Source organism: Acinonyx jubatus, chromosome B1 (genome assembly GCF_027475565.1).
Source record: "Acinonyx jubatus isolate Ajub_Pintada_27869175 chromosome B1, VMU_Ajub_asm_v1.0, whole genome shotgun sequence".
Taxonomy (NCBI): Eukaryota; Metazoa; Chordata; class Mammalia; order Carnivora; family Felidae; genus Acinonyx; species Acinonyx jubatus.
The window spans coordinates 57,754,220-58,039,264 of NC_069382.1; the positions used below are offsets into that span (position 1 = coordinate 57,754,220).

The following is a 285,045-nucleotide window of genomic DNA, read 5'->3' on the forward strand; positions in this document are numbered from 1 at the left end:
TCCCAAAATCTAGACTTCTGGGGCTCACTCAGTCCACTTACAGAGCAGCTGCCAGGACCCTGAAACTGGCCTCATCTTCCCAATGGACAAAAAGGAGAGGAAGGAGGAGGAGCCCTTTAAACACTGGGCACTGGAAGTGAAAGGGAGGTTACAGGCTGCTTGATGGCCAGCAGGCCCAACAGAGCCACAGGCTGGGCACCTGGGGCCTGGAACACGGAATCCTGAATTCTAGTAAGGGGGAGCCCAGGGAATGCCAGGCGCTCACTCATCATATGAGCCGTCCCCTCCCCATCCTGGGAAGGACAGCAGGTGTTCTTGCTCCATGCAGGGAACAGCAAATCCTGTCCTCTTTGGAAACATGAACAGGGATGATAAATGTTCTTGAGCATTTCAACTATGTCCAGAGCATAACTGAAAACCAGAAATAAACAAGCAGCTTTGAGCCAAGATGAGGTCACAGTGACAATCTTGTCATCCAGGCAAACTTTTCATGCTCAGAGGGTTTCGGGGCCTTGTGAGTGCTTACCGAGAAGCAGGTGACATCACATTTTGTCAGCACCAAGTTTTCCTTAGTATTCGTTTGGCATAAATTTATATTCAACTTGCTCCTACATTTCCTTAGATTTTGCAGTGACATACAGTGCCCTATTGGAAAGTATTGTCCTATTTTGTAAAAAAAATGCCTCCAAATACACTATTTTACTTCTTAGTTTCCACCAACTTGCCCCATCTGCAAGTAGGTATGTCAACGTAGCAAACATGGTTATAGCTACTACAGAGTCTCAGTAGCCAAAGGAATTTTTGTTCTTGCATTTTATTCATGTAGTGATATGGTTTTCTATAATAATTGCAAACTGACATCATTCTTATTGCCAATTTGATTCTTGAGCTCACTTTCCCCAAAATACAAGACATTCCTGTCATTCATTAATTATATGAGCTGACATTTACATGGAGCTTACCATGTGCCAGGCACTGTTTCTATACTTAACTCATCCCCACGTTACTTTCTTTTTTTATTTTTTTATTATTTTTTTTAATGTTTTATTTATTTTTGTGACAGAGAGAGACAGAGCGTGGTAGGGGAGGGGCAGAGAGAGAGGGAGACACAGAATCCGAAGCAGGCTCCAGGCTCTGAGCTGTCAGCACAGAGCCCGATGCGGGGCTTGAACTCACAAACTGCGAGATCATGACCTGAGCTGAAATCTGACACTCAACAGACTGAGCCACCCAGGCGCTCCTCCCCACATTACTTTCAAGTACTTGCTATTATAAACTTCACTTGACCGATGAGGAGACCAAGGCAAGTAAAATTTTGGAATCTATTACGTTTTTATATCAAGAGATGGGGATATAGTCTGTTACACACACACACACTCACTCTATTTTTTCCTCGCTAGCCAAAAGTGTGTGTGTATGCGTGTGTGTATTAGAGCTTATTTCCCATATATCCCTCCTCCCATACATGCTAGACTCCCTCCCCATTATCAACATTCCTCATCAGAGTGGTATATTTGCTGTCACTGAGGAACCTACTTTAACACATTATAACCCAGAGGTCACAGTTTACATTAGGGTTCACTCTTGGTGTTGTAATTTCTATGGGTTTGGATAATGCCGTGTGTCCACCATTATAGTATCACACAGAACAGTTTCACTGCCCTAAAAATCCTCCATGCTGTGCCTATTCATTGGTCCCACACCCCAACCCCTGCCAACCACTGATCTTTTTATTGTCTGCATAGTTTTGCCTTTTCTGGAATACCATATCATTGGAATTATACAGTATGTAGCCTTTTTGGATGAGCTTCTTTCACCTGGTAATATCCATTTAGGGTTCTTCATGCCTTATCATGGCTTGATGGCTCATTTCTCTTTTTAGCGTTGAATAGTATTTTATTGTCTGGATGTAGTAAAGTTTATTTATCCATTTACTTCCCTACTGAAAAACACTTTGCTTGCTTCCCAGTTTTGACAATCATGAACAAAGCTGCTATAAATCACATGTGCTGGTTTTTGTGTGGACATGCATTTTAACACCTTTGGGTAAATACCAAGGAGTACAATTGCTGGATCATGTGGAAAGAGTTTGTTTAGTTTTGTAAGAAACCACCAAACTGTCTTCCAAAGAGGCTGTCCCATTTTGCATTCCCACCAGCAGTGATTGACAGTCCCTGTTGTTTCACACCCTTGACAGCATTTGGTGTTTTCAGTGTTCTGGTTTTTGGCTATTCTGATAGGTATGTAGTGGTATTTCATTGTTGTTTTAATTTGCATTTCCCTGATGACACATGACGTGAAGCATCTTTTCATATGCTTATTTGCCATCTGTATATCTTCTTTGGTGAAGTGTGTGCTAAAGTGTTTGGCTCATTTTTTAATTGAGTTGTTTATTTTCTTATTGTCGTGCTTTAAGAATTCTTTCTATATTTTTCATAACAGTCCTTTATCAGATATGTGTTTTGTAAATATTTTCTCCCAGTCTGTAGCTTATCTCTCATTCTCTTAACAATATCTTTCAAAGAAAAGAACTGTTTATTTTAGTGAGATCCATCTTATCAAGTCTTTCTCTCATGGGTCATTCTGGGTGTTGTTATAGCTCAAAATCATCACCAAACCTAAGGTCATTTGAATATTCTCCTTTGTTATCTTATCTTCTAGGACTTTTGAAGTTTTGCATTGTACCATTAGGTCTCTGATCCAGTTAATTTTTTGTGAAGAGTGTAAAGTCTGTATCTAGATAAATTTTTTGTGTGGAAAAGACTACCTTTGCTCCATTGTAATGCCTTTACTCTCATAACAAAGATCATCAGATAACTATATTTAAGGAGGTCAATTTCTGGGCTTTTTATTCTATTCCATTGATCTATTGGAACCTATTCTTCCACCAATACCTCACTGTCTTAATTACTATAACTTTATAGTAAGTCTTGAGGATGGGGTCCTCAAGTCAGTCCTCTGACTTTGTTCTTTTCCTTCATGTTGTATCAGCTATTCTGGGTCTTTTGCTTCTCCACACAAACTTTAGAATCAGTTTTTCAATATCCACAGAATAACTTGCTGGGCTTTTGATTTGGGTTGTATTGAATCTTTAGACCAAGTTGGGAAGAATGACACCTTGACAAAATTGAGTCTTCCTATCCATGAACATAGAATATCTCTTCAATTATTTCGTTCTTCTTTGATTTCATCTTCTTTGATTTCTATGAATTTTTCCTCATACAGATCTGAACATGTTTTGATACTAGGGTAATGCTGGACTCATAGAATGAGTTAGAAAATATTCCTTCTGCTTCTGTGCTCTGAAAGAGATTATAGAGAATTGGTATTTCTTCCTTGAATGTTTTCCTTTTGTATGTCTTAACTTTTTGATAGCTGGGCATGATGTAATGGGAAAAAGAAACCACTGTAAATGGGCTTTTAACAATGTGGTGGTGAGGTGTGGGGGAAGTGTAAGAATTTGACAGTACTATCATTAGGTCTCAGTCTTTCATGAGATTGTGCCTGTAGCTGTGAACTTCATATGTGCTTCTTGGTTGCCCCCTCACCATCCCTTAAGTGGTACAGGGCGGCTAGAGTGGGCTGGAATTGAGTATTTCCCTTCCTACAGGTCAGTTAGCCTCTGATAAAACCCAGCAGATTAGGCTCTGTTTAAATAGTTTCTGCTGAGGGCAGACTTTCTTAAGAACAGAATGCTCTGGAATATTTCAAAATGCTTCTTTTTCTCCTTTTTCTGCCAGAAGCAGGGGAGATTTTCTCTATTTCATGAGAACCTAATAGAGCTCCAGGAGGTAAAACTCACAAAACTGTGACTTGCCCCCCCCCCAACCTTCCATTGCCCTCTCATCCCGCTGCCAACCTTAACCACACTGAGCCATCAGCAATTTGTCAGTTATTGGCATAGATCAGACATGTTGCAGGTTTGGTTCCAGACCACCACAATAAAGCAAATATCACAATAAAGCAAGTCAAATGAATTTTTTTTTTTGGTTTCCCAGTACATATAAAAGTTATGCTTACCCTATACTGTAGTCTATTAAGTGTGCAAGAGCATTATGTCTAAAAAACAATGTATGTATCTTAATTTAAAAATACTTTATTGCTAAAATATGCTAATCATCATCTGAACTTTAAGCAAGTCATAATCTCTTTGCTGGTGGAGAGTCTTACCTCAAAGTTTTTGGCTGCTAATGATCAGGGTGGCGGTTGTTGAAGGCTGGGATGGCTGTGGGAATTTCTTAAAATAAGACAACAGTGAAGTTTGCTGCATTGATTGACTTTCCCTTTCATGAATGATTTCTCTGTAGCACGTGTACTGTTTGATGCCATTTTACCCACAGAACTTTAAAAGTTGCAGTCAATCCCCTCAAACCCCACTGCTGCTTTATCAACTAAGTTTATGTAACATTCTAAATCATTTCATTTCAACAATTTTCATAGCATCTTTACCAGGAGTAATTTCTATCTCAAGGAACCACTGTCTTTGCTTATCCGTAAGAAGTAAGTCCTCATCTGTTCAAGTTTTATCATGAGATTATAGCAATTTAGTCACATCTTCAGGCTCCACTTCTAATTCTAGTTATTTTTTGTTTCATTGCTATTTCCACCACATCTGTAGCTACTTCCTCAAATCTTGAACCCCTCAAAGTCATCCATGAGGGCTGGAATCAACTTCTTTCAAACTCTTTTGAACATTGATATTTTGACTTCTTCCTATGAATCATGGATGTTCTTAATGGCATCTAGAATGGTGACTTTTTCCAGAAGATTTTCAACGGACTTTGTCCAGATCCATCAGAGGAATCACTATTTGTGGCAGCTATAGCCTTACAAAATATATTTATTTTGTAAATATAGGACTTGAATAAATAATAATAATAGGACCTGAAAGTCAAAATAACTCCTTGATCTGCAAATTAGATGTGCTAGTTGGTATGAAAATAACATTAATCTTGTTTTCCATCTCTATCAGAGCTCTTGGATGACCAGGTACAGGTACATTGCCAGGGAGGAGTCATATTTTCAAAGGAATCATTTATTTATTTATTTATTTATTTATTTATTTATTATTTATTGGAGCAGTAGGTCGCAACAGTGGGCTTATAATATTCAGTGGGCTTATAATCTGTAGTAAACTGATGTGCTGTCCAGGTTTTGTTGGTCAATTTACAGAGCACAGATAGAATGGATTTCTCGTAATTCTTAAAGGCCCTAAGATTTTCAGAATGGTAAATGAGCACTGGCTTTAACTTAAAGTCACCAGCTTCATTAGCCCCTAGCAAGAGAATCAGCTTGTGCTTTGAAGCTTTGAAGGCAGGCATTGACTTCTCTACAGCTATGAAAGTCCTAGATGGCATCTTCTTCCAATAGAAGGCTGTTTCATCTACATTGAAAATCTGTTGGTTAGTGTAGCCACCTTCACTAATCTTCTGAGCTAAGATCTTCTGGAAAACTTGCTGCAGCTTCTATATCAGCATTTGCTGCTTCACCTTGACTTTAATGCTATGGAGCCAGCCTTTTTTCTTAAACCTCATGAACCAACCCCTGCTAGCTTCCAACTCTTCTTCTGCAGCTTCCTTACTTCTCCTAGCCCTCATAGAATTGGAGAGAGTTAAGGCCTTGCTCTGGATCAGGCTTTGGCTTAGGGGAATGTTGTGGCTGGTTTGGTCTTCTGTCCAGACCACTAAAACTTTCTCCATATCAGCAATAAGAATGTTTCACTTTCTTAGCATTTGTGTGTTCACTGGAGTAGCACATTTAATTTCCTTTAAGAACTTTTCCTTTGCACTCACAATTTGACTAACTGGTGCAAAAGGCATAGTTTTCAGTGTATCTCAGCTTTCCATATGCCTTCCTCACTAAGCTTAATCATTTCTAGTTTTTGATCTAAAATGAGAGATATGCAAGAACACTTAGAACCCATGGTAGGGTTATTAATTGGTCTAATTTCAATTATGTTGTGTCTCGGGGAATAGGGAGGCCCAAGGAGTGGGAGAACAATGGGGCAAGGGCTGGTCAGTGAAGCAATCAGAGCACACACAGATTTCTTGATTAAGTACACCATCTTATATAGGTGTGGTTCTTGGAGCCCCAAAGCAATTACAATAGTAACATTAAAGATCCATGATCACAGGTCACCATAGCAAACATAGTAATAATGAAAACGTTTGAAATATTGTGAGAAATACCAAAATGCGACACAGACATGAAGTGAGCAAATGGTGTTGGAAAAATGGCGCCGATAGACTTCTTAAAACGGGGTTGCTACAAACCTTCCATTTGTGAAAAATACAGTATCTGTGAAGCACAGTAAAGCGAGGTGCAATAAAATGAAGCCTGCCTGTACAGTTCAGGTTTTCCTACTTTGGTACTAGTTTCTGTGGAGGCTTTAGCTGTGGATCGCTGCTCTAGTAAGTTGTGATTCTCTGTAGCCATCTGTCAGTCTCTCCAATTTTGGAGGCAGTGATGTGCCCTGTTCCCTTACTTCTCTGACAGATCTAAGTAGAGTTGTTAATTTTTCAGTTTGTTCAGCTTTCTACTTGTTGTTAGAATGGAGTGACAACTTCCAAGCTCCTTCCATGCCAGACCAGAACCCAAAGTGGATTTCTTAGTTTAGTTTTCATCAGCTGGAATGAGTGGAGGCAGAAAAAAAAGTAGGAACTCAAGTGTTGAAATGAATTATCTTGAAAATTCCAGAGGTCTGAATTTGGGCAGAAGTTACTGCATTTATTAGCCTTTAACATATTTCGATCTCATTCTTCAGGGATTGGTGTAATTTCAGTCTGGCCCTGGGGATGTGAATCTGAATAGGACCAACTCTGAGTTAGATCCCTGATGGAAGAAGCTCTAAGTAGTCTGATACCATCTCAAATAAAAATTGACTGGAGGAAAAAAAATGACTGGAAGGACCTGGATTTTCTCTCTTTTATCAAGTCGTTACCTTCTTCCATTATCTTCTACACGGTATTTATTGTATGCATTTTGCCCTTCTGCAGTTCTGTCCTTCTATTCCAATTTGGTGTGATTCCTCTCCAGGCCAGCTGCCAACTGCACTCTGTAATTCCCTTCACTGTGCTCCTCGGTTGGACCCACTCCTTTTCAGATCCCATGTCTTCTTGTTTCTTGTTTTACTCCCTTGTTTGCTTGAGCACATCTTCCCATTACTTCTTCTGAAAAATAGTTGAGAGGGGCAGCTGGGTGGCTCAGTCGGTTGAGTCTCTGTCTCTTGATTTCATCTCATGTCATGGTCTTATGGTCATGGGATTGAGCCCCGTGTCTGGCTCTGGGAGGAGCATGGAGCCTGCTTAAGATTCTCTCTCTCCTCCCTCAGACCCTCTCCCCCACTCATGCTCTCTCTCTCTCTCTCTGTCTCTCTCTCTTTCTCTCTCTAAAACAAACCAAAAAAGGAAACAGAAAAATACTTGAGGGATAGTCTTTCTGAGCAGTTGCAGTTCTGAAACTATTTTTGCCTGTATTCTATGTAATTGATAGATTGGTTGGCTGCAGAGCTCTAGGATAAGGATTCTTTTCTTCATATATTCTATGAGAGCTGGCTAAATGTGTACCTCAGCAGCATCCTCTGCTCTCCCAACTAAGTGTAAGTGTGAACACCTTCTTGAGTGGCGCCCTGGAGGTGGGAAGGAATATGCAGGGCTTTCTGTGCTGTGGGGATCCAGTATGGAGAAAGCATGTACTGGACGTGGACCTTGGCATCCTCCAGACCAGAGAGAGTTTGGGGCCTCAGAAAGGTGCCTGAAGGCAAGGATCAGAGTTCCAAAGTTATTGGAGAGAGGTTGGCTTATCAGATCTGCAGATAAGAGGAAAGATGAGAGGGAAAACAACCCAACTGACTAGGATGGGCAGATTGAACAGAGGAGAGGGAGAGACAGAGAGAGAGAGGGAGAGAGAGAGATGGAAATACAGTTAAATTTGAATTTGATATAAACAATGAATAATTGTTTTAGTACAAGTATGTCCCATGTAATATATTTTATCTGGCAACTCTACAGCTGACACAGTTGTCCTTGGAAGGACCTACTGGTCTTTCTGGCCCTAAAGAGTGGCTGGTGACTTAACAGATGAGCTAAAGCCTCTGCGTCTTGGAGGCCAGGACACTAACTTTTGTAGCTGAGGAAACTAGGGTGCAGAAAAGCCTGAATGAGGACCTGAGGCTTTTCCAGCTGATACCTTGTCTGTTCACAGGGGCAGAGAGCACTGAGCCCTCAATAACCCATGGGATTGCTTAAGACTTCGGCCCAGGTTGAATAATACTGCAGGTAGGCAAAGTAACAACAAAGCCAGAGAGGGAAAGAATGCAGAGAGAACCCTGGATGGGCAGTGGCCAGCAAAATCTAATGGCTGGAGAAGGGCAGGGCAACTTGAACCAAAAAAAGCAATTAGTGCAATCAAGGGGCTCCAATTACAGCATTAAACTGCTAGAACTGGAACTCAAGAACATGTTTTTAAGTTTAAAAATACAGCAGATGTATTGAAAAAGAGTATGGCAATTGCTGAGAAGTGAACAGAGGCCTGGAAGAACAAGTGGAAAAAAATCTCTCAAAACAGCACAAATTTAAAGACAGAAGCCATCAGAGCAAATCTGAGAACGAGAAGATAGACCCATAAGTTGTAATGTGTAAATAAATAGGAATTTCAAAAAGAGAAATAGCAATAAAGAATGGAGAGGCGATATTTAAACAAATAGGTGAAGAACATCTTGCAGAGCTAAAGAAACCATTCAGATAGAAAGGAATCTTTGAGTTTCAAGGAAGGAGCTACAAATGGGGAGTATACAAGACAGATTCCAGTAAACTGTGCTAATTCCAAGGATAATGACAAGGTTCTACAGTCTTCCAGACAGGAAGGACAAGTTATTGACATAGAAAAAGAACCAGACTGCCTTCAGATTTCTCTCTCTGAAATCAGAAGACAGTACAATCATATCTGCTGGCAACTATCAATGTGGATTAAAAAAGCAAAACCCAACTGGGGTGCCTGGGTGGCTCAGTTGGTTAAGTATCTGACTGTTGATCTTAGCTGGGGTCATGATCTCACAGTTTGTGAGTTCCAGCCTGCATCGGGCTGCATGCTGATTACATAGAGCCTGCTTGGGATTCTGTCTCTCCTTCTCTCTGCCCCTCCCCCACTTGCATATGCACGTGCTCTCTCTCTCTCTCTCTCTCTCTCAAAATAAATAAATAAACATCAAAAAAAAAATTGTAAAGCAAAACCCATCCACATGTTCGTAAAAAAATCCACTTTAAACAAAGTGGTGGAGGGTGAAATTCAGAGGATGTGAAGAGATATCATCAGGTAAATAAATCAAAAGAAGCCAAGTCCAGGGGGAGCCTGGGTGGCTCAGTTGTTTAAGTATCTGACTCTTGATTTCAGCTCAGGTCATGATCTCCCTGTTCATGAGATCAAGCTCTGCACTGACAATGTGCTTGGGATTCTCTCTGTCTCCCTTTCTCTCTGCCTCGCCCTGCACATGTTCTCTCTCTCTCAAAATAAATAAAATAAAATAAAATAAAATAAAATAAAATAAAATAAAAAATAAAGAAGCCAAGTTTGGCAATAGCAATGTTGGAATAAGCAAGATGAATATTGATATTATGTAATGATAAAAGGCAAATTTATAGATAGGTATAGCAACCATAAACCACACTCACCAGTTAATACAGAAGCTAAATATATAAAGCAAAAACATAAAGAGAATGTAGTAAAAATAAAAATTTTAATACAGGATTTTAATGTTCCTTTTTCATAATCAGACAAGTGTCAATAAAACTAACAGGCAAGTGACAGAATGGGAGAAGATATTTGCAAATGACATATCAGATAAAGGATTAGCATCCAAAATCTCTAAAGAACTTGTCAAACTCAATGCCCCAAAACCAAATAATCCAGTGAGGAAATGGGCAAAAGATATGAACAGACACTTTTCCCAAGAAGACAACCAGATGGCTAACAGACACATGAGACACATCATCAGGGAAATGCATATAAAAACCACAATGAGATACCACCTCACACCTGTCAGAATGGCTAAAATTAACAACTCAGGCAACAACAGATGTTGGCGAGGATGCAAAGAAAGGGGAACACTTTTGCACTGCTGGTGGGAATGCAAACTGGTGCAGCTCTGGAAAACAGTATGGAGGTTTCCCAAAAAATTAAAATAGAGGCACCCTATGACCCAGCAATTGTACTAGTAGGAATTTACCCAAAAGCTATAAAAATGGTAATTCAAAGGGGCACATGCACCTCAATGTTTATAGCAGCACTATCAACATTAGCCAAATTATGGAAAGAGCCCAAATGTCCATTGACTGATGAATGGATAAAGAAGATGTAGTGTATTGTATGTATACAATGAAATATTACTCAACAGTGAAAAAGAATGAAATCTTACCATTTGCAACCAAGTGGCTGTATTATGCTAAGTGAAAGTCAGAAAAGACAGATATCATATGATTTCACTCATTTGTGGAATTTAAGAAAGGGAAGGGAAGGAAAAATAAGATAAAAACAGAGAGGGAGGCAAACCTTAAGAGACTCTTAGATACAGAGAACAAACTGACGGTTGCCGGAGGGGTGTTGGGTTGAAGGGGATGGACTAAATGGGTGATGGACATTAAGGAGGACACTTGTTGGGATGAGCACTGGGTGTTGTATGTAAGTGATAAATCACTAAACTTTACTCCTGAAACCATTATTACACTATATGTTAACTAACTTGGATTTAAAAAAAAAAGGAAAAGAATCTGACAAATCTAGCAGAAAAAATATAGGAAGAGGGAATAGAATAAAACCCAACAAATTTGACCTAAAAGATGTATGGAACATTACATCTCATAACTACATTTCTTTTTTATTTTAAAGGAACATTTACAAAAGTTAGTCTTGTCTTTGGTTCAGATAATATCTAGGATATCTAATAACTGATTCACAGAAGTAGAGATTTTATAGGCCACATTCCCTGGCTGTAATCTAAGGGCAGGGGGGGAAGGGATAAATAATGAAAAGGGGATAACCCCCAAGAAACCCTTCTAATTACTCAGAAATTGAGAACCAGCATCCCAAATAACCGTTAAAATATAAATACCATTAAAATATAAATAAATATGAATAAAATATAAAACTATAATAACTATATATAGTTTAATGTAAATATAAATAAATAAAATACAAATAAAACAGAAATTACAAACCACCTACGAAGCAATAATGGAGAAAATTTCATACCCAAACATACATGACACGGCTCAAACTATTCCTCTTGGGAATTTATAGCCTTAAAAGCTTTATTATTAAAGAAAAAAGAGAAAGAAATTTAGAAGTCAGTCTAAGAAATCAGAACAAGAACGGCAAAATGAACCAAAGAAAAACTTGAAAGAGAGAATGAAGATGGAAAATAATGAATGGAAAACAAATAAAGTAGAAAAGATAAGTAAGTATATCTCAAAGCAGATTCTTATGAAAGACTCCTCTAAATAGAAAAAGTCCCAGCCTGATGAAGGAAAATGCAAGGAACCAAGGAACAATGGTGTAACAACAGGCTTATTGAAGTGGCCAGGCTTACCAGGGAGTGGTCAGGAAACAGTTTTGTTTTCTCCCACCACCGCCTCATACATTTCTTTTCTCAGAAATATTTCCATGCTCTTGTTGACATTTCCAGTAGAGCCTATGGCTTTTCACCCACTTTTGAGTCTAAAAACAGTCCCATGTTTAGATATTTTGTAGTTTAATCCAGTCTAAATGAAAACCTCGGTATGTCTTCCAATTCAGTGCTTTTCCTGTTTTCCCAGCTCAGGTCTGTCTGATTCCCCGCTTTGTAGACCAAGGTGAGGAAGGGATGTAAGTGCCCGTTTTATCTATGCCCACTCCCCACAAGCCTCCTCCAGAGTTGGGAAGGGGAGTGTGTGGAGGGAAAGGACCAGCCTGCACCATTTATACTATTTCTTTTGTTGGTCACAAGCCCTCCCTCATCACTTATTTTCAAATTCTGTTTCTTCCATGGTGTGCAGCACATGACCTTGGGAGATTTCTCTTGGAGACCTCCTCACCTGCACTCATTTTCCTTGGAGCAGCTGATGCACTTGCCAGCTGACTTCTGCAACACTCCAGGCATCCCTAGCCCTGCCCTCCGCCTTTTGTTTTTGTAGGTTGGGAGGGGGGGAGGGGTTGGAATTCAATTCACCCTGGCAAGCAGCCCTCTTTCTAGGATTCATTTCAAGATGACCCAAGCCCTGTTACTTAATGGTACCATGAAAAAAACATAAGCATCCTTTTGCTGTCAGATGGTGGAGATACACCCATTCCATAGCAACTCTGTCTCCCTGCCTTGCTGTAGGGACTGCTCCAGGCCATATACCTCCTCCAGACCCCTCTAGGAAAGAGAGAAGCTCTAGTGTTATATTCACAAGTGAGCCTCACACATCAGGAGACACAAGTCATGCTTTCCTGACACTCCTCTTGTGTTCTGCCCTTGCCCCACAGCCAGGGAGAGAAATGCCTGCCTCCTTTCTATCAAACATCCATTCTTACAAATATATTTCTTTTTTTCCCCTACAACTATATTTCTTAAAGCTTGCCTCACTTGGTTTGTGATGGGAAGGGAAGGAAATGAATGCATTCCTCAGCATTCCTATCCAGGCTAGCAACTTCCGCCCAGCTGATTCTCTTCAATCCCACTTTTGAATTTTTAGTTTTCTGTCTCATCAGCTGGAGGAGTACATTGAAGTAAGTGATGCTGCATTACCTTCCATATGGGATAATCTCCTGCCATAATAGAAGAGATCTAATGGGATGAGGGGTCTCTGTGTAGGAGAGCAGTCCAGAAAGGGCAGTATAGAAGAAGGTGTATAACCTGGGTTCAGAACCTGGGCAGTATAAAGAAGGTGTCCCCATGAAGGGGTGGCCAGGTGTGAATTGTCAGAAACCAAGCAGGGTAAATAGTGTGTCTGAATGGGAGGATTCACACTGGGAGGCGTCCCAGCATAGGATGCCAGGGCCCAAGCAAGGTCAGGAGGGGCTCTGTATAGAAGGACGTCATAGTGCAGGGTATAAGAGAACCTTTGGGGTGTGGAAGTTGCCCTCACAGGGATCTGGCCTGGCCCTGCTGAACCTAAACTAGGTAGGGAGGGCATCCTGTGTGGGGAGCAGCATGGCAGAGCACAGGTGGAGTGAGAGAGTTTTTTTCAAGGAGGAAGGGCCAGCATACAGTTATGGGAGATTGCCTATGTACAAGAGGATTGATCAAAGAAGTAAATAATACTGAGGGGAAATGGGGATCAGGTTGAGGGAATTATAAATATGGAAAGAGAGAGACCAGGATCAGCCCTGTGGTATTGATTGAAATTGGAAGTATCTTGAGATCAGGGACTTCAATATATATAACTACAGAAATACATATAGATGCAAATGTGTGTGTGTGTATTCCTTATCAACCCACTGAGAAGGTCCAAGGCAGAGTTACTCCAAAAGCAATGAGCACAGTTGTTCGAGGATCTTGATTTCTGGAAACCATTCTCCATTAAAAGGCCAGAAGTCCTCAGAGAAAAGAGATGCGAGGACTGGGGCAGAGTAAGGTCAATAGGAACCTGGAGGGGCACCTAGGTGGCTCAGTCCGTTAAGCATCCGACTTTGGCTCAGGTCATGATCATCATGATCTTATGGTTCCTGAGATCAAGCTGCATATAGGGCTCCGTACTGACAGTGCAGAGCCTGCTTGGAATTCTCTCTCTCTGCCCCTCCCTTATGTATGCACGCATACTCTCTGTTTCTCAAAATAAGGAAATAAACTTTAAAAAAAAAAAGGGTGGGGGGTGGGCGCCTGGGTTGATGCCTCAGTCAGTTGAGCGTCCAACTTCAGCTCAGGTCATGATCTCACGGTTCGTGGGTTCCAAGCCCCATGTTGGATTCTGCTGACAGCTCAGAGCCTGGAGCCTGCTTCCGATTCTGTGTCTCCCTCTTTCTCTGCCCCTCCCCTGCTCATGCTCTGTCTCCCTCTGTCTCTCAAAACTAAATAAACCTTAAAAAAATTAAAATAAAGGGGGGTTGGCACCTAGGTGGCTCAGTTAAGTGTCCAACTTTGGCTCAGGTCATCATCTTGTGGTTCATGAGTTCAAGCCCCACATTGGACTCTGCAATGATGGTGTGGAGCCTGCTTGGGATTCTCTCCCCCCACCCCCCTGCCTCATCCCTCTCCCATTCATGGTCTCTTTCTCTCTCTCTTTCCCAAAATCTTGAAAAAAAAAAAAGGAACCTGGAACATAAGCAAGGAGATGTTGAAAGAATTTGGGGATATAGCAAAAAGATACAGAAGCCAGCCTAAGGAGAAGCCCACAAATGTGGAGCAGATTAAGCACCAAAACAGCTAGCTAATGATAGAAATACAAATAATCCTTTGAATGAAATTGCAAACTATGGGAATATATATACCTATTCATATACATATATGAGTACATTGAATATTTACTTAATCTCAAAATACTCTCTAAGAAAATGCTACAGAGAGAAAATGTGACTCTACAGTACAGAAGACTGGAAGACACTAGCTTAAACAAGTTATCAAATTGGACAATACTGAAGCCAAATCATGTGCTATACGATAAGATGCCATGAGAGGAACACAGCATCACTTCTGTGGAGGGTTTTTTTTTTTTTCAGAGGTGCATACCCTGAATCTCATAATAAGGGATAGTTTCAAACCCAAATTATACAAAACATCTAGCCTATAATCTTCAAAAGAATCCAAGAATGAGAAGTTATTTCCAAGTTGAAGGAGGTTAAAGAGGCATGATAGCTAAGTGGAATGTGGGATTCTGAACTGGATGGATTTTTGCTCTGAAGGATATTATTGGGGATTGTGTTGCTGTTATTGACAAAACTTGCTGGTGGGAATGTATGATTGTCATTGTCCCAATTTTGATGGTTGTGTTGTGGTTACACAGGAGAATGACCATGAGGTGATGGGCATCATGTTGGCAACTTCCTCTCAGATGGTTCAGGAAAATGAAAGTTCTTGATATGCTTACTTGCAACTCTTCTGTAAATTTGAGATTGTTTTAAAACTTTTAATTTAATTAGTTAATTAATCAATTAATTGATTATCTTAGAGAGAGCATGCATGAGTCAGGGAGAAGGGCAGAGGGGGAGAGACAGAATCCCAAGCAGGCTCCATGCTCAGCATGGACCTGGATGCAGGGCTTGATTCGACAACACTGGGATCATGACCCTGAACTGAAATTAAGAGTCAGAGGCTCGCCAGCTGAGCTACCCAGGTGCCGGTGTTTCAAAAATTTTTTTTTCTTCTAAATTTAAAGTTATGGAAAAGTGAAAAGACTACCAACTGGAAAAATACTAGCAATGTCAATGTCAGAGAAGTGGCCAATATCATTAACATACAAAGGACTCTTTTTAAACTGACAAGATAGACTAACAAACTCAAATAAGAGAAAATTGAAATGAGAAGTGAACGATAAACAAATAAAAAGAAGTTACCTCAGTAGTTGCCAGGGACATGAAATTTAAAATACTAATTGAAGGGCACCTGGGTGGCTCAGTTGGTTAAGTGTCCGTCTTCAGCTCAGGTCATGATCTCGAGGTTTGTGAGTTCGAACCCCACATCAGGCTCTATGCTGACAGCTCAGAGCCTGGATCCTGATTTGGAATCTGTGACTCCCTCTCTCTCCGCCCGTCCCCCACTCATGCTCTGTCTCTCAAAAAATAAATGAACATTAAAAAAAATTTAAAAATTAAGTTAAATACTAATTGAATATCATAAGGCACCTATTAAAATGATACAATGGCTTTTTTAATTTTTTACAGTTTATTTATTTATTTTGAGAAAGTGAGCAGGGGAGGAGCAGAGACAGAGAGAGAGAGAGAATCCCAAGCAGGTTCTGCACTGTCACCACAGAGGGGCTCAACTCACAAACCGTGAGAAAAATGAAACAAATTTTTAGAAGTGGCAGCCAGAAAGGGTGAATTGAGGATGTGGAACGAGTACTGTCATGCTGATGGTAGTAACCTAAACTGTTAAGTGTTTGTGGAATGAATCTGACAATATCTGTTTAAAAAATAGGCATTCATGAGCACTGGGTGTTGTATGGAAACGAATTTGACAATAAATTTCATAATAAATAAATAAATAAATAAAACACCAAAAAATAGGCATTCAAAAAAAAAAGGCATTCCAGGGGTGCCTGGGTGGCTGTCAGTTAAGTGTCTGTCTCTTGGGGCGCCTGGGTGGCTCAGTTGGTTAAGCGTCCGACTTCAGCTCAGGTCATGATCTCGCGGTCCGTGAGTTCGAGCCCCGTGTCGGGCTCTGTGCTGACCGCTCAGAGCCTGGAGCCTGTTTCGGATTCTGTGTCTCCCTCTCTCTCTGAGCCTTCCCCGTTCATGCTCTGTCTCTCTCTGTCTCAAAAATAAATACATGTTAAAAAAAAAAATTAAAAAAAAAAAGTGTAGGTCTCTTGATTTCAACTCAGGCTTGTGAGATCAAGCCCTAAGTAGGGCTCTGGGCTGACTGTGGGGAGCCGGCTTGGGATTCTCTGTATCCCTCTTTCTTTGCCCCTCCCTCCCTCTCTCTCTCTCTCTCTCTCTCTCTCTCTCTCTCTCTCTCTCAAAAGTAAAATAAGCATTAAAAAATAGATTCCACTGCAACTAGTAGATAAATAAGTTCTGCAGATTTAATGCACAACATAGTGATTATAGTCAACAATACTGTATTACAAACTTCAAAGTTACTAGATCTGAGACCAGATCTTTATTCAAAACACACACAAAAAACACGACAATTATGTGACTGATAAACATGTTAGCTAATGCTACTGTAGTAATCATATTGCAATATATAAATGTGTCAAACCAATACCTCAAACTTACATGATGCTATATGGTGATTACATCTCAATAAAAATTAAAAAAATTATTTTAAATGTCTATTTATTTTTGAGAGAGAAAGAGACAGAGTGCAAGCAGGGGAGGGGCAGAGAGAGAGGGAGACACAGAGTCCGAAACAGGCTTCAGGCTCTGAGCTGTCAGCGCAGAGCCCAATGCAGGGCTCAGACTCACCAACTGCAAGATCATGACCTGAGCTGAAGTCGGACGCTGAACCAACTGAGCCACCCAGGCGCTCCCCCTAGCCCCCAAAATTTGAAAGCACATGCCCCTTGACCCAGAAATTCCATCCTAGGGAACCCATTCTCTATATAATGACACAGAAATAAGCATGTTTTATTGCAGCTTTGTTTCTAATTACAAAAGAGAAAATAGTGAATTAATAGTGAATTATTACTATTATTTTTAAATAGTGAATTATTAATAGGAAAATGATTGGGACACAACCATTCCAAGGAAAACTATGCAATATAAAGAATGTTAGCTCTATGCCTGTTGGCTGAAAGGAATTCCTACATTGTATTTTTTAGAGAGAAAAAGCAAGATACAGAGAAAATATATAAGACATCCCATTTTTTAAACCAAGTGAACTTCCCAGTATATGTCCATATATTTTATATATGATTATATTAGCATGTAGAAAGATAGGGAAACATACCCACGTACATACCATATATTGGTTTGGGAGGAGGGGTGGATACAAATAGGAAGGAGGAGATGAACTCTGATGGTATTGCCTTGTTTTGACTAATTTCTATTGCTCTATAGACAAGTCTTATCAGCTGGGTTAATCGATTACTGAGATGCTAGCCATTTGGGTAAATTAATTGCGAAAGATTGCTACCATGAAAATAGTGAGCGTAGTCTGTAGATCTATTGTCAGGCCCCAACTAAGAAAGCTGGAATCTGAAAAAAATCAGCAGTTGGAAGCAAGACAAGTGACTAACATGCTCAGCAAAAAATTTGTGAGAATAGAGGGCCAAGAGAAATGTAAGATGAAGTCCACAGGTGATGATTATTTATCAAAGGCAGTAGGAGGTGGTGAGCAGAGGAAGATTCCCAGCACGAGAGTCAAGCACCAGATGACATTGCAGGCCACGAATGTGTAAAGACTTAGGATCACAGTCTAATGGTTAGAATCACATAAGTGGAAGATGAACATGGGTCTGGAACTTAACGATAGTTCAGAGAAGTGAAAGTGCTGACAGAGCAGGTTGGTTGGGTCGGTCCTTCTGCTCTTCCTCCTGCATGGCACTTACAAATTCCCACCAGTAAAAGATTTGGGCAGCTCCTGGTGCCAATAGAAAGGGAAGAAAGACAAAAACAAACAAAGAAAAAATGAAAACACAAGATTTTGAAATAGAGAATTCTGCTGCTAAGAGAAAAGGCTCCTAAACACTTCAGTGTAAAATAATCAGGTGGGGGCACCTGGGTGGCTCAGGTGGTTGAGCGTCCGAGTCTTGATCTCAGCTCACATCTCAGTCCTAGGGTGGGGAGTTCAAGCCTCGTGTTAGGCTGTATGTAGGGCACAGAGCCAACTTAAAAATAAATTTCAAGTGCATTCTCTTCTAAGCTTCACAACAACCTGTGAGGTAGGTACCCTGATCTCCATTTTAAACGTGAGGAAACTAAGGCTGACACAGGTTAGATAACTTTCTTAAAGTCACATAAGTAAAAATTTGCAGAGCCAAGACTCAAACCCAAGCCTGTCTGCCTCTATAGTATTAATTATTCTGTTTGTAGAAAAACTGATATTTTTAATGATGCCTGGAGTCATCCGGAAATGTTAATTTCCTGTGCTTTTAATTTCCTTTTAAAGAAAAAAAATTTTTAATGTTTATTTATTTTTGAAAGAGAGAGAGACAGAGACAGAGTGCGAGTGGGGGAGAGGCAGAAAGAGGGAGACACAAAATCTGAAGCAAGCTCCAGGCTTTGAGCTATCAGCACAGAGCCTGACGCGGGACTTGAACTCACAAACTGCAAGATCACGACCTGAGTCAAAGCTGGATGCTTAACCGACTGAGCCACCCAGGAGCCCCTTCTGTGCCTTTCATTTCAAAAATCAGGGAAACTTAAACTATACTTCAAATATTTTCAGCCAAATAAAACTTAGTTTTCCAGAGTGACCCACTCTTCAAGGATTCTGGATAGCTGAAGCTTTAACTGTACTTCACAGCTTCTTACTAGATTTCAGTAATTATAGCTCTATAAATTGATTGAAATTGAGTTGCAAATAAAATTTTTATGAAATGCTGTAAAATATATTGGTTGTAAATTTGGATTACTACATAAATTTTATCTATTGCATTTCCTTGCAAACTTCATTAAAAAAAAAACCCTTGAAATGTTTTTGGCAGGATTTTTTCTAAAAAATACTTCAATATGGGCTTTTTCTTGGCAATCCATATGATTTCCTGAAGTTCCTACTGAGTATAAACTTACTATGTAAACATAAAACTTGATTCCCCAGTAAAAGCATCAACCATTTGTAAATGCCAATAGGCTTTATAAGCAATTTGCAGCCTGTGAGTAAGGTCATCTTCTTTTTTTCCCATATTGTCTCCGATGCTTGTAATATGGGCCACAGAATCCTTAGTAAGGCTATTTGTGAATTCTTCTTTGTTTTAAGACCTCCTGACCTTTTGACTACACATTCCTTCATTTTCCTGGAGTAAAGAATCTGATTTAAAGACTCTAGCCAGCGTTACCTGATCACATTTCCTCCAATATGTCAACTTAGCCATAACTGCTTTGAACATCTAACCTTTCCTTAACCCCTGTCACGTTCATACAACCGCACATAACAATATATACAGTTCTTTTTCATTTATCAAAAGAAAGAATCCTTGGGGAATAAAGATTTGACAGCTCCTGTTACAAGATAATTGTAATACTTAAAAAAAGAGAGAGAGAGAGAGAGATGAGACAGATGGTGTACACTGGAGACATGTGGAAGTTTGCTTGGAAAATAGCTTCAGAAATTCAATTGAGACTGAAAAGAAATTATGCAAATTATCAGTTTTGCATAAAAGCATCACGGAAAACAAGGAAATTATCTTAATCTTTAGTCTTCCACAATCTTGTCAAAGGGAAATATGTCAACTGGACTGATACCATCTTGGTTTCCTATTTTTAAAAAACTCAATAGCCACTCATTTTTTTTCTTTGTTCTTTTCTTCTTTTCTTTTTTTTTTTTCTTTTTTTATAGAGAGAGAGAGGAGAGAGAGGGAGCAAGCACGTAAGAGCTGGGGAGAGGGGAGGGGGCAGGGGGAGAGAATTTTAAGCAGGCTCCACTCTCAGCACAGAGCCTGTCTCAGGGCTTGATTCCATGACCCTGGGATCAGGACCTGAGCCAAAATCAAGAGTTGGTTGCTGAACTGACTGAGCCACCCAAGTGCCCCTATAACCATTCATTTTGAATTATGGAGAAAAGAGATTGTTTTGAATGAGATGATTAAAAACATTAACTTCTATATTGCTATGCTGAGGTCTAATTCATTAACATCAAATATCAATGCATTTTATTTTGAGAGAGAGTGCGCGCGTGCGGGGGGGGGGTGGTGAGCGCGCAGGCACACACACACACACACACACACACACACACACACACACGTGGGGGAGGGGCAGAAAGAGAGAGAGGGAGACACAGACTCCAAAGCAGGCTCCAGGCTCTGAGCTGGACGAAAGGTTCGACATGGGTTTTGACATAGGACTTGACACAGGGCTCGAACTCACAAGCTGTGAGATCATGACCTGAGCCGAAGTCAGATGTTTAACCAACTGAGCCAGCCAGGTACCCCAACTGTTAATACATTTTTTGATGAGTTATTAAATACTTGTATCATATGTCATTTACATGGGGAATGCTTTATAATAAATTTATTAGGTATTTCATCAAATGTCAATGGCACAAAATGATGATGGAAATTTAATTTTAAAAATTATGTTTATTACTTAAACAAATTTTTCAAAGTGCCCCTTTAAACTTTATGTTTGCCTGATTCACGCATGACACAAAGTTTTTTTTAAAAGGAAACACATACAAGATGCCATGAGGATAGGAATCCTAAGGAACAGTGTAAAGGTTGGGGTGAACATTTTGGTGGTACAGGTTTAGGGAAATGAGGGGCAGAAAAATAATAAGGAAACTGATGTCAGCAGAAGGAGGAAAACCACTTACTGAATTCAGGCAAGTTTTCAGAAAAATGAGTTGAAGTATAGTTTGATCAGTACCCAGCATGATGATAGTTATGCTTTTTTTTAAAAAAAATTCTTTTAACGTTTATTTATTTTTGAGACAGAGAGAGACAGGGCAGGAACAGGGAAGGGTCAGAGAAAGGGAGACACAGAATCTGAAACAGGTTCCAGCCTCTGAGCTGTCAGCACAGAGCCCGACGTGGGGCTTGAATTCATGGACCACGAGATCATGACCGGAGCTGAAGTCGGATGCTTAACCGACTGAGCCACCCAGGCACCCCCATATAGTTATGCTTTTAAAAACATGCTTAACGGACTGAGCTACCCAGGTGCCCCATATAGTTATGCTTTTAAAAACATGAATAAACACACTTTATTTAGAAGCAAGGAAGAGAGAGGTGAAGCGCTGACTACAGATGAATGAAAATGTTATGGGATCATTTCTAGTCGTTATGAAATCACAGAATATAGGCTTGTATTTGAGTACACATGTGAATTAGTTTGGATAAATTGAGAAAGACTCACATCTTTTGCAGTCTTATAATAAAAACAGAAACCTGGGTCACATATTATGAACCTCTAGTAAATTCTTGCTCATTTCCGTGTGTGTGTGTGTGTGTGTGTGTGTGTGTGTGCATGGTCATGTTTAAGCTGGCCTACTTAAATACATTAGAAAAGTCAACCTTTATCCTTATATTTGATCAGAAAAAAAAAGAAGTCTGAAAATTGATAAACAATCTTTAATATATAAAGATGGGTTACCAAGAAAGATTATGGAATTTCATTTCCCGAAGATGGTTAGATAAAGTGATGGATATTTATCTACTCTCTAATAGTTGGGTTAGGTAAAGTTTGCCTAGAAGCAAAAAGACCACTTCAAGGCTTAAACTTTTAAAATGATAATGGAATTTGACAAGAGAAAGTATTTTTAATAGAAAGGAAGAAATCCTATTATATTTTCCTCATATAGGTTAAATTTTTTTTGTACTTGGGTCAGAAATATCTTAGAGGCATCTGGTTTTCAAGCATTTTTTCACTGAAGTTTAACAGTATTGAGCAACAGGACCTTCTGAGGCGTGATGTGGGTGACCCTGGTCATATTTGGAGTCCTGGGGTAAATTGGGGTCAGCCATGTGTGTTTCTCTGGGCAGACTAATATTTTTGCTTCCCTTTAAACACATATTCTTTAAAAATCTGTCCAGTATTTATTAAGAGGAGAAACAGCACTGCATGGTGAAGTGGGCAGCAAAAAGGGGGACAGACTAGAATGAATGAGGGTGAAACACTCAATGGCTCTTCTGTTGTCTCCAGAAAACCAGGAATGGCTCCAAACTCGCATATCCTTCTCGGCAAAATCAAAGCCCTGGAGGCCCATTAGAGATGAGCTTCCTTGATCAGTGCCCAGGGTACCTCCCTTTTAATGTGCTTCTGGGTGACTGTAGGTTAGCATTTCTCAAATTGTGGTCCCAGCAACACCTACATTAGAATCACCTGATTCTTGAATCTGTACTAGACCTACTAAGTAAGAATCTGTACCAATGAAGCTAGGATGTCTGCATTTTAAATTAGTTTTGTAAGTGATTTGGACTACGCTGAACTTCAAGAACCACTCTCTGAAGGCCAGCTTAGAATCAGAGTCAGCTTAGAGCACTCCGGCCCTCGCCAAGTACTCCGCTGTCAAATTGCTCCTCAAATGTTCAGACCTGTTTCAAGAAGGCTGGAGGAAGATTCAGTTCGGTTCCTCCCACTCATCAGTCTTTCTCCCTAGCATCCATCCTGATTGAACTGAAATCTTCGGGGAGTGTCTATAAATACTCCATCTGCTCAGATTTTCTGCCAGACAGTGAAGTTTGCACCACCTTCCCACTACTGTAGACTGAAATAACTTCTCTGGGCTTGCCTGATTCTAACTGATAAGAACCCCTCTTCCTGACAACTAGGGTGCTTCAAGACCACTTGGGTTTTTACAAGAGGAATCCATTGCCCTTAGATGTCCTTTATGCAATTAGCATGGAGATAAAATTTTAATGCTGGAAAGAACCTCAGAGATAATCCAATCCACTCTCTAATTATGTGGAAACAGATGCCGATGTATACAGAAAAGGAGACTGGGCCTTTTTATTGAGTCCCTACTATGTGCCATAAAGGCACTGAGCTAGATTTTTCAGTGAGTTCTGTCATTAATTTTTTACAATAAGTTTTCAAAATAGAGAACATTATATTCATTTGAACAGATAAGGAATTTGAAACTCAGAAAAATTAAAGAAATTTGCAAAGCCATTTAGTTAACAGGTAGTGGATCCAGGATTGAATTTAGATTCTAATCAAAATAATATTAACTATCATTTATTAAGTACTTACCATGTGTAGGACATAGTTCCAAGTATTCTTTTTTTATTAACTTATATAAAATCTCCACAATATTAATTTTATGCCCATTTATGGGGGAAATTTAGACATAGGAGGCTAGAAACTTGCCTGAAATTCACCCAGTTAGTAGATGGAGAAGGCTTTGATTCCAAAGCTCTTTCCTGAGTCAGGTACTCTGGAAAGACTGAAAGCAGGGAAAATATTAGCTGTTCAAATAGAAGATAAAGAGTCCTGAAATAAGGATTGGGAGAAGGGGCAGATTTAAAAAGCACTTCTGGGCGCCTGGGTGGCTCAGTCGGTTAAGTGTCAGGATCAGCTCAGGTCATGATCTCACGGTTGGTGGGTTTGAGCCCCACATTGGGCTCTGTGCTGACAGCTCCGGAGCCTGGAATCTGCTTTGGCTTCTGTGTCTCCCTCTCTCTGCCCCTCTCCCACTCACGCTCTGTGTCTGTCTCTCTCAAAAACAAACATTAAAAAATTGTTTTAAAAATAAAATAAAAAGCACTTCTGATGATCTTTGGATCATTTATCAGGGAGAAGATTTATCAGGGAGAAGAGGGAAAAGGAGAGACTAACTGAATTTTCTTGCTTGGAGAACTAAGTAGATGATGACTAAGACCTAAAATGAAGACAAACTGGCATTACATTCATGTTCTGTGTTATGTAGCTGGAATTTAGCTTTTTCTGCAGCTTAACTGTGAAGAGAAAGAATCATGTGTCCTCTTCTGCATAAAACTTAGTGACTGATAGATTCTAAGAAAGATTCTCAATGGAATTTGGAACATTGCCTGATTTCCTATCTGTAGATCAGCAAAGCACTAAGTATATTTGTAGCCTTAGGATGGTGATAAATATAATTCTACACTTGACTCATTTTTTATTTGAGAATCATTCACTGGTACCCACCATGGGTTGACTGTCCAGGCTACAGTAGTGAAGAAGACAGACCTGATGCCTTCAGGGAGCTTATATTCAGGCAAGGGAGATAGGCAATAAACAAGGTATCAGAAAGGTAGACTCTGAAGAGTACCATAAAGAAGATAAACAAGGTGCTGTGGTAGAACATGATGGTGTAGGCTCCAAGTGATACAAGGGCTCCTAAGATGTGGAAGGTGCTTGATTTTTATTCTAAGTATGATAGAAAGAAATTGGTGAGTTTTGAGAAAGGGAGTGACATGATCTGTTATGCATTTTTTGTATCTTGCTCTGGGTGTCACTACATTCAGGACAAGACTGTGGGGACAGGAGTGGGAGCAGAGAAGCTGGTTAGGAGGGCCAGAGGCAAAGAGCGATCAATGGTGGCTTGAATAAAGATTCAGTCGATCAAAGGGAAGTAGTAGAAATTGAAATATATTCTGAGAGCAGCTGGCAGGCTTGCTGATGGAGAAGGTTGGAGAGGAAGAGGGAGAAATCAAAGATGACCTCTACATTTCTAGTTACGCAATTGGGTAAACAGTGCTTCCAGTTCCCAATGTCGCCAGCAACTGGAGGCAGGGTAAGTTTTGAAGGAAAACGATGACCAGATACATGTATGTGTGAGTATGATACCAAAGCTTATAGAAGAGTGGTCTGGCCTGGAATTTAAAAGCCCGATTTGTGTCATAACGTTGTCACTAAAAGCAATAACTGCTTTACACCTCGTTTTTTCCCATCTACACACGCGGATGATTATATCTGTCTTTACTGCTTCAGAGGGATGCTTAGAAGATAAATGAGACAACATATATAAAAGTACTTTGAAGTCTTGGGAGGATCTGTACGGTATTAAGCCAAGCTATCATTATTGTGTACAGGGTGTGTTTATATTTTCATGTATCTACTCAAAGTCACAGGGGCCATAAGTATATCATGTTTACATTCTTCAAGTTCAGTTCCCAGAAATGGTGAGATGAACATGCTTCTCTTTACCCAACTGTCCCTTCTGCTATAGTATTCTTTTGACAGGATTTTGCAATTGTAAGCGTTTTCTCAAACTTTTCAAAGACCGTGGGAAGGAAGGATTTTGCCCAATGTACCTCTGCCTGGGTAATTTTCAGCAGATAACGATAATGACATCTTTCTTTAATAGAGATGTACAGATTACAAAGAACCAGCACATGATTTCATTGACTCTTCCAAGAACACTCTAAGAAAGGTATGATCTATTTCACCATTTGATGGAAGAAAGATGGCTCAAGAGTTTAAAGTAATTCGCCTAAAATTTCATTTTACAGCTAGAGTAATTAAGGCTAATAGAAGAGTTGTGTTCTACCAAATATAGTGAAGTAGCACCAGGGGCATTCAAGGAACTGCAGCTATGTGCCAGACAATAACATTCATGGGATGTATGGGGGTGCTTTTTTGATCACTGCAGTCTTGGGCACACTGTCTTTAGTTCTTTGATAATGGGCGTGACTGATTTTCTTGCCTAGTTTCAAGAGCTGCACCATTCCACCCATGACTTTATATACTGTTCACTGTAAAAACAAACAAAAAAAACCAAAATAAGAACAAACAAAACAGAAATTGTCCCTTGCTCTCCAAAGTAATTACATGATGAACAGTGTCTTCTTTCCCTCGGGAGCAGACATAGTACACTTGGTTTTGCCTGAGGCGGAATGTTAAGAGAGGGTACTTAGAATCTAGAGACCTGAGGTTGTCTTGTGATTTTGTGACCTAGGGTTGAAATGAACCTATTTGAACTTTGCTTTCAAAAACTGTGAACTGCAGGGGCGTCTCGGTGGCTCAGTCGGTTAAGCGTCCAACTTCGGCTCAGGTCATGATCTCACGGTCCATGAGTTTGAGCCCCGTGTTGGGCTCTGAGCTGTCAGGCTCTGAGCCTGGATCCTGCTTCAGATTCTTTCTCCCTCTCTCTCTGTCCCTCCCCCACTCATGCTCTGTCTCTCAAAAATAAATTAAAAAAGAAATATTAAAAACTGTGAACTGCATATACTAATATTTGTGCTTACTGACCGTACTCTTCCAGTCAGCCTCACCTTCATCTGCACAGTTCCAGATACAGAAGTACATAGGCTAAGTAGTCACTTTCAGAGTGTCTTGTTTCTAGATTATCAGATTAAAAATTCTCCATTCTGGGGACACTTGGGTGGCTCAGTTGGTTGAAAGATGATGGACTTTGGCTCAGGTCATGATCTCACAGTTCCTAAGTTCAAGCCCCACATGGGAGCTGGCTGCTGTCAGCACAACCACCCCCCCCCCCCTTCTGATCCTCTGTCCTCCTCTCTCTGCCCCTCCCCTGCTTGCTCTCTCCCTAAAATAAATAAATATTTAAAAAAAAAAAACCCACTTCATTCTGTTCATTCCTTCCCTTGCCTTCTCAGCTCAAATGCATGTGTATTTGCTCACTTCTAACGGAGGGGGAAGGGGGCTGTTTCTGGTGTTCACACAAGATGATTCTCAGCATATTAATCTATTTAAAACAAAGCTGAGGAGGGATGAGTATCAGATTGCAGTAAGGATTGAATTAATGGGTGTAGAATGTTTAGCACATGCAATGTATGATCAATAATTATTAACTGTTATACTTTCTTTCTCACTTAGGTGATCTCATTTGTCTTGAAGAGTTGAGTGTGGCCTGGGTGGAGAGAGAATAATCTGACTTCCCTTCAGCAGGTCACTGTGGTCGCTGGCCAGGCAGGGGTTTCTTGCACAATATGCGTTAACCCTTCTTATGTTCGCCTAGTGTCTGCCTACCTTTGAGGAAGGGTATTTGGGATACCTCTTTTAAGCTGACGGTAAATGCAAATACAATTACGGCAACTTTGAGATACTGACAACATTTCAACTTGTTTCCCCCTCTCAACCGAGTCTGCAAAACAAACCTCAAAACCTGTGGACGTGTTTTTCAAAACTACATTTCAGTTTACAGGTGTGCGCCTGGGGCAACCGAAACAAAGATTACAGTGGTGATTATGGCTGCCTCCTAGGCTCAGATAAAAGAGGCGCCTCTCAGCTAGCTTTACGGTGCCAGCTCACCTGGGGTCAGACTTTGAATTTTCCCCGTTTAGGGCAGGTCTGACAGTAAACCCCCCACAACTGTTTTCCTCGCCTCTCTCCCCTCCCATTTTGAGCTCCTGGGTCAGCAATCCTCCCAGCTGGCTGGGGTTTGTGCCCCGGGGAGGCGGCGTGATGCCTGGGTGCGGGCAGACCGGGGAGCAAGGCCGGGCTGCGGCGGCGGCGGCGGCGGCGGCGGCCCGAGAATGGGCGGGCGGACAGCTGCCCCGGGACTGTCCCCGCGCTGATCCGACTTGCCCCTCTCGGACCTCGGGGGTAACAGCACTTCGCTCTCACTCTCCCCAGCATGTCCGGAGGGCCGGGAGAACAGACGCAGAGGAAAAGTGGGATCAGTTCCCGCCAGGGCCGCTCCCGCCCTTTCCGCGGCCCCGGCCCCGGCGGGTCCCGCCCCGAGTCCTCCGTCCCGGGCCGCCGGGCACCGCTGGGCAGGAGGAGGACGCGGCCGGTGTCTGCCCCGTGGCGCCTTCCTTCTCCACTCCGTCGCCACTCCCAAAGCTCTCCCCCTCCGGTTGCTTCATCTTCTCGGGCGTGTTTTCCTCAGGGAAAGGCGCGTGCCCCTGAACCATCCCTCTCACTCGCGCTCGGGGACCCCGCTTCCTGGACTCGCAGCCCTCGCAGCGCCCCCTCAGGCCGCCGCCCCCATCGCGCCCCCGGGGGCGGGCGGGGACCGCGCGCAGGTACCTCAGCGCCGGGAGGGAGGCTGCGCCGGCCCCGCGGTTCCCGGAGGTGCCGCGCCCGCTCCGGGGGGAGGCGCTGTGGTGCGGGGCCGCCCCCTCGCGCCCCGGGCGCCCGCTGCGGCTCGGCCTCCTCCTCCTCCTCTTCCTCCGCCCTCCTTGGCTGGGAAAGCGGGAGGCGGCGGCGTGTGTGTGTGTGTGTGTGCGCGCGCGTGAGGGGGGCGGCAGAGAGGAGTCTCCGGGTGCCGCCGCGGCGTCAGAGACACTGCGCGCGGCGGGCGCGGCGGGGCCGCATCTGCATCGGTCTCCGCCGCCGCTGCGGGGCCGCGAACAAAGAGGAGGAGCCGAGGCGCGAGGTAGGGCGCGGGGCCGCGCGGGGGAGCCGGCGCGGGCAGACGCTCGCGGCCGAGGAGGCGGTGGTCGGGGCGCTGGGCTGTCCGTCTGCCCCTCCGCCCCGGAGCCGGGACGGCGGCGCGGCCTCGCCGCCTTCTCCCGGCAGGAAGCTGCCCGGGCTCGGTGCCGCCGTCTCCCGGGGGGCGCAGCCCAGCACTCGCTGCCCTCCCGGAGGCTCGGTCTGTCTGGGGACTCCCGCCTCATTTGTGCGGCGTCACAGACGTTTCCCGGTGGCACTTTGTGGGGCTGACTTTCGCAACTTAAGGCTTCGAATGTATTTTTAAGTCCTTGAAAACTTCCAGCAGTCGTTCGGGGGGGATTCGTGTGCCCGGCCTGACCTGAAGGGTGGCGGAGAGGAGGCTGCTGAAGGAGATCCCCGTTCCGGCACCCGCCGGGCCGCAGCCCCAGCGCGGGACCCTCCCCTGCCGCGGGTCGGCGACACCTGGCTCCGGGGTGTGTCCGCGGCGAGCGGCCGCCGCGCCTCCCTGCGGGTCGCGGGGTACCTGTGCTCGGCGGCGTGGGAGAGGGGCTCAGGGGCTCCCCGCTCCCCCGACTCCGTCAAGAACATCCACATCTTGTTGCCCTCTCTCTCCCAGGCGCTCCCATTTGCACTTACTTCGGAGGTAGGGGTGGGGGGAGCGGCGCAGGCACCGCTTTAAATGCTTTTTTTCCCCGAATGGCCCCATTTTCCTATGACGCTCACAGTTTTCAGCCCGGCATTCCATTGTCAGATTCTTTTGGTGATAATTTTGCCAGCTTTTTCTGAATGGGGTTAGGACGGGCTGGCCAGAGATCCGTTTCGGAGTTTGTCCACCGCTGCCCCCGAAGGGTGCTTTTTCTAGTTCAGCTGCTTGCAAGCGAGTTGTGTCCCTCAGAATTGTCAACCTTCGGCTCATTTTGGTTGGGCAAGATTAAGCAGTTCTATTTTTAAGGCCGATGAAGAAACATATGTATTTAATATTGGGATCATTTACCACAGGCGATCACATGAGGCATGGTTTCTTAAGCACTAAAGTGGCTTCAAGACTGGGAAGTTTGTTGGCTTTAAAGATACTTTCAGGTAGAGGAAACTTTGAGTTGCTTCTGTTCAGCTTCTCGTATGAGTTGAGGACGGCTTTACTAAGGCAGCCGGTATCACTTTGAGAGCTGAAGAAGTTATGCTGTTCGTTGCATTTCCTAAATCCCGTTGCATTACAGGAATCCCATACAGTGCTTGATACAGCCGTTTCTGCCCAGTGAACTCCTAGATATCTTTAGGGATTCATTTCGAATTGTTTAAAAAGCCCACTTCGTGTTTAACTGTTGACTTTGGAGTTCAGGAACCACATTCCAAAGCAAAGCTGCACTATTCAGAGGAAGCACTTTTGTGTACTTTTTTGGTTCTCGGGGCTCCGCTGTGAAACGTCTCTCCAAGTAACAATACTAATTTTCCGTCTTCTCTCCTCCCCCTCCCCCGTTACTCCAGAGCGAAGTCTGAAATGGATGTTACATGAATCCCTTTCAGGGATGCGCACGACTGTGAACATTTCTGAAGCCTTTTCTCAGTAGACGAGATAAAGATGGATGAATCTGCCTTGTTGGATCTTCTGGAGTGTCCTGTGTGTCTAGAAAGGCTTGATGCTTCCGCAAAGGTCTTGCCTTGCCAGCACACGTTTTGCAAACGATGTTTGCTGGGGATTGTAGGTTCCCGAAATGAACTCAGATGTCCAGAGTGCAGGACTCTTGTTGGCTCGGGTGTTGAGGAGCTTCCAAGTAACATCCTGCTGGTCAGACTTCTGGATGGCATCAAGCAGAGGCCTTGGAAACCTGGCCCTGGTGGGGGCAGTGGGACCAACTGCACAAATGCATTAAGGGCTCAGAGCAGCACGGTGGCTAATTGTAGCTCAAAAGATTTGCAGAGCTCCCAGGGCGGACAGCAGCCACGGGTGCAAGCTTGGAGCCCCCCGGTGAGGGTGAGTAGCCTGCAGAAGCAGTTTGGTGAATCAAGGTGGTGACAGCTACATTTTCTTTCTTTATGCTTCAGCTTGAGATTTGCTAAATCAGTTCACTGCTAAGGAAGCCACACTTACTGGAACAGATAGGAAATTGTGCCTCAGGATTTTTTTTTTCCTTTTGGAATGAGAGTGCATACAGATAACAAATTTTTGTTTTTTAAATTCTCTCCAGATAGCCGCTATTACCTTTTAAGATACATTTTGGGAAACAGGTAGCAATTATTCACTGAAACCTAAAACAAAGCAGTTTTTTGGTGCTCACGTTAAAATGGAAATTTGGTATGATTTTTCCTTTTTCATGGACTTGGGGAAACCATAATCATGTATGGATGTATACATATATGATATATGTTGTAAGTATGTGTGTGGGTGGATCATAATAGGAAATTAAACCTTAATTTGTATGTTGCATTGGGCCATTCGAGCCATTCTTTTGGTTTTATGAATGCACAGCACAGAATTTACTGGTTGGAGGAATTCTTAACAAATCATGGCCACAGGTAGCAGAGTTTCGTTGCTGTAGCAACGAAATGTCATTTAGGACTACAGTGTAACAGAGAATCTAGCTTTATGTTGGGTTTCATAGGGAGTGAAAAGAAATGTTTCCATCAGAATGATTTTTCTTGGGATTTTGGGTTTGGGCTGAAATAATTTTAAATGAAGGTAAATATTTGGACAGTTACCACATTTTAAATTCCTAGAACGTAAGGTATTCTGAATAAATCTATATTATGTTATGGGTAATGGCATTCCAAGTAAGACATGTTTTTCTCATTTTTGTAAAAATAAAAAGTCGTTATGGGCATCAGGTAATTAAAACAATTTCATTTTTGTCGGAAGAAACAATTCTAATGATTGGCCAAACTGATAAAATATATTTTTAAAGAACAGTTAATTTGGATGAGAATATATATTTCTTTCTCAAATATTCTTGGTAAACACTCAAAGCTGACTTATTTAGTGTTGGAACAGCCTATTGGGATGGCGTTAGACAGTGTTAATTCACAGATGTGAGTGTCAGACAGCTATAACCATTCCCTCACTTTCTTCTCAGGCTCATCTTTTAAAATGATACAACGTGTTTCTATCACTAGATGTAAAATAGGAAAGTGTCTTAATTACTAGGAAACAGTTTCATTACTAGGCTATCCAGCTTCTTTTGATTTATATTTAAATTTTTTTTTTGAAGATAGTGAGAACTTTGGGTTAGAAGACTGTGTGCTGTGAACTTGGTCTGCTTATAGTACTTTTCTTAGATTTCCTTTATTTTATGGAGTTTCCTGGTGCATTGGTTAATGTGTATGGTCATTAATATTTTAGCCTCAGAACCAGTGATCAAGTTGATTATTTCTGAGACACCTGACCCAGGTCTGCTCAGCTTAATGAGAGAGTGGATTTGCTTCTTTTGGAGAGATTTTGTTTCCTTCTTAATTGGACTGGAGAGATTGTAGCTTCTGGCTATGGGTGGAAGCATCTTAGTTGTTGACACATTGCCTTACCTGTTGTGAGGAATGCACTGAATGTTTGATTACTGATAAAAAGGAATTTAAGAAAAGGGCTCAAGCATTTAACTTAACATGCTTTGCATTTTAAGTTTTCTTTCTAATAATGGAGATTGACTATGTAATGTTGTAATGTTCATTTAGTTCAACTGCTAAACTTCCCATATTGAGCTTCACTTTTCTTGGGTAAACTTTTTTTTCAGATTCTGATGATGTTGCTGTTATTTTTCTGGCTTCTATGATTTCCTAATTTGCTTCATGTTTCTTCTTTAGCATGAGAAAAATTATTCACCAAGAAGCCCTGCTCAACTTGAGCCTTGCACCTTGGATAAAATAGTTGAAGTCCATAAAACAGAAGATGATGTCTGTTACGTTGTGGGGTGGGGAGGCATAGAAAGTAGAGGACAAAACAAGAAACAAAATTATTCAGTAACCTGGGTTCATGCAACTGTTGCAATTCTTATAAAAAGAACAGTTCTATTTTTCTAGTCTAAAATAATTTCTCATTAGCAGTTACTGGTAGCTTTTGCTTTCGAGTATTCAAAAGAATCAGGGCTACATAAATAGTCCAAATACCTGACAGATAAATACATCTCAGAAAACACTCCTTTTAAAAAAAGAAATCAGTAAGGTACAGACATGTGGAGGTTGTAATGCACTCTTTTGGACACTTTCCTGAGGTGAGTGACCATAATAAATCCCAAGCAAGCATTCTACTCTCTTAGATGTTCTGACACAACCGAGTGGTGCATGAGCCTGTTTCCACATGTTGCGCAAAGCTGAAAGTGATAACATGTGGAATGTTGCTTCAGTTTATTAGTTATGTTCTATGTTCCATTAGATTGTGACCATGTGGCTTCCTCATGCGCTTAGCCGAGGTAGATGGAGTGTTATCAGCAGATACGAACATTTCCAATGTGTGACACAAATCTTGTTCCCAGAATTTTAGTGTTTCCTGCCTAATATGAAGGAGAAAATGAAAAAGTGTTGGATTGGAGTCACCATGGGAATCTGTCAGTTCTTTAGCACAAGTAAAGAATTCTTCTTGGTTTTAGGCCAAAGTCAAGCAGTGGAATAAGCCATAGGGAGAGGGTGACTGCAGATATCTGTTCAAATGGACTAAAAAATACCTGCAGAAGAGAAATAATATATAAATGTCTATGGAAAATTACATATGGAAAACATGTTTAAGTAATTTCTGCAGAATTATCACATAATGGAACAGTTAGATTTCTACTTTCTATGTGTGGTTCCATTCATTGAAGATCTATTAATATCTGTGCACCTTTCTATCTGTCTAGGAATTACTACTTAATGATTTCACACTGCCTCTATTTCAAAGTGAATTTATTTAGTAAAAATAGAGCACATAACCAGTGATTTACACTAATTTACACTTACTCTTTCCTTTAGCTAACAAATATTTATTGAGCACTTACTGTGTGCCAGGCACTGGTCTAGCTGCTCAGTAGAAAATGATGGATAAACCAGATAGAGTCCTGCTTAAGAACTTATGAGTATGTATCAATCTGAACGACACACATTAATGACATAATAACAATGCAGGTATGGAATTAAACTTGGTGAGTGTTATGACAAAGTGAGGGGAGAGGGTAGGAGAAGGATCTGTATTTAGTGTCAGGATAAATATTGTGTGTGTGTGTGTGTGTGTGTGTGTGTGTGGTCTTCAAAAGCTTCCTTGAGGAAGAGGCATTTGAGCTGAGATCTTAAGGATAAAATGATATTAATTAGTTGAGAGAGGGCTGGGCAGGTGAAGAGGGGTTGGGAGGAGTATTCCAGTGTCCTTGATCTACAGCCCACTATATGGCTCCTGGGAGGAACTGATATAAGCTGAGTGTGAACTAAGCAAGGGACAGAGACAGTGACTGAGATGAGGCCTCAAGTATAGTAATGTACAAGGCATCAAGAGGCACCACAGGCCATCTGGGGTCAAGGGCCAGATGAGTGGTATAGCTAGTAAGTGCTCTGCAAGTGAGATTAGGGAAATGAATCATTAGGACTGAGATGATCATCAGGGCAGAGAACAGAAATAGGAGCTTGGTGTCAAAGGACTGAGAGAAGAAAGGGAATTCTAGATTTGGGGGAAACAGGTGAAATTTCTTCTGCAAGTGTGTAGAGTATGCTTTCATTTCTCCATAGCTGTACTCACAACTCCTTTCTCTCCCTTATTGTTGACTATTATGGGCTGAATTGTGTCCCCTCCAAATTCATAAGATGAAGTCCTATCCCCTAATATCTCAGAATCTGACTGTATTTGGGAAATAGCAACTTTAAGGATATAATTAAGGTCAAATGAGTGGGCCCTAATAAAGTAAAATATGGGTGGGCCCTAATCCACAATATGATTCTTTTTTTTTTTTTCATGTTTATTTATTTTTGAGAGAGAGAGAGAGAGAGAGAGCGCGCTCAAGAGGGGGAGGGACAGAGAGAGAGAGGGAGACACAGAATCCAAAGCAGGCTTCAGGCTCCGAGCTGTCAACACAGAGCCTGATGTGGGGCTCAAACTCACAGACTGTGAGATCATGACCTGAGCTGAAGTTGGTCGCTTAACTGAGCCACCCAGGTAATCCCTTTTTCAAAAAAAAAAAAATTTTTTTTTTTTTTAAATATTTACTGGTATTCTTACAAGAAGAGGGGATTAGGACCCAGAGTGAGACAGAGGGAAGACATGTGAAAACACACAGAGAAAATGGGTATCTGCAAGCTAAGGAGAGAGGCTTCCAGAAGAATCCAGCCTTGCTGACACCTGGATCTTAGTCTTTTAGCCTCCAGAACTGAGGGAATAAGTGTCTGTTACAGCCAGCCAATCTGTATTACTTTGTTATGGCGGCCCTAGCAAAAACTACTATACTAACTGTGGATGTACTCGTAAAGGTCAGCCCCTTGAGTGACCTCAGTCCACTGCCCTTCATTCCTGGCTTCCCCAAAGATCTGCAGTGGTCTAATCCTTCTGTGCTCATTACTCCAAGGTGCAATAAATTTGAGAGGTTGTTTAGTACCTACTGCCCTCCTCAGCTGCACAAGTGGCCCGGCATAGTTTTACAAAACAGACAGGAGGTTTATGTGACAATAAACCAGATACACAGAAAGTTTTAGAGTTGAGAGAAGGAAGTGTCAGGAGGAGAGAACTATTACTACTTGCTTATCTACAGGTTCTTCTGGAAGTGGAGTCTGGAGAGGGTGCATGTTACTGCATGTTGAGGCATGACCCAAAGGCCAGAAAGGGAATTGAAGGAAGGGTAGGGGAGAAAGACAGGAAGGACTACAGTGTGGCTCCAGCTAGGGTTTGGGAAGCTAGTGCTATGAATTGCCTCATTGGCCATCTTTGACCTGCAGTCAGTGAACAGGTACCTGTGGAGAGTTTTTTTCAGCTCCATTCTAGGCTATGATCTGTCCTAGGACAGAGGTGGCATTAATGCATGTTCCTCTTGGAAAAGAGTTTACATTATGGGGAGGTAAAACACAAGAAACAGCCAACAAGGCAGCGTATTGTAAAGCATCAAACCTTGGGATAAGAAATAGAATAAGTCTCTATAGTAAAGTTCCTGTTTCATGGCCCCTGGATTAACTGTCTGATCAAAGAGCAGAGTGAGTGTGGATTAGAGTAGGCAGCCTACCAGTGACACAAGAATTGATGCCTTCATGCGGTGGATTGGATGAGGGAGACGTTAGGATATTTCTGAATGGCTGAGTTAAAATAGAAAATGTGTTTGTTTTTGCCAAACAATGTGTATTCCAGATGTTTTTGGCTTATTTTATTTATCATTTCATTCTTGACCCCTGCTTCAGTTCTCATGTTCATCCTGTTCTGACTTGACTTTATTCCCAAGTTAGGCTCAATGGCTGGGGCTCAAGGCTCAGATTTGGGACAGAGATAGAAGGCAGGGATGGAGAAGGAGTCTGCGGTGCATACTGATTGATAATTAAAAAAAGAAATGCTTAGTGACTTTTTTTTTATATCACACAAAGTATCATGTAACCATTATCATGTAAATCTCACAACAACCCTCTGAGGTTAAGTACTATTCTTATTTAAAAAGTCTCTGGGGCCTCTGGGCGGCTCAGTTGGTTAAGCTTCAGGTCTTGATCTGATGGTTCATGAGTTTGAGAGCCCCGCATGGGTCTCTCTGCTGAGAGCTCAGAGTCCCGAGCCTGCTTCAGCTTCTGTGTTGCCCACTATCTGCCCCTCTCCCACTCGTGTTCTGTCACTCACGCGTGCTCTCTGTCTCTCAAAAATAAATAAAACATTTTAAAAATAAAAAAAGGGGCACTTGGGTGGCTCAGTCAGTTGAGCGTCCAACTTCGGCTCAGGTCATGATCTCACGGTTCCTGGGTTCAACAGCTCGAGGTCAGGTCTGTGTTGACAGCTCGGAGCCTGGAGCCTGCTTCAGATTCTGTGTCTCCCTTTCTCTCTGCCCTTCCCTGCTCATGCACTGTCTCTCTCTGTCTCGAAAATAAATAAAACATTAAAAAAATTAAAAATTAAAATAAAAATAGAAAAAAATAAAAAGTCTTTAAAAAGAATGTGAATTACAATTTTTTTTAATATTTATTTTTTGAGAGAGAGAGAGGGAGAGAGGCAGACTGCAAGTGGGGGAGGGGCAGAGGGAGGGAGAGAGAGAGAGAGAGAGAGAGAGAGAGAGGCAGAATCGCAAGCAGGCTCCAGGCTCTGAGCTGTCAGCAGAGAGCCCCATGTGGGGCTTGAACTCATGAATGGTGAGATCAAGACCTGAGCTGAAGTTGGACGCTCAACCCACCAAGCCACCCAGGCGCCCCAAAAAGAATGTGAATTTTAAAGGGAGTTCTGGTGGTAAAACAACTCAACAATGTACATGTATAATGTTATGAAATGTGTATATTATTCCACCTCTTCATATGCAATTGTATGTATATGCATATAGTTTTTTTTTTTTTTTGCTTTTTTACATAAATGGAATTTCATGTTTTGTGTGTATGATGACTTGATAGTTCATTATTTTGTCTGGGAAACCTCTTCATATCTGAGCACATCTGTCTGCCTCATTAAAAACATCACACCTCTTTATTGAGGTTTAATATGTACACAGAGAAGTGCACCTATCTTAAGTGAGCAACTCATTGAAATACCATGCTTCGTTCTTTGTAAATGACTAGTATTTTTCTCCCTGTTTTAAAAATTAAGATCAGACATGTTCATAGTAAAAAAACTTAATGGTAGAAAAGGATGTAACGGAGACAAAGTTTCTAATCTCTCTATTCTTAATCTCCAAGAGTGACGACTGAGAAGAGGTTTGTGTGTGTGTGTGTGTGTGTGTGTGTGTGTGTGTGTGTGTGTGTGTGTTTTCCCAGAAAAAAAATTAATAGAAATAGGATCATATTATATGTGCTGTTCTGCAATTTGAGGTTTTCTGTTTGATGACGTATCTTTCATAGCTTTCCATATCTACTCTCACTGATGTATAAGAAGGCATTATGTACTATCATTCTCATTTTATGGATGTGGAAAGGATGGCTGACAGAGGCTGAATAACTTGTTCTGGATCTCCTAGCTTGAAAATGATAGAGACAAGATTCCACCTTAGGCCTGTCGGGTCCCAAGAGCTTCCTTCCCTTACCCACACTCTACTTAAGTGACAGACAATCTTCCTGGGTCCTGGTTTGTGGCAGGGAAAGCTTTGAAGTGGGGGTTCTTGTCTCCTCACTGTCCTTGCTGTGTGCATTGTGGTTGTTGCTCTGAAGGGACAGATGAAGCTCCTTTACAGTGACAGTGGGCCAGGAAACCAGACCGTTAGCTTGGTGCATGGGAGGAGTGTGGTTTGGAGGTCAGAGGTTGTAGCCTCTACTTCCAACACTGCCATCAACCAGCTGCTTGGCTTCTCTGGGCTTTATTGTTTCAGCACAGGACCGCGCAACCTTAGGTCCCTAAGCTCCATGCAGGGAGTGGGGGGACAAGGATTGCCGAGTTTGGTTCATCTTACGCTTTTCAGAATGCTTTGTAGTGTCTGGCACATAGTATGCACTCAAAACGAGGTTTGTTGAATGAATGTTTTTAGTTTTCTAGGGCTGCGATAGCAAATCACCCCAAACTGGGTGGCTTAGAACAACAGAAGTTTATTTTCTCACAGTTCTGGAGGCCAGAGTCTGAAATCAGGATATTGGCAGAGTCATGCTCTTTCTGAAACTTTCAGGGGAGAATCCTTCCTTGACTCTTCCCAGCTTCCGGTGGTTCTGGCAGCCCTGGGTGTTTCTTGGCTTGTAGATGCATCACTCCAGTCTCTGCCTACATCTTCACATTTCTTCCCTGTGTGTCTGTGTCCAAATTTCCCTCTTTTTACGAAGACACCAGCCTTTGGATTAGGACTTGCCCTAAACTAGCATGACCTCATTTTAACTTGATTATATCGGCTAGACTCTAGTTCCAAGTAAGGTCACATTCACAGGTACTGGGGGTTAAAACTTAAACATACCTTTTTAGGGGATGCAATTCAACCCATAACAGAATGAATGGATGCATGAATGAATGGTTGAGTGATGTGCATTCAAGTCACCTTCTAAGAATTCTTGGCTGTCCATTCTCTGAACAGTTTATTTATACTTAACCCCTTTCTTCGTGCTGTCTCCTCACCATCTGTAAAAACGGGTTAACACTTTCTCTACCTATAAATAGGTTGCCTTGTGGATAAATGCAAGAATTGATGTGCAAACATTTTGAAAATTGTAACATCAATGTAAACGGATATATTATTAGTATCATTACTGTAAGAATTATCAGTCTTCCTCACAAGGAATGTGATACCATTTCTGTTCGGGGTAACAAGAACCAAATAACTGAGAAGAAATTGAAAAGATCACAAAAATGGATGTAGAACTACATAAAATGAGGACATGGGCTCAGTAATTTTGGTCCCTTACCTGTGAGAAATAACCTGATGAATGTTCATTCTCTTCGGCTACCACTTGGAGTTTCTTTCCCCATTTCCCCCATTTTTATTACTCTTCCCTCAGCCCTTATTTCTCCTGTGGGTGACTGAAAGAGAGGGAGGGAAGGCGAGATTATTCTATTGTTGCTGGCTGGACAGAGAAAGGGAAGACAATGAGAGAAAGTCTACTTTTGCTTTAGTCACAAGCCCTTGCCGTTCTTCCTGCTCTCTGAAAAGCCCCACTTCTGCTTCTGGTTCTCTGGCTTCAGCCTCCATCCCCCCTCCCACCCCCCGGTTCTAGCATCTGCTGGTATGGAACTTCTGTGGTTCACTCTTCTGCCTTCTAGCCACCTTGCATTGTCCTTTCATACAACCATGGTCTGCATTTTCCAAGTGGCTAGGAAGGGGGAAATGGAAGAAATAGTGGAAGGTTAAACATAGGTCCAAAAAAGGTGGGGGCAGTCTGTCATTTCTGACCTTGACTTCATCATTCCAAGAGTCCCTGGCTCTGCTTTGCATGCCTCCATTCCTTAACTCTCCTCCTCTGCCCCTAAGAATGCCTGCTTTTCCCCACCACAGTCAGACACTCACTGTTTATTAATCCATACTCTCTCCAGTCCATTGTATTAATATATTAAAAATTTTTTTTAACGTTTATTTATTTTTGAGAGAGAGAGAGAATGCTTAGTGGGGGAGCAGCAGAGAGAAAGGGAGACACAGAATCCGAAGCAGGCTCCAGACTCTAAGCTGTCAGCACAGAGCGCCATGCAGGCCTTGAACTCATGAATTGCAAGATCATGACCTTAGCCGAAAGCTGATGACTTGAGTCAGAGGCTTAACTGACTGAGCCACCCAAGCAAGCACCCCTCCTTTGCATTAATATGGCTTAAGTAACCCTGAGACAAAAAATGAAAAAGCATGTTTTATTTTAAGGTCAAGAGGCAAATGACTTTGTAATTCACTTTCTAGCAGGATTCTTTATGAGGGTCCACCCTAGCAGAGTGACGTAGTATGCATAGTACAGTATAGTGAGCATACTTGTGGTAGAAATATTATGTATAGCAGCATAGTATAGTGAGGAACTCAGATGTCAAATCAGATACCATGTCAGGCAAGCCTCTTTTACACAGCAACCTAGCGTAGTGAGGTGTACTTGTGATAGAAAGAGTACTCTTGGCAACACCTTTGCTAGTAAGGCCCTCTCACTGTGGAACCTTAGACCCCTCAGCCTCCCAAAGCTTTTATCACAAAGAGTGTGTACATCTCTCCAGTTTTTTTTTTTTAAATCTCAGAGTCTTTTGAAAGTAGTAACCTTAAAAAGAAAAATTCTGAGCCTCAGTCACCCTTCCTGTGGTCCTGCAGTCCTCTGCAGCATATGTGCCTGCCAATGCTTAGTCAAGAGGATGGCAGCAATTGCTTCATGAATGGTGACATATGGGTAGCTGTAAACACAGCCATCTTAAAGATAAATGTGTGAGTGGGCTCTTCCGGGGTAACAGGGAAGGGAATGGAGGTGCCATTTCAAATGGTTGACAGTAGGCAGTTAAGTAGTAGACTCTCTGAGCTGTGAAACATGGATAAAAGGGAGCAGAAGACTGTGCAAATGAATTTTCAAGTTACATTGAAAATAGTGCAGAAAGGCAAGGACTGTCACGTTTGAACATTTTTCTGTTAGCCCGAGGAAATAAAGAAGTCCTTATTTTTTGCAAGGAAAAATCCTTTTGAAACAATGTATGTTTATTGTTTATAATGTTGGAATGAATAAACAGGAGTGGGTTTTCATTATTTTAAGATGTAGTGAGTGTTCCTAAACAATGAAAAATATTTATACAGAAGTAAAATTAAAGTTTACTGTGTGTTCCAGATCTAATTTTAATTTATGTGAGGGATGCCCCCCACCCCCAAAATAGAGTAAGAATATCAGTGTGGGGTACCAGTACCCCTGGCATCTGTCTAAAATTTTTAGAAGTATTTGAAGACTAATATTTAAAAGTTGAACACTTGATTTGTTAAAAAGAGATACAATTCCTGTAGAGCTAAAAACATATGTACACTCCTAATTACATAACAGCTTACCATTTAAAGAATTTTAAAAGTTCTTTAATGGATAGATTAAGTATTATATGTGGTGAAATTATATTTCAAACACATTTTTATCTGCTCAGCTTATTCAAAGTGACATTTAGTTAGCAAATCTCTTAGTTTTTCTGCTGTTAAACTCATGTTTTAAGCACACTTTTGATTATTTCTAGTATTTCATGTGATTTTACTTTTTTCCTCCACAGTTGAACACAGCTAAAGAGCTTAAGTCTATAGGCTAGATATTTTTGCTAATTTTTGCCTAATTATTTTCATTCTGTATTTCATTGTAGATGATGCTATGTGCTGGTATTACTACTTTCATTTTTTCTCTCTTCATTTTTATAAACAAGTATAGAATATTAGATGATATTAACAACCTTAGGTCTATAAAGAGCCTAGGTCTTTATATAGGTCTGTAAAGGTCACTTGTATAACCTTAGGTCTATAAAGGTCACCTGTATAAAGACAGTGATGTTGCTGAAACTCAAGTGTTGATTGAAAGACATCATCATGTGACAGCTTGAAATGTTTACATATTCCAAGAAAGTCCAACTCTGATATCAGAAAGTATTGGGTCTCAATATGTGAGCATGAATACGTATGCTGTGTAGAAGTTGGGGATCACTTACATGGTGGCAAGAATGATGGAGACCTGGTTTCTAGTCCTGGTTGTATGACTGACTTTATACACTGGTGATTTCTCTTCTATAGGCTATAGTTTCCTTTTGTAAAATGAGGGCTTGACTGCTTGAGTTCCTTTGCTTCCCTGACATTTTTTGAAATAATTACGCTAGCAAAGGCCACTTTGACATTGAACATGCAGAGCAAACTGAGGTTGGTGTCTGCATATCACCTTGGTGCAATGAGGTGAAATGTGCCTCTTACAGTCACCCATGGACACCAGACCCTAATATCCCTGAGGAGCCCACACTATTTCTGCCACAGGAGCCTTCAGAGGAACTGTTGGATAATCTGGCAGTTTAGATGTGAGGCAGAGAAGAAAAGCAAGGACAGTTTAGTGAGCGTGACTTGGTATCAAGCTCCAAGGAGGGCAGTATGCTTGATGGGCCTCTTCTCCCTGGACTGATCTACCTGTATTCTGCCTGAATATTATCTTCATGTAGTTGTTACACTGCCTAAAATCCTGACAGAGATGGTCGATGTTTTAAAATGTTCTCTGCTCTCTGGAAGGGTATGGAATCATCTAAACATGTTGCTTTTCCCATTCTTACTGACTTGGAGAACACCTGATGGACAGTATTCTTCATGCTAAAAGGGAAAGATGGTGGTAAGTGAGCTTCTTTGGGGTCAGACAAGCCTGGGTAAAGAGTGCAGTAAGGGGCTTAAGTGGGGTGACCATGTAACTTATTGTCTACACTTTTGAGCTTGAAGGGATGCTTTTGATAATTTTGCAGAGTCAACAGGGGTAAACTGGGTCTGTCTGGGGCAAACAAGGCCATATGGTCACCCTAGCTCAGGGCAGTGTGAGTGAGCCCAGGAAATAGAAGAAAGTTTCATCCAGTATGGGGAAGATGCCAATGAACACAGAAGCTCTTTCAAACATTTTCAGGGGAAATGCAGGGGAATTGATTTCTTCCTCTGAATGCTTCTTTCTGTGGGCTCTGTGGTTTTTGCTGGAGAGAAAATGTGATGTAGTAGGAAAGGCAGGGGATTTAGCAATAGGCAGACCTTCCTCTATTCTTTGTTATCTGTGTGGCTCCTGGGCATGTTAGTTCATTAGCCTAATTTCTTCATTTGTAAATTGGTGAGGATCTGCTTTCCAGGGTTGTGAGGATTGTATGAGATAAAGAATGTTAAATGCCTAGGACCTAGTTAGATATTCAATACATGTTAGTACTTCTGTTTTTCTCTCTTCCCAGAAATTAGAACTTTTAGTACCTTGTATCGGTTATATTGTAAAATAAACTGTGTGTGTTTGTGCACGTGCATGCGGGCGTGTGTAGTCTGGTAATTTAATCAGTCAAGTTTACAAGGTTAATGCCACAGGAGATTTTGTTCTCTTTTAAACAGACTTTAGGCAGACAAGCTGATCGTCACTTAGTGACTGCACATGATGCTAACTATTCGGTTTAAGTCCTGGTTCTGTCACTAACTGTGGTGTGATGTGCTTCTCTGGGCCTCATCTGTGAGAGGAGATGGTGAGCAACATGATCTCTCATACCTCTTTCTGTTCTCTCATCCTATAAGAGACCCAGCCAGCGGGGTTCATTATATATTAGACCATCTGTGACTGTTTTCATTGCCTGCCTGCCTTCTTCCCTTCCTTCATTGTGGATATGGGAAACTAATAGTTCAAATGATTTAAAATACTGGTCTTTGATTTTGTTCTTTGGTGTAGTATTAAAAAGACTTAGATCTCTAAAACTTCTGTAAGGGAAACTAGATGTGCTTTGTAGCGCAGTTCTCATTTTTAAAAATTAATGTTAGGAAGGATTTTTATGCCATCACATGGGTCCTTTAATGCCACGTTGGATATAGAATGCATGTGTGTGTTTTATTCCTTTGTGGCTGACTTTTACCATTTCCTCCCTTTCCTGCCCCTCCGTCAATACAGCATCAAGATTATGTTCCTTAAGTAGATATTACTGGTCAATTTAACCATGTTTTGGTTATTTTTATATCTCCTATCTAGAGCAACTAATTGTTATTTTTATGTGATTAGAGCCATCTCAGGCTAAATAAATGCATTTATGTAACTGATAACTTTCTGATGAATTTTGAAATGCCACAACAGTGAAGAGCCTCGCTGTGTTCCAACTTTCAGCAAGTTTGTGTATATATATATATATATATATATATATATATATATATATATATTTTTTTTTTTTATGGAGCTTCTATTTATAGTTAAAATATTCACTTCCTGAGTTTGAAGGGTAAAAAAGGACACTGAGTGAAGATTTTATGAAGATGGTCATCTACTGTATTTAAAAAGTCTCTTGAAAAGGACATTTCAAAAACTCGTTGGTAACTTATTCCTGTGCCTTGCAAGCTTCATAGCCAGGAAGTTCTTTCTTTTGTATCAAATACAAATCCCTGTCCTTGCAATTTAATCACATTCTTCTAGTCCTGTCCTTAATGGAAAAGAAGTGCTCCCTTGTAGGCTCTCCTTCATAACCTTGCAGGCCTTCATGTAGCCAGACCTCCTCCCTAGCCATCTTTTATCTGGCCCTAATAACTGCATTTCCTTTACATGTCCTCTTAGGACTCATTTCCTAACATTTTAATCATTTTGGACGCACTCCAACTTCTCATCTTGCTCGGGTTCAAGTCCAGAATGGCTCTTAGCATGGTAATAAAGTTCTGAATAGATCATCATTCTGTGGAAGGCTATCACATGATCCTCCTGAGCGTGCTGCTTGTCTTTACTTCTTGATGCTGTGTGTCTAAAAATAACTCACTACATTGCTGATTCATACTTTGCCTAGACCCTCAGTTTCTTTATTATTATTATTTTTAATGTTTATTTTTTGAGAGAGAGAAAGAGCACAAGTGGGGGAAGAGCAGAGAGAGAGGGAGAATCAGAAGCAGGCTCCAGGCTCTGAGCTGCCAACACAGAGCCTGACACAGGGCTTGAACCCCTAACTGCGAGATTATGACCTGAGCTGAAGTCTGCTGCTTAACGGACTGAGCCACCCAGGCTCCCCCTCTCAGAGTTTCTTTTATATAAATTTGTTTTCCTTCTCTTATTTGAGTGGTTAGTTTTTACTACCTTTCTAGTTAAACTGCCTCCTGTTGTTTCTATAATCCTTATCGTGGTGTCAGCAATTTGCAGCTATCAATGGAAACTGAAAAATGTCCCATCCCAAATGCTATCTTTAGTAGAAACTTGTAATTATATCGGTTTGATCTTAAACACATATATAACCTGTTTATCATATTTATTTTGAGTATCCTCTGCCCCCCATTTGGTATTTGATTGTTCTCTAAGTAATTGTGTTTTAGTTTTGTCTCCTGCACCAAGTTATAAGTAACTCGAGAGCAGGAACTCTTGTGTTGTAGGTCTTTTCTGTTCTTTACTGTTGAAAACTAGATGTTCAGTTCAATAAGCACATGTTGATGGGAATGATAGATTCTTCACATTCCAGAATCTCAAAGTTCATTTGAACACATTCACATCTTCCTAAGAGAGAGTGCTTAACCACATGTATATTTTTGGTGCACTTAATCATCCTCATTTCTCCATTATTTAAGTCCGCAATGAAAGTATTACCCAAACGCTGGGTAAACCCTCATGAAACTTGGCTGTAATTGGATCCTGAATAACAGTTCACTTGAGGGTGGCCCTTGAAACATTTGTGTTGCATCCACTATGGTGGTCTGGAAATCATGTTTTCCTAGTTTTATTAGAAAGAATGTTCTACCGAATTGAATCAAAAGCCTTACAAAAGTTAAAATATGTGATCTGTTATCTCCTTTCCCCTAGGCACATCATTGTTCTGACAGAGAGGAAAATGAAATGGATCTAATAGGAATTAGCTGTCCAACAGTCATGTTGATCTTTACCAAACATCTTGTGATTTCTCTGCTTGCATATTTACTTTAGGAATGCAACTATTACATGTAATAAAGGCCTCTGTTTTTTTTTTTTTTTAGTTTTTTTTTTAACGTTTATTTATTTTTGAGACAGAGAGAGACAGAACATGAACGGTGGATGGGCAGAGAGAGAGGGAGACACAGAATCGGAAACAGGCTCCAGGCTCTGAGCCATCAGCCCAGAGCCCGACGCGGGGCTCGAACTCACAGACCGTGAGATCGTGACCTGAGCCGAAGTCGGACGCTTAACCGACTGAGCCACCCAGGCGCCCCTAAAGGCCTCTGTTTTGATGCAGATTATCTATATACAAGTAATTCCTGTGGGATAGGTAATCCTGTGGATGATTGGAAGCACAAGTAATGATGTGGTTTGCAATAGCACCTCCACATTCTAATTCCCATAAGAGGCAACATGCACATTCAAAATAAAATTAAAATTTCAAGAATGAAGTGGAAAGGGAAAAGAAAAAGGGCAGTTAGAAGAATAAATTAGCCCCAAGGGACTCTTTCCAATTCCTGAATTATAAGCCAGCCAGCTATGATACGAAACATGACAAGAACTGCAGGCTCTTTAGTTCAGATACCTGCAAGGCTGATTTTCTGTGATTGTTAATGTATCAAATATTTAACTAAAATGCATGGAAATACCTCCAGTTATTATTACTTCTCTCAGGAGACTAAGCTACGTGATACCTACAAATAAGGAACAGTAGGTCCACCCAACATTTCATTATAGATGAAAGAGAATGGCTTATCTTGGGGAACAGCACGTCAGGAAGGCTTGGTAACTTTAGAAATGTGTCACGCTGTGGTTTTTAGGTATGCAATGAATGAACAGCTTTGTGTGGAAGGGGTAAGAATGCTATGTGAATACTTATTATGTAAATTTGTGTGTGTTGCTGGGTTTATGTAAGTTTCTTCTTTGTGATCCCAGCTTTCTTTATTTCCTGGACTGAGTGGCAAGTTTATTTTTCACATTTACCTGATATGTAAATTTGTCAGCCCCCACTGGTGGCTTTTTTTCTCCTTCTAGTTTGGTGGTGTCAGGTCAGTATCTGGGCATCATTAGCAATTAGCTAGTGTCTTGTTTGTCTAAGTACAGCCATGGTGTAAGCCACCCAGCCCTTCTGAAACTGGGTTTTTTTGGACCTGTTTAGGATTTATTTAACGTGACCAGTTTAGGATTTATTTAACATGCCTCATGTTTAGTGATATATGTTGAAATTAAGAATGTATGAAAATAGAGATTGTGTTCAGTGCATGCATGTATCAGTCATTCAGTACACATTTCTTCTCTGTGTCTGAAATGAAGGGTCACCGTTTCTTGGCACTCTTACCAGACATACTGGGATATTAAGCTAAAGAATAGAATAGGTGGGTTAAAGATAGAGGCCAAAATTGATTTATGGTTTGACACTTAATATCAATTTTCCTAGTCAGTTGAGTGTCATCTGACAAGTTTGCAGCCATGTACTGGATAATACAGTCTGCACAGGTGGGGAGTAATTAGATCACAACTATGTATGTTTAGCTTTAGGATGAAAATAGTAGCAATTTTAGTTTGACAGCAGAATCACTTTTAAATGGTCATGAAATCATTGTAAGAGCTGATCATATGGAATAATGTATGTCTGATTCAAGAAAATAAATTCTTCACTGTCTGACCTTTTTTTTTTTTATAAAATTTTTTTTTTCAACGGTTTTTATTCATTTTTGGGACAGAGAGAGACAGAGCATGAATGGGGGAGGGGCAGAGAGAGAGGGAGACACAGAATTGGAAACAGGCTCCAGGCTCCGAGCCATCAGCCCAGAGCCTGACGCGGGGCTCGAACTCACGGACCACGAGATCGTGACCTGGCTGAAGTCGGACGATTAACCAACTGCGCCACCCAGGCGCCCCATTCACTGTCTGACCTTGAGGGAAAATATGTAGCAAGATGTTTTGTGATCTTGAGTAAACTAATGAATTTGAGTCAGCTACTATTTTAGTGAGTGTTCTGTTTGTCGCATCTAGGTTAGCGATGAATGAATTCATTCTTTTGTCAAATAACTTGCTTTGCATTGATATCATTGTTTGAAAAAGTAAGCTATAATGAATTTCATAAGCTGGAAAATGCAACATGCCTTAAAATGTGAAAATGCTGGGCTTCCTTTTATATACTGAAACATTGGTTAATTGCCTTTATTTTCCACATCTGATCAAGTTCTTGAGTCTCTGGCAGCATACCAGAGTCCTTAGTTCCGTAGATATGCAATTTATCATTTACAGTCTTCAATTGATAAATATACTTATTTGGCACAAACACATAGGATCAAAGGTAATCTGAACAGTATACAGGTTTGATTAATGAATACACCAGACTTTTCCTTAAGGATTGAACAAAGAATGGTATCACAAACAGTTTTGTTAATAAAATAAATAGGGGTTAAGGATTGGAACTGTTTCTAGTAGACTGTGCAGCCCTAAATCATTCAAAAGTAATGAAGCAGTTTTCTGAAACAGATTGTGTTTCCTTACGAAGGAAGCCACCTTTGTTCCATGTCACTGATGCATTCTTTATAGGTGAGGTCACTCTGCATTGCTGATATCTTTTTCCTTTCACAAAAGGGAGATGTGGACCGCTCCCAGTGCATTCCATTTCTCACAGTCCATAAAATAAGGCTTAAATGTACCTGTCCATTAAAAGCTTTTGAAGGATGAAAGCCAACCTCACAGGCTTTGTGAACCATGAATTGACAATAAAAGACAGTATGCTTCTGTTTTTCAAATAGCCTGTTTAAGGACAAAAGAAGTATTCACTCCTACATGACTTTCATGTAGTTATAATAAAAGATAGGAGGATGGTCATCTTGTTTTGTGCATAATTTTAAGGCTGTTTGACTGAGATTATCTGAAACAATAGTTTTCATTTATTCAAACTAATAAAGTCACTGAGAGGAATGTATAGTATAAAATATACAAACGTCTTTATGTCTGTTTCTTTAGATAGAATTAAATTTAAGAAGTAGCTCCTCAACCCCCACAAAACCTAACAGGTTAAAGCACTTACAGAGTATGAGATTAAGCTATTGAAGCTAACTATTGAAATGGTCTCCTAACTAATCTTCCTCTTCCACCTGTGTCTCCTAGCGATGTGTGGTGTGATGTGTGTGATGTGTGATGTGACACACTCTTGCTCAAACTTAGATAATGGTCCATTAGATTGAAACAGTATAACCGAGCCGTATCTTTTCCTCCACTTTATCTTTTAAGCTTATGCATTTTACTTCAGCCATACAAGTTTTCTTGTTCTTCATCAAACCACTCAGACCTGGGGCCATTTGTACCTGCTTTTTGTGAAGCCTGGAAGGAAGGTCTGCTTTTACCCAGAGTTCAACATGGCTGGCTTCTTTATTTCAGTTTGATTTCTTCTCAAGTGTCCCTTCCTTGGGAGGGTCTTCTCTGACCACCATATCCAATCTTCTAGTCTGATATAGGTTTATTTTTCCTTGTAGCGCTTATGCCACTTATGTCCATTTAAAATTAAAAATTTGTTTGCTTTGTTCCCTCCCCCCACTGCCCAGTAGACAGGAAGCTCTATGAGGGACAGGACTTTCTCTAAATTTATCCCTGTCAGTATACCCAGCAGCTAGAACACTACCTGGTACAAAGTAGGCCCTCAGTAAGAATTTGTTTAATTAACAAATCAGTGAATCAGTTACTTGATGTATCTTGGTCTTAACTCTGCAAACCTCATGTTGAAAAAATATGGCAAATGGGAAAATGTCAATTGTTCAGATGTTTAAGTTGGAACTAAAAATTTTTATAGATGAGTATATTAAAGTATCATATTTGCATATTTGTTTGGTTTTACGAATATAAATGTAGAATGATTTAAAAAATAATCTTGCTATAAGCAGTTTTTTTTCCCCAATGCAAGAGATGAGCAACATGATTTCAAATTATAGCGGTATCTGTATTTTGCTTTTGGAAATGAATACACACCCTTTATAACTGATGGTGTCAGTGTGCTTGAGTACTCATATTTTTAAAGGTACCCAGAACACCAGATAATGAGAGCATGGAAAGGAGCCCTGTCTTTTTCATATATTTCTGCAAACTCCTATACTTAACATATTCTTTGGAAGAGAAGTGACATTGTTTTCTGTACCTAAAACTGTTTAAGGAGTGGGTGGAAACACCTATTGATCTTGGCTGTGTCGTGACTTGAGAATATTTCCTCATAGGATGTAGTGTAGATTCAAATTAGCCTTCAGATACCGTTTTTTTTCCATTGCAAAATAATACTACCGAATTGTGGGTTGATTCTGTTGAGTGTCCTGAGCCTGTTGGTTAATATCAGAAATGGATTTTTTCTAATCTAATCATTGCTACATACATTACATGTAAAATTCACTTAAGGGTCTCTGTGTAGGCACACAGAAACATGTCACAGTCACATGTTTCACCAATTACTATCCTTAAACCTGCATGTGTTTTAGCTTACTGACAAGGAGTCAGCTTGCTATAAATTTGTTTTTCCCATTGTTAGCCTGTGTTCATCCAGTAAGGGAATGGATCTTCGTATTTTTTTTGCCAACAGGTAATTCTGTGTTTTATCATATGTTGGTACTCAGTCTGCTTTCCATGTAGAATTAGAGGACGTTTCCTCCATCCATTAATGATTCTCGGGCCATTCTACAAGGTCACTGTAAATAGGCCCATTCTCCAGGCTCTGGCTCCCAACTTCAGTCTTGCCTTACATTAACCAGGCTGTATGACCTGTTAATTGCTGTCCCCTGGATCAGGTACACACCCCTAATGTTGCTGTGGATTATCCACTGTTCGTTCAGTCAGTAAATATTTACTTGGGAGAAGATCCTGAGCTAGTTTGACCACCTCTTCTGTACGCACTGCAGTCTGTCCAAACTATCAAAGTTGCTTTTTTTTTTTTTTTTTGGCCCTTCACTTTTTTGTTTGTCTCTTTTTATCCCTCCCAGTTACCTGCTCCCAGCCCCATCTCCAGTTTCAGTGTCTGAGTCTTTGTGTTATAGTCCTTATCCTTTTCCCAGTGAGCACATCATATGTCTTAGTGTCCTTTTAAAAATTCCTTAACTGCATTTGACTTATGGTAGAAAAAGCAGTGCAGAATAAAGCACATGGTAAAAAGTGGCATTAATAGTATACTTCTCAATTTTTCTGCAAAATGGAACTTTATCTCTTTGTACCTTCCCATTTTAGATGAAGACCTATGAGATTATTTCAGTTTTTCCACAGCAGTCTTGCAGGATTGATGTATTTACCATCTATTTTATAGATGAAAAAATTTGAATTGGCCTTTAGTTTCCGAGTAAAATAATTGCTAGTTAAGTGACTTACATTTGTCTATCAGACCTAGTTAACATAAGTTTGTGTCTGTCTTAAAATAAAAGTTGAAAAATTAAATTTGTTCCTTGATAATTTGATTTGTAGGAAGTGGGGAACAAAGGATTCCAAACAGAGCTTTTAAAATCAGTTCTAATTAATTGCATGTGCAGATGCATCAGCTAAGATTGGGAGGCAATTAGTCTAATTATGTTTAAAATACAGTTGCATGCTTAAATAGATAATCACACCCTCAGGCCTGCCTGTCTTTTTCTACTTTCTCCTTTAGGCACGTAGTGAATTTTTTGGCCATTAAGCATGACCTCAGCAGTGTCTATGGAGCAGAACAGAGTGACAGAATGCAGATGAGCAGGATCACACATTCTCCTGGCTCACAATTTGATACTTCGGTGATAATACCTACACACACCTAGATAGAAAGATTAAAATATACTAGGGAAAATTTATGTTTTTCTCCCCACCACCAGTTCCAAATCTTATTTTTTGCAAAGCTGAGTTCTCTTTATGAAATCTTTTTTTCATACCCCAATTGGGAGTAAACTATGGTTGAGTCCTATTCTGAATGTTATGAAATAATTTGAGTTTCAGAGTAAAACTTGAATAAATAGCACCTTGCCTACCAGCATACCATTTGCATGACTCAGTTATAGGCAAGGTGGAGGGGCCAGGAAAAGTGTCATCTGGGGAAGTAGTTTCATCCCATCAAGGTCTTCAACTGCTGCAGTTTACAGTGGATGTGACACCTTTGACAAACTATTTTTCTTTTCAACTTAAGCAATTGATATTTGTACAGGTGAATGAACAGAGATGTTTTTCTTGCCTTTCATTAAAAACTAATGTGACCATTTTTCTCTTCAGTAGATTCACTTTTATTGGAAGAATCTATTGAAGGTGGTCTTGTATAAATACTCCCCTATTGCCCTTCCTTTGGTTTCTGGTAGCATTAAAAATGATTTATAAATTACATTTTCATTTTATAGGATATCCTGCAGTTACAAGACTACAGTCTTTATTACCAACCTACCACAGTGATTTTGCTTTTTCTTTCAGCTGCTTTTGCTGTATTTCTGGCCATATTATTTGTAGCAGAAGCTGAGGTTTACTATCATTGCTATATTTATAACTGGATTATGTGGTTTTCTCTATGTAGGCACAAACAGGATCTTGAGGGTAGATAGCTAGTGATGTTAGGCCAGTTGAGAGTTTTGCTTTCTGGACTGTTTTCGCTAATCCTGGTGTGAGAACATAGCGTACTTAATCTGTGGCTATCAAAATATAATGGATTTAGGTGAATGAAGACAAATTTAGATGGAGATTTGAAACACAGACATCTGAATATGTAGATTATTGGTTAATATGGCTTGTGCTCTAACTTGAGTACGCACCATCATCAGGGCCTTCTGTTCACACTTCATACATAGACACAGGCATAAACCTAAGTAGATTTGGTCAGAGGTGACGGTGCTATTTTACTTCGTGTTTTGAGATTACCCTGTGAAAATTGGTAGTTAAAGCTGTGTTGAGAAGTTTATTCTTCCTTTAGTCTTTGATACAAACTACTCTTCTTACTATGGTAAACATAAGCAAATTGTTTTATTTAAAAAAAAATTTTTTTTTTTCAACGTTTATTTATTTTTGGGACAGAGAGAGACAGAGCATGAACGGGGGAGGGGCAGAGAGAGAGAGAGACACAGAATCGGAAACAGGCTCCAGGCTCTGAGCCATCAGCCCAGAGCCCGACGCGGAGCTCCAACTCACGGACCGTGAGATCGTGACCTGGCTGAAGTCGGACGCTTAACCGACTGCGCCACCCAGGCGCCCCAAGCAAATTGTTTTAAAATTTACACCAGTGTAGGAATTTGGTTTACAATACAGCAAAAGATAAATGTATTATTTTAGCAACTATTTGATGCTAGTTATGCTATCATTATGATGGAATATCTGCTTACACAATATGGGTATGGTTACTGTAGTATATTTACCTCTGTGTGTTGTGATTTATCTAAGTATGTAACCCGTGTTTTTTGCATAACCTTTACTAAAAACTGGATGACTCACGTTTTTTGGTTTGTTATAGTTTCAGTATCCCTCTTCATGCTGAGTGTTATATACCACCCTCTTTGTTCTTATTAATAAGATGTTAAATGATAGTACAATTTAAGGATATTAGAGGGATTAGGAGAGTATAACAACAGAACTGAAAACCATTGATTAAGTTTGGAAAAGCGTAGTGCTACAGGGTTGTCATTGTGTCTTGGTTAAATTTGTGCAACTCAGAAAAAATCATTGTTCTGTCCTATATATTATTTTATTAGATATCCTTCGTGTACAAATCAGTTTATCTTAAATATTTCCACATGCATTTTGGGTAGTTAGGGCACTGTATTTTATGTATCTTTCTCCTTCAAGTGATGCTGGTTATAGTGAGATGAATTTAAATTTATTAACTTATGGTCTAGGAAAATTTAGATTGATTGACATTCTGGCATTAGCAGTATAGTATATTCTTGAGTCCACAAAAAAGATGTATTGTGAAACTCTAGAATTGGGTAGAAAGAGATCATCTGTCTAGTGGCTTAAAAAAAAAAACAAAACAAAACTGGGAAGAGCTTTTACAAAAGCAGCAGGAAGTACTTACTGAATCAGCACTGGTCCATTGTGTGGAGGGGTTTGCAGATTTCTAATTAAGCCACTGAATACTTACAGTCCTCAATTCACATGGAAAAATTTTAAAATGGTGGTGAGGCGCGTGTACGTTCCTGTGTTCGTGTAGGGGAGCTGCTTGTAATGACTTGATAGTGAAAATTAGAAAAAAAAAAAAAACAATGTATGTGGAAACAGCAAGAAAAATTGAAATAGAATGTCTTTAAAAAAAAAAAAAAGTAGAACAACAACCAAAAAGTCATTCCATGTAATTTTGAGATCAGACAAAGGGATGGCCAGAGCATAATGGGAGCATGTAGAAGCCTGTTGCTAAATCAGAAATGAACAGGAATGCAGTTCAAAACCTCATTTACTACTCTTTAGTCTGTTGCCCTAGAGACAGACTTAACATATTGACTTTGGCAACTCCAGGGTAGCCTGCCATGTCTGCAGTTATTTAAGTGAAAATCTGAATTTCTGACTTAAAAATATAAGTTTACTGTAGTCAGTGCAACCAATTACATTTGTGGTTGGGTGGGAATTTCCAGAAGGTTCTAAATCATCTTATGGAGAATAGTGAAATAAATGGATCAAATAAACAATTCTGATTCTAAAAAGTTCAGATAGGAAAACACAGTAAGTGAAAGCAAGACTTACTGAAAACCCAGTGTAAGAGCTGTTGAGACTGATTTAAATTTCAGGCATCATCTCACTTAGTAGCATGAATGAGGTAACTGGAGAACATAGATAACAAAATTAATAGTCAGGGGAGTGCTTAAAATATTGTTTAAAGATTAAAATGAGAGAGTTAGCCTGGAATGATCAAGATCCCATCCAGTTCTAATTTTAAGCGATTCCTTAGAGCAAGTGAGCTTTTCACCCTTCTCTTAACCATTTCTGCTATGTCTTACTTTCTGGCATTATTGTTATTCTGTAGTTGCAGTGAAAATGACATTTCAAAGATTTTCCTTGAAAAACACTAATCCAACTAAGGATTGTTTAAAAAGTGTCAAATGAAAAAAAAATCATGGAGTTGGGAGAAGAGGCTTGAAGACTGGACAGCTGTAATGGAAATGAATTACCTTCCCTGCAGTGCTATTTTTCTAGACCACCTGCATCAGAAACACCAGGGTGCTTATTTAAAATGCAGATTCCTAGTCCCAGCCTAGACCACTGATTTTCATTTCCTGGTGCTGAGATGCAGGAATCTGTATTTTGAATAAGTTCTTGTGCACACTTAATGTTTGATGGAAAATACTTCCAAAATCAAATGCAAATCTTAGCTATTAAGCCACACAGATTTAATGTTTCAAATCTCTTTCCTGAGTATAATTTTAGAAATGGTATTTCATCCTACAGATACTGCTTAATAGAAAAAGATTACATAGATGCTAGAATTTGGGCCACTGTGTAAGTGAGGTGCCTGTGTGGGGAGAAAAGTTTTCATGGCAAGCAGTTTTATGTTTATGGTTAAATCACACATCAGATTAATGATTGAAATGGTTTTAGGAGTATTTCCCCTTTGGGGAGTGGCAGAATCATTTAGCACTATAATTTTTACTCTTCTGTTAAAAAAAAAAGTATTCTGGGGTGCCTGGGTGTCTTAATCGGTTGAGCCTTTGACTCTTGAGTTTCACTCAGGTCATGATCTCAGGGTTTGTGGGATCAGGGCCCATGTTGGGCTCTGTGTGGAGCCTGCTTGGGATTCTCTCTCTGCTCCTCCCCTGCTCTCTCTCTCTCTCTCAAAATCAATGAATAAACTTAAGGAAAAAAAGTATTCTAATTGAAATAGAAAAATATTTGATTAAGAATCAAATCTCTTGGGGCACCTGGGTGGCTCAGTTGGTTGGGCATCTGACTTTGGCTCGGGTCATGATCTCGTGATTTGTGAGTTCGAGCCCATGTCAGGCTCTGTGGTGACAGCTCGGAGCCTGGAGCCTGCTTCAGATTCTGTGTCTCCCTCTGTCTGTTCTTCCCCCACTCACGCTCTGTCTCTGTCTCTGTCTCTCTCAAAAATAAATAAAGCCTAAAAAAAAATTTAAAAAAAAGAATCAAATCTCTCATTTCCTACCAAAGAATCCAATTTATAATTTTTTTGGCATTTAAGCATTATTGTTCATAAACTTTATCTCTTATTTTTTAAAAACAGATTTTTTTTAAGTTTATTTATTTTGAGAAGAGAGAAGGAATCCCATGCAGGCTCCACACTGTCAGTGTGGAACCCGATATGGGGCTGCAACCCATGAACCCAACCATGAGATCATGACCTGAGCCCAAGTTAGACTCTTAACCCACTGAATGATCCAGGCAGCCCTAAAAACATTTTTTGATACTATGCTTTCTGTTGTTTAACTACAGAGAGTAGACTTAGGGTCTTGAACCATAAGGGCCAGAGAAGCCCACATTGACTTTAGTAGGGGTCAGAGGGCCTTGTAGGAGGGAACTAGCTCCTGTATCCCAAGAAGTGCAGTAATGTATTCAATAACTACACTACCTGGTCAGGTTGCCCGAATGACATTTCAGCAGGATGACAGTCTGGGTTTTTGACTTTTCCTTTTAGGAAGATAGCCACATTTTCCTTTTGGCATTTTTGGAGCAGCTGAACTTGGAAGACATGCTGGTTTTCTCAGGTCTACCCAGGGGGAGCTCAGGTGTGCCCATGTTGGCGGTGAGCCTGTGCCAAAGCACATCTCACGTGGTCACATGCATTCCAACCCTTCTCTACCCCTAAGGCCATTACTTTAGTTGGGTAATTTAAAATACAGACAGAACCCTCACAAAATCAGGTCAACAGTTCTATATAGAATTGGGGGTGAAGTTCAGCTGTTTATTTGCTGAAGGGTGAATTTGTTGAAGAAAATATATTCAAGTTCCTTCTAAATGGTATCTAACATGTATTTCCTTATGTTAATTTGAATGTTTAAAGTTGGTCCATTTCATAGACTTGAGCTATGGCATTGATTTAAATTTTTTAGCCTCTACTAAACCTTTAAAGAGAAGGCTTCACTCTTTTTAAGAAGACCTCCCTGCAATGAGAAGGATGCTTGGATAAAGTTCAATTAGGTCTTGTAAGCACATGATCATTGTACTGAATGAGGGCCTGTTGTATAAGCCCAGTAAGTTGAGTAATGAATAAAGCAGGGTAGTGTCCTGAGTTGAACACAATTTCTTATGTTTTCTTAAGTGGAATTGAGTTTATTATAAAACACCTTGAGAAGTTTTAATTGACTTTGAAAAAGTTGCTTGTCTTAGGATTCCACTCTTAGGTATTTCAGTGTCTACTTTGAGTTTGTGCTTTATAAATCTTACCACAGACCTTAATGATTTTTAAAGAAAAGTTTTTATTGATAGGTTTTGTGTTATAATTTGCAATTAATTAATGGCAGTTATTCTGAGTACTTTCCTCAAATAATGTACTCATTTCATTCATATAGGAATGTTTGATAATGAGGTGGACATTGTTAAAGCTTGAATGGTTAAAAGTTTTAAAACTTAGACTTTTAATTTATTTGAAAGTCTTTGAACAGTTATTTAATAAAAACGCATATATACACATTGATTAAGGTGCAATGACTAGTTCCAAGGTTGATCCTTACAGATGTCTGTTTTGTTTTCTGAATAACACTTGTGACTCAGAGCTCACTTCATTAACCTCTCATTATTTCCCTCTATGCTTGACTTCTTGAATGTCAGCTTTTTTCTGCATGCTGCTTGTGCACTCGGCCTGCATTATATCCTTCATGGTTTGACAGAGATATGTGATGGTAACAAAAATATCCCCTTATACAAAGTAAGTAGTTTTAAAACCTTTCTTATTGGTGCAGCCTTGGCTAAAACAGCGACCCACATATGACTGTCAAAAGGCCAAAATTCCATGTAGAAAAGGGAGGTAAGAAAGAAAAAAGATCAGTGAAGCATTACTTAAGTAAGCCAAATGTATCTAATATATTCTAGTATAAGAATTGACCAAGGCCAGTGGCTGAGCAGTTAAACTGTCTTGTGAGAATGCATGAAAGACCCATATGGTATCTTGAAACCAGAAAAGTGGAAGGGAGGAAAAGAAAGACAGACCTAGCTTGGAAATTATTTGTCAATTTTTGTGCCTGAAATAGTTAAATAATCTAGAAATCAAATAGGAAGATAAGAATGGAGAAACTTAAATGCTGCCTTGGAAGTGATGGGAGGCAGAACTAAATGTGAGGCAGGCAGGAGTAGAAGGAAGATGGTGTGATAAAAGAGTTCTTTACAGCACTCTATTACCACAGCCAAAGCATTTTCAGAATGGAAGTGAATATTCCCTGTTAGAAATCAGCCCATCGACCCAATCAAAGGAGGGATGTGGAGACTTGGAGCACCATGAGGGGAGACTTTAATCAATGTTCTTGCAAGAGGGGGTGTCTGATGGACAGGTACACTCAGGGCAGTTATAGCAGACAGTTTATCTCCTAGCAATGCAAGTCCCTCCCCCGGTTCCTCATTGGGTGAGTACTACAGAGGTTGCAGCCTTAGCTGGATGTTGCCTATGACCATGTAAAGGAAGAAGTAGTCTGATTAGAACAAATGTACATACCTTGAGATGATACTGAGACTTTCATTCCCTTCTCCCTTTGTTCTTTGGCCATGCTCATTACAAAGCCCTTGAAAATAAGCCTGAGAAATGCCTAGGGGGAAGAAGAACCAGAAAGTGAAGTGCCTAAGGGTTTGGGACTCCATGGTGGGGGGAGTTTGTACATATTTCCAACAGGTTGTAAACCTATTGTTAATTAGACAGCACAGCTTTTATTTGGTATTTCTGAAAATGAATCATCTTCCTTGCTTCTCACATTCCCTAAACCAACAAGCCTAAAAGAATTTTTATTTAGCAGTTAGATGATGGGAGGAATGAACCCTGGCAGCATAGTTGGCTGAGTTGTGCCAGAATAAAGGAGGCAGTGGCTTGTTTCTTGTGAAAGGAACACAGAACTGATTCTTGACCTTTCTGTGGATCTTGAGAAGGTCATTTCACCCTGATAGACAACAGTCCATAATTGTCAGCCTCTTCTCCCTCACAGGCGTCTATAGGACAGATCTGTAAGAATGTACTGTATGTTTGCAACCGAGGAGTCCCATAGATTCATGGTATTGGTAAAATGGGAAGGCAGCAGAGAATCTATGGGAGTTTAATATTCTGTCTCTTTCCCAATGGCAAAGATGGCTTCTGGGCTGCACCATTTGGTCAGGGCCAGAGTTCCCCACAACCTTCCATACCAGAACACCTGCCAGCTTCCTTTCCCCCTGATGTGATGGGTTCTGCCTCTGCGGGTTGGATTTGGGCTGCTGTCCCAATTCTGGACAAGTTTGGAGACAACACTCTAGTCTCAACTTTTTTTTTTCTTTTCTTTTTTGAGTTCCAGTCTCAGTATTTTCATTCCTCACCATTCACATTGTAGAAACAATTGTAGTATTTGAGCGTTTTTCTAGAGGCATCCTGGAATGGCAGCCAAGTGCTTGTAAAGTTTGTGTCATCCTTTTGGCTTATCTTCCTGTTCTGATATTCAGTCTTTTGTCAGACTGTTGTTTTAGCTTCCCATCTTCTAGTTCCTGGAAGGGGAAGTTTCTGCTACTTCCTCATTTATTCCCCATGACCTTTGACATCTGTGTAGAGTATCCAGAAATATCTGACCTTTTTCTATTTTCTTTCTTCTGAGTTTATGAACATTCTGTGTGTACATGAAAACAAAATTTTTTTTTTCTGGAAAGAGGATCCATATACTTTTCTCAGATTTTCCTAGGGCTCTGTAACTCTAAAATGTTAAGAACCACAGATGTCTAATAAGCTTATTTCTAATTTCCTGATTAAGACTATAGGGTATTCTCTCTCTGCAGTCTTATTACTAATTCACCTTTACTATTTTGTGTCCTCTTGCTGACCTTTTGGGTCTCAGGGCACTCTTAAGTTTTTAAAAATCTATAACTTGCCACAACTAAGCTTGGATTTCATCACTCTACATGTGACTTAGCTGGATGTATCATTCCCTTCCATTAGCCACTTTCACAGCCTTATAATTCATATCTGCATTTAAAAATATGTAAAACTCTACATACACATTTTATTATAGCAGCCCCAGACAAGGTTAATTTTCAGTAGAGTAGGATGTTTTTTTCAATATGTAATTGTGGTTCTTCTTTAACTTTAAGAAAGTCTTCCTTTGCTTCCTTCACCAAAATGTCTACTAAAGACTTTAGAATCTCGTAGTTGTAGTATGCTAGTCGTTGATATGGACAGCCATCTTATGGACAGCTACAACCATTTCCCCTCTTGAAGTCAGTTTTAATTTTCTCCTGAGTAAATAAAAAAGCGCCTGATGAAAATTGTCTTTGGTGATTGTGCTCTTTAAAAATGTTTCTTGATTCTAAGCATGATCCTCTTCCTAATCAAGTCACCTTTACCGTGTGTCTAGGAAAATTCCAAGTTGATTTTCCACATCACATCACTTCTTTTCTATCCGCTTTTTCCATCCCTAGCTACGTGACGTCAGGTACTGGTTCATTAGTAGACATTACTGTGCATGTCACACGGCCAGTTGGCACTACATTTTTGGCTCCTTCTGATGAATATCTTTCTAGTTGGCTGGCAACTTAAATCTCTTCATTGAGAAGAGTGTGTGTGTGTGTGTGTGTGTGTGTGTGTGTGTGTGTGTTTATTTGTCTTTGTTTAAATGTGTATTACTGGCAGAGGATGGGGCAGAAGCAAAAGTTGGGCTGATTAAATATAATCATCTTTCCTCTATTTTCCTTACTTCATCATTTTGTAGCAAGGGGATCATGGGTTTTATTATTCAGTTTTTATGCCTGTCAGTCAATTATTTGGGTCTGACCAATTATTTGGTTAGCTTTTGGGTCTGTGTATTTAGCGTTTTATTATTAGAGTAATAAGAAACAATATATGCATTTACATATCCATTTCTCATAAAGACTGTGACCATAGTGATGAGTTAGCTTGCCTGAGAATATCTAGGGTAAATAGTGGGTACTTACAGTATGCTAAACAATGTTCTGGGCCCTTTTTTAATTCTTACATCAACACTATAAGGTAGTTGCCATTATTATCTCCATTTTACAGATGAGGTAATAGACACAGAAAGGTTAAGTAACTTGTTTAAGGTCACATATCTAAAAGTAAGTGTATTATTTAGAATAGGTTAAGCCTTGGTGTAATAATAGACAACCCTTAAATTTGAGAGGTTCAACACAGTAAAGACTTATTTTTCACTCATGATAAATGGCCAGTGTGGGGTCACAGGGGGCTCTCCTCATTATAGTTACTCAGAGATCCAGCCTGACAACGGCTCCATCTAAACTCCTTCTTCTAGGAAAGGAATGGTGAGGCAAGCTCTGGCTCTTAAAGTTACCTGAAGTGACACATTTAACTTCTGCTCACATTTCATTGTTCAAACAAAGTCACTAGGCCATGGCTCCATTTAAAGGAGGTAGGGAAGTGTGGTCCTGCCATGTGCCCAGAGGAAGAAGAGAACTGGAGTGTTTGTGAACAGCCCTAACAATGATCACAGTGGTGGAGCCGGGACTGGAAACCAGGCAGTCAGGCTACAGAGGCTGTTACATTATTATAGCACAGTGACCATAACTGAGACATACATTGTCCAGAACAGTTTTGTCACTTAGGCTGAAGAGGAAGTAGCATTGAAAGAAATTAAGTAAAATTTCCCTGTAATATGCTCATTATTATATGATTTACAATTATTAACAGGACATGCTAGTATATGAGATGCAATATAGCATAATAGGTGAGAACACGAATTCTGAGTTAGGCTGCTTGGATTGCAATGCCAGCTTTGTCACAGATACCTGTGTGACCTTTGGTAGGTTACTAGGTTAACCTCTCTGTTTAATTGCCTCATATTTAAATGGGAAAAATAGTAGCACCTATCATACAGAGTTATTGTATCAATGAAAGGGATTTTTAAAATTGTGCATGTGGTGCTGTTAGAATAAGAAGTATGGAATACATAATAAATGTTGAAAAGATGCTGCCTACACTTTTTTGTTATGAATTTTGTCATGCTACAGAATAAATGACATCTCTAAAAACTTAACTGTAAACAAAATAGTTTGATGACTAGGTTCATCTGTAAGGATACCACCGTGTTAATGTAAGCCAGATTATCATAGTGTTTCGGTACTGTTTAATATTTATATGTTTTCATTTATATTTATTAAGAATTAGAGCAGTGTTGTACTGAGTCTTATTTCCACAGTAGGACTATAGGTGGAATCCTATTTTAAGAATATCAACATAAAAGAACTTGTTGACTTAATTATTAAAAATATCTGTGCCCAGCAAACTTAACACATGAAAATGTAGGTATAGAAAACTTAAATTAGAGGTGGTTTTGTGTGTATGTGAATGTGTGTGTGGCGGTTTTATTTGAAACTCAGTGGTTGGTTCTCATCCACATTAACGGTCTGTAGACTTTGAATGTGGTGACAGGCATGTAGATAATCAATGTATAGAGTTTATTTGGTGACTCTTCATCTTCATTATATTTCCTGGACAGCTGCACTTGGATATGGCATGAGATCTTACTTCCTCCTTTGGCCCAGACAGCTTTGCTGAGCCTGGTGTCAAAGTGTACATATGGAGTTCCTTTTTCCTTCATGGCAGATTTCTGAATCTCTTTGAAGGCCCGAGTGGCATGCTTCCTGAAACACATTCCTTGGATGTGCTTGTGAGTGTTGACGGTGTGTTCTCTGGTCACTGCTTCCTTGACGGAAGGATGGCTTATCTTCTTACCACCCTTCCTTGCAAGAGCCATTCTGCCAGGCCCAGGTTGGAAAGCTGGCTTTTGTTTTTAAAGCTCTAGAACAGTGGTTGTCAATGTGGGCAAGGGAGTGATTTTGCTCCCTAGAGGACATTTGGCAATATCTGGAGACATTAGTCATATCGGACTGGCAAAGGCATTACTACTGGCATCTGCTGAGTCGAGGCCAGAGATACTGATAAACATCCTACAATACACAGGACAGCCACCCTTTCCAACCAAGAATTATCAGGCCCAAATGTCAATAGTGGCAAGGTTGAGAAACGCTGACCTGGAAACAAATCAATTTACCATGGATTGCCTTAAATAGAAAGAATCCTTAGAGTGCAGGTAGATTCCTCTTGTGCTAAATACCATTGAATGCTCAAGTGACCTATTGGAAGCGTAAGGCTATTTCCAAACACTGCCAAGCAGTTCATTCTAAAAAGGTGTGCTGTGAGGTATAGCAATGTCTATTAAATAAGAAGTCTAGTCTTAGAAATGTGTTAATTAATCCCTATGAAAGCAGCTATTAAGACGTCTCTAATTTAGATGTAGTAAATGTTCTTCACCAAAACTGATATTCTTTAACCACCATGGCAGTATATTTGAAGAATTTTATGTTAATATGCTTCTTGGGAGAACTGGAAGATTGTGGTACTTAGACTGAGATCATATTCTAGATCAGGGTTTCCCAGCCTTGAACCATGGACATTTGGGGCTAGATAATCCTTTTTTGTGGGGTTTGTTTTGTGCATTGTAGGATATTTAGTAGCATCCCTGAAATCCATCCACTAGATGCCAGTAGCATACTCCTCCCAATCCCCTCCATCTGACCAGTGGGGACAATAAACAGTTTGGAATTGCCAAATGTTCCCTGGTTGGGGAGTGGGCCGGGATGCGCCTACTGAAGAATCTCTGTTCTAGAGTAATTGGGACGAGGACACTGCTTTCTCAGGAGTGTTCAGGTTGATTAAATGGACAGGTTTAGCAGAGTAAGGTAGGAATGGAAAAAAAAAACAACCCAGTAAACCAGGAGTACATTTCAGCTTTAGGGATATATAGAGAATCAGAATGATAATTGAAGAAGATTTCAGAGTACAGGATCAGGAAGCAGATGGTAACTAGCAGGGACAGAAAATGTTTTATAGCTGCTTTGGGGCAGGGATCAAAATAGAGAAATCGAAGGGGAAGGAAGACCCTCAGACTTACCTGAAAGCTAGATTTTCAATTATGTCCCTTAATGAAATGTCAGCTTGTAAGGGCAGAGCTGACAAGTATGAAAGAGTAATGGTTCTGTGAAATAATGGGGTAGAGGGAGGTGGTTTTCTGATTAAGTTGCTCATTATCTGGAGGCTATGAAGAAAATCATTCAGTGAATTACTGTGGTGAAATATAACTTTTATTTTTCCAGAAGCCAAACCACCCCCTTCCCCCCAAAAGAACCTAAGTAACTGGGTTTGTTTTTCATGACTTACAGTGACAATTCTTATTTATCAACAAGTTGATGAGATAAAATGTAATGCAGTGAGTTACTAGATATAAGACACTTAGAAGAGTACCTGTCGTCCCATGGTAACCTTTCAGTAATGTTGGTTATCATCAGCTGTTCAAATGAAGACCGTGAATTATCATATTCAGTATAGTTTTAATTCTAAATTATTTTATTATAATAATTCTTTGAAAGTTGGTAATTTTTCTGTGATACATAGCCTATGTGTTACCTTCCAGATAATCAGAATAGCAAATTAACGAGAACATTACATTTACCGACTATTCTGAGGAAATCAGAGTTTTTTAATAATCTGATACATAGTAAGACTTAATATTTACAACCAGGCAGTTTCCACCATTGATCTGAGTTGTAGATTATATGATGTTCACAGTTTATGGATTCAACTAAATTTCTGCTTACTTGTTTGATGGCATGAATCTTATTTGGGGGTTTATGCACATCACGGAAGAAGGGTAAAAAATATCTAGTAGCAGCCAACTTTCAGGACTAAAGTTTATAAAAACTTACTGAATCAACTTCATTTTACGTAGCTATGACATGTACTATGCCATTTCAATCAGAAAGTTATCTGATTAGGGGTGCCTGGATGGCTCAGTCGGTTGAAGCATCCGACTTCAGCTCAGGTCATGATCTCACGGTTCATGAGTTCGAGCCCTGCATCAGGCTGTGTGCTTACAGCTCAGAGCCTAGAGTGTGCTTTGGATTCTGTCTCCCTCTCTCTCTGCCCCTCCCCTGCTCACGCTCTGTCTCTCTCAGAAATAAGTAAACATTAAAAGTTAAATAAAAAAGAAAGTTATCTGATTAGTCAAATTCAATTCATTTGTCTCAGCTAACCCAGGCTGACTACAACTCTGGCATGTGCTGTGACCAAAAGTTTGCCTTTTATTTTAATTTCAGAGGGTTGAGGAGAGAGGTTCAGTGGAATGAGAAAACCTGGATTCAAGGGACCCTCTTGGCTGTTACTTCCTCATCATTATGTGACCCTGAGCAAGTCTTTTGATATTCTTGAAGCTCAGTGTCTGACATTGAATATGAGGGTAATAAAGCTCACTTCACACAACGTTTTTGTAAGAGTGTTCTGAATTTGAAGGTACTGGGAAAAATCATGAAGCCTATTGACTTGATCTACCTGTTTGTTGTAGTGTCTACTTCTATTATTTTATTCTACACATTGTTGCAGTCGTCTTTTCAAAATATGGATCTGAACCATCAGCTCCCCTGTTTACCTGTTTAAATCTCTTTAGAGCCCTCTACTGAATAGAGAATAAAGTCCAAAAATGTTAGCATGGTCTACAAGAGCGTGCTGGGTCTGACATCCACTTACTCTCTCACCTCATAGGACCTTGTAAGTGCCCTCATTGGCTATCCAGTGTATAGACTACTCTGAGCTGTTCCTGCCTGTCTGCCTTTGGGCAAGCTGTCCCCTCCCCTGCAGTGCCTTTCTCCCCTTTCTCCCCTGACCAGCTCCCTGGCCTGGCACTCTGTCCCCTCAGCAAGGGTGTCAGGCCTTTCTTTTTGTCAATACTATGTCTTAGATATATTTCCATTCTGGAATTTTTTAAACTGTTGAAATATTTTCTTTTGCTTTTCTTCTGGACTAACAGGTTTTTAAAGACAGGACCTGATACTTACATATCTTTATATTTCTAACGTGCAGAACAGTGGTCAACATGCAGTAGATTTGAATATAATTGAATGAATCAATAATTGAAGAGAGATGGTTCAAGCAGAAGTAGACAAAGGCATTGATTGTTTAGGACTCTGATGGGAACAGAATGGGTAATTGGTGGTTATGGGTAGTTGGTGAAGGTGTAAGTATCCTGTCACAGCTTTGGGCAGAAACTAATGTAGGCAATTTAGGTAGAATTTGGAGAAATTTATTTTCCTTTTCATTTATGAATAACAATTTAGGGCAACAAACATGGGTAGAGGGTAGTAAAAATAACAATAGTATGGTAGTAACAGGACACATTTGTTGAATGCTATGTGCCAGTACTATTCTAACTGCTTGGCATATTTTAACTCCCTTAGTTCTCACAACAGCCCCACGGGGTAGAGGTTATTACCCTCTCCCTTATATAAATGAAGCAGTGTGGGCACTGAGAAGCTAAGTAAGCCTAGGGCACACAGCTGCTGCGAGGCAGTGTTTAGATCCCACCCCAGACCCCAGAGTGTGTGGTCTTCATGCTGTGTTTTATCATCTCACAGGAGCGGGACACTCAGTGATCAAAGACATTGCTTTTAAATGTATTGAGCCTAGTGCACTGTAGATCTCATTTTTGTAGAATTTTTAAAAAGGAGGAGTCAGTTTTATTTGAATAGTTAATACTTAACATTTTAAGATTAAAGTTAAATTTTTAAATTTAGATTGAAATATTTCTAGAATTTTATTGAAAAACAAGGTGAAAACCATTTGAAAGAAATTTCCTATCCCTTTAAAATTAACTTCAGTTTATTTTAATTAAATATTTTTATTCAGTGAATGAAGGAAAACAACCTTTGAAATGCTTTTTATGAATCTGTTGCTTATATGTAGTAGATGGGACATCCATAGCTCTATTTGAGGGCCAGCATTTTGAATGAGATACATTTTGACTATTTATATAGATGGTATGGTTTGTTTAGACTTGGATCATTTAAAGTCCTCTTGAGTTAAACATTTATTTTAGAAGATCTATCCATATAAATACAATTAGAGGCCGTAGTACATTTTCATGTTTGTGTTGTTTAAAGTAAATTTTAATCATAGTTGCAATTTGGCATTGATTCTACATTTGACATTTGTAAATATGTTTCATAAACTCTCATGAGCTAAACTGGGATTGGTTTTATTCCCAGGTCTGTTGAGAATGCTCTGAGTGCTCAATAAGTAATACTCTATGGAGATATTCTCTACATCAGTATTCTCTTCTCACTTTCCTGCTTCAGCCCAGGATATTTATAGCTGTGTTTGGAAAACAGTGAGTGAGGTTGAACAAACTTAGAGGTTTCAGTGTTTTGGGACTTGTTAAGAGTTTTAAAAAGTTAATGTGCATTGTGATCCTCCAAAAGGGGGGCATAATGTACATCCTTTTCTAGATATATATGACCACAGAATCGGGGTTTTTGTTTTGTTTTGTTTTTTAGAGGTATACTAATTTACATTACCAAGTGTTCACACAACACACTTTGGGGAACAAAGTCATGTATTTGAGAATAGACCATTACTATTTAAATTGCTGTTTTGAAGTTTCAGAAATTGTTTCTTTGATCATCATTTAAAGAAAGTGGCTACGTTATATTCCTGAAACTGATATAACATTGTATGTCAGCTGTACTTCAATAATAAAAATTAAAAAAAAGTAAAGTAGCCAGCAGAAGTATTAGAGAATTGATTTGAATATGACAAAAGAACCATTCTAAATTAAATTCAAATACTTTATTTTATGTAAGTCTCTTCACTTAATAAGAAAAGAATTGTAAAGATGAGTCCAGTTTCCCACAACTAAAGTTGGAATTAAAGTGTCATGATTTATTTTTACTGGAAAGCACTGACGGTTGAGACAGAGTTCAGATATCCTTGGTTAACTGAATGGAGACCTTGAGAATTTCTGGAAAAACTCACTCTTTTGAGATAATGTAAAATTAACAAAAATGTAGCCGTAAGGTCAACCTGCCTATAGCAGAATGAATTGTAACTATGAACAAGAGACTTAGGACCTTTTCTAGAATAAGCCTAAAATGAGATCCTAAAAGAGTTATTCATTGGAGTTATTGTGTTTTTATTATCATATATTTTTAAGATTTTATTTTTAAGTAATCTCTATACCAAATGTGGGGCTTGAACCTACAACCCCGAGATCTACCGACTGAGCTAGCTAGATGCCCCTATTAGCATATTTTTTAACCAAAGTAAAATATTTTCTGGTTTACACTCTTTGAACCATCTGGAATTTCTTTCAAGAACAGATTTTTTTTAAATAAAAATTTAACACTATAAAGTTATAGGAGATGTTTATGGAACTATTCAGCAGAGTTAGTCTAGAATTCATAAAGTAAAACAGAGAAACCTAAAGAATTGTGTGTGTGTGGCTATGGCGTATGTCTGTGTATCTGTATGAAAAAATAAAATGGTCAGTGTACTAATAGGTGATTACAAATTGTGGCAGGCAGGATAATGCCCCTTTCTCCCAAAGATGTCCACTCCTAACCCTTGGAACCTGTAAATATGTTGTTATATGGGAAAGGGAAATTAAGATTGCAGATAGAATTAAATTTGTTAATCAGCCGACTCTGAGATGAGAAGATTTTAGATTATCCAGATGGGTCCAATGTAATTGTAAGGGCCTTTAGAAGTGGGAGAGGGAAGCAGAGTTAATGCTAGGTGAAGAAAACTCAAGGTGCTGCTGTTGGCTTTGAAGATGGAAGAAGGAGCTATGAGCCAAAGAATGAAGGCAACCTCTATAAGCTGATACAGGCAAGAAAACGGAGTCTTCCCTAGAGCCTCTAGAAAGGAATGCAGTCCACTGACACCTTGATTTTAGCCCAGTGAGACCTATTTTCAAAAAAATGTTCATTTATTTTTGGGAGAGTGCAAGTGGGGGAGGGGCAAAGGCAGGGTGACAGAGGATCAGAAGTGGGCTCTGTGTTGATAATAGCGAGCCTGATGTGGGGCTTGAACTCATGAACTGTGAGAGCTTAACCTGAGCTAAAGTTGGACTCTCAGCTGACTGAGCCACCCAGGCACTCCGAGACTCATTTAAGACTTTGGACCTCCAGAACTATAACATAATAAATTTGTGTTATTTTAATAATTTAATTTGTTATGGCAATCATAGGAAACTAATGCACATGCATACTATAATATGTTTAGATGGCTCCCTGTATTTGAAGAACACTTAATTTTATAGCCTGTATTTTCTAGTGCAGATTTTTAGAACATACACATTTAGAATGTATATTTGATGATGATCTTACTGCTCATGGAAATAGTTTGAAAAAGTAGAATAGTGAAATAACTTATAGAAGAAAGATTAAAATTGAAAATGTATTATGTTACTTTTATAGGAAATAAAATCCTTAATAAAGTTCAGACCAGGCATTTGGGATTCAGAATCACTTTATGACTCCAGAATTTATGGAGTTCCCTTCATTCATTCTTGTGGCATTATTTTTTAAAAGTTTTCCTTATGAATTTTCTGAGATGAAGTGTTTGGGGATGCAATTAGATTCTGCTCAAGTATCCAGAGATGGTATGTTTCCTGTTAGAAATTGTATTGTAGTTATCCTGTTGCCCTTTGACATTCCTCTTAAAATTCGCTGGGTTTATCTCAGTGACACTGTTCTGCTTCCTGGGGAAATGGTCTCTCTACTCTTAAGTTGTTTCCAGTCCACTGGTGGAGAAAGGCACACAGAGTAATTATAGATTAATATGGTAGGATAGTAAAATAAATAATGCATGGATGTTATGGAACACCCAGGGATCTCAGCTACCCCTGCCAAATGTTGTTTCAGAATATGAAATACTAATTCAGATTTTAAAAGAAACATTTTGCTGCTCTGGGCTCCATTACAAGTTGCAAAGCCTAAATTCCAACTTGATACCTGACACCTGTTAAGAAAACCACACATTTTTGTAGCCATGGATGGTTTCCATGAATCATTTTGCCATGTACCTATCAGTGAAAGATGAAATATTTGGTGACAGATACAGTTTTTTCAACAGGAATATTTTTTTTAAATATTCCTGAATATTGAAATAGGTAATAGTTATTCATCATTTGTTCATCATTTGCCATTCAAGTATTTTCAGTGTTTAATAAATTAAGAGTTCTTTGAAAATGGTTACTGATAGATGACAGTGAACTTGTAAATTTTTTCCTATTATCTAGTGAATTTTTTATTTTTTCCTATTATTTTATAATTGGAATTAAATGAACTCTCAATTCCTTTATAGTTTTAAAAAAAATATTTATTTATTTTTGAGAGAGAGAGAGAGCATGAGCGGGGGAGGGACAGAGAGAGAGAGGGAGACACAGAATCCTATGCAGGCTCCAGGCTCTGAGCTGCCAGCACAGAGCCCGATGCAGGGCTCCAACTCATGAACAGTGAGATCATGACCTGAGCTGAAGTCAGATGCTTAACCGACCGAGCCACCCTGGTGCCCCACTTTTATGTGTTTTAAAAACTAGTTTGGTAGTTGAGATGGTACAACTTAGGTTTAGAATTGGGGTAACTAATGCTGTTTTAACTTATTCAGGGTGTCACCCATTCATAGTTATTTTAAGACTTTAGCTTTGCTGGTAATTTTGGCAAACTGTAAAATATATTTACAAAGATAATTTTCATCATCTCTAGAAGTTTCTTATAAAATTGATGGTGCATCATGGCCAATTACTTCAGAAGCTCCTGTTTTAAAGGCCTTTGCTCCTGGCTCATGTTTTTTCTGTAATTTCCTTTTTTGGGGGAGGGATAGTTAAATGAGGTTAGTATGAGCTATGATTGATTATCTCATTAATTACTTAGCTCATCTTTGTATTTTGTTCTTTCCTGCTCTTTTTTTTTTTTAATCAAGCTCCATCAATTTTTTTTCTCATTATAGCACTCTGTATATTTTGCTTTTCAGTGCTATGGCATGGTGATATTGTGGTGACCAGGAAAAAACTTGATATGTAGACACGACAGCTATGGTAAAAAGCGGAATCCTTTTGATTTATGAATTTGAAACTGAATTATAAATGTCAAGTGATTGACAAAGACAAACCAAATAGGAGTTTAAATGAATTTCAGAAACAAAATATACTGTTTTATATATAGCAAGCTGAGCCTTGTCTGGAAGGTTATTCTTTATTCACTTACCAAAGATACTTAACCACCCACCTCTTTCATTCACATCAAGTGCACTAAACAAAAGCGCCAAACTGTGAGTCACAACATTTGGTTGTTCTGATGTCACGACGTTGACTAGAATAACGTTAGGCATTAGTCAGAATATTGTTTCTTCTAAAGTGATTGTCGGAAGTGCGTTGCTGTCTGCAGCTTTATTCCTTGTCTTGTCAGTCACCTCAGCGTTTCACATGCTGTCGATGCCAGTCTGCTATGTGCAGAGGGCCTGTCAGCAACATGGCAGCCACCATGGGTCCCAGGCCTGACCATCTTCCTTTGTTTGACAAAGGAAGAAGCATCCCTTCTCCTCTCCTGTTATTTTGTTAGTATGTGGTGTCATCCTGCAATTTTAGTTTCCCCCTTTGCCCTGGAATTCTTCTCATTAAGCTCCCTAAGTTAATTCTCATTCCTGAGACACATACACTCACGTGCACTCACACAACCTCCTCACAACTCTGCCCAAGCTTCCAACTCTTTTATGTCCTTCCTTTTATAACCACACCTTGACAAATAGTGTACTGTCACCTATGTTTCCAAGACTGATTCGCTTCCCTTAGCACTTTGCAGTCACCTTTCTCTCTCTCTTGATGAAACTGCACTTTGGGCAGTTCTTAACTCTTTCTAGTCACAAGAAAAATTGGCCTTTTCTCAGTCTTTATCCCCCATTACATCCATGCATTTGACCTTGTTGCACATAACTGTGTTCTTAAAACCTCCTCTTCCTTCTCTTCTGTCGCCACATTCTGTATCCACAGCTTTCTCTTCTGACTTCTCTGGTGGTGGTGCTATTTCACATGTGTGACTTTTACAGTCATCATCTTGCTGATGACTCCCAAACAGTGATCTGCAGCCCTAACTGGTGCTTGAGCTCTGGTCCCACATATTCGGCTGACTTTCCTACTTGTGAGGTTGGCTGGCACTCAAACCCAACATATCTGAAGCTGATGCTGGACATAGTATTTTTCTTCTGAAACTGCCCCTTTCTCCATAATGCCCAGCTTTGTTCATGGCCCTGTGATCCCTCTGTCACCCAGAGTGGAATATCAGGGTTAGCCAGTCATAACTGGCACTGCCTTTGTCTCTGTGATGTCTTTTGGATTCATCAGGGAGCCTGCTTCCTTTACCCCGAAGGATGCTGTAACTGGCCTCACCCTCTGTCTGACTGGGCTCTCTGTTTTAAGTCTCTCCTTTTGCCATGTAGTCTGTAGGCTGCTATTGGATTACTCTGCTAGAAGCACGGAGCATTCTTCGGCACCCTGTTGCCCACAGAATGAGACTACATGTCTTAGGCTAGCTCTCTAGGTCCTCAGCAGTCTTGTGTCAGTTTCCCACCCCAACTTCGTCTTTGGCTTTCCCTTTTCAATACTCTGCTTCAACTGGATGAAGACACGTTAGGTAGATTCTGATGGCTCTGTCAACAAAATGCCCCTGATGTTGGTACTTTTCAGCATCTCCACTATAACTACCCCAGTCCAAGCTGTCATCATCTCCTGGATGATGGCAGGAGCCTTGTACCTGGTTATCCTGGGGCTACTCTGATCTCCTAGACTCAATTTTTCGTAGACAGAAACATCTTTTAAAGATGAAATTCAGGTCATAGCTCTACAAAAAGAGACAACGTTTCATATGTCCTCAGGTCGCTAGTGGCTTCTCCCTTACACTCAACATCATTATATCAACTATAACAACAAAGCCACACAGCATCTGGCTCAGTGGTTCTCAGTGGGAGGTACTACTCCCTTTTTGTCACCTATAGGAGTGTTTAGAAATAAGTGATGGTTTCTTCAATCATAAGGATAGTGTTATTGGCATTCGATGCCTCAAAGGACCATGATACTGAATGGAAACAAGACTACATTATCCTGTCCCAAATGACAATAGTGCTCTTATTGAGAAATGCTTATTCTCACTTCACTTGCCTTTCCAGAGCATTTCTTACCTTTTTCTGCTTCACTTGCATTCTAGCCACACTGGACTTCTTGCTAGTCTTAGAAAATGCCAAACTGTTCTGCCTCAGGGCCTTTGTACACTCTTTCCCCATCTTTCCTCTGTTTGAATAATTTATTTTCTCACTTGGTTCAGGTCTGCTCACATACCATCTCATTGTTCACTCTTACAGAAATTCCCCTAAATCACTGTGCCCTTACCCTGTTTTACTTTTCTTCTTTGTACTTATCACTGTCTGACATTAACTTTTATATTTTTTATAGATCTGTTTGTTCATCTCCTCCACTGCAAAATAAGCTCAACGAGAGCAGTGATTTTGCCTGTCTTATTCAGAGTGCATCCTCAACACCTAAAACAGTGCCTGTGACAGTGTAGTCTTGAGTAAACATTTGTTGGCAGTGATTTTTAGATATGAATCACTTTAGGATATGGAGTAGAATAAGTTTGGGATACAAATAGGAAGAGTGAGCAGATGTTATATACCTGCCAGCCTCATGCTGTGCTGTCTCCTTTTGCTCACCTATTCAGAGTGTACTTTATTTGTATCTCCGATTCCTACCCATTCTCTGAGGGCCCCTTGAGCTGTCACCTCTTCATAGTCGCTTCTCTGATCTTACCAGCTCTTTAGAACTCTCATAGAACTTTATAGCTCTTATTATGTGGACTGACTTCTGTTATTTGTTTATGTTTCTGTCTCCCTTGCTCAGCCATGCTCAGTGTCCATTACAACCTACCATCTCTGTGTGCTGAGCATGACACCTTGCATTGGGTATCTATTACCTGTCAGTTGAATAGGTGTCCTTTTGTGTCTTCCTGGGAGAAAGGGTCCCCCTTGACATTTTATGGCCCTGGAGGAATGCCATAAAGGAGTATGCATGTTGGAGGACTGACACGATTGGGAAGAAAAGTGGAGGCAGTATTGTGTGTGCTTCATCTTTGTGAAGAGCTGCAGCTGAGCAAGCCACGTGAAGCATGACACTGCACCTCTTAAAAACTCACAGATGCCGTCTACACAGGCAGAGGCACCAGCCCGTTTGGCTTCATAGTCAGCTCAGAGCTTCCCATTTTATTTTTTAAAATTTATTTACTTTTAAAAATATTTATTTATTTTGAGAGAGGGAGAGTGCACATGTGTGTGAATGCGTATGTGGGGAGGGGCGCAGAGAGAGAGAGAGAGAGAGAGAGAGAGAGAGAGAGAGAATCCCAAGCAGCCTCCACACTCTCAGTGCAGAGCTCGAGCTCACAAACGGTGAGATCACGACCTGAGTCAAAACCAAGAGTCGGATGCTTAACCGACTGAGCCACCCAAGTGCTCCAGAGCTTCCCATTTTAGACACAATTTTCTCAGCTGATCTCCTGTATTAGAGGTGTTGTGGGGAGCAGGGCAGAATATGGGGAATAAATATGTTCTATAAAAGTTAAGTGTCACAAAGTAGAGAGTTGTTAATGTATGTTCGTTCTCACTTTTAGTTGTAAAATGCATTTTAGAAGGTGAAAGATTAACAAGGGAAGCAGTAAACTGACTGAAATGTGTCCTCAGATTACAATTCCACTTTTATGGAAGCAGAGTTTATTATTATTTTGTTATGGTGTTTATCTAACAATGTTGTTAATTTGGAGTTAGATTCTATTATCTTAAATCCCTGTTAAAAAGGTGTCAAAATGTACAGAACAGGCAATGATTGGTAATTTAATAATTGCAACATCACTGATTTTGCAGTGCAGTATGTTTTGCTTTGGGAGGAAAACAAGTCAACCTTAAAAAAGCAAGTACATGGATCGAATGTATGTTACTATCACATAGTAGACATCTACACTTGATGCTCTTACAAGAAAAATTAGTTGTAGTTTTCAGTGGATGAGGGGAGGCAGACTTAACTTTTAGAAGGATGAACTATATAGTTCCTCTTATTGAAGTCCGATCATCCACTAAACACTAACGTTATGCTTTAGCTTAGCAGTTCACTGTCAGAGATTTAGGATCCTTCTCAGAAAGCCTATCAGAAATGTAGAATGCAGATACCATGTGAAAGAAGAATTTTAAAATTCATGACAAATTTTAGGGAGTGATAGATGAAGTGTTGGGTCATCCTGAATCTAACAGCTAGATTCCTTTATTATAAGCCATAAAAGGTACTGCCTTTAATTGTAGATTACAAGGTATAAGGAGTAGAAGGTTGGTTTGTTAAAATGAAATGCTACCATGACACAGCTCTTATCCTAATGTATATATCTGATTGAACCCTGTTTTCCCAGTGTTAATGTTTTCTAAATTTTCCCAGAGCAGAGTTGTTAGTATAGCTAATTATGGTAAATCTTTTTTTTTAAGTTTATTTATTTTGAGAGAGAGAGAGAGAGAGAGAATGAGAGACAGCATGAGTGGGGGAGGGACAGTGAGAGGGGGAGAGAGGATCCCAAGTAGGTCCTGCACTTTTAGTGTGGAGCCCGATGCAGGGCTCGAACTCATGAACTGTGAGATCACAACCTGAGCTGAAATAAAGAGTTGGACATTTAACTGACTGAGCCACCCAGGCGCCCCTATGGCAAATCTTAAGTTAAACATTATTTTTCTTTGATGGAGATTAAAAGTAGCAATTTGGGCAATTTTTGAATTTTATTTTTGTGGAAACTAGTTCTTAAAAGTGCTTCCAAATCCGTGTCTGCAGAATGAGAACTCAGCTGGTTGACTGTCTATCACACTTTGTAGGAAAGAGCTATTTTATTCTATTTTTTTTGCATTCAAATGCTTCTCAGAGTTCTGTTTATAAACATTGTCAGCAGCAGAGAGTGTTAGGAATCTTCCACTTGAAAGAAAAATGACAAAAAGAATAAAATCATTACTTGACTTACCCATGGTTTCATGCTCAACCTCTCATCTTAATGCCATAGAGGATTACTCTTGCTCACTAGAGAGCACAGAATGATGTTGTGTCAGCAGACTGAAAGCAGTATAAAATGCAGAGTGTGCCTCTCATTTCTGATTAACCACTTGAGACCTTTTGGTTTTAAAGTTGTGTTCAAACTGTTTGGCACATAATGCTCAAAATACTTTTAAGACTGAACCAGAATTGTTTGTCAAACTTCTGCTTTTAAGGCAAATTTTACCTGTGGCTGGACCTTCAATCTCATTAATTTTAATAATAATCAAAACCTCTGCAATGACTTTGGTCTTGAAAATTATAAATACTAACCTCATAAATGTATGGATTTGTGGATTCTTATTCCAGATTGCATCTTCATGTTAACTCAAGTTCCTTTGTGCATTACTTACCAATAAATAATAAGTGGTTGTTAGTACATTCAAGTTTTATGTTGCATGATGGTGAACTCTAGGGCTTTGTGGGTCAGTTGCTTGAGTCCAGTGTAGTGAAAGCTGGAGCACTGGAGCTAGGTGCTCAGGTGCCCAGACTTTCCAGATTTCTGGAGGGTGCGCAAGACCGTGGATTGCTAAAATCACCAAAGGCCAGAAGATGGCTGCTCTTGGAACAAAGCAACTGTTCCCCATCCCCAGCACCTGCCCCACTCCTCAACCCACCCTTGCCAAAATATGTACTCTAAAAGTACTAGAAAAAGAGAAATTTATCCTGTGGAAGAGAGGATCAAACAGAAGTTCAGTCGGTTCATTTATTTTTTTGACTGAGGAAAGCTAGTGTAAATATTTAATCATAGAACTTGTGAAATGACATGTATTTAAAATGAAATATATTCTCCATCAGTCTTCTTGTGAAGAGCCAGCTATCTGTGGACACCACTTGACATTTCTCTTCCAGTTATAAGAAGTTCATAGGAAAGAAAGAAAATTATGTCAGTTTTAATTTCATTATTAAAACAGTAAAATTATGCACAGTTTATAACACAAAACTATTTCCTGCATTAGTTACTTTTCTCTTAGTTATAAATAGGCCATGTAATATGAGGCATGCTGGTAGACAGATGATTCACTTTGGCTGATTTGAAGTAATTTTAGTATTTCTTTGAAGCATAAACCAAAAGTTTCTCCTTTCTCTTTTCTTCTTTCCTCCCTTCTGCCTTTCCCCTAATTTAGATTACCACAGGCTAATTTGAATTGATTGCATGGATGTTGATTTTTAATAACAAACTGCCTATTCATGTATTGTTTTAGTCAGCTGAGACAAAATATAGATCTGGGCATAAAAAGCGTAACATATAAGTGAATAAAATGATTTTACACAGGATGACAAGTAAGTAATTGATTCTGATGATTGCTTGATAAAGAAAAATAGTAGAGGGGCACACGTGAAGAAATAGTCTCAAATTCAAAGTTTGTAAACCCCTGGTTTCAACAGCAGGAATGCACGAACAGGGTTCTTGAGTTTGGGCTCTTTGAGTAATTAGAGCAGCTGTCTACTGGCTCTTTGCCTGCAAATAGGCCTAAAGGAAACAGAAAACAGTAGACAAAGAAGAACAAACACAAGCTGCCCCTTAAACACATCCTTCAAATATTTGGTAAGGGATTTCAGAGGAGAGTACATTAATTTTTTAGCAGGCAATTTTGATAGCATTGAAATAGTTTCTTTTAGGAAGAAAAACTTAAAAATAAAGCAGTGGCTCCTTTATTTGACATTGGTTAGGAAATAAGGTGTTCTCATGGATGAATATTTAATCTAACTGGAATTTATTATGTGAATTCCCAGAACCTTTTTTCTTTTCTTATAATTTTTATGAAGTCTTTCCGTAGTGCTCCCTATGTTGATTGAACAAAGGCTGCACAGCATAGATTAACCCTTTTCTGAAGGGTTAGGATTACCATTATATACATTCATTGTTGCACTGTGCCTCAACACAGTCCAGAGTCTGTTTCGTTTTCTGTCTTTTGTAGATGTCAGTTATCACCTCTTCCATATTGTTACGCTTGCCTCTGTCAGCTACTCCTTCTAAATTGAGAAATTAGATAGCTAGGTTTACTGTGAAGTCTCGGTTATGTAAGGAAGGGTTATTAAGGAGTTTGTGTATAGAAGCTTTGTGGCAAGTTGTATCTGCGTGGTGTAATCATGCTTCTGTGCTCAGTGGCTATGTTTTAGAGGGTGGATCTGTCAAAAGTTTGACTTTTAAATACTATAAATTACTAAGTTTTTTTTTAATATATGAAATTTATTGTCACATTGGTTTCCATACAACACCCAGTGCTCATCCCAAAAGATGCCCTCTTCAATACCCATCACCCACCCTCCCCTCCCTCCCACCCCCCATCAACCCTCAGTTCTCAGTTTTTAAGAGTCTCTTATGCTTTGGCTCTCTCCCACTCTAACCTGTTTTGTTTTTTTTTTTTCCTTCCCCTCCCCCATGGGTTTCTGTTAAGTTTTTCAGGATCCACATAAAAGTGAAAACATATAGTATCTGTCTTTCTCTGTATGGCTTATTTCACTTAGCATCACACTCTCCAGTTCCATCCACGTTGCTACAAAGGGCCATATTTCATTCTTTCTCATTGCCACGTAGTACTCCATTGTGTATATAAACCACAATTTCTTTATCCATTCATCAGTTGATGGACATTTAGGCTCTTTCCATAATTTGGATATTGTTGAGAGTGCTTCTATAAACATTGGGCTACAAGTGCCCCTATGCATCAGTGCTCCTGTATCCCTTGGGTACATTCCTAGCAGTAAGTTACTAAGTTTTTAAAGCACCTTGAAAGAACTCCTAATTACCTGAAGCAAAATTTTACTTCTAGGTGACCTTTACTTAACATTTTTTATTCTTAGATGCTTCCTCCCATAAATTAATTAACTTCTATATTTATAAGGCACAACACTACCTACTTTGTGGACCCACAAATGCATTTCAATGTTAGCTTCAGCCAGTTATAACTAACGTGGTTCTGGTTCTTATATTAATGATAAAATGACTGACTTTTTCTGCATTTTGTATCAAGAGTGGTGGTATAGTCTTTTGGTCCCTGCTCTGCAGCCCTTCCTCCCTACGGTGAGAGGGGCTAATCCCCTATATTCAGACTCCTGGTCCCAGCTTCAAGGAAAGGGTAAAAGCAGTTCAGTTCAGGCCAGAGACTTTTATGATGCAGGGGAGGGTAAAATATTTTACTTAAATATTTTAAATAATAAAATCTTTGCTCCCTAAATGTGTATATGTATATATTTATGTATATGTATATATGTATGTTTATGTATACACATAGTTAAACATGGCTGTATCAAACTTGATTCTGATGCAGACCCAGGTTACTTGTTCTTGCTATGGATAAATGCATTCACATTTGAATTACAGTTGGCCCTTGAGCAATGTGGGTTTGAACTATGCAGGCCCACTTACATGTAAATTTTTGTCAATAAATACAGTAGAGCACTGTCAATGTATTTTATGAATTTTTTAAAGAACATTTTGTTTTGTCTAAGCTTACTTTATTAATAAAAATACAGTATATAATATGTATAGCATACAAAATATATGTTAATTGACATTATTGGTGAGGCATCTGGTCAAAAGTAGGCCATTAATAGTTAAGTTTTGGGGGAGTTAAAACTTACATGCAGGTTTTCAACTGCACGGTGGTCAGTGCCTCATCCCCGCCGTTGTTCTAGGGTCAGCTGTAATTTCTTGCTGCAGTTCAGTCTATAGACTATTTTTTGTACAGTGGTGATTTGGAGGATCATAGGAAGTGTTTTTTTTTTTTAATTTATTATTTATTTATTTACAGAGAACACGAGCAGGGAGAGGCAGAGATAGAGGGAGAGAGAGAGAATCTCAAATAAGCTTTGTGCTGTTAGTGCGTAGCTTGATGTAGCGCTTGAACTTACGAACTGTGAGATCATCACCTGAGCTGAAACCAAGGGTTGGATGTTTAACCAACTGAGACACCCAGGCGCCTCAGGGTCATATGAGGTTTTTTAGGGAAATTGAAGAGATCCAGTATTTTTTTTTAAGTTTGTTTATTTATTTATTTTGAGAGAGAGAGTGGGGGAGGAGCAAAGAGATAGAAAGAGAGAGAGAGAGAATTGCAAGCAGACTCTCCACACTGTTGGCACAAAGTCTGATGTGGGGCTCAAACTCATGAACCACGAGATCATGCCCTGAGTCAATATCAAGAGTCAGAAACAGCCAAATGAGCCACCCAGACACCCTGAGACCCAGTGATTTTGATCAATGGTGTTACTAAACATTTTCCCCATATTTTTGAAAATTTTCTTTTTATTGTGATAAAATACATATAACAAAATTTACTAAAATACACAGTTTTATGGCATTAAGTACATTCATATTGTTGTATATCCATCTACGTAACTTTTCATTTTCTTCAGCTGAAACTCTGTACACATGAGACAGGCTAATGTTTTATTCCTCACTATCAAGTTAGATCTAATGTTCATCTAGTTGAGACATGTGGTTTTACCCTTTGTCTGGAACCCCTGGTTTAGTAAGCCCTTCAGGTTTGAGCTTTGCCTTTCTGTCTCTAGTACTTCCTCCCCTTTCAACTGTCACTGAGCTCTGGACTAGTATCCTGGGCCCTTTTGCTGACTGACTTTGTCTGACTTTATTAGCCATTACCTACCCTGATTTCCTGTTTCTCTGATTTATTGACTGGTAATAGACATTCTTGATGGCAACAGCTTTATTGGATCATTTTTTTTCTTGCTCACCTGTTGGCTTTGATGTTTTGCCTGCTGGCTTCTAGTCTTTCTCTCAGGTTGTTCTGTTCTTCCTACAACTGCCTTTACTTGCCTTGGTCCTGTCCAGCCTGCCCTACCCATGGTGGTTAACCAAGCCTTGTGGGACCTTGTAAGAAACAATAGAGGCTAAACTAGCTTCTTGCATTGAAGACCATTGGAAATCTATACAAGGTACTAAATGGTATTTTACTTTATCATGACATGTAACATGAAAAAAGAAACATCAAATGTATTTCATTTTCCAAGAATGTAAATATCAGGAAAATACTGAAGACTGTTAACTAGCTTTGTAGAAATTATTTATCAGTTAGCTATTAATGGATAATATAAAAAAGAATGGAAGAATAATTCCCATTAATAAATCTAAGAAATATATATTAACTCAAGTTATGAAAATATTTTCCTATGTTGTTGTGTTGCTATTTATTGTTGTGTAACAAACCATCACTGAATTTGATGTCTTAAAACAATTTATTAGATCTTCTAATTCTTAGATTGGTTAGGCTTAATCGTGCAGTTGTTCTCTTCTGTTCCATGTGCTATCTATTGGGGATCTGTGACTGGGGCTGGAACATCCAAGATGGCTTCACCCTCAGCAGATACTGCTTTGGCCTTTCTCTACATAGTCTCTCGCTCTGGTCCAAATTCTTTACATGGTGACAGTATGCCAAGATGATTTTTATTTACTTTACATTCTAATATTTTTTGAACTTTTTTCCCAACTTGATTTAGTTTACTGTTAACTTATTTATTTTTTTTTAAGTTTATTTATTTTGAGAGAGTGCAAGTGGGGGAAAGGCAGAGAGAGAAAGAGAATCCCAAACAGGCTCTGCACTGTGAGCACAAAGCCTGATGCGGGGCTTGAACCCACAAACCATGAGATCATGACCTGAGCGAGAAACCAAGAGTTGGACACTTAACCGACTGAACCACTAAAGGGAACCTACTGTTAACTCTTTTAAATAAATAGTTAAATATACCTAAGTAATTGTTTAATTGTTATATATAATTTATGTGTGTGTGTATATATTTATATTCTCTAGAAAACCTAGAGAATAGAATTTTTGCTTGAAGTAAGTAGGCAGTTACACTGCGTTGCACATGTAGATAAAATTTTTAAATGAATTGCCCTCATGAGCTATTCCTTGATATTAGAGTGTAGCATGAGTTTTTGATATAAAAACATGAAGAGAAAACATTTCTTGTTTCTGAACAGACATTTTTATGCTTCACAGTAGTCATTGCATAGTTCTTGTTTATATATTAACAATAATGACAGTATGTAAAGACAGTTACAGGAAATTTTACCTAAAAAATAAAAGATTTCAAATACTGGTGGGAAACAATGAAAGATACCTGGGTATCTTAAATTCAGGAGTCATGAAGATAAGTGCTAAATTAATTTTTTTAATGATCAAACTTCTTCATTTTAAACAGTATAATTTCTAATTGTCCTAAACCTTTTACAGAATATGGACTTTTAAAGATTCTTTATTATTAGCCTCGCTTAGAAATAGTGAGTCAGACATACAGCTAATATATACCACATATACTACATTTCTTGACTATTAGAAAACACGTGAATATACTGCATATTCAGAGATAATAAAATCTGTGAATTTCGTGTTTCTGAGAGAAATAAAATGCAACTTTCTTAAAGGATGTAATTAAGTAGGAAATCTGAATAAAGCTAAATCTATTAAAGAAATTGAATCAATAATTAATAACCGTCTAAAACAGAAAGCACCAGGCTCAAAGGTATTCACTGATAAATTCTGTCAAGCATTTAGGAAGAAATTATATCAACTCTCTACATTCTCTTTAAGAAGATAGAAATTGAGGAGATACTTTCTAACTCATTCTATAGGTCAAGATTACCCTAATACCAAAATCAGATAAAGACATTACAAGAAAAGAAAACTGTAGACTAACAATCTCTCATGAACATAGATGCAAAAATCCTCAACACAATATTACCAAATTGAACCCAATAATGTATAAAAAGAATTATACACCATGACCAAGGGGAATTTATCCTAGGTATGCAAGTCTGTCTGGTTCAACATTCAAAAATGAATTAATGTAATTCATCACATCAACAAGCTTAAAAAAGTCACATAACTATCAATATATGCAGAAAAAACATTTGATAAAATCCAATACCCATTTCTTACAAACCTCTCATTGAACTAGGAATAGAAGGAACTTTCTCAACTTGTTAAATAACATCTACAAAACCTTATTGCTACCATTATACTTAATGGTGAGAAACTGGTACAAGGCAAGGATATCTCCTCTCACTACCCCTTTTCAACATTATCCTGGAAGTCCTAGCTAATGCAATAAGACAAGAAAATGAAATAAAATGTGTACATATTGGGAAGGAAGTAATGTAAGTGTCTTTGTTCACCAGATGACACAATTGTCTATTTAGAAAATCCTAAAGAATTGACAAAAAACTCCTAGAACTAATAAGCAATTATAGCAAGATTAATTGCTAAGATTATCAGATTAATATGCAAAAATCAATTGCTTTCCTTTATACCAGCAACAAACAAATGGAATTCAAAATTAAAAACATTCCTATTGGGGCTCCTGGGTGGTTCAGTCAGTTACATGTCTGACTCTTGGTTTAAGCTCAGGTCATGATCTCATGGTTCATGAGTTTGAGGCCCACATCAGCCTCTGCTCTGACAACATGGAGCCTGCTTGGGATTCTTTCTCTCCCCTTCTCTCTACCTCTCCCCTGCTCAGGCTAGTGCTTTCTCTCTTTTTCTCAAAATAGATAAGTAAACTTAAAAAATTAAAAAAAATATATTGTCTCTCTCTCTCTCTCTCTCTGTTTCTGTCCCTCTTCCCCACACCCCCCCTCAAATAAATAAATAAATAAACAAACAATACTATTTACATTAGGGTTTCCAAAAATTAAAAAATTCTATGTAAACTTAACAAAATATGTACAAGATCTGTGTGAAGACAACTACAAAACTGTGATGAAATATATCAAAGAAGAACTGAATAAATAGAGAGATATTTTATGTTAATGGATGGAAAAACTCAGTAGTGCCAGGATACCGGTTCTTCCCAACCTGATCTCTAAATACAGTGCAGTCCCATTCAAAAATACCAGCAAGTTATTTTGAGAATATAAACAAACTGATTGCAAAGTCTATATGAGAGGCAAAAGACCCAGAATAGTCCATACAATATAGTAGGAGAATAATAAAGTTGGAGGAATGATGCCCTCTAACTTGCTTAATATAATGCTAGAGTAGTCAAGACAGGGTGGACTGGCAAAGGAATAGACAAATAGATTCATGGAGCAGAGCAAAAGGCTCAGAAATAGATCCATGTAAATATAGTCAACTGATCTTTGACATGGGAGCAAAGGCAATATAGTAGAGAAAAGATAGTCTTTTTATCTGGACATCAACATACAGTAAAATGAACCAAGAAAGAGACCTTATATCTATCAAAAAAATTAACTCAAAATGGATTATAGACCTAAATATAAAAATGCTAAAGTATAAAACTCCTAGAAGACAACTTAAGAGAAAATCTAGGTGACCTTGGCTATGATGATGACTTTTTAGGTACAACACCGAAGTCATGATCCATGAAGGAAAAACTGATAGGCTGGACTTCATTAAAATTAAAAGTTTGCCATACAAAAGACAGTCAAGAGACTATGACAAGTCATAGACTGGGAGAAACTATTTGCAAAAGACATATGTGATAAAGGACTGTTATCTAAAATCTATAAGAACTTTTAAAATTCAACAATAAGAAAGCAAGCAACCCTATTAAAATGGGGCAAAAGACCTGAATAAGTATCTCACCCAGGAATATACACAGATGGCAAATAAGCATATGGAAAAATGTTTCACATCATACGTTATCTGGGAAATGCAAAGTAAAACAACAATGAGATACTACACATCTTTTGGAATGGCCAAAATGCACAACGCTGACAACATCATATGCTGATGAGGATGTGGAGCAACAGGAGCTCTCATTCATTGCTGGTAGAATGCAAAATATTACAGCTATTTTGGAAGACGGTTTAGCAGTTGCTTACAAAACTAAACATATTCTTAGCACATAATCTGACAATTGTGTTCCTTGATATTTACTTATGTTCACACAGATGCTTATAGCAGATATTTATTCATAATTGCCAAAACTTGGAAGCAACCAAGATGTCTTTCAGTAGGTGAATGGATAAATAAACTGGCATATCTGGACAATGGGATATTCTCTAACACTAAAAAGAAGTGAACTATCAAGCTATGAAAAGACACAGAGGAATCTTAAATGCATATTACGAAGTGAAAGAAGCCAATGTGAAAAAGCTGAATGCTGTATGATTCCAACTATATGACAAGGAAAAGGCCAACTATGGAGACAGTAAACCACAGCAAATTGTGGAGACAGCAAACCGTAGTCAGTGGTTGTCAGGAGTTATGGGGCAAGGCTGGAGAAATTTTGTATCAGTGAAACTATATTCTGTATGATACTATAATGGTAGAATGCCATTTTACATTTGTCAGAACCCATAGAATGTACAACATCAAGAGTGAACCCTAATGTGAACTTTGGACTTTGGGTGATAAATATGTTGGTGTAGGTTTACTGTTTGTAACAAATGTACCATTCTGGTGGGGGATGTTGACAGTGGGGGAAGCTGTGCATGTGTGGGGGGTACAGGGGGTATATGGGAATTTCCTTATACTTTCTATTCAATATTTTCAGTGAATCTAAATGTGCTCTAAAAAGTAAATTCTATTTAAAAGGAAAAAATGGAAGGAAATTATGAAAAACAAAAATATATATATATATATTTACTTAGTATTAAAAAGAGCCCTGAGGTTATTGTGTTAGTTTATTGCTTCAAGCTAGAAATTTTTACTTTGTCTTTACTAATGGTTAAATATTTCAGAGAATATTTTAGAAACTAGATGACTGAGAAATCACAACAGAAACATTTATTTCTCTTTAACACTACTCATGAAAGCCTAAGTAGTGATATGAAAAGTAGAAAAATTAGCCATGTTTGGGCAGAATTATCTAAAATTGAGTTCTGTAATTTTTCATATATTTTTGAATTAAAAAATTATTTTTAAGTAATCTCTATACCCAATTTGGGGCTCAAATTCCCAACCCCGAGATCAAAAGCTGCGTGCTTTGCTGACTGAGCCAGCCAGGAGCCCCCCCAATTTTTCTTATACTTTTGGTATTAGGATATAAAGCAGATCATAAATTAACATCACTTTGAGAGGCCTCCTCTATGAGAGGAGAGTCAGGAGTGGTAGCCAACTAAATGGTGACTTCGGATGGCATCAGCACGATTTTATGCCAGTTTTATTAACATCTGGTATACATGGAAATAAAACTTATGAAAGCTGTCATCCACCAACACACATACATTTGTTATCTAGGCTTTGTTCATGGAGCTTTCTTCCTTTAATTATGAAAAACACTGTACAAGCGTGCAAGGCCTTCATTCAAACTGAAGGAACTCACTAAGAACAGTTTGACGTAGTTCCTCATTCAGAGTAGACAGTGCTGATGGAATAACCTGATTATTCTAAGTTCTGCAGTGAATGGTTACAGCATGGTGATGTTGGATTTAGTTCTTTAGAGAGTGGGTCAAAATACCAAAACCTGTTTACTAATGGACAATAGAATCGAGACTTTTAATGGAACTTTTGATTTAAGAGTTTAAGTGTTTTGTCCTTTGTTCTTATTTACATTGACCTGTGAAAATAAAGAACTGTTTCGAGGGTTTTTTTGAGCACGTTACATTGAAGCAGCATCACCAAAAAAATAATTATACAAAGTTGTGTGTGCTATTATGAAAAGAAATAGTTTTTATGAACTAAGTAATTGTAATTTTGTTTCAGTAGGGTTTTAAAAATTATTATTTTAAACATCCCATTAAGCTTAGACCTCTTTTGGAAAAAAACTGAAATCTGCATACTGTTTCAGTATACTTTGTGAAATTAACATTTGCTTCGCGGCTCCTGGGTGGCTCAGTTGGTTAAGCCTCTGACTTAGGCTCAGGTCATGATCTCACAGTTTGTGGGTTTGAGCCCCACGTTGGGCTCTGTGCTGACAGCTCAGAGCCTGGAGCCTGCTTCAGATTCTGTGTCTCCCTTTCTCTCTGCCCCTCCCCTGCTCATGCTCTGTCTCCGTCTCAAAAGTAAATAAAACATTAAAAAAAACCCCAAAAAACATTTGCTTCAGTTTTTGCATCATGCTATAAATAATCATAGGTTAAAACATATCTAGAACATGAGCCATACAGTCACAGAAAATGTTTTATCTTGATGTGAATTAGAAGGTAAAGTTTGCAGTTTTCAAATGCAAATGACCCTTTGTGGTTAACAGATGAAAATAAACAGCAAGGCAAATTAGAAAGAGGAGCAGGAAGGGAAAGCAAGAGGGAGGTAAAGGATACAATGGGAGACAGACTCATAGAAGATGAAGGTGAGAGGGAAAGGTATTCAGTGAGGGGAGAAGGCAGGAAGGGACCCATCAGAATGTAGAGATTTGAGGACTGATGAAAAGGTAAAGAAAGGTAAACATTTAACATATGTTGAATGCCGTGAATTGTGCTAGCATATACTGGTATATTACGGTATTATCTATCTTATTATCTCCATTTTGTAGGTTAGAAAAATTGAGCATCTTTTTTTTTCCTGAAGTTTATTTATTTTGAGAGAGCACTCTTGCACATGTGCAGGTGCTCATGGGATGGGCAGAGAGAGGGGGAGAGAGAGAATCCTGAGTAGGTTCTGCACTGTCAGTCTGAAGCCCATCGTGGGGCTCAATGTCACTTGAGTATCTTATATTACAGTGTGAGTTAATGGTAGAACCAGGGTTTGAACTCATATTACTTAATTTTTCTAGTAATATTTATTGACCCTCATCGTAGGCCAAGCTCAATACTGAGAATACTATAATTATAAGGTAGATATGATCCCTGCCCTCATACAGCTTAAATTGCAGTGGGACAAGTGGACGAGTAACTATACAAATACAATGCAGGTGATAAGTACTATAGATAGTGGAATGTAGTAGGAGAATTCAGGGTGAAAACACCTCAGGCTGACTTGGTGTCAGGGAGAGCTTCCTGGATAAAGTGAATACTTGTTTGAGAACTGAAGGACAAGTTGACAATGACCACTCTCCTCTCCTGTAACAAACTACCTCTTTTTTTTTTTAGTCTGTTTTTCATCTTTTTCCTCATTTCTATTTTTTTTGTTCAATCCCTTGCTTATTTTTGAGCCATAGAAATGCAACTTTTGAGAAAAATTTTCATATCTTTATTCATGCCTGGGGATTCATGCATGATTGAGGCTCACAGCCTGTTTCTTGACTTTGTCCCTTGGGTTACAAATGACTTGGAATAATGCCGGGCAACTTTGTAGGAGCAGGACCTGAATGAAGGAGATAAGATAAGGCAAACCTAATGCAACTTCAGCGTAGATGTATGATGTTTGATTCAGAACTCTGTACCAGCTCATTTTGTCCTTGGGGGTGCAAGGACAGGGTAAAATTTGTTTAACTAAGATGGCCAGGAGGCATTTATTGGCCTTCTAGGTTATGTGTATTTGATTTAATGGAATGAAAACAGTTATTTACTAAACCATTAGGAAAGAAACATTTGACTTGATAGCAATTGTTCAAGTTTTTAAAAAAAAATCTAACGTAAAATAGATTTGTGTGTGTGTGTACGCACACATGTATATTATTAAGAAACTTTTGTGTCTGTCTTACTAAAAAAGTATAGCTTTGTGGTATTAAAATTTATTTTTCATCTTTTTCTTTTGCCTACTCGGTGACTATTTCCTTTCTTTATTAAGAGTTTCTTTAGGAATATAAATAAAAGTGAGAGGGAAAATGAGAGCACAATGGGTTTCAGTGAGTAACAAAAGGATGAATGGAATTCCTGTAGAAGATAAAGTGGGTGGAAGGGCAAAGGTCATTTAAACTCTGGGCAGAAACTGCTAATACTTGGGGTCAGACAGCAGGGATGTGGATGAAGGAGGGTTAGTGAAGGAATGTAGTTTCCTTTTAGGAAAAAAACAAAACAAAACTGGAGGCCTTAAGTGAGTCTAAGCTAAATCTTTACATTTTTAAATAAAGTTCCATTATTTTAGTATGTTTCGTTGTATGCCTTGCGTACCCACAGACAGGAATAACCTGGCAAAGCAGACTAGGGGCGGTACTTACCCAGTTTTGTTTGGGTTCCCCACCCCCAGACCCTGCTCCTCTCTTTAAGTAGAATCTGCTCACCCCCCTCACACCCCAATGGTGTTGTCTTTAGGCCTGTGATCTGAGTCCAGCTCTGCAGGGAGAGCTGCTCCTGTGAGTGCCCTTTGGAAAGTGGCACCTGTATAAACAGCCGCATCTCCCCTTGTCTTGTGTTGTATCTTGGTGGTTTTTGACACAGTACACAAGCAGTTGAGGAAAAGGGGGCTTTCTAAACAAGTGTCTTCCACAGAGGTAGATCTGCTGGAACTGGACTAATCGTCACAGTCTTCTGTTAGGTTTATCTTCCCAGCCGAGCTCACAGCAGCCAGAACCTGGAGGGCTGAGCTTCAAGAGTGCAGACCACTGTGGAGCTGACCACATATATAGACAGAACTCTGAGCTTTTTAAAAGTTCTTTCTGGGATAGAGGCCAGAGTCTAAATCCTAAAGGGCTTTAGTGTATTGTGGTGAGTTATTTTAAAATGTAAGAATTTTGGTTTAGCAGATGGTATAATATCCGGAAGTTAGCAGATCTCATTTCTTTTTAGATTACTGCCTATTCTACTTTGTCCCTAACCTGTTTATTCATTTCCCATTGGTAGAATGGCAACAGTTCTAAATGTAATTTTCTTACATTTTCCGCGGCTTTGCGTATCTTCTGCTGCACACCCTGTAAAGACTGGACCCTTGATATTCCCAGGGTATCCTGAGAGCTTGAAGCTGAAATTTTCAGTACAGGTTTCCCCTGCTATCCAAAAGTAGAGTGTTCCTTTGCAACCTTTCGTAAGCCAAAATGGTGCAAAGGGAAGAAGCAAATAGTATCAATTTATGTGGGAAAGTTTTTGAGCATTTCCAGGCCCCAAAAATAACCTCTTGTAGGCTTTTCTGATACCTTAGGACACGTCTTCCTAATGGATGCACAAAATAAATAGAGATAAAGCACAGATGTTCACAGACACAGTTCAAAGCTATGGAGCTTGGCGCTGAGATGCTGAGTGTAGCTTCAGGAAAAAGGAGCTTGGTGATGCCTCTCTGGCTGCACGAGGGGCGTACCGCGTCTGTAACGACTGGTTGCAAAACAAATGATGAATGCTGTTTTTGCTCTTTGCCTTTTTCATAATAGCAAAATTCCTTCTGGGATTTCTTTCAGGTTACCTGGAACAGATACAGGTTTTCCCTTGTATCCAAAGGTAGAGGGTTCTATGAAACCTTTTATAAGTAAAAATGGCTTATAGTGAAGAAGCAGTTACCATTGTGTAAAAGTGAATCCTCAGAATTCTTTTGGTTAGCAAAAACAGGTAGTAATGTAGGTCTTTTGTAAAAGCAAAGAGGTATAAGGTGAATGTTCAAAATGCAGGGGATGCCTGTGTAACTTATCTTTATAGCAACTTTGTGGAGCTTTGCATATGGTGAGTGCTTGACCCAATTACTTAATTTGAATCCTATGAGCAGTGTTTTTTGTATGTTAGACATCAGGGCACATCCCTGGTGAGGACTGGTTGCAAGAGGTTACGAATCCAGTGGAACTTCAAGCATCCCCTGTAACCAGAATCATGTATGGCACACAAAGGTATCATTTTCAAATAGTTGGAAGTACTGTGTCATTTATAGTAGTAAATATTTCATACATTTCATCATTCTTTCTCAACATTCTCTTGAAGTGTTCTGATATATTTAAGAGTGCTCTTTAGAACCAGTGTTCTTAATTCCTTGAAATTACTGATCTCATAGACGGTAGGTGCTCTGTATGCTTCTCAGGTTGCTGCGTTTGCTGCATTCCAGAATTCCATTACTGTTTTTTCCCATTTAAAGACATTAATTAAGGGGCACCTAGCTGGCTCAGTTGGAGGAGCAAGCGACTTTTGATCTTGGGGGTCATGAGTTCGAGCTCCACGTTGGGTGTGCAGATTACTTAAAGAAACAAACTTAAGAAAAAGATATTAACTTAAAAATGTATTTATTATTCTTGTGGTGGTGAAGAGGGGAATAACCAATTATAAAATGCTCCAAATTCTAAGCCTAGTTAAAATGTAAATGTCCCTAATGAGCTGGAATGAGGCGGCTTGCCAAAGGGGATCTGAGAACTCCTTTGGACATGGTTTGCTTGTTTTCTTAAGTCAAGATATGGGTTTTTCCCCTCTGTGTGTGTATGTGTGTGTTGTTAAGAAATATTTCAAATATCCTTGATGTTCTCTTTCCTTTTCTTGAGTTAGGAAAATTTCATTCAGCGTTGGTATGGTATGTTGGCAAATTTCAAGAAAGGGAAAGATAGAAATTTATTAGTCCGGTTAAGGATGTCGTTATGTCTGGTTAAAGGCTCCTCTCAGAGTTACTGCCTATATTACTAAGTGAAAAAATGTGCTGGGAGATTTTTCTGACAGGTGAGTATTTGTCAACACCTTAATGAGATCAAATGGCTTAAAAATAACTCAAGAAGGATATGCTCAGTGTTGCACTATGTCCCTCAGTTTAGGGTAGTATATTTGACATGCCTGAAGATTGGCCTGCATTTTTAGGTGATTTGATCTTATTTTTACAAAGACAGAGTTATTAAATATAAAAGAGAGTTCATGGGAGACTTTGCCATGCTTATTATTGCCTTATCAGTGGTATTACAAAAATGTAAATTAGTTTTCATCATAGAAGTCTGACAAGTTATTTCTGTTTCTCCAAACCCATACATGTGGTGTTAATTTTGACCTGATTCATAGGTCCTCTGATACCCTAACACACAAAAAGTGTGTGTAAAATAGCTAGACTTATTGGCATTAACTTTCTTGCAGCTCTTGCCAACAAAGAAATACTACGTACTAAATTTGAATCTGGTTTCAAAACAAATGTCAAAATTTTAAAACACTGGATTTACTGGAACATAAATAGCGTATTTAATGAAGCTATTTCTCTTGAATCCCTTGTTGTTCTGTCAGCATATGAGGCAACTTCACATTGCTGGTAAATTTCCATTTTAATATATGATTCCTATCTTTCATTCACTAATGACTGATTGAGACAGAGAAAGGAAATTCAGCCTTCTTATAAAATCTTTTAATTAACAAATCGACTTCTTAATGTTTTAAATTGGTTCAAATTCCAGAAACAAGATATGAGCCCAGACTCTTCAAAGGGAAGAAGTTGCTATCTGTGATAGCTAGACAGGATTTGGTCTTATTTGTGTCACTTAGGTGTATGTTAAATACCCAGCGTCACACTCTAATTGTTTTTAGCATATGAAAAACCTTAAACTTGGTATACTTCAGGAAATTTTATGTTTGAAGGTTATTGGATAGGCGGTATATTATTTTATTGTAGAAATACGCTGTTTTAATTTTGAGGATGATAAAGCCTCTGACAGGGAATAAGGTAATTTAATGAAATTATGTGCTGGAAGTTTTGTTGAATTAGTTTGATTAAAAGAAGATATATCCCTCAAAATTAAAAGAAGCTACTGTATTCAGGACCTTTAGGGAAACAGATGGAAAATAGTATCACATTCTTTAGAATGTGATTCTTTAGAAACCAATTCTCTATTTTATCATATTCAGTGTGGGATTTGTTTTGCCTTATTTCATCTTATTTAATACGCTATCATGAAGTTTTACTTATCCCTTGAGTTCCTTTTTCGTCGGGGTTTAAATATGGAAGAGTAAATTAGAATGAGGGAGAGAAAGAGATTACTGTTAACTTTTGAATCCCTCTAAGTGCCAAGATTATGCTAGACACTTTCTTCACAGTAGTCTTTGGGATAAAAACAGTTTAAATTCTTGTTTTGCAAAAAGTAACTGTTCAAGAGCACACACCTAGTTAAATGCTGTTAGTTTAGCACCAAGCTCTGTATTCTTTCTTCTGTAATGTGCTTTTTTTTCCTGTTGTTTGAGAGAGAGAGAGAGAGCGCGAGCAGGGGTGTGGGAAGAAGGGCAAGAGGAGAGGGAGAGAGAATCTTAAACAGGCTCCATGCTCAGCGTGGAGCCCGATGCAGGGCTCAATCCCATGACCCTGGGATCATGACCTGAGCTGAAACCAAAAGTCAGATTTTCAACTCTCTAAGCCACCCCTTTATGTATGTATGTATGTACATATATATGTATGTATGTATGTATATATATGTGTATTTATGCAATGTGCTTCTAAATGTATGATTTCATAGAATCACAGATTGCTGGCTGGTACCTCTTAGGGAGTCTGGAAGAGCAGATCACAAGAGTTATCTATTGACTAGAATTGAAGGGAAAAATGCAGATTATTTAATTATTCATTTAGCAAATATTGTCACATGCCAGATACTGTTCTAGATGTACCTTCAACCAAATAGGCAAAATAGCTTACATTTTTTTTTACATCATGTAGCTATAATTTATACATTTATAGAAGAGAACTCTTATTTCTGGTAGGGATTGTTGAGCAGTTAGAACAACTCCAAGGTATCTTCATTTTGGAGGAACTACAATTTTTTTTTAATGTTTATTTATCTTTGAGAGAAAGAGAGAGAGGGAGAGACAGAGTGTGAGCAGGGGAGGGGCAGAGAGAGAGGGAGACACAGAATCCAAAGCAGGCTCCAGGCTCTGAGCTGTCAGCATAGAGCCTGATGCAGGGCTCTAACCCACAAACTGCAAGATCATGAGCTGAAGGCAGATGCTTAACCAGCTAAGCTACCCAGGTGCCCCTACATCAAAATGTTTTGAGTTGTGAGTTAATATTCTCTGATGCACTTCATATATCTAGCAACTATGTTAATATGTGGCATAATTGAAAAGTACTAAATAACAGCATTTCTTTAGGTGTGTTCTCTAGAGTATTTTGTTAAGTCATTTTGGAAAATGTGTGCTTAAGTATAAAGAGATTTCTTTTTGTTAAGTCATTTTGGAAAATGTGTGCTTAAGTATAAAGAGATTTCTTTACTGCAGAACTTCTTAGAGCCCTCAATATGCTAGCTAATATGCATTGTTAATTTTGCACAGTATTCCCCAAACTTTTCTCCTTTTTAAAGTTTATTTATTTTGAGAGAGAGAGAGAGAGAGAGAGAGAGAGAGAGAGAGAGAGAGAGGGAGGGAGAAAATGTGTGTGTGCGCGCGCGCTCACGAGAGCTGGGGAGGGGCAGAGAGATAGAGACTCTCACGCAGGCTCCACACTGTCAGCACAGAGCCCATCTCAGAACTTAAACTCACGAACCATGAGATCATGACGTGAGCTGAAATCAAGAGTCAGGCGCCTAGGCACCTAAGCCACCAGGTGCCCCAAACTTTTTTTCTATCATCTGTCTAGCCCAAATAGTGTTCAGGAGAACTTCACAGTACTACCTAGATATAGAATGCTATGTCCTCCTCTTTTACCTTTTTTTTTTTCTTTCATGCTCAGAAAGCTCATAATTGGGTCTTTTAAGGTTCTTTTATTGAAGACCTCAGCATTTCTAATGGTACACATATTAAACTTTAGGTACAAAGATTAAATATCTAATGACAACAATATATGTAAAGAACTCCAAGGAACTCATTTGTCATAGACTGCTTCCCTGCTTGTCATGAAGTTGCTAGGTAAAATTATTATGTTATTTCTTTAGAAATAGGCACTTACACAGGCCTGGAATTAACTGATACTTTGGTTTTTGAAGGTAGGTATTTACTACCATTGTGTTTTCAGAGGTTCAGACAATTGTCACCATGCTTTAAACCCAAATAATAATTATAAGCTGGTGGCAAGATGAAGACTTTTATTCATTTTAAATTACCCTTTAAAAAGAACCACATCCCTCCTTCAGATGAGTTGGTAAACTGAAATAGTTCTGCCCACCCCGGACTCCATTTTTCATCTACACAGAGACTCACTGTTTGAGTTTGTTAAATGTGTACTCTATTTGCCTACATGTGTGGGCACAAGAGAAAATAGAGAGGGCTGAGACTCAAGGTTGATCTCATACCAGGAACCAGCCTCCTACAGAGGGAAGTAAGCATTAAAATGAAGGAGCAGAGTAAAGAAACAGTTTTTGTTAGGGCCGTAGAACAAACACTGTCCTTTATCTTCCAGCACTCAAACACTGTGTAGCACAAAATATCAATAAATATTTGCCGAATAACTAAAACAGTAACTTCCTCTTTAATTCTGAATCCTGAGGTCAGAGAGAACTGAGTTCTGGGGAACTCAAGATATTTTCTTTTTTAGGTTGACAGTTTGATAGGTTTTGTGCTTACATGTTTTATATACATTGTCTTATCTTATCCTTAAAACACCTGAATGAGGTACTTTTCCATTTTACAGATGTGTAAACTGAAGTTTGAGAATGCTAGATACTGTGCCCAAAGACCCTTATTTCGTGACTAGTGAAGCCTAGAGTGAATCCAAGTAGGCTGATGCTGGTGCTTGCAGTTTTAACCAGCTACCAGGTTTCTCTGCTTGCCTCTGTAGTGATGAGAGATGGGATTTTGGTTCTTTTTTTTTAAATTTTTTAATGTTTATTTATTTTTTGAGAGAGAGGGAGACAAAGCATGAGCAGGGGAGGGACAGAGAGTGAGGGAGACACAGAATCTAAAGGAGGATCCAGGCTCTGAGCCATCAGCACAGAGCCCAACGTGGGGCTCGAACTCACGAACCATGAGATCGTGATCTGAGCCGAAGTTGGGCACTCGACCGACTGAGCCACCCAGGCGCCCCAGGGGATTTTGGTTCTTATTCCCAGAATTTTAATAGTTAAATCTTTTATTTACATTGGAAAGAATAAAATCAATGTATGATTCTGACTGGGAAATAGGAGCTGCAGGGGAAGTCTAATGTTTTCCCTGTGACATCACAGGAAGTTACCATGGAAATGATTATGGTATTATGAATACAGAATTATAACCTTGAGTGGGAAATAAGCTGCCTACGAGACAAAATGCTGAGAAATAGCAAAGTTGTTGTCATGACAGTGCCTTTCAGATTTTCGATGAACAAATTTAGCAACATGAAGTCTAAATGCCTAGTCCCTCTTAGCATTCCCGAAACATCAGTGTTAAATTATTCTTTTAACTCTCCCTGGTTTTGTTACTACTTTCAGAACTTGTTGAAAGTAAAATAATTCCCATGTGTGCATATGTGTTTTTAGTTTAGCAAATATTTTTGTTGTTGTTTTTTTTCTGATCCTCATTGCCTATACTCCTCTAATTCCTCCTTCAAGATATTCCCAGTAGAGATAAACCGTTTCCTGGTCTTTGCATCAACACATTCCCTGTAAAGTATGTTAGCGCTGGTATTTGTTAATTGTTAAAGCCAACTCTGGCAGTCAGATGGAGGGGGGTATAGTGAAAAACAGTGTTATTTTTTCCATAGCAAATTTAATTCCAAAATCATCGTTTCTATATCTGTTCAGTAAATGCAATTCTTTCCAAAAAAAATGCTTGTTTAAAAAACATTGGTCATATACTGTAAACCTTGTCAAAGAAAGTTGGAAGTGGTGACAGTGCTATATTATTGCTCATCGTCTTAATTTCTTTATATTTGGAATCTTCTAGTGTTTTTATTTATTTAGCTAACATTGTGTCTGACTTGCTCCAGGGCACACTGAAGACTTCTGTTATTACTGTCCTTTTGCTTTGAAAGGGCTAACAGTTCTAGACAGGAATTTCATAGTTGTTCTGGCCCCTTAAGCTCTAGAAATGTGTCAGTTTACTTATTTCAGTTAGTACCACTGATTACTCTGGGATCCAAAATATCTCTCTTCCTAGTCAATTCTGGGATCTGAAGTATTTTCCTACCCTATGATTAGGAAGAGAATAGTGAATAAATGGAGGTTTCTTTTCAATGAAAGGGAATTTAAAAGTGGTAAAAGGAAGACATAGCTGAATTGGTCACAGATTAATTGCCAGCGTATCAGGTGACAGTAATACTTGACATATATGAAAGACTATGTGAGGTATATATGTGTTGTGAAACTTACCTATAAACTGGTAAACCTAGCACCCAACTTAAGATTCAGAACATTACCAGTACCAGCAAAGCTATTTGTATGTTCATTCACTGTCCTGTTCCTCTTCCAATTTGGGTTTAACATTCACTTGTTTTATAAAAAGAGAGTTGTGTAGTTTACCACAGAAGTACAAGTAGTTTTGAAGAAATAGCACATCAGCTTAGCAATTCGTTTTTTTTGGTTCAGTATTGTGCTTATTCACCCATGTTGGTGTGAGCTGTGGTTCATTCTTACTGATGTATACATTTCTTTTCCAGTCTTTACTTTGACTTGTGGCTTATTTAGAAATGTTTAAAATTTTCCCCAATATATGGGGATTTTAAATTTATTTTTATATTATTGATTTCTAACTTAATTGCTTTGTGATTGCGGACATGGTCTATATAATATCTATTCTTGGAAATCCATTGATACTTGTATTGTGGCTTAGCAAAACAAAATTTTTGAAATGGGTATGTGAAAACTATACTCTGATTATTTGGCATACTGCATGTGTCTACTACATTGAACATTTTTTGGAATTTCCTACTGTATTAAAGGTTTATTAATGTCTCCTGTGTGTTTTTTTTTTTAAAGGTTTATTTATTTTGAGCTAAAGCAACCAGGGGAGGGGCAGAGAGACAGGGAGAGAATCCCAAGCAGGCTCTAGGCTCAGTGTGGAGCTCGATGTGGGGCTCAGTCTCACCACTGTGAGATCATGACCTGAACCAAAATCAAGAGTTCGACACTTAACTGACTGAGCCACCCAGGCACCCCCCCCCCATGTTTTTATTAAATTTTGCTTTATACATATTTAAGGCTATTTTAATATATGTAGAGAGAGAATTGTTATACCTTCCTGTTAAGTTAAATTTTTATCATTATATGCTCTCTATTTCTTTAATATTTTTGTTTTGAAGTTCATTTTTTAAATGATATTAATGCATTTTAACGTCATTTGTTTAGGTTAATATTTGGTATATTTTTTCCATGTTTTATTTGCGTTTTTCCATGTCTTTATGTTTTAGGTATATCTCTTGTATTGCTGGATTTTATTACTGTTTTAAAATACATCATAACAATCTCTAATATTTAACTGGCAGATTAATTTACATTTATTACGATTGCTGATATGTTTCATCTTATACTTTCTATTTGTCTCACTTTTTAGTCTTTCTTTTTTCTCTTTTATTTCCCTTTTTTAATTGGTTGAATTTTGTTTGTTTTTTTTTCTTTTTTTGAGAGAGAGCCAGTGCACAATTGGCAAGTGGGGGAGGGGCAGAGGGAGAGTGAATCTTAAGTAGGCTCCACACCCAGTACAGAGCCGACTTGGGGGCTCCATCTCATGACCAGGAGATCTTGCATGACTTGAACTGGACTCAAGTTGAATGCTTACCGGACTGAGCCACCACACACCCCTTGCTTGTTTTCTTATTCCACTATACTATACCTCTGGTTTGGAAATTATAACAAGTCTCTCAGCTGAGATCCTAAACTTATGTCCTTCTCCTCCCCTTCTTCCTCCTCCTCCTCCTCTTCTTCTTTTTTTTTTTTTTTTTAATTACTTACTTACCAAAGTAATCTCTACACCCAGTGTGGGGCTCTAACTCACAAGTATCACAATGATACTCTAAGGATTGGTGGGGCCACACAATGGAAAGAACCTGAGACCTTGAATCTCTATGTGGAGGAGAACCGCTTGCCAACCAAAATTAGACTGTTTTGAGAAATACTGTGTTAAGCCACTGAAATCCAGGGGGTTTGTTATAGTAGATGGTATTTTCTTGAGTAATGTAGAAATTGTGCACTGTTTTTCTTTTTAGTGATCCTCTTGTCCATGTATAACTAGCAGAGTCTAAAGTGAAATCTGATTTTAAACCCATCTCCCATAATACAAGGATCTTAGAACACACCTCCAGTTGTGTCCCTCTTATCTTACATGTTCTTCTTTTTTTTTTTAAACCCTAGGCATTATTATTGTTTTGCTTTGCCTCCATTTTACCGATTTATTTCCTGCCTTCTTTTCTTGTCACTCAGACTTGTTTCCTAGAGTCATTTTCCTTCTTGAAGTATGTACTTTAGAAGTTCTAGTGGGCAAAACTCTACTGGTAATAAATCCTCTCAGTTTTTACTTGTCTGAATGTGTCTTTATTTTTCTCTTGTTCTTTTAAGTCTAGGTTGATGGCTATTTTATGTAAACACTTCAAAGATATTGTCATGAACTTTGGCCTTTATTTCTGTTGAAATCTGTTTTCAGTCTAATTGTCATTCCTTTGCTAGATGCTCTCTTTTTTTTTCTCTTTTTATAGTCTTATCTTTGTGCTTGATGTTCTGCAATTTGATTATAATGTAACTAGGTGTGATTTCTTTTTATTTATCCTCTTTAGTATTCATTTTGCTTAATGTATTTATTTATACTTTTCAAAGATTTGGACAAATTGGATGATCTAAAAAAGGTCAATCATTTGATTTATTTCCAGAGAGAGTGCATTATTTTTAACAAATTTATTTTCAAATATACAAATCAAAATTCATGTGTTGGTATGTATATATTATATTGAACATGATATAAAAAGTAGGAGAAAAATATATTTTTAAAATTTATTTATTTTCTATACTTACAAAGGTGTATAATGTCAAGTACAGATTTATATTGGCCAGTCCTGTGAAAAACTACAGCACATAAAAAGTTAAGAACCTGGTGACAACATTCTTCCCTATGTAGACCATATGCAATGCCGAAGGAGAACACTAATATTAATATAATCAAGAATGTTAAAAATATTCATTTGCTTGTATTCTAAGAGTTAGGACTTTATTGGTGGTTTAAAGTGTTGAAAGCTATGGTAACCTGACAATTTCTGATTACAGAAAGCAAATGAAAGGTAGAGACAGAAGACCTTGTTGTGGACCTTTCCATAATGTAATTTATCTTTTGCTCCAGCACAAAAATATTGACAGAAAGGGTGGAAAATCTTATTAGATGCAATAATTTTATACCAAGTGATTTCTCTAAAGCACTATTATAAGACTTTTTCATTTCTTCCTTCAAGGGAGAACATTCTGATTTTAAGGGTCACTTTGTATTTAACATTCCACTCGTGTGTATCAATTGTTTTTTCTTATACAACAGAGACAACAGTTGAAACTTTTAATATTTTCTATTGATTAGCGTCCTGTAGTCGAGTGCCAACTTTTAGTCATATTTTATTTTATTTTATTTTATTTTATTTTATTTTATTTTATTTTATTTTATTTTTATTTTGTAAAAGTTTATTTGAGAGAGTGGGGGGAGGGGCAGAGAGAGAGAGAGAGAGAGAGAGAGAGAGAGAGAGAGAAAGGGAGAAAGAGAGAATCCCAAGCAGGCTCCATGCTGTGAGTACAGAGCCTGATGTGTGGGGCTCAAACTGACGAACTGTGAATTCATGACCTCAGCCAAAATCAAGAGTCAGATGCTTAACTGACCAAGCCACCCAGGCACTCCAATCATATTTTAAAAGGATATAATATTATTTTAACCAAAAGGTGCTAGAGAAATGTTATCATTTATTAGTTATAAGAGTAGTAGGTCTGTTTAATTTCTGATTTTAATATAGAATGTTAATAATTTTATTATTATTGAAAAGATTATTCCCTTTCCCACTATTCCAGATGCAGTTTGTTTTATAAAACATAATACAGCAAGTGTAGTTATTCTAGGGTAGGGGCCTTTTAACTTTGTATAGTTAAAAATAGAACTGATAGAATTACAGATTTTTTTCTTTTACCTTTTTTTTCCCCCTGAACAATGAAAATTTAATTCCACATAGTTCTGGAAACAAGAAGTACAAGACCAAGGTGTTAGTAGAGTTGGTTTCTTCTGAGGGCCTCTCTCCTTGGCTTATAGTTGGCTGACTTAGGGTGCCTTCACTTGGTCTTCCCTCTGTGTCATCTTTTAGTTGAATGTTGTTTTGTTTTGTTTCATTTTGAGGGTTTCTTAGTATGTTTTAAGTAAAATAGTCAAAAGTATTTAAAGGGCTTAAAAACTAGAGAATAACATATTTTGTGGGATAAAACCAAAGCAATAGTAGACAAATTCATAGGTTAGTTATATAGGTAGGCTTTGAGGAGATACAGTAAAGGAACAGCTTGTTAAAGTAAAACACAGGGCCGGGGTAGTGGACTAGGTAATTTAGGGTAACCTTGCTGAAGAAGACTGGAGAAGCAAGTTAAAATATAAAAAAGTTTTCTTGGACCAACCAAGATATCTTTCAATAGATACGTGGATAAAAATTAGACTCTGATACATCTAAGCATTAGAATATTATTCATTGCTAAAAAGAAACAGGTTCTCAAGCCACGCAAAGACTTGGGGAGTCTTCTATGTATATTGCAAAGTGAAAGAATCTAACCTTAAAAGGCTACTCAACTGTATGACATTCTAGAAAAGGCAAAATTATAGAGAAGTAAAAGGATTATTGGTTGTCAGAGAGTGGAGAGTGGTAGGGGAGGATGAATGGGCAGAGCATTGAGGATATTTAAGGCTGTGAAAATACTCTGTATGACACTGTAATGGCTGATACATGTCCTTGTATATTTGTCCAAACCTATGGAATGAGCAACACCAAGGGTGCATTGTAATGTAAACTATGGACTCTGGGTGATTATGATATGTAAATGTAGGTTTTCAGTTGTTGTAAATGTACCCCTCTGGTGGAGGATGTTCATAATGGGGGAGGTTTTGCATGTGTGGAATTAGGGGGGGACATATGGAAAATTGTTGTACCTTCCTCTCAATTATGTTGTGAACTTAAAATTGCTCTAAAAAAAGAAGTCTTTAAATTAAGAAAAAATTCTGCTTGGAGGCATTGGGGAGATTGTAAGATAGTGATGAGTTATGACTCCGGATCAGGGAGAAAAGAGGCCCAGCTTCTAATCATCTCATTTCCTGAAATTAGATTAAGGTGATTCCAGAGTACTAGTCCCACAGATATCTGGCAGAAACAGGCTTAAATCCCCTGAATAAGAATATAACATCCTAGTCCTCAAATTATTTTTACTAACAATTTTGCAAAAAGAGTGACAATAAAAATAACCTCATCAGGAAGAAAGACAAACATTAGCAAAACCTAGAAAAACAGGAGCAATAGAAAAATGCATAGAAGTTTTATATATTGGTGTTACTAGAATCAGATGTTAAAATTATTGTTTACTGTTTTCAAGGAAAGATAAGAATTCAAGAAAACTGCTAAGTATAAATAAGAACCAAATGGGAATTCTAGAACTGTAAGTTACGATGACCAAAATGAACAACTCAGAGGATAGATTTAACAACAGATTAGATATAACCAAGGACAGAATTAACAAAATAGGTGAAAGAAAATATGCAAAATAAAACACAGAGCAAAAGGATGAAAAATACAGAAGAGAGGCTAAGAGACATAAAGGATGTGGTAAGAAGTTTTGACACACTTATAATTTGAATCTTGGAAGTTAGGTGAGAGCACATTAAAGAATGTTCATAACAGAACCATTCAGAATAACTAAAACCTGAAAAGAACTCCACTGTGCACCAAGATTAGGTGGGCAAATTGTATATTTGTACTGTAGACTATACATCAGTGAAAAGGAATGAATTGACAACTACATGTAGCTACCTGGATAAATTTCACAAACATAATATGGAGCGAAAGAAGCTGGACATAAAGCAAGACTGCATGATTCACTTAAACTACATCTTAAAAAGACAAAATGGAACCATAGTGTCTGAGGATGCATGCTAAGGTAAAAAGGATGATGGTTGCCTTTTGGGAAAGGGAGGGGCTAGTTATTAGTAGAATCAGGAGGGAGGCCTCTAGGTTCTGGCAAGTTGTATTTCTTGACCGTCGTAATGGTTACGTGTTTTTCCTTTGTGATAAATCTTTGAACGGCGCATCTTGTTTTGTGCATGTTACTGTGAATATTTCATAACAAAAATGTTAAAATGCATACTCATATAATTTTCAAACCATACAGAAGAAGTTTTAGATGAAGAACTATTTTAACTTTTTATTATCTAGGTGTGTGTGTCTGTCTTTGTCTCTGTTTGAACACATATTTTGGAGGTTCTCTTGGTACAGTTTTTTAGCAGCTCTCATGCTAGCCACCAGGAGCATGCTAGTCCCTTTTTACAACTCTGGCCCAAATATGAACACAGACCCCACCCCTTAGGCCCAAATATGAACAAAATCCCCTCTCACTGTTAGCACAGCTGCATGAAAGATTTTAACCAAATATCCAAGGAAGAAAAGGCAGAAAAAATACCAATAACAACAAAGGAATATAAATCTTACAGTCTCTTTTGTTCAGATTTTGAACCTAACAACAGCTAATTTATTCCCAAGGCTCATAGACTCTGTCCTTTTCCATCGCTGAAAGAGTGTCTGTTAACTTCTAAATAGAGATCTCATACTCCGTTCCAGTTCCCAGGCCAAGGGACCTATTCTTCAGGTGACTGGCAGGGCTATGTGGTGAAACCTCCTTCCTTATTGTATTGATGGAGTGATGCGTTCCGTGGCAGGGCTTAACGCTGTAATAATTACTCAGCCATGTGGTGAGCCAAGCATCCTTAGTAACAGGGCAAAGTCTCCTTATTTGTCCCAGAGGGAACAATTTCGGAATGACAGTTTTAACTTGCAGACTTAATATCTGTATATACTGAAGTAGAACATAACGGCCCTGGAATAGCTACAGGCATTTATTTATGTTTAAAAGAAAAAATATGCCCCAAATAACTCTCCGGGGGTGGAGTCCTTGCACTTTGTTGGAGGCTGACACATCTGCAGTGTTCTGCTGAAACTTAAAACAAACCTAAACTTAGTTGGGGGAAGGGGAGAAGAGGGAGAGGGCCTGCCATACACTGAGTGTAGCGGACCTCTGTAGTCTTAGGTGCTTTGCACGCTTCCCAACCACCCACCCCACCTCTTAGCCCCACAGGACTCGAACCAAGAAAGTGAACTTCAGGGAAGCAGCTTCCCTATGAGTAAGTAGCTAGCAACCGTGGTGGAGTAAGTCCCAAAGCTTGTTCTTTTCCCGTACACCCTACTCTCTTTAACGGTGTAGGGAAACACTGATTTTATTTTTAACTTAGGGTGCTGCACTAATGGCCTGTTTCTTGAAACAGAAAATTTGTGAAAATCTGTAGAAGAGTCTCTGGAAGTTCTTTTCCCTGTTTTTTCCCTGCCCTAATGCTGACCTTGTTTGGATTTTCATGTCCAGAGCAGTGCTGAGGAGTTAAGAAAATTCATGCTAATTCACCATGACTTTTGCTCTGCTTGGCCCCACATGGCACCCGTCGAAATGGATTACCAGATCTTTATAATAGAGTGTTTTAATAGGACCAAAATAGCAGCAAAATATCAGCAGATGTTGATGACTTTACTGCTTGATGATTTATTTGACTAATTGCAGAGGGTCATTTCTGAATTGATGTAAAAGGTTTGGGAAAGGTACTTTGTTCTGTGTTGTGATACATGTTTGCTTTGTTCTGGGGGCACTTGAATGTACCATCAATGAAAATAGAAAGGTGAAAACCACAATGTGTTCATCTTAGACATTTAGAAAAGTTTCTACTTAAACTGGCAAAACTCTCTTCACAGTAACTGTGTAAGCCAAAGCTATCTTTACTAGAATGAGACCATTATTTGTATCCCCAGAAATTTTCATTTTTAGTGTGTGTATATACATACATGTGTGCCTGTGTGTGTGTGTGTGTATTCTTTTCCACTGTAGCTAACTTCTTGAAAATGTCAAGGTGATTACATAATTTCATTGAAAAAGTCAGTTACAACTAGTACATTGATGAACTATTTCCTTAGTGATGCAGCCACCAGAATATTGGAGAAGAAAAGAGCATGTGTTTAACACTCCTTGCTGAAAGCTTGAAGCACATACAAAAAATGGAGATAGGGAGTATGGAAGAAATTATTTTGCCAATTTTGTCCACTTCTGCACAAAGCTTTTCATTTAAAATTTATTGAACTGTGGCAGGCAGGTTGAAATTATTAAATAAGCCAGAAAAGCTTTAAAGATTTTGAGTATGTTGATGCTTTTAGATGTGGGCTTTTTTTCTGTCAGATTTTCAGTGAGTTATAATGATTGCCAACTACATTTTCATTATCTTTTGTACTGTAAATATGGGAAAGGTTTTCAGAAATGATTAGAGAAAAGCAATGTATCGTTCCTCAGTGGTCATACTGTTAGAATAACAGACTTTTACACTGCCTTTCATGTTTGTGGTTGGGTTTTGCTCTTACCTTGCAGCAATCGAAGGGCAAAGAGCTGCTTGAATGTACGAACACCGGTGTCTACAGTGAGGGTGATGTAGGAAGTGTAAAGATTGTGTTGTAAATACTGAGTAGGAATTTGCCTCAATGTTATCTATCTTTGATGTATTAGTATTTCACTTTAAGAATGAATGATAGTGAAGGGGCGCCTGCACGGCTCAGTCGGTTAAGCGTCCGACTTCAGCTCAGGTCATGATCTCACAGCTGGTGAGTTCCATCCCCATGTCAGGCTCTGTGCTGACAGCTCACAGCTTGGAGCCTTTTCGGATTCTGTGACTCCCTCTCTCTCTCTGCCCCTCCCCTGCTCATGCTCTGTCTCTCTGTCTCTCAAAAAATAAATAAATGTTAAAAAAAAAAAGAATGAATGGTTGTGGGAAAGCTACTTTTCTCTATCTAAGCATACTTTTCAGCCAAAGATGTTATATTAATTTCCTAGGGCTACTGCAACAAGTTCCCACAAACTGGGTAGCTTAAAACAACAGAACTTTAGGGGCGCCTGGGTGGCTCAGTCGGTTAAGTGTCCAACTTTGGCTCAGGTCATGATCTTGTGGTTCGTGAGTTCAAGACCCCAGTCCAGCTACATGCTGACAGCTCAGAACCTGGAGGCTTCTTCAAATTCTGTGTCTCCCTCTCTCTGCCCCTCCCCTACTCACACTCTGTCTCTCTCTCAAAAATAAATAAAAAACATTAAAATATTAAAAGAAAAACAACAACTTTATTTTCTCACAGTTGTGGAGGTAAGAAGTCTGAAATCAGTGTGTTGGCAGATCCGTGAGTATGGCTCTTGGGAAGGATCTCTTCTGTCTTCCTAGATTCTGGTGATTGCCAGCAATCTTTGGTATTCTTTGACTTGTATCTCCATCACTCCCAAGTCAGCTTCTGATGTCACATAGCCTCCCTCTGTGTATGTCTTGCTATATCTTCACATGGCCTTCATAGAAATGCAACTGCCATTGAACTTAGAACCCACAAGAATCCAGGATGACCTCGTTTTAACAATTTACATCAGTAGAAACCCTATTTCCCAATAAGGTCACATTCTGAGGTTGCAGGTGGACATGAATTTTGGACTGTTTAACCCAATACAGGCATACCTCATTTTGCACTTCATTTTGTTGCACTTCACAGATAGTGCACTTTTTATAAATTGAAGGTTTGTGGGAGCCCTGTGTTGAGCAAGGCTGTTGGCAGCATTTTTCCAACAGCATTTGCTCACTTCACGTCTGTATCACGTTTTTGGTAATTCTCAACAATATTCCAAACTTTTTCATTATTATATTTGAATTGCTTCAAGCTCATGATAAAACTTAAAGGTTGGGGAGTTGCTTCTCATGGATGAGCAAAGAAAGTGGTTCCTTGAGATGGAAACTACTCCTGGTGAAGATGCTGTGAAGACTGTTGAAATGACAACAAAGGATTTAGATTGTGACATAAACTTAGTTGGTAAAGCAGTGGCAGGGTTTGAGAGGATCGACTCCAATTTGGAGAGTTCTGTGAGTAAAACGCTATCAAATAGCACTGCATGCTGCAAAGAAATCATTCATGGAAGGAGTCAATTGTTGTAGCAGACTTCATTGTTTTATTTTAACAAACTGCCACAGCCACCCCAGCTGTCAGCAACCGCCACCCTGATCAGTCAGCAGCCATCAACATCGAGGCAGGACCCTCTTCTCAGCAAAGGGATTAAGACTCACTGAAAACTTAGGTGATGGTTAGCAGTTTTTAGCATTAAAGTAGCTTTTAATTAAGGTATGTGCATTATGTTTAGACATGCTATTGCAGGATTAATAGGCTACAGTATAGTGTAAATAAAACTTTTATATGCACTAAAACCAAAAGGTTCGTTTGACTGGTTTTATTGCAATACTTGCTTTATGGGGTGGGCTGGAACCTAAGCTGCAATGTCTCCAAGGTATGTCTGTACAGATACCCCTCATTTGTTTCAAAACATATTTACTTCATTTGTTTATATCTGGTATTAACTTGCTTAAAGTTTTTTTAATTTATAGATGATTAGTATTTTTAATAAGACCTTTGACTACTTTGTTATACCTAAACACTGCTCTTGTGAGAAAGGGGAAAAACTTAAACAAGTTGCTTGCAGACTGGGAGAGAGATTTGTTGTAAAAAAAAAAAAAGTAGAACAATATGAAACAAACTCATTTAAAGCTTTTAACCATAAACTAGAGAAGTAGTTGCTAGTAGCCCTAATAAGAAATACCAAAGAGAATCATTTTCTGAAAAGAGAAAATAAGTCTTCTGTTAAGACTTATCCCTTGAAGGCGCCTGAGTGGCTCAGTTGGTTGTGTCCGACTGTTGATCTCGGCTCAGGTCATGATCTTATTGTTAGTGGGGCTGAGCCCTGCGTCGGGTGGGCTTTGTGCTGATAGTGTGGAGCCTGCTTGGGATTCTCTCTCTCCCTCTCTCTCTCTGCCCCTCCCCTGCTTGCACGTGCATGCTCTCTCTTTCTCTCTCAAAATGAATACATTTTTTTAGAAAAAGAGAGAGCCACTAACTTAAAAGAAAGACTTGTTCCTTTCGCCTAAAACTTCATCCTAGGAAGCAGATAACACAAACTTACTTGTAAGACATTTGCAATAAGAACGCTTTTTTCCTGGTGGTTTTGTAATATAATTATTTGAAATCTAAAATGCGGCATAAAGAATTTGAGTCAGGAAAGTAAGCTCTTTGTCTTGTAGATAAGCCTTCACATGTATAATCTTGTCCACTGTTGTCCGTTTTCCACTGCTGAGTCCCAGTTTAGTTTTAGGTGATGCTATTCAAGCATAATTTAGATTGTACACCCTAGGGCACAGACTTTGTCTTGGCATATTCTACACATCGCCAGTTTGCAAAAAGATAACAAAATTCTCTTACCTCAGGTGATTGGGAAGTTAGGAATCTTTTCTCCACCAGCCTTCATCATCCAGAGATAGGCATCTTCTTTTCAGTGGCTCATAGTTAATTAGTGGTTGCTGGGGATTGCATGTAAAGGTCACAAGGCTCTCTTTGGAATATTATTACATTGTTTGACTTGAATGGCTCAAAAGGGAAAGAATAGCTGTCTTCGTGAGGCTCAGGAAAGTGAAGTAAGTTGTGATGAAGTGAAGCAGCCTGGATTCAAGCCCAGGTCTGATGGACTTCACCGCCCATGCTGGTTACACACTGCTCCATGGCCTCGCCATTTGTTTTTTAGAATCATCAAGCGTGGAAGGTCAAATCTATTTTTTGATATGGGCATGTGTGATGTGCCCTGTTATTGCTGATAGAGCTAGAAACACTTTAAAATTTAGAGTTGAACAAAGTGTGTTGCTTGGAAAGCATTCAGGAGATAATTTGCCTTGAAAATATAGACATCCTGCAGGAGATCCTGCTGTATCAAATGGATTTCAGAGGTAGAGGATATAGGTTCACAGCCTGCTGATGGGGTGCCCTTGAGGTCTGGTACCTTTTGTAAGTGAATTTCTGTTGCCACCAAGGATTGTTAATGCTCTCCAGCCTCTTTACTACTATATCCCAGGTAACAGATTTAGGCAGAAAGTGACATAAGCTATTATTGCTTTTAAAAACAAGCAAACCGTCTTGTTAGTCTTGCTAATGGAGACAGTCTGTCAGCTCTACCTTTGTAGTTTCATAAACTTCATGATTTTATAGAAGTAACAAGTCTCTTTCCTACATTCCTATTATCTTAGCAAAGGCTTCCAACAGGCAGTCATGTCCTAACTCATTTGTTTCTTGTTGGCATTTTTAAAAAAGACTTCAGCAATTATTAAAAAGTCTTGAAAAAAATCCACTAAAAGCCAGCTTTCTTTTATGATAGAAAAAGGCAGTTATTTACATACTGCTTTATAGTGTACTTTCTTTAAGGAAACGGAGTAAGCATCCTAATATCTGGACGGTGATTTGTTATTCTTTACACTTGACCACTTTGCCTCCTTGGAGTCCTATTAAAAAACAAAAATTCAGCTGAGTAAATTTAAAGTTCAAATTGGCTTTATTTAAGGATTCATGAGTTGAGCAGCATCCCCTGTAGTAAGTAGAAGTTCCACCAGGCTATAGAAAAGGAAAAGTTTGTAAAGGCAGAAAGGGGGTGGAAAAAGAAAATTATTAGCAAAGAGTGCAGTATTTTGGGCAGGGTCACGCATCCTCCTAAGGGGGATTGAAGAGGTCTTTGGGGCAGATTACTTCACTGGTACTGTGCACAAAATTCCAGATTGACTGGTTAAAGGTTACATTTCTGGGAGAGGTTGAAGCTGCAATTAGGTTAGGTATTAAATCTTGGTTTGCTGATGTGGTGCTTAGTACACATGACTCCATTTTGGGCCTCTTGTCTCTTTTTAAAAAAATGCCCCCTTTTGATCAGACTCAGCTTTACTGAGAGATGTGATCAAAATTTAAGGCATTAGCACCACTCTCAGCTACCGCTCTGTAGTTTTTGTAACATTTGTTGATCCTTTGTGTGGTATTCACAGGCCATGACATTTTTTGCTTAATCTCTGTGATAGGCCATGATTTTGGGTTCACAATGTTTAAGTTGGTTATTCATTCTTTTTCTGAAATTCCAGTCTTAGGGAGATCATTTGCTTGACAGTTAGCAGCTGTGAACACGCACTGCAAGGTTTTGAGAGAATACAATGCACCAGGGAGCTTACTATGATTATTAGAAGTAGGATAATTCCATGGTCCCCAAGACCCAAAGCAGTCAAAATCAAATAAGTCACAGGAAGACCTCATTGAAGGAGTCACCCTTTTAAGCCAAGCGCTTGCTTGCTCAGTGATCTTATGTGACTGAGTTTCAGTTTCTCCAGAAGTGTTAATCCAGGTGGAGCACAACACAGACGCCTCTTTGCTCAGCTAAAAAATAGGCAAGAGCTATTCTGTTATCAAGAACAACTTTGGCCTGAGAGTCTAGTGGTTTTTATCAGGCAGCTATTGTCTTAGCAGTGGATTCTGCAGTATTTTCAAGAGTTAAGGAGAGGTTTCTAATCATAGCCTCATTTACATTTACTCCTAACCAGGGCTATAGGGCTTTACCAAAGGAAGTGAATCCTGAATTATACACAGTTTGTATTAGCTGTGTATAATTAGCTGAATTATACACAGTTTGAATTAGCACAGTTTGATAACCTAAGAGGCATTGCTCAGTTGTATGCCAGCTGTCTGAGTCATTCATAGGCCCAAGGAGAATAATAATCACTGGAGACCAGGATAAATCCTGTGAAGGCACAAACCACTCCCATTAAGGTGGTACTTTTAATGGAATATTGGAGTTTTTGGTGATAAATCCAGCAGTCTGAAAGGCAAAGTTGTCCCCCTGCCCTGCCCCCGGCAATGGCCTAGGAAATACTCATGGTGGTGTTATCTTTTTAGGCCAGTGTCAGAGTAAAGGAAAGACAGAAAAGAAGGGGTTTTATGTTTAAAGTATGAAGTTTTGATCTGATGTTTTGGGAGGAAGCAGTCTACCTCACCATCAGCTGCTTCTCTTCGTAGTCAGTTTGTTTTGGAGGTCTCCAGCCCTTGTACCTGACCAGATGTCAGATGGAGCCTTCTTCCTCTGTGAAGTATGTACCCAGGGTTTAAGTGCCTGAAGTTTGGCTTCCATCTGGGTAATGAGGAGGATCTGGTATAGTCCAAAGATGATTAAAGGGCAGCCTTAGTTCTTAGTGATTCCAAATCCGAGGGGGAGAGAGAATTGAAAACATTAGTTTGGTAAGTTATAGCCAGGTATTTGAGGAAACTAGAAGGATTCAGGATCCAGTCCAGTTTACAGGTATATAACAAAACCTCAAAGACAACAGGATTAGAGTCTAATATAGACAAAGATACAAACATAATTTTCCTTTACAGTTATCCCATTTTTCACCCAAGGATAATCACAGTAAAACTAATTTGTTTGTATTAGACTTGACGTGGTTATTTACACAAGTGCAGCAAGAATAGTAATTGACCATATAAGCTCCTTTTATGATTGCTTTGTAGGCAAGAACCTTGTAAGCAAGTACCAGGCCAAGTTTTTCAAGGGGCTTTATTCTGTAGTCAGTCTTGGTTCTTTAAAACTGTCTAGTCATATCTGAGTCTACACATACTTCTCTCAAATACGACATTCTAGTTAAAGCCTTGGTGATCTAAGCAATATTTCCAACTGAGTTATTACAAGAAGAACAGATTCTTATTGAACTTATGCAAATAACAGTAGTGTTATTTCTGAATTTCTGAATTCTGGAGGGCTCAGGGAGAATAAGTATTTCATCTTTGTTCACAAAGGCATCCTTTACCAAATTGTTGATAGCTTAAGAGAGAAGAAAAAAAAGTTTCCTAAAATCTGGAAAAACAAAATATTAAAGAGTCAGCAGTGTTTCAAACAATAAGTCTTAAAATGATGTTCCTCCTCCTCAGTTTATTTAGTCTCATGGAATTAATACTTGTTTGGCTTAAATCAAGTTTTTTCATTAGTTTTGGAAATTCTTATCCAGTTCAGTTTTATGATCTTAAAGTTATCAGAAGCCATGTTCTAGGCTTTCCATGAATGTCCTTGAAGATGAAACACTTCTGCAAAAGCATTAGAGTGAAACAGTAACTGTCAGTCAATGAGAAAAACCTTGAGAATGGGTATGATTAAAGATCTGATGAAAGTTCATTCCAGTGCAGTTGATAAAGAAGTTTGGTTGTTTCAGTGATAATACTGGTAACATTTCAAGATAAGAACTAGGATTACAAGTGATATCAGTTTCATACAATTTCTGAAACACATATTAATAACATATCCACACAAATATAACCTAAGAAGGTTTGGTATCGCTTATTTGACAATGCTTCCCATATAATTAACAGACCCAATAAGCCTAATACCTGTAACCTCAGTTTTGTTACAAGGAAAGAGAACAAATCTTTTGAGACATTACAGAGATCGTCTGCAAAATCCTAAAGTTAATTTGAGGTCAAAAAGATGAATTTGATTTGGAGGGAAGTTTGTCAAAAATATCAAAAAGTTTTAAAACACTTGATCAAATAGGATCATAGGTCACTGTAAAACAATAGTTATCCATTTAACTGCAGTGACAATTAAAAACTTTGAAGGCAAATACAGAAAGTTAGTTTCAAAAAACCTTAGCTCTTTTAATAGAGAAGACTCAGTCTTCCTTTTTTTTTTTTAATGCTTATTTATTTTTGGGAGACAGAGAGAGTGGGAGAGGGGCAAAGAGTGAGGGAGACACAGAGTCTGAAGCAGGCTCCAGGCTCTGTACTGTCAGCATAGAGACTGATGCGGGGCTTGAACCCACGAAGGGTGGGATCATGACCTGGGCCGAAGGTGACGCTCAACTGACTGAGCCACCCAGGCACCCCAGAAGACTCAGCCTTCCTAAGTAATCAAAGACCTGATAAAATTATTTTCACAAGACACAAATTTTTTTCTTTTCTCTTATTTTAAGTATATTTATTTTTGAGAGAGAGAGAGAGAGCATGAGCACATGCATTAGTGGGGGAAGGGCAGAGAGAGGGAGAGAGAATCCCAAGGAGGCTCAGTGCAATCAGCACAGAGCCCCATGTGTGTCTCAAACGATGAGATCGTGACCTGAGGCAAAATCAAGAGTTGGATGCTTAACCGAATGAGCCACCAAGGTTCTCCAAAGTCTTTATTTTCCAGGCAGATAACTTAAAAGGTAAAGAAAAACCTTTTATAATCTCTTGTCGAGAGTAGAAAAAAACAAATTCTGATTTTTCAGTGGCTTACTTTTGATATTAAAATTCATTTAACTTAATTAATTTTATTCTAATCTTAGCCAGCTTGACCACACATTAAAATTTCTTTCCACAGATTTCTTTTCCATAAACCTACAACTTTCTTTTTTACATTTAACATTTTGCCTTATATTTTTCCTCTTTACCATTTTGAAATAATTAGCTTCTCTTTAGAATAAAATTGCTTTATTTCCCTTCAACAAAAATGCATTTTTGTTCCTCATACCTTCTTTTAGTGAAAACACACATCTTACTTTTCTTGCATTTGGAGATATTTTCCTTATTTCTAGTGGCTTTAATTACATATATTAGAATTTTTAACCCTTAAGAACCTTGTTAGTGAAAATAAAGAAGTACACAATTATGGACTCTGTTCTAAATTAGCTTTCTGTGGCTTGACAAATTTATAAATACTTTTTATAATTTCTAAAAATGCATGTTTTCTAACAGTAAATTTTTCAGCATGGCACAAAACATGTTTACTAATAGACCCAAATATTTTTAGTTCCTCTGTAAAAGGAAACAAAAGGTAGATAAGCCTGTGTTCAGTAATGAAATGATCTTGATATTTAATGAGTTTAACTTAACTCATCATTTAACTTAATTTAGCAAAACTTTAAGGTTTTTTGGTTACCAAAAAAAAAAAATTAGGGGAAAGTATTTAAAAAGTTTGCTTAAGGGGCGCTTGGGTGGCTCAGTCGGTTAAGTGTCCGACTTCGGCTCAGGTCATGATCTCACAGTCCGTGAGTTTGAGCCCCACGTCGGGCTCTGTGCTGACAGCTCGGAGACTGGAGCCTGCTTCAGATTCTGTGTCTCCCTCTCTCTGACCCTCCCCCATTCATGCTCTGTCTCTCTCTGTCTCAAAAATAAATAAACATTAAAAAAAAAAGTTTGCTTAAAACCATTTTTGTTCCACTTAACATCTATTTAATTTACTGTTTCTTAACAATTACATGTAGACTATCCACAAAAACTTGATGAGACAGACAAAATCAGCCACATGCCAAGCTGTTTGTCTTGCTGACAAATTCTTAAGAGATAAAGTGAATTTACTTGATTAGTAACCCCAGGTAGAATAGAAGTTGTATGTCTGTATTATATTTAATGCTAGTAACTTGGAAGACATGCCTATTTTAATTAAACCAAACTCAAACTAGCTTTTATGTATCAGATATTAACCTGGATTAATGAAACTAAAAAGTGGTTAGTTCGTTTCTATTGTAGTGTTGAGAATTTTTATGAATACTTAATTTATACAAGCATTTGTTTTTCTTTAAGACACTTATATAGAGGTCTTTTACAAATTAATTTTGGCAGTAGCATCCAGAGGTAGAAAATGTCACCCATCTGTAACACATATGTAAACACACATAAACATACAGACAGATGCAATCAGAAACCTTATAGTTTTGGAACACTTCAGATTTCCCACTAGCCCGAGTTCCAAATGACTCCCCCCACCGCAGGTTTGTATCTTAATATTTACATCTCAAAGGCACAGGGAAGAATGCAGGTTACAAGAATTTTAAGATAAATAAGGAAGATTTAGGGATTACTGAAAAGGAATCAGTGAAATTTGAATTGCCTCTGGAGTTGCATTTGTAGCTATTTGTGAGATAAAGACAGTTGCTCTTTATTCCTCAAGGAATGGGGTTGCAACCTAATTGACCTAATAGGTTGATCCACCCATAAATCATTTCACAAGGGCTTTGGGAAGATTTTCTTTTGCTCTGGGTACATAGTTTTATTTTAACTTAGGAGAGAAGGCTTTAAAGTATTTTTCTATCAGGTTCTGCAATTGTCCAATTCCTCACCACAGAACTACTTTGTAGTTTTTTAGCTGGGGCAAACAGTAAATATTTTTGGCAGTATTGAATAACCCCTTGGACTCAAGACACATTCCCAGAGAGGGTGCAAGAGATATTTTATTTTCCTCTTTCTCCTGAGTAGTACAGCAGAGATCCAGAAAATCTGAGGCTGGTAAGAATTCTTACCCTTAGCCAGCTTCTGCTAGTTTTCCTAGGATTCTGTTTGCAGGCTCTGAGTGGGGTTTAAAGGGGGTGTGGCTCCGGTGTCCAGAATTTGGCAAGGGTTTTCATTAATTTTTAGTTTCTCTTTGCTGGTTAAGGGAATAACATAGCAGTTTCCCAGAAAATCCCTCAGAGTCTCATCAACTCTGAGTGAAGAGGAGGGGGATGCTATATGGGCTCCTTTGAGGGTAGATACGAAGACTTTGGAGTTGATGTTGAAAAATTTGCATAGGCCCTTCAGGACAATCTCCTTCCTAGCTGATTACAACTGAGACATTGATCCTTGGGCCATTGTACCTGTAAGACATCAATCCCTGGCCTTACATACCTATAAGACTGTTTGCTTGCTTGCTTGCTTGCTTGCTTCCTTCCTTCCTTCCTTCCTCCTCTCTCTCTCTCTCTCTCTCTCTCTGTCTCTCATCTGAACCAAGATGTGTGTGTGTGTGTGTGTGTGTGTGTGTGTGTGTGTGTGAGAGAGAGAGAGAGAGAGAGAGAGAGAGAGAGGGAGAGAGAGAACCCCAAACAGGCCTGATGCAGGGCTCCATCTCGCGAACCGTGAGATCATGTTCTGAGCCAAAATCAAGAGGTGATGGTTCACTGACTGAGCTACTCAGGCACCCCTGAAATGTTGTAGCTATAAAGCTAATGGTTTGGCAATCTTTTGTTTATGATCTTGTGTCTTTAGATTTTCATTAGCTTTCTGCGGTGAATATTTTAGTAAAGCTATTTTGGAATCTTAAAGCCTTTTGGAAGCTTCTACATACCAATGGAAATAGGTATCCCATTCTATTTATTTGATAAGAGAACCCTTAATTTCAAGTACCCATCTTAAGTTGATCTTGTCTAATTGGAATGTCTCCCATAATGGCCATTGTAATTCTAGGTTGGCTTTAGTAGGATTTTGTCATTTTTGTAGCTATTTATAGCTTCTGGGACTGCAGTTGTTAGACATAAAATAAACAGGTGTGTCAGAAGGTGGCCCTTAAAAAAATTTTTTTTTAATGTATATTTTTTAGAGAGAGAGAGAGAAACCTCATGAGCAGGGGAGGGGCAGAGAGAAAGAGGGAGACACAGAATTCGAAGCAGGCTCCAGGCTCTGAGCTGTCAGCACAGAGCTCAATAGCCCAATGTGGGGCTTGAACTCATGAACCTTAAGATCATGACCTGAGTTTAAGTTGGTTGCCCAACTGACTGAGCCACCCAGGCACCCCTAGAAGGTGGTATTTTTTTTAAATTTTTTTAATGTTTTATTTATATTTGAGAGAGAGAGAGAGAGAGAGACAGAGCATGAGCGGGGGAGGGGCAGAGAGAGAGGAAGACACAGAATCAGAAGCAGGCTCCAGGCTCCGAGCTGTCAGCACAGAGCCCAACCTGGGGCTCGAACTCACAAAACATGAGATCATGACCTGAGCTGAAGTCGGACGCTTAACTAACTGAGACACCCAGGTGCCCCAAGAAGGTGGTATTTTTAACTGGAATTTGAGGATCTCATCTTTATTACCATTACTATAATAACTATTACTACTACTATCATTATTTTAGCTAGGCCTTTAGGTCTCTCTGAGCCAAATTAATAGCTACAAGGGATATGCCCTGGGTTTTGGGATGTTGTGATGCTTTACGGTATATCTTGTTGAATGGAAATTTTCTTGACCTTAGCAGGTAACCTAGTATCAATTTAACTTGTCCCATGACCAACTTACCCTAACGTGGGAGTTTTTGAAATAGGTGGCAAGGGTTCTATCAGCCTTTAAAAAGTGCTTGCCTGTGCCGTCTAACTTTATGGCTTTTTGACTTCCAAGATTCCCATTAGCCATTAGCCTTTGTCTACACAAAACATGTGCATCTTAACACACCACCGATAGCCAAGAGATATTATTGCATACTGGCCAAGACAAGGCCGTGCACACCACCAGCAATTCCCAGGGTGGATTAAATCGGCAAACTCCAATAAGTGGGGACTGTGGAACTGGACAAAGTGATTCCAAACAACTGGACAATTGCTGACTGAAGTATTACAGGTGGTAAAGCATTGTGTGAATGAAGTCTTGGTCCTTGGATTCCCCACAAGAAGATGTATGGGGAGGGGGAGCGGGGTGGTGCCTAGGTGGCTCAGTTGGTTAAGCATCTGAATTTGGCTCAGATCATTTTCTCACAGTTTGTGGGTTCCAGCCTTGCATCAGGCTCTGTGCTGACAGCTCAGAGCCTGACCCTGCTTCAGATTCTGTGTCTACCTCTCTCTCTCTGCCCCTCCCCCACTCACACTCTGTTTCTCAAAAATAAACATTAAAAAAAAAAAAAGATTTATGTGGAGATATGTGCTAGAATAAAGACAGCCAGAAGGAAAGTAGCAAGCACAAAGCAGTTTATTAAAACAAAAGTACACTCTCCAGGCGGGAGAGTGGACAGGTTCTGGGAGGTGAAACCAGTCCCTAGGTTGTTTAGGGATAGGATATTTGTTCCTTCTCTCTGGGCTGAGAGGAGCTGTGACCTACAGTGGGGTGCTCTTTAATGGGGTGTGTTTCCAGTCATTTGGGGGACTCTTCCCACAGATTGGGAGGGGGAGTTTTGTACTGGAGCCATCATGGCAGCCTCTCTCCATCCGGGGGTGTATAACTGCAATGCAAATGCATTATAATGTGTTTAGGAGTTACTCTGGGGCAGAAGGGGAAGAAGAGAGTGTATGCTCTGCACCCGTGGCTCTTGATCTGTCAGGCCCACAATCTTGGAAGCCACAAGGTCAGGATGTTGTGCTCCTGGGTTTTTAATGTGTGGCTTATTTATCACTGTCCTTGCCTCCAGCTCATGTCTCTATTGTTCCGCTTCAAAGACTTGAGACTCTGCATAGGTGCGTTCCTTCCACTGCTCAGGTCTAGCTTCTATCCAACAGAACCAAGGACAAGGACTGGGGTTCTGGATGGAACTGTCTGCCAGATCAGACTGACCGACTAAGCCCTGACTTGGGAAGCTAATTAGATTGGGAGCTCAAAGCAAAGAGAGTGGGCTGAGGAAAGACTGTGAATCCAAAAGGGTTTGCAGAGTATCATGACTATGTTTTGCACATTTTTCCTTGTCCCTGAATGCTGTCAGAAGTTCACTTCAGATCTCACCATTGCCACCAAATCTGTTACAAAACAAAAATACAGCTGAGTACATTTAAAGATCAAGTTGGTTTTATTCAGTGATTCATGGATCAAGCAGCATCCCACCTAGCAAATAGGAAGGAGCCCTGCTGAGCTACGGAGAAGGAGAAAGAAAGATTTTTGAGTTTAAATTGGGGCAGAAAAGGAAATTATTAGCCAAGAATGCATTGTTTCAGGCAAAGTCACCCTCCTAAGGTGGGGACTAGGAGGAGTCTTGGATGGATTACCTCACTGGTGCTGATCAGGAAATTCCAGTTTGCTTGGTGAAAAGGTAAATTCCTGGGAGAGGTTGAAGCTGCAGTTAGGTTAGGTGTTAGGTCTTGTTTCAGTGACATAATGACTCTATTTTGGGCCTATTGTATTTTTTTTTTTTTTTAAACAGTCCTTTTGCAGTAGAACCTACTATGAAAAGAGGCGAGAAGGGAATGATGGTCATTAACAGGGTGCTGAACTGATCATTCATGTTCAGAAAAAAACATTTTCCATAAGCCCTTTGTCACATTAGAGCAAGATTGGATTTAAAAATCCCCAAATTACTTTATGATAGAGGTTAGTAAATTGTCTCTTTTATTTTAAACTGTAGAGATTAGTTTTTATGTTATATTAGTTTCCATACTCTCAAAGCCTTCATATAATATTTTTGAGGAGTTTTGAATTTTCTAGATAATGTTAGAAAATTAAGAATACTTTGAAGAGAGAAAATATTTTGGTATTCTTAATGCTACATGTGCTGAAACATGTATACATTCTATAGTATGTTCTCATGTACAAGCAGTTGCTCAGTAAATGATCTTTTTTGGTCATCATCTTTTGGACATGATTGTGTTTTATATAATCATTAATGATTTGGTTATGAAAGTCAACATTTCTAACAAGTAAGTTATAATATGTTTTTTTAAATTTATTGAGTTAGAGTAAGATACAAATAACTTTATAATTATTAAGTTGACTCTATATTGAATCAAGGTTGTAGAGTGTAAGTATGAAAACGCATATTTGAGTTTTCCAGATTAATCTCTATTTCAGATATTCTATTCCATTCTCCCACATAAGCAACAGAAGCCTTATTTATTCATTTAACAAAAATTATATAAGTACTTACATTATGCCAGGCACATTGTTAGATCCTGAGGATACAGCAATAAATAAAACAAATATGGTCCCTCTCTTCACTTTAATAGAAGAGTATATAGCAAAAAAATAGATACCTAATAGAACATCATATATATTTGCATGGATAGATATGAATTGGACTATAAACACCATAAAGAAAAATGAAGCTGAGTAAGGGGATTTAGAGAGTGGTGGGAACAGAAATATCAGACCATTTTTGTCAGACCATGCATCTTAATTTTTACTTTGAAAATTTAGTCAGGAAGATGATGGTCAGGCAGTGGCTTTTTGCAGTAGGGTTGGTGAGCCTGAAGGGAGAGGAGAATTCATTCAAGTGCCGGAGACCACCTGCAGGAATGACCAGCTTGGAGACAACTTCATTTTCAAATCCAAGAGCTGAAGAGGTTGGAAACCTCAAGTGTCATGGCCTCGTGCTGGTCTGCATTCCACTCTTTGTCACCATGATCTTAGAAGAATGCAAAGGACAAGAATAGCAGTTTCAAAAGGACAGAGTGGATGAGATGCTGGATTTTGGGTGTAGAAAGTTTCAATTATGCAAGATGAGTAAGAGATCTGCTGCATAAGATTGTGCCTACTGATAGCAATACTGTAATGTACCCTTTAAAATATAAGAGGGTAGGTTTCTTATTAAGAGTTCCTACCACAATAAGTACAACAAAAAATAAAACAAAAATTGGACAAGATAAGGAGTTAAATTTATATGAACGTAGTAATAGTTTGCCCACATAATATAGATAGAAGAGTCCTGGTGGGACTTTTACACACTCAAATATCCTCAGAATGCCTCGGATTTCACCATTATTTTCATTTCTTTGATATCTAAATGATCTTATTAATCTCTAGGAGACTTCTTTTACAAGGGTTTCCCAAAGTGTTTCCTAAAAGTATTTTGGATGTGGGACATAGGTTGGGAGAGATGACATGAAGATTAGGCACCAACCAAATAAGGGAGGAAAGAACATGACAAATTACATGGAAGGGTCATTATTTTCAATATGGCTCCCTGGATGAAACATGAGCCTCAGTCCTCTCCTTTTGGCCTTACCCTCCAGCAGTGGCAGGAGGGACTGACCCACTGTGGAATGCTTAGCTAGCAAGGTTTTGTGGTTTCATTGCAACAGGGGAGAAAAGATACTGCAATTCTGTTTCTTCTGTAAAACAAGAGAAGTGGAATAGATGATTTCTAAACTGAACCTTTCAGATTTAATACTTCCTAGGCCTGGGGTCTTAAATAATTTTAAGGAAAAATACTTGGCATTCAATTTGAAGGATTGAGCATTTCTGTACAGTATATCTAAGAATATTTGGAATACTATATGTGATTTTCCTGAGTACCTGCATTTCCTGAGTACATCCTGAGTTGGGCTGCATTTCATATTTAATTTACTTTACTAAGAAGGAATACAGCACCCTTCATTTCCTAGAATGAACGTGTGATTAAAGAGAAAAGAAAGGGTCACTGGCGGGTGAAACTTTTTCTGTGGCTAGTGAGGGGAATGCTAATAGGTGCCCAAGACATCTGAGAATATTTTTAAAGTATTTTTTTTTGTTTGTTTAGGTTAGAGTTTAAAAAGTTGAAGAATGAAACTGAAAGTATTGGGTTTTTTTGGGGGGGGAGTTATGTCAAAGTTTATACAGTTGAAGAATAAAAGTATCTTGAGTTTCATGTATACACTAATATGATGTAAATTAATATATATATATTTTTTACTATATCACAGTGTATATGTGGTGCTTTTACTGAATCTTACTTAACTAGGCAACAACTAAAGGCTGAACCAGTTAAATGAAACCAAAAACAAACGGGGGTGGGAGGGGACCAGGAACCCAAATCCTGGATGAACTAGACTCCTCTTGTTTATTACTCTGTGATAGTCTGCATACTAAACGTTCATCCCTTTTTCCGTTTTTGCTTTGAAGCTCAGCACAAATGTAGCTGGTGACGGGCAATTCACTAAACTAGTTAAAATTCCTCTGGTTGTGGCAGTGTGTTAAGCTGTGGTGTTATTATTGTAACTGGCTAATTATGTCATGTCAACAATTCAATGAGGTGGAGGATCAGTATTTATACAAGCGGGACTTGGAACACGAGCCTTTAGCCTCTCTGGTTTGGGCTCATTTTTCTCATCTCCAGGTTTTCAGTTTAACTCCTCTTTTTCTTTCCCACACTACTTAATTCTTCATGGATAATCCCTTCCCAAATCAAGACACATTAAGTTGGAAATTGGAAAGGAAAGATTCGGTTAAGGCTTGGGCCTCATTTTGCTGCATTTGCTTCTTTTGCCTTTGCTGTTATGCAGATGGCCTTGGCATTGGTTGTTCAGCACTAGAACTACAAGTTTTCCTTTTCATTCTGCTTTTCCCTCCATGCAGTGGATGTGGCCAAGATTTATTCAGGTTTCCTTTGCGTTAAATTTAAGGTATTTTATATATTCACACCTTCCTGTAAGAAGCTTATTGCAGAATGGAAATCTAAGGGATTTGCATTCACACTGTAATCTACCGTGATTAACAAGGCTGCTGCTATGACTTAGTGGGTGGAATATGTCTTAGGAAAAAAATATGTAATTATAACAATATGCTTTTTGAAGAGTCCCAACCAGCTGTTTCAAGCAGAACACTATAAAATTTATTCAAAGTCAATTTTATTTCGCTTGGAAGCAAATGTAGTTCAAAGAATGGGCTAAAGTAAACAGTGAAATTTAACTTACTCAAAGTTCGTGCGGTGTTTTCTTTGTGTAGGGCTTTCAGCAGCTTTCTCTTCTGTTGTCAAGCTGTGCTCCATTCTACTCAACTTATCCTTGTATAACCTGAGGAGTGTGGGAAGTTCCTCAAAGAGGCGTGAGGTCTGCCCCATGTGGTCTTGGACATCCAGCTGGCCAAGGGATGAGAATGCTGGATATGGATTCACATAGTGAATTCGTTTATTTTGGCTATAACAAATTACCACAAATTTAGTGACTTAAAGCAACACGATTTTATTATCTTACAGTTTTGTAGGTCAAAAGTCTAACACAGGTCTCACTGGGCTGAAATCAAGGTGCAGTCAAGGCTGTTTTGCTTTCTGGATGCTCTAGGAGCGAATCTGTTCCCTTGCCTTCTTACTGTCTAGAGGCTACACACGCTCCTTGGCTTGTGGGCTTCCTCCATCTTTATAGCCAGCAATGATGCATCTGTCTGCATCAACGTTCATAGCCAGCACTGTTCTTCATAGTCACATCTGCCTCTGACTCTGAACTCAGCTGGGAGTGTTCTCTGATTTTAAGGACCCGATGATTACTTTCAGCCTACCTAGATAATCAAGGATAACGTGCCCATCTCAAGGTTCTTCATCACATTTGCAAAGTTCCTTTTGACTTCAAAGTACATCTTCTCAAGTTTTAGGGTCTTGGTTTTGCCACTTACTAGCCGTGTGACTTTGGTCATTCAGTTCACCTTCCTATCCTGATGTATGGAGGCTGGGCTAAATAATCTTTCAGGCCCCTTTCAGCCCCAATATCCTTTGGTTATTTCCTTCAAAATAGGGTTAGGTTCATAATTTCCAGTTTTTTGTTTTTTTTTCCCAAGTCTTTAAGATGTCATCTGTGAGAATCAAGGCCTTAGCACCTTTATCTGTCAGCTTTGTAAGTGAATATCTATCTGTATGTGTGTTCACATTATACATACACATATGTGATGTTTTCTATTCAAATATACTGGAAACTATGTGTATGAACTACATATTGTATCTTTTCTCTTTTAACCCCTTAACTCCATGGAAACCTGTTTACATATATATAAGCAACTTTATAATATGGAGATCTTTTAAAACATTTCAGTGTTTAGTTTAAAATTTAAAATGGTAGATAACACGATTAACACATAGTTAAAATGTGGCTCATTGTAAAATTATTGATATAGAAGATAGCTTTACTAGACTAATTCTTTTAGTGATATGGACATATAGAATGGGTTATGAATGTTCTTTCTTGTTTATTAAACTTTCATTGCAAATACAGATAGTATGTTTATTAAAATCAGTGTGGGGATCTTTCAGTGCTTAATTTTGTAACTTCTCTGTGTTTCTGACCTTGTAAGTGTTGTCCTTTATTTAGTTGATGTCTTACTAATTAGAGGATGAAAAATGTCTCCTTTGGTACAAGTGGGTATTTATAAAGTAAAGATCTCTAGGGTACCAGCTGAGGAAATCTTTAGGAAAAGATCTCTGTTTTCTGAAAGAATTTAAAATTGGAGGACAAAGAGTAAGCAAAACCCTAATGGTGAATATGCTTGCATCTACTTTGTGTTCAGCTGTACTTACAAGATGGCTTATCATTCCTTCAAATGTAACTAGCTAACCCTGCTTTGAAGAGTTGTTAACATTTCCATTCCGTGTTCGTTGCTGTACTTAGATGGAAAAAGAAACATGTATTGTTGAAGAATAGTGCTGAGAGGAAGAAGGAACCTCTGAGCTCTCACCCAAATTGGCTGTCCTCTGGGCAGCATACTGACAGTGTTAGCCTTTCTCCATATGAATACTTGCTGTTGACCAGGAAGGAGCTCATCATTAGAAAAAACGCTTCTTCACATTGAGAATGTGCTTGGCCCATTGTAACTTTCCTCTGTTGTTCTAGTTTTACGCTCTAGAACTATAGAGAATAAGTGTAATATCATTCCATATGTCAACCCTTTGAGTGTTTAAAGACTACCTCCTGATGGTAAGTGTGTGCTCTGGAATCAAACCCCACCACTTACCCAATGTGTAACATTGAGTAGGTTACACAACCTTGCTGGGCCTCGGTTTCTGCAGCCCATATATAATGATAGCCTACCCCACAGATGTATCATGTGTGTGAATGTATGATGGGACATTGAGAATGCTCAGCAAAAACCAACTGTTACTACCTTCATTTTTTTTTCAAGTCTTCTAAGTCCTTCAGACAAATGTTCTCTAACATGATTTCTAGACCATTCATCTTTCTAAAGATCATTTTACTAATATTCCTCTTAAATTGGGATACACACAAATGAACAAGATTCTGTAGACATTGTTGATCAGTCAGTACATGAAAGGTCTGTCCATTTCTCTGATTGCCACCGATATCTCATTTATGCAGGCTAATGTGCCTAAAATTTTGACAGTGGCTGTGTTACTTGTGGCTTATATTGAACTTGTAGATAGCAAAAGCCCTTGAGTCTTTTTCATTCAATCTCTTATTGGAGCAGGTCTTTTGTAGTTTCCTATATCTGTGCAAGTGGTTTTAAGCAATGAGATACACAGTGAATGTTTATTCCCCCAATGCTTGCTTTGTTGTTTGGTCCATATTTTATCATTGGTGAAAAATTTTCAAAATCACATTTCTGTCATTCATCATATTAGCTAGCTAGGTCCCTTCTAGGTTTGTGTCCCTGGCAAATTAATTGTGCCCTAAATACTTTCATTCAAATTCTTGCTAAAAAGCCTGGACATCCCAAAGGATAGATAGTTACAAACCTTTGGGGCACATCACAGAGCCCTATATCCAGGTTACTTTCTGTAACTCATTTACAGAATTCTGTAACTCATTTATTCATTTTACTGGTGTCAGGTTACTTTAACAAAATACTGTGAGGTTTAAACAACAGACATTTATTTCCCATAATGTTGGAGGCTGGGAAGTCCAAGGTCAAGGTTCTGGCATATTTGTTTCTTGGTAAGGGCCTACTTTCTTGGTTGTAAATGGCCACTTTTTTGCTGTGGGTTCACATGGCCTTTCCTTTGTGCACAGAGAGAGGAAGGGAAAGGAAACTCTGAAGTCTCCTCTTTTGTTTATTTATTTTTATTTTTGAGAGAGTGCAAGTGGGGGAGGGGCAGAGAGAAAGGGACAGAAGATCTGAAGGTGGCTCTGCTCTCACAGCAGCAAGCCCGATGTTGAACTCACAAACCGTGAGATCATGACCTGAGCTGAAGTTGAACGCTCAGCCGACTGAACCATCCAAGTGCCCCTGGTGTCTTTTCTTCTTCTTCTTCTTCTTCTTCTTCTTCTTCTTCTTCTTCTTCTTCTTCTTCTTCTTCTCCTTCTCCTTCTCCTTCTCCTTCTCCTTCTCCTTCCCCTTCCCCTTCCCCTTCCCCTTCCCCTTCCCCTTCCCCTTCCCCTTCCCCTTCCCCTTCCCCTTCCCCTTCCCCTTCCCCTTCCCCTTCCCCTTCCCCTTCCCCTTCTTATTTTTTAATGTTTATTTATTTTCAAGAGAGAGAGAGAGACAGAGTGTGAGTGGGGGAGGGGCAGAGAGAGAGGAAGACACAGAATTCAAAGCAGGCTTCAGGCTCTGAGCTGTCAGCACAGAGCCTGATGTGGGGCTCGAACTCACGAATCTTGAGATCATGACCTGAGCCAAAGTCAGACTCTCAGCCAACTGAGCCTCCCAGGCACCCTGGTGTCTCCTCTTTTAAGAGCACTAATCCCACAAGGAGAGCTCTATCCTCATGACCTCATCTAAACCTAATTACCTCCCAAAGGCCCCTCCTTCAAATACCATCACATTGGATATTAGGGCTTTCACACATGAATTTTGGGGAGGACATAAACTTTCTGTTCATAACAACCAACATGCATTAGAGTGCCTACAGCTTGCTAGGTATGGACATAGGCCTATGATCCTACCTTGACAAGACAAAGTGTGTTTTAGAGCTTATGTTCTAGTGTTTTAGGGTGGGTCGGGGGAGACAATAAACACACCAACAAAGGAATGACTAATATAACTTCAGGTGGTGATGAACGCCATGAAAATAAGCATGGTAGAAAGACTAGGGTAAGCACATTATGATAAGTGCTGGTTGTGTGTGAGGCTATTTGGGGATGGTCAGGGAAGGCTTTTCTGAGGTGACATTGGAATAGAGACCTGACCACTGTGCAGACATAAGCCTGTAAAGATTATTGTAGGCATAAGAAAAAATAAGAGAAAGATCCTGAGGCAGAAAAGAGGTATAGTGGTCATGAGCAGCAACAAGGTTAGGAGTTGGAGGTTAGTAGGAGCTGGAGGTAAAGGAGTGAAAGAAGTTGGTCAAAGTAGGGGCTAGATGATGCAAAGCCTTGGGGCCATGGGAAGGGGTTTGTATTTTATTGTAAGTGGATAAGAAAGCCAGTGGGAAATTTATAGGCAAGAGAGTGTGGACATCAAACTCTAGGGGTTCAGGAGTAGCAATATGGAGGTAGTATCATCTTGGCTTAGGCTGGTAGTAGTGGAAGTTGTAAGAAATGCAATGGTTTAGGATGTATTTTGAAGGTAGATCCAGGAGGATTGCTGATGAATTGGATATAAGATTAGAAAGAATGGCAACAGAGGCATCATGGTGAAGCTCAGTCTTTGGGCCAGAGCAGCTACATGAATGATGGGGCCATTTACCAAGATGGGAAAAGGTGGTAGAGGATCAGGTTTTGGTGAGGGCAGGTGAAGTCAAGAGGTCTATTTTAGACAAGTCAACTATTATACATTCAACAGGAGATGTGCAGTAGACACTTGAGTTCGGGGGAAAAGTTGTAGCTGAGATCAGGTCTGGGAGACATCAGTGGGTAGAGAACAGGTCTTAGCCTTTAGAACCATTTATAGCCTTTATAGAACCATTAAGGAGCTTTTTAAAAACCTATACTTCTGACCCAACCCTAGAAATTTTTATTTAATTGGTTTGGGGTGGGGCCTTACATAACTTTAAAAGAAGAAGAAAAACTCCCGAGTTGATCCTAATATGCAGCCAGGGTTGGTAATAGCTGGCATAAATGGCTTTAAAAGAAGGGAATAGATGAAATCAGCTTGGGAGTGAACTTAGAAAAGAGAAACTGTCAGAAGATTGAACCCTGGGGCTACCGAGGAAGAAGAATGAGCAAAGAAATACGGAAGGTGACTGATCCCTGATTCCCATGCTGCTCAAAGTATGGTTCCTGGACCAGTAGCATCACCATTGCTGTCACCTGGGAACTGTTAGAAATGCAGACTCTCTAGCCCTACCCAGAACTACTGAATCAGAATTGCTTGCAGTGGGAACACCCAATGACTCATAAGCTTGAAAATAAATAAAGTTTGAAAAGCACCTGTTTTTATTGTGTAACCAGGATAGGCCTTGCACTAAGTATGAATCCAGTCACCGGTTCACTTCTCTCCCTCAGGGAAAATTAAAATGGAAGTATAATGCTGTATCCTTAAAGGTGTTGGTGGTGGAAACTGCCCTTATATATCTTTAAAAAATTTTTAAAAAATATTTATTTATTTTGAGAGAGAGAGAGAGAGAGAGAGAGAGAGAGAGAGAGAGAGAGAGATGGAGCATGAACAGGGGCGAGGCAGAGAGAGAGGGAGACACAGAATCTGAAGTAGGCTCTAGATTCTGAGCTGTCAACACAGAGCCCAATGCGGGGCTCAAACTCACTGTGAAATCATGACCTGAGCCTAGTTGGACACTTAACCAACTGAGCCACCCAGGCACTCCATATATTTCTAAAAGACTTCGTGACAAAGAGAGAAATGGCTTTATTTTAAACATTTCAAAATCTTGTCTGTGATTAAGTTTTTCAACTATGGTTCTAAGAATTCATATACTACCAACTTGCTACCCCTCTGCCTTCAAAAGCAGCTTGTAAATGATGAGATAACTGTTAGTTAGGATTATACGTTGACCTCTTAAGTTTGCATGAGAAATAGGTATTTTTGAAGATGACATGTCAAGTGACTTTCGTGTATTTCACAAGTTAAGTAAACTAACCCCTTTTGAACTGAGAGTAGGTGTTATGCTTTTATTTTCTCCAAAGCTAACATGCTTAACTCTCCAGGCCCCATGATCTACGGCATATCAGGATCACCAGCTCCTAGATACAAACTCTCAAGGTGAAGTCACATTGATTAGTTGAATCACCAGGTCTTACAGAAGTAGGGAGCATGATTGTGAACACGATCTATGTCTTTTTTTTTTTTTTAATTTTTTTAATTTTTATTTTGGAGACGGAAAGAGGCGAGAATCTCAAGCAGGCTCCATGCTCACTGCAGAACCTGAAGCAGGCCTCGATCCTATGACTTTGGGATCATAACCTGAGCTGAAGTCAAGAGTCGGATACTCAACCGACTGCGCCACCCAGGTGCCCCTGGAGATTGATTCTGTAAATCAAGACCCCTTAAAAACACCATTTGTGGTATTGTGATTATATAAACATTCACTGTAGTGTGGTTGGGTTGATTAAAAAGGAAACATAACCTGTGTCACCAGATCCTGCCTCACTGCAAGTGGGATGAATCCAGCTTTTAAGTCCAATGGATTCTCCTTAAATTTCTTTCCCATTTTCTTCATGTCTTCTAGATCATATTTAGTCATACATGTTTCTTGTATCACATATCCTCTCTCTAGGAGTTTTCTATGGGTTTGGGGGATGTAGGATGGGAGATACCTCCTTGAACTTTTTTTAAAATTTGATTTGACTTATTTTTTATTTATTTTATGCATGGGGGATAAACTTTCTGAGATTTTATATATTCATTAATATCTTAATTTTGTCCACACACATATTTAATAATTTAGTTGACTATATTTTTCTAAATCATGTTCCCTTAGAAATTCAAAGGCATTCTCTTTTAATCCACTGTTGCTGCCAGGAAGTCAGATTCTAGTTCCATTATGGTAAACTCTTCTGCCCTAAATCTTTCAGAATTTTTTCCTTATCTTTGGAATTTTGCAGTGTAATGAAATATGTCTGAATATGGATATATTTTTTTCCCTTATTAACCCTGCTTGGTTCTTAATGAGATTGTTATAGCTCAGATCTTGGGTGTCTTTAGTTCATGAAACTTTTCTTTCATTATTGTAATTTCGTTCATGATTCTCCTCCCCCTTATTGTGTTTTTTCTTTATGAGTCTCACTTTAGATTGATATTAGACTTTTTTAGAGCTATCTTTCATATATCTTAATTTTTTTTATTATTTTTCATCTCTTACCTTTTTTCTCTGTGTTTTGGGATAATTACTTGACTTCATGATGATGGTTATGACCTTGGTCTTTGGCCCTATATTTTTTAATCCCACCACTGATTGAGATTTTTTTGATTCCACCTCCTTTCATTCTAGAAATTCCTAGAATTTTCTGGTATGCTAATGGTTGTTTTCCCTATTTTCTAGAACTGCTGTGGTTTTATTTTTTTTTTAATACTTTTTGTTATTTCACTATGACCTTAGGAAAGGAGGTCACTCAAGCAATTAAATGCATGTGTTTAGCCCACCACTGCTAAATTCTGCCTTGATTTAAGTCTCTTTCTTTTATTTCCTTGCTTAGGTCAGATAAAATAACAAAAATACAAGCAAACACCCATGTCAGTGCCCTGCCCTTCTGCTTGATTGGTACATACAGGCAGTTCCATGTGGGTCACTCTACTAATTTCCTAAGCAGAATTCCTTAGAGAAGTGAATAGAAGGTACAAGAAAGAGAGCTTCCTTCTCTTTCTTAGAATTGTGTAGTTGGTGGGAAGAAGAATTGCCTAGAAGGAGACACTGATCCAGTTCATTTCAGTAAAATATGTTTACTATATGCAAGATATGTTATTAGACTCTGCAAGTGATTTCAAGAAAAGGTGAGAGACCATCTCTGCCGTCAAAGTGTTTTTAGTCTGGTAGCGTTATTAAAGTACTCAAATATATATAATAAAAGGTATAATAAAGCCAACAGAGAACTGCAAACAAAACCTTCTGAGGTTCAAAAGGAGAATATATATCTGTGTTGGAGAATAAGGGTCTTAGAAAATATGATGTTTAAATTGTGTCTTAAAGGCTGGATGGACTTCTGACAAGTGGACATGTAGTCTGGGGAAGAGGGCTCTTAGGGTGGAGCAAATAACAGAGAAAAGACCCAGAGGTGGGGGGAGGGGGGGGAAAGGACCATATTAGGAGAACTAGAGGGAATCTAGTTTGGTTAGAATATTGGATACTTGTTGGAGAGGAGTGTGAAGTATTTGAGAAAACAGTTCGGGGTCAGACTGTGGGCATCTTAAGTGCCAGAGAGAAGGATTTGAGCTAAATTTGCTAGAAGCGGAATTAGAAAAAGCCCAATCAGACAGATGATTTGGTAAAAGCTGTATTTTAAGAAGATGAATCTGGCAGGTTTCTTTAGGGTGAAATGAAGAGGCAGCCAGAAAGCAGTCCTCTAACAGATTGATTCTGTGCCTTGTATTGTGCTGTCAGGATACAAAGATGAATGAGATCCAGAGCCTGCCCTCTAGTCAGTCACAGCCTGGTGCCCATGAAAAACTAGTTGCTTTACCCAAAAAAACATTTAAACAATTTTTAAAAACATACAAATGTAGTATTTTATATTAATAGATATTTTAAAACTGTAACTTGATTTGCCAGTGGCTATTTCAGATGATCAATTTCTAATTATCTCAAATTTTCTATTACTACAAATATAGCTAGAATGATCTTTTATCTTCTTTGTGCAATATGTACTAAATGCTTAATGAAAGTAGTCTCAGATGCACACATGTGGACTCTGCACTTAATTTTTATATTCTTTGCTATATATTTAATCACCTAGAAATGTAAAAAACGACACATCATAAAAAAAATTTTTTTTAATGTTTATTTGTTTTTGAGGTGGGGGGCAGAGGGGGGGGGGAGACACAGAATCCAAAGCAGGATCCAGGCTCTGAGCTGTCAGCACAGAGCCTGATGCGGGACTCAAACCCACGAACCATGAAATCATGACCTGAGCCGAAGTTGGATGCTTAACCGACTGAGCCACCTAGGAGCCCCACAACACATCATTTTTATATGATAGTTCATTTTGGTTGAAAATACCTGTAATTAATATCTTACTGTTGAATTATTTATGGGAAAATAGAGTCATTGTTAGATTAATTACTAAATATTTCCCCCTTAAGTTTCTCTCCTTTATTTCATATTTTTATTGATCGATATACTTCAATTGGAATACCTTTTTTTTTCAAGGGGAACTTCAATAAACTACCTATTTTAAAATAATTATCTATTGGTAAAATTATTCATTGCAATTTTTTTCCTTTATAGTAGCATGTCTTATGCAGTCATATAATAAAGAAAGTAGATAGTAAAAACAATTCGTGTATTCTAATAACACTCATTTAAGTGTCATAGAATATTTACAGGTATTTTTATAGTATCATTTTACAACAGACTTAAAGGTAAAAGAGCTTTGTTGAAAGAACTATAAGATTGTCTCTACATTCAATTCATACTTTAGAATTTTTTTGAAAGCCAGACTTCTAAAGCATATGCATACAGATAGATTTTTTTTTTCAATGAAGACTTAATTATGTTTTAAAGATCTTGATTCTACCCTGTGGGTTTCACAGGATTGGTTTTATATCCTGGTAATGGATTTGTTTCAAAGTAAGAGAATATTATCCTGTAGTAATTACTCAATCTTCACTGTGTAAACTTCGTATTTATTAACTGGCAGAACACTCCTTTGGAGAATCGTAACAGAAATACACACATATTACATATTACTTTTTGATATAAATAAAAATAATGAGGTAAAAGACAACTTGGTGTGCCTGACCACAGCTCAGCTTGCCTCTACTTTTGCTGATAATATTGTAACAGGTTGTGATAGACTTTGGAGTAGTAAGGCTGGCATAATTTGATTTCTACAAGCTAATTCATACTGTCACTTTGTTTTCTTTCTAAATGTCCCCTCACAGCTCACTCTCCCATACCTTAGCACTTCTTGGGATTCTACTCCTAAAAAAGAAACAAATCACAAAATCATCAGGAGTAAAGTTATTCTTTCAAATGGTCTGATTGCCAAAGAAATCACAGCATTGCTAGAGATCACGTGTCATAATCTTTGTTCCTTTGCCTTTGGGCAGAACCAAACTTGTGAGGCTGTCCTATTTTTAAAAGTCTCCAGTGAAAGAGATACCATAATCCGTTGCAATATTTAACAACCCTCACTGTCAGGAAATTCTTTTATCCAACTTAAATAATGCATGTATCAGTTTAAGCCTTTATTTTTTCTTCAGTGAATATGAAGCCGACTTAACTTTCCCTGTGTAAGACCTTTTCACTATATTTGAATATTCACTTTAATACTGCCCCACTGATACATCTCAAGTTTCTGCAGCTTCTCCATCATAATACTTTCCAACACTTTTATCATCTGTTCCTCTCCCCACTGAACACACTGCAGTTCTCTGTTCATTTTGCTTGTGGAATTCAGAATGTTAACCCGGACATCTAGTGAGAGGCTGACTAGTGCTAAGTGTAGGGTCTGATTATAGTAGAGACCCTATATACTATGTATATTCTGCACATTGGTGATGGATTTCCTTTTCAAAAAGTAGCCGTCTTTCTAGGCACTAATCTCTATACCTCTGGACTTCAGATTTCTTGTTTTGCCAGGTTTGCCATTCTCTTGATGCCAGCGTAAGTTGTCATTCATTGTGATGCTTTTGTATCTTTTCTTCCATGTGCATATAGAGTCACATATTTGGCATATGTGGTTATTTCTTATTTTTTTTCTAAGTGCTGCTACTGGTTTATTTTTTATATATTTTAATATTAAGATAAAATTTACATATGTGAATTACAGTTCTTAAGTGTACAATCTAGGTGTGCCTGGCTGGCTCAGTCAGACAGGTGCACAACTCTTAATCTTGGGATTGTGAGTTCAGCCACATCAGGTGTAGAGATTATTTAAGTAAATAAAACTTTTTTAAAAAGGGTACGATCTAATACATTCAACACATTTGTATACCTGGATAATCAACATCCTATTCAAAATATAGACTCTGTCTCTAATCTCAGAAATTTTCGTCAGGCCAAACAAGTCCACCTCTGATAGACAACTACTATTCTGATTTCTATTACAGTAGATTGTTTTCGCCTATTCTTGAAGTCAAAGAAGTGTGATTGTGTAGTATCAATTTTGATTTTTTTCACTCACGTGTATTAGTGATTCTTTTTTTATATATAACTAAGGATTCCATTTTTTGTGTAGTCTCTTGTTCATGGACTTTTGTGTTATGAATAGTGCTGCAGTAAGCATTTCTGTGACAAGTCTTTGTATGATCATATGTCTTCATTTCTCAGTTAATACCTGGGATTAGAATGTTAGGTCATAGAGTAAGTGTATGAATAATTTTACAAGAAATTGTCAAACGTTTTTCCAAAGTGGTTGAACCATTCTAGACCCCCAGTAGCAACATATCTGAGTTCTGTTTGCTTTGTATCTTTCACAACATTTTCTGTTGTCAGTCTTTTTAATTTTAATCATTTTAATGGTTGTGAAGGCATATCTCATTATAGTTTTATTTTGCATTTCCCTGGTGACTAATGATGTTGAGTACCTTTACATGGCTATATAATAACTTCCTTCTTGAATTATATCTTCAAATCTTTCTGTTTTTTATAATGTGTTTATTTATTTTGAGAGAGTGGGGAAGGGGCAGAGAGAGAGAGAGAATTCCAAGTAGGCTCCATGTTGTCTTCACAGAGCTTGACGTGGGACTCAACCCCACAAACTATGAGATCATGACCTGAGCCAAAATCAAGAGTCAGACACTTAACCAACTAAGCCACCCAGGTGCCCAAAATCTTGTCTGTTTTTAAATTGCACTGTTTGTTGTTGATTTGTAGAAGTTCTTTGTATTTCTGGATTCAAATCCTTTGTCAGATATATGTATTGCAAATATTTTCCTCTTTGTGTGGCTTGCATTTTTATTTTCTTAATTGCATTTTGATGAACAGAATTTTTCAATTTTGATGAACTACAGTTTATACATTTTTATGGTTAGTTAGGGTTTTGGGTTTTGTTTTTGTTTTTGACCCACCTAATCCCTAAGATAATCTCCTGTGTTTTCTTCTAAAAAACAGTTTTAACTTTTACATTTGTTTTGGGGATTCATCTCAAATTAATTTTTGTATATGATGTGAGGTAGGAGTTAAGACTCATTTTTCCCCATATGGGCTTCTAATTATCCCAGAACCATCTGTTGAAAAGACTTTGTTTTCCTAAATTGAATTGCCTTGGCACTATTGTCTAATTGCCCATATACATGTGGGTTCATTCCAGTGGTGTTTTAAGTCTGAAACTCTGAACTTTTCTTTCACATATAATGTCATGTCTAAATTACACGAGCATATCTCTCTGGGATATTAATGAAAACACTGGACCAAAAAAAGTCTAAAACGAGGCAGTTGAATTAGATTGAGGCCTTACCTGACCTTTCTATTTAATATGAAAACCTGCTCCCACACACCCCTCTTCCTTTGTATTTTTGACTCTCCTTACCCTTCTGGGTTTCTGTAAGGATTAGGCAAAGACCACGCAGAGTTCCTCATACACAGTCGTTCTTTTCCATCTAGTCCCACGCCCCCATGGGCAGGTGGGAGGTTTAGGAAAGGGCAGGGGCAGATTCCTTGCCAGGAATCAAGCTGTTTTTCAAATAGACAGAAACTTGACCTTTTACCAGGAAACATCCCTCATCCTGCCATGAGTCCCCAAGATCATAGCTCAAGTTACTGCAGAAAATTTTCCCAGTAACTTTTCCTCCCCTTTGCAAAATACTATTGTAATTATTAAACATGTGATGAAACAGAAAACTAATATTCAGGGCAATGAGTGACATAAATATCCTGCATTTTATTTCCGTGACTGCATTCTCAATAGCTATCTTCCCTTAGAGAAATTCAATAAGATTTGTTTTCTTTAATGATTTGTCTGTCAGATGGATACTCCCTTTTTAAGGCCAGCCAAGAAAAAAAGCTATATATCATCTATGTGACTATTTCCTCATAACCACCAGAAGAGTTTAAAAGGAAAATATTTGTTTGTATGGTTTGCTATGTAATTTGCTTTACATTTTTCAAATGCCAGCAGTTTGCTTAGTACAAACTGAACTGCCCATTTCCAGAACAGATCATGTTTTTAGTCTTGTTTCCAGAGCACATTGAAGTAGACACCAGTTAGCAGATTAGCTCACATTTCCCTGTTTTTCTCTGGCACTTTCATGTGCTACAGGTTTGGAATGAGGAATGAAATTCTTTCCTCCGTATTCCTGCTCCTCCTGTGTCTCAGTGTCAAGTGCCTACCATATACTGTGTTCCATAGAAGGCACTGAAGACAGTTTCAAAAAGATGGGTTCACGATCTGTCATTCATGAGGAGTATCAGAGGCACAGAAATATGTGCGTACATATACTGTGCAATACATTTAAAGCCAATGAGCCCGACTGTCCACAGAATTGTCTTTTGTTTTTCCTTTGGATATGGTATTTTTACACTTAGTCATCCACGTCATAGACCTCAGCCACCTAGATAAATTCATTTTTTTTTTGTTTATTTTTCCAGCAAGAATTTATTCACAGACAGTGAGGTAAGTGCTCATGATATAAAGATGGATAACACATAGGGGCGCTTGGGTGGCTCAGTCGGTTGAGCGTCCGACTTCAGCTCAGGTCACGATCTCGCAGTCCGTGAGTTCAAGCCCCGCGTCAGGCTCTGGGCTGATGGCTCAGAGCCTGGAGCCTGTTTCCGATTGTGTGTCTCCCTCTCTCTCTGCCCCTCCCCCGTTCATGCTCTGTCTCTCTCTGTCTCAATAAATAAATAAAAACGTCAAAAAAAAATAAAAAAAAAATAAAGATAGATAACACATAGTCCCAATCTGCAGGAGGTTACAGTCTGTAGGGGAAACAGGCTGTAAACTGAGTAAGATGAAAGCCATAGTAACAGTATGCATAAGACATGCTGGATGAGCGAGCATAAGAGAAGCACTTTCTCCAGATTTGGGTGAGGCAGGCTTGGGAGAATCTTCTCCAAGGAGGCAATGGCCACTACATCTGGAAAACAGAGTCTGTCCTGCTGACCTGCACCGGAATCAGTCTCTGATCTTAGCCTTATTTACATCTGATTCCAAGCAACAGAAGTAGTCATGCTAGAGAAAATAAAAATAGAAGTGAAATAAAAGCATGTAATTATCAACTGCAGCTGTATCAAGATATGTGCTGGGGACTCTCAATGTAGGAAGATGGAGAGATGGGCTGCTCTTGAATTTTGGTGAAGGAGTATCTTAGTCCATTTGGGCTGCTCTAATACCACAGACTGGTTAGCCTATAAACAATAGAAATTATTTTTCACAGTGTGTCAGCATGGCCTCATTCTGGTGAAGGCCCCCTTTCTGATTCATGTCTGGTGCCTGCTCAGTCAGTTAAGCATTCCAACTCTTGGTTTTGGTTCAGGTCATAAACTCATGGTTGTGAGATCAAGGCCCACATCAGGCTCTGATTCTACCCTACACAGATGTATTTATCTATTCTCTATACTGCAGTTCCTAGAAAAAGATGTAAGAGTCTCATATAATTTTTTTCTTAAGTTTGGAAAATTCTCTTTGTTCTCTTTCTGGATGATTGAACATAATCTTTTTTTTTTTTTTTAACTGTATTTATTTTGAGAGAGACAGTGTGGGTGCATGCGAGTGGGGTAGGGGCAGGGAGAGAGGGAGAGAATTCCCAGCAGGCTCTGAGCTCAAACTGACCAACTGTGAGATCATGATCTGAGCCACCCAGGTGCCCCTGAACATAATCTTATAACCTCAACTTACTTCATTCTGTATTTGCATTTGGTTAAGTATTTGATTAAGTATTGACCGAATAAATGACTATGTATTATCATTTGATTAAATAGCAGTGAGAATACTGTCCAGGGAAATTGGTGAGAAATCTGCTACTTTGTCTCCTGTCCTTTTAACCTTGGGTTTTTTTGTTTTTTGTTTTTTTCCCTCTCTCCACCCTTTCCCTAAGCCGCTAATATCACTAAAACAACGAGGTTGAAAGCAATAACTGGCTGATTGCAATTTAGTCATGGGTTGGGATAGAAACTCCCTAAGGGCTTATGGGTTGGGTTGTAGAAGCTGAGGGTGAGGAGGAGTGGATAGAGTGTATGCAGTGTGAGCAGGAGCTGAGTGCACAGGGCACTAAAGCAGTGCAAAGCCAGCTTCAGCCCACTTTCTTGAGGCACCATGTCTGGAGTGGAGGAGAAAGATAGGCAACCTAGAAAGAGTCTGCTTAAGGAGAATGCTGAAGAAAATGAGCATGCAAGAAAAGATGGCAGTGAAATAGTAAAATAAGGACCAAAAAACGAATAAATGTGAATGAAGAAAACATGTTTTTCTTCATTTCTGTCTATTCACAACTGCCATCCTCAGAGTGCTGGTAGATATGATTAGTCTGATGAGAAAATTTTATGTGACAAACGTGGGGTGGATAGCAGATGGTAGCTTAAGAGAGCGATCATCAGAGAAAATGTCTCAGCACAGTGCTGTCCAGAAATAAATATTAAAGGAAAGAACAAATAAGAAATGGACTATTATGGGAGTGCCTGGGTGGCTCAGTCAGTTAAGTGTATGATTTCAGCTCAGGTCATGATTTCGTGGTTTGTGAGTTCAAGCCCCACATCGGGCTCTCTGCTGTCAGCATGGAGCCTGCTTAGGATCTTCTCTCTCTCTCTCTCTCTCTCTCTCTCTCTCTCTCTCTCTCTTTCTCTCTCTCTCTCTCTCTCTCTCAGAAAGTAAATAAACATTAAAAAGAAAAGAAACGTAGGGTGCCTGGGTGGCTCAGTCAGTTGAGGGTCCGACTTCGGCTCAGGTCATGATCTCGCGGTCTGTGGATTTGAGCCCCACATCACGCTCTGCTGACAGCTCAGAGCCTGGAGCCTGCTTCAGATTCTGTGTCTCCCTCTCTCTCTGCCCTTCCCCCACTCACACCTTGTCTCTCTCTCAAAAATAAACATTTAAAAAATTAAAAAAAAAAAGAAATGGATTATTATGGAATTATGGGATTCTTAGTCCTTTCTGATACTGCTTTGGAAAAATAACTTGTAATACTTATTTTGGATGTTTGTTATATTGAGGTTGAAACATTTCAAGGGATGGTCAAATAATATTTGAATAATAATCCAACCTAGACATCTTGATATCAGTACGTAAGACTTTTTTAACTATTAAAGAATATTTTTGCGAAATACTATTGGTATATTCCGATAGATTTTCACTTTGTAGGGAAAAGCCAACATGTATTTTGTTGTCCAAAGGACATTTAAAAAAATCCTTTCCTGAACCATTTTGCTACTTGTTACTCTGTATGTAGTACTTTCTATTACTGTAATTTCTTTATGCTTCAGTTCTTTCTGGAAAGTTTTTGAAAGTCAAGTTGAAATCAGCCATAGTTCATGCCCATTTAGATTTAACTAAATTCTTAAATTATATACACCATGGTGCTGTTCCTATGGCAAGAGTATCTTCCAGATATTCTTTTTAGTAGGTCATTGAATCTTTTTTACTTTATGGAGCAGTAAGAAATGCATGAAGGAATTTGAATTTAAAGAGGCTGTCTTGCATGTATATCTGGGCATTGGCATTTAGAGTCTATAAAATAAATTGGCAGTGAATGTTTTATTTACCCATTAGAATCTCAGCTACATCATCAAGTACTGCTTTGCTAGATATATTGGAATACACTTGATGATACAAAAATGGAGTGTAGAGTATTTCATCAAAAATATTTGTGTGTGGGTCTCATAAGGATTTTAATGTCATGTAAAATATCTGTTTACATAAAGTAGAAGCAAAAATTACTTTAAGAGTAAAACTAGTCCACCGTCATATTTATTCCTTTCTATATGACCAAAATAGTCACTGTTTATTGAAATGTATTCCAGATTAAGAATCGTTATAATAGCTCACCTGTCTAAATTGCCAAGGTTTTTGATAAAGCTGGCAGCATGAATGACAGCTGCAAACTCAAGGTTAGACTGCAGAGTCCGTTTCTCTCTGGCTTTCTCTCCTTTTAAGCCTCCCTTTCATGTGTAGCCAAGTGAAATGTAAGCTCTACAGATCCTCGGGGGCCTTGGCCTGATGAGAGGATACAGAAGAAAGGCAGCAGTTTGGAAAGACTGCCGAAGGCACGGGGTGGGGGGGGGGCAAAGGGCCTGGGTGATGACATGACTCCCAGACCTTTCAAAGGAGATGAATGAGAAGGCAGTGCCTCCGTGGGCCCCGGACGTATTTTACCCACAAGAGTAGTCTGAGGCTATCAAACCAATTGTTTTGACTTTATCCTTCAGATGTTGCAAAAGGAAAATTCATTCTTTTATTGCCCTTCCAAGTCGTGTAACCATTTATCCTTAATCATCTGCAGTCTGTGTGGGAATAAGTCTTTTAAAGATCACTGAACTTTGCTTGATTTGAAATCAGAGTAGAATTCATTTTATTTAATGTGGGAAACCTTCTTTTGAGAAACTTGACACAAACTGGCTTTTTAGCCTCTTAGAATTTAATTGAAAAAGAACACCATAGAAAAACACAGCCAGATGCGCAAATATCTGCTTGTGGATTAGATTGCCGTAAGCTTTATGATTCTTTTTTCTGTGGTTATTGATCACTGAAATAGCCTTAGCAGTCAAGATTTAGCAAAACAGTGTGAATTAATGAATTTTAGGTTGCAGTCACAGGGATGTAACTAGGCTAACCATAATGGATATCACTGTTATCATGAGTTTTATCCTTACCATTCATTGTATTAAGTATGTGTGATGATTTTAGGGGTACTTAATAGATTTGCTTTGGTGGAAAAGTTAATAAGTCCATTGGGCCACTGGTGTGTGGAAGTGATCTGTGAAGAAATAAATTCCTTCAGTTTCCACGTGAGCATATCACAAAAGAACCATACTGTGGTTTTTTTTGGAATTTTACAGATCTCTTCAAGAAGCAATTCAGAATGGTTTCTAAGAGTGCTAAATCTGTATCTTGGTGCATGGATTTGGCTGGCATGGATTTGGACAGAGTAGGCCAAACAGAGCTAATTGAGGTGGGGAAAAAATCGAGAGAACAGGCCATAATGGTGAATAGAGTTATTTGTCACCGAGTTTGTAATAGGATTTTCAATTAATTCATGCAGGCTTCCAATGCCTTACATTAGCCCTGTCAAGATGAACTACAGCCACATCTAAAATGCCATCCCCTATTAAACCGTGCATGTCAGTGAATTTGTAATTTCTTCTGTTCAACCAGAAGATGAATGGATTCCACTTAGAAAACAAATGTGTGCTTCAGAAACGCACATTTCAAGATTCCAGCACTTCCTTGGAGGAACATTCTTTGCATTGCTATACAGTGAATATGTATTAAAAATGTAATTGCTATGTGAATTCGTCCAAAAAGGAATAGCATCCAGCTGCGTAGAGACAAATACATTTTCAGGTGCTGTGTTTCACTGGTGAACAAGGCTTTTCATACTGGGCAGTGACAATGATGATAATAGTTCATGGGTGAGACAGCAGTTACTAACTGCTGGGTCTTTTGTGGCGGTTTACATACATTAACTCACCAAATCCTCGCAGCAACCCAAATGAAGAAATTGAGGCACACAGCTAGTAAGTGGCTGAGCTGGGATTCAAACGTAGACATTCTGGCTCTGGAGTCTATGTTTCCAACCCTTACGTAAAACTGCCTTATCGTGGTCCCATACAGCTGTGTTCCAAGAGTTGGTTTATTACAGGACTTGTCAGTTCTCTGTCTTTGACTCCATCACTCTTGCACTGTTTCATAATAATATTCATTTCTATGTTTATTTACTATTATTTCCTCAAGCCTGCCTTGGGAAATATTGTTATATTTTGGTAACCAGACTTCAATAAATATACAATAAAGTAGAGAATGCAGTGAAGCATCTCTGTGAGAGTAGACAAAAATTAGAGTCCTTCCTTAGCACTCGACACTGAAGGGGAATATGACTAAAGTTCACAGGATTGTGAGGCGCTAGAGTTCCTGATGGGCATTTTCCTTCTGCAGAAACCAAGGGGCACAGCAGAATTGTTTATGAGATTAGGTCACGGTCAGATAACAGAAGTCATGCCTTCATAGGCAGGATCTTAGGTCAGGGTCCAAAAGTCAGAGGGCACATGAGGGTTTCAGAACTTCTGGAAGGCTCAGCTCCTGTCTTCTCAGGATATTGGCCTCTAGAGCAGCTCTCATTAACCAAACACATCACATGGATCAAGCCAACACAAGATGACTGCCAATAGCATTTTGAGAGCCAAGAATTGGCTATTCCTCTTAAGCCAAACAAAAATATTTAACAAAAGAAATTTGGCTTAGGAGCAAGCCAGACTCTAACTCTCTGACCAGAAACCAAAGTAATTTTTAAAAAGTGTATTACGAAGTTCTGTTGCCTCAAGAATATTAAACTGTGATCCACTTTTTTGGGGAGCGGGGAGATGGAGGAGCACAGGGAGAGGGCAGTACTGTGAGTAATGCTTCTTCCTATTCATTAGAAAGATTAAGCTGTAAAAAAAGAAAAAATTCAACTAGTTAAAGCTTGTGCTTAACACATAGCTATCTGTCCGCCTGCCCACTTCCTGTCCATTTTCCACTCTCATGCCAGCCTCATCTGCCTGACTGACACATGCTTCTTACTATGGCCATCTGTATTTCAAACCTGTGAGGGCTTGTCTTTGCCTGAAGGACACAGCGATTGAACCTCTTTAACATGTCATTCTAGATCTTCCATGAGTTAGCTTCTACTTCTCCTACACTTTATATTCCATAATTCCTGCATTCTTTATAAAACTCAGTCCCTCTGCACAGTGTGCTCCATGTCTTTGCTGGTGCTGTGCCCTCTGATGAGAATGCCTTACTTTTATCTTTTACTCCAGCTTTGCCTGGCTAACTCCTATGTATCCTTGAAGACTTGGCTTATGTGTCACTTCCTCCAGGAAGTGTTTCATTTTCCCACCTGCTAAACTCCAGAGACCTGCACTCTGTGTTGAGTTGACCTTGACTAAAAATAAGAATACAGTTAAATTTTTAGACGCTTTTGGATCATTCTTTAATTAAAACTCATCTCTTTCCCTAAGGGTATACCTCAGTTACCTTGTGCCAAAGCATTATACAACTACGAAGGGAAAGAGCCTGGAGACCTTAAATTCAGCAAAGGTGACATCATCATTTTGCGGCGACAAGTGGATGAAAATTGGTACCATGGGGAAGTCAACGGGATCCATGGCTTTTTTCCCACCAATTTTGTGCAGATCATCAAGCCGTTACCTCAGCCCCCACCTCAGTGCAAAGCACTTTATGACTTTGAAGTGAAAGACAAAGAAGCAGACAAAGATTGCCTCCCGTTTGCAAAGGTAAATTTAGAATGTTTGCCAACTCTTTCTGTGGACCCAGATACACAGGAATATGGCTTATATTTCCTTTCACAAAAAGATAAAATAGTTTTTAAAAATACCTGTGCTTTTAAAAATACCTGGAAGCAGTTTTCTTAAAGTCACAAAAAACTAGACCATTCTTTTTTTTTTTTAATTTTTTTTTAATGTTTATTTATTTCTGACAGAGAGAGAGAGAGAGAGAGAGACAGAGGAAGCATGAATGGGGGAGGGGCAGAGAGAGAGGGAGACACAGAATGCCAAGCCAGCTCCAGGCTCCAGGCTCCGAGCTGTCGGCACAGAGCCTGATGCGGGGCTTGAACTCACACACTGTGAGATCATGACCTGAGCTGAAGTAGGATGCTCAACCGGCTGAGCCACCCAGGCGCCCCTAAAACTAGACCATTCTTATATGAAAGATAATTTTGTTTGATAGTCTGTGTGGTATCATTTTCATATTTATAGCCTAAATTTAATTCTAAGCCACTTTATACAGTATGTGTGCCACTCAGGGATTTTAGCTTACTGAATTATGAATAACAAAATGAAACATCATTACTTCCTTATTTTATACATAAATTTCTTTGCTGAAAGCACACAGGAGTATATCCACTGAATTGATAAAATCCTTTAAAATTTTAAGTAGATAAACACAATAGTGTTTTTTATAAAGAAAAGCAGTAGGATATGCATTTAAAGGTGGGTATTTGGTGTATTATCAGAGAGAATGTGAGAAGAGCCTGAAAGCCAGTCTAAAACGGAAGTTCAAGAGGCTGGGGTGAGTAGCATTTAAGGTTGTAATTTGTGGATCTTAACATAATGAGCAGCCAACCCCTGTATAGAAGGAGTTTATAGTTTTACAACGGTCTGAAAGAACCAACAGGTTGTAGTGGCCACTTAGTTTGTGGCAACATTGGATTCATGTACTAAAGATAGGTCATGGCATTTTGATTCATTTACTCTTGAAACTTGAGCCCCTTTATTGAAAAGGGAAATTAAGTGATGAACTTAATGGGATCAAAGAGACTAATGTTTGCTGTTTCTTCAGGATGATGTTCTGACTGTGATCCGCAGAGTGGATGAAAACTGGGCTGAAGGAATGCTGGCAGACAAAATAGGAATATTTCCAATTTCATATGTTGAGGTAAGTTAATCTGTAGAAAATTCAAACATGTTAGTATTCAGCTTAGTAAACAAATCTTAATTATGCAATTTGGGTATTACGAAGTCCTTAACAGTCATTTTGCAATATGTACACACAGCAAATTCTTAGGTTGTGCACCTTAAAGGAATACAGTATTATATGTCAATTATATCACAGTAAAACTGGGGTAAAAAAAGAAAGACAAAAACCTAGAAGGAGAAGGAGGAAGTGGGGAAGGAGAAGGAGGAAATGGGGAAGGAGAAGAAATCATTGTTTTCACAACACAAAACATCAGGAATGCCCTGTTCCAGATCACTGGATGGATTAGGAAGAATTCCTCCATCCACCTACAGTTACTGAAGACTATGAAATGTTTGAAACTCTTTACCTTATCCCCCTGCCAAAAGCATTCCTGTGTCTTGTTAAATGTTACTGTATGCTTCCTGTCAGTACCTATATTGTTTGCAGGTGTTCTGTTTGCCAGCTTTGGTTGATAACGTTCTGAGTGAGGTGGGAAGTGAGTGTATCTGTGTACCTATTTCTTTCCTTATCTGCCACGTCATCAGAACCAGAATGGTGATTTGCAGAGTAGGCCTCTAATAAACAAGAAGTAAGTGAATGAATCTTCCCCCATGTCATCCCAGCAACACCTTAGTCCCTTCTCCCTTTTTAATCAGCTTTACCCAGAAAGGTTACGGCCAGCCTGACTCAGTGAAATCTTTATAGACAGTATCTATAAAGTAACACGGCTCTATTATTTAAAGAATAGCACAAATTAAAAATGAAATAGGATATGACAGTTTACAAGAGGCCTACATCATGTATCATAAGCATTCATGTCCTTTAGTTATAAGAATTTCTTGCTGAAAATTGAAGGCATTTTTAAAGAATGAGACACAGCCCAAACAACCATAAAGAGTTAGCTGAGGTCACAGAAGGATTCTGGAAGATGGGAGTTCTTAGCGCATATCTGTGTGATGGATAAATAAGGGTTAACCAAGAGGAATGGAAGAAGAACATTTTTATGGCAGGAAGAACATCCATGCAGGAAGACTGGAATGTGCAACAGCCAAAAAGTAAGAGAGAACACCGATTGTTTGGGGGAACTGAAAGTAATTCTGTTGCTTAAGATATTAAAGCATGTATCTGAAGCATATGAGAAGGAAAAACCACCAGCACTTATTTTCTCATCTTTTTATCTGAGGCATTTGTTTTGGCATGATTTTGAAAACTAAAATGACAAATTGTGTCATTGTAGTTAGCACTCAATTTTTCCCATAGACAGTAAGATTGCCAAAGATTTCATTAAAAATCAGTTTGACTACTGTATACCCATGGAAAAATAATTCAAACCATGTATGAGCCTTGAATTTTATCCATACCCTTCAAATGTTCCTATTTATTGAAATATTTTTTTCTCCTTTGAAAGTAAACAACAGGAAAAAAATTCTTACATCTCAGGCAATCCTTTCTGTACATTATTTATATATATTCTAGCTGTGGATCATGGAAAATTATAAGCATTTCCAAGTATTTGAATAGTTACACTGAAAAGCATGGGTAAGCACAAGATTAGTAATGAAAGCCTGTCTTTACTTGTTAGGTATTATCAATATTACATGCCAATACTTGGTTTGTGATGCATGAAAAAGGATTGCTATACTTTTGTTACTGAGCAGGTGTAGAATTGTGCAGATAGGCGTAAAAGATCCACCCCCGGCAAATCCAGAGTCACTGTGAGTCACTTGGGTCATTAGAATTATTTATTCTAACTTAAGTTGGAAAGATAAACATCTACCCAGTGGAAGGTTTTTTCATTCTTCTGCCTCCTTTCTTTCAAATGAGTATTTTTCTCATTTGAACCAGAATTTTGCCATTTGAGACACAATAAACAAATCATCTATCTCTAAGAGACTATGAACATTTCTTTGATGTCAGGCCATCAGATTGAAGTCTCTGGTAGGAGCAGAGCATCTGGGGATTAGTAACACCTGGTTTAGCCTTTAGGGGAATTGAGGGGAGGCAGATTTCAATAGGAACTTACCAAAATTCAACTATTTAAATAAAGTATAGACTGTCTTACAAGACAATCTTAGATGGGGTAAAGCCAGTTATAAGGAATCAAAAACAGAGCCTTTTTCCTGAATAATGGCCTTTCTCTTGCTCTGTAAACCACTTCAGGGTCCAGACTGTCCCCAGTATAAAAATAGGCTGTGTTATAAAAATCCATTTGTAAATAATTTTCTTATCTCTTATAAATATACATTTAAGTCTCCATGGTTGTTAAGTGATTTTGCTTTTTCCACAGTGCTCCAAAAACTGTTACCCCCCAAGAAGTTCTGGGAGGATCACATGTATAACATATTTTGAAGGGTCTGGCATGTTGAGTTTTATGCATAGTGGTTTGGAGCTCAGATTAGTCTGTAATCCAGAATATGCCAGAGTATAGTATGATCAAATAAAAGAATCTCACCACCACATATAATGAGAGAAATGAGTTCACAATTGAATTCTGAGTCCCAGAGTGACATCTTTGATCTCAGCAAAAGCTGGAACTCCCCCTCAACTCCTAGCTGGTTGGCTTTGATAATGGAAATGTTCAAGGAACTTGGTTGCGGCAGAAACTCTAAACAGGATGGGTCTGAGGATAGGATTGTGGCCCTGAAGTAGAACCATGGGGTCAGAGGTTCAGCTGTGGAATTAGAGGGTAGGGTAAATTGAAAGGAGCTGAGCATTAGAGGTCGGTAAAGAGAATTGAGTGGGAGGATTGAGATAGAAATAGAAATGCTGTTCGAATAGTTTGCCTTCCCTTTTTGTCTTCAGTTGTCCTTTCTCTTCTCCCTCCACATCCCATAACTGTGTACTACAGTCTGTATCTGTATTAGAATAAGGTGATAAAATGGTATAGCAACTTGCAAGCAAATGGCCCCTTATTAAAGTACAAAATTCTTCAAGTTTTGAACACAGAAGGAGCCTCTGGTTGAGGGGAATGAGTAGGGCAAAAAATGGCCCTATAAAGGTCCTTGAATTTATCACTTGGAGCCTTTGTTTAAGCTCCTAAGATTGGGGTTGAGTCATAGAGGTTGTGGATTCTATTCTGCTTAAATAGGATCTGCCTAGACTTGAGCAAGCTGGAAAGTCATGAGGGGTAGGGGTCTCTTAGGGAAATCTGGGGAATTCTTGAAGACACCATGCCAGAATATGTATAAAGGGTGTATTTGTCAAGGACTGAATGCAGCTTAAAAAAAGAAACCAGTAGCTTTTTTCTTTATTTGTTAAAAAATACCAGTCTTCTGTAAGATAGGATGGAAGACTTTAACAATGTCTTTAATTCAGAGCTGACTCATTCAAGTTTAGCAGTCATTTGAACAAGTATGACATGATTCTTAGCAAGCAAAAAAGTTTGAATGAAGTAACTGCTAAATGTGGGATTTGGGATGTTTTTCAACCATTGTGTATTGTAGACTCTGGTGAACTATAAATTTTATTATCATTTTATGTTGGTTCTTATTCATTTGAATATCAATTGTCCAGTTTTTTTAACAGCAACCAAAATATTTAATTATTTAGCAACCTGTGCCTCTGCCATGGATATAATATAAAAATAAGCATTCCTTTTGTGCAGATGGCATGAAGTAGGTATGCCCAATAGAAAACTATTTTTACTCTTAAGTCACTATCAGAATTAAGGGCTATGTTTCTTGTTTTTTAGATCTGTGATCAAATGTCACTTCTTCTGACAAACTTTTCCTCACTACCTTATCTACAGTAGTTCCTTTTCATCTGCTTGCTTTACCTCACACATTTGGTGGTATGATTGTGGAGAAAAACTTGTGCCCTGAATCCAGATGACTGGAATCAAGTTTTCACTCTACCACTAACTGACTTTGGGCCTCTTCTTTAATTTGTAAAATAGAACCACTTCCTAGGGTGGTTTCATTCCAATGATACTTCCAAGCAGTGCCTTAGCACCTATTAAGAGCTGTATAAGTGATAGCTGTGATTATTATCACCATTGTTATTATTCCTTTAATAATTTATTTGTTCATGTGGTTACTGTCTCCTAACTCTGCCTGCTCTCAGTAGAAAGTGAGCTCCTGACAGCAGCACCTTGTCTTCATTCTGGTTTACCTTGGTCTCCTGAGGTCCTTGTACAGCATCTGCCCATAGTAGACTCTCAATAACTATTGGTTGTTAGTTGCTCATTTATACAACCTAGGCATACATTTCATATATTTCATCATTGATTTATCTTAGTGTTATTTTAGGAAGTTCTGTTTCTCAAAGCTGAAAGGTTTGTTGTGTTACCTTAGTGAGACCTTTTTTTTAATGAGGCTAGGTGAGGGTTTGGTTGTGTCTAGCATTTTTCCAGACCAAATAATAGTAGCCATATTCTGTGGGTTAGATTTTGAAGCCTCTACTAATTATTTATCTTTAACATACAGAAAATCCCCAAATACTTTCTGGATGAATTTTCACCTGCTTGGGATTATTCCTTTGGCTTACTTTGAGCAGAGTTAGGGTGGTCTTGTTGTCAAGGATCCTCATTTTTTTAAAATAACTTTTTTGAGTTATAAGTGACATACAGTAAACTGCACATATTTCAAGTATACAACTTGATGAGGTGTTATTTGTTGTGTTCAACTTTTAGAAGCAACCCATAGGCGAATCTTGGGACATGTTTCTGTGGCTAGGGAATAGAATGAAGTGTTATCAGCCTTAACAGTGGAAAATCATATGTGCAGGTCTCAGAGGGCACAAGTGGCCTTAAGGAATGCTAGCTTCCTCCTCTACAGAGTTGGGGAATTGGGAAATCTCATCTGTGCTCCAGGAAGAAGTAGAGGTTTAGATACATAGTTTGAAGTTGCCAAGGTGACTGACCCTTGGAGGAGCTCAGAATAGCAATAACTTTCTTTCTTAACCTAAAGCCTTTCCTCTAGAGAATAATGAGATCAAAAGACCAAAATAATAGTTCTTGATTTAATATCAGAGAGAGTTGCTTGAGCAGTATAAAAAGATATTCTATCATCTGTATTTTTGAGTGTATTCTTTTTCTTTAAAATTACAAAATAAATTGTTCAGTTAATTGAAATCATTTTGTAAAAAAGAAATGCAGGAAAGTTAGGGGGAAGTTGGAGAGAATAACTATACTGCTTGGCATTCAAACTTCCCCTTCTATTCCGAAGTAAATTAATTTTTATAAAAGAAATTTAGAGAAATTGTTGGAAAGTCAGAAGGGCAGAATTACTGTGTTGCTTACCACACTTCTTCCTTCAATTCTGAAATAAATTAATTTTTACAAATGAAATTTAGAGATATTGTTGAGAAATCAGTAAGGGAGAATTACTCTGATGCTTGGCATTGTACTTTTGTCGATTGAGAAATACAGCAAGACTGAAGGGCAAACCAAAAGTTTTTATTTGGGGTCTGAGAATTATAATTCAAGAGACACAGATTTGAGCAGGAATTGAAAATGTGTTCCAAAGTTGGGAGAAAAGAGGAGGGCTTTTAAACGCAAGAGGGGATTTCCAGTAAAGCCACATAAATTGTTTGTCAAGTATTATGATTGGTGCTGACAGGTTGAAGCTATTCTTATCTGGCCATGATTGGTTGCTAAGGGCTATCATGAAGCAAAAAGTCCATTTCTAAGTAAAAGAAAAAAGTTCATTTCTCTTGAAATGGCAGAGTTGCAGCTGGTACTCCAGGATGCTTGTGGTTTGGCAGTGACCTATATTTTGAAGTTCATCTTTTCTTTCAGGTGGGAACATGCATAAATGTCCTTAATGGCCTCCCAGCTCCATTTTAAATAGCTCTCCTGGCAAGACTGACTCCATTTTGATGCTTCTTTCACATTTCTCCCCCTTTCATCAAAATCTTTCCTCAACTAATAGGTCATCCAACATTGGTATAGGTGTCCTCTGCACTAGGAAGGCTAGTTTTTAGAAAGTCACATCCCACAGAGGAGGGAAACTAGAGGCAGGGTGTTTGGTCTGTTTGAGGAGAGCTTGTGACCACAATTATGCAACAGGGAGGTTTTCAGGAGACAAAGCTTAGGCACTGTCTTTACTTGAGCAGTTTATCAAATTTATGATGGGAGCATGAGGAAGTCCACATGAGTAGGCTTGGCGTACCATTTGAAGCCTTTGAGCAATGATTTTTGTTTCCTGAGTTGTACAACACTGAGAAATGCAGAGTTAATAGTTGCATTAAGACAACGAGATTAATAAAACAGTGAGTAATATTATTTGTGGCCCCATTCTTAGGATGGTCCCCATCCCAATTGGAAGCCAGCTGAATAAATATGGAAATCTAAGGTTAAACAAGCTTGTTATTCCAGGGGAGGGAGTTCCTTTTAGGGGTTTGGTGGGTTTGAAAAGCTTAGTTGTTTCCCATTCCACCTGGCTGGATGCATTAACCCAGGTGCAACAGGAAGTATTTATGATAGCACACATCCCTCCTTGGGCATCCAACAGGTAGTCTAAAGCTATGTTGTTGTCAAGGACCACACAGGAGGGAAAATCTAAAGATTTCTTTTGAGCTCTAATGGCTCTGGAAGTTGATCTGGCCATTCTGTTTATAGTTTGGGATAGGTTTCATATCATGTATTTGTTCCATGCAGGTACTATCCCAGGCCAGGAACTAAAAATTTTCCCAAACTAGGCTGTTTCTAAAGAGTTGACCCCCAAACTAGGTTGTCGGTTTTGGGAGTGGCCACACCTGTTGTCCTCATTCAGAGGGATTTTCATCAGGTTAACCTTTAATTATATTAAGGACTCTCTTTTGTCTTCCTGGTTTCTGGGAACCTTGAGTTATTAATTTAAGAATTGTGAATGGAGTTATTATATAACCCAGGAGACATTTTCCAAGGAGTCTGTCTAAACAATTGAATGTCTGTGGTTTATTTTTATATGCACAGACAAATGTGTCCTGAGGGTACACAAAGTACACCTGCTAGTGTATGGTTATTTATAGATTTGTTTACCAGTATGGAAGAGGGTTTATGATCAAATGAGAGATCTGTATGTAGTTTAGTGTAATTATTTTTTCAGGAATTGAGTGGCTTGTTTGCCCAGCCTATAGATCTCATTTCTAGTTGTTAGAAGGTGTTACATAGAGGGTCAGGGCAAGATATACAGAAGGATATCTATTTTTGATTCAAGCCATTGATAAAGGAGGGCTCATGGATATCGTTGGTACTCCGTTAGACAGGGGGACCCAAAATCATGGGGTATGTTTTGCCTGGCAGCAAAACTATCTTGACACAGTAAGTGGAGCTTGAAGGGGTTGTTTGATTTGTGGTACAATTCAGAAGGGATGAAAAATTATTGACAGGTATAACAAAGTTACCATAGAGTTGGTAAGGGGCTTATGATGATATGTCCAACAATTAGATAAGTCTCTTATTTTGGCCATAGACTGGGATAACCAAATAAGGGTATTTTTATGCCAAATTTCCCTGTGGACTAAGGACAGAATGAATAGGATCAGAAAAATCATCCTTGGGTATAGTAAAATCAGAACCCTTTAAACAGAGTTAAACAATTGAAACCAGGAGGAAAAAGAAGAATCAAGTGGAGTACAGTTATTGCTGTAACAAGGAGTAGGATACCAAATATTTCATGAATGTTTATTGGCTAAAGGGTTTAATATACAGGCCTGGTCCAGATTCTTGGGAAGCAGTCTGTATCAGGTGTCATATGCTTCTAATCCTGGCTGAGTAGTCTTCAAGATGGTCCTGGGCTGTCTGGAGCCTTTAAATGTAAGGTCCCCAGTGGCTTCAGATGACCATTCAGGAGCTGATGCACTTTTAAAATGAATCTATGCATCAGTACCCTTGAGTTTAGCAGTACAGAGATTGGTTAATAATGCTTGGTATGGTCCTTTGGCTGTGAGGTATCTTCCTGGAGATGACGTTTCCAATAAACATCATCACCAGGTTACAGGTCATGGTAATGTATGTCTTTGTCTTCTGGGAGCATGCTGTGAAAAGGTTGCTCTATGAGCTATAAGTTAGTTTATGAGTTCCTTGCTGTAGATTAAAAGGTCTCCTTTTCGGAAAGCTGGTTCATATATTCCTTCCATCTAGCCTCATAGGTCTGCCAGTGATTAGTTCAAAGGGTGACAACCTGCTTTTTCCTGTTGAGCGACACCAAGGGCAGAGCTCTGGGCCTAAGCACTTTAAAGGATTCTATGGGTTTTGCCAATTGATTTTTGATAATCCTGTTGGTGCATTCCACCAGTCCTGAGTACTGGGGATGGTAAACACAATGAAAATGTAGGATGTGCCAGATTTTACAGATTGAATTACCTGACCAGTGAAATGGAAACCTCTGTCATTAGGGAGTTCTGAGGGAATTCTACAAATGAGAATATTTTTTTCCCAATAGTATTTTGCTCACTGATGAGGCTGTGGCTCTGTGGTATGGAAATGCTTCTACCCAGTGAGAAAGCATACGGATCATTACCAATACAAATTTGTATCCCTAAGAAGGCTGCAGCTGGATGAGATCCATTTGCCACATAACAAAGGGACCTAAGATAGGGAAAATATTCCATAGAGGTATGAATGGGTTTTTAGGGGTTTATTTTGAACAAATTTGTTATTTCTGGTATACTTGGGAACCGACTTTGAGAGACAGCTTCCAGTAGTACTGATTTCCCCATAAGATCATTTTGTCAGTGTTCCAATCGTTAAAAGTCATGATATACATTTATTGTTAATACTTGTTTCTCTGCAGACAGTCAGGGAAGACTGGCCATCCACTTGGACCTACCCATAAATTTCTTTTTGGTTTAAATTTGCATTCTTGTTCAACACATTTTTTCTTACTTTGTTGTGCAGCCAAATATGCTGTTAGAAGTTGGTCCTTCATATTGATAAAAGACTCAGCCAAGGTTAAGGATGCCCTGATTATCATAGGGGCTAAATTTAGGGCTGCTCTCCTGGCAGATGCATCAGCCAAATGCTTTTCTCTTGTTTGTCATAGAGTGTGTTGGAGTTTTTGGTTTTTGTAGGGTAGAGATTTAGGTAGTTGAATGGCTCCTAAAAGGTTTAAAACATAAGCGCTATTTTTTTTTTTTTAAATCTTCTGTCCAGAGGAGGTCAGAAAACCTTTTGTTTTAAAAATAATACAACGTCATGGACAACACCAAAGGCATATTGGCTGTCAGTATAAATATTGGCAGTTTTATTTTTGGATAAGATGCAAGCTTGACTTAATGCATGAAGTTCTGCCTGTTGGGTAGAAGTTGCTTGGGGCATTGAGTCAGCTTCAGTTGTTCCATTTAAGGATACAATTTTGTAACCAGCCTGATATTGACTTGTTTATTCTTTTAGGTAAGATCCATCAGCAAACCAAATTAATTCAATATTTTTAAGAGGGGTTCCTGTAAATCAATTAAGAGTCAACAGTTACATTTCTCTCTCATGAACAAAAGGGAAAAAGGTAATCAATAGGGTGCCTCAGGGCAGGAAGGTTATATAGGCTCTGTGCTTTATCTTATTAAAGGCTTCCTGAGATCCTTCTGCCCATGTAAAGGTCTCTGTTTGGTCAGTGTAAGAAGGGAATAGAAGGGCTAAGCCATGGTAGAGAAATTTAGGATATAATTTCTACAACATCCTGCCAACCCTAAAAACCCTCTGAATTGTCTTTTGGTTTTAGGGGCAAGAAGGCACGAGATACCTTGAAATCTTTTGGGATCCAGAGAAGGCCATGGTCAGTGATCAAATGTCCCAGATATTTAACTTGGGATTTATAGGATTGAAGTTTTTCTTTAGATACTTTGTGTCTCCTTTTTGCTAGTTCTTGAAGGAGATGGAATTTGTTTTTGAGAAATGCCTCTCCAGAAGTTGAACACGGGGGTCATCTACATATTATAGAAGGGAGGACTGATATCGAAATTCTTTATTGATGATAAAGATTGTAGAAAAATAGGTTGGACTCTCAGTGTATCCCTGAGACATTACTGTCCAAGGGTACTTGTCCTTCCCAAGTGAAAGCAAATAGGAACTACCTTCTAGAATTGATAGGAATACTGAAAAAGGCACTACACAGATACATGACTCCAAAGAATTTACTTTCTGGTCATATGACTTAAAGAAAGTTGTGAGGATTAGACACGACTGGGTGCTGAGGTATAACTGTGTTGTTTATTGCTTTCAGATCTTGGACAAACCTCCATTCCCTTCCAAGAGGTTTTTGGACAAGATAGGAGTATTTCAAGAACTTGTATGAGGAACTGTGAGACCTTGCTTAATGTATTCCTCAATAATGGGCTCAATTCCTTGAGTAGCATCTACATTTAAAGGGTATTGGTGAATATTAAGCAGGGGCTTATTTTCCTCAATTTATATTTGTATTGGTAGTATATAATGAATGTACCCAATGTCAGTTGCATTTTATCTATCTATCTATCTATCTATTTATCTATCTATCTATCTATCTATTTATTTTTAAGTAGGCTTCACACCCAGCATGGAGCCCAACGCAGGGTCTGAACTCATAACCCTGAGACAACCTGAGCTAAGATCAAGAGTCATCCACTTAACTGACTGAGCCACCCAGGTGCCCCTCTGTTTTGATTTTAGACCATATTTCGGGTGGAATGGAATCTAGGAAGGGATTTGGTTCAATTATAGTGCCTGAGAAGACTGTGATAGCTATGGACAAGTCTTCTTGAGGATTGTCAATTGGAGATGTAAAAACTGTCTTTAGAGAAAAAAAAAATGTGAGCTTTGTATGCCTCAGGGATATTTCGTCCTAGGAGGTGAATAGAGGCAGAGGGAACTAAAAGGAATTGATGAGTTCCTTCATTGGGCTTGTGTTGAAAGAAAAGGAATTTTGAAATGGTCATGGGTTGACTAGAAACACCCACCATTTGTGTAGTTTTAGTACTCCAAGAAAGGGGAAAGGTGAGGCTGGTGGAGATGAGGACTGAGTATATGGCTTTAGTGTCTGTTAGAGCCTTAGTTACCTCATTCCCAATGGGTAAGTCTGTTTTCCCCAGGTAGTCAAAAGCATAGGGAAAAATCCTCTTTCAATCCTCAGGGCATCTCTTCTGTTGGGAGTATTTAGGTTGGAATTCCTGGGAGAAATCATAGTTTCTGAGGCTATTGGTCTTATAGGAGACTTTCACTTGTAAACAAAACTTTTCTTGGTGTCTGGGCTTTTTACAGTAGTGGCAAACCCCTTTAAGGATGGATGGCTTGACTGGTGGATTTTGGAAGATAGATTTGGTTGTTAAATGTTGCATTTGTAAGCTCATTATTTGGGTAGCTTGAATATGGATACTTAACATTTGAATGACTTTTCAATTTTTTCTTTGGATCCTTTGGCTAGTTCAGGCAAGTTGACTAGGTTATAAATATCCATAATGGCCCAGTTAAGTTGCTTAGGTTAAACAAATGTGCTTAGTTCTTCATTTAACCTGTTCAGGAAGGTTGAGTTAAACAGGGTGAGCATTGGAGCGCCTGGGTGGCTCAGTCGGTTAAGCCACTGACTTCAGCTCAGGTCATGATCTCGCGGCCTGTGGGTTCGAGCCCCGCATCGGGCTCTGTGCTGACAGCTCAGAGCCTTGGAGCCTGCTTCGGATTCTGTGTCTCCCTCTCTCTCTGCCCCTCCCCTGCTCATGCTCTGTCTTTCTCTGTCTCTCAAAAATAAGTAAATGTTAAAAAATTAAATAGATAGATAGATAGATAGATAAATAAATAGGTGAGCATTTTATAATTAATTGAATCTAGACAATATTTGTTTTAGATTCTTTCAAGGTGATTAATCATAACTTCCTCAGGTTTTGAGTGAAGTGTTGGGTATTTTCCCAATCAATAATTTTAGGAAAAAGTTTAGGAATCACTATAAAGTATTTTTTTTTTGCTAGTTTGAGAATATTCAATTGGTCAATTGCTCTCCACTTACTGAAATTCTCGAAAGGATTTTTCTAATTTACTCTATGCATTCTTTAGCTCTTCCTTCAGAAGAGCTGAATCTTCAGCATGGACCACTAGATTAAATTCCTTTGCAAAACTTACAGGATTATATTTAGGATCTGGGAACTCTTTAGTAATAGCCCAGAGTTCCATTTTTGTCCAAAGAGTAGAGATCATGGAGGGGGATCCCTGAACCACTTATATTAGGTTTAACCATAAAGGGAGTGGCAAAGGCTGGTGGCTCAGGATCTGAGTCATTAGAGTAAGGAAGTTCAGCTAGTGAAGGATAGAGAGGTGGTGAGCAAGCAGGAGGAGGAGCAAAGGGAATATGAGCAGAGATATCAGAGGAGCCTTTGAAAGACTCCTCCAATTTAGTAAGTCTCTGAAACAGCTCAGAATTAGCCCTGGTTAATTTCAAGTTAGCATTCTGGAGGGAAGCACTTTTGGAAGTATTTATGCATTTAGAGCCCTTGAAATGCCAATGAAAATAGGCTTCCCACTCAGGCTGTTTTGTCTTACAACCTCTTTCAATCGGCTGCACAGATAAACCAATTTAGGAATTTCAAAAGAGCCCCAAGTGAGCCAGTTCAATTGTAAGTTATCCTGAGTAATCATCATTCAGCATGACAAACATTTGTAGGACAAAGGTCCATAGTTTTTATACATAAAGCCAGAGGGAATTCCAGAGGGGACTGATTAGTAGCCTCCTCTTTAGACAGTGAACTACCTATTTTAACAAAGAGTGTGTACGTACCAGAGACACAACAGAAAATCTTCTGTTAGTAAAGGTTGGCAACACAGGACACCAAAACAGAGCCTGAACCTTGACTGAGTTGGGAGGTTCAGGAACAAGAGGACTACTACTGTAACCCAAAACACAGGAGACAACAGAGTGCACTGAACTCTTGTAGGCACCTTACTTGAATCCACAACAGCAGCAGAGGTGGAGGTGAAGGTCAGCTGCTTTGGATCCCACTTCTGACACCACGTAATATCAAATGAGAAATGCAGCAAGACTGAAGGGCAAACCAAAGGCTTTTATCTGGGCTCTGAGAATTGCAATTCTAGTGACACAGATTCGAGCAGGAATTGAAAATGTGTTCTGAAGTGGGGAGAAAAGAAGAGGACTTTTAAAGGCAAAGGGGGAATTTACAATAAAGCTATAAAAATTGTCAAGTAATATGATTGATTCTGAAAAACTGAAGCTATTCTTACCTGTACATGATTGGTTGCTAAGGGCTATCACTAAGCAAAAAGTCCATTCCTAAGTAAAAGAAAAAAAGTTCATTTCTCTTGAAATGGCAGAGTTGCAGCTAGTGCTCCAGGATGCTTGTGGTTTGGCAGTGACCTATATTTTGAAGTTCATCTTTTCTTTCAGGTGAGGACATGCATAAGCCTTACTTCCTTAATGGCTTCCTGGCTTCTTTTTAAATAGCTCTCCTAGCAATACCTACTTCATTTTGATGTTTCTTTCATACTGCCATTTTTAATTCTAATTACTAAATACATTGAAGTAGCTTTTTTTTTTTTTCCTTAGCACAGTGGGTGCATGTTTTGTTATCTTCTGAATGTTATTAGCTTGATACAAGTAATTGTTGCCTTTTCGTTCTGCCACAATGACAGAAGGAAAAATGAGCACTGGTTTCTGAATTTCTAAGGGCAGAGGCAGGTCTCCTCTGGACTGCAGGAACAACTGCTTAATACATATGGCTCGAGGCAACTTGACTAGATTCAATCTGACAAGGAGGCCTTTAAATTAGGTAAGGAACTTTATTTAAGGCAGTTTGCACTCCATCTATTATTCAGTAACCCTTTCTAATTTAAAAGTTTCCTATCAAGAAAACACTCTGGGAGCTGAGATTCTAAAGATCAGTTAATGTTTATTGAATTCTCACTGCATGAATGGGCAGTTTCCAGTACTCTGAGTAGCTTTGGAGAACATAAAAATGCAGGTCTCCTGTGGTGCCTTCATCAGAGACTGAGGATAATGACCAACTGGTGTCTAACATCCACAATGATTCCCCAAGGAACCCTCAAATTACTTAGCCTGGCTGTATCCCCCTGTACATAACCAGGGCCCTCACTAAGTTGATCTACTGATTGTTCCTGGAAAACATAGTTTGGAATTGCTGACTTTACAGCTCATCTGGGATATTTCTTTGTCCAACTATCTGTAGAAAGTTTACTCTTTCTTCAAGGTCCAGGTGAATACTGTCATATTTCATGAAGTCCTTCTTTCCTAATTCTCCTGTGCAGAAACAAAACAGAACAAACAGCTTCCTCCTTGCTTCGAACATCTGTGATACTCAGTTTGTACCATTTTAGATCTGGCACATGCTAAGAATATAATTATGTGTGTAGATGATTTAATGTTTTCCTGTGTTCCTTGGGAGCCACATCTTATATAAAGAATATTTTTAATGATTTTATTTCAGTAATATAATCACATTGTGGAAAAGTTGGAGAGGAAACAAATAACCCTTAGTCCTATCACACATGATTTTGATAAATATTTTTCCATTCTTTCCCCTTATGCTTTAACACATGATTTTGCCATTCTCTATGTTATTATAATACTACTAATCATCAGGGTTTTTACTACATAGTAAACATTCTGGTAGCCAAATCATAATTTAGTTAATTTTTTTCCCCATCTTTTAAACAAGTTAAGTGTCTTGTTTAGGGACACACAGCCAGTAATTGAAAAGCAAACTGTGGTCTCCATTCTGCAGTCCATTGATGCCCCACATTTCTGCCCTGTGCTAGCCTTACAGCACATGGAATACTAGAGTTCCGAATACTGGTATAGAGTCACTGTTATTAGCAAGCTTTGCTTAAAAAGTATGTAGGACATTTTGATTTTTCAGCAAGAATAATGATAGCTTTTTAAATTCTAACACTTAAAAGGTTAATTTTCAGAAATGACTCTTTATTCCACAATTTCAAATATCTGAGGTTGCCTTTTTTTAAGAGAAAAATCACAAATTAATTAAAACCATTATAAGACCTTTTCAATTTTATTAATATTTAAAAATATTATTATATTTCGGTATACATCCTAAATTTGGTGGTAACTAGGCTTTAAGAAACAAATTAGATTCATTTTAATTAACACAGGTTAAGTTCTGTCTTGTATCCTGAAGAAGGTTGAATGGATATTCTACTTTATTCTGCACATTTGTGCACACACGTGGCATATAAATGGCATAAACAGAAGCATCTTGATTATTAAACCACTGAGGAACATGCTTCTCTAAAATGAAATTGAATGTATTTCTGGAAAATTTTTCCTAAGTGTTGTAAAACAGCATTGTCTTTTAAAATAGTGTTTAGTGGCAGTGTGCCTATTAGGTTTCACATGTGTGTGGAGCAAAACTTTCTCTACAGGCTGAGGAGAAGGAAGATCTTAAACAAAAGTGCAAATTCATGATAGTCATTATTCTCAGTATTTTTCTGTATCAGATTCCTTCTTGGTGATTAGCTTTCCTCCCTGTGCCTTACAACCTTCCACCCCTTCTCTCTCTTTCTCTCTCTCTCTCTGTCTCTCACACACTCGCACACACACACACAAACACACATTAGGTACTAGGGCAGGAGAAATAGTCATTCACTAGTTTATTAACTGATTATGTATCACTGTGGAATTTCTGTCAGTGTGTCATTTCACACTGACAAATTATTACTTAGAATTTAATGGCAATTGCATATTCTTAACCTCCTGAGATACCTATTCCAGATGTAGTATTGCTACATCTGGTAATGAGGTCCTTGAAAATAAAATGTATGAGTGGAATGTATCCTTTTGGTTTATAGACATTTCTTATTTGTGGTGTGCATTTGGTGAACGAATACCACCAAAAGAGACCCACACAAAACCTAGAGTATTAGAGTCAGTGGGCACAGAGAACTGAACTGAGCCCAACTTCTAAATAACCATTGGTCTCAGTCCTTGACACCATAGTAAGATTGTAGACCTGTTGTTTCAGAAGTAACAGGTATGACTGACTCTTTAGCTTTAACCGTCAGGGTAGAGCTTTCCCCTCTCTCTCTCTCTCTCTGAATTCTTCTGCATATTTGCTGCTCACAGTCTCCCCGTCATCTTGATGGATGAAGTGTTTCTTTTCCTTTTAGTTTCTGTCTCCTCCTCCCAAACCTTTCATTCTCCAGGAACTTGGTCCCATCATATGTATCTTTTCTGTTCTGCAGTTCAGTTATTTGCTTTCCTCCTGGCTTCCCCTTTATGTAGGGAAATGAGCAGCTTTTTGCTCACCTCAAAACTATTTTCCTTGCCTGCACTCCCTTCACGTTATGATTCTACCTCTTTCCTTCCTTTCCCTGCCAAAATTCTCATAAGAATCACTTATACCTGCTCAGTGCCTCTGTTTTCCGATTACCTACTGTTAGGCTTTGGCTACTTCAGTCCCAGAAACTGCCCTCCTGGCTGCCAACTAACTGCCTTTTCGTAGCTCTCATTTTGTTGTTTTATTCTCCCTGGGACATCTACCACGATTTTTTCTTTTCCCCCCATAATATTAACCATCACAACCACTATTCTTGATCTCCCTGTAACTACTTGCCTTTTTCATTTCTGGCATATTGGTTGGTTGGTCTGGGAAACTTTGCAAGGCCTTTCTGTAGCCCTAAATTCTTTTTTTTTTTTTTTAATTTTTTAATAAAAAGTTTATTTATTATTTTTGGGAAAGAGCGAGAGTATGTGCTCATGAACCATGAAATCATGACCTGAGCCAAACCAAGAGTCGGACACTTACCCAACTGAGCCACCCAGGTGCCCCTGTAACCTGAAATTCTGAGTGCCTTTTTGCTTTTCCCTCCTGCTTCTGCTATCTTCTGTACTTTTTCTTCCCTAGTTAGACAATGACTCCATATGAATTTTATGCTTGGCTTACAGAGTGGGTTCGTTTTAATTCATTGTTAAGATGGAAAAATCAGGAAATTTTACATAAGCCTAAATTTCTAGCTTTCCTTAAAAAAAAAAAAAATCAGCTGACACCAGCAAGCAGTTGCCTCTTGAGAGAGGACAGACACTTGCCAATGTACCATACAGTCCACTGCTCCCTGTTGGTCTCATTGAATGAGCTCTGCTGACAGGTGAATTTGCACCTCCTACCCAATGTTAGAAATCCATCGTGCTATTTTCTAGGTTTCTTTTTTCACAAGTCGGGGGTGGGGTTGTTTCTCTCTGTCCCCTTTACCCCACACAGTACTGTGCCTGGCTTATAATAGTCACTCAAAAAACACTTGAATGAGTGAAAGTCTTTATGTTTGATTCTGGTCACCTTGGGCCTGAGGGCTTTATACTTGACAAAGAGGTCTCTGCCTCTGAGTATTTTGAATGGGATGTTTTTGATTTGGGTTGAGAAAAGGTATCACCACTACTTTACATAGGAATAAAACTTTACAGATCATTAAGTCCAACTTCATGTTACATATGACAAATAGGAGACACACATACAAAAAAGTGACTTGCCCAGGGCAATGGAGCATGTGAAGGACCAGCTGGGATCTCTCTGGGAACAGTGAGAATAACTCATATTCATATAGAGCTTTATGGGTTACAGAGCACTTTAACCTGTACTCATTTTTACCTGGGGTATACAGAATTGATATTACCTTCCCTGTTTTATACAGCGAAGGAAACTGAAGCCATGGAATTTAAATGGTCTCCCCAAGAGTACTTGGCCAATGAGGAGAGACTTAGCTCCAACCCAGACCTTTCAACTTTATGTTCAGAGCTTTTCCTGTGGTTTTCTTTTTTTTTTTTAATTTTTTTTTCTTTTTAACATTTATTTATTTTTGAGACAGAGAGAGACAGAGCATGAATGGGGGAGGGTCAGAGAGAGGGAGACACAGAATCTGAAACAGGCTCCAGGCTCTGAGCTGTCAGCACAGAGCCCGACGTGGGGCTCGAACTCACGGACCGCGAGATCATGACTGGAGCCGAAGTCGGCCGCTTAACCGACTGAGCCACCCAGGCGTCTCAATTCCTGTGGTTTTCTTCAACAATCTTTTATACAGCTCCCGCAGCTAAAATTCTGTTTAGGCTTTCAATGAAGTGAACACTCCCTTTGTCCCTTATATTTCAGAATCAGCAACCTGAAAAAGAAAATTCTGGTTTGTTTATTTTTTAACAGCTGGGGCCAACAGAGGTGAGGATAATTAAGCCAGGAGCACCTGGGTGGTTCAGTCAGTTAACCATCCAACTCTTGATTTTGGCTCAGGTCATGATCTCACGGTTCATGGGTTCAAGTCCTCCCCCACTCATGTTCTGTCTTTCTCTGCCAAAATAAACACTTAAAAAAGTAAGCGAGGAGCTAAATAACTGATGTTTCTCACCTTCCTAACTTAGTGCATTGGGGCAGTTACTTTGAAAATCCTTTTCCCCGTAGGATGTCATGAAGGCTGTACTGAGTCTGTGTTCCTCACTGCCCTGCTGGGTAAAGGAGTAACCCTCATTACCAGTGAACAACTTCAGGGCTCACAAGGCTTCACAAACGTGGGCCAGGGGAGGTCAGGGGAGTAGTTTCAGTTGTTCTTTCTCTGTTTGGCAAATCTGTTGTGCTTAATGAGCCTCAGGAGACAGCCATCTTGGGTGTAGTTCCTCTCCCCTTCATCAACTCCTGAGAGTCCAGAGCTGTACTCTTCAATATGTGTAGCTACTGAGAACTTGAAATATGCCTATTCCAGGTTGAGATGTGACATAAGTATACAATACACACTGGATTTCAAAAAATAGAATGTAACTGTTTCAATAATTTTTTTATGTTTATTACATGTTGAGTGATAATGGATAAATTGGACTGAATAAGATATATTAAATTAACTTTACCTGTTATCTTCTTAAATGTGGCTATTAAAAGTTTTAAATTACACACGTGACTCATATTATACTTCAGTTGGACAGTGCTGGTCTAGAGGGAGCCCCTCCTTCCCTTGATAGTTCTAAGAGACTGACATTTTTATTTACTCAACAAATATTTACTGAGCCCTAAATGGAGTTGCTACCTGAGGGAGGCTTTCAGATCAATTTTAAAAGACTTCTGAGTAATCCCTTCAGTCTTTATAAGTATTCCTTTTCTGTGGGGGAGTCTTGTATTATAAATGAAGACTGAGCTTGCTTTTGTATTTCAATCATACAAAAACAAAAATCTTGTTACCTAAATTGCAGGGAAGAATACAAGACTAATGGAAATACAAATTCTTCATTGCTACTATGTGAAAAGATTTTGCAAAGGACTGTAATGTGAGGCAAAATATTTTTGTTTCTGCTAAGAGGAGGTAAATGGCATGAATTTACATCCTGTAACATTCATTCACTGGTATTCAAAGTGTCTAACTCTCTGGGGAAGGAACACTGGACCTTGTGATGTAGCAGAACACTGAAGTTCTTTTAAAGCATAGCTTTGTGAAGGTGCATTTCAAGCCAATGAGGAAAAAGTGGACTATTAGATAAACAGTGATGGACCAGCTCCTGAGCCACGTGGAAAAAAACATAGCACAATCCTCACCTTATTCTTTAAAAAAAAAATTTTTTTTTAATGTTTATTTATTTTTGAGAGAGAGAGAGAGACAGAGTGCGAGCTGGGGAGGGGCAGAAAGAAAGGGAGACACAGAATCTGAAGCAGGCTCCAGGCTCTGAGCTGTCAGCACAGAGTCCGACACGGAGCTCGAACCCACAAACTGTGAGATCATGACCTGAGCTGAAGCTGGACGCTTAACCGACTGAGCCACCCAGGTGCCTCCCTCACCTTATTCTTTATGCAAATGTGCACATTGTTCAAAGATTGAGATGTAAAGAAAGAAAAAAAAGGGTGGAAGGAGCCACCAAAATAGTAGGGAAAAAATGGTTTTCTTTTTAAAAATAATTATAGAATAAGACTTTTAAAGCATGATAAATTAAGATGCCATTAGTGGAAAAGATAAATTTGGCACATAAAATAAAAAGGTATATATAACAAACATAACAAGTTAAAAAACAAATTGGAGTAATATTTGTAACTTGGTGAATATATACACACACATATATATACATGCATACATGTTATATTAAAGAATGACTTAGATAATATATGAAGAACAGTCATAGATCTATAAGAAAAATACAAACAACCCAATAGAAAAATGGATAAAGTGTGATAATATGCAAATCCAAAAAACACAGATGTTTGATCTCAACAAATAGAGAAATACAAATTAAAACAGTATAATATAGTTTGTTACCTCTCCAAATAATATTTTTTAAATGATTGACAATACCCAATACCGTTAACAATGTGGAGAAACAGATACATTTTTGTTTTTAAAGTTTATTTATTTATTTTGAGAGAGATTGTGTGTGAGCAGGAGAAGAGCAGAGAGAGAGAGGGAGAGAGAGAATCCCAAGTAGGCTCCACCTTGTCAAGGCAGAGCCTGTGGGGCTGTATCTCACCAACTATGAGATCATGACCTGAGCTGAAATCAAGTCAGCCGCCTAACTGACTAAGCCACCCAAGCACCTCAAAACAGAGACTTCTTAATAGTCTACTGGAGGTACAGCTAAAATTTACGCAATGTAGTATGTTAAATATATTGCAATAAAAAAATACACCATCGGAGGTGATGAAAATTTTTGGAGAGCAATTTGGTAATATCCTTCAAAAAAGTGTTTTAAGCTTATACTTCGATCTAACAATTTCATTTTTAGGAGTTTGCCCTGCAGATATGCCTGCACAAACATGCCAAGATATATTAAATGAGACATGTCTGTACAATGAAATACCATGCTGTCTCTATTGATGCAGAAAGATGAGATATTGTTATAGGAGAGAATAGTATATACCAGTTGGTTTCATTTGTGTTAAAAATTAATAAATACATATTTTGCATATTTAACAATATCTACATAGAAAACATATGGAGGGATATGTTCTAAACTGTTAAACTTAGATACATCTGGGAAATGAGTTAGGGGGAGACATGTGGAAACTGGCCAAGGCCTTTCACTTATTACTTCATATTATTCTATAGTATTTCCTTTTTAAAAATCATGAACATATCTTACTTTTATAATATGTTTTTCTAAAGTTTTTATTTGTCGTAAAAGACCTATTACGTTCAAGGGATACTCTAGTGGGTTGTGAATTAGTATAGGCTCCTCCATCAGACCTACTGTTTGTATTCTCTGGTGCTCAAGAACTAACAGATACATCTGTAAAGCTTCATATCAAATAGTGACTACTCAATTTCATTTTCATTAAAATTTTTTTCCTTTTTAAAAAATGTAAGTTCCATCTTTTAAAAAGGTCATAATCTCTAGGGGCGCCTGGGTGGCTCAGTCGGTTGAGCATCCGACTTCGGCTCAGGGCATGATCTCACAGCTTGTGGGTTCAAGCCCCGCGTCGGGCTCTATGCTGACAGCTCAAAGCCTGGAGCTACTTTGGATTCTGTGTCTCCCTCTCTCTCTGCCCCTCCTCTGCTCGTGTCCCATCTCTCTCTCAAAAATAAATAAACGTTAAAAATTTTTTCAAAAAATCATAGTCTCTTTAGCGAAGACAGCTTCAGCCACAGATTATTTGATACTTCTTCAGCTGTCTTGTTGCTGTTGTTAGTATTATCAATATTTTGTCTGTATTTCCTTTCTCATACTTCTTTATCTTTCTGATAATATTCCATCTAAATTTTAGATTTTCCAAAAAAAAAAGACATTGCAGTTTTAAGATTAACAAATCTCATTTGTCCCTACTTTAGCTCCAATGTACTGAATTTTACCTTGTAGGCAACCAGGTCTCATCAGATACTCCTTACCAAATGCTGGAAAGAAGGTATTTTAGGATACAAATTTATTTCGTAGGTGATAAGTGTACTCCTAAACTAAAAGGTCATGGTTAGATAAATGTCACAGAAAGTTTACACTAGTGAGCTCAAACAAACATTCATAAGTGAACATTATCAAAATTCCACTAAAAGCTGTCAGATCCTTGCTCTCCTGTTGTTGCTGAATGTTAAGGTACACTTACAATAAAGGCCTCTTTAAGTTTCTGCCTGATTTACTTAAAGCCTCTACCAAATAGTCTTAACTTTGTGCTTTTCCTTGGAACTTACAAAGGCAGCAAATAGCATTTTTAAGTACTAACCTCTGCTGCTTCAGAAGATGCCTAACGTCATTTTAAAGTATGGCAGCATTCTAGTAACAAATATGACTGCCTGTGTGTAAAAATGAAGTGCAGGAAAAATATAATAGGTGATTTAGAGAAATAAAAATGAAAGATGTGAAATAGAAAAATGAATTATATCTGTTTAAGTGACATAATGCATTACACATGTGAGAGCTAAGAGAGACAAAAGACCAGAACTGTGGTCTTCTCTCTGCAATTTGCTGGTTCCACCACACCGCGATGGGTCTGCCTGTATGCACATACTTCTGCATGTAGACTTTATTTTTCTAAACATGCCAGTTGTGTAGCCCAGCCATTCCTCTCCTAGGCATATACCAAACATCCAGATGAGTGCTTAGTCCACCAAGAAATATGCACAAGATTATTCATGGCCGCATTGTTCTTAATAGCCAAAATTTATAGGAAGGAGGAAGTCTTCAGAAAGAGAAGAAGGGACAGGAGGAGAGGTAAAGGGAACCCAAATATCAATCAACAATAGAATGCATAAATTGTAGTGTATCTGCACAATGGAATATTATATAGCACTTTAAAAAAATGACCGATTCATAGGCCATATGGATAAGTCTCGAAAAGTGTATTGTTGACTGAAAGAAGTAAAACTCAGGAAAATATAAAGAGTGTGTTATTTATAAGTCTGTTTGTAAGCTCCTTGAGGGCAGGAACCATTTGTCTGCATGTATAGATCTCCAGCTCCTAGCACATCATCCATCATGTAACAAATGATCGATGTGTATTTATTTTAGTGGAAAGATCAGTATGTATTTATTTAATGGAAAATATAGGAAAAGGTACAGGGAAAGCACCCTGTATTTTTATAATGAGAAAAACAGCAGGAAATATAGGGAATATATGTAGGAAATATATTTCTTATGTTTATTCCAGAGCACGGCATACAGAAACCTGAAATTTTAATTCATTTTAACTAAAGCAACACTTGGCTGGGTATGAACAGGACCATGGTAATATTTCAGACTATTTCAAAGCAGACATTGCTAATGGAAGCTATGGTTTGATCCCAGAATAAATTTAACTTTGATATCAAGTAGATGCAATAGTTTTTTCAATTCGTATTTTTGGCCTTAATGGGAAGGAAATCTTCTCAGTTCTTTCCCTTATTTCTTACTCAATGCAACATGAGTGCTGAGTTAATTGGTCAGATTCCAGCATGTGGATTAAGTCATGCTTTTGAGGATTTGTGCCTTGGGATCTAAATGAGCTTATAGTAGAAGAAGGCATTTTGTGACTCCTTTTCTTCTTCTGGTATTGTTGAGGTTTGGGCCACTCCCACCATAATAATTAAACATTACATTTCTTCCTTCCGGCATCTGATTTTCTTAGAGACCACCAGAAGGTGAGATGGCTAGGCCAAGGTAGGATTTGTAAGTACTGGATCTCCTGGCCAAATGCTAGTGTAATGTTATATTAAGGCCACCCTTTAATAGTACCTCATTTCTTCATTCCTAAACACGTAACACAGAGTCCTTATGATCGTCTGTCTCCTCTCTCTCCTGCCATTGATACTTCAGGCATTGATAGGTGTTAATGGTAGCATCACTGCCTATTATTCTTGAAAGTTTATCATGTGGAAAAAATCCTTGAAGTCTGAAGGAGAGGCATGCTCATGTTTGAAAAAGATGTATCCTACTAACTGTAGATCAGACAGGCCGGGTGAATTCAAGGCCCTGGGGAGCCACAGGAACAAATTGTTAATCAATTTGCAGTCATCTATGGAAGCACTGGCTACTGAGCTGCAATTAGTACAGCTTTGTGAGCAGCCAGTTGTTCCAAAGCAAGTTCACTTTGTTACATATTGACTGACAGGATTTCCATTCTTCTAATAGGACATTCTCATCAACAGGGCAAGGAGACATGGTCCTAACCATTGAGGTAGATGGAAAATAACATTTGATGGTGATATTTTATCTAAGGTTGTTTGTAAAGTGCTGAGCATGCAAAGCTGAGATAAGAAAATCCCTATTATCCTTAATATTTACCTAAATTTACCTTTAAAAAGTCCATTATTTTTTATCTTAATGTTTTTTTATGCGAGGTTAAACTATGTGCTCAATGATTTCCTATTACTGTAATATCTTGGTAAGTTATATACAGCTTATTATCATGGAAGTTTTGTGGAAACGTTTTATTCTACCTCAGGAAAAACAAATTTCATGCTCTTTCCTTTCTTGCTGGTGCTATCAGCCCAGTGCACAGCCTTTGACCCCTTGTACCCTTAATAGAGAACTTTTCAAAGAGACAAGTTAGCTTGCCAAAGGACTTGAATTTCATGTTTTACCCCCTTATGATTTAAACTGTAAGTACATATGAGAAGAATTGATGCAGTGACATGACAGATAATCAAGGATGTTGGGGCTCCTGGGTGGCCCAGTCGGTTAAGCGTTCAACTTCAGCTTAGGTCATGATCTCATGGTTTGTGAGATTGAGCCCCACTTCAGGCTCTCTGCTCTCAGGGCAGAGCCCACTTCAGATCTTCTGTCTCCCCGTCTCTCTGACCCTCCCCCGTTCACGCATGTGTTCTTGCTCTCTCTCGCTCTTCTTGCTCTCTCTCAAATGTAAATAAACATTTAAAAAATAAAAAACAATGTCTACCAACTTTTTTGTGAAGTTTTCCCAAAATATACCGAAGTGGGAGATTAATTTATGTGGAAGTATATTAGTTAACATGTAATGGTTTCGTTCTTTGTCATCTCGCTTGTTTTTTACCAGACCCAAAAGTTGCCCCTTCAGTGTTCACTTGTGCTCTGAGGAAACACCTAGCCATTATTGGACAACAGAGTATTCAGGTAGACAAATGGACCCTTTTAATTGTTCTGATTTAAATTTCATCAGTGAACTGAAATTGAATCTTCATTTGTTACCGGCAAGTTTTAAAATTAGATATTCTGAATATTCTTGGAGAAAACTTTTTTTACCTTGTTGGTGTTGAATTAGAATTGTTGATTCTTTTTTTTTTTTAATTTTTTTAATGTTTATTTATTTTTGAGAGAGGTAGAGAGAGACCGAGTGCAAGCGAGGGAGGGGCAGAGAGAGAGGGAGGCACAGAATCCGAAGCAGACTCCAGGCTCCGAACTGTCAGCACAGAGCCCTACGCAGGGCTCGAACTCGCGAACCATGAGATCATGACCTGAGCCGAAGTCAGATGCTCAACCAACTGAGCCACCCGGCTGCCCCTAGAATTGTTTATTCTTGATTTAACATCTATTAATGACAGATCTAATGAAATGCCACTATTGAGAGAAAAGATATCCACATGGAAAAAATATAAAGAGGCTTGCAAATGCAAACTCTAAAGTGATGACATTAAATTTTAGATAAAGCTGGTTGAAAAGAAATCTCAGTGAATCCTTGAGAACTGTGTAACTGTCTTGTGTCGATTTCTTGGTTTGCAGTTTAACTCGGCAGCTAAGCAGCTGATAGAATGGGATAAGCCTCCTGGGCCAGGAGGTGATGCTGGAGAATGTACCTTGGCAGCAGCCCAGAGCAGCAATGCCCCAAAGCACTCTGACACCAAGAAGAACACCAAAAAGCGGCACTCCTTTACTTCCCTCACCATGGCCAGCAAATCCTCCCAGGCATCCCAGAACCGCCACTCCATGGAGATCAGCCCTCCTGTCCTCATCAGCTCCAGTAACCCTACGGCTGCCGCGCGGATCAGTGAACTCTCTGGCCTTTCCTGCAGTGCCCCTTCTCAGGTAAATCATCCAAAAGGCATGAACAGAGCTCAGGTACAAAATGATCTATTCACAAACATGTTTATTCACTAGCTAAACAAGACTGCTTATTTTTGCCTTCAGAAGATAGTAGCTTTCCTGAGATGTAATAAAGCTTTTCTCCATTCTGTAGGTAGAAAAATGGAGAAGAGAAAACTAACTTGAGTGTATTAACCTGAACTTACTCAGTCATTTTCAAAGGAAGGATCAGAAATTACAAAATGATTTACATACTTAGTTTCAAGCAACTGCTCAGTTTTACAGAACTTCCTCACAAGGCTGCTCTGGGAGATCTTGCCAACTAAAACTTTACCTTCATCCAAACTAAAGATGCTGTGGTTGAAACCCATAGTTGACAGTTGCCTGCATCCATCTAATTTACCCCGACATTCAGGCTTCCCAGTAAGAGCTATAGAGAAAAAAGAAAGGACGTGAAAAAGCATTTAATTTAAGTTAGAAATTGGCCTAGCTTTTTTAAAAAGCTTATTAGTTCATCAAGGCTTTGGACTATCTTAAGAAATTGCTGCACATTATTCTTGTGTTAATAAAAATACACAAGATGATTGGAAACATTCATTCATTCAGCAGGCATTTATTGAGTGCCTTATTTTTAGAACCTTCTAGGCACCATGTATGCTTCTTTGTTAGGCCTTAATTCTGGACTGCAAAATGAGCCTAACTGTTACCTGCCTAATTCACAGGGCTGCTGTAATTATCCAGTTAGATGACCACTATATTTTCCTCAACTCAAAGGTCAGAGAGCCCGGTCCAAAGTAGCCTGTCACAAGTAGGAGAAATTTCTTTGAAATCTCATATTTAGTTGTTAAAATTCATGCAGATGTTACGTTCTACTTTATAATATAGCTGTAGTGTTTTTCAAAAAAATACAAAACTAAATTATTTTCCTTTAAACAAAGAAACACGTACACACAGGGTCCTGGTCCTCAGAAAGTTTACAGTTTAATAAGTGCCTGTTGTGAGCCACAGAATAAAAATTTACAACATGGTTTCTGGTATTCTTTGCCAATTTTATTAAAAATTATGTTCTCTCGGCCTCATTTATTTGACCTCACTCCTTTAGATTCATCCTGCATGTTGCGAGTTAAATGCATTCACTTTCTGAATGGGATTGTGGTTCACTGGTAGTTTTTAGGTGGTGGGGCCATGAAACTTTTGATCTTTTGAGGGAACTAGTACACACACACAGACAAAGCCTACTAGAACATGAGTATGATGAGGACAGACATCTTTGTTGTGGTCACCGATGTATTCCAAATGTCAGACATACAGTAAACACTCAATAAATATTTATTGAATGAGGCGTCCCTTGAAAATGGGTAGAGAGGAGAGCTATGTTACTTTACATGTAACTAATTATATCCATTTGAAAAATAGACATGGATTATAGATTGGAGTAAGAAGTACCAAGTGAGATTACTCTGGAAAGGTTCAAAAGATTTTTGAATAAGGTTCTGACAGAGGGGTCTAGTAAAGCTGGCCATTCACTAACAGAAAATTGGATCATTTGACTGCGTTTTTTATTTTGTGACCTAGCAACATTTGTACAATGATGTTTTGTTTAAAAAAAAAAAAAAGATAAGTTTCTGGTAAGAATAGTGGCAACTCAGAATAGGAATAGCTTTAAAAAAATAGACAGTAATCTTTTGGCACTAGACAAAATTAAAAGAGAAAGGGAGGATAAAGCTCGAGTTTATGTCTTTTGTAGAGAACTCGGCAGTCAGGTGTGAGCATGTCTGACGGTGCCACACCAGAGCTGGGAATGAAGACTATAAAAGTAGAGCTATTTTTGTTTTGGTTGGAGTAGCTTAGGAAACAAGGCTCTTTCTGTGTTCCATTAAAACAGTTTCCCCTTCAACCATTCCACCCCTCCTCCCATATTCTAATTCGTTCTGTTTTCAGTGGTAATATGTTGCCTCAGGGAGAAGTGATTTCAAGAAGACGATGGGAGATGTTTCAAGTGCTGCCTGGCTTCTCCGGCTCAGGTTTACAGAAAACACTACTTGTCTAGCATAGTGTTGCATTGGAGGGAACTACAGTCTGTAATAAAGCAATGGGTGTGTGTAGCATAGCAGGAGTGTGTGACAGGCAGACACTCTCCTGACTGTGGAGATCAGCGGATATGGGAAGATGGCTCATGTGAGACTCTTTGAAATAGGACTGTCCTTTTCCTCTGCCTTGCAAAGGACCGATCAGGAGATGTGACTCCTCCTGCTATGGCCCATTTCTTTTTCTTTTTCTTTTTCTTTTTCTTTTTCTTTTTCTTTTTCTTTTTCTTTTTCTTTTCCTTTTTTACAGAGCTGAGGAAAAGGATGTTTTAACATCTTGGTCCACTTTTTGTCTTGCTTTTCCTTAATTAGGTTTGGTTGGACTTAGAAAATCTAAAGGAAGGAGCCTAAGAAGTGAGCGTTCATTTTTCTCTCACCTGAATAGAATACACATATAGGCAGTCAGTGCTGGTGTGATGTGCTTTTCAGCTTACCTTTCCACCATATGGGTAGAACCTTATCCTCCTGTTTCTATACGGAATTTAGAGATCTCACCAGGACATCCCAAGTTCCAGGCAACAGGATGGGGAAATAGAAGAAAGGAGTAAAGGGCTGGCTTGCTATTATATATGGTGACTATTGAGTGACGGCTGAACTTTCAAATACATAAACTAGAAGATTATTTATAGACTGTGCTGTCTAGGTGGGTCACGAGAACAGATGTGCACAGATATCTGTGATTGACATCTGTAAAAGCACATGATGCTACAAGCAACTAAGACATTTTATCTTTCTCTGGCCACACTCAAGATATTTTTTGGCCTCTGCCAGCTGGAGGAATGATTCATGATATTAAGTGGTTTTGTGGCATATTTGTATTGTCAGTGGCTTCAGGGTAAGCCAGAGATGCACCCACTCATTTGCATTTGCTTACCCCACCTCTTTCCCCCCCTTCACAGAGCCCCTTCTTGTAGAGGAGCCCAACTAATTTGCAGTTCCATGAGGAAAAGAACAGCAGAAAGTCAGTCTGTCCCTATTCAGGACATTTATTCTGGGCATGCTCACCTTCAGGCAATTTACTTCTGTTGCTTCTGCTTTTAATCATTCTTTGGTGACTTTTATCTCTTCCTTTACTCAAATACTAGGAGTGGCCCTGTGTTCACTGGTGCTTGCAGGAGTCTCAATGTTTAGTGCTTCACTTCCATGACTATGACGGTGGACACATTAGGGGGGGCTCTGGTCTAGCTCATATAGGGGGTGAAGTGTCTTGTCTAAGACCATGAGCTCATTAGCAGTTAATTATCTTGACTCCCAGTCTGCAGCTCTTAGAGAAACATTGGTCAGTCATGAGATCTTTCTTAGATATTTGTAGGGTCGGGCCCAGGAAGCTGTATTTTGATTCCATGATAATGGCATGCACTTTGAAGTGAGCTTCATTGTATCTTTTCAGAAAGACTGTTATGTAGTGCCAACTTACATGTCCTTGGGTTATGTATATAAACAGATTTATTGGTTAAAACAGCTAAAGACCATTGGATTTTATCCTAGAATGAAAAGCAGTGTGCTTCCCATTAGAAATTGATTGATAATAGACTTTGGTTCACAGAAAAGACAAAAGAAGGGTTTGGGGAGAAACTCTTGTTAGGCATCCCTTAGATCTGCTAAGTTTAAGCCTCCAGTTCGATCAATGTGTGAGCTAACAGGCACAGATGTGATTTTAAAAGGATGTGGATTCCATATATAACACAGATTTATTGGTGAAAATAAATTGTATGCTGTGATGCTGTTTATCCCTGGCCTTGGCAGGGCCTAACCTAAGCAGGAAACTCAAAATTTCCTTCAGGCCCTCTGGGAACTAATCTCTGAGCTTTTCTTTGTCCTGATAATCTTTTTCTCAACATATGGGAATTGAGGGAAGTATGTTTGGGATTAAGTTTTTATTACAAAAGGCCTAGTGTTTTGGGTGTATCGTTTCCTTGGGGGAAACAAGGTACCAGCCAACCACATTCCTTTAACAGTGGAGGAAAACCATCCCATTTGTTCAGGCCCACACGCCTACTCCTGCCTGCATTCTGCAGTTGGACCTGATACGCAGCTTGAGTGAAATTGATCGAGTAACTGAACACAGGCAATGAAATGACCTGAATAACTCAATTTCTTTCTAGTAAATTAATCTTGGATAGTATCATGGATAAGACACCTTTGAAAACAGCTAATTTGGCTTGACATTGTTCCTTTCAAGGTTTTATAAATAATTACCTGCTCTAGGCATGTCTAGGCAGCTGCATTTTAATTATGCATCCCCACTGAAAAGTAGAAGTCATGAAAAATGATCCTGAGAATAACAAAATACCTTAAGCACTTCACATAGATTTACATATTGATAGACAGGTGAGTGTTCAGCCATGACCTACCTTAATAGGATCTTCAGGGAAATTGCTAGTGGGCTAAGCAAGCAGCCGACTAACCATCTGAAAGGTCAGTTTGGTTCACAGTAGCCTCCCAAATTATGAAAGCCAGCAGCAGTTGAATTCTGTATGTAAATCAGCAGTGGCCAATATTATCACATTACCTCCCAGTTCCGAATACAAATTAGGTAATCAGTAAATGTGGATTGAATAAGCTGCAAGAGATTCTGCCTTCCCCCAAATACTAGAAACTACAGATTTTTTTAAAATTATGATTTGCCTCCCCAAGGTTCAGCCAGTAATCTGTTGTATTAAATGTAGTTGTCTTTTAATTAACTTTTCTTTTTCTTGGCAGGTTCATATAAGTACCACCGGGTTAATTGTGACCCCACCCCCCAGCAGCCCAGTGACAACTGGCCCCTCGTTCACTTTCCCATCAGATGTTCCCTACCCAGCTGCCCTTGGAGTGAGTACAGCTTCTCTATCTCTGTCTCTCTCTCAGGTATTTAGTGACGTTAATCTGGCACATCCCACCTCCTAACACCTGCAGTTTACATTGACACTTGCTAGGTGGAGGTGGATCTCTTTCATCTATTATCTCTGCTGATCTTACAGAAAAAATTAGAAAGCCTCTTGCCTACAGCCTGCAAAATGTTTAACAGTGATCAGTGGCCTGAAGCATTAGAAGAGATCTATAAAATGCTTTCCATTTTCATTAAAGTCCAGCCTGATTTCCTGAAGGCTTAACCTAAAATTTCTTTTTCATTTCTTTTGAGTTTCTAGAAGACTTCACTTATTTCCTACAAAGACAGGTTTATAGAAATACGGAGGAAACCAGGATCCCGAAGGCTAAATGGTTTGCCTTGAGTCACATGGTGTGTCAATTCCAAATCTCTCCATTTATGATTCACCTTTTAGTAGGTTGTCTTCCACTGCAGTAGCTGCCGCTCTGGCTGCCTGAACGTAACTGCTGTCTTGGAAGGCTCGCTCAGATTGTGTTGATTTTCCTTCTGAACACCTAGCATCCTACAGAGTCCAAACACTAATTGCTTTAAAACATCCTCACAAGAGAAATTAATAGGAGAAATGAGGGCAGCCAAGTGAGATAGACACAAAGAAGAACACTATGGAGAGAAAGTTAAAAGGGAAGAAACAAGCAAATTCAGCCTTAGAAAGCAGAAACACAATAGTATAAATCCCTGTTTCCTGAACTTGCAGGCAATTGAACTACAAGGAACCAGCAATTGTGAGACATCTCTCATCCAGTCCTGTGCCTTGGCTTATGCTTTCACACTCTTTCTTTCACTGTTGAGTTGAATGAGAATAGAAAAGATCACTAAATCAGATCTCCCCAGTGGGCCCCACTCCCGTAAATTGCTTTACAGAGTCTCACTGGTTGTGATGCTCTTGGAGAAACAGTGTGGCCCGATGGTGGGGACACAGACCTAGGTTGGAAGCCCAGCTCAGTCACTTCTTTGTTTACATGACCATGAAAAGTTACTCAACGTCTTTAAGCTTCAGTGTCCCTACCTGTAAAATGAAACAACTATTTTCTGCTTTGGAGAGTTAGCACCATGCCAAGACTATAGTAGGGGATGACTGTTATTGATCTCATTATTGGTCTCTATTGAGGACCCTTGCAAGGCAGGCCTGTGGCATGTGCCACTGGTTTGTTCTCAGAATGCCTTGGAGGGCCTGGTTTGTTGGGTTATGGTTTCTCTGCTCTCTGTACCAGGAATAGTGAGACTTCTAGGCAGCTGGTTTGTTTTTAGGTTGTGGATTTTATATATGCTGTAAAGATTATGTTTCCTTCTGCTAGAATGCTTGGAGCCAAATCTGTACCCCCCTCCAACAAAGACCTCACAACATATTAGTACATTAGTCAAGATGTTTGCTCCATCCAGTTTTATTGTCCTCATTTTCCTTTTGCCTCATTTTGCTTTGAAACAAGGTGGAGTTATTACCTAGCTTGACTTAGACGTTAGAAAACTTTTTATAGAGTTAACCATGTTCTTGTATTTAAATGGAAGTTAATAATGTTCTGGTTAGAGGTTAAAGTTGTATTTTTTTTTTAAATGTTCCCAGAACGATTACAGCTTCTTTGATAGCACCACTACTTGGTGCAGGAAAGGTTGTGCTGATTCTTCTGGGGAGAAGATGAAATTCATTTAACTTTTATTGATATGTGGTTTCCATGAGATTCTGTTAGCCCTGGGTGTTTTGACCAGAGCCAAGTTCCATAATCATCCTGCCCTCTCATCTCCAGAGAAGACTCTCTCCTTTCCCTCCTTCTCTTCTCACCCCAATACATACACAACCACTTGGTATTTCCCTTTCCAAGTGACTACTTCACATGGAAAAATTCTAACATAATTTCTTAAGGGAAAAAGACTGCCTTTTCTGATCTTAGAAAAATTAATTAGTGGAAAAGACATAGAGCTGGCTGAATTTCATCCCTTATGGGCTGAAAATTTTACAGTGTAGTAAGTAAATGGCCAGTTGCTCTAAGCTGGAGGCAACTCTAGGGCAAATCAATGGGACGGGTCACAGGAGAGCATGAATATACAAAAATTAATTTACATTCAACCATTTCATCCTAGGATTATATAAGAAAGCCTGCATGTTAAGCAAGCGAAAGGTTTATTAAACAGTATGTCTACTGTGCCAATTCCATTTAATGAAAAACTAATTATAAACAGATCTGTCTGTCATTCCAGGAGATGTCTAGATCTCAAAGTCCCTGGTAGGTTGGCAGTAATGTTTGGATTTAATATGTTAGGTTTAAATGAGAAAAAAATCTCAGTAGCATGTACCCTCTGTATCTTACATTAATCATGGCAAGTATCTTATTTAAAATTTGAAATATTTTCTAAGACACAGAGCACCATCACAGCAATATTGTATGCAGCTTGGTAGAGAGAAAACTATGCTTTTCATGGTGTGGATTTATTAGGTAATAAATGCCAACACTAGAATAGGAAATGAAAATTATTTCTAGTATTTTTATTATGAATTGAGACTTTCTAATCTTTCATGCAGAATGAACTTAGGATCATACTGTCCTATACATTTCACATGTAACAGTTAAAATGTTAGATATCTAATATTAGGAGCAAAACTGGCATTACATCTATCTAATTCAGACATCAGGATGTTAATAGTAGTGAGGGCTTTTTCCACAACTAATTTTGGGAAGGGAGGAGGGTGAGGATCTATGTTAGTCTTGTATTTTCTGCACAAGGGCAGAAAAACTTTCAAATAAATGATTAATAATCCCTGATCCTCTGTACCAGCTGAGAGGTGTTTAGCTGCAAGATGTCATGAATTAGGCAGGTCAATAAAGGCCCATACAGCCTGTGGCCAACTTATAAACAGATTGCATTCCAAAAATATGTAACCCTGACTAAAAAAATTGTACACATAACACACATAGTGTGTGTCTGTGTGTATATTTAAAGAAGCAAATTAAATGATATCTGGTTCTCAGGATAGCCAATATGTAATTAGTCCATTGGAGCCCATGATGGAAGGCTCAGCAGGAATTACTGATCCATGGGATCAGGGACGGGCTCTGCAAAGAGGGGAATGAAACTACCATGTCAATAGTTTGAGAGGGACAAGTTGAGGCTTTGTAATTGGTATGAGTTCTGTAAATCAGGATTAGGGGTAGAATATGGTCAGAATGTTCATAGCAACAACAGAAAAGGACTCTAGCATCTCAGGAACCAAGACCTCTTGATTCATATCATATTGTCCTAAGGGAAGTTGAAGCACAGAATGTTTTCTTATTTGTGAAATACTCATTGAGAGTCTGTTAACTTCTGTCTGCAGAGCTGGGTGACAGTAATACAAAGATGAGTAAGACAGTTTCTGACTTCATGGTCTCATGAATCATAACAACAGCTTCTATTTATTCAGCTTCTGTGCTCCAGGGCACTGGGAAAGGCAGCTTTACCTAAACTATTTCTAATTACAGCCCCATCTCACAGATTGGTATATTGAGGCATAGAAAGCTTATGTAATTGATACAAAGTCAGTTAACTAACATAAGTATCTCTTCTTACAAATCAAATGTAGAACAATAAATCTATAATTTATGAGGGAAATTCCATTCCTGGAGAGATTTTTAAAAATTACCAAATTCTTAATTACATCTTTCCCTTTAGACATAATCATCTAAGCATCGATTTCTAGTATTTTTAAAATATATTTTTAAATTTTATTCGTTTTTCTTCATAGCTGTACCCACAACTGACTGGCTTAATTCCAATGAGCATCCAGTTGAGACTTAAGACCTAGGGACCTTCCATCTTTATCTTAATTTTATTGAATTCTGATACCACTAAGTTTTTTTGTTTTGTTTTGTTTTTGTTTTTGTTTTTTGATCGCTGGTGTCAGTACTTTCACTTTTCTACTTCCTGCTTATTGTCATAAAATAAAACCAGCTAATCACATAATTGCACAAACACTGCTGTATGCAGGTGGTAATGCTGCTGAAATTGCTAACACTCCCGACTTGAGGAAGCATGATCATGCAGCAGCTTGAACTGTTCCTCCACCAGCCTGTCTACATGCGTCTGAGTTCAGTACTCAGGCTGTTTAGAGATGTTGATGTGTAGGGTTGAAGGTGGGTTGTTTGGAAATCAGGTGTGAGGAAAAAAAGGATGCTGGGATTGGGGGGGTATTATAGTGGGATTTTCCCAGGGGACCCAGAGATGCCCAGAGTCTATCCTGCCCATCACTTTTCTACTCTGGGAGGTAGAAATGTATATGAGGGAAATGCACACTTAAAGAACAGTTGTACTTTATTGTCAGTTGTACTTGTTGCCCAAACTCCAATGCAAAGCACTTTACTGGTAAGGTGGCCTGCAGCCCTTGGCCCAAGCTTAAGACCTAATGGATCTTGTCACCTGTCTTTAGCCAGACCCAGACCTAACCACTCTTTGGTTGTATCAAAGGACACAAAGAGGAAAGAGCACCAGAGAGGAAGGGTATCACACCCATGCACTTGAACTTTTCACTCACAATGCTCACTAGAATTAGGCTCATCTGGCTTAGAATCCAGTCCACTTGGAGAGGACACTTCTTTTCTGGTGCTCACTCTAACGTAGGAGGGAAATTGAGGACTCCCTAAGACACTGGGCCGGGATTGGAATCTATGTTTATCTGCCCCCAAAGCCCATGCTTCTTCTACTGCTTTCAAGGTCAGTGGGTCAGGGAAACAAAGAACCTGGACATGGCAAAGTATGATCATTTCACATCAGCAGAACTGTTGTCCTGTTTTTACCGTTATTCAGAAATAGTAATTCTTGCCTCAGACTGTTACCACATACTACAAACAGAAGATCTGAATCTAAAGAAACATAAGGAGGATGCTCATTTTTAATGGATATCAGAATAACATCTAGTTTTCTACACCAGTATTTCTGCAGCCCAGCCTATAGCTATAGACAGCTTTACTTTGATAACATAGACCTGCTTCATTTCCATAAAATAAAACTACAAGTGATGAGTACTTTTCAAAGTTCCTATTAATTTAGCACGCAATGTCTAGTGAAAATGACATTTAAGTGTGGTATTTGGTTCTGAACAGTATTAAGTTAACAAAATATTATTAGAAAAATGTGACCTATCCTTCTTTCAGGTCCATAGATGTTTTTTGCTGCTGGTGGAGAGTGCGTCTTGGCCTCTGGGGCCTGGGCTGGCCTGGACTGTGAAATAATAAGCAGGTCTCCAGGTCAGCTCTGGGTGAATGGAAGGCTGTGGTTTGCTCTGTAGAAATTTCAGGTCTTGCAGGATAGCAAACTGCCTGAAGCACAACACACAGTGGATTACCTTTTGAACTTCCACATCACCAGATTATTTCAGTTTAAGTTGTTTATAAAGCAACCCACAGAACTTCCTAGTCTGTCACAGCCTTGGACTCACCAGAGCCCTATCATTTTACCAACCCCACAGGGTGGAACAACATCTAAGAGTCTGATTTTAATCAGACTTTCTCTCTTTGGTCTTTGTGTGCATATATCCCAAGTACACATGCACACACAAATGCCTATTTCCCCAAAGATATGTAGCCCAACACTGCGGGAAAATCTGCCCAATTTTATTAAGACAGTCTGTGTTCCAACAACAGAAAAAGAGAACTACACTTTCTCTCAAGCACAGCCTTTGGGGTCTTTCAGAATATCCTCTTGTAAGCTGTACCTCAAATGACTTCTGACTTACTCTCCGTGAAAGGAATGTACATGAAACATTAGTTTACTGTATTTTTTAACTACAAGAGGTGACCTTATTTTACATTTTGTTAACAAAATGTGACATGTTTTTGTCAGGTCCGTAGATGTTGTTTTGCCTTTTTCTTCTTAGGGTTAATTTAGTTCAGCCTCTGTTTGTTTGTTTGTTTATTAACATTTATTCATTTTTGAGATAGAGAGAGACAGAGCATGAATGGGGGAAGGTCAGAGAGAGAGGGAGACACAGAATCTGAAGCAGGCTCCAGGCTCTGAGCTGTCAACACAGAGCCCGACGCGGGGCTCGAACTCGCGGACCGCGAGATCATGACCTGAGCTGAAGTTGGACGCCCAACCGACTGAGCCACCCAGACGCCCCAGTACAGCCTCTGTTTTAATAATGTTAAGCCATAACAGACAATTTTAATTTCCTTTCCTCTTGAAAATAGAATTCTGCTTAGAGTGTGAAATGGAGCTTTTTGGTTCTGTGCCTTGGGTAGTATTTTAAGTAATTTCTAGGAGCAGTTTGTGTTGGGCCCCGTGTTGAGCACATGCACTGGTCTCCCCATTTCCATAGCCACGCTGTTTAGAAATCGGGCTTAGGAAGATTTAAGTGGAAATCGGTTGAGTGGTAATTTTACAGTCTGCATATATTATCCTGAGTACAGTCTAGACTTGTTATCCTGCCCGACAAGCCACTGATGTGTTGTGATTACCAGTGAACTGCCCAGGCGCGTGTACTGAGTGTTTTACCAGGATTATCTTTGTTTCTCTCTACTTTGTCACTGGGAGGAGACCTAGTGGAATGAATGCTTGACCTTCTACTGGTTAAAGGTTTTGAAGAATCTAAGCCCCAGTACAGGCAATTCCAGAGTTGTAACAAATCTTAAGGCTGCCTGCCATGTTTTGCATGGATGATGTGAGCAACATTCATGCAGTTCTAACTTTTTGAACTGCCCTCTGCCTTGTCCAGGTTAGCACTCTGTAAGCAGCGCTGCGCCTCATTTATTTCTGCACTGAATGTTCTACAACACCTTCAGCTTCAGTACGGGAAAAATCCTTCCTGAAAGTCACTTCAGCAAAAAATTAAATTACAATGTGTGAAACAGTTGCAACATATGTCGGGAATTCTGAAATTTTTTCTGCGTAGTTTATTGTGTTTCCAGAACTGTGTACATTAATCGGCTAATCCGCAGATGAAGGAAGCAAATGTTGATGAGATGTGAATTTTTATTTAAAAAAATAGAAACAAAGTGACTGTTGTGAACGATGTTTAGAAATCATTGGATTTTTTGTGTTTATACACTGATATGTAGAAGCCATTTATGCTTTCCTAGGTGCATTCTTTAGTCTCCTTATTTCTCTTTTAATTCAGTTTTTACATCTAGTGGTTCAAAGATATGGGGAGGGCGAGGTGGGGGTTCAGGCAAGTCTTTGTGTGCCTGTTTTCCCAGGAGTTTCAGTATACAGACCCTAAAGAATCATCTGGGGTTTATAGATCAGAAAGTAACAATTGCTCCATTGATTTTCAAAAGGCATGGAATCCTGTAGGCAGAACCCCATTAGTCTGTGCCCATAAAGGAACCAGCAGCTTTTCACTGGTTTACTTGTTAAAGATTACCAGGCTTGATAGTGCTAAATTTCAAAAGCTGGCAAAGTTAAGAAAAGAATAAGCGAAAGTAGCAACAATTTCCCAGTGATTGTGGCTTGCTATTGTTTGGGCTGTTTGGAAACCAGGCATCAAAGGAAATTTTCTTCTGAGGGAATGTTTTGAGATATAGTGCAGCTAAATTGTTTTGTGTTGTGTTTAAGTTTCAAGTTACAGAAACAATCACAGATTACGTCTTAGCAAGCAGTGTGACATTATAGCTGCCCTCTTCAAAGGTGTTTGGATTCTTATCCAAGTCTATACTTAAAAATGCCATTAATCTTAAAATTACATGCAGTTGTTCCTTTTTTTTTTTTTTCTTTCCCTCTTTCCAAGTGTCATTACGTACCTGTTTGCTGAAAAAGTTGCTGTGGCTCTAAGATCTTAAAGCAGAACAAGAGATGAGTTTTTTTGTTGTTTTTTTTTAAAGGAGGCTTTCATACAAAGTAGCCTGCTGGTTCTGCTCCCTGTGGATTCCATTAAAGTCTTTTCCTATGGATTCCTGATTCCTTTTCCCTCCCACCTTCCATGAAAGATGTAAATAAATAATTCATTATTATTCTCTTTCTTTTTCTCCCTCTCTTCTCTTTCTTCTCTCTCTCTGTCTTCTCATACCAGACTATGAATCCTCCTCTTCCCCCACCCCCTCTACTGGCCTCCACACCTCCGGGCGCAGCTGCTGCTGCTGCTGCTGCTGCTGCTGCTGCTGCTGCAATGGGACCGAGACCCACAGTGGGACCCACTGACCAGATTGCACATTTACGGCCTCAGACTCGCCCCAGTGTGTAAGTGAGGGTGTCATTTATTACTGCTTTAAAGTTTATTTCAAACTAAGCCCAAACAGCAGAGGTAGAGAAACACCTTTCTGATATGAGCTGGTGACAGGCTTATGGCTCACCAAAGTGGTTTGTGTTCTGCAAACTTACACCCAGTCATGCATATAATTAGGAAACTGCTGAAACCAAATGGGCCCAATACATGAGCTCAGTAGGCAGCCATCCTGCTGAGTGGAGGCCTTTTACAGTCTAGGGAAACATAGTGTTTGCTTCTTCATAATATTATATGCACATAGTGCCGTCTTTTTGTACAATTCCTGTTTGAGCTTTTGGTCTCCATTTTCATTCCTTACATTAGGATACTAAGGAACAGGAAGGCATTTTCCACACAAATCAGATCTAGTGCAAATATGCATTGGAAAAGCTATAAGACCCAACCATAAGTATCCAGAAAAATCTAATTGTCTTGTTAACATTTACCAATGGCAGAATACAGCTAGATTTTTTGGCTCCTACATTGCATGATTTTATACATGGAACAGTTTAGAACCCTGGCAAAAACTATTGGTTAGCGTTACCTGCCTGGTTTCCATATGTTGGTGGCACAGTCACCTTGCACTGTGGGGTGGTTTTGCACTCTCTATGACCTGGACTTTTTTTTCCCTTTTGACTTTTTCAAATTCAGTATTTTTCCTGGCTGAGCATACAAAAGCAGGTGCAACCCAAGCCTCTAGGTTCAGCTTGTGTGTGGAAAGCAGCATGTTGTGCCTCCCAGCAGGATTTCGTGCCATATGTCCTCATGTGGGGCTACTTCCCACGTCTTACCAGTGCTGTTTGAAGAGCTCAAGTTTCCCAGTGGGTCCCTAAACCCCAGCAGCAGGTTAGACACTTTGGGAAGTGGCATTAATTCTTTCACACCCTGAAAATACCATTTGGTGGGATAGTCACCTTCACACTGGGGGGACCAGGTGGGCAGTTCTTAATCAGGAAGGCCTCTGTCTTTCAAATGTAGGCAGCAAAACCTCTTTCAATGGACAGTTACCAATGCTACTTACAGGCTAAGTATTATATTTTCTGTTTATATCTGTACAAAATATTCAAGACTTTGTACCAAGGAAGAGTTTTTGAGCATGCCAGGGTTTGTCTGTTACTCAGCCTGAAATCAAATATTCTTTTCTATTCTAGGTATGTTGCTATATATCCATACACGCCCCGGAAAGAGGATGAGCTGGAGCTGAGAAAAGGGGAGATGTTTTTAGTATTTGAACGTTGCCAAGATGGCTGGTTCAAAGGGACATCGATGCATACCAGCAAGATAGGGGTTTTCCCTGGCAATTATGTGGCACCAGTCACAAGGTATGGTTCTGAGTAAATGGCTTACTAAGTTCTAGACAGAGAAGCTTTGTTTTTTTCCATGGTTTTCAGCCTATCCAAGTTTCCTTCTCACACTATAATTATTGCCTGTTACCTAGCCAACATTTTAAAAACTCCTATCCATATTTGCTGAAGTCTCTTCTAATTCAAATTCTTAGCTTACTTTTCACATGGGTATATGTGAAATTGTAGGTTTCTACCAATAAATGTACTGGGGTTTAAGTTATTTGTTTTAAGTTGTATGTGCGAAGATCCAACCAGTTTTGATATTTTTCTGTTCAAAAGTAAAAAATATCATGGTTAGTATAAACAAAAGCTATATTATTAACACTTACATGTTACATAAGGCTTACTATATGCCAGGCAGGCAGATTTCTAAATGGATGACACATATTAATTCTGAGTCCTTAAATAACTCGTCGATATAGTCACTATTATTATCCCCACTTAATAGATGAGAAAATGGAGGCATGGAGAGGTTAAATAACTTGTGTATGGTCACACAGTGAAGAAGTGCTTAAGCCTATGCGTCTGGCTCTGTATTTATTCCAATAGCTTGGGGATTACCTCGGAAGTCCAACAATAATTTCTATAATATAGTCAGAAATAAAATTCCTGAAATACGACATTGATCCTTCATCCTTCTCAATTAAGGGTGATTTTGCTCCTGAAGAGAATTTGGCAATGTCTGAACACAGTTCTGATTGTTGCTGTGGAGGACGTGGGAGAAGGTTGCTATTGGCATGAAGTGCATAGAAGCCAAGATGCTGCTAACTGTCCTGTATTACACAGCATAGCCTCATGCTGAAAAGAATTATCTGACCCAGAATGTCCCTGAGGTTGAGAAGCCTTGTTATAGGATACTAGGAAGTAAGAGCTTTAATTATACAAAATTTTCTTTCTTTTTTCAAAATTTTCTTTATTTAAAGGTAGTCTACCTTCTGGTCACTAAGGAAAGTAGCCTTAGAAACTGAATGGAAGGACCTATAATGGCATTGAGGGAGCCCCAGTTTTAGCCACTGGGCTTTTAATAAATGCTCTAGGTTTAACTGTGTTAAATCATTCCTCAAACACCCTGATTTTAAATAAATGGCTTAATGAACTGACATGTTTGTCAGCTGTTGGCCTTGATTTATAGGTTGGCCAGCAGCCTAATCAAATGAAAATCACTATTGTTGCAGATGGTGACAGAATGTTAGCTTTAATTTGACTTGCAGATTTTTAATCAATATAAACCTTCTTTTCTGTATATGTTAAAATCTACATTCAGGATCCAGAAAATGGCAGATAGACCTTCCCGGGCGAAGAAAAAAACAAACAATAAACCACCACCACCACAACAACTAAAGGAAATAAAACAAACCAAACCACAAAAAAAGACTAAATTAATGAAGGAAAGCAGTTTCATAACATTCAAAAACAAATTATTAACAGTCTCTGAAGAGATGCAATAAATTCTCTGTTATTTATCGTAGTAAATAAGGATGTTTGAGTTAATGAAGTTTTCTACTTAGTACAAAGTTACTATGTGTAGAATTGTTATTTAAACGAATTTAGAATATTAAAAAAATACATTATACAAAACTACATTGAACTAATTTAATTTAACTCAACCTGTAAATGTTTGTTTAGAGCTGGCTGTATCCTGATAACTGGAGGAATGTGGAAGAACCATTTTACACTGGGCCTGCTTTCAAGGAACTTTTACTGAATCAGGAGTATTTAATACAGAATTTACATATTAAAAATGACATATTTTATAATCAAGGGCTGTAGAAGGAAGAAATTCACATGAAACAATAGAATCATACATAAGGTCTTAAGCCTAAGCCTTAGGCAAGGCTTCTTAAAAGGACAGGATTTGTGGACCTTGAAACATACATGAGATTAAGACAGGTCAAGAGTAGCCAGAGAGAACATTCTAAGAGTGTGTGCATGTGTGTATGTGCACACACATGCACGTACACAGGCACTTCTGTGATGTAGAACTAGGAACAAGCAGGGAGAAGGGCAAAAACCATGAGCAAGCTATGCAAATGTAACAAAACTGCTAATGTTACTAGCAGCAATAACAAACAAATCAGCTTCTTTGAGAGCTGAAGCAGAAGAATCCAGGACCTTATAGGCAAGAGGTGTTGAGCCTTGATCTGGAAAGCCGAACCCAGTAACTGAATATTCTTGAGCAGCGTGCAATGTATAATTTTCTATGACTAAGAATGTATTTCAAGACCTTTCTCTCCCTCAGGGCCATCTTTACTTTGAATTTGTGATTCTTACATTTTCTAAAAATTATTCCATTCATTCTTTAAAATGTTCTGTTTTAACGCCCTGAGTCATTTTTCTTGCATTTATTTGTTCTCTCTCCCATTTTGCTGATGAATTGGGCTTTCCGTCTGTGTTTCTGTCTTGGCAGGGCCGTGACAAATGCTTCCCAAGCTAAAGTCCCTATGTCTACTGCTGGTCAGACCAGTCGAGGGGTGACTATGGTCAGTCCTTCCACTGCAGGAGGGCCTGCCCAGAAGCTCCAGGGAAATGGTATGGCTGGAAGTCCCAGTGTTGTCCCCACAGCCGTTGTGTCAGCCGCTCATATCCAGACAAGTCCTCAGGCCAAGGTCTTGTTGCACATGACTGGGCAGATGACAGTCAACCAGGCCCGTAATGCTGTGAGGACAGGTAAGGAGGAGACCAGACTGAAAAGTATCAGGAAGAGGGTTGCTTGCCTAGTACCAGATCCCTTATAACAGATGTTGAGAAGAGCAGATGTAATGTTAAGGTCATGAATAACATTAGGAATTAGAAGCAGGCACAGTCTAGTCAGTGGCACACTTCACATCTGCTTATTTTGGCTAAGCCTGTCCCCCACATGAATTCAAGCCTGATCTACAGATTGAAAATCTGAAAGAAATTAGGCTGATCCTGAGAATGTCAATAAGACTTGGAAATATGGCTTCTGCATTCAAGACCATACGAGCTCAAATCTCCCTGATGCCAGCCGTGTGACCACTACATCATACTCCATGAACTAGTGTGCTGATGATTTCTGATGAACCTAATTCCAAGTTTGTTTTAAACCCAATGGGATCTTAAATACTTTTCTTCTTCTTATAGCACTGAAAACCTACCAAGAGTCTTGGGTAACGGTGATAGGGTAAACTTGTAAATTCTGTCAGAAAAACCAAAAGACAGAAGATGATTAATAAGAAAAGGAAGAATAATTTTATTTACTTGTTTGTTTGTTTGAAGAAAATGGAGAATAATTTTCAAAAGGCCTGGAGGCCAACCTAATCTGACACTGTAGAGTATCATCAAAGACCGGCTTTGTCCATAAATCTGTGGAAAGACTTTTTAACTGAACAGCCTGGGGTTATTGCTAAGCTTCCAGGCTCTCAGTGGACTCAAGGGCTGATCTGGAAGGAAAACAGTGTCTAAGGACCCAGCTAAGATTAAGTGCTTTTAAACCACTGTGCTTCCATTACTTCTTATAAAAGTGCAATAGCAACCTTTCATTATGGTCTGATGCAGTGAAATGACTCATGGTTTGGTGAGTAGCATTTATTAGAAGGTCAAATTTTGCTGTTTTCTCTCCCATCACTACTAGTTGCAGCACATAACCAAGAACGCCCTACAGCAGCGGTGACGCCCATCCAGGTACAGAACGCTGCCTGCCTGGGCCCTGCATCTGTGGGCCTGCCTCATCATCCCTTGGCCTCCCCACAACTTCCACCTCCAATGGCAGGCCCTGCCACCCACGTAGCTGCCATCAATATGGGTCGAGTCAATGCCCCCCTGGCTTGTGCTGCGACTGCTTCACTGACCTCTCCGAGCATCACCACCGCCTCTCTGGAGACTGAGCCCAGTGGTCGGACAGTGACCATTCTTCCTGGACTTCCCACCTCTCCTGACAGCGCATCATTGACTTGTGGGAACAGTTCAGCAACCAAGCCAGATAAAGATAGTAAAGTAAGACCAACATCCTGTTCCCCTGCTGATGTTGTATCCCATCCTAACTAATGAAAGGACTCGTTGTTGAACAATGAGTCCTTCAAGTGCTCACCATGTGTGAGACACTGCGCCCGTTGCTAGATTCATGTTTCTCTGCGTTGAAACACCCACTAAGTTGCAAGCCTAATATTGGATGTTTAGGGAGACCACAGTGAATAAGACTAAGTCACTTTTGTGCAGCTTACATCTTATGGAGGAGTTTCCTTTCTCCTTTAGTTACTCATTCTTTCATCATTGTGCTGTCCTTAATTCTTCCTGTTCAGTCAGTTCTGCAAAAAAGTATTTAATATACAAAGCAGTTGAAATTATTGATCAAAAAATGTTATTTGTGGATTTATTTTTCCTACAGCATATTAGATTATAATCAGCATGGATAGTTTTTCTCTTGACGTGAAATAAGGGTGAAAAGCTATTTTCTAAATCCATAGATGTTTAAAAAAGCTCTCATTTGGGGCTGAATTTCAAAGAAAATATAAATGGAAAGCTGTGTTTGAAAGACTAACCTATGGTTGGGTTTGGAGACAGGTGGTTGGAGGCAAAGGAAATTGATGGTGATTGCATGTGAACAGAAATGTAAGAGGGATAACAAAGTCTGGATAATTGTACTATAATCAGATGAAGTGACAACCTGAGGAAAATATTGTATTTTCTTCAGTATTTCATGCATTTTCTCCTAAAGCTCTAGCCAGGTTCTGGGAAGCTCTAGGCTAATCATAAACTCTGAGCCACCTGGTTCAGTGGTATTGTATGTCGCTCTATTTAAATGGTTAGGTAAGCCTGTAAATAGGAGTTTATAAGGAAATAAACTTTACAGCCTACTAAAAAGTTAATATTTAATTGTTAGGTTAACATGAACGTTTTTGAAAAAGATTGGTATCTGTTCAGTGTTTATAATTAACTACATTAAACTTGTACTCAAGCTGACATGTTCAACTTTGTCAAGATCTTTAAAGAATTGTTTTGTACTTTAGAATTTAAGGTTTTAGGACAGTGTGTCTCAGGGCCCTTGTCACTAACAGACTGTTCAGCTTCTGCCCTCCCAGGAAAGAATTCATTAAATCTGAGGCTTGAAAGGGACCTGTGCCAGAGAGAATAATGGCTCCCCAAAGACGTCCATAACTTAATCCCTGAATTTTGAGAATGTGTTTTCTTGTGTGGCAAATGGGATTTTATACATATGATTAAATTAAAGGTTTAATTGAGATGAGGGGATTATTCTACATTATCTGGGTGAACCCCATAAAATCACATGGATCTTACTGAAAGGGAGGCAGGGGGATCAGGTCCAGAAGAAATGTGGCATCAGAAGCAGAGATCAGTGATTCAGGGAGGGAGCCACAAGCCAAAAAATGCAAGAAGCTTCTAGAATCTGGAAAAGGCAAGGAAACAGATTCTTCAGTAGGGCTTCTGTAAGGGATGCAGCCCTACTGACACCTTAATTTTAAGACTTGATTTTTACCACAAAGTTTATGGTAATTCGTTATAGCAGCAACTAATACAGGACCTAATGGGCTATTCTGCTGAGTTCCTATCCTTGACAAATGGCCACTGGTCTCTGTTTGGACACCTTATTTGACCTTGAGTATCCTAGCTCCAAAGTGTGCCATGCCATTCTCTTTATTTTGAGGAGCTACATAGAAAGTATTGATCTCCTTTCTATATGATGCCTTGACTTATTTAAGAATTATCTTATTTTTTTAAGGTTACATTCCTGAAGTTTTTGTCACTGTTACTTATGTCACAGATTATAAATTTTCCTTCCTAAATCTACTACCTCATTTAGTGTTCCGGATCCACCAGGGAGAATTCTCCTGGTTGATATAAAATCAATAATTCCATAATTAACATGATTCAAGTGTCATTTAGTCTATACTCCTCCATCATGTCTATAAGGATATCATGGGAGAACTTATGAGATGCCTGTCAAAATCCAGAGGTCTTTTGCATTCTCCCATCCAAACTATTCCCCAGTCTCCCCATCATTTCAGCTGTTACTCATGTTAGCAAGGGTCTCCTAGAGGAGTCTCTTCCTCAGTGTCAGAGACTTCCTCAGGAGTCTCTTCCTCAGTGTTCCTTTCATTTAATACACTGTTCTAGAATTTTCCAGACAGTCAGCAAAGAACATTGTTGTATTCTTTTTGAAAATTAGGATTACACATGCCCTTCTTGACCTTTTGAGTTGACCTGATCTCAGGCTCATCAGGATCTGTCAAAGATTATTTGCATTTTATGAAAAGAACAGTTGCATTTCAGCTGTGAATTTTCTCTGTATGCTGGGGTGATTCATCCTGGCACATAATTATTAAATCTCTAAACCCCAATATCTACACTCATTTCCCTCCTGTCAGCATTTGTTCTTTCTAGTCTGAAGATTATCCTTCTCTTTCTTCATACCTTCTGAGAACCACCATCCATCTCAAACAGCAGGTCTATATTTTTCCTGTTCTTGTTTCAAACATAACTTTAAGGTTATCCACCCCCCCCCCTTTTTTTTTCAAGTTTAAGCTGTTATGGGCCATGATATGTTCTTTCTTATGGTCACTTCTCTTGATCTTTTTGTACTGAGTCCTTTAAAAATTTGAGCCCATTAGTCTGCTCTCTGGGAGATCACACTAGTGCCTTTAGATGTCTCCACATTTTCATCTGCTCAGATAATTTACAGTTGTATGGTTAGAATATCATTCTGGAGAGCCCGCCCATTGCTCTTGAAGTATCTTTCCTTTTGAGTTTCAGGTCATGCATATATTTTCTCTGAACTTTTAAAATCAGTTCTTTTAAACTTTAGAGTTCAAATCTGACTATAGCCAACTTCTCTTTGGGTGCTTACTTCGAAGTTTTCAATATTTCTGTCCACCATCCGAACCACTCCACTCCCTACCTGTCTCTACTGTTCCCCCAGTTGATCAGAATTAGATCCAATGTGAGATTAAATTATGAACAATTCAAGAAAATGTCTATCAGAGATTCTAAGTTTATAGAGATCCTAGTTTTTGTTGAGACTTCCAACAACTATCTAGATATTTGACACTTCCCTTGTTATCTCCATCTTCTTTCATCATTTTGTGATCAGCATCATCCATTTACTTAAACTCTTTAGATAGTGTGTGGTATATCTGCCAAACGATAGCTTGTCGATTTCCCTGTCCTTTTCTCTATGTGTAAATCGTCTGCAGTGAGCTACCTATCACTGATGTTCCACAGAGACATACAACTTTTTGATGTGCACACAGGACTATTGCAGCCCCTCTCCTAACTGAGTTATTCCTTTTGAACAGTATTTTATTTGGAATTCTGATCTCACAAAGTCTCAGAAGTGTGATTTTTGTCCTTGACTTAAAAAAAAAAAGTGTTTTTTTCCCCCTCTGGCTCATTTTTGTCTGGTAACTGCATTCTGTGGTTTGATAAATAAGCATCTGAAACTATAATAGATTTCCAAACATCATCTCAGTTACTTCTTGTTTGAAATCCTGGGCCTTTCTGTCATTGTTATTCTTCTTTCTATGAGATCCCCTATGTCTTCTACAGTTATCAGTTTAACAGCTTTATCTGAACATTTTTCTAACTTCATATTCAGTTTAAAGGCTTCATTATTTGAGTAGCTAGTCTCCAGGCAGATGTGTTTCCCAATCCTTATGAGATGCTCATGTGTATGTATGTATACATGCACACACACACAATGTTTTATTGTGTTTTCTATTAGAAAATTGTTAAAAAAATACATATTTATTTAAAAGTGAGAGAAAGTCTAAATATCCAAATAGAACACCTAAGTATGATCTAAGATTTCAAAGGTAGCCATTAATACTATGGTGTATATATGCTTTTTTTCCCCCTCATATACCAAAATACAGTAAATATTATTTTGGTACATTAAGCTTCTATCCAGAAAATAAAATCTTTTTTTCCAGCACCAATTATTGGTTGTTCTTATATTCTCTAAGTTTTGTTAGAAAACATACTGACACATACTAAAAATTCTAAGAGTTTGAGTAAAAACATATTCAAATCAGGCAGCACCCACTCTATCAAGGAACCAGGGGCAAAAATTATGTAAAGGACACACAAAGCAGAGCAAGGAAGTTATTTGACTGGCTGTAATTTAAGTGGTTGCCTTATTTGGGGAAAGCCCAGTTGGCTGTTTGTGATTGGTTGTCCTTATAGGTTTTGATGTCCTTATAGGTTTTGAGGTGTTTACAGGCTTAGGGTTTGGTTTGCTAAGGGAGCTGCTAGGGCTTTAGAATCACCTCAGTCCTAATGGCCTCTAATTAAATCTCTAATGGTTTAATTAATTTTACAATTTTAACCATCACATAGTAAAAGAGAAGAAACCATCTCTGAGGCACCACTCATGCTTCCACATGCTTCCATTTCCTTCCCCTACCTTCATAGTATAAGTTTTCTCTGACATATTCATTTATTTCCTTTACCAATTAGCAGAAGTAGGTATTGGTTCTCATGCCCTTTCCCATATTCTGGATTTGTTCCTAAGAGGTGACATGTCTACATGCGGGCCACAAAAAGGTCAACATTTAGTACCACAAACATCCCGCCCCCAAAGTCCTACTGACTCCTTTCCTTAAGGAGCCAAGCACAGGTCTTCAAACAATTCGCTGTTTGAGGACCTTTGCTCTTATTCTTGGTTTTTTTAAGCAGAGGGTCCATCCAGTTTTTATTTTAATTTTTATTAAGTTTTTTTATTTTGCGAGCAAGAGAAGGGGAGAGGGAGAATCCTAAGCAGGATCTGCGCTGCCAGCGCAGAGCCTGAGGCAGGCTCCATCTCAGGAAGAGAGATCATGACCTGAGGTGAAATCAAGAGTTGGACACTTAACCAATTGAGCCACCTAGGCATCCCCATCTAGTTTTTCAATAGCCATTTTTGGGGCATCTGGCTGGTTCAGTCAGAAGAGCATGTGACTCTTGATCTCAGGATTATAAGTTGGAGCCCCATGTTGGGTATAGAGATTACTTAAAAATAAAACCTAAAAAAAATAATAAATAAATAAATAAATACCTGTTTTCTTCTGTTCTGAACACTGTCCTAAAGTCCCTACTGATCACTTTCTTTGCTCGCATGATTTTCCTTCCTCCTGGTTCTTATTTCACTGTCCAAACCAAGTTGGTCTGTGAGCTTTGCCATTTCATTTTCTCACAGAGAAGTTATTGTCCATGTTAAGTGATCGGAGTCACATTCCTGCCCGTGCCAGCAGCTGGGATCCAGACCAGCTGTGGACAGTGCAGATGTGCACACAGTTTCAGAGTGACTCTTAGGTTGTACAACCCGTAAGCAAACATATCTGCTCTTATCACTCCATGGAGTAGATGTGCTTCTAGAGTTGTTGCCTGTGCCGAACTCTCAGAAGAGAAGAGCAAAGGCCGGGTTATCCCACTTCCACCCCTTACTAGCAGTATGATTGTAGGCAAGCGTAGAGAATAATGGCAATGGGAATACTACTGATTCCTGTTGCATCAGGTGAGTGTGAGGAATAAATGGGGAAATCTTTATAAAAGCATTTAACAAGATTCTTGAACCCAGTGGTGTTTGATCATCAGATTTCACATGGCCTTTCCCCATCTCCATTCACTTCTTTATTATTTTTTTAATGTTTATTTATTTTTGAGAGAGAGAGAGAGAGAGAGAGAGAGAGACAGAATGTGAGTGGGGGAGGGGCAGAGAGAGAGGGAGACACAGAATCTGAAGCAGGCTCCAGACTCCGAGCTTCCAGCACAGAGCCCGATGCGGGGCTTGAACTCACAAACTGCGAGATCATGACCTGAGCTGGAGTCGGACGCTTAACCGACTGAGCCACCTAGGCGCCCCACCATTCACTTCTTTAAAGAAGCCTTTCCTGGGTGCCTGGCTGGCTCAGTCGGTACTGCAAGTGACTTGATCTCAGGGTTTTGAGTTCAAGCCCCATGTTGGGTGTGGTACCTACTTAAAAAATAATAATAATTTGAAAATAAAAATTAAAAAAATTTTAAATTAAAATTTAAAAATTCACTCTCCTCTTACCCTGCTTTATTTTTCTGCAGAGCACCTGTTTTATAGCCATGTCTATGTCTCTGCTAGAGAACGTGAACCCCTTATTGTCTTATTCACTCTTGTATTCCCAGAACCTCATGTGTTGTTGGTTCATATTTGACATTCAGTTAATATTTGTTGAAAGAGTGAGTGATTATTATTAGACAATCATATGAATTAAGCTTTGGAGATGCCTTATCTAAGAATAGTGACTGATTGTTGGGAATATGACTGTAGATATTTGATGACAGTGTCCCGGAAGAGTATTTATCTTTTGCTTCTTTCTTTGTACATCTGAAGGCAAGGAGAGGAATAAAGAAGATTCAGTGGGTAGAATGTTTTCAGCTGTGTGAGTTGCTCAAATCAAATTTATTTTTGCTTGATAAGGAGAACTCGAGGTTTCCCATTTTGTATTCATCCTCCATGATATGACTAATGGAAAGCTATTTAGTGATGTTCAGAAATTATTTTTACGTGTAGAAATTACTCTTTCTCATCATCTGGCAATTATTTTCTGAACCAAATAGTTGATCTTCTGAAGAGAAGATTATGGGTATAAAAACATTATTCCATCTAGGAATAATTTCTTGAAAAACCCACAGGAGAAGAATTATTAAGGTTCATGTTCAAAGTTATGTCCCTTTTTCATGCATGTTAACACTACATTTGAAAAATTGCTGAAGTGTAGTCCTTATTAATTCATCTATAATTTTCATTTCTGCTGTTGGATTCTGAATAAAACAAAGGCACCCTTAGATGATAAGTGTCTGTGTTTGCAGAATTATCTCTCTCCAGCGGCACACTGTTCTGCTAACATAGAAAACATGAAAATATGGTATTAAAAGCACACTTGGGTGGAACTAGGGCAGCATCTTTTCCTTGTTAGTACCCCCACCCCGTACCCCCACACCCTGTCACAACACCTAATCCTCTGCCTTCTGCTCAGTGGGTAGTCGGCATCAGCTGATGATGATAACATATCTCTTAGAAGTCATTAAAGCAAGCTGTATTTAATGTGTTTAATCATTTTAGATGAACCAAGTCATCTTTCTTCTTAATCACTTTAGAGGCTGTTCCCTGAGCGCCATTCAGTTAACTGAATTTTTCTGAGTGCCCAGAACTGAGCTTTTAAGAAACATCTGTAGCTGTGGCTTGCTGAGATTGTAATTTACCGCTGGACTTGATGTTCTCAGTGGATCTGTGGGGGTCCAGGGATTAGAGCGTGCTTTCTTCCATCATGGCAGGAATAGCTGGAAGTTGTGGCTGACTGCCCCCATAGAAGTGTAGACGTTATTTTTTCTCAGCTCATTTTTCGGCCCTCCAGACCTCAGGCTCCCTTAAAGAAGTATAGCTGTGGCTTTGGCAGGTGTTTGTTCGGCCCACTTCACCGCACATTGTATGATTTGAGAATTACAAAATGTCCTCTCTTATTCTTTTAGCCCTGGGACTCACTAAATCATCTCCCTTCCTCCCCCATCTCAGTCTCTTTCAGTCTTGGCCTCTTGGCTCAATAGATGCATCTTTGCATTAGGCACTGGGTGGATGGGGTCCAGGCATCAAGCAGGTAGTCCAAGTTTATAGGGTCGTTTATTGGAATGTATTAGTAGCCCCTTGGGAAATGAGAAGCTAAATAAATGAAGCAAAAACCTGCAAGGTGAGTTAAGGCCAGGCCTTGAAGAAAAATGCCAAAGAACCTTCCTCAGGCTGGGATGGGGAGAAGGGGGGTGTGGATCCAGTGTCTGGCTCTGCTCATCTGCAGCCTGCGTTGAGCTGTACAGAGATGACTTCAGCGCTCCCACCATCTTTCCCTGTCCCCCGTTTCCAACCCATGGGTTGGTTCATACTGTGAACAGTATTCTCTAAATGGGGCCTGCAGTTTCCTGGGATTCTTTTTCCCTGGAATGCTTTATCGTCATCTGGCTAAATCATTACTTTTGTCTCTTCCTTTTTCCTGCCGTTCTGTCTCTAATGGATCTGTGTTTTTATGGATTCAGACCCTTTTCCCCAAGGGATTTTTATGGAGTATGAACTAACTCATATTCTCAAGAAAAATTCCTCAGGGTTCTATCTCCATGTGGGCCCCTCATAATTCTATTTCTCTATTAGTGGACCTTAGTGATTCCAGATTGCCTATAGTTTTCTGAAGAATTATTTCCCTCTGAAATGTTTCCATTCAGATGACTTGGTGATGTCATTGACATCTTAGTAAAACAACGTGAAATGATTGTTGTCTATGCTTGGTTGTCAGAAAGAACATTGACACAGGGTTTGGAAATGAAGAAAACCTAGCTCTAGGTCTGGTTTTCCTAGCAGTCCAAGGAACAAGAGTGTCAAAAGAGACAAGAGATTCTAGAGATGGTTTTTGTGGAGAAAGATGCTGGGGAAAAATTTTTTTCCTACTTTTGCTTGCAAAGAGACATAAAAATGTTTTTGATTATACTGCAGCTTTATTTAAAATTTTGTGGAGTTGTTTTGGCTTTCTAATCCAAGATATTCTTGCACAATAGAAATGGTTTGACTTCTGTCATTATTGGCTTATTAAATTTCCTCAAGGTGGTGACATCTGAGAACTGTTTTAGTCCTTAACCCTGATCAAGACATTACTCTCCATAAATGATAAGAATCAAGTCTATGGATAGAGAGTAAAATGCTCTATGGATGGAGAGTAATGTTTAGTTCAGCACATAAGAATTAGAGGCAGTATAGGCATAATCTCAAGAAATTAAATCCATAATCAGAAATTTCCATTTTGTCCTAAAATGTCTACTTCTGTCTTCACCAAGCCAGAGATGTGACTTGGTGAGGTTTTTTTTGCTTTACTTTTTTATCTACTTCTGCCTCAGTAGAAGATGAACAGTGGAGTGTCATACAAGCACAAACATGCAGGCAGAAAGGGAGAGGAAAGACAACCAAATGTCAGGTTAACATCATACAGGAAGGAATTGGGAGCTAGATCATAAATAACCAAATATCCATAGAAATGAATCTTAAAAGACCAAACCAGTGGCACCTGGCTGGCTCAGTCGGTAGAGCATGAGTCTCCCCATCTCAGGGTTGTGAGGTAGAGCCTCACCGTTGGGTGTAGAAATTACTTAAAAATACAAATCTTAAAAAAAAAAAAAATCAAACCAAAAATAGAAAACTAGCACCCTATCGATTACAATAACAACAGTACCATCCATCTCTAATTAATGTACTTTTTTTTTTCCTAGAAAGAGAAAAAGGGTTTGTTGAAGTTGCTTTCTGGCGCGTCCACTAAACGTAAGCCCCGAGCATCTCCACCAGCCTCACCCACCCTGGAAGTGGAGCTGGGTGGCGGGGAGTTGCCTCTGCAGGGAGCAGTGGGACCTGAGCTGCCTCTAGGGGGCGCCCACGGCAGGGCCGGCTCCTGCCCTGCCGATGGGGACTGCCCGGCCCCGGCTGTGGCTGTGGCTGCTGCTGTGGCCCAGGACGCTCTTCATCGGAAGACTAGCTCCCTGGACTCCGCTGTACCCATCGCTCCACCTCCTCGTCAGCCATGTTCATCCCTGGGCCCTGTCATGAATGAGTCTAGGCCTGTGGTTTGTGAGAGGTGAGTTCACTGTCGTTCCCGGAGAAACGAAGAAATGCAAACAAGCTTTGTGCTGGAATATTTATTCCAACATGAGGATACTTTTCCACATCCTCCAAATTCGTTTTAACTGAATTTGTAGTAACAGGCAAGCACTGCCCTTCTTGTACCATTTGCTGTGCTCCTTACATGGGTTAGGCCTCCAGCCCTCTTTTTGTTTATTTTCTCCAGACATCCCCTCCAGAATTGTAACCAGATGAAATGTGTTAATCCCTGGAACTTGGTTCGCATCTACTTCCTTCTTGCTTCTCTTCCATCGCCAGCTTTTGCTCCCTCCTTTCATCCTTTGCCTTTTTTATTAAACATTTACATAAGTACCTGCTGGTTGTAAAGCAGCTGGAGAATTCTGCCAACCAAGAGAATTCTCTTTTTATTCTTCCTGAGCTAGGAGAGTATGCCTAAGTTCTGAGAGACCTGACTCCCCCTCCTGACACTGAGTTGGTTGGGTTCCACTCGGAATGAGGGGCCTTGTGTTACTGATTCTGGCCTTAAATCATGATTACACATGGGAGTAGTTCTGTTTGATACAACCAGTGGGGTTCTAGGAATATGTTAGGAGAAACTATATATTTAGCAAGGCAACTATCTGCTAGGATTATATGAATTAGAAATGAAGCACCGGTGGTTGGCCAGGAAAACATCATGAAGCACACTAAAATAGTGGACTGTTTTCACATAATGCATAAATATATAAACATTTGTTTTTAAAAGTGCCATCTGTTTTATTGTTTCTATAAGCTTTATTCCTTCTGTACCTGAATTTTATAAATCAAATTTCTGATTTGTGGAGGTGTTACAGTGTAGGTCTCATTTTCAGTTACTGATTTGAAGTCTTACTATAAACTGTTACACATTCCAATGACTTAAATTTACAAATCTGTATTTCAGATGGACATCTGTACCCACAAAATTTGAGGCCTTCATTCGTATAATTTGAATTATCAAAAAATAAGCTGGACAAGAAGAAACTTTAAACAGCCTACGTGCACTAAGTACAAAGTACACAATTTATTATATATTTTCATAGTGAGGTGAAATAGCTTTACATAGGTCTAATCCTTATAAAACCAGTTTTGAAATGAGACAGTACTCTGAAAAGTGTTCCTCCCCCACAAATAAAATCATTCTATCTTTCCCCCTCATCTGTTGTGCTCTTAGTAAAGCTTTGAAATTTTGTCCTGCATTCGCTTAATCCTTTATTCTGAGAGTCAGCCTTTTTTCCTGCAGTAATACTCCGCTTTCCAGGGATAGGGCTTCTGTCCCTGGAATTAGTCCAGGGACTTGTTTACTTTCTTTTGGTCACAAAGGCTCCTTCTTTCGTCCCCACCCCCAGGCATCGATCTGCAGTTTTTCCTTCATACCCTGAGTCTCTCTCCTCTTTTCCCTGTCATTTGTGGTGTTTGTGTGACTGTTCTGAGCGATCGTTCATTTTGCCCAGCCTCTCCCTAGGCACTGGCTCTGGCACTGCTGCCTCCCTCCCCCATTATGCATTCCTTTTCAGTTGCCAGATGTCCTCAATCTCTGTGGCTTCTGCATTCCTGCCCTTTCCTCTTAGAGGAGCTCATTGCTAACAGCAGGCTCCTGCTGTTCAGTGCATCTGAAAGGGAGAAATCGCTAATGCAGACAGGTGATGGTGGTCCAGGGAGCTGGGGATGCACATCACATAGGGAACATGGAGAATTTAATGATGGAACAGATGGGCATGGGCACTCTGGAATTCTCTGGCAAGTTTTTCATATAACCATTTCCATTTTTACAAGTAGAAAAGGGGTCTTTGGAGAAGATTTCTGCTCAAGTTTATATTTTTATAATCCATATGTTCAACAGAATATTAAATATAATAGCCAGCCTGACCAACTTTTCACCACCCTGTTGCCTTCATACACTGATGGTGACGGTATTTATTTAACTTGTGTTCTTAGGTCCGACTGGCTATAAAAACAGTAGGAAAAAGGTGTGGAAACAGTATAGGAAAACATCCTATTATCCACTGGGAATGAAAGTTTTTGGTTAGTAGGAAACTACCAAGTATGCCGTTTAGGGATTACCTGTTTTGATATTTCAAAATTTTTAACACAATTAAAAGTACTTAGTACTAAAAATGGAGGGAAGATTAACTTTAACATCTCTATGATTCAGAAAGTATTTCAGGATCTTAGATTCCTTGATTCACAACCTAAATAGCAACAACTCCTGCTCTGGCAAAGTGCAGAAGCCTGGGGTTCTTCTGGTAGAATTTTTCCTGATAGAATTTCATAGAAGTAGTTCTCATTGTATTGTATTGGTGCCGTATGAGAGCAGAGTATAACGAGAACAAGCATAAAATTTCCCCTCAAACCATGGCTCTGTCCCATAAATCTAAAGTAAAAGAATGTGACTAGGGCAGCCCTTCAATGGGAAGAAGCATTCACGTGATACAAGGACTTAAGCAATCTCACAGTAAGAAGGGATGAACCTTGAGGTGTGTTGACGGCTGTGGTGTCAGCTGAGACAATTCTCTGAGGAACAAAAGGATTCTTTTGTGTTTGTTAGAGAGGCTGAGGAAAACAAGCAAGAAATGCTACATCCTGGAAGCAAAACATGTATAATTGATGACAGCAGAAATAACAGAACAGATATTTTTGACTCTATTTTAGATAATGGAGAAAAAATAATTAGGAAATTGCAAAGAGGAAGTAGAAATATTTCAGAAAGAATGGCAGTAAAAGAAAGTATATGTGACAGGCTTTTCTTTTTTTTTTCTACTAAAACAGCATAGACAGATAAGGGCTTAAGGAGACACGGCACATCAACTCTGTGTATTTTGAAGTTTAGGAATTAAACTGATAACCACATACCTATAAGCCCATCTCTTAAATTGGAAAAGAACCTGTGATCTTTGATCAGGGATTAAGCTAGAACACTTGGAAACACACAAATTGGATAGAGATAGATTTACAGAAAGTCAGTCGGGTTTCACCAGCATGATTAATTTGAGTCAGTGACAATGAACCCACCGGGTGAAGCAATGAACATAATTTACTTGGACTTCAAGCAAAGCTACAAAGCGAGCTAGTATGGTTTTGCCAGTGAAATACTTAATTGGATATTAGATTGCTGTAGCAACTGGCAGAAAGCAGTGAAGGTTACTTACCCAGACTAGGGTGACAGAGTGCCTCCCAGAGCCATAGGGGGTCCAATTTGGGTTGATACCAAGAGAGATTAGAAACAAACAAACAAAAAATGTATGAATTGCAGAGAATGCATGAGAGGCCAGAAAAATAAAGGAAATAGAAAATCTATACAAATGAAAGATTGCAAGTGCTCATTTAGGTGGAAGCTGGAACACCATAGCCTGAGGTGGGAAGATGGGCAGTGGGATGTGGATGGGGCTTCTTTGTATAGCAAGCCTGTTTCTTCAATTCTGGTGACCGTCACAGACAGTGAGGGTCACAAAGCTGCTAACAGGCAGAGACCCATTCGTGGCCAAGTCTGTGAGCCCTGCTATACACCTCACACTGTCCCCTGGGTCTCTGTTCAAAGGGATACTTTTACAACAGCCAAGTGACCACTCAGCTTTCCATGTTTTTTCATTTTTCTTTTTATTTTCCCCTACTCTTTCCATTATTTTTTATTCACTTATTTATTCATTTATTTTTTTTTAATGTTTATTTATTTTTGACAGAGAGAAAGAGAGAGCATGAGTGAGGGAGGGGCAGAGAGAGAGGGAGACACAGAATCTGAAGCAGGCTCCAGGCTCTGAGCTGTCAGCACAGAGCCTGACGTGGGGCTCGAACTCACAGACCTTGAGATCATGACCTGAGCCGAAGTCGGACGCTCAACTGACTGAGCCACCCAGGCGCCCCTATTCATTTATTTTTAAATTGTGGTAAAATATACATAAAGTTTACCATTTTTTAAGGTAAAATTCAGTGACATTAAGTACATTCACATTGTTGAATAACCATCACCACTGTGCATTTGCAAAAGTTTTGCGTTATTCCAAACTGAAACTCAGCGCCTGTTAAACAGTAAGTCCCCATTCCCTCTACTGGCAGCACATGACAACCACCACTCTACTTTTCTGTCTCGGTGGGTTTGACTCTTCTGGGTGCCTCGTACGTGGAATTGTATGATATTTGTCCTATTGTGTGTGGCTTATTTCACTTAGCATGATGTTCTCAAGGCCCATCCGTGTTGTAGCATTTGTCAAATTACATTCCTTTTAAGGAGCTTTGCATCTTTTTAAAAATAGTTTTCTATACATTGTGCCTTTTCTTTTGTCATTCAGCACACTTACTCAGAATTACCATGGAAAAAAAAAAGAATTATCACGAATTATGCTAAGTGGTATGAGGCACGTAAAGTGAATTTACCATCTTCTCCCCCTCAAGCAGCGTATGGTCTGGGAAGATGAATGAGACAGGGATGCAGATGGTAACAGTGCAATGTAAACCGTGCTAAGTGCCGTAAGAAATGTACATGAGGCCTCTGGGACCTGAGCAAGCATGAAATTACTTCCAGCCACGGGCTAGACAAGATTTTGCAGGGGCAAACTAGAGCCAGGCTGTGGGAGGCTAATCAGGTGTGGATGGGCAGAGGCGTCATCACGGGGAGTTCCCAGTGGAAGAAACCACATGAACCAAGGAACGGAGAGGTAGAAGCCATATTTGGAGGGCACATTCAGGTGTAGAGGCATATTTGGCACACTCATGGAGATAATAGCAGCAATAGGTAGAGAGATGAGGGTCAAATCATTGAGGGCTTTATATGCCAGGCTGAGGATTAACCTTCCTCACAGGCGTTGGAAGCCAGTTACGATTTTTGAGGGATAGATAACTACAAGCAGAATTGCCAGTTAAGAAAATGGGTCTGTTGGATCTGCGTAGAATGGAATGGAGGCAGGAAGAAATACAGGCAGGGAGGGCAGGTAGATTATTTGACCGGGTGAACGTCATGAGTTTGTCCACCAGGATGGCGGCAGTGACGATGAAGAGGAGTAGATGGGGTGCAGATTTTGAAAGTGGGATTATTAGCAGGTCCCATGGATGTCATGGGAGAGGGGTCTTTGATTCCTGAGGTTCAGAATTTCCCAAAAGCCCTACTCAGATAAGCATAATCCAAGCGAGGCGGAGGGTGGAGGAACAGATGTGAAGGGCTTCTGCAGCTGTGCCTTATATGTGTCTGTTGGTCTGTAAACATTCTACTTTCCATGCCTGACATAGTTGGCCATTTGCGCCCAGAATCTGGCCTTAAGAGTCTATGTTAGAAATCTGTGTGCAAACTACAAGGCTCGAGGCCAGGATCCTAGCTGGAAGATTTCTGAGTAGAGTCTGTTACCGCGGCACCTGGTAGCCTTCATACATCAGGGCTGTGTCACACTTTCCATTATGCACAGGGTTTCTCATTCCGCCCCCCAGAGGTTTATAACTTCGCAATGAAAATTTGCTCCCACTGGGAACTTGGCAGGAAGATTATGTTCTTAGCCCAGCAGCAGTTGTAGTTCAAAAAATTTTTTGACGAAATTGGTTTAGTGCATTTTATAAAATGCAAATATTAATCTAATTCACTTCAAGTTTTTCAAGAACTATTTTTGTTCCATTTCACCTTTAAGGCATCTCCCAGAGAACCGATGGGGAATACATTTCATGAAAGATCTACTCTGAATATGATTTGAGTCACCTGTATGCCTTTTTCCAGAATTACAAAGCTTTGCTCAAATTTTAACTTCCCCCAAATGGCAACTTATTACATTGCTTTCCACGTGGATTTTTAACATGTTTGCATCAGACTTGAGAAATCTTTTCATCTGAAACCCTTCTTCAGATAAGTCTATAATGAAATTATTTGTCCTGCTTTTAATGATATCAGATAAGAGATTCCAAAACCTAACTTTATCATTCTAAAGTGTCATGTCTCATTATCAGGCAGTTCTTTAGACTGTGGCCTGAGTCTGTTTCCTGGATAGAGGTGACCAGTGACTTCCTGGTCCATTCTTCACCTCCTTGAAGCACAGACCCCCGCCTGCTATTGCCTGAGCCACGTGATCGCAATGGGAGCTTGCATTTTGGGTGTAAACTATGTAACAGAAACCACTTAAGAGCATCACATTCATAATCTTACTCCATTACATGGAAATACCTGTTTAAGTTACTACAACCTTTTCCTACAGATGAGGAAACTGAGGCTGAGAGAGCAGAGATAATTAGCCCAAAGTTAAACTGCTCTAAATGACCTTTAAGTCTATGTCAGCCCTTAGACCCAAGCTTAGTACACAGCACCTGTGTGGGCATGCTTGATTGAACCCCAAACCTGGTGGGTTCAGTGGGTTCAACATGTTAACTCATGTTTGAATTAAATGAACGTTTCTTAGAAATAATAAGTCACCAAGGTGGCCCAGTCAGTTAAGCATCTGACTTTGGCTCAGGTCATGATCTCATGGTTCATGAGTTCAAGTCCCGCTTCGGGTGAGCACTGCTTCTCTCTCTCTCCTCTCTCTCTCTTCCTCTCTTTCTCTCCTTTCTCTCTCTGCCCCTCACTCATTCACTTGGGCCATCTCTCTCTCTCTCTCAAAAACAAGGAAGGAAGGAAGGGAGGGAGGGAGGGAGGAAGGAAGGAAAGAAGGAAGGAAGGAAGGAAGGAAGGAAGGAAGGAAGGAAGGAAGGAAGGAAGGAAGGAAGGAAAATAATAATAAATTAGCCTCTATGCTATACTTTGTTTCAGACCTTGGAGGATAATTTGGTTCATGTGCCCAGAGTAGCTCAGGAATTGTTTGGGGAAGCCATTTGACTTTTGCAGAGATGCCTTTTTTTATAGAGTAATAGTCTGGGGCTCTTGCTGGGGTCCTTCTTAATGAGAGTGGATTCTAGTTTTTATGAGAGGAGATTGATGAAGCTAGCAATCTTCTGAAAGGGCTAGTCGCTGATGGGTTTCATAGTTTAGGGGCAGTTCTATAGAATTTGTTATGACTATCATTATTTAAGCCATACCATTCTTTACTTACAGTCAAGAGTGGGTCTTGTGAGGCTCTGAACTTATTTTCTGACTTTAAGAACCAAACGAAAGTAGAAACTTGAAATCACCTTTATGATTGAATACTGCATAACAGCAAATGGAGAAAAATATATGTTCACATTTTTTTAGTTATCTGTTGTTATGTAACACATTACCTCCAAAATTGAGTGGCCTAAAACAACAATAAACATTTATTTCCCCACAGCTTCTGTGGGCTGGGAACTTGGGAGTGGGTTTTCTGGGTGGTTCTGGCTTGGGATATTTCCTGAGGTTGCAATCCAGATATCAGCCTCAGCTGTAGTCCTGTAAAGGCTTGACCAGGGCTAGAGGAGTCCCTTCCAAGGTGGCTTCCTGACATCACTGTTGGCTAGTTGGGTTTTTAGAAAGAAACTTTGGTTACTCACCATGTTCTCCTCTCTATAGGGATGCTGAGTTTTCTCACAATGCGGCAGCTCATTTTCTTCAGAGATCGAAGAGAAACTAATGTAGAAGCTACAAGGCCTTTTATGACCTAGACTCAGAAATCACGCAGTTACTTTCACAGTATTTTATTGGTCACACCAATCATCCCCATGCATTGTGGGGGAAGACTACACAAGAGTATGAATACCAGGAGGCAAGGGTCACTGGGGTCATCTTGGAGGTTGACTACCACATACCACCCTCCCCCCTTCCTCTGCCTTGGTTGGAAAAAGCAAGAGAGAGTAAAGGAGTGAAGTAACGCTGGAAAAAATAAAAGAATATGGGGCTCAAAGCCTCCGTCTGGCTTTCATGGCAGCTAATCATAATTTTGCACAAGGAGACTAAGGAGAAAGGAAGAAGGAAGATAATGTTAAACCAACAAGGCTTCTTGGGGTTTTAACTGATAATTATCCTTTTTCCTACTAATATCTGAGTTGAGAACCAATAAAGAAACAGACACAGTTGTCAGACAAATGGGTATCAGCCTCATTACTGGTGGTGTTGGATTGAATTTGTGGTCATTGTCCTTCCCTCCTTGTCTAGACCGTAGGACAGCCTGCCTGAAGGAGAATTTGGGTATGTAAGGCAGATGAACTGCCTTAGAATTGCTGCCTCATCCATGTCAAGCCCCAAAGTAAGGGACACAGAGAGATGGACTTCCAGACTCACTTCTAGAAGGCAGGCCTGACCCCCCTGGCCCTTGATCATCCCGTGCTTACAAGCAGAAGCAGAGCAGAAGCCACTCAGCCTAGAGGCAGGGAGTTCAGAGAGGACTGAATCCATCTAGTCAACCACTTCTCCTAATCTCACCAATCAAATGAATTCATTCCTTTTCTTCTTGGAGAAGAGGGAAGGACAGGGCATTTCCTCCTAGGAAACGGAATAAAATTTTCTGTATGAACAAGATACAAACAATGGAAAGGGACAAGAATAGCTCTTGCTGTACAGGTCACTCAGATAAACCAGTCTCATCGATAATGGACTGTTACACACATGTCAACTCTATTAAAATCAAGTCTCTACGAAGCAGAGAGTCGTTGTATTTTGAGTTGTTTTACAGATGTTATAAACTTCTGTTATTTTCTATTCTGTTTATGTTTAATGCTCTGTAGACCAATAGTGTACCTTTTTTTTTTCACTACTTTGAGTGGCTTTAACTAAAATATATCTCTCTTTTCTAGGCACAGGGTGGTAGTTTCCTATCCTCCTCAGAGTGAGGCAGAACTTGAACTTAAAGAAGGAGATATCGTGTTTGTCCATAAAAAGCGAGAAGATGGCTGGTTCAAAGGCACGTTACAACGTAATGGGAAAACTGGCCTTTTCCCAGGAAGCTTTGTGGAAAACATCTGAGGAGACTAACATTGAGAAGGCTGAAGTCACATCACACAACAAAATAGCACAAAGCAATTTAATGGAAAGAGCACATTTTGGACTTCCAGATGGTCAGGAGATGAGCAGAGGATGGGTGTGTGACCCCAGTGCCCTCAGCACAGTTAGGCCAGCCAACAGTGTGAAGAAGGCGTGTGTATGGGTCTTATCATTCTGGGTTCTGATGTGTAAGAACTGTGCCTTGTACTGTCTGATTTGCTATACAGAGAAACCTTTTTAAAAAGATATATAGCTAAAATGGACAATTGTTTACAAGGCTTAACTAATTTATTTCCTTTTTTACACTTGAATTTTTCTTGTAATAGATAAATTCTTTGGATTATGATTTTAAGAAATTATTAATTTATGAAATAATAGCTAAGGAGAAGCTGGATTATCTCCTGTTGAGAGCAAGAGATTTTTTTTTTTTTTCGACAGAATGAATCCCCCTTTCTCCCCTCACTGGTGTTACTTTTTACTTCTTTAAGACAGAAATGCCAGTTCTCTAATTTGGTTTTCTTCTTTAGGAAACTAAAACCTATAACTGAATCAATATCAATAAAGGCCTGGGGTAGGCAGACAGAAACAAGAGAAGAGAAGTTAGTGATTCCCTGTCTTTCTGGTTTGGTCAGGAATCACCCTTAAGACCTAGTCTTCAGTATAATTTTATGGGTTTTTAATTTCCCTAGAATGAAGCCAGTGAAGTGATAAGAATAAAGCACAACCTCAAACAAAAATGTATTCGGAAATGTATTTAGTTTTATAACAGAAGCAGCTGATTCATTGGTTGGAAATTGGGAAAATTGAAGTTGTACTCCTGTCTGAGAATGGCTATGAAATGTAATCGCCCATTTTACCCCAAGTGATCTGCATGCCCAGGACACAATAAAACGTTTGTGAGATTGTGGTGGTAAGTGGTGCACTCGTGCTAAGTCAAAGGCTATAAGAAACACTGTGAAAAGTTTACATTCATCCCTTGTGATTCTTTTCCCACCATCCTGCATGTGTTACTGGATTCCCACAGTAATAGGGACTGTGTGCATGGTGTGTATATTTCATTGCAATTTCCTGTTGAGGTTGGTTTGCGCTCAGAAGTGACCAATGCAGGAGGTGTAAAATAAACAGTATTCTTTTTGCTCCTGACCGAGGTCTCTGAGCGTACTCGCTCCCTCCCTGGCTAAGGAATCCATCAGCCATTAGACAAGTCATTAATGAAAATGTTCCTTTATGTCCTCCCAGCTGACGGATGTAAAGGATGAGCCGGGAGACTGCTCCTGTGACTGTTCTCTTGCAGCTCTGGGAGGCCTTTCACGAGTGAAAGTGCCCACACCTTACAACGGCGGCAGGATCCAGCTGAGCCCGTCTTTTTATATCCATTCTTTGATGTCATTGGCCTCTTCCCATTACATTCCGGCACCAAGCGGTCATGGGTCTGGGTAGTCCTAAAATCAAAAGGAGGGAAGACATCCTGGTAGTGAATGAAATTGTTACTACAGTTTTTTTGTGAAAAACAAATAAAAAACCCTTTTTCATTTTTTACTTTTAAGAATTACAACTGAGAAATAGAAACATGAACTGAAAAGTCTTCTTGCGATAGCAAGAGGTTTCATGGTCTTAAAAAGATATATCATGTGGTTGAAAATGAAATCATTCCTAAATTAACCTTATATATATATATATATATATATATATATATATATATATATATATATATAAAACACTGTACATTATGTTCCTGTGTGTTGAATTTTTAAAAAAATACTTTACTTGGATATTCATGTAATATATAAAGGTTTGGTGAAATGAATTTTAGTTAGAAAAAAAGCTGACATCAGCTTTCATCTGTGTAAGTTGACACCAATGTGTCATAATATTCTTTATTTTGGGAAATTAGTGTATTTTATAAAAATTTTAAAAAGTAAAAAGACTACTACAGCTTAAGATAATTTTTTACCTGTCTTTTCTCCATATTTTAAGCTATGTGATTGAAGTACCTCTGTTAATAGTTTCCTGGTATGAAGTTGGTTAAAATTTCATCTGTTAATAGATCACTTAGATAATATAATGTATGGGTTTTCTATTGGTTTTTTGGAGACAGTAGGTGGAGATTTTGTAACAAGGGCTTGTTACACAGCGATATGGTAATGATAAAATTACAATTTATCATTCCGCTTCATGTTAATAATTTGAAGACTGGAGAAAAGGTTCAAGATTAAAATTTGATGGTCAACCGTTACATGTCCCTTGTGTTAATTCTTAAAATTTTTCTTTTTTCCCCTTTTTTTAACCTGAAACACATTTGATATATAATTTCATTTCATAAAAATTATTTCCATGTACCTCGAACAGAAGATGTCTACAATAATCAATTCAGTGGTTATGAAGCATTTTACCTCTCCAACTGGCAAACATTGTTTGGTTAGTTCCCCAAGAAGTTTAAAATCTTCTTAAAACAGCTTGTTGAGGGAGGGACGCCTGGATGGTGGTCTGTTAAGCGTCTTGATTTCGGCTCAGGTCATGATCTCACAGTTGTCGGTTGTGAGATCCAGACCTACATCAGGCTCTGCGTTGACAGTGCAGAGCCTCCTTGAGAGTCTCTCTCATTCTCTCTCTCTCTGCCCCTTTCCTGCTCACACACACTCTCTCTCAAAATAAATAAATAAACATTAAAAAACAAAGTAGCTTGTGGAGATTTACCAGGGACTATATAATCTGCTCCCCTCTCCCCCTTCATGGTACTAAAATCTCTGGTGACTGCTAGAAGATACATCTTAGCCATAGAAAGAGGTACTAGACCTATAACCAACTATATGATAACCAATAGGTCTCAGCAGAGCTTGGGAACATCATCTTTAGACTTCATGACTTTAATGGAATGCCAGCACGTTGTAAGTTTAAAGAGACTGTGTTGGTCATGTTAAAAAAATATTTTCCTAACCTAACTTAGTTATCAAATTACTTAACAGAATTAAAATCAGGAATTCCAGTTTGTATCATAGCTTTGCTAAATCTACCTTTGTAACCACCTGAGCAAGTCAATTATTACTTAGTGTCCTCCTGTGACTGCCCTCTCTGCCACATTGAGTGAAGGCAAGGAGCAAAGGAGACTATGCCACTGTTTTGAAAAGTGCTATTGTAATAAACGGCAGCATTTTCATCTCTGGTTTCAAATATTTCATCTCATTCTCTTGGAGTACATGCATATAATGCCTTTACTGTGTCTAATTAGATTTAGAAGGAACAAATTAAGGTGATGTTTCCAGCTGTTATGCATTTAACTTTCTGTTCCTGATGAGAATAGGACAATTTTCATACCTGTAGAAGTTCAGAATATTTCAATCCAGAGCTCTAAGCAACATTAGAATTCAAGTTTAGAAAATGCTTTTAATAGATGTTAGGCTAAGTTGTTGCGTGTATCCATGTGAATTTTAGAAAATTAACTAGGATCGGGATGCCTGGATGGCACAGTCGGTTAAGCATCTGACTCCTGATCTCAGCCCAGGTCATGATCTCATAGTTCATGAGTTCAAGCCCCGCATCAAGCTCTGTGCTGATGGCATAGAGCTTGCTTGGGATTTTGTCTCTCCTTCTCTCTGCCCCTGCCCTGCTTGTCCTCTCTCTCTCTCTCTCTCTCTCTCTCTCTCTCTCTCTCTCTCAACATGAATAAATAAATTTAAAGTTACCTGAAACCAATTAAATTATGCCCTTATTGAGGTAGCATCCTATTGAAACTATTCCTTTCCAAGAAAAAGAATTTGCCAAGCTACCACAGTAATGGAGAGAATATTTACAAAAGAGATTGGCCAATGTCAAGGCTTAGAAGGCCTTGCCCTTCACTAACTCCTGTGAACTGCAGGCTATAATGGGATATGCTCCAGTGTGTATGGATGTTTCTAATGGGACTTTGCTCTATTCCCGGGAGTAATTATCATCAGAGACAGGAAGCTGTTGGAGTGGTAACCAGCCAATGTGAACTGTGACAGTTTTAAAAGACTCTCTCTCTGATTTACAAATGAATGTTTCTTTTATTTCTTTCATGTTTCTTCTTAATAACTTTCTGGCTTGGCTACTTCAATTTCCATTTTGAAAACACCACCTTGGTCTCATTCAGGGCAAATTCTTATTGCATTGCAGTCATCCAGACATTCAATAATCATGTTGAAGGGACCTGCAATTCACATTAATCTTTGAGCCATCATTCAATACTATTATTATATGGTAAGACTACTTTAGTGATACTGTTAAGTCTCCAAAGACAACAAAACTATCCCTACCAGTAATCAGTGAGCCAGATGTCACTGCTATTGCTTCCAACTTAAATAAGAAATTTGGTTCCAGAAGGCTTTGACCTTGAGTTGAATCTTTCAAGGTCTGAATCCTTGTAAAAGTACTAGAAAAAACCATCAGACATTTCAGAGTGAGAAGGCCTTCCTAAATATGACTCAAAAACCAGAAGCCATAAAAAAGGAAACATTGATACATTCAACTACAGAAAAATATCTACACAAAAAGACACCATAACCAAAGTCAAAAGGAAATAATAGACAAAAAAGGTACTTGTAACTCCTATAGCAAAGTTTCCTTTATATATAAAAAGCTCCCACAAATCAATAAGAATAAGAACAAAAGCTCAAAAGTAAAATTGACCAAGGATTTGTGACAGAGACTGCCAATTACCTCCCAATGTTCATTTTTCTTTTCTTTTTTTAAATCTTTATTCATTTTTTGAGAAAGAGCCAGAGCATGAGCGGGGGAGGGGCAGAGAGAGAGAGGGAGACACAGAATCTGAAGCAGACTCCAGGTTCTGAGCTGTCAGCACAAAGCCCGATGCAAGGCTTGAACCCACAAACTGTGAGATCATGACCTGAGCTGAAGTCAGATGCTTAACCTACTGAGCCACCCAGGTGCCCCCCAGTGTTCATTTTTCAGTTCTTCCTTATTAACTGATATCTGGGCAATGTACTCAATCAAAACCTACATTTCCAGTTTTTCGTGGATGCAGCCATGTGACTAAGTTGTTGAAATATAAGTTCAAGTGTTAAAGGAAACTTCTGGTAAGTTCCTAAAAGGGCACACACCCTTTGGCCATTTTGCTTTTCCTTCTTCCAGCCTGCAATGTAGAGTTGAAGGCTGGTACTCTAGCAACTGTTGAACCATAAGTTTCAGCTTTTAAGATAGAAGCCACATTTTATTTTATTTTATTTTTAATACAATTTATTGTCAAGGTGGCTAACATACAGTGTATACAGTGTGCTCTTGGTTTTCAGGGTAGATTCCCGTGATTCATCACTTACAGACAATACCCAGTGTGGAAGCCACACTTTAATGTGATAGAGGAGGAAAAAAAAGAGCTTGAGACCCTGATACACTTGTGGCCTTCATGCCAGCCTGAACTACCCATCTTCAGAGATAACTTATGTGAGACTAAGTCCCTTGAATTTAAGCCACTCTAAGTGTGATCTCTTACCCTTAAGCAACATGACTGATGCCAATATAAATTGCTACTTTGGGGGGGTCTGGCTGGCTTGGTCGATAGAGTATGTGACTTTTTTTAAAGTTTATTTTGAGTGCGGTGCAGAGAGAGGGAGAGAGAGAATCTCAAGAAGGCTCCACAGTCAGCACAGAGCCTGTTGTGGGCTTGAACTCACAAACTATGAGATCATGATCTGAGCCAAAATCAAGATTCAGACACTTAACTGACTAAGCCACCCAGGCACCCCTATAGTATGTGACTCGATTTCGGGTCCCACACTGGGTATAGAGCTTGCTTTAAAAGTAAATACATAAATTGACAGTCATCAAAAAGAAATTCTAATATATAGGAAAGTTCCATTCATTCCTAATGTAGATGCACGTTAACAACAGTGAAGTATTTTTCACCTATAAAATTGGAAACTTTAAAAAATTAGAAATCACTGTGTTGGCAAAATGAGGAACACTTAGTATTTTGCTATTGAGAATATAATTTGATAAAATGTGTAGGGAGAGCAATCTAGAAAATATCAAAATTGCAAATGCATTTACTCATTCTACTTCTAAGAATTTGTCTTCTGGTATATTTATTTATCAAGTGTAAAATGACAGTACCATATTCATTGCAGTATTATTTACAATAGGAAAATATTGGAAACAACCTAAATGTCCGTCAATAGGAAACCGTTGAATTATAGTAAATTTACTATAATATCAGACTACTACATAACCATGAAAAGAATGGGGAAGTCTTTTATACATGGATATGGGAACATCTCTGAGATATACCATTAAATGAAAAAGATAAGGTAGAGTATGCTACTGTTTAGGAAAAAGTCAGTAGGGGAAAGACTATATATAGTACATCGATAGCGTGTATATATAGCTCTCTAGAAGGATGTATAAGAAATAGAATGTTGGTTGCCTTCACCATTGAAGATGGGACTTATGCTAACTTATAGTAAGTCTCTCAGAAAGATATAAGAAACTGAAACTCCAGTCTTCAATGGAAGCCATATACAGTTGACCCTGAACAACACAGGTGGGAACTGTGCATGTCCACTTATATGCAGATTTTTCTCAATAAATACGGTATAATACTATGAACGTATTTTTCTTCCTTATGATTTTTTTAATGTTTATTTTTAGAGAGAGAGACAGAGTGCAAGTGGGGAAGGGGCAAAGAGAGAGGGAGACAGAATCTGAAGCAAGCTCCAGGGTCTGAGCTGTCAGCACAGAGCTTTACGCAGGGTTCGAGCTCACGAACTACGAGATCCTGACCTGAGCTGTACTGAGCCACTTAACCAACTGAGCCACCCAGGTGCCCCATCTTCCTTGTGATTTTCTTAACGTTTTCTCTAGCTTACTTTATTGTAAGAATGCAATATATAACACATGACATACAAAATATGTGTTAATTACCTACATTATCAGTAAGGCTCTGGTCAACAAGCTATTTAGTACTTAAGTTTTGGGGGATTCAAAATTTTTGACTGCATGGGGCACCGGTGACCTAACCCCTATGTTGGTCAGGGTCAACTGTATTTGGAAAAGAGAATGAAGAAGGGCAGAGACAAACGTTAAAATTTTTTTAGGAAAATGAGATCTTTGAAATTAAGTTGGAAAGCAAAAGGATACCCACTTTAGTGAGAATGATTCATCATGTTACTGCTGAGTTCAAGACCAGACAGAAAAATTATCTCATTGAGAGAGAGCCATTCCACATTCCACTCCTGTTCAGAGCACATTGTCTTTAAGAACCCAGTATAGCCCAGAGGTTGATTTTCCACAAAGAACTGACTTTTATTCCTCTGCTGTTATTTTGAGAAAGTGAGAACCAGTGGACTTGTTTTATGGTACAATGGATACCATGAAAAAGACCTAACAAAATAAGTTGGATATACAACTAAGTCAATGATTAGATTCCACCGGGGTTTCCGCATGTATTTCCAAGATACAGAACTAGCACACTTGCTGTGGTGCAAAACAAAGGGAAAGTCTCAACAAAAGACAAATGCTATGGTGCAGGCTTCCAGACTTTGATCTTCTCTAAGGATAAGTCTGAAACAAGGCAGGACTTATGCAGGTGGTGGTCTTGGTATGAAAACTGCCACAGGAGTCCTTAGCAGTTCTAGACAGGCACACTACCTACACATAATGGAAATAGATTCAGACATTCAACATGTCGCTCATCATCCAGGTGGTTCAAGATGAGAGAGCAAGAGTAATGATTATCTGCTTGGCAAACTTGAACTCACAGACCTCACCCACTCCTCTTGGATCATGCAGAATCAAGAGGCCTCTAGCCTTAATCCTCTCAGAGGAGCTGCTACCGGCAAGAGGATGCGTAGCAAAAAAAGCCCTACCAAGACCTGCCTCCCAGAGCAGAAGGTGTTTGATCAAGTAAGATGTAAGATTCACAGTCCTCGCTGACACTATAGCTATATAGGTTTTCTCCAGCTCCTTCTGCAGATTTTCAACTTTACCTTTCAAGGAATTCAATTCTTTTTGAAGGTGGAGCCTCTGAAAGACCCATTATTGAAGGAGATCAGTCTGCCACACCCAGCTGGCCATTAAATCACAGGACCTCATAGCTGAAATGTTTCTAATGGCAGCTGTAAAATTACATTTGAACTGTTATTTAAGTGTTTGGCTGTTCTGAATATATATATATAATATATATATGTATATACATATATTATATATATAATATACTACATATTATATATATAATATAATATATAATATATATGATAAAATATATATTATATAATATATATGATAAATTTTATCAGTATATATTTTCTAGATCCACACTGTCTAATAGGACTTATGCTCCAGAAAGTGATGGAAAGTTTTACAGTTTTTTATCTGCACTGTCCAATATGGTAGCCACTAGCCACTTGTGGCTATTGATCCCTTCAAAAGTGGCTACTGTGAGGAATTGAATCTCTAATTTGATTTAATTTTAACTAGTTAAAATTTAAATTTAAGTAGCCACGTGTGGCTAGTGGCTACCATATTAGACAGTGCAGTTTAAGACAATAACTATTTTTAAATGTTCGGACCAAAAACAAAATGTAAAAGCAAACAATGTGGCATTGCTACCCTGTATCCGACTTCTCATTTGGAGGCACCAATTTATAAGTTAAGGATCACAGAACTGGATTCTAACAAAGAAACTTTCCCGAGATACGTGAAAACATCTTAACTTTGGGCAACAGAGACTATTCTTTTAATTTTCAGTAATTTCTGGTGGGGTTTTGGGCTGGTGGGGGTTCGGAGCTGATGGCCAAGATGATAGGGAAAAATCTGTTACAAGATGGCTGACAGGATGATAGGGAAATTCCAGTCCCCCGACAGAAGACTTCCCTTCCAGGTTCTTCTTCCTACTCTGCTTGCCTCACGGGCCAAATTACTACTAATGCGGAATGCGGAAGTAACACACTATAAATTTTTCCCTCTGCTTACACTCACTGGCTCGATCTCTCTCGCTCGGGGCTCAGACCTCTGGAGACTGATCTCCTCTGAGCCCGCCGGTGTGAAACAAGCCTCCTGCCTTCCAAGATCTCCGAGTGCTGCTTGGTTCTTCCACCTGGTGATCCAGACCAGGTTCCATAGCAAAGAATTCTTGAAGATGTCTCTGGTGCAAAAAGGTGATTTTATTAAAGCACAAGCACAGGACCGCTGGGCAGAAAGAGCTACACTGGAGTTGTGAAGAGTGATTGGTTATAAACTACGGGAGTCGGGGAAATAAAGTCCTGAGGAGGTTTCTTAAAGGGATTTCCATATGCTAAAGACTCACAGATTACTGGAGGCCTAGCTATTGTCAAGATGAGGTTGTTTTTCCCTCTAGCAAAGCATTAACATTAAGACAGTAGGGAGTTCCTGGACATTATTAGGCTATTGATAAGACTGTCCTTTTCTTGTAATTTTACCAAGATATTTGTAAACTGATGGAGACTTTTATCAGTTTAACCACTTATTTTCTGTCCTTTCCTTTGTTTTGGGGCAGCCAGGAGTGTCTGAGGAATATCACACACATCCCACCTGGGGAGGGGGGTTGCTAGGTAGGGCTTGACCCTCAGCTTGCCTTATGGTCCCTCATCAGTTATTTCCCCCTTTTGCCCCCCAAAAAGTAGACGAAGTAAGAAGTTAAAGAAGAGAATTAGGAGATCCTACTAAAACTCTTTTTTTAATGTTTATTTATTTATTGGGCACACATACACACACACAAACCGGGAGGGGTAGAAGGAAACGGAGAGAATCCAAGCAGGTTCTGTGCTGTCAGCGCAGAACCTGGCTTGGGCCTCGATCCCACGAACCATGAGATCATGACCTGAGCCGAAATTAAGAGTCAGTTGCTTGACTAACTTAGGCACCCAGGCACCCCCCTACTGAAGCTTTTTGGTGTGGCAGAAAGGACCAGTGCCTTCGATACAAGCAGAGATCCTGTCATCCTTCAAAGGGCAGGCCTCGTCTCCTCCAAGCCTGTCTTGATTTTAACATTCACCTTGATCTTGAGCCCACTAAGGGTCCCCAGAATGAACACATGACTCTCAAAGCTGCTAAGATGATGATCAGATGATCTGCCTACTGGGAACTTAATGAACATTTTCTCAGTGGATTGAGGTTGGGGTTTATAGAGAGGAAAAAAATGGAATTGTAGCCCCTCTAATTAAACATGAAATGACACCTGTGGAACAAAGGCCATGCTTCTTATTCCCCAGGCCCTGGAGCAAGGTCAGTTCAAGTGAAGGCCAGTGCCTTATCTTTCCAATCACATCTAGTTCATTTCTTTTGCCAGAGAAAATTGAAAGCTTAATGGAATTACCTTTTCCCTTTTTTTAAGCACTCGAGGGTGCTACAAGGCATAAAGCAAAAACGTCCTTTTGAGTAAAACCAATTTCCTTATAAATTATATCACAAAAGCACATTCAATAAACTCCCTAAAGGCAGAAACAAAGTCATGAAGACTGAGGCCCCACTGCCAGCTCACTCCTTAATACAAGTTAATTCAGCCATGGCCTGCGGTCTTGATTGGTCTTTTTTCCTTTCTCACAAAGGTTTAGTAAGAGGTTCTGTTAAGAACTGATTCTGGATCGGGAACCTTAGTTCTGGGGGGAGGGGAGATTCCATGGGTATCTGGACGATACCAGACGCCAGCATCACCATGTCTTGTGGGTCCTATGTGTGAAACAGCTGCTGGCTTTAAATTACTTCATATTGAATGAGGCCACGTTGGTTCTTAAAGCCCTCTGTGTGTCAGCAAGCCCTCTTCCTCAACCAGGAAGCCCAAGAGTTGAAACCTGAAGTACATAAGACTGCTTAACGCATGCTCTAAATACAACATACTGTGTTTATTTCTTATTGCACTTTCCTGTGGCATTGATAAAGGTGTTTGTAAAGACTAGAACATTCCAACCGCCAGGCCAGAAAAGCCCTCTGATAACAACAGAATGCCGTAAGACCACACCCCATACATCCCCTCCCCTGCCTATGATCACACGCTGAACATATACGGACCCCCACCCACGATCAGACGTTCTCTGCCTGCTCTCCTGCATGTACCCTTCACCCGCAATCTCTCCCTGTAGAACTCTAGGTGTCTATCTTGTGGGCAGAGCCTGTCACCTCCCCTAACTGCTGGCACCTGAGGTAAATTTCTCGCTTTTCTTTTCCAACCCTCCTCTCTTGAGTTATTGGCTTCTCCTGGGACCAATTTATCTGAGTTTGTCCGGCAGGAGTGTTGGCAAACCCAACCGTGCTTTCGATTTGCCTAGCCCCTTGTCCCAAAGGGGATTCCCAGGAGGGAGCAGTCAGCCCCCCGCACTGCACCAGGGCTTCCCTTCAATTCCTGAGTTAAGGGCTGTGATAGATCCGTAACATGTGGACAGTAAGTAAAGATGGACATAGAGGGTAATTTAAGAGACAGTGCTCAAAGGAGGCTCATATATTATATTGGTCCCGTGGTACTCAAGCAGCCAAGTCTTTATACAATAGCCACCTGCAAGGATGCAAGTCTGAGGTAAGGAGTAAGGAATCGTTCCTCTGTTCCTGTCTGCAGAGGAAGAGCTGGGCGCTTGAAGATGTGAGGAAACAGGACAAACCGCCTGCTTGCTCTGGCTCCCGCCCCCATGGCAGTAGGGCGGTCCCCCATATAGTGCCACTGCATGTTGTACTGGGTAGCAATTGTGGGATTGCTATGATGTGGTGATGGGTGCAGAAATCAAAGCTGGGCTGGAATGTCACCCTTCACACTAAACTGTTCTTTTCCTGTGATTTCTTTACCCACTGACACAGATGTGTGGGATTGGCATGTTATCAGTCAGCCCCTGGAAGAAAACTGACGTGGGTGAAGCTTTCAAGAGGGTATCTCAAAAGAAATGCTTCCCATAAGCAAAGCTGTAATAATCTCTCCCACCATTTAAATTCACCCAGTGGCTCAGGCCTGAAGAAAGCAGACTCAAAACTTTTAAAATCAGAATCTTGCCCTCTGATCCTGAACAATTCTTTATGCCAGAGAATGCATTTATTTTCTTTTCTTAAAAAAAAAAAAAAATCCTATGGTTTGGATTATTTCTCTCTTACCTCACTGTCTCTGTTTCTCTTCTTGTGTCTCCATCTCTGCCTGTTTATCCCTGTCCCCCCAACCCCTCACTCTCTCTTTAGAGTAGGTGTTGGGTGATGAAGCTTGGTGTCTGATGTGATGTTCCGTATACTTAACTACTCCTCTTAAATTCCCATCTGAAAACCCATTGAGGGTTGTTGTTGTCGTTGCCTTTTCTCTCTCCTTAGTTTTAGTTGTATTAAGTCATTTTCAGGGTACTGGGATATAATAAAAGACAACACAGCTGAATCAAAAGGGGGAAGAAGACTTCAATGATTCCATCTGGATTCAGATTCTCAAGGAGCTGAAATGTATTTGTTATTTGCCTGAATTTCATACACTTATGCCCCACTATGTTTCAAAACCAATTATATTATTTTATTGAGTGGGTTCTCACAACCCACCGTGTGTTTAGCTAAAACAATCATTGTGACAGATACAGAAGAAATACTTTTTTTATACTGCAAATGTTTGGAGGTACCTTACAACAACATATACAATAAAAATGGCAAAAAAAAAAATGCAAATAGGTAAAATGTGTGATTAGGGAAAACAAATAGGATAGCAAGAGGAGGGGATAATTAGAAGAAATAGGGGTGCCTGGCTGGCTCAATCAGTGGAGCATGCAACTCCTGATCTCAGGGTTGTGAGTTTGAGTCCCTTGGTGGGTGTAGAGATTATTTAAAATAGAAGAAGAGAAAGAAGAAGGAGGAGGAGAAGGGGGGGAGGTGGTGGAGGGGAGGGGGAGGAAGGGAGAGAGGGGAAGGAGGAGGGAGAAGGGGAGGGGGGGAGGAGAAGAAGAAGAGGAGGAGGAGGAGGAGAGGAAGAAGAAATAAAAGACACTGTCCTTGCCCTTAAGATTACAGTCTGGTGGGGGAGAAAACACAAACTGAAAATTGTAATGAGAAGGCAGTGCATCATTATAATAACTAAGATTACAAATGCAGTATGAGCTCAGAGGAGAGGGAGGCCACGGAAGGCAGGAAAAATGTTTAGATAAAAAGGTGATAGGACCTGGACACTGAAGAGTGGAGAGATTTTGAATAGGTGTCAGGGAAAGCAAAGGACCTACAAGGGAGGAGACCTTCAGCAAAAGGGCTCAGCAGCAGACATCAGGCAGGCATATTTGTAGGGAGATGGAAAACCCATGACTAATACAGAAAATGTGCAGTTTATAGTTAGCTTATGGCCAAATGCTAGCAAGTCATGAAAGCCAAAAAGAAGTATTTACCTTGATGCTGCTAAAGGTTTCCTAATATGGAAGTCACGTGGAAAAAAGATGCGACCCCAACCGTCTGTAAGATCAGGGTTATGGAGATAAGCGGGGGAGGGGTCAAGGGAGAACATGAGGAGATAGGGAACTATACCTTGAGGGGCAGGGGGCAGAGGGAATGAGGAGAAAAATCAAGCCAGAAGAGACATTTTGGAAAAAAGAGCCAATAGGAATTAATGGCTGAATGAATATAGGAAATGGAGGAGATGAAACAAAAAACACCAAAGATTTATATCACAGTGACTGTGGCAGTGGCCTTTGGAAGGGACTCAGAGGTCGGATAGGAAGAGCATTTCCAGGCAAAAGGGAAAGTTTTATTTTGGGACTGTTGACTTGAAATAACGTCAGGAGTTTAAACTGTAAATGTCATGTAGATAGCTGAAGACATGAAATTTCAGTTCACCTGGGGTGACAGTGAGAAAAATATCAATGGGGTGATTTTGAACCCCTTCAAGAAAAAGCAGCATGGGTGATGGATAAGTCCAGGGCCAAAGGCAGCAGTTTGGAAAGGCACATTGCACAGCATTTCTTACTGGTAACACAGTCGGGAAGAGAGGGTCAGGATAAGTCCCACTTCAGAGAAGCCAAGAGAGCAGTTTCCAGAAGCAGAGGTCAACAGTATGTCCCACAGCAGAGAGGAGCAAGAAAGAACTTTGTATTTCCCGATCTCTTCTCATTGTCGCTGGCAATCCAACTGAATCTCCAAGTGGGATGTTACATTGGACATTCTGAGAGATTCTGCTCAGAGAACCAACCCAAGGAACTCTTGGCAGAAATCCTGACCCCTTTCCCTCCTCAGCTAATATATAAATATATATATATATATATATATATATATATATATATATATATATATATATATATAAAGCTATTGCTCTTCAGGAAGCAAAGATCGTGTAGACCCAGTCAGAGTTGAAATAAAATTTTGGTGTTCTCACTATAATGTAATTGTGCAGTAATGTATAAATCCTGCTGGCAGATCATATGGGGATTGACATATAAAAAGGATGTCTTTAAAATCATATAAAAGTCTCATTGAACACAGCATGATATTTGATATATAAATATGGCAGTGTTTTCCTTATATTGGTTTTTCTTGTATAAAATAAGAACAGATCGTTTATGAGAAGTCACATATCCCCCTTGCTAACTGTGCCGTTCATGCAATTGTGTGCAGAGAACCCACATGCCTGATATGAGTAACAACTTTGGCAAGTGCTTGCTGCTGCGAACACTTACAAGCATCTCCATTTGCTATTTGGATTCACATCTTGACTGGTCGTTCCCTTTATGTGATTTTTTCCCCCCATCTCTAATCATTTTCTCTGCTTCTTATATTACACTGCTCACTCTGGGCATATGGCCACGGAGACGGAAGAAACACACATTGTTGTTGATTCTGCAGTGCTTGTAATGTCTGTTAACTCTGCTGGTGATTTCTCAAGAGCGAGAACATGGGGTGACTTTGAAAAATGTTTCCTTCCTGGTAGGACAAAATGGAGAAGTATCCAGAATTGTTTGTTTCCTCCTTGCAGAAAGAAACATCATGAAAGCCAGACAACTCTTTGCTGATCCTTCAAGACAGCTAGTCCAGACAGTGGATTCCGGTTCCTCAAGTTGCAAAGCACGTTCCCTTTGCTAATGCTGTGGGACCAAAACTGCCCTCACAAGGCTGGCTTCTGCGTGGCTGGGCAACCTGGCGGAGCTGTCATCTGATACGAGTCAAGATTCTCCCCAGTGACCTGGGCTTGTACATACTCTCCTTGTTCCTTCTGTCCGGGTTGGTAGGTTATCACACGTAACCCTGAAGGGACCGTCAGGTGTCACAGGGTACCAATCTGCGCTGCGCGGCACTTGCAGAGTGGAGCTGGAAAGCACGGTCTTGTTGCAAACTCGAGCCCTTCCAGGCTCGCCTCGGTTCCTCTGCTTGTAGGTAAATAACTGCCACCTGTCTGTGCGGAAAGCTGCTGAAGAAAGCTATGGTATCGTGATTTATAATAAGAAGTATATATTTGGTTTTCATCCCCTTTTCTGGCACAGACCTCTTGGAATTTCCTACCTGTTGAGAGCAACAAAGGTGTCTCTTGTTATGCTAATGAGGTGACTTTCTAAAGCACCTGAGAATGCTGATCTTCAGAGGAGCCAATAGTGTGCTTAGAGGGCTGCAATTTCACCCCACTCTCCACACCCAGCCTCCTGAGCAACCAGAGGGGCTAGAGGTTGAATCAATCACTAACGAATGAGTTCATCAATCGTGTAATGAAGCTTCTGTAAAAACCCAAAAGAAACGGACAGGGTTAGAAGAGCCTCTGGATTGGTGAACACGCAAATATCTGGAGGGGAGAGTGGTGTGCCTGGAGAGGGCATGGAAGGAAGTTCCACACGACCTGCCCTGTACCTTGCCCTATGCATCTCTTCCATCTGGTTGTTCCTGAAAGACGTCCTCTTAATAATCCAGTGATCTGGTAAGTAAAATGCTTCTCTGTGTTCTTTGAGCCTCTCTAGCAAATTAATCAAACATGAGAGTGAGGTCATTAGAACCCTCAATAGGTAGCCAGTCAGAAACATGGGTAACAGCCCAAGTCTGACGTCATGGTGGCCATGGGGGCTGCCTGGGGCGGGCGGTCTTGTGGGACAGAGCCTTAACCTGTGGGATCTGACACTATCTCTAGGTAGATAGTGTCAGAATTGAGTTGGATTCTTAGATGCCCTACTGGTGTCTGAGAATTGCTTAGTGTTTTCTAGGAAGAAGCCCCTGCCCCACCTTGGAATTCGGTGCAGGAACCTAGTTTAGAGACCCACCTGGAGATTCTCTCCTCAGTGATTACTCATTATGAGAACAATTTAGGGTGCCTGGATGGCTCAGTCGGTTAAGCGTCCAACTTCGGCTCAGGTCACAATCTCATGGCTTGTGGGTTCAAGACTTGCATTGGGTTCTCTGCTGTCAGTGGCTTCCGATCCTCTGTCCCTCTTTCTCTGCTCCTCCCCCACTCATGCATGTGCATGTGCACTCTCTCTCTCAAAAATAAATAAACATTAAAAAAAAAAAGAATGCAAGTTAAACAGGGCACCTGCCTGGCTCAGTCAGTAGGGCATGTGACTCTTGATCTCAGGGCTGGGTCATGAGTTGGAGCCCCATGTTGGGTGTATAGGTTACTTACAAAAATAAAACAAAGAATGCAAGTTAAATATTCTCTAGGGAATGCAAGCTGGTGCAGCCACTCTGGAAAACAGTATGGGGTTCCTCAAAAAACTAAAAATAGAACTACCCTATGACCCAGCAATTGCACTACTAGGTTTTTATCCAAGGGATACAGGTGTGCTGTTTCGAAGGGACACATGCACCCCCATGTTTACAGCAGCACTATCAACAATAACCAAAGTATGGAAAGAGCCCAAATGTCCATCGATGGATGAATGGATACAGAAGATGTGGTATATATATACAATGGAGTATTACTCGGCAATCAAAAAGAATGAAATCTTGCCATTTGCAACTACGTGGATGGAACTGGAGGGTATTATGCTAAGTGAAATTAGTCAGAGAAAGACAAAAATCACATGACCTCACTCATATGAGGACTTTAAGAGACAAAACAGATGAACATAAGGGAAGGGAAATAAAAATAATATAAAAACAGGGAGGGGGACAAAGCATAAGAGATTCAAAAATATGGAGAACAAACAGAAGGTTACTAGAGGGGGTGTGGGAGGGGGATGGGCTAAATGAGTAAAGGACATTAAGGAATATACTCCTGAAATCATTGTTGCACTATATGCTAACTAATTTGGATGTAAATTAAGAAAATAAAATAAAATAAAGTATTCTTTAAGCATTTCTCCTGTTTCTTGCAGTACTCTTTGAAAGGGGCTAGTTGCTCTGGTATCAGGTTGTCTCCTCTACAATGTGCAGCCTTTTCATATGTTCGGTAATTTTTTTTCTGTTGTGATTTTGCTTATTCTTAAAGAGGGAAGTCTACATGTATCCAGTAATGGGAATTAAGATGTGTTCTTTTAGAATGGTGTGGATTCAACTACAAACCTTTGGGAGAAAGGAAATGTTTAGATTTATTGTAGTTTTTCTTTGACATCTTACAGATAAGGATGAGAATAGGTGGAGGGTTGTTGGCACCAAAGGCAATATCTTTTGGGCCTGAAGATTTCTTGGAGAAATAACATGACCCACTCTGTCCCCAGAGAGCAAGCGTTGAAGAGCTTCCCATAATGGCAAAGAATTCAGATGTCAGTCTTCCCGAAATGTTCCACCCCCTTCTTTCCTACCCGTCCGTGAGTTTCCTAGTAGCTTGGATGTGGAGGTGGGTCCAGATGGACTTGATTCCATGTCAGTAAGTGATTAGGGTGGAGAGGAGTTGATGGCTGAACAGAGCTTGGTGTTGGCAATTCATGTCCAGAGCCCAAGACAAATCCCTGAACTGACCTAGTGGCCGAGGGTGTTTAGTATCTGCTGTAGAAATTAATTCAAGTTTGTACCCCATCTCTTCAGTCTTACTGGCCAAAGGCCTTCATCTCAGTGTAGGAGGATCTGAGCCAGGGTCTGGGATTTTCTGTCAAACCCCTTCAATTTCTTACCAGCTCGTGGATATTGGGTGGCAGAGGGTAGTGGTGGACACAGCTAAGCAGTTGGGAATGGTTGGGTTTACTCAGTAGAGGGGGATGGAGTAGGGATCCAATCTTTTCCTTAATTTTGTGTACTGTGCCCCTGGTGTTCCATCTGGGCTAGAGCAAAACCCTTTTGTAACTGACTCCTTAGAACTGGGCTTGGTTGTGAGGGACTCTCTCCCTACTAGGCCCAAGCCTAGAGTGTTACAGCCCTTAATGGCCAACTCTTTCCTCATTAGCACATTCAGCCCAGGAACATAAACCCATCCCAGGAGGTGGGCTCAGCTTTAGACAACTTCAGAGAACACCCTTGTTGTGCCCTGTATGAATGATGCCTTCTGGAGCTGGGCAAGGTCGCAGTACTGCTGGAAGCCCTCGTTGTGGTGATTTCTAGCTCACCGCTCTGTGGACCCAAGATGTTCTTCAGGCATCTGTTCTCTAAGGGATGGGACAGATTTCAACTGAAAACCTCAAAGCACAAAGTGTCTTGTGAGTTTGCCCCTTTCCTACAGCTGATGTGGGTCCTCAACACATTTCTACTGTCTTGAGGAAGGGTCTCCTCTTTCTCTCTCATCACATAGGGAAAATAACACCAAGTTAACTTCTGGCAGGGCACCATTTTAAAAGGGTACCAACCACACATGTATCTCATGGCCATCTGAAGTTATGCGGGGTGGTAACCTTCTTCAACTACACAGCTGCGCTCATAGGAGCCACAGTTGAGAGGGACCTGGCTTTCTCATCATCCCATCTGTGCTAAATGTAAGTGCCAAGCACTATAGGGAGATGTCTCTGCATGGGATCCAGCATCTGGTAGCTTCTAAAAGGCAACCATGGAACAGGTTAGCCCTGTTCCAATTGCCCACTGACCTCACCTCAGGCCTCACTCTGTCCTCACCCAAACCAGAGAGGTTGGTTCATTCCCAGTGGGTATGCCTTTGCTTCTCTGAGGCAGGACTTTTCCCTTGAATGCAATGGATCATGGCTTGGTGAATCCTTTTTCTCTTATCTTGACCATAATCCATGTTAAAGAAATTCCTCTAAGTTTTTGGCATGCGGCTGGCACTATCCTTACCTATTAGGAGCTATATAGCTCTTTTATTATCCTGTTTTCTTGAAGGACAGGGGGCATTCTGGGCATGATGTGTTGAGAATTCTTCTGGAGTGCTCTATGGAACCCACCTTCTGCTGCAGAAGAAACATTTCAGTTCTATCCCGGAGCCTTGGTAACTGTGGTGTTTTGAATTCCTTAAAATAGTCTAATTGCCCATATTTGAATCATTTACTGCTTCCAGGACACTAGACAACTCTGACGATTTCTCAGAAAGCCTTTATTTGAGGGTGCGGCTCTGTGAGAGGGAGGCTGATTTAAAGAAAGCACACCCTCTGGGAAGTAGCAACCTCAGAGAAATGGGTTTGGATACATAGAAAAATGAAACACTGACTTAAAGCAACTGAGTGAATACTGAATGCATATGTTTTAAAAACTAAAAAAGAAAACTATCTTCTACCATAGGGTTTCAGTAGGGTCAGGAGCTGGGTAGGGAACTGTGTGTTTCTGTCTTCTCTCTGCTTTCCTGCACCTTCTGTCCCTCCCTTCTCCTTCCCTCTTCTCTCCCTCACCCTTCTCCTTATCTATTCTTCTCCCTTCCCCTCCTACTCTCCCCTGTCCCTCCCTCCTCTCTCCTTCTCCTCTCCCTCTCCCCCTCTCCCTTTCCTTGCTCCTCCCCCTCCTTCTCCCTGTCTCTCTCTCTGTCTCCCTCCCTCTGTCAGCCACCCCTGTGCTAATATTCTCTCAACTCCCTTTCCTCAATCCCTCTGGGCCCTTTGTTCTTTAGGAATTGAACAGAAGCCTGGAGATTTTGTGTTCAAATTGCTAGTTTGCTGTTTAAACATGTTTTGCAGGAATTGTGGAGGATATAAAAAATTTTAGAGAAATATGTGGTATATTACTCTGAATATAATCATTCTCCTTGAAAACCACTTCTCTCCCAACTCTATTACCCGCCTTCCTTATTCTCCTTCTCTGGAAATTTCCCTTTCTCATCTCCAGCCCCATTTCTAATGGTCTGAATGTCTTGTTAACCCAAAAAGTGAATATTTGTGCACAAATTCATTGAATTTAATATAATGATCTTAAGACTCACACTTCAAAGAAACAAGTTGAAATAATCTTGCACTGCTTTTGTTGGCCAAAGATAAGGAAGCTTTATTGAGACTAAAAGGTGATGTTTAATGAAGTTAAATAAGGCCTGGATAATATAAACTACCTTTTACGCGATCATTTATATTTTTCTATGGCAGACTGTAAGTATACAATAATAGCAGTGAAGTTCGAATGACAAGAAAGGATGTCTGGGGTAGTTTGTAGGTCATTTGCTGGCTTTGTTCCTCCACCAATCATAAGGCACTTGCTATGTATCAGGATGATGTGTATAGGCTTCAGGGCAGGGGATTTGGGTTCAGACATTTGATACTGAAGACAGACAGATGGCTACTACACCTTGCCTTGGTCTTCAGGGATGTGGAAAGGCTTTCGGGAAATTCTGTAGTGTAAACTGGGTGGTGTGGTATGTGAAAATAACAGAATTTTCCTAGTAAGGAAAATCAGATCCCAAGATATCGAGAGACTTTGGAGATGTGACCGAGAAAGTTTTTGGATAATCTCTGAGAAATCATGAAAGATAACAGAGCCATAAGCAGTGGGGAAAATGGAATTGTAATTCTCAAAAAGACAAAGAAGGCAAATCCTATAAACCATAGATTATTGGAGCTTGATACTGATTCTTGGTAAGAATCTTAAAGAGAATACTAGATGGTGGTTCCTGAGCTCTTAGAAAGGGAATCAGTGATTATGAAGAGCCAGCACAAGATCACTAAAAAGAAATTGTGTCAGAATGTTTTCATCTCCTTTTCTGATAGGATTATTTGACTGGCAAACTTATAAATGGGATTGATACAAGCTGTCTACATTCCAGGAAGGAATCGGACATGGTCATTCCAGTACTCTTGGGATAAGGGGAAGAAGCAGGATATCATTTGCTTTTTTTAGATCATGAACAACAGAAACAAGTTCTAACTAGCTTAAGAAAAAAAAGGGGGGGGGGCGGTTTATTCAACGATACAGAGCAGCTTGCAGACTCTTCTGAAGGGCTAGACCATCAGGTTTGGAAATCACAAATCAGAATCACATCCAAACATCACAGAACTGGTCTTGTGAGCACATGACAGCTTATCAACACTGGCATGAACACCACCATTTGCATGGCCGACACTGCTGACCCTGGTGTCCCCAAAAGGGTATAAGGCTGTTCCCACCCTCTGCAGAATAGAATCCTTAAAGTTCCAACCTCTTTGCATCTCTAGCCCCTGGATCTGCAGTACAGCATGATGCCTCCGATTAGTGGAGCATAGATCACATGCCTGCACTCCAGCTGCAAAAAGAAGCTGAGACAGCCAGGAGCTAACATTTTTCACCTTTTATCCTGGAAAGATGATCTCTGCCTTCTAAAAGACTCAGAAGGTAGGTAATTGCCCCAAATGGAAAAGAGGTTCAGATGGTGGCTGCCATTAAAAAATGGTTAATGTCCTACTCACAGAGGCTGAGGGATAGGGTAATTGGGTAGGTTTATGAATGGTTGAAGGACCACAGCTAAAGCTTGCTAATTAATCAATCCTTTTTAATCTAAAAGAAGGTTTTTATTGGCATACCACAGGACTCTGCATTTTTGTGCTATACAAGATTTTTTTTAATGAGTGGCTGGCTGAAGACAGAAAATAAGCCTATTTTATTCGTAGGTGACACAGCGCTAGAGTGGAATGCTAATACATGCAAGGGCAAAATCAGAATTGCAAAAGATCTGTAAAAGTCTGAACCAATCAGCCCATATTACAAGACAAAGTCTATCAGTAGTAAATGGTAGGCTCTGTTTTAGGGTTTTAAAAATCCAGCTACTACCATATGTAGTTGCTGCTAAGAAACAGGCCATAGTTTAATGTGGTTGCCAAGAAAGCTAATTAAGCCCTAGGCTGTTTGAATAGATGCACAGTATTTAGAACAAAGCCTGCCTCACTCCGCACTAAATAGACCACAGCTGAGCACTGTGCCAAGCTATGAGCACCATAGTTTACCAGGAGCCAACAAGTTGGAGGACGGTCAGGGGGGAGCACCAGGTTGGTGAGCAATCTCAGACCCCCTCAGAAAGGTAAGAGAAACTGAAAGAGCTTGGCCTATGAAGAGAGGCCTTGAAGGGAGTAGCCACCAGTTACCCAAAGAGCTTGCACATGGAAGTAAGGTAAGATTTATCCCACAGGGTGTGACGAGTTAAAAGTAAGGCCAAAGTGCAAATCATAGGCAGTCTTTTATAAAAGAAAGACTTTCTACCTGAGTAATCCAAAGGCGGAAGAGCCTTGGATGCTGGGAGGTAGTAAGTTACCTGTCAATGGAGATATTCAGGTAAGAGACTAGTGGCCAGTCCTACAGTCTTCATAGGTGCTGTTGTGGAGCCTCATCTATGCTTAGGATAAATGAACTTTCAACCTTTCTTCGTTTTAATATTTTTATTTAAGATTTTATATTAGGGGCGCCTGGGTGGCTCAGTCAGTTAAGCATCCGACTTCAGCTCAGGTCATGATCTCGTGGTCTGTGAGTTCGAGCCCCGCGTGGCGCTCTGTGATGTTAGTTCAGAGCCTGGAGCTTGCTTCAGATTCTGTCTCCCTCTCTCTCTGCCCCTCCCCTACTCACTCTCTGTCTCTATCAAAAAATGAATAAATGGTAAAAAAAAAATTTCAATAAGATTTTATATTAGAATAGACATAACATATTTATTTCAGGTGTACAGCATAATTATTGGTATTTGTGTATATTGTGAGATGATCACCATAACTAGTATAGTTAACGTCCCTCACCATATACATGTTTACAAAAATTTTTCTTGTGATGAGAACTTTTAAGACCTATTCTTTTAGCAATTAATCTGTTCTCTGTATCTATGAGCTAATTTGTGTGTGTGTGTGTGTGTGTGTGTGTGTGTGTGTAAGATTTCACATGTAAGGGAGATCATACAGTATTTGTCTTTCTCTGTCTGGCTTATTTCACTTAGCATAATGTCCTCAAGCTCCACCCATGTTGCCATAATCACATAGTGTTGTTGGTGTTATGTTCACAGGTGTAGCTATCATCTGTCAGCACACAACACTATTGCAATACCAATGACTATTCATTTTTATAGCTCAATAATATTCCTATATGTATGTATGTATATATACATACCATAGTTTCCTTATCGATTCATCCATCAATGGACACTTAGGTTGTTTCAATATCTTGGCTATTGTAAATAATGCTAATGAACATGGAGGCCAGTGGGGAGTTGTATTTTTTTTTTTTTAATATATACCCAGAAGTGGAATGCTGGATCGTATGGTAGTTCTATTGTTAATTACTTGAGGAAGCTCCATACTGTTTTCCATAGTGGCTGCACTAATTTACAATCCCACCTGCAGTGCACAAGGGTTTCCTTTTCTCCACACTTATGCCATCACTCGTTTATGTCTTTTTGATAATAGCCATTCTAATGGGTATGACATGATAAATCATCGTTTTGATTGATGTGCATTTCCCTGGTGATCAATGATGTTGAGTACATTTTCATGTACCTACTGGCCATCTGTATGTCTTCTTTGGAAAGATATCTATTCAGATCCTCCGTCCTTTTGGTTTTTAATTGAAGGATAGTTGACACACAATGTTAAATTAGTTTCAGGTGTACAAAACAGTGATCCCACAACTCTATACATTATGCTATGCTCCCTACAAGTGTAGCTACCATCTGTCACCATATTGCAATACCATTGACTATATTCCCTATGCTGTGCTTTCCATCCCCATGACTTATAACCGGAAGCCTGTACCCTCCACTCTCCTCACCCCTTTTTGTCCATCCCTCTACCTTCTCCCCTCTGGAAACCATCCGTTTGTTCTCTTTATTTATGGGTTTATTTCTGCTTTTTTTGTTTTTTGTTTTCATTTATTTTGTTTTTTAGATTCCACATATAAGTGAAATAATATGGTATTTGTCTTTCCCTGACTTATTTCACTTAGCATTACATCCTCTAGGTCCATCTGTGTTGTCACCAATGACAAGATTCCATTGTTTTTTATGACTGAGGAATATTCTATTGTATAGAAAATACACATCTTCCTTATCCATTCATCTATTGATGGACACTTGGGTTGCTTTTAACTCTCGGCTATTGAGAATAATACTGCAATAAATATAAGGGTGCATATTATTTTTTTGAATTAGTGTTTTCATTTTCTTTGGGTAAATGCCCAGTAGTGGAATTACTGGATTATATGGTAATTCTATTTTTAATTTTTTGAGGTAACTCCAAGCTATTTCCCACACTGGCTGTACTAATTTGCATTCCCACCAACAGTGTATGAGGTTTTCTGCACATCCTCATCAACACTTTTTATTTCTTGTGTTTTTTATTTTAGCCATTCTGACAGATGTAAAGTGATACATCATTGTGCTTTTGATTTGTATGTTTCCCTGATGATGAGTGATGTTGAGCATCTTTTCATGTGTCTGTTGGCCATCTGTATGTCTTCTTTGGGGAAGTGTCTATTCAGGCCCTCTGTCCAATTTTTAAAAGATTATTTATTTAGTTTTTTTTAGTAATCTCTACATCCAACCTCTACTCACAACCCTGAGATCAAGAGTCCCATGTTCTTCTGACTGAGCCAAGCCAGGCATCCCTTCTCTGCCCAATTAAAATAACTTTTTTTTAAACATTAATTTTTTTTTTTGAGAGAGAGAAAGACAGAGCATGAGTGGGGGAAGGGGCAGAGAAAGAGGAAGACACAGAATCTGAAGAAGGCTCCAGGCTCTGAGCTGTCAGCACAGAGCTCAATGTGGGGCTCAAACCCACAAACCATGAGATTATGACCTGAACTGAAGTTGGATGCTTAACTGACTGAGCCACCCAGGCACACCTCCTCTGCCTAGTTTTTAACTGGATTATTTACTGTTTTGGTGTTGAGTTGTAGAAGTTCTTTGTATCTTTTGGATATTAACCCTTCATTGAATTTATCATTTGCAAATATCTTCTCCTATTCAGTAGGTTGACTTTTACTTTTATTGATGGTTTCTTTCACTGTGCAAAAGCTTTTTATTTTGATGTAGTCCCAATAGTTTATTTTTGCTTTTGTTTTCCTTGCCTCAGGAGACTTATCTAGAAAAATTTTGCCAAGGCCAATACTGAGATTATAGCCTATGTTTTCTTCTATGGGTTTCATGGTTTCATGTCTCACATTTAGGTCTTTAATCCATTTTGAGTTTATTTTTGTGTATGGTTTAAGAAAGTGGTCCAGTTTTACTCTTTTGCATGTACCTGTCCAGTTTTCCCAACACCATTTATTGAAAAGACTGTCTTTTCCACATTGTATATTCTAGCCTCCTTTTCATAGATAAGCATGGGTTTATTTCTGGGTTCTCTACTCTCTTCTGTTGATCTATGTGTCTGTTTTTGTTCCAGTACCATACTGTTTTGATTATTATATCTTTGTAGTATATCTTTAGAAAAAGTTTTTTAGTTTATTTACTTATTTTGAGAGAGACAGAGACAACGTGAGTGGGGGACGGGCAGACAGAGAATCCCAAGCAGGCTCCGTGCTGCCAGCACAAAGCCTGATACAGGGCTCAAACCCATGAAACTGTGAAATCATGACCTGAGCTAAAACCAAGAGACACTCAACTGACTGAGCCACCCAGGCATCCCTGTAGTATATGTTGAAATCTGGGATTGCGATACCTCCAGCTTTGTTCTTTCTGAAGATTGCTTTTGCTATTGGGGGTCTTTTGTGGTTCCATACAGATTTTAGGATTATTTCTTCTAGTTCTGTAAAAAAAATACTATACATATTTTTATAAGGATTGCATTGAATCTATCTATTGCTTTGAGTGTTATGGACATTTAAAAATGTTTACTTATTTATTTTTGAGAGAGAGCATGAACTGGGGAAGAGGCAGAAGAGAGAGAGGGGGAGAGAGAGAATCTCAAGCAGGCTCCACGCTGTCAGTGCAGAGCCCAGCACAGGGCATGAAGCCACAAACCTTGAGATCTTGACCTGAGCTGAAATCAAGAGTCAACTTCTTAACTGACTGAGCCACCCAGATGCTACTGGGTATTATGGACATTTTAAAAATACTAATTCTTTCAATCCATGAGCATGGAATATCTTTCCATTTTGTTTGTGCCATCTTTGGTTTCCTTCCTCAGTGTCTTACAGGGTTCAGAGTATAGGTCTTTCATTTTGTTGGTTAAATTTATTCCTAGGTTTTTTATTCTTTCTGGAGCAGTTGTAAATGGAATTGTTTTCTTAATTTATCTTTCTTAATTTTTCTCCTCTGCCCATTTCTAAATTGGATTTTTGGTTTTTGTATTAAGTTACATGAATTTTCTATATATTTTGGATATTTAACTCTTATCTAAGATATGATTTGTAAATATCTTCCCCCCTTTCAGTAGGTTGTCTTTTCATTTTGTTGATAGTTTCCTTTGCTGTGCAGAGGCTTTTTAGTTTTATGTAGTCCCAATAGTTTTATTTTTCTTAGAATTTCAAGGTTCTATTTTTTATGAATATATAAGGCATTACAAAGGTAATATCATTATTTTAACATATATGTGTATGTATTTCTATAGGTTTTCTTTTTTTTAATTTTTTTAATGTTTATTTATTTTTGAGAGAAAGAGAGAGACATAGGGTGAGCAGGGGAAGGGCAGAGAGAGAGCGAGACACAGAATCTGAAGCAGGCTCCAGACTCTGAGCTGTCAGCACACAGCCCGATGCAGGGCTTGAACTCATGGATTGTAAGATCATGACCTGAGCTCAAGTTGGAAACTTAACCAACTGAGCCACCCAGGTGCCTCTGTATATAGGTTTTCAATATAAAAAATGCATAAAGATGTTTCGTGGATCACCTGAGGTTGACAGAGATTGCTTGGGAATTACATAGGAAGCTCCAACGGCAGAGAGGAGAAATGCTGTGTGGTAGGGCTCATTAATGACCAATGGCAAGAGACACCTGGGTGACTCAGTCCTTAAGCATCTGACTTTGGCTCGGGTCATGATCTCACAGTTCGTGGGTTCAAGCCCTGTCTGCTTTGGGTCCTCTGTCCCCCTCTCTCTCTGCCTCTTACCTGCTTGTGCGTTCTCTCTCAAAAATAAATAAACATTAAAGCAAACAAACAAACAAACAAACAAATAAATAAATAAAATGCTCTCAAAGTTTTAAAAAAAAAGGCTAATGGCAAAAATCTTCCTGGGCTTGTTTGGTTTGAACTTTGTACGTGTGGGCCACAATACCAGAAACAGATGGCCAGGAATTCAGTTTCTCTCTTTTTTTAAAGAAATGTTTTTTTTTTAATGTTTATTTTTGAGGAAGGCAGAGACAGAACACAAGCAAAGAGAGGGAGACACAGAATCCGAAGCAGGCTCCAGGCTCTGAGCTGCCAGCACAGAGCCCGACATGGGGCTTGAACTCGCAAACCGTTGAGATCATGACATGAGCTGAAGTTGGATGCTTAACGGACTGAGCCATCCAGGCACCTCCAGTTTCTCTCTTAAGGAAGGTCTCAGAACAGTGCTTCAACTTCAGTCTGAGGGAACTCCCTGTTTACCCTCACAAGCCAATAAGATCTTCCCCAAGAACAACCAAAGCAGTCAACCGGTAGTCTCTGATTTTGTCTCCATTGAATACTTGGGTACACCCAATGTATAATGGAACTTAAAGAACATCCTTATTTTACCTACAGGGTTTGAAACGTTTTTATTTCAGTTATTCATGAATCATTATAGGCACAAAGGTCCGTGAGCAGCTTCCTTGTACGGAGGGGAGAAGGGAAGGAGTGAGATTACTCCAGAGAAAGCAAACAAGGACCTTCAGCTTCAGGGCACTTGGAGAACTACGGTCTCAGGCTTGTGCCCCACATACCGGGAAATAAATAATTCAGAGGCCTCATAAAAGGAAATGTCATAGTCATATGGGTTGAACACCTGGTAGAGTGCACCCAGCTAGACAGGAGTGGTGTCTGTGAGGTATTCCTAATCATTGTGGATGCCGCTCAGTACAGAGTTTTAGTGAATGTTTACATTATAATTTTCTGCTTCCAAGATAATAGGTTAAAGGGGTGAGAAAATAGACACTGGATTACTTATATTATCTTAGATTAGGACATCATGATAGTAATAATGAGTGTGAGGGTGACATTGGGGCTACCCATTTGCGTGTCTTTGTGACCCTATGTAAGAGACTAGTTGTTTCTGTCTCTAGGATACTTTCTGGAAGCTCATAGTCGTGCTTTGATAGTAGTAGATTTCTGGAAGTTCAAAGTGTTCCTATATGTCTGGTTCATGTCCTATTAATCACACCCCAAAATGTAGGCAAATTCTCAGCGTACAAGGCTGCCTTTGTGATTGGAACCTTTTGGGGGCATAGAGAGGGAGGGCAGGGATCTCAGATGTGTATAGCGGGTTTCAAATTTATAGTGACAACTCAGACGTGCAAAAATGAAACTTTATTTCTCTGAAACTGCACTCAATTTGCTTATGAGGTAGTGGAAAACTCAATCTTGGCACTTTAGGATAATTGACCCCATTCTGGCTTAAAAGCCTCTTTTGGATAATTCCTCTGACAATTCAGGATTTTAACTCCATCAAGGCTGCTTTCCCTCATCCTCCTTCCTGGATAAGCCCTGGGTCTGAGCTCCATGCCCCAGTTGCCCCCTTGGACACATCTTGCCACCTTGGTCATGGGCGTCCGCTTTGGTGCCAGTTGACTTTACCACCGGCCTGCCTTGTTGTGTCTGTCAGGTAGCATGTGGTGACTGCTCCCCGCTCTACAGTGACTGGTGCTGTGCTGCTCTCATCAACTCTCCATTCTCAACTGCCTTCCTCACTCCTCCCAAGGAGCCATGGGCTCTTTTCTCACTTTCCCCACACAGAAAGGAAGTGAGGGAGACTCAAGGTGGGGCAGTGGTTTGAGGCCCTCTCTCAGTCCACATCTGCCCTACTAACTTTCCCCCTTCCCCAGCCCTCCCCCCATAGTATGCACCCTTGTATAACTCTCTCTCCTCTCCCTGTCTGTCTATGCTCTACCCCACCCCTCTGTCCTGAGTCAGGAAATACTCTTATTGCTTTTGTGTGTGTATATGATGGAGCAATGACCTTGTACCGTGACCTGTATCCTTTAAAGGGTAACACCTGTAAACTCTATGCTCTAGTCCTCCAAGCTTTGACTATTATCTTCAGGCTAAGCCCTTTTGGAATTCCAAATAAAACCACCTCTCCCCCACACAGGACTAGTTCTTTCAAGTCTCTTCAACATCAGATGTTGTGAATTATAAATCCATTTAGCACCTCCACTGACTGCTTTGTTCTGGCTGTTTCCACTTTCTCCTTAAGTAATGAATGCCATTGAACCAATGGGTGGAGGGCCAATAACTTTGGAAGGAAAAGAACCTCAATATAAATTTTTAAAGTATTATTTTAATCTTTGATAACCCACAGGCCTCCATTCCAAATCAATGAAGATCAAAATTTGTGAATAAAAGTCAAGATGACCTCTAGTTTTTCCTACTTATGATGAAAGGCTGGTGTTCCCTAGTATAAGCTCAAAGTAACTCACCAAGTTTGTCAGTACTTTTCTGTTTTCAAACCATCCCACCAAAAAAAAAAAAAAAAAATCACATGTAGGTCACACTGCCTTCACCGAAATCTAGTGGAGGCTTATACAGTCTGGATTCCTGTTTTCATCTATAAAGAACTGATTCATTTTTATTTTTATTTTTTGTGATTATTTTTAAGTGTTTGTTTGTTTATTTATTTATTTATTCATTTATTTATTTATTTATTTTGAGAGAGAGGGCCAGGCAGGGGAGAGGCACAAAGAGAGGAAGAGAGAGACAGAATCCCAAACAGGCTCCATGCCATCAGTGCAGAGTCAGATGTGGGGCTTGAACCCACAAATTGTGAGATCATGACCTGAGCTGAAATCAAGAGTCAGACACTTAACCAACTGAGCCACCCAGGCGCCCCTGATGGATTTTTAAATGAACACAGTGGTCATGATTTGTTTTGTAGCTTATTGTCATAAAGACTTTGTTTTAGAAGAAAACTAGGTTTTTGTTCTTCAGGTCTGCCTTGGACTAGTTTTATGTTGCCTGTGATGTATTTTTTGTAAATTTCTCTTGCAGAAAAGATGGTGCCGCGCCTGGCAGCAGCAGCGACCACAGGGGTAGCTGTTATGTCTCCCTGGGCCTCCTGTGGCCCAGTGCAGGCCAGTGCCAGTGCAGGCACTCCTTCGTGCCAGTGCAGGCATCGCCCGCACTCCCCTCACTTCCCCTCCACGCCCAGTCCATCCCCAGCTTCCTGGATCTTGGAAGTGTCGGTGGGCATCTCAGCAGAGTTAATGAGCTTTCGGGGGGTCATCCTCATGGTAGGTGGAGAAAGTGGTCAAGAGGCAGCTCTTCGGGACCCAGAGGAATGTGTGAGCTTGATGCAGCTGATGCTGGGCTTTTTGGCCACGTGGGGAGAGAGTAAAAAAAGCAGAGGAAATGATTTCTTTTCTTTTTTAAAAAAATTGTTTAGGGGCACCTGGGTGGCTCAGTCGGTTAAGCATCCGACTTCAGCTCAGGTCATGATCTCACGGTTTGTGGGTTCGAGCCTCGCGTCAGGGTCTGTGCTGACAGCTCAGGGCCTGGAGCCTGCTTCGGATTCTGTGTCTCGCTCTGTCTCTGCCCCTCCCCTGCTCACGCTCTGTCTCTGTCTCAAAAATAAATAAAACATTAAAAAAAATTTTAAAAATTGTTTAATATTTATTTATTTATTTTGAGAGAGAGTGAGCAAGAGCGAGTGGGGGAGGGGCAGAGAGAGAGGGTGAGAGAGAGAATCCCTAGCAGGCTCCACACGGTCAGTGCAGAGCCCGAGGCAGGGCTCAAACTTACAGACTGTGAGATCATGACCTGAGCCGAAACCAAGAGTCAGATGCTTGACTGAGTCATCAGGTTTGGCAGAGGAAATGATTTCACATTAGCATTTAACACAGTGAACATTTAGAGTGTACCACTTCCAACATTTTACTCATCACTTTTATGCATGCTGTGGGGGGCAGAGCTGGATCCTGGTTATATGGAAATTATGTACACAAAATAAGTTATGACATAATGAGTAAAGAAATCACAGCAAATTACGTATTTTAAAAAGCTAACAAATAAGACACAAATCACAAAATCCAGAAAAATAATACATTTTCATTAATTGATTGCCTGCTATACTTCTGTAACACTTTTCCTCTCTACATTCTTTGGTTACCTTTTTAAAGAAAACAATTTTATAATTTCATTTGCTCTAGAGAGAATAGAATCGTACTCTTTCCTCTGGCATGGTTAACTGATCTTTGTTTATTGATTATCATTGGTAACATCATTTAAAATTCTAGGGTTATGTTGGGGCACCTGGGTGGCTCAGTTGATTAAGCATCTGACTTCACCTCAGCTCATGATCTCACGGTTCTTGAGTTCAAGCCCCACATCGGGCTCACTGTTGTCAATGCAGAGCCCCCTTCAGATCCTCTGTCCCCTCTCTCTCTGCCCCCCACCCCTCACGTGCTCTCTCTCTCAAAAATAAATATTAAAAAATAATAAATAAAATTCTAGGGCTATGTTAAATTTGGGATAGCCTCTATCAAGTTCCCTTTATATATAGGCTCTGAAGTCTGGAAGAATGTTCCCCCAGACTGGCTTCTGGCTCCATGTGATTCAAACTGTGTTTTAGGTTCACAATGCACACACTTGAGGGTTCCAGAAGCCACAGGACACATCTATGCTGTGACATGTGTTCTGGCCCTCCATGTTCTTGTCCTCATGCCGCGTGAGTTGGCACCATGGGTGGTAGTTTTCTAGAATCCATGCCTACATCAGGATGACTAGCTATGATTTGAACTTTACACAGATATGCCTGTGAACCAGATGAATGTGTCCCACCGAGTCCAACTAACTGTCCAACTAAATATAATTCACTAACTCAACTTCTCCTTAGCTGGATTCCCAAAATACACATGGCCACTTCTATGACATCTAAAACAAGGGGGCGTAGGGTGGAACATGAATGGTCTTAACCATCTGAAGTTAAAGTCTCTCACATCTATATATTTATTACAAAGCAGAAAAACACGGGACGCCTATGTGGCTCAGTCAGTTAAGTGTCCAACTCTTGATCTTGGCTCAGGTCATGATCTTGGCAGTTCATGAGATTGAGCCCCATGTCGGGCTCTGTGCTGACAGTGCAGAACCTGCTTGGGATTCTCTTTCTCCCTCTCTTTCTCTCTGCCCCTCCCCTACTTGTGCCTGCTCTCTCTCTCTAAATAAATAAACTTTTATTATAAATAAATAAAGTTTATTATAAATAAATAAAGTTTTTTTAAAAAGTAGAAAAACACATTGCTAGGAGCCCTCCTAGGACCTTGGAAGGAACCTGTGCAGATGAGGGATTTGGAGGCTTCAATCTTATCTGTTTCACAACGTAGCCATATCTGATGGGATGGAGGATGCCGAACAAGGACGGACATCAGCTTCTTGATGAGAAGACCGGCACAAAACCCAAAGCCCCCAGTTCAGTGACTTGCTTAACCAGGCTATTTCGAAGGAGAGGTGAAGGGTGGGGGCATAAATAAAGCACCAAAGGGCATCTCAAAGAAAGGGCGATTTCCGCTCTTGAGGGTTTGCTTGCTCCAGTGCCCACCAGCACAGTCAAACCACCCTTCCCCCACCTCCCACAGCCCTACCGTGATGAGTTTCAGGAGAGAGTGAAGAAATGCATCTGCCCCATTGACTTTCCGGACATGCAAGTGATGTCGCTTTTGTTACCTACCCCTCCGTTTGTCTTCTGTGCTATGTCAGTGCTGCAGTTGGCTGGTCAAAGTTGGTGTTCGGTGACACAGCTATGAACAAAGGGCGTGCTTTGATAGATCTAAAGTGCAGTGACTCCTCCATCCTAGTATGCTGGAGTTTGGCGGGGGGGGGGGGGGGCACACTGACTTAGAGGCCACAAAGGCAGCATTTCGCTGAGGAATTACAGTTGTTCCCCATTAGGGTGTATTTTACTCTGCTCGGGAAAGTTAATCTGTTTCACGGTTGCTACCAGGGAAGGACGTAAGCCCTGGGAGAACTCAGTTCAACAATGACCGTCTTATGTAACAGAGTCGTTCACTTTATGACCACCTTAGGAACCACTAAGGAACATAATAAGAAATACACAGAACCGGTTGTGCGGCTGCTCTTTCCCCCTTTGATTTAGAAGGGAAAAGATAAAGCCACATGGCCCTGGGGAACTCTTACTTAAAAAAAGTCTTTGTTTACATATCAAGGCCGGACTGATGACAACAAAGTATGGAACAGGAACAGTGAGCGTGTGTCCTTGTCACACGCTGCTTGTCCTACCACTGTCGGTCTGCCTGGGGTGATCCGGGGTGTTCTCTAAACCCTGCTCCTGTTCAATGCTGTCAGAATTTGGGGGGTGATGCCTAAGTAACTATTGTTTTCCTCCCCTCTCTCTATTTTCTCTTTCCTCTGAAATGCTGCCAAAGCAGCTAGAGTCATATAATTTTAGAGCTGGGAGCCCAGGGAGAGAGGTTTGGATCCTGATGAGCCAAGCATGGGAGAGGCTTTAAAAAAAATCTGAACTACCCTCCGTTGTTGATCCTACACATTCACTTAATATTAGCTGGTGTTGGCAGAGGTTTATAGTGGCGAGACTGCGACTCTCTGTGCCCTGTGTAAGCAAGATAAAACTTGAGGAAAGGAGTGTTGGCTTAATTTAGAAAAGCTCTGGTTTTTATTTGATACTAAAAAAAAATCATACAGTTTGCAAGTCTTGTGACACCCAAAGATGTAAGCAGCAGTTTTAAATGTGCTAGAAGAGGGTCTGTGAAAGACAGGTACCGAGAAGGTGCTTTGAAAGCACAAAACATCTGTAAATAACAACCTTTGGGTATTTCACCTGTGGTTGTTACTTTCTATTGTTTTATTCTAATATTAATTTTGATCAGGCGTCCCCTTTTTTTCGTCCTTCAAATGCTATTTGCCAAAACATATATTTGGGGAACAAGAGGCAGCTTGGATGGTGAAGCTGAATTATGTTATTCACCAACCCGTCACCTTTTGTTTTTCTACACTAGCACTGGTATATGTGGCCTAATAAACCTCATCCAGGATCAGTAATGATGAGATTAGTAGTTTTCCACCTCAAAGCCCAAGGTTTTAGATGCTTTGATTAGTCTCTTGAATTTTTCTCTGTGCCCTGGAAGCTGGGTGCTGCAAGAGGTATATTCACTCTCTCTTTACCCAGGGAGACTCTGGAGTTTCTCAAAGGGCACTCATTTCCTCTTCTGCTAAGCATCTACCCATGCCTGACATGGGCTCCCTTCCTATACCCTGCCCTCCAAACTAAAAAAAAACAACAACACTCAGATTATTTCTGTTACCTTGACGATCAGTATAACTGTGTAGAATTGATTTTGTGCTCCAACAGGCCCCAATCACAGCCATGATGAGATTCCAGATCATTTTACCTGCTCTGGTGGTCACAAACTTGGCCACAGGGAAAAAGAGAGCTCGTGTATTCTTATAAGTGGTCCAGGAAGAAAAATACAGGGAAAGAGTAGTAAAGAGGAGCCACTAGAATGGAAATGTATTGGTGATTATCTAGGATTTCTCAATTGGAAAGAGAAATCATTGGTGTTGACCTTCAAAGCCCAAGACCCCAGGAGGCATTGTGTCTCCGATTATCCCAAGAAGCTAAATATGAGGAATGTGGTTAGCGTGACTTTCAAAATCCCCGATCAACTCATCTCCCACAGTAAAATCTGGGACTCAACTGCTTTGATGGAAACGAAGCAGACTTTAGGAAGTCTGGTTTCGGGGGTGCTCCGAGAGATGAATGTTACATTTTTATTTGTTCCAGAAAGTCCTGGCAACTTGGTACAGCAAATTTGATCAGCACCATACGCCCGACCTGTCTCAGTAACAGTGCCGTGCGTGTGACGAGGACTGCAAAGCAGCATGTGTTAGTGGGGGAAATGACAGGCACAGGAAGGAAAAGCTGAGAACACTGAAACTGTTCCTAATTGTGCAGCAAGAAGGGAGGCTACTGCCTGGCAGAGCGGCGTGTTGGCTGGAAGAGGAGAGTGATCAGCAGGGCTGGCAGCAAGAGTGTAGACTTGTGTGAGTGAGCGAAGAGGCAGCAATCTGGAGGCGCCTCAGATCACAAAGCTCCGAGAGGAAAGGATCACGTTTCTCTCTCCCCCAGGGAGCTGGGTGGGAGGCCCGGAGGAACCTCCACAGTAGCTGTGGGCAGGCTTCTCTGCCCAGAGAGGATGCGCTGTGAACTAGATGCTGACTGTTTCCAAAGGCCTGAAAGTCAGAGCTAAGTTTGCTGCAGTTTGTCGAAAGACACTTCACTGAGAGGATTTCCACTTAGGTTCTGACTTGAAAGAAGTATCTGGTCCTTCTCCTTTATTAGGATTCCCTCTCCTGAAGTCTGAAGCTCAAAGCTTTTCCCGAGGAACACTTCTTTCAAGTGGGGTTACCAGTGTGTTTGGTCTGAAAGCTGATTCCCTGGAACAGTGGGCCTACTATGTGCTTGGTGTGGTTGATGTTATCAGACGGTGGTATTTCCAATGTAGGCCTGAATGAAAGAAGCAGCTGAGGTCAGAAGAGGAGTTTGTCAGCTTTGAGAAATGTTGAATTTCCCAAGGCATAAGCCTTAGACAGACTGTCATGAGCCTGCAGATAGAGGCTCTGGTGACTTATCCAGAGGAAGGGAGCCAAAAGCTGGAGACTTTTGAGGACTTGAAGGAATTGAAGTGCTGTCAGAGCACTGAGAGCTCTTTCCCCATGTTCTCTAGGTCACATAGGCTCACACACAGCCCTGGGAGAAAAATAATGGCCCCTAAGACTCATAGCATGCTTTTGTATGTTTGTTCAGAAGGACACCATCACATTAAGTGACATAGTGACCCTGCCCAAGCCTGAGCTTAGGGACACAATGTGGGTGTAGATATAAAGGAAGTTTCTCTGTCACTGTGCTTGGGTTACAAGTAATTGTCAACATGGGAGCATGTTGACTTCTAACCATCAGTGGTGGATCTGTGACTCCCCAAGCTGGTCGCTGACCTCAAGAGGACTATTCTGGACATTGCAGGACCTACAGCCTGAGAAAAGAAATACTACCTCCCTCTCTATCCCATGACCTCTAACAGCCTGGTCACCACCATGGCCTTTTGTTCCTGGAGGGGATAAAAACTTTGGAAAGTGGGGTCACTCCATGCCTTCTGGAGGTCATCTTCCCAGACTTGCTGCAGTCTCAGAATCTCAGTCTTCTACTCTGCTTTATATATCTGTTTTTTGAAGGTTTGTTTTTTTTAATTATGAACCACAGTGTTTCAAGCATATAGAAGAGTGCAGAAAGTAATATACTAGACATGCAAGTACCCACCACCTAGGTTTAACAAATACTAACGTTTTGCCCCATTTGTAGCAGACATTTTGGAAAATTGCAGTAGAGTTAAATCGCCAAATATCTATTTTTAGTAGATAGAAAAACATAAACAGGTTTCACTCTGGTAAGTTTCTGGTTGTACACAACAGCTTCCTTTGAATCTTCAGATAATGGAAACTATGCATTTGTGCACAACACTGAAGTCCCAGTGATCTGCCCCAACCAGAAAGATGGCCAGTAAAGCATTAATCTTGACACTTGAGCAAATTTTCTCAGACCTGCATTGTGCATCTTACCCCAGCAGTTTGCCAAATGTCCATAGGGTTAATATCCATCTTAGCCAAATGCCAAGAAGCCCCGGCTCCAAAGGTTATAGGTGTAAAAACATCCTAACCTACTCAGAGTTTTGCCCTATTTAATAACAAAGGATTAGTAAATATTTTCAGAAAACTAATGAACCCTTTTATCAAAGTTCAAAACTTTCCAATGTCTACATCAGCCAGCCTCCTAGAAAGCTAAGCATTAATTCACCTACTATTACAGAGGCTCGAGTATTTAAGGCTTTATAGAGAGACATCTCTCCTGAATTCTAGACCTGAAGCTTCAGTTCAATTCATTTCTATAAGAATGTCCTGAGAACGTTTCACACTCGAAATGTCTGAAGCCAAACTCATTTTCTTTCCACGTAATTATGTCCTCTTTCCAATTTATCCATTTTTCCCATTGAAAGTCACCACTATTCTTCCAGCCACATTGATTCAAAACCTTGCAACCAGCCTCGGTTCCCATGTCTCCTTTGTCTTTAACGTCCAGTATCTTTCCTCAGTATTTCTTTCGTCTGTTTATTCCATTCTAATCCCACTACTGCCATTCATATTGGGATATTGTTCACTTTTATTGTTTGACTACTGCAGCAGATTCTGCCTTTCCCCTATCTCCTTTCAATCTATTTCCAGTATCAGATTAATCTTCTGAAAGAAGCATTTTGTGTCATTCTGCTCAAAATAATTCAGTAGTTCCCATAGCTTAGCAAAGACAAGTTTTTTTATCTAGCACCCTCAGGGCTTTTATAACCTTTTCTGTCCTCACCTTTCTATAGTGTCCCACATCGTCTCTCACTGAAACCTCTGCCCCAGGCACACAGCACTACTTGCCATCTCTGATTATCTGAGTCTTGTTTAACTATTTTCTATGCCTGAATCTCCCTCCCCCTTCTTCATTAAACAAATAAATCTTCCAATCTTCATTGGGCACCTACTATGAAGCAGATCATGTGGTAGGTCCAAAGTGCAACAATGAGCAAGATAGAAACAACCCCTGCCCATAAAGATCTTATTATCTAGTAGAGAAAACAAAAGGAGAGATAGCTGGTAAGCCAGGATATGGGGAAGTACTGGGACAAAGGAAGACAAGGACCCTAATCCCAAGCACGCTGAGGATTCATAGCAGGCTTTCCAGAGGAAGGGACACATAAATTATCATCCATTCTTGATGATGGTTAGCTAGGTGAAGGAGAGGGAGAAAAGGAGGGAAGGAACTCTGCAGGAGGGGAATCATTCTGCTAACCGCCTACCCAGCTTGCATGCTTTCTTGAGCAGACCCAGCAATCCATGAGAGGACAGATTCAAAACTACACATACCCAGGGACACCTGGGTGGCTCAGTCAGTTAAGTGTCAGACTCCTGATTTTGGCTCAGGTCATGATCTCATGGTTCGTGGGATTGAGCCCCACGTCTGGGTCCACACTCTTAGCACAGAGTCTGCTTGGGCTTCTCTCTCTCCCCCATCTCTCTCTGCTCCTCCCCTACTTGTGCTATTTCTTTCAAAATAAATAAAGATTAAAAAAAAAGCTACACGCACCCAAATTCTAACCCTGACTCTGCTATACGCTAGTTGTATAAATGATTTTACTTAACTTACTCAAGAGTAATTTAATTTTACTAATTTAATCTGTAAAACAACTAACTCTTACATCAAGAGTTCAGTCATTCTATAAATATGTCTCAAACATAAGAGCCAAGTACTCTTCTTGGTGATGAGGATATAACGGAGAACATGATAGAAATCCTGGTTCTTATGGCACTTACATTCTAGTAAGGAAAAGTAGACGGTAAATAAAGTAAATATGTAAATTATACAGATAAATTCTATGGAGAAAATAGGAGAGATGGAAAGCATGGGGGAGGTTGTAATTTTATTTACTCATTCATTTATTTTTTAATGCATTCACTTATTCAAACAAATAGTCTTGAAAGCCCACCACATGACAGGCACTGTTTTAGGCTCTGGGGATATAGCAGAGAGAATCAGACAAAAATCCCCGCCTTTATGGAGCTTCTGTTATGGCAGGGGAGGGAGACAAGAAACAAGATAAAAATAGGAAAATGTGGAGATGTTAGTGTAAAGCAGGAAGGATAGATGGGAAAAATGAGTAGAGGTATTTAAATATTAGACAGGGAGGCCAGCTAAGCCTATTGAGAAAGCCTATTGAGTTGATTATAGATGCAGAGAAAGTGAGGAGGCAAGCTGTGTGAACACATGGAGCAAGAGAATCCTAAGAACAGCAAGTACAAAGGTGCCAAAGTAGGACCATCTTGATGTGGGTGAAAGGAGTGAGTGAGGAGGAGAAAAGAAAAATAGATAGATAGGTACAGATGCCAAGACCGGTCAAGGCCCTATGGTTTATTACGAGGGCTTTGGCTTTCATTTAGAGTGACATGAAAAGCCAGTTTAAAGCAGAGAAGTGACTTGGTGAGACTTACATTTTAATAGGATCACTCTGGCTGCTGTGCTAAGAATAGTCTGAGGGGGGGACTAAGACAGAAGCTGGGAGAGCAGTTGGGAGGTTACTGCTATAATTTAGGCAAGGAGTAGTGATGGTCTGGATTTGAGTGGTAGCAAAGGGAGCAGGAGGGTTCTGGATAGATTTTAAAGGAAAACCAGCAGTACCTATGATGGATCAGATATGCAGTACAGAAGTAGACTGATTCCATTTTTGGCTTGAGCAACTGGAAAGATGAAATTGCTCTTTCCTGAGATGGAGAAAAGTCTGGGAGGAGTAGGTTGGGGGAAATGTTAGGAATTAAGCTTTTGATGTGTTGAGTTTGATGTTGAATGATCTAAGAAAGAGGATTCACTGAAAAGGAGACAGTTCAGTATGCACTTGAAGGAAATGAGGAAAGAAAACTTGGGAAGACTTAGCAAAAGGATGTTCGAGAGAGCACCTGGCACAGTACAGTATCAGGCAAGCTCAGGCCCAGTCAACTCCATTTTGTCATCCTTAAGGATATTCTCACGCTCCAGGGAGCAACGAGTGATGCCTGTTCAAGGTTATATCCTCCCTCTGGGGGTAGACTGCACCTTGTCCATTGTAGTTGTTAAGCAATATTTGCTGAATGCATGAGAGGAAGGAATAAGCTATAATCAGTGGAGGAGACTGTTCTAACCATTTTCCCTTTCTCCTCCCCTTCCAAGGAAGACACCCTGGCCATACTGTTTTGCATGTAGGGGAGAGGCACTGGAGGTCAGTATTCCCTATGTTATGGTTAACACAGAGGGGTGGTTCTCCAAGCGTGGCACCACCTGCAGCAGAATCAGAAGGGACGGTGGTAAAATACGAATTTCTGGATCCTTTCCCAGACTTTCTCTACCTGAATTTCTAGGGGAGAAGCTGGGATCTCTGTTATAGACCCATTGATTCTTCAGAAACTAAAATTTAAGAACTACTGACACTAAAGAAGATGACCGCTCACTGACATCTTTCCTTGGAGGCAGATAATTTCTAGCCATGATGCGGTGAATTACAACTGCTCTGCAATTTTATGATAATGTGTGCTCATCACCTAATCAAACTGCTTCAGTTGAGTTAGAACCTGGCTGGCTCAGATCCCCACTCACATTGTCAGGTGATTGCTTCAGCAAAAGAAGTCTTTTGCCAAATACTTCACAGTCAAACTTTGCAGCCTCGGGAGAGAAGTATGAGGAAACACATAAATGTCAAATCTCTTATTATGCTAGGAGTTTTCAAACAATGAATATGATTCCATTCCACTTTGTCAAGAAATAGGGCAGCACACCTATGTCACTCTTCACTATAAAAACTATATGGTTTCTCCACATTGCTCAGAGTGTCTCTGCCACTTATTGGTTTTGGGTACCATATTTAGCAAGTACTTTATGGCCCATCTTCCACTGCTACTAGAACGAGGGCAAAGTGAATATTGCTCATTGCTCTCTCTTCAGTGCCTCAAAGAATGCCTGGCACACAGTAGTCACTCAATAAATATCTGTGGCTGGATGAATAAATCCATTCCACTTCCTGAAGTGAAGAGGCAAATTTACACACATTTCCGTCTGTGGAGTATCATTGTTTCCTGTAGTTTACATCCACGTACCTCCTGCCACCAGACAACTACCCCCTATATAAATCTGTGCAGTTTTCACTTAAGATATAACTTTCTGGTGACCCCATAAAAAATTGGCAGAAATTCTCGGAAAGGATGATATTATAATTGGTCTTGTGGGGGATCCATGGAAGGATAAATTTCACATTATTCATGTTTCCAGATGGGCTTTAGTCCCCAGGGCAGTCATTCCAGAACCTTTTCTCAGCCTTAAGTTTACTCCAAGAAATATAAATAGTGATTTACAGCTTGATTGCTCCCACAAAAGTCTCCCCTGTTTTTGGTGCAGAGTGGGAAATAGGGCAGAGGAGAAGGCAGCTGGGAAGCAGGATGGGGGACTGGGGCCCGTAGGGAGGGCATTGTGTGTGAGTCAGATGCTGGTCTACCGTGTCTCCTTGGAGGATGAGAACTTGGAGGCCATGAGGATGGGCTAAAGATGGATTTGTCTGAGTGGTCAGAAAGTTGAAGAAGCTCTGAGCAGTAATAAGCCTTGGATGCTGGCATGCAAATGTTGGTGTAGATGTGAGTTCACACTACCCTCCCACAAAAACAGTCTTCAAATACCAGGGCTAGTGTCCAAGTCTATGTAGTTCAGCTGATTGGGGAGCTATACTACTACCAAGGTTTAATAGTATTTCCTGGGCTTTTACTAGGCTACTCCACTAGCTCCTTCAACAAGTATTTGTGTGTCAACCTCTGTGCTGGGTGCTAGGAACACAGTCATGAAAAAGATATGAACTAAGGACCATTTGTATCAGCGAACTCCTCTCCGTTTCATGGCCTCAGATTCAAGCCCTAGTCAGATATTTTTCAAATGCTTGTTGTTTTCAAAGGGTACATTCAGAGTAGGTAGGTCAGAGTAAATTCTTCAGGAGTTCTCAACTATAGATCAGAAGAACCCCATATTGTAAAGATATAATGATATAATGTATGATTGACAATCAGCCAAACAAACACTGAGCATTCAATTCATGTAAGACTTAGTCACAGTTTTGGTATGAGCCTGATAGGACAGACTATTCATTTGTGAAGAATGATATTGTAGCTTGCTTAGACTGCTGCAAAGCCTCCTAACTGGAATCCTTGCTTCCCCTCTTGCTCTGCAGGGTCTATTTCCCACGCAGCAGCCAAATCATGTTATCATGATCTGGCTGAAAACCCTCCAATGGCTTCCTGTTGCAATTGGAATCAAATCCAGTCTCCTTGCAAGGGTCTTCTATCAAGGATCTGGCTCCTACTTAAAGTCCTGCTTTATTCTTGCCTGAGAGTTGACCTGAAACTCTTTCCCACCTTATCTTTGCTTGCCTAGCTCCTTGTTATTCAGGAGTCATTTCAAATATCTTCTAGGAGAGGTTCTTCCTGACTACCCTATCTTAAGTAGTTCCATCCCTCTTCCCCACAGTAATCTCTATTCTTTAGCATATTTCATATTCATGGTGGGAACTTCCGTGGTTCAACTTATTTATTTTTTGGTGATATATTATTACCCACTTCCTCCTACTAGAATGTAAGTTCCTTGAGAGTAGGAGAGTAAGCGGCACTTAATAAATATTTGCTTAATGAATTAATTAATGTAATAACATTTCCTAAACACCCAAAGGGTTTCTGGGGATGTCTCTGACTGTGACCAGACTGCCAATGGTTTGAGAGCATTTTTGAAATCATAAGGGAAAACAAGGTACATGACATGGAGCCCTAGCACCTAGTATTTAACCTAATGCTTAATCTTTTTTGTTACATTGACTTGAACTAAATTAGCAACAGACCAGTGACTGGAAAAATGCACGTGACCAAAAAATCCCATTGATGGTGCCAGAGAGTGGCCCAAGAAGATAAATTCGTAATGGTGCATGTTAAATGAGTGGATGTCAGAGGCACCTCTGGGTGGCTCAGTCAGGTTAAGTGTCTGACTTTGGCTTAGGTCATGATCTCATGGTTCATGAGTTGGAGCCCCACGTCAGGCTCTGTGCTGACAGCTCAGAGCCTGGAGCCTGCTTCAGATTCTGTGTCTCCCTCTCTCTCTGACACTCCCCTCTTGCACTCTGTCTCTTTCTCTCTCTCTCTCTCTCTCAAAAATTAATAAATATTAAAAGCAAATTAAGAAAAAATAAAAGAGTGGATGTAATGCCACGTTTTCTTTACTGGGAATAGGGGGCTATGGCAGAGCCCAGGAAGCATGGTGATACCCAAGAAAGAAATAGCCCATAACAGGGACAGGGCTGGTTGAAATCTGATGGAAGGGTAATGACGCGGAGGTCTTGCGCTTGATGCCGTATTGAGACTGGATGCTGGTAGGACGGTGCCCTGCTGTAATATGTTTAGCAGCTTCACTTGCTGAATTGACAGCCTTTCTGTTTAAAACTGACAAGGAGAAAATTAAAGTTTCCCTTGTTTTTTGTGACACACATGAGTAACCAATTGCTTGGCAGCTAGTTAAAATTCATATTTCCTTTGTCAGGTTTTTAGCAACTGTGAAGATTGGGTTAATGTAAGTCTCCCCTACCTTTGCCCTCTTGGCTGACTAGCTAGCTATATTTGCATTTCTTTTTATATAAATCTTTTTTTTCCTGTCCTTTTGACAGCACATGATCAGAAATGGCATATTATCTTCACAGATGTTCCATGTTGGGAAGCATTTGCTCCTTATATAAATACAGAAACATGAAGTGACATGTTGCATATATCAAATCCTTTCAATGACTTAAGGTCAAAGATTGCTTTTTTTCCTCAGTGGAATGACCATCGACAAAAAAGATTTGTCAACTACTGGGGATTTGGGAGTTTTCTAATTCTTCTGGAATGGGAAATTTTACATATTGTGAAATAGGCTTTTCCATTCATGGAGATTCCCTTACAGACCCTACACCACACAATTCTGTCACCGACTTGTGGAAAAGACTCATTTCAACTTTAGCATATTTTTCACACCTGTGAAACACCTGGCCATGCTGTCCTTCTACGCCTTTCTCTTCTCAGCTCAGTAGAACGATTCAATCTCCAAAGTGTAGAAAACAGACAACCTTTGCTCTTCACCCTCTCTCTGTTTCCCTTCTCGATCCACAACTTACCCACAACTGCAGCTGAGAATCGCCTGCTGGCAGCTGTAGCCACAGATCTTCTCTCCGCATCTCAGAGAAATAACCGACTAGGGAACTGAGTTGCCTCTTGGCTTTACAAACAATGTCTCAGGAACACAGCTGGTCATCACCCTGCACGAGGGATGAGAACAGATGAGAACCAGAGAGGAGGGTAGGAATTTTTCTCACCCCAAAGAAACCCAGGAGAGATACTCTCCTAAGGTTTATAGGAAATTTGTTTCTGACCCCAGGGTCACAAAATAGCTTACTATGAATTTTAGTTGGCTGCCAACTCATTGCTAATTCTTCTCTGATTTTGGCAGAAAAAAATTAAGTGTTAAAGAAATGAATCTGGCAGGAAGTTGTTTTTTTGTGGGTTTTTGTTTTGTTTTGTTTTGCTTTGTTTTGTTTTTTTACATGAGTGTGATCCCACAGCTGCTGAAAGCCTAACAGAGCGGATGGTCAATAAACATATGGAGCTAGGGTGTGTTCATTTTCAGAACTTTCTGCTGGAAGAGGAGTTTGGAAAACTGCAAGATTCATTTTGGATTATAAATCTTTTATGCTGACAGGGGAGTTATCCTGCTACTGCCAAAAACAGGCCAAATCAATTTTATAATGCTGTGAGATCAGGCTGAAGGGACAAGCGTAAAACGGCCCGTCATGAGGTACACGACAAATGACGGGAACACCAACTTGCCCTTGGCTTGAGAAACTGAACTCCCAGGTTACCGATCTCACTTCCTGTCCTTGTGGGTTTCAGAGTGTCCATCTTTATTTTATCCCTGCTCGTTTCTCTCATTTTTCTCCTTTCCCAATTTTTTCCCTTACTTTACTTTCCTCAAACTCACATTTTTTTTCTTTCTCATACTTGGTATCAGATATATGCATGAAAATATGTTTACAATTTCACAGGTGAATCCTTAAACATCCAAATGTCTGTAATGAAATTGAACATCCTTCTGGCACTTTGTGCTGCTGGACAGATATCGATCTGTTTATTCAACATGCGTTCCTGTCCACCTTTGCCCTTGTCTTCCTTTATTGTAGAGGCTAGAAAGAAACATTTTCAAACATTTTCAACTTTCCAGCTTCTCCTGCAGCTAGGTGGAACCTGAGATAGTCTGGATCCTAGTTAGAAACCTAAGTGTGATTTTTCACGTCTGACCATAGGCAGCTACAACTGCTCTACCTGACAGAATTCCCAGGGAGAAACTGCACTCCCGACACTAGACTGGGTACCCAGTCAGTGCATCACAGCCTCTAAGGGAAATTGTAGTCAAGGACCCAGGGACCCCTGGCTGGCCACATACTCATGTGTAGTTGCATTCCTAGCCTGGGTACTTCCATTTGGAGGTCTCCTCATTGGAGCACTTTGAAGACACTTTGCTCTCACTCTGTACTTTTACACTCCTAGGCCTTCTCTCTCACATTCCTTCCTCCCCCTGGGTCCATAAAATGACAGGAGCCGTTTGCTCAGGACTTCTTCATAAGTAAGACAACCCTATGCTGTGCTGATCCATCCTATCCTCCAGTGGTGGGGGCACATCATTTCAGGCGGGAAATGAAACAGGAGAGAGTAGATGCTTTCTCAGTTTAACTTCTTGCTTATACTATTGCACTAAGTGATTAAAGACTTCACTGTTAACTTTAATTTTGGCTCCTTGTTGCTTTAATTGGCTCCTCCAATACCTGACGGCTCAGATTTCTCTTCAAGCTCAGTGGAGCTCCTGACAGACCCACGTGACACAACTGTGGGCAATGAAATCTAAGAGGAAGTCAGCTGGATGGTTGATGAGAAAGCTGTTACTTTCCTGCATAGGAAGGAAGGGCGTGGAGAGTGGGGGACAAGTAACATTCTGCCTTTGTCCTGCCTACAATACAGATGTGATGCCTGGAGGTGCAGCAGCCATTATATGAACAAAGTATAAGCCAAGTCCTTAAAGATGCTGAGAGAATATGTTAAAGAAGTCTGGAGTCTTTTTTTTTATTTTAGAGAGAGAGAGAGAGAGAGAGAGAGCATGAGCTGGGGAGAGGGACAGAGAGAGAGAGAGAGAGAATCCCAAGCAGACTCCAGGCTCATCATGGGGTTCTATCCACGACCCTAGGATCATGACCTGAGCCAAAATCAAGAGTTGGACGCTCAACCAACTGAGCCACCCAGGCACCATGAGCGTGAAGTCTTGATAACACTGTTGACTCACTGTAATAGCCTTGGGATATCTATCTTTGTACTTCTTGTGCAAGGAAAAGAAACTTCTTAGAGTTATTGAAAAATATATCCAGGGGGCATTTGGGTGACTCAGTCAGTTGAGCGTTGGACTCTTGATTTCAGGTCAGATCATGATCCCAGGGTTGTGGGATCAAGCCCCGAATCCAGCTCCAGATGAGCTTGGAGCCTGCTTAAGATTCTCTCTCTCTCTTGTTTCTTCTGCTCCTCTCCCCTGCTAGCATGTGTGTGCTCTCTCTCTCTCTAAAAATAAACAAATAAATAAATAAATATCCGTAAATTCTCTGACCTTCTTTCCATCAAAAGGAAAAGTCTAATTCCCCTTCCCTTAATTATGGTCCATCTTTAGTTTGCTGCTATTAACAAATTGAATACAGGAAACATGATGCTGAGGATAAGTCAAAAAAAGGTGATACAGCTCCTATCTCTCTTTTTCTCTCTTAACATATGTCTTGGGAGCCTTTAGTTGATGCACAAGAAGTCCAGCTACACTAAAAATGCGATACTATAGAAAGCACTTTTTTTTTTAAACATGATCATGATCCTCCAGCTGCTAAAAGTCTAATAAAGGGGATGGTAAATAAACACACAAGCTGGGTATACATAGCTGGAATGTGAAGCACTAGGATTTGGATTACTAAGGAATTAGCACGAATCATTCTTGGGGGACTAGGGAGAGAATAACGAATGCTACTAATTAGCCTGCTAAGTATTCTCTGTAACTAGAGGATATTTGGTTGCAACTAGAAAGCTGAGGTAATTATCTCTTCATTATGTATGAATCTATTTACATGATCCACATGGGCATTTATGACTGGTTAGCTCAGATAAATGGATGTCCATGTTAATGACAACATCATGGATTCATGCTGTGTAGCTTCTTTCTATTCTAAGACTGTAGATGCCATCCCTTGTAGTTCAAGGTGGCCACCATGGTGTAGAAACACAAATAATATTATTTTATATAATATTGTTAAATCACTTATCATGTATTAATCTGTATTTCCAGAATTTAGTGGCCAGCCTGGAGACACTTTGGGGGATATTGGTTTTTGTTTTTTTTTTAATTCATTTATTTATTTTGAGAGAGACAGAGACAGTGTGAGTGGGGGAGGGGCAGAGAGAGAGGGAGACAGAGAATCCCAAGCAGGCTCTGTGCTGCGAGCACAAAGCCCCACGCAGGGCTTGAACTCACAAAACGGCAATTTCATGACCTAAGGCAAAATCAAGAGTGGGATGCTTAACCAACTAAGCCACTGAGGCACCCCTGGGGGAGATCTTTAACAAAACTCAACCTATTCTAACTTCCTTGAGAGGTGCCCCTGATCCACCTAGGTAGGCGCCTAGAGACTCTTCCTGTTGTGTGGCTCTCACCTTGCTGGCCTCAGATGATTGAACAAGAGGTGAACACTTGATTCATGCAGGGCCAATCAGATTCTCTCTTCCAGCAGTAAGTATGGAGAGACAGTCAGTCAGTGTCTTCTAGTGACTGGAACAGTCACAGATAAAGTCATTAACTGTGGTTCGGCCATATTTGGCCTTATGGAAAGAAAATCAGGGAAAGCTGGACTCTAGTGTTGGAGAATGAAGCAGATGTGCAAGAAAAAACAGAGTAGAGATGGTCTGAGAGTATATCTTGGGAATATGGATGCTTTTCATTTCTTAATTCTAGCCCTTCCTAAAGTGTGACTGTACTTCTATACTTAGCTCTTCAGCACAATTCTGTGCTAAAATTCCCCCTTTGTGCTCCATTTGGTTTCTGTTACTTGCCACCAAAAAGTCTAACTAACATAACTGTCATAACTTTAAACTCTAGGAGAGAAAAAATAATTTTCCTTCCACCTTTCTGAGCTCTTAGCTGAGTCTCCTGTAATAAGACAGATTAACAAAAGAGAAATAAACAGAACTTTATTAACATGTTTACTTCATGTACACTTGGGAGATGCCCAGAAAAAAATAATTCCCCAAAATGGCTTAGAATTCAGGATTAAATGCCATCTTGATAAGGAAAGGAGAGGGATGTTTCCTATGAAGCCTTTTAGGGAAGGGTATATGATTTTGTGAAAAATAAATGGGCCCTTAGAAGGTTAGATGGAAGGTATGATAGTTTGTGACAGAGTTTGTCCAGATGTGGTGTGGACTTCTAGTCGCCTCTCCTGTGACAAGAGTCAGTCCTCCTTGGGTGATGAAACTCTCAGGGAAGGGATTTATGACAAATGAGTTCCTTTTGGAGGATCTGTGCTGTGGCAGATAAGGGAAGGGCAGAGAAAGCCTCTCCCTGCATTTGCTGTTCTTTGAATGGCTGTGGCTCAAAATAATCAATATACCAAAGTGGCCTGTTTTTATGGCGGGGGGATATTCTGTTTCCCTTCAAAACCTTGTCCACCATGTCCTCAGAGAATACTGTTGGTAATGAGGGGCAGGAAGGACTATGTGGATAAGTACGAATCCATTGTCACTGAAGTGGAAACCATCTAAGAGCACCCTCTTCTAGAAGGAATGGCACCAACAGCATCATTTCTGAACACAAAGGGCTGCTGCGTCAATCCTCCAGAGCATGGAAAGCTCTTCTTTCTATTTCAACATTGACTTTTTTCCTAATAGAAAAGAGTTTCCCTGAGGTACTTCCAGAAGAATCTACTCTTTTTTTTTTAATTTTTTTTTAACGTTTATTTATTTTTGAGACAGAGAGAGACAGAGCATGAACGGGGGAGGGTCAGAGAGAGAAGGAGACACAGAATCCGAAACAGGCTCCAGGCTCCAAGCGGTCAGCACAGAGCCCGACGCAGGGCTCGAACTCACGGACCGTGAGATCATGACCTGAGCCGAAGTCGGCTGCCCAACCGACTGAGCCACCCAGGCGCCCCAAGAATCTGCTCTTTGAGAAACAAGTTCAAAACCTCACACTCTAGAAATCTTCATGAAAATGAAAAGTTGCCCTCAGAAATGCGTGGCTGAAATGTCCTCCTAAGTGATGTGCACTGTCCTTAGCTAAAAGTATCTCCACCAAGTAGTGTAACTGAACAGAACTGCCTTCTCAGACTTGGTTCTATGTACAGTGTCCCCGAACCAGATTTTATTTGATGTCGTTTCTGGTGTTATCGATGATTATTCCTATTTCAACATAAAGTCTCTTCTTATTTATAGCTGGTAACGTTATAAGGCTGGGCAAAAAGGAAAAATATGGGGGGAAATGGCAAAAGACTTTAAATTTTTTTTTTTTAATGTTTATTTTTGACACAGAGAGAGAGACAGAGCATCAGCGGGGAAGGGGCAGAGAGAGAGGGAGACACAGAATCGGAGGCAAGCTCTGTGCTGTCAGCACAGAGCCTGATGCAGGGCTCGAACCCACAGACCGCGTGATGAGGGCTTGAACCCACAGACCGTGAGATCATGACCTGAGCTGAAGTTGGATGCTCAACCGACTGAGCCACCCAGGCGCCCCATAAAAGACTTTAAATATGAATGTGAAAAGGGTGAGTGAAGGAAAGAATAAAGGTAAGAACCAAAATAGCGAAACAAGAAGCTAGGTTGGGGAGCAGTTCCACAAGTGAGTTCCTTAAAGTCTGGGACCTCTTTGTCCAGAACCAAGGGCTTCACCTGGGTTAGAACAGGAACTGAACAATGAATGTGTGGTTACCTGACCAAATCAACAAATGACTGAAAGGCTTGACAAAATGAATTTGTTTCTGTACTAAATCTTCCTGAATTTGTCCGTTTCAGTTAGACTCTGATGTAGCCTCAGGATACAAAAAGTGAAATTCTAAAAGCTTGTCAGGCTTCCACAGTTAATGCTGTTATACTATGTTGAATGTGGATAGACGTCACAACCTTGACCTCCTGCCATAGGTATGAGGAGATGGCATGAAGTCCTCTCTGCCTGACCACCACTGTATTCGTTCTACGGTCTGCTCAATTTTTGCCCGAAGGAAGACCATACTTTGTTCTCTGCTGGCACCGCTGTACGTTGAAACTTAAAGAGACTTTGGAAATACGATCTGACTCCACAGAGGACAAGAAGGGGAGGAAGCGTCTCTGACCTGGTGTCTCCAGTCTGGTGCCAGACCCATTACAGGGCACAGGGAACCCCTGCCACCCCTTTTAATTACAGTCTCTGAAAAAAGAGACTGAACCCCCTCTGATTTGGAGAAAGGCTGGTTTCTTCATCTTATTAACAATAACATATCCCAGTGCTCCAGTAATTACAGACCTATTGCTGAAGCAATCAAATTGCTTATTTGAAAGAAAGACTGTTTCCTTTCCCTAATGAATGTGAACAGTTCCCCAGAGCCCGAAGGTGATGTGTGTGAATGCTCCAGTGTAACAATGAAAAGCGATTATAAATAAATGACACAGAGCTGCTCTGTTCTTAAAAATCACTGCGTGATCAATTTGGGAGACATGCATAGAGATGGGACTCATGAGATTTAGTTTTAATTATTCTGCCCGAAGGAAAACGACACTTTATTCTTTGCTGGCACCATTGTACATTGAAACTTAAAGAGACTTAGGAAACATGATCCTATTCATCCTTTTCTCAAACCACTGGCAGATACAGTGACACAGTTGCCTTCGTTGTATAGGAGGAGAAACTGAGGTCCGAATGTTTGTGTTCTTCGTAAAAGGTCTGATTCACATATTGTCATATCCAGCTGATTTCTTTGTCTCTCCCTTACTCAACTCCTCTGATAATTGTTTGTATTTGAAATTACAAATTTCAAATTTGTAAGGGGAGAAATTAAGGGAAGGTTATGACAAAGGAGGTGAGGCGTGTTTGTACATACATGCATTTGTGCACGTCTTGATTTTGGGGTAAGGAAATAGTATGGGGTCTGGAAAGATGCCAGGAGGCAGGGGCATTCCATCTCAGTCCTTGATGCTGGAGCAACTACCCCTCATTGAAAGCTGTAACATGTGAGCTGAGGGGTTGGGGCTGGAAGGAGGCTGATGAAAAATAATCTCACGTTTTTGTCAGATCAGGGCACCCTGGGATTAAAATCTTTTTGAATTTAAAGAAAAAACCTGGTTACTAGTTGATACAGGATACCCATCTGAGTCCAACCACTACCCAGAATGGTAGTTTATAATTAATCTTTCACTTAGGGGTCCTGCTGTGGACCACCAAAGAGGCCCTCTAAGGCCATATTGAGAAATCAACGTGTTATCCTTTGCCATTTCTAAAAACTGAAAATTGAATCCATTTGAAATTCAGAGATGAGTGTGCAGAATTTCCAACAAGATAAACTAAAAATTCCTCAGGATCCAGGGTGTTTATGTTTCTAGAGATTCTTTCGTGAGGGATTAAGTTATCAGTACTTCTTGGATGAGTTTCTTGATTCTGGATGATATATACCATTGCATTACATTTTTGCTCAACTCTTAGTCATATGACACTCATCAGGAGTTGGCAGAAATTCCCCCTACCCCAAAAGAATTTAGAGGAGCGTTATTTCTGCTTGCTTTTAAAGGAAGAAAATACAGAAATTACTTAGAAGAGTTTCTGGAATTTGGCTTTCTGTGTGGTTTGATAGTTTTAAAGGAATCAACTAATCACCGTCGACCAAATCACTAGCTAGTTCAGTAAGGCAGTCAGCTTAACTAATCGTCTGGTTGACAATCAAATCAATTAATTGCTTTTTCGGTTGTTTTTTTTGTTTGTTTGTTTGTTTTGCCTTTGATATGGAATAGGTACAGCTCAAGTCAAGCAAACCAGACAATTTTGTCAATGCTTACAGAATACAAGTGGACAGTATATTTAAAAATGTGAGAATCCATATGGAAAACAGAGCCTCATTAAAGAATTAGATGGAATTAAATGGGTTAAGCTCATCAGAAAAAAAAAAATAAGGGAAAAGGCTATTCTTGCCAGGGACTGAAGTCTCTGCAGAAATTGATTCAGTAGAGGGTCCCTCTGGGGCTTGGAACAATTAGCTCTCAGAAAATTAGAGGACAGCCTTTGTGCTTCTGGGGATTCAGATGTGACAGGTGTCTCCTGTCCCTTAGGAAACAGTTCACTCCTTCCAACCTTTCATTTTTTTGGACGTTTGCCCCTTCAGGGTAAACCCAAACCCCTGAGAGTTAAGGATTTCGAGGCACAGAGTCTGAATAATTGGATTCTTGGAAGACATTACTTTTATGAGTTTCTGCCACAGATGTACTTCCTGGGGTGTTTTCTGTTTAAAAAAAATTCTTCTTTTGAGAAAAGGTAGGAACTAAGATGCTGTGCTTCCTAAAGTGATGGAGGGGCGCCTAAGTGGCTCAGTCAGTTAAACATCTGACTTCAGCTCAGGTCATGATCTCAAGGTTCGTGGGTCTGCGTCGGGCTCTGTGCTGACAGCTCAGGATCTGGAGCCTGCTTCAGATTCTGTGTCTCTCTTATTTTCTCTCTCTCCGCTCTTCCCCCGCGTGTGCTCTCTCTCTCTCTCGAATATAAATAAACATTAAAAAACAAAATAAAGTAGGTGATGGAAAACTTTTTTTTTCCTGTCCCTTTACTAACTTCATTCTTCACACAAAGTGAACACTGGGAGAAGGTGACTAGGCCACAATCTTCCCGATGCCTGAGGAGACTAAAATGTGGTCTTTGAGTGAGAGGAGGCAGTGTCGGTAGACCTTTAGAGAAGGCAGGGGGCGGGGCACAGAGGAAAGTGGCAAAGGAGGACAATTTGCTCATTTTACCTGCTGAGAACGATTAGCTGTATTTATGCCAGGGTGGGTGTTATTAACCTGATGAGGACAATCTGACAGAGAGTTAATGAGGGATCTTGAGTGTAGGAGCCTGAGAAATAGATATCTCCCCAACTGTGTGGGAGGAGGGAGGTGTGGGAAAGGGAAATCAGAGTAGGTGGATGGGTGAATACTTCTGCACAGAGGAGTCAGCACATTCTTTCTTCAGGGTAAAAGGCTTGACACGTTGTGGAATGAGGATTAGAATATTGTATATTTTTAGCAGCTGATATAAAAATTCCTCCTAGGGAGAAACCCATCTTTGGAGAAATTGCCCCTACGATCCCCCCTGGGATTTGCTGAGGCTCCTGGGTTTGGCTAGGCCAAAGCCCAGCATTCAGAGGCCAGTCAGGCAACTTCTGTCTCATAGAGGATGGTGCCTGAGTGGGGGAGAGGAAGGGGTGGAAGAAGGCCCCAGAAGGGCATGAGGATAGGTTGCAACTGTCCAGAATGTTTGCTGGGAAAGGATTCTTTTTTTTTTTTTTTTTTTTTGAAACCAGTGAAGGTGGTCGCTTAACTGTGGAACAGAGATCAGATGTGTGGACTTAGGATCTGGAAGTGGAGGGGTCTTTAAAACTGTAAGTTTACGGTAGGGGCCCTGATGTCTGAGTCACAGAGTAGAGTAGTTGAGCTTTCAGAGGATATCTATTGTATTTCAATATGTGGCTGCAGAGATCAGCACACAGCACATACAACTTCCCCGGAAGAAGAGAACCCCAGAACCACACTGCAAATAGAAATCTACTTCCAGTGGTGATTTTTATTTAAGTGTATACACAGACGCATCTTTTTGAGGGGAAATTGGACAGTATCTATCAAAACTTAAAAGAGGCACATCTTCCAACTCAGCAATTTCACTTCAAGGAATCTGCCCTTACATGTACAAATATGTAAGTTCAAGAAGTTCTTTTGAAACATGCCTTATAATAGCAAAACATGATTATCCACAAATAGGAGTGTGGTTAATTATCATACAATTATATGGAAAGATCTCCAAGGTACTAAGAACTGATTTTTAAAAACTGATGTAAAAGTCACACAACACGAAATTAACCACTAATCATTTTATTTTATTTTTAAATGTTTATGTTTATTTTTGAGGAGGGGGGAGGGGCAGAGAGAGAGGGAGATGGAGAATCCCAAGCAGGTTCCTTGCTGTCAGCACAGAGCCCCATGCGGAGCTCGAATTCATGAACCGTGAGATCATGACCTGAGCCCAAATCAAGAGTTGGATGCTCAACTGACTGAGCCACCCAGGCGCCCCACCATTAATAATTTTAAATTTGTGTTCAGTGGCATTTCGTACATTCTCAGTGTCATGCAACCATCAACTGTAATTCCAGGACATTTTCTTCTCTCCAAAATGAGACCCTATACCCATTAATCAGTCACTCTCTGTTACTGCAAGAATTGATCTTTAGATGTCAGAAGAGTGTATACAATTTTATCCCATTTGTGCTTTTAACAACCTCCAAACTATGACCTCTATGCCCACTGACCGACAGAAGCAGTGTAGAGTTGTGGTTGGTTACACCCGGGGCCTCTGGAGTCAGCCTGCCTGTTTCAAATTCCAGCTCTTACACAGATTGGCTGCGCATCACTTGGCAAGTATTTAACCTCTCTGTGCCTCCCTTTCTACAGGGGTAGGTTGGGGATAGTAACAGTACATAGAGGGCAGTTGTGAAGAGTAAATCAGGACAAACCTGATGCAGCCACCATTTAGTCCAGCTGTTTTTGTGTTGTTTGAATTGTTTGTTGTTGTTAGTCAAAACCATGAGTAAGTAAACCTACTTCCAGCTGAGGGAGCAGGTGTGCTAAGCACACGTTCTCAGAATACCCTCTTTCAGGACATTGTGGAAAGCTGCTCCACTATAGTGGTTGCCTCTTGCTTAAAGACCGAAAATGTGGGCTTTAAGCACCAACAAAATTCCAACTAAAAGACCCATATGAAGTATGAAATATGGGTCTTCATTACACCTAAATGAAATGCCAGTAGGCAACTTGGAGGGCAAGAGGAAGGGTCTCTGTGAGGCTGAGATACCTAAAGGGGGAAAGCAGGGAAGAAGGGAGGAAGGAATGAAAGAAAGAGGGAGGGGAGAAAGGAGGAATAAGAACAAAAGAACAAAAGGGACAAGGATAGGTTAGGATGAAGGAAAAGAAGAAGAGAAAATGGTAAGGAAGTGATTGCAGGCCTCAGCTATAAATGGTTCAGGTTGAAACAGAGCACATGTAAAGCATTTCAACCAAAAAGTAAAGAGAGCCAGGAGAAGCATCTGTGATTTCTTTCTTTTCTTGTTTAGTCCTAATGTACATTAAGCTCAGAAATACAGCCATATGAAGCTGCTATGCATCAAGAAATAAGCATGACCGCTGCCATACTTTCACACTGTATGACTCTTTCTGTGCTTCCCTTCTTGGGTGAATCCGATTTCCCCACCCCCATGTGCCTGCAGAAAACGCTGCCCTGACAAACCCCTGAGAAGCCTTTACTTTTGTTTCGGAATCTGAACACAGCCCCACATGGACTCTGGGATGCTGAACCATCATGATCTTGAGAGAGTTAATGAGGCTTGGAAGTGGTTAACAGACAGCTCAGGTCTAGTCAGTTTCTTCGTCAGGACAAGGTGGAAATGCAAGTTTGAAACTGGCCAAGTCTTGCGGAATGAAAAATACAGAAAAGGTAGTCCTCCTTACCTGTAGTCAACCACAGTCAAAAGCAGATGATCCTCCTTCTGAAAGTCAGTAGTAGTAGCCTAAGGCTCCATAGTGCCTCTGTCATTCACCTCACTTTCTCCAAAAGGTAGACATTTTATCATCTCACAACATCACAAGAAGGGTGAGTGCAATACAATAAGATATTTTTAGAGCGAGAGGGACCACATTCAGTTAATTTTTATTACAGTATATTGTTATAGTTGTTCTATTTATACTAACCTCCGTTGTTAATCTCTTACTGTGCATACTTTATAAATTAAACTTTATTATAGGTATGTATGTATAGGAAAAAACATAGTATAAATAGGGTTCAGGTAATATCTGCAGGTTCAGGCATCCACTGAGAGTCTTGGAACATATCCCCCACAGATAAGGGGGGGGCACTGTGTTGAACTACTGTCTTTTTAAATAGGATACTTTAAATCCCACATGCTTCAGAGCCACCAGAAATGAGGTAGATAGCATTTTGCTAGCATATCTTTTCAAATATTTAAAGAATGTTTTATATACTTCTGTTGATTTAATAAAGTAACTCAGAAGGGTTAAGCAGGGTTTGGCATCTTCAAGATGGCGATTTTGCTTCTGATAACTTTCCAGAAAAATTAAATGTGTTGTGAAGGATAAATTACAGGTTGATGCAAGTTGTCTTGTTAAAATGTCATTCCTCTTCCCCAGCAACCTACTTCCCGTCTCATTAAGCCAGTCGACTGGATATATCCAGACAATTATGACGGTGATTTACTACCTTAATGCTCAATTGTTACTGGGAGCTGAAGGGTGGGGGAAGGGAAATAACATTCCCATCCTCTGTGTCTCATGGAGAGACGATCAAGCCCTCAGCTGTAGCATTAAACACAGCAATAGAAAGCAGAGGCACGGTAAAGCATTTTCACTGCGGTTATGAGCTGAGATATAAAATGAGATTTATTTGCAACAATCTGATAGAGAAAATTGAGTCCTGGGAATTGATATCCCAGGGAGCCTTTCAAGTCAGCCAGGAGTTACTACAGGACGTGAGTAACACAGCAAAATATGAAAGAATGGGAAGAGGAAAAAAAAATTTGTGCTTTGACATTTTCTGCGGCCACTGCTAAAGATAAAGAAATTGACTAGTTTGTACAATATGAATTATGGTCACAATTATAGTCTTCCCTTGCTCCAGTCTCTCATAACAGTTGAATATCTTGAGTCCCAAATTGGGGCTGTAGCTCAGCCTTTTGCTTTTTTAAAGCGTGGTTCTTCTACGGATGTGATGCCAAATAAATAAACCTTCAAATGGCTCTCTGTTTTCCCCAATAGGTTTCATCCTAATAGATAATTTCAAATAACTATGCTGGTTCTTCTAGCATTTCATTTCTTCTGGCATTTTATTTCTTAATTTTTCTGAAAATTACCACTGAAATTTAAGTTGATGATATAGCAATCCCCAGCTGGTATTTTTAAATGAGAGTGGAAATTAGAAGTTTGTGTTAAATTTCATTTACTCGGGTGTTCATTCTGCAGCCAATATTTGTCACAATTTTAATGTGTGTCTGTCTTTGCTGGACTGTGTCCAGGGAGAAGATATACGTGATTTTTCAATGTATGTAATTTGCCTCAAGGATATATTTCAAGTCTATACATGTTTGCACACTGCAAGAGGTCACAGGTAAAACTGAAAAAAAAAAGTGAAGTTTCACGAATATATATGGGGGCTTTGACAAAATCAGGGATAAACCCCTTCCCTGAAGGGCTAAGTTCAGTTCCTTTTAATAAGCAAGGTGTCTCAAGCTTCTGAACACCTGGCGACTGAAATCCAGTTTCTGTGCTGGTTCCTCGGTCTTCTACCCAAGATTATGCTACACAACATTCACTTAACCCCACACCTGTCTCAACTGCTGGGGAGAATAATTTTTTGCAATCTTGACTCCCCCTTTTACTTGATCTTGAGATTTTTTTGTCCCGAACCTATAGCTACTTCTATGAATAACCAGGTGGCTATTTCAAAAAGGAAAAACTTTCTGACACCTTTATCGCTGCCTCTAGATAGAAATAAGGGTAATGCTAACATTCAAGGATAACTGGTACATTCAATCACAACTCACTACCTCCTCTGAGGCAACCAAGGGGGTGGGGGAGGGGCACAATGGGTGCCTTCTGTTTTCCCCTCCAAGAGAGATGGTGTAAGAACTTGCCAAGCATCTCATGTTTTACTTGTGAACGTGTGCAATTTATCTTTCTGAGAAAAGTGCATACAACTTTTGTGTAAATTGTTTAATTGTCACAATTGGTTAATTTTATCTTTTTTTTTTTTTCCCCAAGAGAGGTGGAAAATGATTAGTTTGTGTGGTAGGTAACGGTGATTCTTTCTTTGGCCCATAAAGGGAACTGGATCAAAAGATTCTGAAAAAAAAAATGTCATTGGCTCAAACATTCACATCTGCACTGCATTTATATTTTTGACCTATAGTTCATGCTTGAACAGGACTCTTAAGTTCAATATTTTAACTAAAAAGTTGATAATATTTTCATTGTTTTATTCCCATTTATCTCTAAGTTTGTTTGCTTGTTTATTTATTTATTTATTTTAATGTTTATTTATTTTTGAGAGAGTAAGAGAGAGAGTGCACGGAGGAGGGACAGAGAGGAATAGGGAGAGAATCCTAAGCAGGCTCCACACTGTCAGCACGGAGCCCTACGTGGGGCTTGAACTTATGTACTGTGAGATCATGACCTGAACTGAAATCAAAAGTTGGACGCTTAACTGACTCAGCCATCCAGGCGCCCCTCGTCTCTAAGTTTATAGGCTATGTATTGTTCCCTGCTTTCTTCCTCTTTATCCCCAACTTTTTCTTTCTATAGTTATGTCCCATTCACTTTAATAAGGCAAAACATCTCTCACACTTAAAACTATATGAGAAATTTTAAAGAAAATGATTACAGATTCCATTCAGAAAAGATACTCTGGGTAGCCAGTTTTCTCTTTCTTTCTTCCATTATTAAGATTGGCTAATTTTTTTAAAGGCTTTTTATTTTGAAATAATTATAGACTCACAAAAAATAGTGAAATCAATTCCTAGAGTTCCATGTATTCTTTACCCATCTTCCCCTGATGGTGACATCTTATGTGACTGCAGTAAACAATCAAAACCAGCAAACTATTAAGTGGACTAGAGACCTATTCAGTTTTCACCAGTTTCTACATGCATTCTTGTGTGTGCACGTGTGTGTGTGTGTGTGTGTGTGTGTGTGTGTGCTTATAGTTCTATGTGGTCTGATCTCAGATATGAGTCTGTGTAACAGCCCCCACAATTAAGGTACAGAGAGCTGTTTGTTCCCTCACCACAAAGGAACCTCTCTTGTTCTGCCCCTTTAGATTCACATCCTCCCTCCCTCTGTCTCCTATCCCCAACCCCTGGCAACCAGTAATCTGTTCTCCATCTCTGTACTTTTGTCATTCCCAGGCTGTTAGAGAATGGGAATCACACAGTATACAACCTTTGGAGATGGACTTTCTTCACTAAGCATCATGTCCTCGAGGTCCATCCAAAGTTGTTGTGTGTATTAACAGTTCATTCCTTTATATTGCTGAGTAGTACTCCATTCTGCAGATGTTCCAGAGCCTGCTCAACAATGCACTCTTTGAAAGACAGTGGTTGTGTCCAGGTTTTTGTAATTTCAAAGCTGCTATGAACATTCCTGTACAATTGACCCTCGAACAGCATGGCGGGGTAGGGACACTGACCCCCCTCACACAGTAGAAAATCCACATATAACATATGACTCCCCCAAACTTAACTACCGATAGCCTACTGTTGACTGGAAGCCTTACTGATTACATAGTCAATTACTACATATTTTGTATATTATATGTATTATACACTGCATTCTTACAATAAAGTGAGCTAGCAAAAAAAATGTTATTAAGAAAATCATAAGGAAGAGGAAATACATTTATAGTACTATACTGTAAAAAATTCCTATGTAAGTGGACCCGTGCAGTTCAAATCTCTGTTGTTCAACGATCAACTGTACAGGTTTTTATGTATGCATGTTTCAACACAAGTTTTTATTTCCCTGGGATAAATGCCCAAGAGTATATAATTGCCGTGTTATATGGAAAGTGTACATTTAGTTCATTAAGAAACTGTTGAACAGTTTTCCAAAGTGGCTATACCATTTTATATTTCTACCAGCAGTATAGGAGGAATCCACTTTTTTCTGCATCCTTACCAGCACCAGTCTTTTTAGATAAGTAAATGAATATCAAAATATTGTAGGAAGTCACACAAAGGCCATGTAGACACTGAGCCAAATGCATGGAGGTACTTAGCTTGTATATGAGCCTAAGACCACTTTTTCAGGAGGATTGACAGCAACATTTGTTGTGATATAAATCCCCCAGACCTTATTAGCCCGTTAGCCGTGTGTCAGTTAGCAATGGCTGCAAGTGAGGAAAACCCAGTTACAGTCAGTTAAGCACATGGGCCTATTTTCCTTCCTTAACAAGAAGTCCAGAACCCAGCCGTTGCAGAGGCTCAAAGACGATGGCAGCTACTGCTTCAGGAATCAGTACCAAATTCATCTGGGAAGAAGAGAGAAGCAGATAGGATAGTGTTTGTACCAGGAAGGAAAATGTTTTCCCAATAATGTCGGTACAATTTCCTGTTTTGGTCCTGAACACTGTCCTGAGTTTCTCATGGCTGGAATGTTATAGGAAGTGAGTTCTGAAAAGCTCAGTGGGCCAGGCATTTACCATTGTCTGACATAGGACAGTACACATTAATGGTCGACTTTGGCCAGCTTAAAGCTTCACCTGATGATGCATGGCCCACCCTCAAGTATTTCTGGGTTTTACCACAGGGGTATCTCATTTGTGCTTATAAGCAAAGTCCTCTCCCACTCAGGATTACTGTGCTCTAGCAGGTCCTGTGAGGCACAATGGTGTCTGTAGGGTTCTGTCCTCCCCTAGGCCTCTGCCATGGTTTTCTTGCTGTCACTGAGGAACTGAACCCTCATATCCTCCCTGCCTTGTGCTTTGTGTTTCATGAAGCCCTTCCTGAATGCATTTAATCACTTTGGCCTGCAGACCTTCACTTTCCATTGCTTTTGAGTTTGTCCATGGGCTAGGCATGTGACTAGGACACTGACGATCCTTTCCACTGATAGGTGTTTTTCATTCTTGACATGCACACAAAAGTATATCTTAGCATGCTCTTTCTGTGGCAAATCATATAATGCAAGTGAACAACTGAGGAGGGGACTCTGTCAGTCTCACCTGATCAGATGGAAATCTCTGTTTAAGCCTAAAAAGGGCCACCCATATTTACTGTCTTCCTTTTGATCACATGTGTTAGTTCAGCTGGTCTACCTGGCTGGATCACTAACACTGTGCTCCCTCACGGCTCAGTGTTTGTTTCCCAGGTAACAACGTTGGAATGAAAAAGGACTATTTTTCAGTCAAGGGTGGAGACCCAGTTAGAACCTTTCTTAAACTCCAGTGGGTCAAAGAGAACGCCTCCTATCTTAACTGCTACCTTCTTGACTTGATACATGTAAAAGTGTTTGGGATTTACATTAGTCAAGATGCAAATGCCGGCTGCTATAACAAAGACTCCGGTATAGCTGTGGCTGACACAAGACAGAAGTTGATTTCTCTGTCTGGGCCCAGAGTTGATACGGCATCTCTATCATCTGGTTGCCTTTTATGTTGTTGCTCTGCCATACTCAACAGGCAGCTTCAGTCCCTGTGTCCAATATGGCTAGCTGTCACCATCGCGTTCACACCTAACCGGTGAGAAGGGGAAAGTAGAATGGGGGGAGGGGGGATCCCTTTCCTTTTATGGGCATGACAGGAAGTTACCCACATAATTTTGTCTTGAATCCTATTAACCTGACTTTAGCATCTTTGTCCCACTTAGCTACAAGATGCTGGGAAATGCGGTCTGCATCCTAGAGTGCCACAAGATTAGCAGGAGCTTCTACTACCAGAACGGGATTATAGATACTGGGGAACAACTAGCAGGATCAGATAAATGCCCTCTACCTTTGGGGCCAAGAAGAAGTGCTAGAATTTAGGGGAGCGGTCCTCAACCAGGGGCAATTTCTGGAGATATCATTGTTTGTCTTAACGGGAGTGATGTGTGTTACTGGCAGCTAGTGGGCAGATGCTGCTAGACTTTGTACAATGCACAGGACAGACCCCTCCCCCCTCACAAAACAAATTATCCAGCCTGAAATGTCAGTAGTGCTGAGGTTCAGAAATCCTGCCTTAGGGATATATCTTTACAAAGTCCTAGCCCACCACATTATAACAATGTTTTGGCTTTCATTTGTGCTTTTATGTATGTATGTATGTATGTATGTATGTATGTATGTATTTGGTTTGTTTATTTATTTTGAGACAGAGAGAGAATGAGAGAGAATCCTAAGCAGGCTCTGCGCTGTCAGCACAGAGCCCGACATGGGACTCGATCTCATGAATTGTGAGATCATGACGTGAGCCAAAATCAAGAGCCAGATGCCCAACCAACTGAGCCACCCAGGTGCCCCTCATTTGTGCTTTTATAAGCAAATTTCTAAGACTAGTGTCCTCTTAGGGGAGATTTGGGTGATAGCAAGGTGCTTCCAGTAAATTAGAATTGGAGCTTGCTGTGGTCTGAACATTTGTGTTCCACTCCTTCCCCCCCCGCCCCCCCACCAGTTCATATCCTAAAATCCTAAAGCCCAATGTGATGATATTCGGAAGTGGGACCTTTGGCAAGTGCTTAGATCATGAGGGTGGAGCCCTCATGAATAGGATTAATGCTCTTACAAAAAGACCCTGCAGAGCTCCCTTGCCCCTTCCACCAGGTGAGGACACAGTGAAAAGCCCGTGGCTGTGACCCCAGAAGAGGGCCCTCCTCCAGGGGACCTCAGTGGCTCAGTTGGTTGAACAACCAACTTCGGCTCAGGTAATGCTCTCATGGTCTGTGGGTTCGAGCCCCACATCAGGCTCTGTGCTGACAGTTCAGAGCCTGGAGCCTGCTTCCAATTCTGTGTTTCCCTCTCTCTTTGCCCCTCCCCTGTCTCTCAAAAATGAATAAATGTTAAAAAAAAAAAAAAAGAGGACCCTCATCCAACCTTACTGGCACTTTGGTCTTAAACTTCCAGCCTCCAGAATTGCAAGGAATACATTTCTTTTCCTAATAAGATACCCAGTGTGTGGTATTTTGTTATAGCAGCATGAATAGGCTAAGACTGAGGTGTAAAACACCATTTGCTCAGTTTGCCAGAGGTCACATTAATGAAGGAATGAAACTTGTCGACCCTTGCGTATAGTTCCACCATAGTCATTAACAAGCCGGCTTTAGTCCTGAAGAGGAAGATTTCCTTCTTTGGGTTTTCCCAAGCTATTTAATAATATATCATATACCACTAAACCAGAGGAAAGGAGGAAATCTATTCAATTAAAGACAAGTGTAATTTTGTACAATTAATCATAGTTTTCTTAAGGGAAATAAAAATAATTTGTTTTTAGTAAGAAGGAACCTATAATTATTTGGTGAGAGAGGAAAAACTACTTATTAATATATCATGTTTACTTTGAATGTGGTGAAATGTATTGCAGCTTTGCTGTTAGTCTTAGGCATGAAAAACTGTGTGTTAAATTTTGTCATTTCTGGTTCTGATAATCTGCTTTGATGACAGATTAGAAATGCAGTTTGGCTTTTCAGGACATAAATCTCAAATAATCAACATGAGAGAACGGCACCAAATCCTCCAGAGACGTTTCTAACATGAGATGATGACGCTTCTTAATAAACTCAGGATTAGTGATGTAACTTGTCACTGGTTCAGCCAGAAGACACAGGGAAATATCACAGTTGCTACAGTGACCACTCAGAAGTTGTGTTCTATAAATCTGGAAAATCAACTTCTGGAAATTCTCCCCTGGGATGAAGATACACTATGTGTCAGCCATGTATCACAGAAACCTTTTATTATTTTAGGCATCATACATTTTTTCTTGTGGAGAGAAGCAAGAATATTGTTCCTCATTTCCTATTTCCCTAGATTTGAGGGATGTCTAAGTTCTTTGTAGGACATTACAGTCATCTCTCTTAAAATATCCATCTCCCAGTGAATCACATACAACTTTCGCATCTTTGTTCCACTTCCGTCTACTATTTTACTTTTCATACTATTGTAATTTGTTTTTCCCAATTAGAAAGTACATATCTGGCAGAGAATTTTCACTTCTTTTTTTTGAAAGTTTATTTATTTATTTTGAGAGGGAGAGCAAGAGAGAGAGAGAGCGAGTGCACAAGTGGGGGAAGGGCAGAGAGAGAGAGAGAGGAAGAGAGAGAGAGAATCCCAAGCAGGCTCTGCACTGTCAGTGTAAACCCAATGCAGGGCTCAAACCCATGAATCAGGAAATCACAACCTGAGCTGAAGTCAGATGCTTAACCGACTGAGCCACCCAGGCTCCCTGAGAATTAACTTCTTACACTTTGTTTCTCCTGTGACATCCAGTAGATTTCCTTCCCTGTATAGGGCATCTTTATGGACTTTGTGTTTTAGCTTTGCTTAACACCACGGTTATTAAGCATGATCTTGGAGTCATAATTACATTTATCACCATTATGAAATTATGTGCAATTAACTTGTTCTTAATTATGGACTGCAAAAGAATTTGGAACATTAGAGAATAGAGAATAAAAGATCTGGATTTTATGCGATTAAGAGATATTTTAAATAGGGAAATAAGTGCACATATACAGTAAAACAATATATAGAACTTCCATTTGTTGTATCTGGTGATATTTAGCAGAGATCATTTAAAGCAGATTATGTCTGAAAGTAGAAATCAAGGAATACTTGTTAATATCTCTGTTTATTTGTGAAGTAGAAGCAGCATAGCCTCTGGCATCCAAGACAAAGACTTGAGCCCCTTGTTACCCTTCACCATTTACTGGCTGTGTTTCTGTAAGCAAGTTATTTTAACATTGATGAGCTTCATTTTCCTTATGCATAGAATGGGATTATGATACCTTCCTTTTAAGAACATTGTGAGTATTAAACGAATTCACACAGAAAGCACCCAGCACCCTGCCTGGCAATGTCAGAGTTCTTGGGTTACAAGCAACAGAAACCAACATTGCCAAACTTAAGGCAGAGAAGCAGATCTATTAGAATCACAGAATCAAGGAAGAAATGAACGACCCAGTTTCAGAACTAGGAGACTCTTGGTATCTCTGCAGCATGAAGTGTTGACTGTTTTCTGGGTACAGCTATTTTCATGTACTATTTCATGAGTGGAATCATCTCCAACCAGTCTTAGTTCTTGTCAAGATTTAAATTCCCAGGAAAGAGACTCTTATTGTTCTAGATTAGGTCACCTGATTTTACAAAGGCTGGGGGATTGGGTTAAGTCATTGGCAGCCTCACCAGAACCACGAAGAAAGTGGGAACAACATTCTCTATAGTGAACGGGAGATAGTGTTACTGAAAGAAAAATGGGAAGGTATTCGGAGCAGAAAAAGCATAGATTTCCACTGCACCAACACATAGCAGGTGCTCGGTTAATGTTAATTTCCTTCATCCATTTAAACCCTTTCTGTTTATACCTTAGTGTAAAATTTCCAGCATGTGTGTATGTGTGTGTGTTTAACGTTATGTTTTTCTTTTTTTTAAAATGTATGTTTATTTTTGAGAGAGAGAGAGAGTGCAAGCAGGGGAAGGACAGAGAGAGAGGGAGACACAGAATCCTTAGCAGGCTGTAGGCTCTGAGCTGTCAGCACAGAGCCTGATGTGGGGCTCAAACTCACGAACCTCAAGATCATGACCTGAGCTGAAGTTGGACGCTTAATCGACTGAGCCACACAGGTACCCCTTAACATTATGGTTTCTAACAGTTGGTATTTTTAACAGTTGGTAAGCTAAGACTCTTACACTCATTTTTCCCCATCCCATGATTGTCTTCTGTCTCATCCTTGACACTTTCCATTATTCAGTGGAGACTTTGGTACCTGGCTTATAGTCTCTCTTTCCATTCGGAACCCTGTCATCAGCTTGGTTGACTTCCACATCCATATGGTCACACTGCTCCGATACTAGCTTCTCATTTTGTTAACTCTTCATTGCCAGTGACCTTATCCTCCATTTCTATCTCAGCAATTCCCAAAATTGTCTAGAAAATCGCCAATATATACATCATTTTTCTGATCACCAGCAACCTCCTAGCCTTTGCACTTGCTTTCTCAACTACTCTCAGTATGCATTTTACCTCATATTATCTGTTCCTGCTTTATTATCTTCTTTATGCAGCCTGGATTCCATGGTCCAGCATTCCAGTCACTCTCTTGGCCATCACTGAATTTCCTGAGTTGTTTATGTTTCACACTTGGCCTGGAAAAATCAGCATTTCTGGGTAAGCTCAGTAGCACTTGGCTGCGGAGTACATCCCGGGAAAATGACAGTCATCAGGTTGAAATGGACCCTCAATATAGTCCAGTAATCCCAGTCTCTCTGATCAGTTTATATTTCCACCCTCTATATTAAATTGTTCTGTTAGACTACTTTTTAATAATCCATGTCATGGATTGTTGATTTTGTTCTAAAATATCTCTTAAACCCATAAACTTTTCTCCATCCTCACTATAGCTACCCTGGTATAATCCACCATAATCTCATGCTTGGATTACTATAGTGAGCTCCTATGTGGTTCCCAAATATCATCTCTTATTCCCTCCAAATACATCTTCTCTAGTGTATCCATGGTCATGTTTTAAGGCTCTTCTATGACTTTCTCTTTTCTTTAACATACACTTCAAAATCTGCAAGGTGTCCTATGAGACCTAGCAAAATATATCTTACTCTTTCTTTCTTTCTTTTTCTTTTTTCTTTCTCTTTCTTTCTTTCTTTCTTTCAAGAACTTTATTAATAGGTGCTTGCTGTTGGTTGACTCTTGAAAAAAATCAAGTTGGAAACTTTTTTTTTAAAGATCTTATTTTGAAGTAATCTCTATGCCCAATGTGAGGCTCAAACTCATAACCCTGAGATCAAGAGTCACATGCTCTACCAACTGAGCCAGCCAGGAACCCATAAGTTGTAAACTTTTATTACAAATTAAAAATGAAGGGTGTCTGGGTGGCTCAGTTGGTTGAGTGTCCAAGTCTTGATTTCGGCTCAGGTCATGATTCCAGGGTTGTGAGATCAAGCCCCACATCAGGCTCTGTGCTGAGCATGGATCCTGCTTAAGATTCTCTCTCTCTCTCCCTCTGCCCCCTCCCCTGCTTGTGTTCTCTCTATCTAAAATAAAAAAAAAATTAGGGGAATGTGGGTGGTTCAGTTGTTTGGGTGTCCGACTTTGGCTCAGGTCATAATCTCGTGGTTCATGAGTTTGAACCCCGCATCAGGCTCACTGCTGTCAGCCTGTCAGCACAGAGCCTGTTTCAGATCCTCTGTCCTCCTCTCTATGCCCCTCCCCTGCTTGCGCTCTCCCAAAACTAAATGTTAAGAAAAAAAAAAATTAAAAATGAGGTTCCTAAGTTTCTTAAGGTGACCAGATATGGAACAATTTAAAAAACTTTAAAGGTGTATTGAGAAAAACTAGGTTTTTTTTTTTAAACTACACTTGTCATTACCAAAAAGAGACATCTTTGGGTAAAAATAATCAAACCCCCATGCTGCATAGATAGTGCAGATAGTTCTATTTATGTAGTCAAGGGCAAAAAGCAAGCACTTAAGATCTTCAGCTCCAACCTTGCATTTACTTCTTATTGCTGGAATTTCATATTCATTTATTCTTGTTAGGTGAGTAAACCAGATGATAGTATAGATGATAAGCAGGTACTTACTCAGCCCTGATCTGCTCAACTTTGGGAGTCGATGAATTCTCAGCTTCTGGATTGACTGCTATTGTCTCTTTGCCATGGTGTGGTTTAGAGTTTTCTGGGTGTCTGCCTATGTTGAGGTGGCTGCTGGCATAGGGTCTTATCTTGATTTTCATTATCTTCTTCAAAGCCATCCTCTCTAGGCTATCTTTGGGGAAGATAACTCCTGCAGAATCATGGTATATAACCCTGATACATATTCTGTCTTGCTGGTCTACCTTACTTTCCTGAACCTGGCTTGTCAGCTTCCTCTACCACTTCTCCCTGCACAGAAGGGTTCGAAGACAGTGGTTGATGCCAATAGGGTCCTCCCCCCACCCCCCCGTAACTCTTGTTAGTCTGGGACTTCTGCAGGAAATTGTGTGGAAGACTCCCTGGATGGATAGCATCGATAGTGGTTACCAACCAAAGCATATTTTCAGCCTTGAACTGGAGCTCTACCAGGGCCTGTGACATTTGCTGCCTCTGTACCCTTTCCTTGTCCTTCAACAATATCATATTCCACAGCCTCTCCATCTCCTATACTGTGAAGGTACTTCCTGGCATTATTCTTGTTCATAGCAGTCTTGTGTACAAATACATCTTCCTTGGTGTCATTCCTTTTGATGAAACTATATCCACTTCTTTGTTTGTTTGTTTGTTTCTTTCTTTCTTTCTTTCTTTTGTTTTTATTTTTAATTTCAGTTAGTTAACATACAGTGCAATATTAGTTTCAGGGGTAGAATTTAGTGGATTCAGTAATTCTGTACATCACCCAGTGCTCATCATGACAAGCACACTTCTTAATCCCCATCATCTATTTCACCCACTCCCACCCCCACCTCCCCTCTGGTAGCTATCAGTTTGTTCTCTACAGTTAAGAGTCTATATCTTAGTTTACCTCTCTCACCCCCCCCCCTTCTTTGCTCATTTGTTTTTTTCCTTAAATTCCACATATGAGTGAAATCATATGGTATTTATCTTTTTCTGACTTTTTGCTTAGCATAATACTCTCTAGCTCCAACTATGTCATCACAATGGCAAAATGTCATTGTTTTTACAGCTAAATGGTATTCCATTGCATAAATGTGTCACATCTTCTTTATCTGTTTCTTACATTGAACCATTTTACTGTTCCCCAAACCTTTGTTGCGATGACCTTGCCCCCACAGGCATGTACCACCCATGTGAGGTCACCTGGGCACACTCCCTACATCCTGGCTGCTGCCAGTGGAGCCCAGCTTGGTGTCAGCAGTGCCGAGGGCAGGTGGCTGCTGGGTCCCAGCCTCACCACTCACAGTTGCAGTGATGGTGACTGGGGCAGCTGTGACCGCTGAGGTTCCCCCCAGCATGTGATGGTAACTAGGCCCACAGCAACTCATAGTTCTTCAGTTCTTTTTTTTTTTTTTTTTTCATTTTATTTTACTGTTCCCTCCTCCTCAAGCTTCAGGCACACTGGCCCAATGTTCATTTCTAGAATAGTTTCCATCTCAGATGATTGCATAGTCAGGTTCCATACCTCTTTTCTCCACACTAACCCCAGCCCTGTTGTCTTCTTTATTCGATTAACTCTTTCTCACTCTTTCTTACCAAGACGAATTGAAATGTTACTTCTTTAGGAAATTTCTCTTGCTTCTCCAGGCTATGTTACCCCCATTGTACATTTCTATTTCCCTCTGCCCCACTTGCGCTTTTCTTTCATAACGTTTGTCACAACCGTAAATACTTGTTCAACGTCTACCTTCCCCGCTGGACTATAAACTTTATAAAAGGAATAACTTTTGTTCACCACTATTTCTTGAGGCCCTAACACAGTGAAGGGAACACAGTGATGGAATGTCTTCTGACTGTGTATTGGTGGGTGTGTGTCTCCAGTGGGCCATGATCAGGTATTGCCCTGGGAAACAGATCTTTCCCTAGTGCTTGGAAAATATTGTGTAAATAAATAGATTTTTCCCAACTTAACTTTTTCTGTGATTATTATTTTAAAACTTTGGCTTGAATCCTCAGAAATACCTGTGTAATCCCCCAAATTAACAAAGAACTACTAATGAAATGTTAATAGAAAATTTGAAAATAGTTAATCACACATAGTTTTAGAGTTAGCCTTCCCCTCATTTATGTGGGCCTGTGTTTATGCTATATTTTTAAAATATTAAATATGTATAATGTGTGAAATACATTTTCTGCTACTAAGAATATTCTTAGATTATGTAATACTCAGGAAACAGCAGATGTTGGCAAGGATGTGGAGAAAGGGAAACACTTTTGCACTGCTGGTGGGAATGCAAACTGGTGCAGCTGCTCTGGAAAACAGTATGGAGGTTCCTCGAAAAATTAAAAATAGAGCTACCCTATAATCCAGTAGTTTCACTACTAGGTATTTATCCAAAGGATACAAAAATGATGATTCAAAGGGATACATGGACCCCAATGTTTATAGCAGCGCTATCAACAAGAGCCAAATTATGGAAAAAGCCCAAATGTCCATTGACTGATGAATGGATAAAGAAGGTGTGGTGTGTATATAGAAAATGGAATATTACTTTGTGATCAAAAAGAATGAAATCTTACCATTTGAAATAATGTGGATAGGACTAGAGTGTATTATGCTAAGTGAAATGAGTCAGAGAAAGACAAATGTATGATTTCACTCATATGTGGAATTTAAAGAACACAACAGATGAACATAGAGGAAGAGAAAGAAAAAGAAGATAAAAACAGAGAAGGAAGCAAACCATAAGAAGCTCTTTTTTTAATTTATTAATTTTTAAAAATTTATATCCAAGTTAGTTAGCATATAGTGCAATCATGATTTCAGTAAATCCAATGATTCATCACCTGTATATAACACCCAGTGCTTACTCAGCAAGTGTCTTCCTTAATGCCCCTTGCCCAATTAGCCCATCCCCCCACCCAACACCCCTCCAGCAACTCTCAGTTTGTTCTCCATATTTATGAGTCTCTTCTGTTTTGTTCCCCTCCCTGTTTTTATATTATTTTTGTTTCCCTTCCCTTATGTTCATCTGTTTTGTATCTTAAATCCCACATATGAGTGAAATCATGTGATATTTATCTTTCTCTGACAGACTCATTTCACTTAGCATAGTACACTCTAGTTCCATCCACGTTCTTGCAAATGGCAAGTTATCACTCTTTTTGATTGCAAGTAATATTCCATTGTGTGTGTGTGTGTGTGTATGTGTGTGTGTGGCATCTCTTGTTTCCCGAGTTATTCATTACATAATCTAAGAATATCTTAGTAGTAGAAAATGTGTTTCACACATTATACATATTTAATATTTTAAAAATATACCATAAACAGAGGCCCACATAAATGAGGGGAAGGCTTACTCTAAAGCTATGTGTGATTAGCATATATATATATATATATCCACCACACGTTCTTTATCCATTCATCAGTTGATGAACATAATGCTGACATAAACGTGGGGATGCATGTGTCCCTGTGAAACAGCACTCCTGTATGCTTTGAATAAATATCTAGTAGTGCAATTGCTGAGTCGTAGGGTAGTTCTATCTTTAATTTTTTGAGGAACCTCCATACTGCTTTCCAGAGTGGCTGCACCAGTTTGCATTCCCATCAGCAGTGCAAAAGTGTTCCCCTTTCTCCACATCCTCACCAACATCTGTTGTTGCCTGAGTTGTTAATGTGAGCCATCTGACAGGTGTGAAGTGATCTCTCATTGTGGTTTTGATTTGTATTTCCCTGATGATGAGTGATGTTGAACATCTTTTCATGTGTCTGTTAGCCATCTGGATGTCTTCTTTGGAAAAGTGTCTATTCATGTCTTTTGCCCATTTCTTCACTAGATTATTATTTTTTGGGTATTGAGTTTGATAAGTTCTTTATAGATTTTGGATACTAACCTTTTATCTGATATACCATTTGCAAATATCTTTTCCTATTGTATTGGTTAACTTTTCGTTTTGCTGATTGTTTCCTTTGCTGTGCAGAAGTTTTTATTTTGATGAGGTCCTGATAGTTCATTTTTGCTTTTGTTTCCCTTGCCTCCAGAGACATTTTGAATAAGAAGTTGCTGCAAGCAAGATCAAAGAGGTTTTTGCCTGCTTTCTCCTCGAGGATTTTGATGGCTTCCTGTCTTACATTGAGGTCTTTCATCCATTTTGAGTTTATTTTTGTGTATGGTGTAAGAAAGTGGGCCAGGTTCATTTTTCTACATGTCGCTGTCCAGTTTTCCCAGCACCACTTGCTGAAGAGACTGTCTTTAACCATTGGATATTCTTTCTTGCTTTGTCAAAGATTAGTTGGCCATATGTTTGTGGGTCCATTTCTGGGTTCTCTATTCTGTTCCACTGATCCAAGTGTCTGCTCTTGTGCCAGTTCCATACTGTCTTGATGATTACAGCTTTGTAGTATAGCTTGAAGTCTGAGATTGTGATGCCTCCTGCTTTGGTTTTCTTTTTCAAGATTACTTTGGTTATTCGGGGTCTTTTCTCGTTCCATACAAATTTTAGGATTATTTGTTCTAGCTCTGTGAAGAATACTGGCATTACTTTGATAGGGATTGCATTGAATATGTAGATTGCTTTGGGTAGTATCAACATTTTAACAATATTTGTTCTTCCTATCCAGGAACATGGAATCTTTTTCCATTTTTTTGGTGTCTTCTTCAATTTCTTACATAAGCTTTCTATAGTTTTCAGTGTATAGATTTTTCACCTCTTTGGTTAGATTTATTCCTAGGTATTTTATGGCTTTTGGTGTGACTGTAAATGGGATCGATTCCTTGATTTCTCTTTCTGTCACTTTATTGTTGGTGTATAGGAATGCAACCGATTTCTGTGCATTGATTTTATATCCTGCAACATTGCTGAATTCATGAATCAATTATAGCAGTTTTTTGGTAGAATCTTTTGGGTTTTCCATATACAGTATCATGTCATCTGTGAAGAGTGAAAGTTTGACCTTCTCCTGGCCGATTTGGATGCCTGAGGAGAGGATATTTTTAAAGATTATTTATTTATTTTTGAGAGAGATGTGAGGGGTGGGGACAAAGAGAGAGGAGAGAGAAAATCCCAAGCAGGTTCTGTGCTGTCAGTCCAGAGCCTGATGCAGGCTTGATCTTATGAACTGTGAAATCATGACCTGAGCCAAAACCAAGAGTTGGATGCTTAACCAGCTGAGCCACCCAGGTGCCCCAGCACCTATCTACTTTTGTTTGATTCCCTACTTTATCATAGCTTCACAACAGCTCCCAAAGTTGTATATTAGTGCAACTTATGCCACAAAGGAAAAGGAGGATGTGATAGATACTAACAGGGAACCACATTTTATAATGTATTTTAGTAGCATTCTGAGGACTGGAATTAGAAACATATTTGAGGATAATTCTTTTTAAGTAAAAAAACTTATGAGTTGAGCTCTCAGGTAACAAATATTTTTAAAATATTTTTTTATCCAGTGATTTGAAAGAAATGAAAGGGGTGGAAGTTAGAAGCCAGAAATGTGATAGATGTATTTTGTCTAAGGTACAAGAAGTACTAGATATCAGAAGAAAAACACAAGCTGAAGAAAAGAATGCTTTTTAGTCTTAGAAACCAGAAGAATGATGTAACACGAGACTCTTAATGGTGATGACTAAGCCATGACTCTCAATGCATATGCCCAGAGAGCCCACTGACGGAAAGAACTAGTAATTATTAGTAATTTTGAAGTGACAGCATTGTTCTATATGCTTTATTTAAGATTGACTCATCTCATGCTTGTGAATGACCTCATGTGTATGTTATTTTTCCCATTTTTCAAATATAATTTAACCTGGAGACTTTAATAACTTACTCAAGATCACTCAGTTGTTGGTACAGCCAGAATAGTCTAACTGTAGTTAAACATGATGTTATATTGCCAATCTCATATTTATTTTTAGAGTCTTGCCTAAAATAGCAGACTAAGACTTCACTTTGACTGAAAAATATTCATGTTTTAGTTTGTCACATTCTAAGCAAATTCTTTTCAACAGATTTACTCGATTTCTGTTTTGCAGAATGGAAAAAGGATACTTTATATAGTTTTGGTTAAGAATCATCTACGTTAGGGGCACTTGGGTGGCTCAGTCGGTTGAGCGTCTGACTTTGACTCAGGTCATGACCTCACAGTCCATGAGTTCGAGCCCCGCGTTGGGCTCTGTGTTGACAGCTCAGAGCCTGGAGCCTGCTTCAGATTCTGTGTCTCCCTCTCTCTCTGCCCATCCCCTGCTCATGCTCTGTCTCTCTCTGTCTCAAAAATAAGTAAAAACATTTAAAAAATTTTAAGAATCATCTACGTTATACTCATTTATTTTAAATTAATATAGTCTAGGAGTAAGCTTAATAAATTAGCTGAATAAATTAATATGTCAGTTTTCAAAATAAGAAAATGAATTCTGGCCTATTTTTCCCCATTCATAAGTTATGGAGGAACATGTAAATATTTGCTCCTTAATGCCGTAACTTAAAAAAATTATGAGTACTTCTTCCCAGAGGGGACTGATTATTACTCCTTATAGTATTGGTACCTGTTTCACTTTTTAAAATAATTCATATATCTCACCTCAGATATCATGACTTCCTTTTCCATTTCTCCACATATTATATGCTACATGCTGTTCTGAGACCCACTACTGCTTAATTGGAACAAAACATTTCTAGATTTCATGGGGCATTGGTTTTAGTTACTTAAAGGAGAGAAAAACACAGTAGTCTGTTAAGGAGACTAAATGATGTACATTTTACATTTAAGACAAGTGATCATTTGTTTTTCCTGTCTAGGATCAGGAGCAAGATAAAGATGATTACTTTCAATCAACATAGTACTGAAAGTCCTACTCAGGGAAATTAGGGAAGAAAAATAAATAAAAGTCATCTAGCTTGGAAAGGAAGAAGTAAAACTGTCACTATTTGCAGATGACATGATATATATGTATCTATATATCCCTAAAGATGCCACACACACACACACACACACACACACACACACACACAACCCTGTTAGAACTAATCAATGAATTCAGTAAAATTGTATGATACAAAACCAATATATAAAAATCTTGCATTTCTAAACACTAAGGACAAACTATCAGAAAGAGAGATTAATAAGAGTCCCATTTACAATAGCATTAGAAAGAATAAAATGCCTAAGTGTAAATTGAACCAAGGCCTGTATACTGAAAACTATGATATTGATGAAAGAAATTGAGGAAGAAACAAATAATTGGAAAGATACTCCATGCTCACAGATTGCAGGAATTAATTCTGTTAAAATGTCCACACTACCCAAAGCAATCTACAAATTCAATGCAATCTGTATTAAAATTGCAATGGCATTTTTCACAGAAATAGAACAAATAGTTCTAAAATTTGTATGGAACCACAAAAGACTTGAACAATGGAAGTAATCTTGAAGCAAAGGAGCAAATTTGGAAGCATCATGCTCCCTGACTTCAAAGTATATTACAGAGCTATTGTAATCAATACAGTATGGTATCAGCATAAAAACAGAGACATAGGTCAATGGAAAAGAATAGAAACCCTAGAAATAAGCCCATGCATATATGATTAATTTATGATGAAGGAGCCAGAAATACATAATGGGGAAAGGACAGTCTATTTAATAAATGATGCTGGGAAAACTGGACAGCCACATGCAAATGAGTGAAACTTGGACCACTAGCTTAAACCATACAGAAAAACTAGCTCAAAATGGTTTAAACACTTGAATATAAGACCTGATGAAACCATAAAACTCTTAGAAGAAAACGTAGGTGGTAAGCTCCTTGACATTTGTCTTGGCGATGATATTCTGGATTTGACACTGAAAGCAAAGGCAACAAAAGCAAAAATATATGAGTGGTACCACATCAAACTAAAAAGCTTTTGCACAGCAAAGGGAACCACCAACAAAATGAAAAGGGAGTCTACTGTGAGAGAAAATATTTACAAATCATGTATTTGATGGGGCGCCAGGGTAGCTCAGTTGGTTAAGTGTCCGACTTTGGCTCAGGTCATGATCTTGCAGTTTGTGAGTTTGAGCTCTGCATCAGGCTCTAGCTGATGCCTCGGAGCCTGGAGCCTGCTTCGGATTATGTGTCTCCCTCTCTCTCTGCCCCTCCCCTGCTCATGCTCTTTCTCTCCCTGTCTCCAAAAAATAAATGTTAAAAAAAATTTTTTAAATAAAAAATAAAAATAAATCATGTATTTGATAAGGGGCTAATATCCAAAGTATATGAAGAACTTATACAACTCAATAGTAAAAACAAAAAAAGAAAAAGCACATACAATCTGAATAAAAACTGGGCAGATGATCTGAATAGACATTTTGCCAAAGAAGACATGCAGATGACCAAGAGGTACACAAAAATATGTTCTACATTAATAATCATCAGGGGAATGTAAACCAAAACCACAATGAGATATCACCTTACACCTGTATATTATCTATTATCTATGTCTATTATCAAAAAGACTTCAAATAACAAGGTTGGTGAGGATGTGGAGAAAAGGGAACCCTTGCACACTGTTGGCAGGAATGTAATTTGGTATAGCCACCAAGGAAAGAAGTATTAAAACATAAAAAATAGAACTACCATATGATCCAGTAATTCTACTTCTGTATATTTATCTGAAGGAAGTAAAAACACTAACTTAAAAAGATATGCACCCACATGTTCACAGCAGCATTATTTACAATAGTGAAGACATGGAAGCAGCCTAGGTGCCCATGAATGGATGAGTGGATAAGGAATTTGTGGTATATATACACATACACAATGGAATAATATTCAGCTCTAAGAAGATGAAATCTTGCCTTTTTTATGACTGTTTGGAAGTTTACTTTTTTATTATTTTTTTTTAAATTTTCTTTCTATTTATTTTTTAAAAATTTAAATCCAAGTTAGTTAATATATAGTATAATAATGATTTCAGGCATAGAATCCAGTGATTCATCACTTAGTTATAACACCCAGTGCTCATCCCAACAAGTGCCCTCCTTATTGCCTCCTGCCTATTTAGACCCTCCCCCCACCTAACACCCTTCCAGCAATCCTCAGTTTGTTCCCTGTATTTAAGAGTCTCTTATGATTTGTCTCCCTCTCTGTTTTTATCTTAATTTTCTTTCCCTTACCTTATGTTTATCCGTTTGTATCTTAAATTCCACATATGAGCTAAAACATGTGATATTTGTCTTTCTTTGACTGACTAATTTCACTTAGCATAATATACTCTAGTTCTATCCATGTTGTTGCAAATGGCAAGTTATCATTCTTTTTGATCACCAATTAATATTATATTGTGTGTGTGTGTGTATATATATATATATATATATATATATATATATATATTACACCTTCTTTATCCATTCATCAGTCAGTGGACATTTGGGCTCTTTCCATACTTTGGCTGTTGTTCATAAGGCTGCTATAAACATTGGGGTGCATGTGTCCCTTCAAAACAGCACTCCTGTATGTTTTGGAAAAATACCTAGTAGTGCAATTGCTGGGTCATAGGGTAGTTCTATTTTTAATTTTTTGAGGATATTCCATACTATTTTCTAGAGTGGCTGCACCAGTTTGCATCCCCACCAGAGTGCAAAAGAGAGCCTCTTTCTCTGCATCCTTGCCAACATCTGTTGTTGCCTGTTAATGTTAAGCCATTCTGACAGGTGTGAGGTAGTATCTCATTGTGGTTTTGATTTGTATTTCCCTGATGATGAGTGATGTTGAGCATTTTTTCATGTGTTGGTTGGCCATCTTGATGTCTTCTTTGGAGAAGTGTCTATTCATGTCTTTTGCCCATTTCTTCATTGGATTATTTGTTTTTTGGGTGTTGAATCTGAGAAGTTGTTTATAGATTTTGGATACTAACCCTTTATCTGATATGTTGTTTGCAAATATCTTCTCCTATCCGTCAGTTGTCTTTTCATTTTGCTGATTGTTTCCTTTGCTGTGCAGAGGATTTTATCTTGATGAGGTCTCAATAGTTCATTTTTGCTTCTGTTTCTCTTGCCTCCTGAGAAATGTCAAGTAAGAAGTTGCTGCAACCAGGGTCAGAGAGGTTTTTTGCCTACTTTCTCCTCTAGGATTTTGATGGCTTCCTGTCTTACATTTAGGTCTTTCATCCATTTTGAGTTTATTTTTGTGTATGGTGTAAGATAGTGGTCCAGGTTCATTCTTCTGCATGTCACTGTCCAGTTCTCCCAACAATATTGCTGAAGACACTGTCTTTTTTCATTGAATATTATTCCCTGCTTTGCCAAAGATTAGTTGGCTATATGTTTGTGGGTCCATTTCTGGGTTCTCTATTCTGTTCCATTGATCCAAGTGTCTGTTTTTGTGCCAGTACCATACTGTCTTGATGATTATAGCTTTGTAATATATCTTGAAGTCCAGGATTGTGACGCCTCCAGCTTTGATTTTTTTTTTCCAGTATTGCTTTGGCTATTTGGGGTCTTTTTTGGTTCCATACAAATTTTAGGATTGTTTGTTCTAGCTCTGTGAAGAATGCTGATATTATTTTTGATAGGGATTGTATTGAATATGTAGATTGCTTTGGGTAGTATCGAGTTTTTAACAGTATTTTTTCTTCCAATCCATGAGCATGGAAAATTTTCCCATTTCTTTGTGTCTTGTTCAATTTCTTTCATAAGCTTTCTATAGTATTCAGTGTATAGATTTTTCACCTCTTTGGTTAGGTTTATTCCTAGGTGTTTTATGGTGTTTAATGCAATTGCCTGTCGGATTGATTCCTTGATTTCTCTTTCTGTTCCTTCATTATTGGTGTATAGGAATGCAACTGATTTTTGTGCATTGATTTTTATATCCTTTGACTTGGCTGAATTCATGGATCAGTTCTATCGGGTTTTTTTGGTGGACTCTTTTGGGTTTTCCATGTAGAGTATCATGTCATCTGTGAAAAATGGAAGTTTGACTTTCTCCTAGCTGATTTGGATGGTTTTTATTTCTTTGTCTTGTCTGGTTGTTGATGCTAGGACTTCCAACACTATGTTGAATGACAGTGGTGACGGTGGATATCCCTGTCATGTTCCTGACCTTAAGGGGAAAGCTTTCAGTTTTTCCCCATTGAAGGTGACATTATCTGTGGTTCTTTAGTATATGGCTTTTATGATATTGAGGTATGATCCTTCTATCCCTACTTTCTTGGGGGATTTTATCAAGAAAGGATGCTGTATATTATCAAATGCTTTCTCTGTATCTATTGAGAAGATCATATGGTTCTTATCCTTTCTTTTCTTAATATGAGATATCACATTGATTGATTTGCAGATGTTGAACCAGCCCTGCATCCCAGGAATAAATCCCACTTGACTGTGGTGAGTAATTCTTTTAATGCGCTTTGGATCTGGTTTGCTAGTATCTTGTTGAGAATTTTTGCATTCATGTTCATCAGAGAAATTGTCCTGTAGTTATCTTCTTTAGTGAGGTCTTTGTTAGTTTAGGAATCAAAGTAATGCTGGCTTCATAGAATGAGTTTGGAAGTTTTCCTTCCATTTCTTTTTTGTGGAGCACATTCAAAAGAATAGGTGTTAACTCTTCTTTAAATGTT

The 285,045-nt window shown here is 39.5% G+C and overlaps 2 protein-coding genes, 1 long non-coding RNA gene and 1 pseudogene across 3 annotated transcripts; 2 read left to right on the forward strand and 2 right to left on the reverse strand.

The window, feature by feature from the left end:
• The first annotated feature begins 29,482 nt into the window (after positions 1-29,482).
• Positions 29,483-206,842, forward strand: SH3RF1 (SH3 domain containing ring finger 1). Its single transcript, XM_053216730.1, has 12 exons — positions 29,483-29,613; positions 30,019-30,505; positions 141,781-142,056; positions 143,123-143,218; positions 168,724-169,026; positions 173,814-173,924; positions 181,955-182,121; positions 183,298-183,468; positions 185,900-186,159; positions 187,085-187,446; positions 196,720-197,078; positions 205,754-206,842. The coding sequence occupies exons 2-12, from the start codon at positions 30,113-30,115 to the stop codon at positions 205,920-205,922; spliced, it is 2,667 nt and encodes an 888-aa protein (XP_053072705.1). The 5' UTR covers positions 29,483-29,613; positions 30,019-30,112; the 3' UTR covers positions 205,923-206,842.
• LOC128314419 (60S ribosomal protein L31-like) lies at positions 61,989-62,705 on the reverse strand. Its single transcript, XM_053216731.1, has one exon. The coding sequence runs from the start codon at positions 62,427-62,429 to the stop codon at positions 62,049-62,051; it is 381 nt and encodes a 126-aa protein (XP_053072706.1). The 5' UTR covers positions 62,430-62,705; the 3' UTR covers positions 61,989-62,048.
• LOC128314420 (uncharacterized) lies at positions 87,231-99,912 on the forward strand. The gene is made up of 2 exons (XR_008296044.1): positions 87,231-93,496; positions 93,547-99,912. It is a non-coding gene; the product is annotated as an uncharacterized LOC128314420 (long non-coding RNA).
• Positions 206,843-273,443: 66,601 nt separating the features above from the next.
• On the reverse strand, positions 273,444-274,986 carry LOC113601292 (Y-box-binding protein 1-like; annotated as a pseudogene).
• Between the last annotated feature and the right edge of the window lie 10,059 nt (positions 274,987-285,045).

Coding starts and splice junctions, on each gene's coding strand:
- SH3RF1 (XM_053216730.1), top strand. CDS start 30,113: ATGGATGAATCTGCCTTGTTGGATCTTCTGGAGTGTCCTGTGTGTCTA. Junction 143,219..168,723: donor TTCCAATTTCATATGTTGAG/GTAAGTTAATCT, acceptor CTTGGTTTGCAG/TTTAACTCGGCAGCTAAGCA. Junction 173,925..181,954: donor CCTACCCAGCTGCCCTTGGA/GTGAGTACAGCT, acceptor TTCTCATACCAG/ACTATGAATCCTCCTCTTCC.
- LOC128314419 (XM_053216731.1), bottom strand. CDS start 62,429: ATGGCTCTTGCAAGGAAGGGTGGTAAGAAGATAAGCCATCCTTCCGTC.